The 288,358-nt window shown below is 37.1% G+C and overlaps 2 long non-coding RNA genes and 1 pseudogene across 3 annotated transcripts; 1 reads left to right on the top strand and 2 right to left on the bottom strand.

The window, feature by feature from the left end:
- Positions 1–89,024: 89,024 nt before the first annotated feature.
- Positions 89,025–117,863, top strand: LOC118147318 (uncharacterized). The gene is made up of 4 exons (XR_004733588.3): positions 89,025–89,117; positions 97,345–97,468; positions 112,350–112,488; positions 116,949–117,863. It is a non-coding gene; the product is annotated as an uncharacterized LOC118147318 (long non-coding RNA).
- LOC100415652 (enhancer of yellow 2 homolog (Drosophila) pseudogene) lies at positions 94,741–95,278 on the bottom strand (annotated as a pseudogene).
- A 20,905-nt stretch (positions 117,864–138,768) lies between the features above and the next one.
- LOC118147317 (uncharacterized) lies at positions 138,769–281,007 on the bottom strand. Of its 2 annotated transcripts, none has more exons than XR_004733586.3 (4): positions 280,866–281,007; positions 250,394–250,469; positions 150,194–150,398; positions 138,769–138,917 (listed from the first exon to the last, which is right to left on the bottom strand). It is a non-coding gene; the product is annotated as an uncharacterized LOC118147317 (long non-coding RNA). The 2 variants fall into 2 exon arrangements; XR_004733587.2 differs by lacking the exon at positions 138,769–138,917 and adding an exon at positions 149,756–149,868.
- Between the last annotated feature and the right edge of the window lie 7,351 nt (positions 281,008–288,358).

The raw sequence follows: 288,358 nt of genomic DNA, 5'->3' as shown, positions 1-288,358 counted from the left end.
GGGATTAGAATAAATATGTTTGGAGTCTTTTTTCAGCTGACTGCAAATGCTTATTAAACATTGGTACTGTGCAAGACAGATTATGATCTACTCCCTAATTGGAGCATAATCTTTTACAGGGGTTTGGAAAAAATAAGATTCACACCTACTTGAGAGTAACAAGGATTGCTAAAGAGAAGGAACTGTGAGCTGTGCTCTGAAAATAGGTATGGAATTAAAAGTAAAAATAGGGTGGAGAGACATTTCCAATGAGTGGAAGATTAGGACAGAAGTCCTAAAAAGGATAAATTTGACAGATTATAGTGTTGGATTAGAACCTTGAGTCATTTTATTTTATTTTTTATGTTTTTGAGACAAAGTCTTACTCCATCACCCAGGCTAAAGTGTAGTGGCACAATTTTGGCTCACTGCAACCTCCCCCTCCTGGGTTCAAGTGATTCTCCTGTCTCAGCTTCCCAAGTAGCTGGGATTACAGGTGTTCGCCACCATGCCTGGTTAATTTTTGTTATGTTTTGTAGAGACAGGGTTTCACCATATTGGCCAGGCTGGTCCCTAACTCCTGAACTCAGATGATCCAGTCACCTCGGCCTATGAAAGTGCTGTGATTATAGGCATGAGCCACCACACCTGGACAGAGCCTTGAGTTCTAAAAACAGATTCCTGGGTTTGATTCCTCACTTTGCCTTTTTCCAGCCGCATGTCTTTGTTTGATCTCTTTGTACTTCAAATATTTCATATTTGTAATGAAGATAATAGTATCCAACGCATAGATTTTTTTGTTACAATCTTTAAGGTACTTATAAAAGCATTCTCATATGGTAAAATATAAGTTGCTATTGTAATCCATACACAGCTAATGTTTTTTATTTTAATGTTTATTGAGTAATTGCCCCAATCCCCTTCAGAAGTAGGTAGAGGTACAAGCCTTCCATGAGGAAATGAGAGGAACTAAAGTTTCTCAAATGAATAATTCTCTTTATTAAGCACAGCCTAGTTTTCTAAAGCCCTAAGACAAATTGTAATGATGAGACTCCACTGTGATATTTTTACCTTACAACACCTTCAAGAAGGAATGGGTAGGTATTGCTATATTTTATCAATTCTGAGATGCACATTTTTTCACTGTTAGGTTGTGTCTTATAATTACTGTATATTGCAGCCTAATTGGGAGCAGTTTTTCTTTCTTAGTGGTACATTAGATAATGGAAAATTTTACAAGCCATGGCACCTTAGATTTGATGAAATATGTTTAGCCTCATGTAGATAGGGAGACTGAGATACTATGTGCTCTGTTTTGAAGATGAGTCAAAGGTCTAGGTTTAGGGATAACCTTGAAATTCTGACTCAGTCACAGATTTTCTTCTCCAAACTTAGCCTCTGTAGTAGTCTTTTTAGAAGTTCCTTCAGCTGGGAAGAGGTAGCATGACTCAGTGAAAAGAACATGTCTTTTAGCATCACACAGAACTGAGTTCATATCCAGACTCTGCCACCCGCATGACCCTAAGCAAGTTGCCTGTCTTCTCCAAGCTTCAGTTAGCCCATTTGTTAAAATATCTTGACAATATATTTCTCACAAAGTCGTAGTAAGAATTTCATCAGCTTCCTATCACAGATGCAGAGGGCTCACCAGGGTTATGTGTGCCACTCTTGGCCAAGGTATGCCACTCTGCAAGAGCCTTGACTCCTGAGAATCTGAAGGATCATATGTTCTGTATCATGTAGTTCATCCTGTATTTCTGAATAATTCTTGGGAGTAAACCCCACCTCACCCCTGGACATTCACATGAGACAGACCTGGAACAAGAAGTAAGTTCGTGTTCTGGTTGGCTCCTAAAATACAGAGATTATTTATAACCACAGCATGACATAGCTGTTTTCATTTTACATTGCTGCATAACAATTTACCACAAACATATTGGTTTAAAATAACATGCATTTATTATCTCACAGTTTCTGTTGGCCAGAAGTTTGGGTTAGGCATGAGAGGATTCTCAGCGTCAGCCCTCTCAGAGTTGAAATCAAGATTCAGCTCAAATGGCTCAAATGGCAGTTCTTATCTGGGAGAGTCTTCTTTCAAGATTACTGGATTTTAGGAAGATTCATTTCTTTGAGCTTGTAGTACTGGGATACCACTTTCTTTGCAGGCTTTTCTTAGCTCTTAGAGGCCATCTGGCTTTCTCTTTTTCCACATGGCTCTTTCCACCATCAAACCAACAGCTGCACACCAAGATTCTTTACATGTTTACAATCCCTGATTTCCTCTTCTGCAACCAGCCAGAGAAGAATTTCTGCATTTAAAGGCCACATGTGATCAGTTCAGAGCCTTACAGATAATCTCTGTGTCGCAATAGCATTTTGGTTTACAGAGTACCCAACACATAATAGGTGTTTAATAAATATTAATTTTCTTATCACCATAGTCTCTGATCAGACATTTATCCCTGTTATTTCAGGGTATATTTTCTTTTTAATTTTTTTCAACAAGGAAGTTGTATTAGTCCAGGTTCCTACTGCTGTAAAGAGCCACCTGAGACCAGGTAATTTATAAAGAAGAGAGGTTTAATTGACTGATAATTCCACATGGCTGGGGAGGCCTCAGAAAACTTACAATCATGGCAAAAGGTGAAGGGAAAGAAAGCATGTCTCACCATGGTGGAGTAAGGGAGGGAGGTAGCACTGCCACAAACTTTAAAACCATCAGATATTGTAAGAACTCACTCACTATCACAAGGACAGTATGGAGGAAACTACCCCTATCATCCCATTACCTCCCACCAGGGCCTTTCTTTAACACATGGGGATTACAATTTGACATGAGATTTGAGTCAGAACTCAGAGCCAAATCATATCATTCTGCTCTTGGCCTCTCCCAAATCTCATGTTCTTCTCACATTTCAAAACCAACCATGCCTTCCCAACAGCCCTCCAAACTCTTAACTAATTCCAACATTAACTTAAAAGTCCAAATCCAAAGTCTCATCTGAGATAAGATTAGTCCCTTCTGCCTATGAGCCTGTAAAATAATAATAATAATAAAAACAAGTTAGTTACCTCCAAGGTACAGGCATTGGGTAAATGCTTCCATTCCAAATGGGAGAAATTAGGGAAAACCAAGAGGCTACAGCCCTCATGAAAGTCTGAAACTTAGCAGGACAATAATTAAATCTCAAAGCTTCAAAATAATTTCCTTTGATTCCATGTCTCATATCTAGCACACACTGATGCAAGAAGTGGGCTCCCAAAGTCTTGAGTAACTCTATTCCTGTAGCTCTGCAGGGTACAGCCCTCTCAGCTGCTTTTACAGGCTGGCATTGAGTGCCTGTGACTTTTCCAGTAGTGTGGTATATGTTTTCAGAGGATATACATTTCTGGAGTCTGGAGGGTGGTGGCCCTTTTATCACAGCTCCACTGGACAGTGCCCCAGTGAGGACTCTGTGAGGGGTTCCATCCCTACATTTCCCCTCTGCATTGCCCTAGTAGAGTTTCTCCATAAGGGCTTCACCTCTGCAGCAGACTTCTGCCTGGATATCCAGGCATTTTCATTCATCCTCTGAAATCTAGGCATAAGCTCCCAAACTCTTGGCTTCTATGCACATACAGGCCCAACACCATGTGGAAGCTGCCAAGGCTTGGGGCTCCTCTTATGTAAATTTTTGCAGCTGGTACCTTGAATTTCTTCCTAGAAAATGGTGAGTTTTTCCTTTCTACCACATGGTCAGGCTGCAAATTTTCCAGACTTTTACTTGCTGCTTCCCTTTTAAACGTAAGTTCTAATTTCAGACCATCTTTTTGTGAAGGTATATGACTATATGCTGTTAGGAACAGCCAGGTAAACTCTTGAATGCTTTGCCACTTAGAAATTTCTTCTGCTAGATAACCTAAATCATCTCTCTTAAGTTCTAAGTTTCATACATCTCTAGGGCAGGGGCCCCCAGTCTCTTTGCTAAAGCCTAGTAAGAGAAACCCTTATTCTAGTTCCCAATAAGTTCCTCATCTCCATCTGGGACCACCTCAGTCTGGAATTCACCGTCGATATCACTGTCTGCATTTTGGTCAGAACCATTCAATAAGACTCTAGTAAGTTCCAAAGTTTTCCACATCTTCCTGTCTTCTTCTGAGCCCTCCAAATTTTTCCAACCTCTCCCCATTACCCAGTTTCCAAAGCTGCTTCCACATTTTCAGATATCTTTATAGAAGTGCCCCACTCTCCTGGTACCAGTTTTTTGTATTTGTTCATTTTCACACTGTTACAAAGAACCACCTGAGACTGGGTAATTTATAAAGAAAAGAGGTTTAATTGTCAGTTAAACAATTAAACAATTCCATATGGCTGTGATGCCTCAGGAAACTTAAAATTATGGCAGAAGGTGAGGAGTAATCAAGCATGTCTTACCATGTCAGAGCGGCAGTGGGGGGGAGAGAAAGAGAGAGAGAGAGAGAGAGGAAGAACTGCTGTACACTTTTAAACCATAAGATGTCATGAGAACTTACTCACTACCATGAGAACAAAATAGAGGAAACCACCCTCCTGATACAGTCACCTCCCACCAGACCCCTTCTTCAACATGTAAGGATTACAATTTAACATGAGATTTGGGTGGGGACACTGAGCCAAACCATATCAGAAGTGTTAAGAGTCTTAGGTTCTTTATCTCCTGCTTAGAGAAATAAAAGCTCTGTTATAAGTTTATTGAAAATCATGTCAAACCATATTCTATTATTTATATAAATATATAAATACCATAACGAAATATTGTGACTTGATGTGTGCATGTGCATGAGTGTGTGTATGTGTGTGCATGATTTTACATAAGTAACATCATACTAAATGTATGCCTTGCAATGTGATTTTTCACTGAAAAACAAACCTAGAAGTTACATATTAAAGTGTATGAAACACATCGTTGTCCGTAGTTGTTGCACCTCATTCTGTCAAAGTCTGTTTAGCAGTTTCCATTGTAGACACTTAGATTGATTCAAACCAGCTGTCACAAATATTTCCACAATGAACACCCATGATCTCTTTGAATACAAGTACAAAAGTTTCCTTTTTTATTTTGAGATGGAGTTTTGCTCTTACTGCCCAGGCTGGAGTGCAATGGCATGAAGTTGGTTCACTGCAACCTCCACTTCCTGCAGCAAGTGATTCTCCTGCCTCAGCCTCCTGAATAGCTGCAATTACAGGCATGCAGCACTATGCCCAGCTAATTTTGTAGTTTAGGTGAAGACGGGGTTTCTCCATGTTGGTCAGGCTGGTCTCGAACTCCTGACCTCAGGTGATCTGCCCACCTCAGCCTCCCAAAGTGCTGAGATTATAGGCATGAGCCACTGTGCCTGGCCCACAAAAGTTTCTTTAAGTTTGATGGTGAAAACTGGATTTCTTGGGCTATAGTATATGCATTTTTTAAACTGTGACCAAAGCTGAAAAACTGATTCCCTCCAAAGTTTTTATAACAATTTTAACTCCCTCTAGTATTAGGTTAGTGCAAAAGTAATTGCAGTTTTTGCCATTACTTTTGATGGCAGAAAACACAATTGCTTTTGCATCAACCTAATAATTGAGATGAATATCTGTTTCTAAATATGTATTAGTCAGGGTCCTCTAAAGGGACAGAAATATATGTATTTCTTTATATACATATATATACACACATACATATGTATATGTGTATATGAAGGGGAGTGTATTAGGAGAATTTACTCACGCAATCACAAGGTGAAGTCCCACAATAGGCTTTCTGCAAGCTGAAGAGCAAGGAAGTCAGTCTGAGTCCCAAAACCTCAAAAGTAGGGAAGCCAACAGTTCCACCTTCAGTCTGTGGCTGAAGGCATGAGAGTCCCTGGAAAATCACTTTTAAAGTCCAAGAGTCTAAAAGCTGAAGAACTTGGAGTCTGATGTTCAAGAGCAGCAAGCATCCAGCACGAGAAAAAGATGAAGCCTGGACGACTCACAAGTCTCTCTTTCCAACTTCTTATAACTGCTTTATTCTAGCTACTGGGAGCTGATTAGATGGTGCCCACCCAGATTAAGTGTAGTTCTGCCTCTCCCAGTCCAGAGATCAAATGTTCATCTCCTTTGGCAACACCCTCACAGACACATACACGACCAATACTTTGCATCCTTCAATCCAATCAAGTTGACACTCAATATTAACCATCAAAACATACCATTACCCACACTTGATATTGATCAAAGTTTCCAATTTGTTGAAATTTCATGTATGAATGGGATATTTTACCATGGGTTGAACATCATTAGTTGATATTGTTGGAGATTTTTTGTTTTTTGTGTTTTACATTTGGATTGCAAGGAACTTACAAGGTATTGAACTGTGTATTCTGTGCAGTGTATAGACTTTATCTTAAGTGTCTTTAACTCCTGCATACTTACCTCTTCACCCTTTTTTTGAAATCTAAGAAGGAGGCATTTCTCTTGATATTCTTTTTTATGTCCTTGGGGCTTATTTGAAGTTATCAGCATATTGGAAGATCTTAGATGGGAAAGAGTACAAAAGAGGGTAGTAGGAGAAAATAAATTAGAAATATTAATAATAAAACACACTTTACTGCCCCCTGCCTTAGATGAATCTGATATTATCAACTGTTAACTGTGTACATGTACATGTGCAAGTGATTTTGTAAAGAGTCTAAAATAGCTAACCCAGGGCAATAGGTTAAGACTGAAAGAGTGGGAAAGATAATCTTTTTAACACTCATTGAAGGCACCATTGGCTAGTCCAACACCAGCATATCTTTTGCTATCTCTGGTACTAAAACTCTTTTAGTAAGTATAGAATTAATGGGGAAAATATTGATTTTGGTTGTTAATTTGATTTCAAAAATTGGTTTCCTGCAATCTTCGTAGAGTAAGTGCAAGACATATCTGTTTATTCATTTATTCCTATTAAAATAGCAATTCTAGAAAATATTATCTGGTATTAATCTGGTGAATAGTGTTATAAATGCCAGAGTTTATGTTTATTATACTTATTAAACCAGTCCTGATATCTCATAAAAATAAAATAAATGGCAGGGTTAGAAATTTAATACTTTGTATAATTCTTCAAATCTTTAATATTCTGTTTATTAAGTTTTTATTGAAATACAATACGTAGAGGACAGAGTGAGTGAGCTGAGTTTCAGAGTTATACAACAGCTGAGCTCCAGCACTCCTAGGAGAAAAATTGTCATGCTTCTATTTCTTTATTAAAATCTCTCAGACTTCCAAAATTCTCCACATTTTTGGGAATTTGCATTTAAGAGGAGAAGCACTTTTTTTTTTTTTAAGAAAGTGTGCTCATTGAAGAAAAGACTTTCCACTCATCCAACTGCTGCCTTTACATAGGGACAAAAACAACCTTAATAGTGAGCAAAAGGAGCCAGGAAGGAAACCATGACAGAGGCTTAGAGAAGCACACAGGTAGAGAGAGCATCCTGGTTAATTTTGGGGAGAAAATAACACTAGGTTTTGGATCATCCTCCCTTCACCTAATAAGAGGGTTATGCATAGGACATACCTCTTTTTATACACCATTTGTAGGCACAAAATAGCTAAATTGAAATTAGGACTTGGAGGAGAACATTTGTGAAAGCCTAGCTTAATTTCAATAGATAATGCTGTGTTGGAACAAGGCCTGAACTTCTCAATTTTGCATGGTGCAATGGACAGAATATTTGTGTTTCCCTAAAATTCGTGTGTTGAAATTCTAACCCCCCAAAGTGATGGTGTTAGGAGGTGGTGCCATTGGGAGGTGATTAGGTCATGAGGGTGAAGCCCTCATAAATGGGATTAGTACCTTTATAAAGGAGACTCCAGAGAGCTCTCTTACCCTCTTTCTGCCATGTGAGGATACAATGAGATGACAGCAGTCTGAAACCTGGAAGAGAGCCCTCACCAGAGCCTGACCATGCTCACTCTCCGGTCTTGGACTTCCAGACTCCAGAACTGTGAGAAATACAATTTTATTGCCTATAAGCCATACAGTTCACAGTACTTTGTTATAACAGCCCAAAGTAACTAAGACATATGGGGTATAATGACAAAGCAGACCTGCTATTAAAATTTAGAAGTAATGTGCTCTGTCTAGCAATCAGACAGAGTCTTTGCAAAAAAGCAAAGACTTTTTTGAGTCTTTGTTTCTATTTTCACAACTGGACAGTGATGATGTCAATGATTTTTTAAATTTTCCTGGCATATTAGAGCAAAGAAACTAATTATGGTAAAGTGCTTGAAAGCTTCCAAAGTAGAGCAGGATATCGTTGTAGCAATACTAAAGTATTCCATGTGCACCTCAAATATAAATTGCTGCATTTCTTCTTTCTTTCTCTAATCTATGTGTTACCTGTAACCTAGACAGTAGATTAATGTGTAGAATATGCACAAAAGGTAGTTGCTTTTATAGGATGAATGGAAACATTATAGAAATACCCTCAGTGCCTAAGACTGGGAATAGGGATTAAAGAGTCTTTTCTGTAGATCTAATTGAAACCATAAGAAAAAAAATTAGACATCTTCTAAAAGAAAGAATATAGGACTGGAACAGTTTAAGGATGGGCCTAGAATCCATCAGCAGTTAGCAAAATTTTTTGTATTGAGGATCAGACAGTAAATATTTTAGGTTCTGTATGCCATATTGTCTCAGTAGGAAGTACACATATCTGCAGTTACAGCACAAAAACATTCATAGACAATACATAAATGAATGAGTGTCATTGTGTTCCAATAAAACTTTATTGGCAAAAACAGGTGGCGAGCAGATTTTAGCTACAGTCCTCCAGTAATCTATGTGATTGATATGTAGTAGAGACATAATAAAAGTTCATTGAATGATTAATAAGTTATTACTTTTTCTTGTTTACTCCTTCAGATTAAATTTTGTGTTCAGATCCTGTTTCAACACACTTTTGTGAGGTGCCCAAAACTTATCAGGCACTGGGCTATTTTATCTGACATTTTTTTAACTGATTTTTTTCTCACACTTGCTCTTCTTTAACTTACTTTTTATCTTTTGTTTTCTAGTTGCTTCTGTGTAGTTGTTTATTTTGACTGTCAAAATTTCTTCAGAAGAGCCTGAAAGTACAATAAGCATATGGGGGAAAATAAACAATCAGTGTTTTATATGAATATGCATTGTTGATATATTTATTTTACTGAAATTTGTCCTTTAAATGAGACATTGTTTTCTCTAATATGCATTCTATGTAATAGCAGTTTTGCAAAATGCTCCTTGAACAAAGATTCCTTGATCAAAAAACATTGGGAAACTATGTATTCTGTCCATCTGAGAGTCAATCACCAAAAACACTATGACATACAGTAAAAAATTTGTCTTAATCTGTTCAGGCTGCCATAACAAATACCATAGACTAGGTGGCTTAACAGAAATTTATTCTTCACAGTTCTGAAGGCTGGAAGTTCAAGATCAAGGTGCCAGCTGATTTAGTTCCTGGTGAGGATCTTCTTCTGGGTTTGCAGAGAGATGAATGCCTTCTCACTGTATCCTTACTTGACAAAGAAGAGAGAGCATACATTACTTGTATCTTTTCTTATGAGGGCACTAATCACATTAATGAGGAGTTAACCTTCACACCTAACTACCTCCCAAAGACCCCACCTTGAAATACTATGATACTGGGGATTAGGGCTTGAACATATGATTTTGGGATTAGGGGGCACAAACATTCACATTCAGTCCATAGCAGAATCAAAGAATTCTGATACATTTGCTTTGATCCTCTCTTGCAATGGCTCAAGTTCAAACAACAGCAAATAGCATTTGGTGCAGTATTTCAGCAGGTACACAGGCCTCTCTTCTCTCAGAGCCCAGCAGAATTGTGACAGAATTATGCTGGGGCAGGGGATAGCTGGTTAAACAGAGGGGCTGTATTCCTGTGAAGGGTTCTACAACTCTATTACTCTTTCTTTGTATGATGTAAGTATGAAAACAATCTTCAATGAAGAGAACTGAGCTCAGGAACCCAGCAGTTTGAGCTTGGACACTAACCGTTGCGTGAAATTGCTAGAAATATTAGTTGTCCAGCACTTGGAAACTTGGAGGAGCCCAGACCTCTGGGTATAGAGTCTCAGCACAGATCCTGCTGCTGAGAGCAGAGAGAGCTACTGTACCTATGGGGAGTTGTAGCCACCCCTGATGAGAGAGCTGGAGCCACTCTTCCTACTAGCTCACTTGGAGGTATCAAGGGAAGGAGTCCTATAAATGCAGAGTCTCCTAATTGTACTTGATCATGAAATTTACCCTTCTTCTTTTCTGTATGAATGCATGGGTATTGTTTTGTATCCCACCAATTAATAGCATGTAGAACCAATGTTTTGTGAGACATACTTTGACAATACTCTATTAAGGCTACTTTAGGAAGATGATTTTTTAAATGGCCACAAATATTCACAAATCCTGGTATCTATACCCTTTGCAATGCGACTTTGTGACTCCTCTCATGAAAAGGTGGAGTCTCCTTCCTCTACTCTTGATTTGGGATAAGGCTGTAATTGATTTCTGCTAATAGAATTAGACAAAGGTAATGGTGTGCCAGATCTGATGCTAAACATCAAGAGACCTCGAACCTTTTCTCTCACTTTCTTGGACCACTGTCATCACCATGTGAATAACAGCTAGCTGGCTGGATACTGAAATAATGACACAATCATTCAGGAATCCAACCATCAGACAATAGTGAGGCCATCTTAGACAAGCCATATCCTAGCTTACCCCTAAATACGTGAGAAATCCCAGCCATGACCAGCAAAGCTGATTACACAACCAATATCTGACAAGTGTAAGCCCAGTAGAGACCAGAACCACCTAGCTGACCTATAGACTTGTGAGCAATAATAAATATTACATTTTAAGCCACTGTGTTTAGGGTTCTGGTAGCTTTGGGCTATCAATATGCAGTAATAGCCACTGACACAGTTACTCATTGTTGGCCTTTTAATACTTTATTCCTTATCCATGAAATCAAGGCTAAGAAGTGACTTCATTGAAAGTTGAAATTGAATCATGCACATCGAAACGATAATCAATGAAGAGTGCCATACTAAGAAAACATGCCCAAGCAAAGGATTATTCTAGATGTATTATTTTGACTCGACACGGACAATATTGTATACTCATGTACAAATAATGTAAAATTAATGTGTAGGGAATCTCAAAGTGATACAGAAGAGGCATATATAGATTTATATGTATATTGTCTATTTGTTTCTCTCCCTTATAGCTTGCCCTACAACTGTCAACCCTACTAGGTATCAGGTAAAATATCCATTGAATCAGACACCATTTCTGGAGATGTCTTTCCATCCTGAGTTGCTTTCATAATCTATTTTTTGTTTGGAAATAACAATTAATAATATTGTGGAAAAATTGCTTTTTTGTTGTCAGGTTTGAAGCTTGGAAGAATCTTCTCAAACAACTAGGAAGATAGAAACAGTAAGATGATACAGACATTTCTACCCTCCTCCACTCCAAGTTTCTGTCCAGGGGAAATAAATTGAAGTACAGAGGCCTCTCTCCTCTCACAAAAGCATTCGTGGGTAAACAAAGCAGTGCCTTCTTCCCCATGTCCTGAGAAGCCATGAGTGTGACATGGGAAGAAAGGATCTATCTTTTAGGGCAACAAAGCAACTGCTTAGAGGTCCGTGGAAAGGAGGAGCTCGCTGGACCAGTGGAATTCCCATATCATACGCTTGAGACACTCAACCCATTGGCTGGGTTGCAGCCAGGTAATTGAATTTAAATTAATGATGTATATTTCTTTTAGTTTAAGTTATTAAATTGTACTTCCGTGTTTGATAGCCATTTGCTAATTCTTTAAAAAACATCGCATATATAATAATATGTTCGAATCCCCTGTAACATTTTTAAAAAAGCTAACAAGTTATATATGATTTACTTATGCTCAAGAAACCTTAGTATAATCAGAAGAGGTAATGAGTTATTGATATGAATTCTAATTCAGATATTATTTGTGAAGACAGTATCAGAAACAAAACGTTGGCTCCCTCATTTAAAATTCCTTCTTTCTCAAAATGGAGAGACTTTGACTCACTTTCCTTTTTAAGAAAGAAAAGTAAATAGAGGTAAAGAAATAGCTAATTTTTTCATGACTAATAATTCTGATTTTTCTTTACTTAATCAAACATAATGCGTTTTTTTCTCTTCCTCAGCTCCCTGTACCCTAAATAATAGAGGTACAAAATAATTTACTCACAGCCAACTAATTTGAAAAACTAAATATGTAATCTTTTCACAGCATAAATGACTTGATTCTTTGCACTTTGCTAATTTGGAAAAAATGCATAAGGGTGCGAAAAATTAATGAAGAGCACTTAAAGCAGATTATTTGAAAGTTTTCTTCATTATCTTTATCTGTAGTAAATTTATCACAAAACAAACATAGACAAGATGCTTAATTTTGGTTTGTATTACATATGGGTATACTCTTTTCTTATACAATCTATTATACTGTATATATCTCTGAGATAAGAAGACATGAATTCTAGCTCCATCTCCAGAACTTAGGAGCCAGGTAAGTCCAAGTTGGTTGATTAACACTTCTATATATGAGTTGACTCGTGTTAAATGGTTATACTAATATTATGTTTAACTACATAAAATTGTCCATATTAAACCACTTTTGAGCAACAAAAATGGCAATTTTATATGATTTAACCTAATACTGCTCTGTCTTAATACAGTTACTACATCAAGTAAAATAGTTTAAAACATTTTGGAATACTATAATATGTATATAAATGCAAGAGTTTTATTACCCTAATATATATGTATAAGGAAAATCATTTGATGCAACTGTAATAATGATTAATATAGATTGCCACAAATTCATTTGCCTGGGATGCAAAAATGATTGAGGGCACTAGATAGCATAAACCATTTTATGAATTCTCTTTTCTTCTCCAGTAAGATTCCAAAACTTTGGTCTTTCCATAATAAATTATGAGTTAGGGACTGAACAGCAAGAAAATGACTTCTTGTCTATATGCAAGCCTTTCTTTACCTACCAGGAAGATGTGTCAGTGAACTGGCATCTCTGTAGCCACCATCTGGGTTCAAAGCATCACAAATCTGGCCTAAATGTGTCTCTTTTTCAAAGACATTGAAATACTAAATTCTGGTTCAAATACAAGCTACCTTCTGTCTTCAGTTGCCTCTCGGGCTGGGCACAAATCCCTAGCTTCCTCTACTCTCTCCTTCCCTGTGTGTGCATCCTCCATCCCATGCCCTATCCCTGGCACCCCACAGCATGCTTTGATGAACCCAGTAATTTCTCTTTCTTGATAGTTTAGGTCTTCCAATCCCAGATCAGCCTCAGAAAGTTCTCGGAACTGAGCTCTGTAGAAGTGGCCAGCTGATCGCAGAGACAGATTTAGAAGAGGTGTCATGAAATGCGTTGATGGGCTCTGGTGGTCTCAGTAAAAGCAAACAACCATTGTTTTCTGCTATGATTGAATGTTTGCCTCCTCCAAAACTCATTCTGAAATTTAATTGCCATTGTAACAGTATTAGGAAGTGGGGCCTCTAAGAGATATTAGGCCATAAAGGCTCCACACTCTGAGTGGAACTGGGGCCATTACAAAAGGGCAAGTTCACTTCTCTCTCACCATCTCACCTTCTGCTATGAGATAATGCTGCAAAAAAGGCCCTTGTCAGTTGCAGGAGCCTGGATATAGGACTCATCAGCCTCTAGAACTGTGAACCAATGCATTTCTGTTTATTGTAAATTACTTAAGTCTGTGGCATTCTGTTATAGCAGCACAAAACAGACTAAGTAAGACATTTCCTTCCTCATGGCTTTGTAATTCACGATTGTGGTCTCTCACAGGGCCCAACTTATTTTCTCCCTTAAGATTTTGTAAACTATTGAGAATTCTTACAATTTTTTAAAAAAACTCACTGAAATAGGTAAAAGGCATGTGCCTATTGCAGAGATATTGCTCTTAGTATCATGGACCTTTGGGGTGTTTATAATCGGTCAACACAATCCTTCCTATTACTTTAGATTTGCATGTTTCTATTTGGGATCAACATATATAGGGTTTCTTTTTTTGATGCAATTTATTTATCAGATTTATATTCAAGTAATTACAACCATTACTCCAAAAATTCACTCTAATTTTTAAAATTTAAGTAAAAAGGTTTATGGTAATTGAAGAAATTCAAAGAGTGTTCTTAGACTGAAAAGTTCATTTCGAAGAGGATTGCCAAGAACTCTTTGAGAAGTTGTAGCATTGTTGGAAGATTTGCACTACTTCTCACACTGCCTGTTTTGAGGTAGCAGCTCTCAACAGGTGCAACAAAGACAGAGTTATATTTCAGAGTTGCACCTCACACTATACGATCATGTAATTGTAAGTAGTCTTAATCAGTTTGTTTTCCTGTGAACCTCAAATCAGTGCTTTTTAATGATCATGAGATTGACAACTGTTACTTCTGGTAGATTGAAATAAATAAACATAAACAAAGAGCAAAATAAACAATTCAAACATTTTTCTCCAATCTAGTTGCTCCCTAGTGGTATAAACAAAGCAGCTGGGCAAAAGTGGCTGGGTCTGCTGGGACGGAGCCTCCCACAGACTCATTTTATGTAACCATGGCATGGGTGGCCTTTTGCATTTTGCCAGCAAGAGAAGTCCTTATGTTGTAGTCTCACTGAAAGACAGAAGTGACACTGCACCGTAGGAGATATTTCCTGTTCAAACACGTTACACGAAGATTATTTAAAGGGTAATAGCCAGGTTATGTACCCCATAAAAGTACAAATGATTTACAAATATTTAACAAGGAAAAAACTAATTATGCTGCTCTTGTCACAGAGAGGCCAGCCTCAGAAATGGTATAATCAATATGGGAATGTTAGCTGTAATACAGTCTGTCAGCTTTTTAACCAACCAAATACATATATATATATATATATATATATATATATATATATATATATATATGTGTTGAGCCCCCTTCTCCGGCCCCCTGAATTTTATGTATCTGGTCACATGTACCTTGGCATATATAAAGTACTGGAATATTCAAAAGTTATTTTCAAACCCATTTGGGAAGGCCCATTTATCCTGAGTTTAAAAGAATTCTAAGAGAACTTCACAATGGGTCACTGTACTCAAAAATGTAACATTTTGTCCTTTGGGTCCTACTTAGTATTTCTTAGAACATTTCCCCTTTGGACCAAACTCACAGAAAAGTCTTTTATAATATGGGTGTCTTTTAAACAGTGCACAGTGTTTATATTTTGCATGGTTATTATCTATCTATATAAATGTAATGATATAGATGTGTTAATGGGTATCTCAGGGCCCGGGAAAATTGCCTAGTTGGGAAATATCACTCTGGAATTCTATACAAAAGTGGCTCTCAGCAGAGGGTAAGGAGATCACATAACAGTCATGAACACAGGTTGGGTGCAGATTCTATAATATAGTTTCCGGCTCTGATCACTTACTCATTATGATGTTGAATAAGACTAATGTGCTGCAAATACTTTGTCTGAGAAATCGAGAAAATAATGGCACTCACTTCATAAGGTTGTGGTTTAACTAATGTATAGAAAATGTTAAAGACCACCTATGGTACGTGGTAAATAATAAATATTAGCTGTTTGTATCAAACCAAAGCTTTATCCATTTGTAACCCATGTATTCCTAACCTTGTTAGCTTCTTAGTACAAAGTGGGTCATATTAATAGATTATATCGTTTACATTATTATTAGATATCTATAGTCACTAATTGGCCTACACTTCACTGGTGTTTGCCAGCATTGACATAAAACTTTGGGAACTGAGTACCTTGTAAGACCCACATATGTCCCTCTGTCCCCAGCCTTCACCAATATTACTGGCATTTCTGGGCTGTTTGACATGAGTTCATGGATCATCTCTTACTATTCATGTTGATGTTGGCTAAACTTAAAGCCCCTATGGAGATGATTTGCTGCTGTAGCTGCTACCAGAATTTATGAAAAAGCAGAGGCCAGTGACATGGGTCCTGCCTCTCTCTTGCTGCTTCCAAAGCTACCAGCCTGTCAGGAGTTCCCTACTGTCCTCAGCACTTGGAAGTCCCTAAAGTAAAAATGTCTCTCTCCTTCACCATTGCACATTTTATTACCAGGGCACTAAAACAGCTCTGTGGCAGCTCATTCACTTATGGTTCCTTATAAACAAAATGTTTAACCCCTGCCTACAGTCCCCTCTGCAAGGTTCAGGTATATGTCCATAGAGCAGAAATGGGACCAAAATTCAGTAAAGTCCCATGATTTCTTTTCAATTTCAGGCTTTCCTCTCAGGCATCTGTTAAAAGCAAGCAAACAAACAAACAACACACAGACATACACACATGTGCACACACACACCCAACTGAAAAACAAATAAACAAAACCAAGAAACAACAAAAGCAAAAGAGTCACTCTCTCAGCCAACATTTTTCAGTAATCATTTTCTTGAGACCCTGACCAACATACCGGTTCTTCACATGTGCCCAGGTACACTTAAACACCAGCTTAGGCTCCAAGGAGTCTCCCCTCTATGTGATGTAAATGGAATGGAATATTTCTATATTTCAACAGGATTTTTACCGCGTATGGCTTGGAGGAACATGATTTAAACCAGGGCAATTATCTGAACCCAGATAATACTGATGGCTATGACAGGGTTCCCCGTGCTACGTGTTCAGAGATGGAGATGCATTGTTGCTTCTGCACATGAAGTTCTCAGAGTTAGGCCATCTCTGATTTGTGGCTTTGTTTCAGTAGTTTGGGTTGGTTACCACACTTTACATTGTAGTAACTTTATTTTATTGCCACTGTCACAACAAAGCAAAGCAGCTATTATCTTATAACAAACTAAAGCTACATTTCTAAACCATTGCATCTAACTAAACTACAGTGCTGTAACACCTAATTTATAGTTTATTCCAATTGCATGGACATGAGGAGCACACAATAAAAGTAAAAAATATACACCAGATTCCATTGGCTGAGCTGGGCCAAAGGCTTTGAAGTTTGGGAGGATGGTTATAAAACAGCTGAGGTTCAGTGTTGCTCACAAGACTTCTATTTAGAGCTGGGGAGCTGAATACACATTAGGGCTGACTTAAAATTGTCCATGTGCTAGAATGACATCACACTCAGGTTCTCACATCTCTGTAGCCAAGCCAGAAGCCTGCTCCTCCAGGCTTGTGCACAGTTGCCTTTTTTAAGCTGCAGACACTGCTGTATGAGGGATTCCTGAAGGGCCCCGCAAGGTGAGAGAATCTTGAAGGTAATCCAATAGGCCAACCAGTTAAGGGTTTGGAGGAATGTAAGTACAAAGGCAGAAGTGTAAAGTAGGGTTTTTTTTTAAATGACTTTATAAAAGTATACTTGTTTGTTTCCATTGATATGTTGGCTCAGGTTAAAGTTAGGGATGAGCTATTCTAAAAATACATAAGCTATGAAGGCCTGATTCCCTTTTCTCTCTTACAGGTTCTTGCATAAAGTCACACAGGTTCAGATGACTTTACTACTCCTCTCTCATCCAAGACTAATTCTAGCTTCATGATTCAACCTCTTTCACATAACAATGTTTAAGATTATTACAAATAGCATTATAAATCACATGTGCTAGTCCCACCCCTCACCCTCCTACATCAACCCTACAGGATGGGCCCTTCCTCTGAGCTCCCACAAAGCTCAGTTACTACACAAACTGTGGCTCAGACACCAGCCACATAGTATCATCATATGGTGTGTATGCTTGTCACCTCCAAATCTCGTGTTGAAATGTCATGCCTAGCATTAGAGGTGGGGCCTGGAGGGAGGTTATTGGATCATGGGGCAGATCCCTCGGAATTGGTTTAGCTCCATCCTCTGGGTGATGAGTGAGTTCTTGTTCAGTCAGTTCACATGAGATCTGGTTGTTTAGAAGTGCGTGGCACCTCCTACCATCACTATGTTGGTCCAGCTCTGGTTATGTAACATGGTGCCTTCCCTTCACCTTCCACCATAATTGTAAGCTTCCTGAAGCCCACACCAGAAGCAGATGTTGACAACACACTTCCTGCAAAGCCAGGGGAACCATGAGGCAGTTAAACCTCTTTTCTGAATAAATTATGCACTCTCAGGTATTCCTTTATAGTAGCGAAAAAATGTCCTAACACAGATCACACTCAACAATCTAGGTAGAGAGGGATTTTGAGGATAAAATGATGGATCACCATATAGTGGCAAAGGAGTAGAAGTTTAGAGTGACTCCCAGGTTCTGATGGTCATTGGTCTTCATGGTGGTGCCATTCATTGAGACAAGCTGGGAGGGGTAGAGATTTGTGAGGTGTGAGAGTCAGTTGCCCCACTTTGTGTCTCCCTTGCACTGCTATGCATATTTTTCAGCCTAGCATGATGGCGTCCTCAGCTTAGTGCCCAGAAAACATTTGTTAATGACTGTAGGGGCAGTGCTCTCCTTTAAACCAGAGCAAGAAAAGGCCTCAGGTATGTTTTAGAAATCAGCCTCTACCCTCTGCCCTGCCTTTGCGGGGCTACAGGAGTGGGTTGAAGCAAATGCCCTCACTTCCAGACCACATTTCACGTACCCAGAACCCCCTTCCAAGGCCAACATAGATTGTTTCCCTTATCGCTGCTTGCTGTGGGCAGACTACACTGGTGGAAAGTGCACATCTAGACTTCAGGAGTGGTTAAGTTGCTTCAAAAGTAGCTGTTTGGGGGTAAGATGCGAAAAAGTTTGGATGTGCCGAGAGGACAGCCTTCATAATTCTGGTGTGGCATGCAGTCTGTATGGAAAGCAAGAGTCTTGTGTCATGAGACAATATTTTGGGATTGAAGACCAGCCTTCTCTGCATCTCCAAGGAACTGACATTACACACATGAAGGTAACAGAGAGGAATTCCAAGAATCCAAAAATTTTAATTTTGAGCCTAGATTTCCAGGTTATTAAAAATGAATCTTAACAAAAAAAGAGATAAAATATTTATTTAAAATATTTTGTTAGCTTGATATAATCTAAACATTTAAATTTATGCTCCATGTACTCATGGATCGAGGCCTATAAAAGAGACAGTTCTGAATGGGGTGTCTGAGAAGCACTGGGATTAGGGTGCCCTGAGCATACTTCCTAGGATGTGGCAGAGCCTCATGAGATTGGTGTGTCACTAAGTCAGACATGGAAAGAGAAAGGCAAACAATTCAGGAAGCAGGAAATGGTCAGAGGAAGTTGGACCGTGTGTTAGTCTGTTCTCTCGCTGCTAATAAAGACATACCCAATGTTGGATAATTTATAAAGAAAAGAGATTCCATTGACTCACAGTTTGACAATACTGGAAAGGACTCGCAATGAAGGAAGAAGGTGAAGGAGGAGCAAAGCCACATCATACAGGGGAACTCCCCTTTATAAAACCATCAGATCTCATGAGACTTATTCCCTATCATGAGAACAGCATGGGAAAAACCCACCCCATGATTTAATTACTTCTCCCAGGGTCCCTCCCACGACATGTGGGGACAATTACAATTGAAGGTGAGATTTGGGTGGGGACAGAGCCAAACCATATCAGACAGCTAAAGAGATTTGTTTCTTTCTCCTAAACTATGTTTATTTCTCAGTAACTCAGTACCAGTCTGCTATCTTCACACTTAGTCTAGTCTCTCTGATCATATAATGCTAATTTTTCTTAGTATTTGAAAGAATAACATTACAGTACAGTATTTGATTTTGTCTCTCTCCACCCTATCTCCTGGTGTTGTACTGAATTTGTGTTTTAAAACAACTGCAACACTCCTTTGCATTCTGCCCATCATTTTAAGGGTTAGACTATGTTTTCTTCAGTTTTTAGTAACATCTGTATTTCCCAAACACTAGTTATCATTTTCATTGTTTCTTATCCTCTCACCCTTTTTCCCCTACCACTCTTTTCTTTTACTTTCCTTCCTTCTCTCCTTTGTTCCTTCCTTCTTTTCTTTCTCTTTCTTTCTTTCTCTCTTTCTTTCTTTCTTTCTTTCTTTCTTTCTTTTTCTCTCTTCTTTCTTTCTTTCTTCTTTCTGTCTTTCTTTCATTTCTTTCTTCTCTTTCTCTTTTTCTTTTTTCAGGGTTTCACTCTGTCACACAGGTATGATCAGTGGTAGATCTCAGCTCACTGCAGATTCGGCCTCCCAGGCACAGGTGACCCTCCCTGGGACTCTCAAGTAGCTAGGACTACAGGTGGACACCACCATGCCTGAATTTTTTTTTTAAATTTTTTGTAGAGGCAGGGTTTCCTCAAGTTGCCCATGCTGGTCTTGAATTCTGACTGCAAGTGATCCACCAGCCGTGTACTCCCAAATTGCTGGGATTATAGGCATGAGACACCATGGCCAGCCCCCACCACACTTTTTTTATCTTCCTCACCTATTTCCTGGTTCATGTATGATGAAAAGCAGTGCATATAGCTATATCAGGCCCATTTGATTTCCTCAAAATTTACTGGACAAAAATACCTAAGCCAGAGTACAGAGAAGCAGCTCCAGACCTTACAGGGAGCTAGGGGGTGAGCTACATATAGGGGAGAGCACACATTCTATCATGACTTTGTTTAGGGGTAATAAGGTAAAATGTGGAGGCAAAGGAGGATGGTTTGTTAAGATGAGGATGAAGAAGACAATGTGAAAGTGATTGGAAAGAAAAGTTGGAAGAACCTTTGAAGGAAGGGCACATTCATGCCTTATGGCTGAGTTTCTGTGGAGTCACTGAATTACAGAATTACCTTTCTTGTACTACACATCTCTTTAGTTGCTAGAGGGGAATGAATGGCAATTGCAGGGAGAGCTTCACTGGTGCTTATTGAAAGGCATCTATCTGCTCACCTGGTACTTCTACAAGAATTAGAAGATCCTGCTCTCATGATGCTTATAGTGTTCCCAAGGAACTGACATTTACACACATGAAGGTAACATAAGCTGGAACTGTTTTCTCAGAACAGACATAGGGAAATAAAGAGTCTCTGTCTTTTGCACAGCCAGGCCAACACACATACATGTAAGAATAATTTTCACTCTGTCTGTGGTACACGAAACCACTTCTAACACTTGAGTTTCCCCATATTCTCTGCCTCCTCTGCCTGGGCACAGACCCTTGGCACACCCTGGAGCAGTATTTCTAGTTATTTCTGTGAAGTCCAAACCCTTTTCAGTTGGGCTATTTTTGGTGGTTGTACTTGTACAAAACAAGGGAGTAGCAACCCTTTTATTCTTTTTTCTCTATTTTATGTAAAGCATTCAGTCAGTACACTGCTTCTTGTCCTACTCACTCTGGAAGTACTGACTACTTTTAACTAGCCATGAACCACAGACCATATATGACCTTGGCATAATATGTATATATTATATATGTATATATAATATCTATATACATACTATATATATTTTCTTGAACTTCAGGAAGACAGCCAAAGGCTGTAGCAAAGTTAAGAACTCCCAAGTTAAGAGATCTTGCCAGGTCTATTTTCCTTCTCTTATGAAAAGTCATTTTTTTGATGGAACAAACAGGGCTATAAACACTACTCTGTAGTTGGATGGTATGACTGGTATGACTTAGCCTTCATATTGTAATGCACCATGATGCAATGTTTTGTCTTCTGAAAGCTGCATGCAATAGTAGGGAAAATGTAGACTTTCTGCAAAAGCGCAAGTTCAACACCAGTCCTACAGTTTTCAGCTGTATGACCTTGAATAAGTTTCTTAATTTCACTCATCTTTGGTTTTCTCATCTGTAAAGGGGGTTCATAGAAACACTTACATCCCCGGATTTTGAGACTTATATGAAATGATGGTTTAAGTAGGACTTGGCACATAGATACTCAGTGTTTATGAATTTTTTGTTCTTTCCCACCCTTACCATGAGGTCTTCCTGCATTCCTGAGAGGAAGTCAAATAGAGTGGTTGAGTGAACAGGTATTAGAGTTATGGTCTCTCGCTTCACTGCCCTGGGACCTGAATGAGTTTCTTAACCTATCTTTACAATTCAAATTAACAATTGAACTCATTTTATGGGGTTATAATATGAATGAAAAGAAATAATTATATGAAATATTAATCCTGAGCCTCTTCTAAATAATGTGTGGAAATACTGGTGTTTTTATCATACTGTGCCTTGGCCTCCTATGGCCTTCTCCAGCCCTATCCTAGCAGAGCACTGATGCATTCTATGGATAGGCTCCATTCTAACCAGTTCCTGAGCCAGTCTGGACCAAAGCATGCCACCAGCTAAGTGATCTGAAATTAGTCTGTAATAGAGGAAATATTTTTGCAGATATCCTCATGTATTTTAATTTCTACTTTAAAAATGTATTGCCCTTATAGCCTTTTTTCCCCCTCAGATTGTACCCTGTGGTATAGTTCCCCAAGGCAGGAAGTAGGGATTTCTTGACTTTTTTATCAAGATATGAGATTGAACCAGATTAAGAAGATTCTATCACAATAGTTTAAGCTAATGGAATTCAGACAGAAGCTGCGGTTAGGGAGCCAACACTTCTGCCTCTGGATAATGGTGGAAAGAGGAAAATTGAAATGTAGGGGGTGAGGGGAACGCGGGGAGAAAGCTATTAGATGTAAAGAGTCAAGATGGCTCTTCTTTGGACTGCAGTTTGGAGAAGGCAGATGTGCTAGAGTAGTATAGGGATTATTGTTAAGTAAAAGGAAATACTGCCCAGATTCCCAATTGGGACTATAGAATAGACCACCTATTGGCTTCTTTTCTCTTCCACCTACATCTTAACCCTAACTTACCAACCTTTATTGCAACCTTATGAAAGTAAATTTGGTTGCCCTGCATGATTAAGCAGAAAGAAGTCCTTCAATGCATCTTTCACAAATGGAAGTGAATGGTCATTACAAGGAAAGCTCCTTCAATGATGCTTATTGAAAGGCATCTATCTATTCCACTCACTCTTATATCCTGCATGTCATGGCAGAGACCCAAAAGTTTCCTTATCCTCTTTGGAAGGGATTTCAAAGGCAGTTGAGTTGAGGTCCAGTTGGATTGTGATAACACCACCTGTGCCAATAGACAGGTAACCTTCAGTAGAGCCTGGAGATGAGCCACCTATCTAGGGGGGTGGGAGGAGAGTAAGATTTAAGGTAAAGGTACGTTGCCAGGGGAAGCTATACAGTCCTGATAAAGCCAAGAGAGATGATGAGTTACACATGCAACAGACATCACCCACGCCAACCAAGAGAAAGAGGTATTTCTGCGTATCCTCACCTTCCATCCCTGTGTAATTTCTGTTTTTGGGAAAATCATATGACATGGATGACCTACATTCAGAGTGGGCTGGAGGCCTGCAGTTAAGATTGTAAATGTTTGCATAATGAAGATGGAATGGTACAGAGAATTAGCTCTGTCATTCAATTTATGATGGCCACAGCCACTCCACTCTTGGCTGGACTTTGGGAATTTGAGCTAGCTTCCTTTTTTTTTTTTTTTGAGACGGAGTTTTGCTCTTGTTACCCAGGCTGGAGTGTAATGGCGCGATCTCTGCTCACCACAACCTCCGCCTCCTGGGTTCAGGCAATTCTCCTGCCTCAGCCTCCTGAGTAGCTGGGATTACAGGCATGCAACACTATGCCAAGCTAATTTTTGTATTTTTAGTAGAGATGGGGTTTCACCATGTTGACCAGGATCTTTTGACCTCGTGATCCACTGGCCTCAGCCTCCCAAAGTGCTGGGATTACAGGCTTCAGCCACCACGCCTGGCCTGAACTAGCTTCCTATTGCATGCCAGTGGGAAGAGCTGGCCAAAGAGGGGAAGGACAATACAGTGACCAACCCCATAGTCTGGACTTGCACACAGCCAACAGCAAAGTAGGCCCTGGCAAATTGGTCAGGAGAATGAGCAGTTGAAGTAGCTTTATCTGATTTTAATAAATATGGGGATTTTATTTTCTCAGAGATAACATGGACAACAACAACAACAACACATACTGCAAATATCCCTCCTATACCAACTCATACCTTGTGGCTAAAGTTCAGCTTTGTGCTGAAATAGGCATTTTCAGTTTCTTTTTAGTTGTTATGTAAAAATAATTTTAAAAAGCATATTGCAAAATATTCAATAGACATAAACTTAAATTCTGGTTTTTTATACAGAAAATGTTCAAATTAATTATGTTAAAAAATGAAACTGACAAATGCACCATGATAAATAGGTATAAGGTATAAGGCCAAGGTATAAGGCTGGCAATCAAGTTACAGTGACAGATGCTAAAGGGTAAGGAGCTAGTGGCTATTAATAACAGGAAAAGATAAACTGAGGCACAGCACAGTTTATCTTACTGAGATGCAACCAAGAAAAAGAGAAAGAAAAGGTCATCTCAGCCTTTGGAAACTGGTGGGGTGAGGCAGAACTAGATAAAGGGTGGGACTGGGAGGTCATGGGTAGACCAATTTACAAAGCATGCTCCAAATCAGAAAGATTGTACCAATTAGCACTGCAGGCCACTCCTTGCAGACTTTCACACTGTACCTTGGTCCAGCTACTACAAAATAAACCATCACTATAATATGCAAAGTATGGAAGGCAACAAGCTCATGTTATTGGTATTATGACCTCATTAGAAGATTTTTTGCAAATTGGGAGGTATGTCCCAGGTTTGCCTCCAATTCCAAGAGCTACTTTTGGACATCATAGTTCTTGGAAGCTGAAATTCTGCAACAGAACAATATGTGGTTGTACAATTTACCTGGAGTAGCTAGTGCTGGCCATTTATTATTAATACAAATATCAGAGGAAAGGTGCTATAACATAAGATGCAATTTCAATGAAGTTGAAATGCTGTGTCACATTCAATCCATCTTATGAATGTGCAGAAAAAGGTAAACAAATTTTAGTATTTAAAATTTGATATTTGAAAAAGCACCAAATTATTAACAAGTCATGGTGTCCATTTGTCTCAGTCTAGCCCTGAATAGAGGCAACATTTGAGCTGGGTGTTAAACAATGGGCAGGATTTGGATGTACGAATAGTCAAGATGCCTGTAAGGCAAGAGAAGTATACTTTTGGCAGGGAGCTCTCTTCTCTATCTGGGCCTCCACTTTAACATTTAAATTTGGGTAGTTCACACAGCAGTATCTGTTGGGCTCATTTGCCAAACATAAAAGACCTAATTAATGTCCCTTCTTCTTTAGTATGCACCCCAAAAGATGTATGGCAGCTTAGCTTTCATGAAATCTCAGCCAGACTGTGGGGTAGCATGGTGTAGATAAAGTGTATGAGCTGTGGTGTTAGGTAGGCTTGGGCTTGAATTCTGGCTCCATCTTCTACTGACTGTGAACCTATTCTGACTTTATTTACCCTTACTAGAGAGGATTTAGTCTCTTCATTTTAAAATGGGAACAATATCAATTCCCATGTAGAGATCTTGTGTTATTTGAGATAACACATGTAAAGCATCTACCACCTGGGAATAACTCAATGAACAGAAGTTTCGATCATGACTTTTGCAGCTTTGTCTTTCCTGTTGCAAAACTGGCAAAGAAGCACCATGCCCTTCCTTCTGTTCCAACCAATCTGCATTGCCAGTGGTTTTGGGATACCAAGTCTACACCTGGCACATATTCAAATAAACACTTTCCTGCCATACCTTGGCATCATATGGTCTGATAATTTGCTGATCTCTTTGCCATAGAAGATTCATCCAAACCTGACAGGGGTTGGATTTCCATGACCCATGAGTCAATTGTCATGGTAAGTGACATGGTTTGGATATTTGTCCCCTCCAGATCTCATGTTGAAATGTGATCCCCAATGTTGAAGGTGGAGCCCAGTAGGAGGTGTCTGGGTCATAGGGGTGGATCACTTATGAATGGCTTGGTGCTCTCCCTGCCTTAATGAGGTCACAAGAGATTTGACTGTTAAATAGAGTTAGAGATCTTCCCTTCTCTCTCTTTCTCCCTCTATCACCATGTGATATGCTGACTTCCCCTTTGCCTTCTGCTCTGATTGAAAGCTTCCTGAGGCTTCACCAGAACCAGAGGCTGGTACTGTGCTTTTCATACTGCCTGCGAACATGAGCTGAAATAAACCTCTTTTCTCTATAAATTACCATGTCTCAGGTATTCCTTTACAGCAATACAAAATGGACTAAAACAGTAAGGAATCTACTTGCACAATATTTTATACCCTGCAGTGAACTATGGTGACTATGTATTTTGTCTGCCATCATAATTTTCCAACTCTCTTCTTTGTGTAAAGTCTCCTTCATTTAGCCATAGGATTGGCTGACCCAGTATGACCCAGACCTGGCCATTTACTCTATCACTTTGGCTACTGTGTTTTATCCAAGACAGAATCATATGACTAAAGCCAGCCTAGTTGATACACCGGGAGGAAAAAAAAGCTGTTGATTTCTCTAGAGTTATTAAGCTACTTCTGTTGAATCTGGTTCTACTAGGAGCTATTTTGTTACCATCTGAAGAGAATATTTCTTTAGTATTAAGAACTAACATTAATTGAATGCTGTGTGCAAGTACTGTCCTAAGAGTTTTTTTTTCGTATTTTCTCACCTAATCTTCACAATACCCTTATCTTGTGTATAATGTTGTAATTATTATTAGGGAGATGAGGAAATTCAGGCACAAAGAGGTAAGGTAACTTGCTCAACATTACATTGATAGAAAGCGATAGAATTTGAATTTATGCCATCTGTGTTATTATTTTCTAAGCCAGTGGTTCTCAACTGGGGGCAACTTTTCCCTGAGGGGACATACAGAAATCTATGGAGGCTCCTGTGTTTTTCAAAATTTGGGAGCAAGGTGCTACTGTTGTCTAGGAGATGGAGACCAGAGAAGATGCTAAACATCCTAAAATGCACAGGACCGATGCCCCACAACAAATAATTATCTAACCCCCTTTTCAATAGTACTGATTTGAGAAACCCACTTTAGGCTGTTCAAGTTTCCTAATGCTGACAAACCGAAATGAGAGAAGTGTGGAAGTCTGGACCGATGTTAGCACTGGTCCTTGAGCTCCCAATACTGTGTGCTGGCCTCAAAACATTCCCAACTACTTCAGCCAAAAACATTCCCAGCTACTTTATGGTTGCAAGCAGGATACTTTTGACCAATACATATACAAAGGTTGCAAGCAGAAGAATCTTGACTAATACATGTTCAAAGCCCATTTTCAGTCAACTCTAGTCACCACCACTGGAAAAGATGTGTATGATTTCTGTGTGTACTATCAACTGTCAACTTTAGACTGCAATGACTATAGCCACTGTTTTTTCTCTACCTATCATAATGCTTAATTAGCACTTTCAGGAAAAAGTGATGGTGATGAACTATAAGCCATCACACTCATCACACAGGTCAGTAAAATTCAGTGAGAGATAATTGCTCAAACATTTAGGCTTAGAGGCAAATGCATCCTCATCACATCTGCTCCAGGAGCCATTTTTATGTATGTTTTACTTTTCCTCTCTTTGCATCCACTTTGGAATTCTTTCTTGTTTTATGTAAATGCTAATAGACTGATATGTTCCAAGAACAAATAATAATTCTATGTGTCTGTCTGTCTGAAGATCAATGAACCACTTTCATTTTTAGTTACAATCAAATAACTACCAACACCTAGAAACAACTAGATAGCCGGAAAAAAAAAAAAAAGACAAAAAACCAGTCTGCATGTAACACCTAGAAAAGCTGCAAATTCAGGAAACATGGAATAGATCTGAAAAATACCTTAAAGTCTCTATTTCTCTATTCGTGTGTTTCACAGCAACTACCAATATATGGGGTGCTAATATTTATTTAAAAATACCATACTCATGACATTGTGCCATGTATTGGGGTATCACTAGCTTGTGGCAATGAGGTATATATTTTGACATTTAGTAATAATAAATTTTAGAGGCCAACTGCCCTCACCAGTTTTGCTTTTTTTTTTTTGGACATGGCTATTTTTGTAGGCCTGGGTCCTTCATATACCAATATCTCAAATTTGGAAATTTATCTTTAAATAGACCAAATCTCATGTAATTGATTGAATTACATTGACATTTTTAGGAGTCCTTAGTTGTTTTCTGTGGGATCTGTTGCTTTAAAACCTTTCAAATTATTCACTGAAGCTAACATTTGCTTAGATTCTTACTGTTAAGTTTTTTAATCTGATTAAAATAAATGAGATTTCAGGATCTCTGTTTCACAATGGAGATATTAAATAATTCTTAAATAGACTTCTTTAGGGGGTCACTGAGAAGATAAAAAGACAAAAATAGCTTTGCAGGGCCCCAATAAAACTACTATGGTTGCTATCAAGATATATTAGAATCAGAAAGTTCTCACAAATGTCAACCATTGAATTGGATTATACTTTCTAGGTGTTCTTCTATTTTCTCTCTCTGTTTTATTTATACTTCAATTACATGCCATCATTTTCCTCTGTTAAAACAACTATGCCAAACATACTGTCTCCCATCCTCCCTAAACTTTGTTAGCACAGATTATATAATTCACTGCCTTATCTGATTTCATGTGAATATCCTTTTACTCCAATTAGATAGCAATCTTGAGGGAATAGATTATAAAACACATTTCTCTTAAGTCTAGCAAAATGCTATCTAGGTGTCTAATAAATATCTGTTGAATAACTTGAAAGGCAGCATAGTAAAGTAGAAACAGCCTAGGAGCCATGTACACTGCAAAAGTTAAATGTCAGTCTCAGTTCCCACCATCTGTAATATGTCACCATTTTTTTCTGGCCATCACAGATTTATGGTGCTAGATGGATCCTTACCTCAAACAAACAACTGGTAAACTGGAAAAACTATACGAAATACTTGTTTTAATGTGTTGGACAATAGACAACACACAACTGAAATCCTTGACAAAAAGGAAGCAAGTGAGATAAGACCTGAATTCACTTGGCTTTCTGCCAGGAAGCATGTAATGGACCATGAGAAGGGGAGGAGAAATCAAAGAGAAGAATTGTATCATCAAGATGAGAAGACAGATTTTGGAATGTAGGAGGACGAGGTCGCTAGAACTTGTGATGCAGAGCACTGTGGAGTGGGGAGAAACACAGAGAAAGAGCTCTAGAAATCTATTAGGGTTCTTCATGAGTTTCAGATTGGATATTACAAAGGCGGAAGCTATAAAATGCTCAGCAAAGAAAACCACTGGCTTATGGCAAGCTGAGCAATCCCCAGAATCCACACAGGGTTGGAAGACATTCATGTTTGCACCAGCCAAACTGAAGGAAAAAACTTCAACATCACACACAAAAAAGTGATGTCACCATATACCTTAAATTCATAAATGCATATTAAGACATTATAAAAAAACATTAAGTCAATAAAGTTGACAACTGAGATGAAATAGATAAGTTGTTTGAAAGACAGAAATTACCAAAAACTGACACTAGAGTAAATAGAAAATATAAACAGCAATATATGTGTTTAAAAAGTTGAATTGGTAATTTAAAAAATTAGCTGGGCACGGTGGTGCGTGCCTGTAATCCCAGCTGCTCGGGAGGCTGAGGAAGGAGAATTGCCAGAACCCAGGAGGTGGAAATTGCGGTGAGCCGAGATCGCGCCATTGCACTCCAGCCTGGGTAACAAGAGCGAAACTCCGTCTCAAAAAAAAAAAAAAAAAAAAAAAAAAATGTTTCTAAAATAAAAATTCCAGGCCCAGATATCTTCACTGGTGAATTCTGTCAATCATTTAAGAAAGAAATCATAATACCAATTTTATACAAACCCGTGTGTGTGTATGTGCGTGGTAATCATAATAGTTGCAAAAAAATCACTAGCAAAATTCAACATCCACTCATGATACAGCCATCAGACTGGGACTAGAAGGGATTTCTTCAATCTGCTAAAGAGCATGTATCAGGAAATCTAAAGATAGCATTTTATTTATTGGTGAAAAAACTAGGTCCTTGAGATTGAGACTAAGCAAGAATTTCCTTTCTCATCAGATATATTCCACATTACATTAAGAGTCTTAATCAGTGCAAGACAAAACAATACACATGCACACACATATATACGCACACAGAAAGCACAAAAGACAAAATTTGAAAGGAAAAGGGAAAATTGTCTTTATTCATAGACTACTTGATTGTATACCTAGAAAATTTTAAGAGATTTACCAAAAAGCTACTTGAAGTGAATTTAACACAGTTTAGAATACAAAGTAATATACAAAAATTATTGTATTTCTATGTATAAGTGAAGTACAACTACAAAAACATAAAATAATTAAGGATAATTTTTATATATGTAAGATTTTATATTCTGAAAACTACAAAGCACTGCAGATATAAATGAAAGAAAACCTAAAGAAATTGAGAGAGATATATCATGTTCTTGCATCAAAACGGCCAATAGAAATTATATGTCAAATATCCCTTGAACTGACTTATAGATTTAACATAGTCATAATCAAATCACACCACCTTTCCTTTTGGTAGTAATTGATAACTTTTTAATAAAATGTATACAGTAATGCAAATGACACAGAGTAATCAAAGTGATTACAAACTAGAAGCATAATATTGCAGAATTTACTATCTTACTCAGGCTACCAAAACAAAATACCATGAACTGTGTGGCTTAAATAATAGAAATTTATTTCTCATAGTTCTTAAGGCTGGGAAGTACATGATCAAGTTGCCAGCTGATTTAGTTCCTCGGAAGGGCCCTCTTTCTGGCTTGTAGAGGGTTGCCTTTCCACTGGATCCTTACATGGAATCGGGGGAGAGAGACAGAGAGAGAGAGAGAGAGAGACAGAGAGAGAGACAGAGAAAGAGAGAGCAAGCTTTGTGGTGTCTCCTCTTATAAGGACAGTAATTCTAGTGGATCAGGGTCCTGCTCTTATGATCACTTAACCTTAATTACCTCCTTACTCCAAATATAGTCATATTGAGGGTTAGAGCTTCAACGTACACATTTTGGAAGGACACAGTTCAGTCCATAGCATTTATAGTATTTTATTTCACAACTTAATCCTTACTATAAAGTCATAGTAATTAAGGAAGTAGATACTGGCATAAAGATAGAAATGCAGATTAGACAAACGGAACAGTCTATAGATAAATCGCATGTTTGTGGTCAATTGATTTTTTTTACAAAGCTGCCAAATTAATTCAATGAGGAAGGATGATATTTTCAAAAAATTGTGCTGAAATAACTGGACATCCAAATGTGAAACTATATGAAGCATTAGCTTTGTTTTACACCATATACAAAATTTAATTCAAAATGGATTATAGTCCTCAACTTAAAGCTACAACTATCAAACTTCTAGAAAGAACCATAGGCTAACATCTTTATGATTTGGGTTAGGCAGTCTTCTTAGACAGAACACTCTTTTTCATAAAAAATACTACATTTTATGAAAATAAAAAATAACTTCTGCTCTTTGGAAGATCCCATTAAGAAAATGAAGTGGTAAATCACAAAGTGAGAGAAAATCTTTGCAAACTTTTTTTTTCTGAGATGAAGTCTCACTCTGTCGCATAGGCTAGATGGAGTGCAGTGACACAATCTCTGCTTTCTGCAACATCTGGCTCCTGATTTCAAGTGATTCTCCTGCCTCAGCCTCCCAAGTAGCTGGGATTACAAGCATGAGCCATCACACCTGGCAAATTTTTGTATGTTTAGTGTAGACAGGGTTTCACCATGTTGGCCAGGTTGGTCTCAAACTCCTGACCTCAGGTGCTCCACCCACCTCGGCCTCTCAAAGTGTTGGGATACAGGCATGAGCCACTGTGCCCAGCTCTTGCAAACATTTCTATTCAGAATATATAAAGAACTCTTAAAAATCAACTATAAGAAAACTATCTAATTAATTTTTTTAGACAATCAAAAACTTGCAAAAGACACAAGCAGAAACTTCATGAAAGAAGATATTTGAATGGCCAATAAATGCATGAAAAGATGCTCATCATAATCTTCATAATCATAATCATAAGAGAAATGCAATTAAAACCACAATGAGGCAACATTACATGTCCACTAGAAAAGCTAAAAATAAAATTTAAAAAACTGACAAGACCAAATGTTGTCAGCGATGTGGAGCAACTGGAATTCTTGAACATCTGATGGGAGTGTAAACTTTTATCGTCACTTTGAGAAACAGTTTGGCAGTTTCTTAGAAAGTGAAATATACATTTACCATATGACCCAGCAATTCCACACTTCAGTGTTTACCCAAGAGAAAATGTATCCACACGAGGATTTGTACATAAATGTTCATTGCAGCTTTATTCATCGCAGTTAAAAACTGGAACCAAACCAAATGTCAAAAAACTGGCGAGTGATAACCAAATTGTTGTAGATTCGTATGATGGAATACTACTTGGTAATAACAAAGAATGAGGCATGCAACCTGAACTATGCAGTAACATGAATGAATATCAGAAAACATTATGCTGAATAAAGTAATCTGACACCAAAGAGTACACACATTGTATGTTTCTTTTATAAGAAATTCTAGCGTAGACAAAACTAGCATATACTGTGAGAAAGCAAATCTGTGGTTGCCTAGGGCCAGGGTTGGGGGAAAATTGAAGACTAGCACAGTTGTTTTGGGAAATTTTGGGGAACTTAGAACTTTGATTATAGTTTTCGTCACATGGGTATGTACATTTATCAAATCCCATCAAACTATACATTTAAAATGGGTGTGTTATATTGTATGGAGTGGATCCTTTAATTAATATGATTCATCATATTTCTACCAATATGTAACTAAAAGAATATGGTAGAGGATTAAATAATAAAAGGTTTGTAGTTGCCAGCACTGTGCTTGGTAATTAGTCGGTTTCACAAAAGTTGGCTCTCTCTCTATTTCTTGGTCTTCCCTTGCAGCAAATTCCAAGCTTTCTACCCCCTCTGGCAAATATCAGTACATTTCCAATTTCTATATGTGTATAATAGTGATTGTTTCAGACTCAATGAACTTGAATTGTTGGGTATTCTTGGGTGACAATGTTTTTAGAGCTTTGGTACATTTAGGTAACCATTTGTAAGATAGTTTTATTTTATTTACATTCTTAGGAGAACTAATTAAAATAAGATTGGTGATACCAGTCAACTATGGCATCAGAGCTAACCAACTTGAAGATAAAGAATTGATAGGGGGTTGATGTGGGGGTAGTAGGCAGTGAAGACCACTGAATTGAGAAGTGATAAGATTACCTTTTGGGTTACATGGTAATTTAATTAGATTACTAGTCTATATCTAAATGTTTTATGATTCTGGACTTTGAAAAAAAATGGAGGAATTTTATGCTACTGGAAATATACATTTACATTTGAGTCCTCAGGGGAAAATCATATTTTATTCTCTTTACAGGCTGTTCATTTTGGTATTAAAAGTTTATTTATTCTATATATCAGGGAATATCTAATTTGCTGTTTTCTCTTCCTCATTATTTAAAAAACTTTATTACTGCTGATTCTTCTTTTTGAGTTCAAGGGATGAAAGAAATTCCCCCCCCCCTTAGCCATTAAAGGCAAAGGGGGAATATGCAGCCTCATATTAGACTGTTGTATAACATACTACACCCCTAAGACTAATCTCATCAACTGTACATTGTACCATCTTCTGCACCATCTCCCCTTCTGTTTCCTTGTCACTCAGTCATTTCTTAAGTTTCCCAGTTTCCTAAAATCAAATCCTTGGGGATAACTTTAAATGATCTCTTTCTTGCCAGGACTTTGCATGTCCTCTGCATGGCAGAAAACATACGAGGACATGCAGAGACCTGGCAGGAAAAGGAATCTGCATGTCCTGGCATAGAACATAGCATGTCTTTGCTTAATCCTTTGCGACTTTCTCATATCAGCCTATGAACTTCTATTTTCTTTTACATCACCCAAGTCTACCCCCATATTAATCTATTGTTGATCAACTGTATTTTCCATTCTGTAAACTTTTTACGTATATGTGAACATTGCTCACCAAATTTTAATGGTTTTCCATTACCCGATTAGGTTACATACCTTATTCTGACATCAAAACTCTCCACAGTCCCAACCTCTCTGCTTTCTTACTACTGCCTTTGCAAGCAACCTACCTCATTTTATTTTTGTTAACACTTCCTAGGTATACCACATAAAGTTCTGCCTCCTAATCCTTGCTCATGCAGTTCTCAGATCTCTATACTGTACTTAAGTAGGTTTTGTCCTTCTCTCAAAGTCCTGCTCAAACTCTGTCTTCTCAGTGAAGGCAAAATCTTAGATTTAAAATGCTGTTTCTCACTAACGATGTACTGACGTAAAAATATGCCTGGCTTTTGATCCTTGCATCCCTCCATTCTTTGCAGTCTGGGGCACTTGTGCCTTATTGTAGGTCAGTGTCCATGCTGTTGGTCTCACTTTGATCCTGTTTTTAAAATAAAGAAACTAAGTCCTTGCCTTGCAGAACATTCATTATGTGACTTAATCCCACTGATTCCCTAAGATCTTATAAGAGGAACAGTCCCACCCGCAACCATATTCTTCATGATGAGACTCCATTTCCAAGCGCTTGAGCATCCATGAAGCCAGTGACTTACCTTCCTCAGTCACCCTCTGATATGTGCACTTGTCCTAGTGTGGGCCCCATCTTTTAATGAGGTCTGACTTTTCCTGATCTGTCTAGACTTGCTGTTGATTAACCTTGGTTTGAAAACCCATGACACTGATGAAATTGCAAAGGCTACTTATCTTGCTAATTATTATTCTCACGCAAATTTCTTTTTTTCAATAATTGGTAATTTCCTTGAATTTGTGGACCACACTGAACAACTCTTCTACCACTGCTCCTAAACATTTTAGTAATAGAGGACACAAACTTAATAAGTGATTTGTTGTTTATTATGATAGCGGTAATTTTATTTGTCATAGCTATTGGCTTGGCACAAGTTGAGATTTTGGGTAATAGTGAGCAAAGATTACAATCACATAGCTATATCAACCTTTCCACCATGTAAAAGTGCATAAAGTCTGACTATAGATGTTTTCATAAGAACAGCAGTTGAAGCATTTATAATAAAGACTCATCAGCCAGGCATGGTGGCTCACACCTGTAATCCCAGCACTTTCGGAGGTCAAGGCATGTGTATCACCTGCGGTCAGGAGTTTGAGACCAGCCTGGACAGCATGGTGAAACCCTGTCTCTAACAAAAATGTAAAAATTTCTCAGCCAGAGAAAAAGGTCACAAAGAGAATCCTATCAGACTCACAGCAGATCTCTGTGAATGAATCAAACAGAGAATGAATCCAGGCTAGAAAATACTCTTCAGGATATTATCCAGGAAAATTTCCCCAACCTAGCAAGGCAGGTGAATATTCAATCCCAGGTAATACAGAGAACACCACAAAGATATTCCTCAAGAAGAGTAACCCCAAGGCACATAATCGTTAGATTCACCAGGGTTGAAACGAAGGAGAAAATACTAAGGGCAGCCAGAGAGAAAGGTCAGGTTACCCACAAAGGCAAGCCAATCAGACTTACAGAAGATCTCTCAGCAGAAACTCTACAAGCCAGAAGAGACTGGGGGCCAAGATTCAACATCCTTAAAGAAAAGAACTTTCAACCCAGAATTTCATATCCAGCCAAACTGAGCTTTTTTTTCTTTCTTTCTCTCTCTTTTTCTTCCTTTCTTTCTTTTTTCTCTTTCTTACAAAAAAAGAAAAAAAGAATCTGAAGCAGAGTTTAAAATAAAATAAAAATATAAAAATTAGCCAGGAGTGGTGGTGAATGCCTATAATCCCAGCTACTCAGGATGCTGAGGCAGGAGAATCCATTGAACCCAGGAGGCAGAGGCTGCAGTGAGCTGAGATCTTGCCACTTCACTCCAGGCTGGGTAACACAGCAAGACTCTTCTCAAAAAAAAAAAAAAAAAAAAAAAAAAACCACACACACACACAAATAAAAACACAACAAAACAAACAAAAAAACCCTCATCACTTTGATGTGCATGGACTTCAGTAACAGTAATGCCCATCAGTGATATATAACAAAAAAATACATATTTCATGATCATGAATGCTTTCAAGAAGATAAACATGAGTTATTAAATAATACCCACGTTTTTAATAATATAAGCTTGATTAACACTGGTGTCTTCTCAGTAATCTCTAAATGTTGCTAATTTCCGGTAGTCTCCCAAAATAAATGAAAGCTGCCACTTAAATATGTCTTTTCTAGTTACCAAATACAGGGATGGGTTTCTATTCTATTTTTCATTTTCTTTAGTGTATTGTTGAAAAGTGATATTCATACCCATTAGACAAATGTAGTTGGAATTGTTGCAGTTATATATAACACATCAACACCTGCTTGTTTCTTCTCATTAAAAATGTGATATGTACTGAGATCTGGTTGTGTTTGAAAGGGTGAAAATGCATATCAAAAGCAAATCAAAGATTTTGTAAAAGAGCAGTGGTGCAAATCTCTGAGAGTATCACTTCTTGAAGATGATGTATTGAAATCTGTCCTTTCTATGAATTTTTGTGTGCAGCCTCTTTAACTGGTGAAGGCTCCCTCTCCTAACCTGATGAGTTTGTAATAGATGTGTTGGGGAAAAAGGTATAGGGTTTTCATTTATGTGACCTTTCTAGTGGAAGGTGAATAATGAGAGTATTCAACAAACATCTTTTTGACTGCCACATCTTATTTTGTATCATCATAGGATTCACTTAAAGGAGACACAGGCTGTGCTGGCATCTCAAATTTGCAAAAGATCAATGTCTCCAAATACCCTAAACTTACCTGGGTTTTTCAGGATTATGCAGCTAGGATAAGTAAAACTGCTCCAGCAACATAAAATTGTTTTTATGATGACAAAAATTTCCACGGAGTTTATTTTATTTTAAGTAAATTGTAATTTACATATTTAAGTATATAAAATGATGTTATTATTTACATATATAAATATGTAAATATTTATGTGTGCATATCTATACACACACACATTGGAGTGGGGGGGGAGAGAGATAGAGAGAGAGAGAGAGAGAGAGAGAGAGAGAAATGATTACTGTAGTGAAACGAATAATTAATACCAGGCAGGGTTTTTTAATTGTTGGTTATCTCACTTGACAATGAGAAACAGATCAATGATCACTGGCATAGACCATTCACGGCATAATTTCATGTTTGATCAAACTATGCTTGATGAAATAAGAATGTTTTTAATTTTAATCAATGTGAAATACTTATATGTTGTTTTCTTCAACTATCCCTTTCCAAATGTGATGATGGAATTTATGATTTCATTATATTTAATAGTGTCCTTCAAAGGGGTTTTCATATGATTTAGCTACTTATCCTGTCTTACATTTCTCAATAATATAAACATTCTTTTAACTTAACTTATTTTCTCTTGTTGATTAGGTGCAGAAATACAGGCCAGCTAAAACTTTGGTTAAGAAACAAAAATATCTACCAAAGATATAGAAAGCAGTTTGCATTGGGAACAATTAGAGAGAATGTGCTAACCACTAACAAACAAATTGGTACCAGGGTGACTTTTCACAATAATGTTGGCTTCTTGCTCATGTTAGAGAGAAAAGAAGTCCTTCGTAGTCATTTAGGAACCAAATTCCCTCCACCTGGTGGTTCCACCACTCTCTAGGTTCTCAGAGACCACAGTGATTTCTCCAGTCACCCTGCACATCTAAAAGAGACAGGATAAGGATCACTTGGAGAGTTTTGATGCACCAAGACACTGGCCAGAAATCAATCTGTGATGACAGCCACAACTTTGCTGCAAGGGAGGCTAAGATATACAGTAACTGGCTGGGTGTGGTGGCTCATGCCTTTAATTCCAGCACTTTAGGAGGCCGAGGCAGGTGGATCACTTGAGGTCCTGAGTTTGAGGCCAGCCTGGCCAACATGGCAAAACCCTGTCTCTACTAAAAATACAAAAATTAGCCAGGTATGGTGACAAGTGCCTGTAGCCCCAGCTACTTTGGAGGCTGAGGCCAGAGAATCACTGGAACCCAGGAGACAGAGGCTGCAATGAGCAGAGATTGTGCCACTACACTCCAGCCTGGGCAACGAAGCAAGACTCTCTCTCAAAATATACATATATATATCATATATATATCATAAATGTGTATATATATCATATATGTCATATATATGTGTATATATCATATATATGTATATATATATAATATATATGATATACATATATATCATATATAATATATGTGTATATAAATATATATCATATATTTATATACACATATATATGATATATATACACATATATATCATATATATAAGACATATATATACATATAGTAACTGTGTGAACAGAAGAAAAGGGAAACCATTGGAGAGACAACTGTGCTGCATTAATTGACATGCCAATTTCAGAACTACAAAGCACAACAGATAATAATTTAAACCTATCACTGTAGCCTCTTATGAAAAACTGTGTAGGATGTTTATTTGTTAAAACATTTGTCTAGAGAGATACAGAGATTTTTCTTCTATAAAATTCTGGATGCTGTTAATGAAAGACTCACAAAGTACATGGGCATAACTTCTTTCTTGCTCTCCATTTCTTCTATTTCTTCTTTGATTGGCAATAATTGGCAATCATATTTGCTGAGTTCTTGAGCTCCTGGGATTAAGCCAATATTAGTCTTGAGTGTAATGATATCTATCCCTCAAGTCAAAATTTCCAGAGGGCCATCATATAATGAAAATATTTCCAAAATAGTCATCATGTTATGTTCATAGGAATAAGTAAGGCTGCACCAGAGGCTATAAAGCTGTAGGCAAAAAAATTGGGGTCATTCTCCTTTAAATAAAATGTGGCATATTTTCTACTAAAAATGAATTTTTTTGAAATAATAGGTAAGCTGTCCTTGTTATTCATAAACATCTTATTTATGCATCTTCACTGTTGTGATAAATTAGCTGGGTTTGTTTTATATTTCCCTACAGTTTACTTTAAATAATCCTTCACAGTCGTTCACCACAAGACCACATAAGGTTCTTTTTTTAATACCTAGAATGCTGAAATAGCATTTTGAGCACAGACTGTAATGCATAACAAGTGTAGTGTATTATTTCTTCTTGGGAATGCCATGCAAAAACTTGTTTCTCTCACATTGTCTGTTTTCAGTTTAATTCTTTAAAGCTGCTCTGTATTTTAAAAGGCGACATTCTTTGACCTTACAACTGCACACTGTCCCAACTTTCCTTTCCCCATACGCCCCGTATATAGTCCATATTCTGGCATAAGCACATCTTCAATTTCACTGACACAGAATTCTAGCCATTTAAATGAGATTGTTAACATAGAACACTACCCACCTTCTTTCCTGCTATAATCATTTCTTCAGTTCCTTCAGCAAGCCTACTGAGTCTCTCAAAAGGCATTCACTTATTATATCCACCCACCCTACCCAGTCCCTGAGTGATGAATTTCAGTGACAGAGTGTGGATTTCAAATTTAAAAAGCTGGAGGTTAATTTCCACCTGAAACATACCACCAACCACCCCAAACCCACCCATTTCACCACCACCATTGCTATTGCTACATATATGCCCAACTACAGACCAATATCACATATGATACACCTGCTAAAGGAAAAGTGTCTGGCTTCTTTGAATCTTGTTTTAGGCATGTCTTATGCTGTAGACCTGATTGATACTGAGAAGCATAAAAATATAAAAGTACTTATTTATCTTTTTAAATTATGTATTGTGAAACAAAGAGAATTTTATGAAATCATTCATTCAAAAGACTATGCTGAGTACCAACTCAGTGGAGGTGACAAGATAAGAATAGGACATAATTTCATAAAATTCACAGTCAAGTGGGAAGTGGCAGCCATATTACAACGATAAATGCCATGTGGTAAAGGCTATGAGAGCCGGTGTAAAACACTCAGGCAGGACACGATACTGTTTCACGTCTCCCTGATTGCCCCTGCTGTTCCCTCTGCCCTAAATGACATTCCACCTTACCTTTCTAAAGCACTACTCAAATCCAGTGTTACATCTTGTATTGGAATATCTTTATTCATGCTCCACCTTTGCAGAAAGAAGAACTTCCTCTTTTGTACAAACGCTCATCTTTATGTGTTCTACATGATCTATATTATTATGTTAAATTATAATCATTTGTTTATATATCTCCTTTGCTGTGTTAATCCTTGAGTCTAGGATCATTTCTGAGTCAATCTGATACTACTGGCGCCTTGCACAGTGCCTAGAAAATAGTACTTAAATATAGACTAGCATTTGCATACATTTTTATTCTTATATATTTACGTATCTTATATAATATATATCAAATTTGTATTTTATATATTAGCATTCAAATGTATATATGTATATTTATCCTGTACAACAAATTCTTTCAGGAAAAACCAGGGACTACTTATAGAAGAGAAGATCTTTGGGAAGGGAAGAGGGAGAAATACACTCCATGAATGAGAACAGTATATGTAGAGGAACAAAGAGATGGGAAATACAGAATTGGGCCAGAGTCAAGGCAAAGATTCATGGTTTTAGAGTTTCGGAAGCATATAGTAGATGATGGGAAGGAGGTGTGTGAGTTTAGAAAATGAGATTGTTGAGGAAGACTAGGTAAATAGTGAAGATCTTCATAAAACAACACCTAGAGAGAGAATAAATTTCTTTTCCCCCTTTTTTTTTTTGAGACAGTATTGCTCTGTCGCCAAGCTGGGAGTGTTGCCCAGCTATTTTTTTTTATTTTAGTAGAGATTGGTGTTCACAATGTTGGCCAGAATGGTCTTGATCTCCTGACCTCGTGATCCTCCCGCCTTGGTCTCCCAAAGTGCTGGGATTACAGCCATGAGCCACCACGCCCAGATGAGAGAATATATTTCTTAGCATTGGTTCCTAACCTTTTCTTTAAATAGACTATTTTTTTTTTTAAAGCAGCAGTTTTAGGTTCACATAAAAACTGAGCAGAAGGTACTGAGAGTTCCCATATATGTCTTGTCCACAGTTGCATAGCCTCCCCCAATATCAATAACCTCTGCTACAGTGGTATTTTGTTACAATTGATACGCCTATGGCAGCACATCATTAGTACTCAGAGTCCATAGCTTACATTAGGGTTCACTCTTGGTGGTGGTGTTAGAAAAACATGTGTCTATCATTATAGTATACAGAGTAGTGATGTAAGAATCTTTTGTGCTCTACCTATTCATCCCTGTCTCTGGCCTCTAACTTCTGCTATCCCTGGAAAATTACTGTCTCCATAAATTTCCCTTTTTCAGAATGCCAGATAGTTGGAGTTACACAGATCATAGGCTTTTTGGATTGGCTCTCATTTAGTAATACGTATTTAGGATTCCTTCATGTCATTTTGTGACTTGAGAGTCTGTTTCTTTTTAGTGCTAAAAAATATTTCGTTGTCTGGGTATACCACAGTTTATTCACCTATGGAAGGATGACTTCGTTGCTTCTAAGTTTTAGCAGTTAGTAATAAAGCTGTTATAAATGTCCATGTGCGGGTTTTCGTGTGGACATAAGTTTGCAATTCCTTTGGCTAAATATAAAGGAGTATGGAAACCAAATTGTCTTCCAAAGTGGCAGTACCATTTTACATTCCCACCAGCAGTGAAGAAGTGCTCCTGTTGTTCCACATCCTTACCAGTATTTGATGTTGGCAATGTTCTGAACTTTCACCATTGTAATAGGTATGTAGTAGTGTTTAAACTTTTTAGAAGTCTCAGAGCCCTTTGAAATCTGAAAACATCCATAGACCTTTCCACAGAAAATAAACACTCTGTTTTTTGTTTGTTTGAGATGGAGTTTTCTTGTATTGCCCAGGCTGGAGTGCAGTGGCGCAATCTCAGCTCACTGCAACCTCTGCCTCCCCGATTCAGGCTATTCTCCTGCCTCAGTCTCCTGACTAGGTGGGATTCCAGGTGTCCACTACCATGCCTGGCTAATTTTTTTGTATTTTTAGTAGAGACGGGGTTTCACCATGTTGGCCATGCTGGTCTCGAACTCCTAACCGCAGATGATCCACAGATCTCAGCCTCCCAAAGTGCTGGGATTACAGGCATGAGCCACCATGCCCGGCCAGGAAATGAACACTGTGTATGCATACTATTTTGTGCCTTTTGATGCCTTAGACTACCTAAAACTTTTCTAAGGATGCCAGAAAAAAAAGTTCTTGTTTGGCTTTTGCCCTATTAGTAACAGAGTCGTGAAAGCTTGTAATGCCACATTTGTTTCAGAATAAATCTAGTAAATGAATTTAAAGTTTAGTTAAAGTAGAAGAGATCAGAAATCAAGATGTAAGTTGAGTCACTCAATGAAATCATTTTATTCAAAAATTTTAGAGTCTTAATCATCTTTGGCTATAGCTATATTGCTGCATTATATTGTTATATTGCTAAGATTCTTGGTTTCTATTAGTCAGAGCTCCTTGACTCAGGTGCCATGCATCTTTTTTATGTATGTTTTTACAGTACTTGTGCTAAGTAGTCACCTTTTCGTAAACATTTGTTAAAGAGGTAAGTAAAGTACACCTAATCTAACAGAAAGGAGATAGATTACACATATGTAATATTTTTCCTAGATAAATTATTTTGCCATTTTATGGTCAATAGAATAAGGTAAAGATTTAATCTGTTGCATGAAATTATAAAAAACCTTACATGAGGTAAGCATGCTAACCTCTAGGACAGAGTCAATAAACAACATATACCATTACTCTCCATTTCCTCATCCATCACAAATGTAGTTAGTTGAGCACTATGGCAGCCAGCTTCCTTGTTGGTCCCCGTTATGTGATGGTAAATAATTTCTGAGACCAGGTTATAAAAGCTACATCCATCTATCTATCTATCTATCTATCTATCTATCTATCTATCTATCTATCTATTTTCTATCAATCATCTATCTATGCCTATGTCTACCCCTACATCTGTGTATTTGCTTTACAGATATCGTGCAAGCAACCTCATTAGATTCCTTACGCTAGAACACTCAGGTAGGCTGCTTCCAGATTCCTAACCTACAGAAACTATGAGATAAGTATTTGTTGCTTTAAACTGTGAAGCTTTGAGGTAATTTGTTATGCAACAATAGATAGTGAAGGCAACCACAATGTTCTTTGTTCTTTGCTTTGTGCTCTGAGGCAAACACAGAAGTTTTTTTCAACATTATGATCCAGGCAGCCACCTCCGATCCACTGATGTTGGCAGGAGATAAAATTCATTCGCTAGCCAATTTTGAACAGAAGTCCGAGGTTGCTTTCCCATGTTTTATACCATCACTTTCTAATAACTAAGTTGTCTTGCCACTGAGACTTTTTCCACTTATAACTTGCCAATCATAATGTTAGAAACCTAGAAATACAAAAGCCTAGCAGAAAGTGGCTGAAGAAGCCACACAACCTGGTTCACCAAGGTCTCAAATTGATAATGTCAAAGGAATCCTTGTAGTTCAGTCCATCACAATAGGAGACTGCAGAGAGGGGTGAAATGCAAATCTTATTGTGATGTCTTACGCATCCTTCTGGTGTCCTAGTTCTTCAGCTTTCAAAGAAATAGTTAATCCATAGAAACTGCCATCCAGAGTCAAATTCTAAAGCTCATCCAGTTCCACATTCTCCTTTCCATACCATGAATGAGCTGTGGGAACGTATGGCTGGGAATGAAAGCAGACTACGACACGATTCTCAGAAACTTAGGGTGTTTTCTGTTTAAGCCTCACTGCCATTCACATCCTGCTATGTAGCTATTTTTCATAGCTTTATGTAAACTTTTGGTGAGACCAGTTATTGCTTCTCTCTGCACTGTATCTTAAGATATTCTATAAGCTAAATAATTCTCCAAGGCAAGAACAGTTATACAGAGAGATTAAATAGAATTTCATTTTATGTGGGGGTTTCTGAATTTAGAAAGTATAAAATGTTCTTTTCTAAGATTTATGTCTTATTACAAGCATTTCTTTCATTAATGAGCTCTTTCTTTTAGATAACTTTAAAGCAAATTCACCGGTGGTCATGGGATTGAGGAAGGAATGCAAGATAAGTTTCTTATTATGATTTCTAAACTTCTGGAGAGTAAAGAAAACCAGTCTCCATGTATTACAGGAACAAGCAGAAAATTCACGAATTCAATTAAAAATAGTACAAAATTTATTATTTTGAGTTTATTTACTTAACCTTTGAATACCAACTTAACTTCTGCACAATATATACGTGGTTTTCTTTAACAAGTAGTCAGTGACTGTAGTTGATTGAAAGAAACAGTGGAGAAACAGGAAAAGTAGGTGAGGCATTTAGTAGATTTTCCTGTAAGAGAAGAAAGTAATAGAGAGGGGAAAGGAGAAAGGGAAATGGTGTTATTTTTGGTACACTGTGAGTGGCCCTGCATTACAGGACCTTATAGGGACCTCTGGTAAGACTCAGAAAAAAGACTGATATAGTTAGTAAAGAGAGAAATGATCTTTATTCATACAATTTAGGCTGAAATAGGTAGAAAGAGCCTTTAAATTATGAATTTTGCAGCAACAAAACTTACTAAGGCAGTTTCTTAAAGCCCCAGAGAAATTATTATGGTTTTCATCTTCAGGTCGACATTGGCTTTGAATAGCAGCCTTAGAGAGTTTGAAGTTTCTTCTCTGTACTCTCATTCCTCCCTCTAGCCATCCAGTGTTGGAAACCTTTTCATTTCAGAGACCAATTGAGTGTGTTTGCCAGAGAGAAACTTTTGCACTGGACTCACTTTTCCCTTTTCTGTCTGACGCAGAAAGTTGGAGTCAGACCTCTGGCCAATAGGAGGGCATTGACGAATCCCTACACAGCCTGGCACATAAAATATTTACGCTCAGAGAAAGCTACACTAAGTAGTCAGCAGAGTATTTTGTAGCATAGAAGCCAAACACCTCTATAAAAGAGTAGATCGTGTTCACAAAAGCGCCTGTCTATAGATTGAAATGTAAACTGCAATTTCCATAGTGGAGGCCTGCTTGACGTTCTTTTGAATGGTACATGGCAAAGACTTCTAAAATCAGAGTCCACTTGATTGAAGGAAGGGCAGGTTTTGTTTGTTATTTGTTTACTTACTTTTTTTGCTATTATCAAAGACATCAATTTCTGGATGGGAACAGTAGATTTCAAATAGTAGGTGAGAGTTCCCTTCCTTGGGAATAAAGCCATATACCCGCTGACCCACATGGTGGCCTTGGGTGGGAGTTTTGAGCCAAGCTTCTTGTTTTACCGCCTTGACATTATTTGGAATTGTGGAAAGAGAAGCCGAGCTTTGATGTTGGAGACACTCAAAGGAAAGCAAAGGACAAGGAGAAAAGCACAGTGAGTGTAGCACCACTGACCCTAGACAACGCTTGACTGGTCCTCTTGGCCCAGCTTCATATTCGTGGCCTCTCCATCAGTAGCAAGAGGGCAGGAAGGGCTTTCCTTTTAGTTGAAAGCAGAGGGTGAGCTGAACAGGCAGTTCAGAGGGTCATTAGAAAGCATCAAAGGAGGCAGCCTCATGATGGTAATAAGACGGCTGTGAGGAAATAAAGTGGGCATTGATCTGCACTATCGAGTGTGACATTTTAACCGAAGCTAAAAGCCAAGAGCAAATCTAGCCCTCTTATTCATCTGCCTGCCTGTTTTAGTAAATTGTCTTCCCCCTCCCCCAAAACCACTGGCCTCAGAGGTCACTTCATATTAGCTGGCTTGTTAATACTGAGGCAATCAATACTTAATCAACAAGTAATGGGATTTTGCAGTCATCCTGTATGATCTTTCAATAAAGCCCCGAATCTATCTCGGCCCATTCCAAGCCTGACGAAAGGTGTGCCGTTACAGCAGACCCTGGATTTGATGGTCTGATGCTCTTCAGCTGATCTGCATCTTATTAAGATACCAGGCAGCCACTGTCCTTCACCTCTTTGTTTCCTGATCCCCACAGAGCACAGCATGGTATAGAATCCAAACATCTAAGATTTTACACGCATCAGTAAGAAATTCAGATTTCTTTGCTACACAGGGTTCAGCCCTCATTGGTAGCATTGTACAATTAAAAAAAATTGATGAATAAAGGACTGAAGAAGGAGGAGATGCAGCAAGCTAGGAAATTTAAAAAGGGAAGATGGCTATTTTAATATGTGATATTAGGCCAGAGAGCTGAAATCCCCACATGTCCCAATTATTGAACACTGGGTTGCCCAAACTGTTTGTTAAATGGACTCAATGAATGATGAAGGGGGAGGGATGCAGAACTCAGCACTGGCTCTAAACATCTGGCTTCTGAGGTAGACCTCTCGGTACCGCTGTAGGGGGAGAAATTGGTTTTGTGACTCAGGACAAAATTTTCAGTATTCCTGTGGTACCTTGAATATGGGTGTTTTGTCCACCTGTACTATTGCAATAGCCTTTAGTAGATGTTGAAAGGGGTTCCACAGTAAGAGAGAGGAGCCTTTCCAGGGGAAGTCCTTGCTATCATCCTTATATGATCCCCCTAAGCAGGTTTTCTTTAGTGAATTAACCTTTTACCTTTGTCTGACTTTTCAGGCACCAAAAGTGGTGTCTGACTCAATGTTGAAAGTGATGACTATAACTAGAATGCTAATTTATTAATATAACGTTAAAGCAGATAACCTATCAGTTGCTTGGGCAGACCAAAGTCCCACCAGCACATCCTATCCCATCAGAAAAGAAGCTGCACTATTAGAATATTGACTGGCAATCACAGACCTTGATCAACGGGAATTAAAAGATAATATGAACATTTAATGGCAACAGGATCTAGCACTGTGATGCAGGCAACTCCACAAGAGGCTGTGCTTGCTCTTCTGCACTTACAATTACACCGTGTGTGTGAGCACCTACCCTGCCATACATGCATTATTTCATAGCAACCTAAACATGCAGATACTATCAGTATCTTCATTGTACCGAAGGATAGACTGACATTTAGGAAGTGGTTGAGTTGCTTGCCCAAGGTCATGTAGCTAACATTATAGATGAGCAGAGACCTGAATCCATACACACTGACCTCAGTGCTTTATTATAACCACTAAGCCATATTTTGGCTCTGCCATTTACTAGCTGTTTGACATTGAACATGGCCCTTAAAATCATTCAGCCTCAGTTCCCTAATCAATAGAGTGGGAATATTCATGCCTGTGATTGTCATTGACTTGAGGATTTAATGAGTTATGCAAGTTAGGGCCTTAGTATAGAATTTGGCTTATAGCGAAGACTCACTAAACATCAGTTACTATCATGGCGTCATTGTAGCGTCATTATATTCACATCAGCTTGCTGTGTTGTCTCTTCCCTTCCATTCTGATTGGATGAGATTTGGAAACATTTCCCTCGGGAACACTTCTTTGTTTAGGGTGAAGACTGATCTACTATTCCCCTAAATTGTTCAGCCTTCCTTTAGCTATGTTTGTAACCTGAGTCATGTAATAACACATTCTAGGAGTCATAGGAGCTATTCTATATCTCTTTTTTGTTAGTAGATACATAAGGAGATTTGTTATGGGAATTGGGCCACATAATTACGAATGCTGAGAAGTCCACAAAATGCCATTGGCAGGTGGGAGACCCAAGAAAGTTGGTGGTGTAATTCAGCCTGCATCTAAAGACCTGAGAACTGTGTCAGGGGTTGGGGGGCGGGTAACTGTTGGGAGACTCCCAAGTCCAAAGGCCTGAGAACCTGGAGTTATGATGTTTAAGGGTAGGAGAAGATGGACGCCACAGTTGCAGAAGAGAGAGAGAACAAATTTGCCCTTCCTTCATCCTTTGTTCACGTGTTGGAGGGATTGGATGATGCCCACTCATGTTGATGAGGATAAGCTTCTTTACTGAGTCTACTGATTCAAATGCTAATTTCTTCCCAAAGCACCCTTAGAGGCACATTCAGAAATAATGTTTACCAGCTCCTGGGTATCCCTTTGCCCACTCCAATTGACGTCACAAACAGCTTTTGGCTTTGTTGATTTTCCCTATTAATTTCCTCTCTTCAATTTCTGCTCGAATTTTCATTATTTATTTTATTCTGTGTGCTTTGGATTTCATTTGCTTAATTTGGATTTATGATTTTTAATTCCTGGTCTAATAATTCCAACACTCCTGCCATATTTCACTCTAGTTACAATGCTTGTTTGATCTTCTCAAACCGTTTGAACTGCCTTTTCGTATGCCTTGTAATTTTTTTGTGGAAAGGTGAATGTGACCTACTAGATAAGAGGAACTGCAGCAAATAGGCATCTAGTAATATAGTGGTAAGGTGCAGGGGAGGGGAAGTGTGCTTTATTTGGGTCTCAGCCTTTTGGTAAGCCTGTGCACCTGGACTGTGAACTGTACCAGTTCTTCATAGTGTTTTTCCAGGTTAGGTGGACAGGAGAACTAACAGGAGATTGATCTAGGAATTTCCCTTCTCCCAGGTCATTCAGGCTCTGATGGAAACCCCGGCACACTGGCTCTAGTAACATAGTTTCTCCTGAGAAGCCTTGTTTAGTACAGGATGCTCTGGAGTATTTCCCCTCCCTCTGCCAGAAACACTAGAAAATTTTTCTCAAATATTCACTGTGAGGACCTGGTAGAGCTCCGAGAATCAAACTCATAATAGTGTAGAGGCTACCCTATGACTGCAGTTTCTTGAGTTTTTTTTTAATATCTTTTTTTAAGTGACTTAAAAAAATTGTGTAAGAACACTTCAGATCTGCTATCTCCATAAATCTGTTACAGTAGGTAGCTAGCCAGGCATGAGTGGGGCAGGAGAGGGCTACCCCCACCCCACCAGGAATGTCAGGCAACCATCAGGAGATGGTCAGGTAGTTGTCACACTGCCTCTCTAAAATAATAGTTGATCACAGTCAGTGCAAGAGAACGGCAGTTTCCTGGAAGATAAAAACACCTATAACTGGTGATTGGCAGCTTCCCAATAAGATGTCAAGAGTTAGGCCAGTGAGTTTAAGCATGCGCATTAAGAGGCAAAATGGTAGAGTTTAACTGGTATGTGACCTTCCTGGGGCATTCAACCAGAAAAGGGAAGAATGCTTCAAGTGAGCATGTGCACAACTCCAGTGGTTGTGCATGTGGGCAGCCCACCCTAAGGGAAGAATCAAGGGAAATGGGAGGCAAGATGCTGGAAGTATGCTAGCATATAAAACCCAAAGTCAAAAGGTCAAACCCTGCACTTGTCCTCCAAGAGTGTCTGCTTGGCCCTCTTCCAAATGTACTTTACTTCCTCTTGTTCCTGCTCTAAACCTTTTAAAGAAACTTCCCTTCCTGCTCTAAAACTTGCCTGGGTCTCTTCTGCCTTATACCCATCAGTCGAATTCTTTCTTCTGAGGAGGCAAGAATTGAGGTTGCTGCAGACCCTACCGGATTTGCCACTGGTAACTCAGATAACCTCTGCTGCTGGTAACAAATTTTTAGGTGCATCATGTTTTATTTTTAACTCTAGCCACAATATTAAACTATAGATATCTAGAACCTACTCATCTTGCATAACTGAAACTTTATACCTGTTGAACAGCAACATTACTATTTCCTCTTCCTGGCCAATCCCTGGCAATCAATATTTTACTCTTTGTTTCTATGAGTTTGATCTTTTAGATAATTCACATAAGTAGAATCAGGCAGACTTTGTTGCCTTGGAGCTTTTAAACTCTCAGAGTTGTCTACCATGAGCCTCCAGTGATCTGTCCATTACTGTTCACGTTTTGCTGCCCTGGCGCTGTTCCCTGTGGTGCTTCTGCTTGAGAGTTTCTGCTCTGTTAAGTGATGATTCTCTGTCTCCATTTCAGGTTCTGCAAATTTTGGGGCAACACTTTTCCCTGGGACCTCAGTTCTCTGATGGACCTACAAGAGTTCATGATTTTTAAATGTGTTCAGCTTTTTAACTTGTTGTTAGGATGGATGGTAGCTTTTAAGGTCCTTACATGACAGACTGAAAGTCCAATAATAATCACTTTTAGGTGTATGGTTATACTGAGTATGAGCCTATCAACTGACTTGTTTATTTCCTTACTTTACAGATGAGGAAATTTTACTTGCACAAAGTCATACCTACATCAGAAGTAGAGTTCAAACTATAACCCAGATCTCCTGTATGTAGGGCAATGATTTTCTAGGCTAACTGGTCCTGGTAGCCTTGGAAGGAGAAATGTATATATTCATAATTTATCATTAAAGTTTGAGCATTGGTATTCCAAGTAGACTTCCCTCTGCACTGAACTGGAAATATAAAAAAAGTGAACACAGAGGAAGAAGTTGGACAACTCATGCTACCTGCAATAGTCACCTAATGAGATGAAAACATAATGTAAGACAAAAAAATTGATTTTACTTTTCATTTTTGCAAAGGCAAGAAGACAACTTGGAAAGTATTTCCCTTTCACTCATTTAGTTAACAAGCCTTTTATTTTCCTTGCATGCTTACTCTTTTTTTGTGTGCTCCCATACTCACAGAGCATCAGTACTGAAGAAAATTTGTCTTTATTTAGTGTTCCAAGTGCTCTAGCATGTACGTAGCCATTCAGATTGATGCAAGCAATTCCAGCAAACTTCAAGAAGTTAAATGTCAGGAAGTAGCTAAGGCATATGCCTACGTAGAAAGACTACTCAAAAGGGAGTCATGGCAATAAACTACATACCCTAGAGCTTAGCTCAGAGACCTACTGATTATTGAGGGCCGCTCTTTTTAGCACCAATATCAACAGCATTCTTTTTCTCGTCCACCTGATTCCCCAGCATTGTGCTGCCCCTTCTCACTCTCTGATTAGTCTCCAGCCTGCCTTTCCTCCAATTTGCCTTTTTCTAAACTGGCTCTTCTTTTAGACTCCGAGCTGCCTCTCACTTCTTGATGTTGACCTAAAAAAATTCAAATACTTGACACATGTGCTCCAAGGGGCTGATGATCTTAGAGTCATCTCTCTTCTGGAACTTCCCAATACTTTCGAGGCAGTGAAGCAGATGCCAGTGACTATTATGGTTCTCCCATTAAAAAATACGGCTTAGCTCCCCTTTTGCCTGGCAAAAAAAAAAAAAAAAATCCAGTTATCCAAGTAAATAATCCCCACCTCTTTCTTTCTCTGAGGAGAGCTCATGAATACTAACGAGTATGCTCATCCAGTCACCAATTTTGAAAGTTTACCGAAGAGAAATAGAGGAAAGTCCATAGATACATGGGTTTCAGGGAAATATATCTGAAAACCAACCTGTGAATACGTTTAGCTTGATGTTTTAGGACTCCAGTCTACAGGGCAGCACTAAACTTTCTGACTTTTCAACAACTTGCAAGAGAAATGGTTCTTCAGTTTTCCAGAACAGGATTCAAATGTCAAGGAAAATGCAAAGTACTTAAAGTGACTTTCAGGAAAGGAAACAGTATGTGCTGAATATTTTCCATTTCACCCCATCTCTCGCCCAGATTTACTCTCCACCCCTCTCTATCCTGCTCTGGGCAGAGAAAGCTGATTGATTGTTGACTACTTCAATGGAATCCTTCTCTCTCTGGCTGGTAGTTGGCTTGCTAGTGGGAGCATCTGCAGGAGAGCTGACCGCAAGTGGAGCAGGGTGGATGTTTTATTCCTCCAGCTCCCTCCCTGTCGGTCACATAGGGTTGACTGTGGTTTTCTACTGAAGACTACAGCTCCTGTTGGACAGCTCTCTCTCCAAGCTGTGACCAGACTCTCTGGGTTCGATAACCACCCTCTTTCTTTGCCCAGTCAGGCTTAAGAGTGGTAATAGCTCCCAACTATTGCTAGCCCCAAACTACCACACAAAGCCTCGAGTTTCCCACATTTCTGCCCTTTGAATTGCCCCTCATTTTATGCTTTTAAACATTCTCCTATTTAAGTGTGCTATCAATGACCCTAACTGATACCATGAATAATAACAAAACATTGAGGAAGAGAAAATGCCTAAAGACTCTTAGGATCTAAATAAAATTTAAATTTCAGTGGGCTTCTTGAAAGAAAGAAAATGTTATACTCTATTGTAGATTACCTTCTAATTTGACAGAACCCTCTGAAGTGAGCTATGAATTGAATATATGTTTATATTTTGGAAGGCGATGGTGGTAAACTTAGAAATTAGGATGAATATCACATGTGAAAATAAATGATGCTGTGAATGGCATACTTCTCTAGTGATTATGATAAAACCCCAACTCTTAATTTGGATAAATTGCTAACAACCCAACTTAGCGCACCCATTTGCGGTAATCATTATTTTGCTGACTTGGCTCTATGTCTGGCTTGCATTTCAATAGTGAATGCAAAGCCTATAAGCATTTAAGGACTTTCTCACTAAACATCTTCCTACTCATGGGGAGCCCACACCCAGAATCAGAATGTCCCTATGCCTGGGCTATATTTCTAGTAGAACATTAAGGACTTTTGAAGTATGCTTTAACTATTAAATGCTATCAGATATCTTTTGAATCAGTCACTGAAGCTGGTAATAAAATTAAAAAGCATTTATTTCCAAACAGAATCTATTAACCAACTGCCTATTGACACACTGAACCATTTTCAGAGAGAATCCATAACCGCAGCATAAACTCACTCCTTGCTTTGTCATGAGGTGCTTGAGGCCAGGATGAGAAAGGGTGTGTGCATCAAATGAGTCTAGTCCTACCACTACCTGAATGTCTTTCTGAGGATCGGCCAAATTAACAAGCTGAAATATTAGGATTTTTTTTTTTCCATTGGCTATTCTTGTGAGTTAGGAGATTCCTTCAGTCAATTTAGAAAAGGGCCTTGGTTTGGGAGTTCTATTTCTAGCTGTTACTAGCCAGCATGAGTGTTTTTAAACAAGTCACTTAATGTCTCTGAACTTTTGTTTTCTAATCTATAAAATGGAACAGGTGCTAGAGTTATCGTCTACACTGAAGTGGCCTGGCAAGTTCTCTCCAAATGTTTGTGGGCTCCATTTCTCCAAAGTAGTGTTATTCCAGTATCTCTTGAATGGTGTCTGGAGTTTATCACGGCATATTTGCATGTCTGGATGTCTCAAGGTATTTGGGAGAAAGAGCTATGTATTTTGAGCATAGACACACAGTGGTGCCCACCTCTGCTCTTCAGAAACCAAGCTCAACTGCTGGATTAATATCAGCCTGACCCTCCAAGACTGTCTATGTTTCAGGCCAACTTTGATTTCATTTTCAGCCAAGTTGTCTATTTTTTTGACATGATAGATTACAAAGCCAACATGAAGGAACTCTAAAATTGTTCTGGGCAGTGTTGTTTTAGCAGGGGCCTTGAACTTCAGTGGAAGAAGGCCAGTCATACATTCTGCATGTATTTCACTAAAGATGACAGTAGCTAATGCCTCTGAGCCTGCCTTCTGAAGACACCTTTAACTGTTAACAGCTTAGATGGAGGAAAGGGCAAGTTAAGGGAAATGAATATCTGGCAAATCCTCCAGTGTTATGACTGTGTCCAATATCAACCATGTGCTGATTAAATATTTCATGCTTTCCCCAATTGGGCAACCTAACCTCCAGCTGTTCTCTTCAGCAGAGATAAATTCACCTTTATGGCGTGATGCATTAACGTGGGATTAATAAACTTCTTGAAAAAATTGTTTTCAACTGCTTGTATAATCCACCTCATCCTTTTTCTCTCTGTACCTTCCTCTCCTGTCTCCCTTTCTCTCCCTTCTCTTCACCATCCTATTCTTAATTGGAGACATAGATTTTACCCATAAGTACTAGTCCGAAAACCTTTTATCCTTTTCCAGTCCCAGGAGGCACACTCCCTACAGGTTGAAGGTGGCTGCAAATTAGTTCCCTGACTATGAGACCTTCTAGCAGCAGACCATAAGCCTGGCCAGACAAAAGACACTGTATTACGTGTCTGCAATGTTGGTATTCTTTTCTTTCATAGAGTTCTTAGGAAATCTGTTGGGGTGAATAGACTTCATGGCTGCTGAATCTTTTTTGGTGGCTTGCTCCTTATTAAAATACACTCTTCTTAAACCTATTATAGTTTTATTTTCCTTAAACTTTAGGTTGTCTGGTACTTAATATTGCTACCACCTTCTTTTAGGCTAGTATTTACATAGCATATATTTCCCCCCCTTTAACTTTATACCATGGAATTGTTTAGGAGAGCTCTTTCAAGTAATATGTACCTTTACCTGTTCAATACAATCTGATAATCTCTGTATTTTTAAGTAAGAGTTTGTGTACTTGCTGTGCATTTGTGCTTAAATGCAATTTATTTATTGCATTTATTTTGCTCACTGATATATTTTCAATTATTCTTACCATTATATTTTGTGTTAGCTGTTTACTGTCCTTTTCTTTTTCTTGTTTACTTCTGATTGAAGAAATTCTTCATATTTATCTCCAGACATCACCATGTACTTTTCTCCTGTGATAATTTGATATCTGTGCATTGCATTTTAATCGATTTAATGACTGTCATTAATTTTGTGACCTACTTACATGACCATAATTTTTAAAAATATCTATAGTAACTCATTTTTTTCCATTTTTGTCCTAAGTACTAGAATAATTCTAGCACAATCTAGCTAGCCAGTACACATCTTACTCTTGTTGATTTTGTAGTCTAAGATCACAATTTTACTTATATTAACCTAAAAATGAGGATTTCAAAATCAGTTAATATAAAAAAATTATTTGATAAACTCTGAGCTTATCATGGTTTAGTTTTTCTCCTAAAATTTTATTATGGTTTTTAAATTATATATATATATATATATATATATATATATATATATTTTTTTTTTTTTTTCAGAAACATATGTTAGTCATTCTTTTAATAAAGGCCTATGTGGGAAAAAGCACTCTTAATCTTTGTATGGATAAAATTGTAATTACTTTGTCCCTAATTTTGATTGAAAGTATAACTAGGCATAAACTCTAGGGTTGAAAGTTAATTTATCTCAGTTCACTAAAGTTAAGAATCCACTATCTTCTGGTCTCTATTATTACTGATGGGACCTATTTAAAAAACAAACAACAACAATAAAAACTGTACTTCCCTCTGGGTAATATGTCTTATTTTTATGGGAGCATTTAAGATTTGTGAATTAATTTTTTTATTTACATTAAAAGATACAGGTTGAAGTGTGAGATTGTAGCTCCACGTTGAATGAATATGCTTTGCTAAAAAGATAAGGTGAGTACCCAATGTTTTAAAATGTTGTGTCAAAAATGAAGATGAACAAACTAAAAGAAAATAACTTAGTCTAATGACACAGAAAAATCTACTGTTACATATATTTTATTTTACTATGTGGTAACATCTTTCAAAATTAATAAGTAATAACTTACATTACATTTTTAACAGTTTTATAGGAGAAACACATAAGCTTTAGCTAGAAACAGTCACTGAAATATCAGGAAAATCATAAGCATTATCAAGTTTCATTGTCCTAATACTCTGTAAATTTCTTAAGGATACAAGAAAAGAATAATGTTATATCCATTTAATATTTTGAGAAAATGGGTGGGTAGAATAAGAGTAAATAATGAATGAGTGTATAAATAAATGAATGAGTAAACACAAACAAATGAATAAGTGGTCATATGAGCAAGAAAACAAGTCACTCTTGACCGTTCTCTTGCCCATCTCCTAAATTCAGTGATTGGAGGTAATGATTCTCCTAAGACCCACTAATGATTATCAGTTATGTCCCATGATAGTACCAAAGTATGAAGCCTCAGGATTTAGAACATCCTGTTGTATGAAGAGAAGCAGTATTGCCGCCTTTCATATTTTTTTATCAGGTCCTCAAAACTGAGTTTTCAAGAATGAGTTATTTTCTATTTTGTCTAGATAGGAGAGTGAGTCCTCTTGCACTTTTGTTTATACATTGACCAGAAATGTGCACATATGTGTGTGCACACGTAACATACGCATATCATCATATTATTCAGACTGACTCAACACTAATATTTCTGTATGGAGTTTAAGAATAACCAAGACACAGGGGACCTATTTTTTTTCTGGCAGTTGGGAATTGCTAAGAGGGTTAGTATTCCCGTGTTGGGGGCCAGCATGCAATGCTCTAAAGATGCAACATTAAATGACCTTAAAATCTTGCTTTGGTCTACCAGATCTATAGTAGAAGAGACACTGTTTCTTGTCCAGACGCTGTATGTCTATAATCAGCCATGCCATTTGTAACTAAGAAAACCAGGAAATAGATTATGGATAACGTTTGAGTTTCATCTCTAGTGCTGGAAGATAATTTAACGTTCACACTCAGTTGATGCTTGGTAGGTAAGGGCTAACACATATTTTGAAAATTATCAGTATTTAAAATGAAATAGTCAAATTTAATTTCAATCCATTAGAAATGTCTAATAAGTAGTTATAAGTCTTAGAAGAGTAAAGGACTCTCAGGAGAGGATCTCATTCAGCATCCCATATTCCAGCAGGTAAAATGTTATTCTTTATTTTTACTGTGATAACATTATGTTTCGGGCACTGTGCTAGCCTCTAGTAAATAAAATACAAATTCTATCTGTTAGTCACATTAGGATTAGCCTTTTAAAGATGACAAATCTCATATGCTTCATAAAATGTAAAAGGTGTAGTCCATAGACATAGGGCCAATAAGTGATGGCAAAATGGGTAGAACAGATGCTTCCTGCAGATAAATGGACTGAAGTCTGCATTACTCAAAGAAAATATGACATATATTGACTGACATTAGTATAAGAAGGTTTTTAAACTGAGTTCCCAGATATTAAAACAAAAGTAATCCAGGTGCCCATCTTCAGTATTATTCCTTTTAATAATAATAGTTGTTAATATTTACAATGTCCTCATTATGTCCCAAAGATGTTCTTACTTCTTTATATTTATTAAATAATTTATTTGTCATAGAAACCCACTGGAATGGGTTGTTAAACCCATCTTACAGAGGAAAAAACAAAATGGAAGTCACTAGTTTTATATGTAATTTGCCCCAAAGTAACAAAGTTTAAAATTCACTGAGGAGACTCTAATATCCTGGCTCTTGACCACTCTGTTATCCAGCCTCTCAAGAGAATGTTCATTTATGTTATATGGGCAATAAATTTTTTTTCAAATAATGAATGCATAATAAACCTATTTCTTTCTACATCCTATTCTTTAAAATTCTTTGAAAAATTTATGTTTTCAGCTATATTAATTAGAAGACCCTATTTCTTTTTTTATTATTATTATATTTTAGGTTCTGGTGTACATGTGCAGATCACACAGGATTGTTGCATAGGTACATACATTGCAATGTGGTTTGCTGCCTCCATCCCCCCATCACCTATATCTGGCATTTCTCCCCATGTTATCCCTCCCCAACCTCCCCACGCTCCCGCTGCCTTCCCCTGCATCCCCCAAGCAGACCCAGTGTATGATGCTTCCTTCCCTGTGTCCAGGTGTTCTCATTGTTCAACACCCACCTATGAGTAAGAACATGCAGTATTTGATTTTCTGTTCTTGTGTCATTTTGCTGAGAATGCTAGATTCCAGATTCATCCATGTCCCTACAAAGGACACAAACTCATCATTTTTTATGGCTGCATAGTATTCCATGATGTATATGTGCCACATTTTCCTTGTCCAGTCTACCATCAATGGGCATTTGGGTTGGTTCCAGGTCTTTACTATTGTAAACAGTGCTGCAATGAACATATGTGTGCATGTATCTTTATAACAGAATGATTTATAATCCTTTGGATATATACCTAGTAATGGGATTGCTGGGTCAAATGGAATTTCTATTTCTAGGTCCTTGAGGAAGTGCCACACTGTCTTCCACAATGGTTGAACTAATTTACACTCCCACCAACAGTGTAAAAGTGTTCCTATTTCTTCACATCCTCTCCAGCATCTGTTGTCTCCAGCTTCTTTAATGATCACCATTCTAACTGGTGTGAGGTAGTATCTCGATGTGGTTTTGATTTTCATTTCTCTAATAACCAGTGATGATGAGCATTTTTTCGTATGTTTGTTGGCCTTATATATGTGTCTTCTTTTGAAAAGTGTCTGTTCATATCCTTCACCCACTTTTGAATGGCTTTGTTTGTTTGTTTTCTTGTCAATCTGTTTTAGTTCTTTGTGGGTTCTGGATATCAACCCTTTGTCAGATGAGTAGATTGCAAAAATTCTTTTCCCATTCTATTGGTTGCTGGTTCACTCTAATGATTGTTTCTTTTGCTGTATAGAAGCTCTGGGATTTAATTAGGTCCCATTCTTCTATTTTGGCTTTTGTTGCCAATGCTTTTGGTGTTTTGGTCATGAAGTCCTTGCCTATGCCTATGTCCTGAATGGTTTTACCTAGGTTTTCTTCTAGGGTTTTTATGGTATTAGGTCTTATCTTTAAGTCTTATATCCATCTGGAGTTAATTTTAGTGTACGGTGTCAGGAAGGGGTCCAGTTTCTGCTTTCTGCACATAGCTAGCCAGTTTTCCCAACACTATTTATTAAACAGGGAACCCTTTCCCCATTGCTTGTTTTTGTCATGTTTGTAAAAGATCAGATGGTTGTAGATGTATGGCATTGCCTCTGAGGCCTCTGTTCTGTTTCATTGGTCTATATTTCTGTTTTGGTACCAGTACCATGATGTTTTAATTATTGTAGCCTTGTAGTATAGTTTGAAGTCAGGTAGCATGATGCCTCTGGCTTTGTTCTTTTTGCTTAGGATTGTCTTGGTTATGCAGGCTCCCTTTTGGTTCCATATGAAGTTTAAGGTGTATTTTTCCAATTCTGTGAGGAAGGTCATTGGTAGCTTGATGGGAATAGCATTGAATCTATGTATTACTTTGGGCAGTATGGCCATTTTCACAATATTGATTCTTTCTAACCATGAGGATGGAATATCTCTCCATCTGTTTGTGTTCTCTCTTATTTCCTTGAGCAGTGGTTTGTAGTTCTCCTTGAAGAGGTCCTTTGCATCCTTTGTTAGTTGTATTCCTAAGTATTTTATTCTCTTTGTAGCAATTGTGTATCAGAGTTTGTTAAGATTTGGCTCTCTCTTAGTCTATTATTGGTGCATAGGACTTCTTGTGATTTCTGCACGTTGATTTTGTATCCTGGGACTTTGCTGAAGTTGCTTATCAGTTTAAGGAGATTTTGGGCTGAGACGATAGGGTCTTCTAAATATACAATCATGTCATCTGTGAATAGAGACAATTTGACTTCCTCCTTTCCTAATTGAATACCTTCAGCTTTTTTTCTTGTCTAAGTGTTCTGACTAGAACTTCCAGTACTATATTGAATAGGAGTGGTCAGAGAGGGCATCATTGTCTAGTGCCAGATTTCAAAGGGAATGCTTCCAGTTTTTGCCTATTCAGTATGATATTGGCTGTGAGTTTGTCATGAATAGATTTTATTATTTTGAAATACATTCCTTCAATACCTAGTTTATTGAGAGTTTTTAGCATAAAGGGCTGTTGAATTGTGTCAAAATCTTCTCTGCATCTATTGAGATAATCATGTGTTTTTTGTCTTTGGTTCTGTTTAAATCAAATTAGAACTCGGGATTAAGAAACTAACTCAGAACCACCCAGCATCATGGAAACTGAACAACTGATTTCTGAATGTCTACTGGAAAAACAATAAAATGAAGACAGAAATAAACAAGACCCCATTTCTTAACTGTATCAAAATGTGATACTTGAAGACACTGAATTCGTTTCTTTTTGAAAATGAATACGTTTTTTACATTTAAATTTATCAGATAATACTTACATATTTAGTCGTTCACACATTTCTTGTCAAGGTTATAAATTTCCGAGTATGTTATGATAAGGGACCTCACAGGTTTAGAGCCTAGTCACTGGGAACCAATAAGTTTTGCTGCTTCATGATGCAACCTAGATCCTTGCGGATAGTTCCCCAACATTTTTTTTTTTTTGAGACGGGGTCTTGCTTTGTTGCCCAGGCTGGAGTGCAGTGGTGAGATCTCAGCTCACTGCAATCTCTGCTTCCCGGGTTCAAGTAATTCTCCTGCCTCAGCCTCTCTAGTAGCTGAGACCACAGGCTCATGCCACAATGCCTAGCTATTTTTTTTGTGTTTTTAGTCGACACGGGATTTTATCATGTTAACCAGGATGGTCTCTATTTCCTGACCTCATGATCTGCCCACCTTGGCCTCCCAAAGTGCTAGGATTACAGGCATGAGCCACCTCACCCGGACTCCAATTCTTAAAGTTAGATTATTAGGAGACTAAATGCATTTGAAAAACAAAGATGTGCTATTTGTTCTCCATCTTTTAACACCTGTATTTTAGTAGTTGTTTTCTTGTAAGTGCTCTATTTTTTTCTGGAAAAAAATCCAAATAATTTTCACTTTATTTTTCTGTGCTTTGGAATGGTCTCACCAAGAAATAGATGGGCTTTTTAGTCTATAGTAACATAAAATTATTTTAGTTGGGTAAATTTATTTTATTTTTATCTCCCATATTCATATCTCTTGTGAGCACCTGCTTACCCTCTGCAACTCCTGCAAAAACAAAAATGGAAGGAAGTAAAGAAGGAAGGAAAGAAAGAAAGGAGAGATAGAAAAAAGGAAGAAAGAAAAAAGAAAAGAAAAACTAAAGAAAAGAAAGGAAGAAAGGATGGATTGAAGAAAAGGAGGGAAGAGAGAGAGAAAGAAAAGAATAAAGGAAGGAAGGAAAGAAGAAAGAAAGGAGGAAGAAAGAAAAAAAGAAAGAAAGGAGAAAGGAAAGAAAGAAAGAGAGAGAGAGAGAGGGAGGGAGGGTGAGAGTGAGGAAGGAAGGAAGGAAAGAAAGAAAGAGAAACTAACCTAACATTTGGGCATATATGAGTATCATACTAAGTAGATTGTGCTTTTAGTCCTGGGAAATTAAAATTCATAATAATATATCATATCTATGGTTGTAGATTAAAAACAGAACCATATTGTCAACTTCTCAAATAAGAACATAGACTCTTTCAGAGTGGCAACAGAGTCCCATGTGTGTTTATGACCTATGTAATACAGTGCTCAATATGCTCAATACACAGTAGGTAATCAGCACTCTTTGGCTGATTTGTTTTATATATTACTATAAACTATATGTCATTTGTGTTTTTAGTCAAGACGGGATTTTATCATGTTAACCAGGATGGTCTCTATTTCCTGACCTCATGATCTGCCCACCTTGGCCTCCCAAAGTGCTAGGATTACAGGCATGAGCCACCTCACCCGGACTCCAATTCTTAAAGTTAGATTATTAGGAGACTAAATGCATTTGAAAAACAAAGATGTGCTAACATTTGTTCTTAGCCTATCCACATCATTTCAATGTTAGCAACACAGTCTTCAATCTCTGATTGTACTTAAGGCCGATCATCAGTAGAGAGGCTTTGGGCTCTGGAACTACGGTTATCAGCTAGTATATCCTATCTAAACAGTCAAACCTTTGTTGTAAAGGAAGAAACAGAATTTGCTAGGCTATACCACTGCAATATGCAAGACAAAACTTAAGATTTTTATTTTAAAAATTAGTTTTATATACCAAATTAAGGGAGCACATGCATTACAAAACAAGCCTTTTTGTCTCAACATGAAGTAGTCAGCAATAAATTTCTTTGGAAAACTAAGAATGAAACAGATGTAAGAGCATTCTGTAGAAGTCCAAACGTAGGGAAGGCCCTTGTGGCAGATACTGCTAGCTATGCTTCCCTTTTCCTTCAGTCAAAACTTTAGATTTGTTTCCATTTGTGGTATGGCTGAACAAGCTCCTACTGACTGACACTCTTGCTAATAACACTTATAAATTGTGGGGGAAAAATATACAGAGAGACAATGATTCAAAGATACTAGAGACTGAACAAAGCAGGCAGATTTGGGAGGGAACTGACATGATAAAAAAGAGAATGACTGATTGGTTTTTCCATTTGCTATGACTTTTACACTGAGGTCAAACCACAGTTGGCATTGAGAAAGACACTTCAAACTCATGGAAAATCTACAGGCTTTGTGACGTCAAGGACCAAGGGAAAGAGTTTGATGCAGATGCAACAACTGGAAAGTAGCACCTCATCACAGAAAAGAGAGAAACCAAAAAAAAAAAATTCTGTGCATACACTCTGCTTAAATCTCTGGCTTTACTCTGAACCATACAGATTAATTCCAGCTAAAAATAAAAACAGTGAACTGGGATTTGACCTGCAGCTCAAGAGAGAGAGTTTTAGTTTAGGTCTGACCAACTTAATTGCCTTCTGAAAAGAATATACGTATATTTGTTTATATATATGTGTGTGTGTGTGTATATATATATATATGTACATGTATACATTTATACCTGAAGAAATAGAATACAATATCTTCATAAAAAAATTAAAAAAATTTACAATGTGTAGAATACATTTTAGAATTACTTGACCTATAAACAACCAGGGAAATTTTACAAATTGTTTCTTCTTTCAAGAAGTTACTCATTCTTGAGAGAAAAGACACTCAATGGAAATGGTTCTTTGGTGGCTGGGATATCAGAATTGACAACTGTGAACACTGATGTAGAAGACAATAGGCTTGTAATTAATTAAGAAAAAAGGGTTGCTCAGCAGACATATAAAACTTACAAAAGTATCAAATGGAAATTCTAAAACTGAAGAAACTATAACATATAAAATTAAAATTTAATGGATGGGATTAACAGAAGAATGAAGACAATGGAGGACAGTTCGTGAGCTTGTACACAGATCAACAGAAGCTGAAGAATTAAGAGGAATAAAAGATTTAAAAACTAAGCATCGCCTCAGAGAAATGTAATGTAATAATAAAATGTCAAACATACAGGTTTTTGGAGTCCCAAGAAAGAAGAAATGGGCTAAGAAAACTGTATGAAAAAATAATGACTGCAAATTTTTGATGTTGGGCAGAAGACATAAATTTACAGAATCAAGAAGCTTAGAAAACCACGAGCAGGATAAGATATAAAGGAAAACATGGACAGGTGTATCACAGTCAGACTACTGAAAACCAAAGATAAAGAGGAGGCTATAGATTTTCTGCTGGCTGTATGATTGCCTGAAATCAAAATGAAATTTGCCAGTCTCTTTCACAACTACGTGGACCCACGTGACTAAATGTTGACAAATTGGGTGTAAGGAAAAGTGAGGTATACAATTCCCACAAAGTGCCTTTACAGAAAGATGTGCATCTTCCCCTTTTGGTCTTTGTACTGCCTGGAGAGCGATGTGGTGGCAAGTCATCTTCAACTGTGAGAAACAGTAACAACCTAGAGATAGCAAAGTAACCACTGAGAAGGAACCTGGGATTTCTAATGCACAGAGCACCATTCCTAGTTTGTTCTATGTTTGTTTGTTTCAGTTTATTCTATATTAGTTTGTCTGTGTTTGCTCTGTCTTAGTTTGTTCTATGATGTTCTAACAGAATGCCAGAGACTGAGTAATTTATAAGGAACAGAACAGTATTTTTCACAGTTCTGAGACTGTAAAGTTTAAAATTAAGGTGCCAGCCAGTTAGAGACCCATGTCTCTTCTTCCAAAATGGCCACTTGAATATGGCATCTTCTGAAGCGGAGGAACACTATGTTTTCATTTGGCAGAACAGCAAGCTGGCACCAGTTCCCTCCATCAAGCCCCTTTATGAGGGTAATTAAATCTATTCACCAGGGAAAAGCCCCCATGACCTAATAATCTCTTAAGTGTCCCATTTCCTAATACTATCATGTTGGCAACACCTAGATTTTGGAGGGCACAGAGTCAAATTATAGGAACCTCAGAGCAGCAATAGCACACCAGCCTAAGAATGGTGTATGCCGCAGAAATAAAATTCTCTCTTTTGTCTTAGAGGAAAAACAACAGTTTTATCTACTTCTTTTGGTGTTCTGATGATGAAACCAAACCTATATCTATATTAACACACATAAAAACATCTTCTATCAGATTCAGATCACACTAACATGGGGCAAAAGCAAAACATCAATATAAGCCAGAAGTCTGGCAAATAGATAAGTGGATTTTTAATTTTTTTTTACTTTGTTAAGATAAGAATTTATTAGTGGAATCAAAGTGCTGTTCTCTTTGGTATTTTTCTCAAGCTTAATGTAAGTAACTTTTTTTGTTGTTGTTAAACGGCTCAGAGGAGTTTTCAATCAATCAACTCCAAAAAACAAACAGGAAGAAAGCTAAGAAAGTTACACACATAATTGAAGGGCTTATTTATATTTTTCACATTTCTCCCATCTTGGTATTCATATAAATTAAAGCCAGTGCCCATTCACTGTGTCTCACCTGTTCTGATCTAACTTCTACCTAAGATCTTGGTTTGGCCTGAGGTTTTTCTGACCCATTATTATTTTTGATTAGACAAGCAAGGCTTTATTACATTGGCATATAGGAGACTTGGACTGTTTTTTCATTTGTGTTGGAACAGAACTTCAGTCCCACATAGGGGTATAGATGTTTTATACCTCTGTTTGTATGTTTGCCTGGACTGACCACATCTTCATAAGATTTTCAGCCTCTGCCATCAACTCTTTCTTGGTGAGATAGTTGCTCTTTAATGGTGTTAGCCTATGAAAAGGAGCAGGGGCCTCTTGCAAAAGTACTAACCCTATTGTTGGGTATAAAAAAGAGTATTTTTTTCTAAGCACCCGCAATATCAACAATGATCTCATACACACAAACACACACATACACACACACACACACACACACACAGTGATCTCATATAGACACACACACACACACATATGACAAAGGATTTAGGAAACTACTAATTTAAAGCAGGTCCCTAAGGTAAAACCCTTCATTAGGACACTTTAGGTGGCTGAAAATTGATAAACGTTTCCTGTTTTATAATTCTTATCAGTTCCCTTTTATTTATTTATTTATTTTTTTTGAGACGGAGTTTCGCTCTGTTACCCAGGCTGGAGTGCAATGGCGCGATCTCGGCTCACCGCAACCTCTGCCTCCTGGGTTCAGGCAATTCTCCTGCGTCAGCCTCCTGAGTAGCTGGGATTATAGGCATGCGCCACCGTGCCAGCTAATTTTTTGTATTAGAGACGGGGTTTCACCATGTTGACCAGGATGGTCTCGATCTCTTGACCTCGTGATCCACCCGCCCTGGCCTCCCAAAGTGCTGGGATTACAGGCGTGAACCACCGCACCCGGCCCAGTTCCCTTTTATTAAGGATGTCCAGCTAGCTCTCACATGGCTTTTTTGTCAACAACTTTTGGTGCTCGAAGGATCAATACTTTAGAGCTAAACATGAGGATAATTTTGTGTCAAGATGTTTCCACTGAGTGGTACTGCCCAACCAATGTCTCTTGTGAACATGTATGTGAGGAAGAAAGACTTTTCTCTGAGTGTGCTTAGCACTTCTTTCCAATTTAAATTAAAACTGCAAGCAGGCAAATGGCAGCTTCCCAGCTTCCTCTATTTCCCATAGCTGAATTAGGACCAATCAGGAAAAATTTGGTACCTGGCAGGTTGCAGCATCTTCTACTTCCCTGAATTCCCATGACTCAGCTTCTGTGGCCTCCTCAAGATCGGAGCTCTACTCAACCTGAAGAGCCATTACATCTGGTCAAATGCAATTTGCTTTGCAATCCATGCTAACGGTTCTACTCAACAGGTATCACTTTTAAAAGTATCACTTTTTATTGATTTGAAATTTAACATAATGAATCTGGGACCAAAAAGGTTTTTTTAAGTAAAAAATAAATATTGGGTCTCTGTTCCTAGTTTCTGGTACACAAATCCTAAAATTCTTGGACTCTCCTGAGGACTAAAATCATCTTTGAAGCTATCTTTTGTATCATGGGGGCAGGGGAGAACATTGAGGCTAGATATCTTCAGGATGGGGAACAGACTCCAAAAGGACAAGGCATAATTAGAGGGTTAGAACTTTAAGCCCCAATCCTTGACCTCTGGGAAGGAGAGAGGGACTGGCGATAGAGTTAATCATTCATGGCCAAGGATTTAATCAAGCACATCAACATAATAAAACCTCCATAAAACCCCTAAATAAAGGTCTTCAAAAGGGTTGATAAACACATCCAGGTTCTGGGAGGGTAGGTGTGCCTTGAGAAGGGTCAGAAGCTCCATGTCCCTCCCCCCATACCTTGCCCTATGCATCTCTTCCATTTGGTTGTTTCTGAGTTGCGTCCTTTATAATAAACAGGTAATAATGGGTAAAGTGCCTTCCTGAGTTCTGTGAGTTGTTCTAGAAAATTATCAAAACAAGGGGCTGGAGGGAGTAGAGAATCTCCAAATCTCTAGATAAGTCATGCAGAAGTGTGTGTTATTTGGTGACCTGATGCTTGAGACTGGTATCTGAAGTGAGGGTAGTCTTGTGGGACTAAGCCCTTAAAACTGTGGAGTCTCATACTCACTCCAGGTAGGTCATGTCAGAGTTGAGTTAAATTGTAGGACACTCCGTTGTTGGGGAAGCAGAGAACTGAAAAGTTAGTGTGGAAAAGACAACATGTATTTGATATGAGGAAGAAAAAAAACCCTCTCATTTGATGTCAGAAGTGCCATGGGTGAAAACAGCTCAAAAGAGTAGGTCTTCATCAAAAGATGGCTTTGTCTCATCAGATTTTTGTTTTGCAGTTAGGGGCTCCAGAACTTCCTTAGATCATCTCTTAGAAGCAGCTTGAGGGTGCCATGGTTAAATTCCACAGAGGCATGATCTTGGAAGTGAAACAGACCCCATTTTTTAGAGATAAATACTGATGATACTAAGCAGGAGTATTTGCAGAGGAGGCTGACACAATAAGCAGCCCATGTAGGGGGCACTCTGGTCGTTTTAAGAGTTGGATAGAAAATAATCTAGAGAATTTATCAGAAAGATTGATATCCTGAAATCTGGGATATAGACAGCAGGTTTGTATCAGGTAAGTGCTTCAGCAGTAAGAAGCAGGCCTTTGAATCACACAAAGCCTCAGTCTTGGAAGTGGGCAGAGGATGAGCTGTCAAGCCAGCGAGAACAAGGCCGAGGCCTACAGAGACCATGTACAAGGTGAGTTCCCAAGATTTATCTGTTACCAAAGAATCACCACAGTTGGGGTTCTCAGGTGACTGGCTTTTAGGAACATAATACCTAATTATCAGAACAAAGGAAGAGTCAGAATTAACACAAGAGAGGCTTGATGCTGAGTCCCAGAAGGTTAGACTAATGCTCCTTGACAGACTCTCCAACAGTCAGTGTTTGACCAAGAGTTTACCAGGACTCACCTTCAAGTTGAACCAAGTGTCCCACCTGTGAACAAGATATGATGGGTTGTTTTGACAATTATTTTGATCAGAAAGTTTCTAAGGACCATGATCATGTATGTAGAATATTTAGGAAGAGCAGATATGTATTTTCATTTCACTGAATTTGTGTGAAGTTTTCAACGACTTTGTCCTGGATATGTTTCTTCAATTACTTGTTGTCTTGATGGAAAGTAGTTAAATTTCTACTCTGTGCAGTGAAGTGTTCAAAGAACAGGAGAAGATGCAACTATATATGGTATTCTCCTTTAGTTAAAGATGTAAAATACATATGGAATAATGACGATTAACAACATACGGGAACTCAAAAGTAAGTTTCAAATAAGAAATACAGACTAATCCTGTTAGAATTCCAAAGAAGGCAGAACCCTGTTGAGCTTTGATGGGCATGGTCAGAGAAGGCCCAAGAAGTTAACCTGTGTCTTAAAGGAGCAGCAGGAGCTTAAATGTTAAAGAGGATCAGGGAACTTTTCGATTAAAGACAGAGGATAAAACTGTTATGGGTTGATTTTTCCCCCAACCTTGAATCCATATGTTGAAGTTCTAACCTCCAGTATTTCAGAATGTGATAATGTTTGAAAATAGGGTTATTACGCAAGTGATTAGTTCAGACAAAGTCATACTGTAGTGGACTGGGTTTCTAATTTGATGTGACTGATGTCCTTATTAAAGGAAGAAATTTGGACACAGACACACAGGAAGGAGGCCAGGTGAATATTGGAGTTATGCTGCCAAAAACCAAGGACCTTCCAGAAGCTAAGAGAGAAGTCAGGAACAGATTCTTGCCTAGCACTTTTAAAGGGAGTATGGCTTTACTGACACCTTGATCTTGAAGTTCTAGACTCCAGAACTATGAAACAATATAATTCTGTTGTTCAAGCCACTCACTTTGTGGTTCTTTATTTATGACAGCATAAAAACGCAAACACAATGACCGAAAACACAGTGGCAAGAATGTACAGGGCAGATCCTAGGGAATGCTAAATCAGTATACATCATCAATACATAACACTTTCTGAATGCCTATCATCAATTTCATGCACATTTTACAAATTTAATCCTTGTGATCATTCAATAAATTAAGCTCTGTTATTCCCATTTTGTGGATAAGAAATAGAGATGTAAATAAGTTAAGGAAATCTTTAATGGACATATAGCTAGGAAAGTGCAGAGAGGTTGGTAAGAGATACTGAAAGAGCTGAGGAGCTGATAGGACAGAGTGTTGGGCATCTTACAATCTCTGTCATTGATGCATTCCTCTGTGCCAAACACAAAATGACAGACTAGCAAAAATATACTGCTGAGAAACGTAGATCCACCGTGCTTTATTTCTGAAAGAGACCATCAGATTGGTCCTAGAATGCTCTTACTTAGCAAAGGGAAATTCATATCCAAAAATGATTTTAAAAATTTGTGCAAGGCCAAACAGCTAGTGTGGAGTTATCTCTAGGGACTAAGCCCTGTGGCTTTCAGCCCAGAACCTCTTCACTATATCACCTATGTGTGTAAATAACATTGACCAGGGAGGCATTTGGGTTTCATGCACCTGCTCCCTCCTTTCCTTTTAAAGGGAGATTAGCAGAACTCCCCCAACAGGCACCCACCCTAATCCAAGGAGGGGATTTCTGATCAGTGGTGTCTTGCCCTGGGTTTTGCACCCTCCCTGTGTTTGGACAAAAAGAAAAATGGTACCTCTCCTCTGAATTGACACATTGCTCTTTCACTAAGCATGCAAAGTGCTCCTGCTTGGGCTGCCTTGGTAAATATTTACCTTGAATTATCACAGGCTTGAAACATCAGCTGCCCAAAGAAGCCGAATGGTGACTTTGGACATTTGGAATCTGGAACCTGTGAGGAATAGAAATATAGCTTTGCATGCTGTCAGAGTCTCTGGTGTGCCAAGGGAAAATGTACTTTATACAGCCACAAGTCTGACCTCCAAGAGCCTTAAAAGGCCCCACATACTCAAAGGTGCATTACCAGGCCTTACACTAATTCATCACGATAGCTAAAGTGCTCTGTGTAAACCACAGGAGATCTGAATCCCCTGGGCATCCAGGAGTCAGCATTAAATGCTTCAAGTTTAGCATAGGGAGCTATAAGTGAATGTAGGGGGATGACTATTTGCATATTGTTTGCAATAAAGCTTAGAAATGGTTCCAGATGTCCCAGCTGAAACCTTTTTCCCCAAAGTTTGTCCAAGGTTGGGAATCAGCACAGGACGATCTAATAGGTTTTATCTAGCCTCTCTCCTCCTGCTCTGAATCAGAGCTTGCAGGTTGCAACAGGAATACTCAAGACAAATTTTTATTCTGAGCAGGCTGGACATGATTTATTAATTTGCTTCTGAAATAACAATTGCAGTTGGGAGGGATCAGTTGAAAGCCTTAATTACATTGGAAAATATGCTTCACTGTAGTCTGCCCTTATCCAGGGTACAGAACACATAATTATCATAATTTTCAAATTTTATTATTATTATTTGAAAAAATTTGATGGAGAGCAGACTCTGTCGACTTAGCTACTTCAAAGTAATGGCCGAGTCACATTTAAACCTTTGAATAGATGATTTCCCCAACTTGCTTGTTAAGCCCTCTTAAATGGGAAGACATCTATGGGTTGTTTCCAGTCTCAGATATGATTTGTCCAACTGAACTAGCTTCCCAGTTCCTTTTTCCTCCTTTGTGCCAGGAGGGAAATGCTCAGGTGTGCTGTTGCCAGAGTGATTAGGCTAGCTGGGAACTCTCCTTGGACAGGAGGTTGGAAAGCCTTTGGGATCATGCCCTCTCATCCTTGTTAAATGACTGTGAGTGTGTGTGAGTGTGTGTGTGTGTGTGTGAGCTTGCTGCATGCACACCTGCCTAGAGAGAAGTTGTTTTCATTTTTTAAAGTCCCAGAACATTTTTAAAGAGAAAGCAAAAACATTTCTGGAAATAACGTTGGTATCTGTGTAAACCAGCGAGGGTGCTGGCAGAAGTCTCATTTGTGGTTATTGGCTTTGTAATCAACTTTCCATGTCTTTAGAGAGCCCTCTGTCTCTGAGTTTCTAACTGTAAACCTGGGATGAGCAGATCTCTCCACTTCTTTGAGTGGCTACGATGTTTATCAGACTAATGAGTCTAGTTCTTGTGTCGGTGCTAAAGTAGTGAACTCCAGCACGTCCCTGACCCAGTTCTCACCTTACTTATGAGTTATCTACCTTCCATTTCCAAGCTTCCTCCTTCCAAGTTGCCATTGAGGCATTCAAAGTAATACAAAAGACTGGTTGGCCTGAATTTAGCTTGAAGTAAATCATCGTTCTGTAAATTCTCCTGTCCTGGAAAGGTACCTAATGGTTGTATGAATAGGAAGCAACCGAGTAGAAAGCACAGAGCATTCAAACCCGGAAACCTGGAATCTAGTCTTGCCTCAGTCACCTACCAGGGCCAAAACCTGGGAAAGGCTCCTTAAGTACTTGGGCTTCAGTTTCCTCACTGGTAAAGTTGGAGTCATAGTATCGGGTCCTCTTACAGAATTTCTCTAAGCATGCTATAATTGTGGGCATTATTTAAAATCGTTAGAATTGACCCAGAGCTTTGAACAAAGTAGGGACTAAGTATTTCTTGTAGCGAGTTTACCTCCCTACTTCCCATTTTATTATTAAAAAAATGTTTTTGCTATTCCCTGAAATGACACAATTACTGCCTATATCGGCCTGGGTTTCTTGTTGTTGTTGTGAAAAGAACTGCAAAAGCAAACATAACCACTGAAGACACCAATCTCTCTTAGAAGGGTAATATTTTATTCTCACCTACAGACATAAAGAAGACACGTTCAAATGAAGCCAATGACAACATTTCAGGGTCATTAGCATCCAAAGATGAAGGGGCTTTAGAGAAATTAATGTTCATATTTTTGTCTTCCAACTCCATTTTCAGAAAAAAAAAGCCAATGCTAAGAGATCGTTAGTTGCCTAAATCATTATGGTTTGTTACCAATTGGAGGAAGGTGTCTGACTTCCCACCTAGTCCTGTAATCTTTGTGCCCCCTTTACACTAATCATTTGGTAGGACTCTGCTGTGAATAACACACCTTAGAAATACTGCTCTTGTCTAAATGCATTTGTTATCTTACAGAGAAGAAGCCTCAGGGCCATATGGCCTCTGCTGAGTCTGAGGAGGCAGAGCAGGAGCCACTTTTTCTACAAGCTCCAAGCAACTTCCCCATGACCCACCATGGACAGCTGTTTCTCAAGAGGCAGCTGTGTCAAGACTCTCTTTCCATAGCTGCTTTATTTGGCACCAAGGCTCTCTTTGACAAATCACCCTCTGCCCCAATTTTCTTTAATGGAGATGACCAGAGGCAAAGCTACCATGTTCAGATTCTCCCCACCTCTTCATGCCCTCCTCCTTGGGAACATCCATTTCTCTCCACAGATAACAGCAACTATGGTGTGCTTAGTGGTTTTCCCAGCATCAAGAACACACTGCTTCCCTTTGGCTTCCTTCACCCAGTGGATGAGCCTATCTTCTGATTAGATTAAGAGAAAAATCAATTTCTTCTTTTTTTTTTGGTTGAGTTGTATGAGATCTGACAAGGAAGAATAAAGGACAAGAAAAGGAAGAAATGATGATGATAGCCTTGGCTGTTGCTGTTGTTCAGGAGTTGGAGTTTCTTCGGGTTTTCCTCAGCAAGAGTAAGTGCAACTTAATATAGGAGGAGACTGTGTTAAGACGGCTCATCGCTCCTTTTTACTCAGCGGTTTATAGATTCGGCTCTCTTGTACCAATGGAAAAATTGATTAAAGCCTTCCCTTGAGGACACATTACCTCCAGGCACTATTATTTCAGAAGTCAGAGCTTATTCACTTTGACAAACATCCTGAATACCTGAAAGGAAGAGGAATAAAAGGGCCGTGTTGCCCCAGGAATGGAAGGAGTAAAATGACATAGTATCCTAGATATGAACACACTATTGCTCACTATTGGCTTTGAAAATTAAAATGTGTTCCACCTGGTACCGATACTATTTGCCAGCACCAAGATAAGGAGGGAAATAACTGGCCACAGCTTTTGGTGTGGCCAAGAAGAAAGATGCAAATATTTTGTGTTTCAATTCTTCCCACAAGCACCTCTTCTCCTCTCTGTTTCCAGACTTCTCTAGAACAAAGGTCTTATGTTAAAACCTATCTAGGCGGTATCACTGGCAGTGACAACATACTGATTATCAAAAATATAAAAATTAGGAGTATTTGGAGATGGACCTCACTCTTTGGGGTGTCATGTGGAAAGAAAGCCCATATTTCTAGTGGAGAAACTTGTTCAACCTATGAGAACTAAAATCAGCCTGTGATTCTTCTCCCTGTCTGCTTGGTCTGCAGTCTTCTGTTTCCATCGTCTTCACCATTGTAGGACTGCCCTTGTTCCCCCACACATATTGCATTTTGTCCATTACATTTGTCTTACTGTGGATGTTTTGTTGAATTTGATTCTATATCAGTTGGAAATTGGGTGGACCAGAATAGTATATTTTCAGTACTGTCTTGAATTAATTCCATGGTCAGCATGGGGAATGGCAGCCTTGACCCCAAGAGGTATGGAGGAGGAAGTGGAAACTTAAGGAAGACGTTAGTGAGGCAGTCAGAAAGCATGCCAAGGTGATTTAATGAAGGGACAGAGTAAGCAGTGCCTCATGCTATGGCTTATGGGGCAATTGTGAGCAGGACACCTGTGCCTCTGTAGGGGCAGCAGAGAACAGTGAGGCTGACAAGATCACACTGCAGTGTTCTATCTCCAACAAACCCTGGGTGATCTGATGGACTCTCCAGGCAATATTAAAACCTGAGGAGGGAAGTGAAAAGAGAGGCTTTATGAAAGGAACTTCTGAACACTATCCAATTATTAGTATACTTTTTTATAATACCAACGGTTTCACATTTTATTGAGAGAGAGAGAGTTTTTCCCTAGCCCTCTTGGGAATGATTTTATTGAGAGCATCAGAACAAAGAAGATGGCTGCATCATTTCTATAGTGCCAGAGGTCAGAATCTTTGACTGGTTTGGTTTAATGTGCACATATAAAATTTCACTCAGTGCTTATTCATTGCCTTTTATTTAATATATAATCTACCTAGATCCACTTTTATTTCTTTACATTTACTGTTTGCCTGTATTAAGTTATTCTTTTGGTTGCTTTCATATGTATATATTAAATTATATATATTTATATATATATATATTTTCTCATCAAGACTCTCACATGAAGGGAACTCTTCGCTTTTGCTCTTTTTACAGAGTAATTACAGTAGTATAGATAGGAATGAGAAAGTATCCATAGGATAGCTCTTTATGTTTGATAGCCATTTAGTTTAGAATGCTGTTGTTTATTCACAGTAAATGTCTGTGCTTTTTCTTCCCTCTCTTTCCTTTCTCTGTGTTCCATACCCACCCTCATCCCATTAAATATTATTCTCACTCTATAGCCCCCCAGAGCACTTTAAAATATTATAGATATTTTGAGTTGAGTTATTTAAAATGCACAGAACCAAATGCAAGAACTATATTTGCAAGGAGAGCTTGCTGAGTCAGAAGAGTGTCCTCTTCTTTAGCCTCTAATCAATGGAGAAGAGCCCTGAGCAGAAAAATGGAGAACAATGAATGTTATCAGTTTTATTTGTGAAATCCCAAGGACTCCCAAAATATGAGTCTCCCTGATAAAGTTAGATTAGGAGATGACATTGAGATCTGGGTCAAAGTGGTTGCCTCCCATTGACAATAACTGACTCTTGGTGACAGACTGAACCATACAGGCTAGCAGTTTGTTGGGTATCATATGATAGGAACATCCAAAATAACACTGCCTAAACAAAATAGAAATTTATTTATCTTCCACATAAGAGAGGCCTGGAGGGAGGCAATCTAGGGTTGCTATTGTGACTCCATTAAGTCATCAAGGACTCAGGTTCCCTCTAGGAAATATGGGCTTTGCATTACATATGTTATGGGTCTTTACTTGTCATCTAATTAATTGTACTCCTTATGTCCGCTAAAGATACGTTTCAGAATTTCCGTGTGATACTCTCATGTCTCCTTGGCTAGATTGTTGTCACATGACTATCCTGAGCTGCAAAGGAACCTAGCAGTATTATCTCTTAGCTAGGTAATATTGGGCCCACTAAGCATCAGGATTCTTATTTCTAAAGAAGGGTACAAAAACACTGAGATGACCTTGCCATTTGTGAAAAACTTGACTGAAAGGATTATTTGTATAACCAAAGGTGAACCATGCCTCTTTCCTGCTGATTCCCCATTACTTATAATATAAAGAGCAGTCTTATAATCATGACATATAAGTAGAGTGACCATATAATTTATCATCTAAACTAGAATATCTTTGAAAATAAAAAGTAGGACTGTTGGTAATACACCATGACAACAGGAGTATACCAACTGTCTTAGGTAAACAGGGATATGTAAGCTAAGCCCTAATCACCTTTTAGACCTCATCACCCTCGACTTCTCCACTTGCACTTTATTTTCTATCTATAAAAATTTTGATTTTCCCCAAACATAGCCTGTTTCTCCACATGCCATGGAATTCCCATGTCAACCTTGTACCTAGAAAACCCTTATTTATTCTCTCCATCCCCACCCCAGCTTAGATATTTCCCTGCAAAGTCTTTCCAATCAAGTTCTCTCCATTCAAAAGAGAATGAATCACTTCCTTTTATATGCTGCTGTTCATTGAAAATTATTAATATTTGCTTAAATGTTTACCTCACATCAGGACAGAATAGGTTATGCTATGGCAAAAAACAAACTCATTCAATTTTTACTGTTGTTGCTCATGCTTCAAAACCAATTCCAATTGGCAAGGACGCTGGGTGCATTACAGTTTGTTGTAGGCTGATGGCAGCTACAGCATAGCAAATAATTGTATAGCAGAAACATAAGAAAATAAAATATGGGAATTCACACAATGGCTTTTAAACATTTCCATGTAGAAAAGACACACATCAGTTCTCCTTATACTTTACCGACCAAGGTAGGTCACATGGACACTTCTAACTTCAAAGCAGTCATGAAATATGATCTGACCATCTGCTTGGAAATGGAGAGAACAGAACTGACTTATTAGATCAGGAATTGACAAACAATTTCTGTAAAGGGACTGAGAGTAAATATTTTGTGCTTTATAGGCCATGAAATTTCTGTTGCAACTATTCAGTTCTGCCATTTCAGCATGGGAATTACTTTAGACAATACATAAATAAGCAAACATGGCTGTGTTCCAATAAAACTTTATTTACAAAAACAGGTGATGGATAGAATTTGGCCCAAGGGCAATAGTTTGCTCACCCCTGTACTCTGCTGAGAACTTCATTTCTACTACTTGACAAAGGTGTCTACAACATGCTGAGCACAGTGGCTTACAACTATAATCCCAGAACTTTGGGAGGCCAAGGTGGGCAGATTGTTTGTGCTCAGCAGTTCAAGATCAGCCTGGGAAACATGGAGAAATCCCATCTCTACAATAAAATACAAAAATTAGTGGGGCATAGTGGCTTGCAACTGTTGTGATGGCTACTTGGGAAGCTGAGTTGGGAGGCTGAGTCAGTAGGATGGCTTGAGCCTGGGAGGTGGAGGTTGCAGTGAGCTGCACTCCATCCTGGGTGACAGAGGGAGACCCTGCAGCAAAATAATACAATAATAAAATAAAATAAAAATAAAAAGGTGTCTACAATGTATTAGGTTCTTAAAAACATCTTATTGATTTGTCTGAAATGCTTAAATATGTCTGAAGCAAATGAAATGCTTCATTTTCCCATCTAGGAAACGAAGTAAATTTTATACTATTTTACCCATTGTCTTAGCCCATTCAGGCTGCTATAACAAATTGCAGTAGACCAGCTTATAAACAATTATTTATTTCCTATAATTCTGTAGGCTGAGAAGTACAGGATCAAGGTGCCAGCAGATGTGGTGTCTGGTGAAGGCTGGCTTCCTGGTTTTCAGAAGGCAATCTTCTCACAGTGTCCTTACATGGCAGAAGGAATGAGGAATCTCTCTGAAGTCTCTTTCATAAGGGCATTAATCCCACTTACACTATCTCCTTTCTTATGGTCTAATCACCTCCCAAAGGTTTCACATCTTGATAGCATCACATTGAGGATTCGGTTTCAACATATGGATTTTGAGAGAATACAAATATTCAGTCTATAGCACCCAATCCTATACAATTTGTATAGGGCAAAATAAAATAGGATGAGCTAGGAGAAGTTGATACTTGCATATAAGGTTTTGAGAGGTATAAAATCTGAAAGAGTCTGGCCCAGAGATAGGTGACTACCTGCAGCAAGATATGCACAGGAATTGAGCGAATTCAAAGTAAGTAGCCAAGCGTCTGTGTCCAAAGGACTAGTCAAACCAAAAATAATCAGGGTGGAGGTCAGGGGCAAATGAGCTCCAAAGAAAGTGATTGAGTTCAGCATCGTATTTCTCCACACAGGCCAATAAACCAACATTCTAGGCCTAGAAGATAAATTATCATTTATCAAGAATGAAAGTTGGCTGAGTTCTGCACTAGTATTTAATATCCTGCCAAGAACAAGCAGACAAGGGTTGGTGGGTAAGCATTAAGTGCCAGAGAGAGAGAGATGAGCATGAAAGACATACACACGTACACACACACACACACACACACACACGCAGAGAGAGAGAGAGAGAGTGCAGCTACTTGGGAAGTCCCTCAGAAGGTGGGAGTCGAAAGACAAGTTTTATCTTCCAGGAGATGTGCTACCAACATCTGAGGAACGGCCAATCATTATCAATAAAGCTAGATTCTTCCTTCTAAGCTGTCTTTTCACTCAGATATGCCCCATCTTTCCTCACAAGAGGCATCAGTGGTGTGGTTGCTGTCTTCTGAAGTACAGTCTAAGCAAATGGCAGTCTAGTGCTTCTTTGCACAGAGCTGGGGAGGCTATTGCCTCCAAGAGCATCCTCTTGTTTGACTAGAACCTGTGGGTATGTAAGTATACAGCCTGTTTAACTGCTAATGACCATAAAGGAGGACAGGGAGGCCTTTAGCAGGAAAACACTTTGCTAAGCAGAGCCATTATAATTAAAGCTCATTGAGGTGTGCATTACTCTCAGGGCAAGGCGACTAGTAATAACAATGGCAGTAACATACAGAACAGGCTATAATATGTGAGTTAGTGACCGCCACATGATTTTTAGTGGCTCCTCATCACACAATCCAAAAGGCTGCTCAGGGCCAAGTATAGAAAACATTTGGCCCAAGGGTTGTGGAAAATGTTCCAATGACGCATATGTTCTTCAGTAAACAGAGCAGCCACTGGTACCACAGGACAGCCAATGCCGAGGAGGAGAGGGCGAGAGGGGACTCTGCAAGAGGAAAGTACAGGGCTCAGCAGCAAGAGCTGAGAAAAAGGACGCGGGAAGCTTAAGACCTTGAAAGAAAGCAGCGCCGGGCTCTGCTCCAAGCCGGATTTATGAAAACATCGGACCAAAACAAGATAATGTGGCAGTGTCGTTTCACATAGGGGCCCTCGCTGTCGGGCACTATTATTCCAATTCTGACACTTGAATGAAATGTGGTATAATTGGGTTTCCGAGCCTCCGCTTCAGGCGACATCAATTGCCGTTTTTAAAAATGATGATGGCGTGAAAGGAGACTCCTTTTTCCCTTTAATGTTTTGAAGTTGCCACACTCTCTGTGCCACTTGTACGCTCCTTGGAAGGGCCATGGGACTCCTGGGAGGATCTAAAGTGCTGGTGGCTGAGCCCATGAAGAAATATGGCGGGTTGATGGCAGAGAAGCTAAATGTGGCAGAGGATGTGGGAGTAAAGTCGGCCCCATGACACACCTCTCTAGGTCTCTCTCTTTTCTTGCTGCCTTTCTTTCCCATCAAAGAGTGTTTTTTCCCCCCTCCTTGCATACAATGACTAGGATCTTTTCCAGCTGTTGCAAGTTTTTCTTTTGGACTTAACAATGTGACATCTATATTATTGAGTCAAAGAAAAAATATTGTCATGAAAGAAAGACATATTCCATGCAGAATGGCTAACTCCTCCCTTATTGTGTCACCCTGGATACATGTGTCCCTGTGTATGCTGTTTGCCTCAATGGTGTTTTCGAGTTTTGGATGCAAGGAGTGGAAGGAGAGAAGGATGGGGAATTTTAAAGCATCCTTATATTCTCTATATATATCTATAAAAATAGATTTCTTTCCATTTCAGGTTTTCCTTCTGCGTGTGTGTGTGTTTGTGTGTGAAAATTTTCTTTAAAGCAGAAAGAACCAATCTGATTTGTAGAATCTTCTCCAAGCAGTTGAAGAAGTTGGAAAAGTGAGGAGCAGCCTGATACTCAGAAGAGATTCCCTCTCTTCTAAAATACTTTCCTCCCCTACCAGTAAGCACTCCCTCCCCCTAATTTGTCTTAATAGAAGTAAATAAATACAATTTGCAATGCAATCTGGAGTCTCTGCTCTGAAAGTCCCTATGCCATCTGAAAACTGTCAAAGTTTAAAACAATGTTTTCCAAAAATAGGCCTTACATAATTCATGTTTCTTATACCAATTGAGAATTCAGTCTCCTCCTATACCACATGATGTCATCATGTGTAACCAAAACAAATATGAAGCTACTATGCTGTGACATTGTTTATAAAACTATAGTATTTATCTTCAAATACAGTCAAGAAGATAATAATATGGGGTCAGCACTGAATCCGAAAATATTAAATATTATTCTTCCCGACTCCACGTGTATCTTATATTAAACATGAGAAAAATTTAGTATGTTTCTACTGTGATCATTGTGGCTGGAAAGATGGTAGTTAAGTGGCCTCGGTTTTATTTCAATTAAAAGGCTGGTGGCTGGGTGCCATGGCTCACGCCTGTAATCCAAGCGCTTTGGAGCCAAGGCAGGAGGAACACCTGAGGTTGGGAGTTCAAGACCAGCCTGACCAACATGGTGAAACCCCTTCCTAAAAAAAAGTAAAGTTAAAAAAAAAAAATTAAAGGCTGGCTTGACCAATGTGGTGGTTTGAGGGAGCCAATTTTCTCTGCCTCACTTCTCATCTATAGGATGGGTTAATAAATTCTTTTCATATCTCATAGATGTCCTGAAGACAAATTCATAACAGAACTCATCATCATCATTTATTAGTCAGCATATAAATGTATACCAGCCACTTACTACAGGGCTACATACTTATCATCAGCCTGGACATTTCCTTTGTAAGAACTTCCTCATTCTAACTTTCCTGACAGCACATTCGATTGCCTTTGTTCTCTTAGCTATGAGAGGCAAGAACACCAGACTTTCCCCACCACACAGACCCCTTAGGGAATGGGGCACAGATATAGACTCTCTTCCACCTCTCTCTGGTTTGATAACAGTCTCGGATGCAGTAAATGTTGAGCTGAAGGTAGAACCAGACTGTGTCATTTCTGATGATGGGTTTCCCTCTTTATAACTGTGAGAGAAACAGACCCCAGGCTGTTCTGGGGACTGCTGTGAATTCCTTTAGCCTTTGGTGAGGCCAACCCGCAGAGCTGAAAGGGACTGTGAGAATGTTATTGCAACTTCTTAATTCAAAACATCACTGAAAAGAGACTTCCTGGGATGGGGCTGGAGGAAATGGGGCTGCTCAGCTGGGATGAATTACAGAGACTGTTGGGTTAGTTTTGCCCCCTAGTGGTTAGAGGCTTAGGGACCCCAGGAGCTAAATGGCTCCCAGCATTGAATAAAGGAAACAGCTGGGTGGAGCGGGGGTACCACATGGGGTAAACTGAGCCTTTAACTGAGGTGTGACCTCAGCTCTCAAGATCCCAATCCCCACACCTGCAAGTTGAAAATGATGGACTAGGTCGTGAAGAATTCAGTTCTTTCTGTCTTTACTGATAGGTGACTTTAGAAACATAACCTGTGATGCTGCAATTCCTTCACATATTTCCTGGGGCAACAGAGATAGAGTTTTAAGGTCATCAAAAACTCTAAACTGGTTGATCAAGGCGCCAGTAACCTCTAAGTGGGGACTAAGAGAGCTTACTCTTCAAGTGTCTTTGAGATAAAGACCGCCCAAGAGGATGAATCCATGGTGGCCTTTGGAACAAAAGTTTCTCTCCTTCAGGGATGCCCTTTGTGCCCTTCCCAAATTTCCTGAAAGTGAGCAAGGAGAAGAAACAGCACAGGTTACCACTTACACATACACTGCAAGACTGTCCTCCACGCAAGCCTTTGTGTCTCATATTTCAGTAACACAGAGATCATAAATTTTAAAAAATGTTTCATTCTATCCCAGAAAAGATCAAGACCACACTCAACTCCTACAACACCGGGGCAATAGGATCCTCCCCTTTAAAGTTATAGAGTGAGAAATAAAGCAGTTGTTTGAATTTCTGGGCATTGACTCTCTATTGCTTTGTGTAAGAATGAGACTTCGTCAAATGTGATGTTGCATGGCTTATTTGCCTCTCCTTTGTGAAATTTATTCACTGCATCTCAAAACATTGCATAATATGTGAGCATACCATTGCTTCTTTTCCTTTCTGCATCATCTTTTCAGATTTTCTGATGCATTCACCTATATTAGGCAGATTAAGTCTCCATACATCTGTAAAATTTAAAGGTTTTGACCAAATGGAGCTGCAGACAGGCATTTTTCTGGCTAGTGTTTCCTAACTCAGTGGCTTGTTACCATTTCTCCTTTCATTTTGGCCTAAAAAGAAATGGATGGCATCTTCCTTTCTGGGGCTGTGTCATGTTTCAATGTAGCTAAGGGTACCATTTCATCAAATCAATTAGGTTGAGAGGATGAAGTGAATTTGGGGTACATTATTTAAAGAAAGATTATAGTTAATTTTTCAGGGCAGCCAAGTGATCCTGGGTCACCTAAGATTGTTCAGACAAACAAACAAACAAACAAACAAATTCCAGGTAACTAGAAAAAAGAAAAAGGATGGCTCTGTTCAGTTAAAAATGGCAGAAAAAAGAAATCCATAAACTCCTTTACTCAAACCTGTTTTTGGCTAGAGTGAAAATGGAGACAATGAAATCATTTTCAGCCAATTATTAGTGCAATATATTTTTTTCCTTTCAAGAAAAGGAAACCAAAGAATGGTTGTGGCCTTTTGTTGTAGATAGCTTTTCAGAAGAGTGTAACATAAACAGATTATCTACAGTGTTTATTCAGTGTGAAAAAACAGTTCCAAGAGCCCCAGGTGCTTGCCAAGATCATAATTGTACCTTCTTAAATACTTTCATTACTTGGAAGTACAATAAGCGAAGCAGGGACACATGCTTTCCATTTTCTTGTCAACAAAACACCTCCAAGAAATTAAGCTCTATTTTCTCTAGAAAATTTCTCTAGAACTGTTCAGGGCATATGAAAAGGGAAGGGAGGTGGGGCTCTGGTTTAATTTCTTTATGACCTTGAAAAGAAGCATGTAACTCTTCCCCTCATCCCCACCCCCGAAAAAAGAGTGGCTCAAGTATGGGGTGCAGGGTGGCTGAAAACCAGAATATTAAATCCACGATGGTTCGTGTTTGGTTAAATGTGGATATATGATGATATAGAGTGTTAGGGAAACATGATTTCACACACAGATTCTTCTTTAGTGGGAGCTGAGTCACTCTGGGGTGGGAAGAAGCTGCAGGACAAAGCTCAGCTCATCCACGTGAACATTTACAGGGCCAAGTCTTCACAGTGGGATGAAAAATACTTGTTGATCCTTCCACATGAGCTGGCCTTTGCATGAGGGGGAGGGAGATAATCCATCTCTGCTTTTACATTTTACTAACTTTTGAGCCAATTGGTCATCCCAAACACAGGGTTTCAGGATGAAATGTCAAATTGGCATGTGTGCACAGGACCTCAGAGGAAGTTTCTTTCATGGGAAGAAAGGCCTTTATTTCTGGCTCTGCTCCTACTGTCATATCCATCTCTGTTCTTTCACTCATTGCCTTTTCTCTGAGCTTTTGTCCATCCTCCCTTCTAACCTGTCCTTTCTCTTTTCACCTTCAGTCACTGTGTTTTCACTAACTTTATCAGGTTTCAATCTCCTGAGGTATGTCACAGTTGCTCATATATATGCAAACATTTACTTGCCTGTAGCCTCTGCTACATTTCTCTAAACTTGATCACCTATGGAAGTGGGGAAAGTCCTCCTAGATCTGGAGAAGCCAGAGAAGATACAGAAATCAGAAAAGCTGCAAGTCAAGAATTCAACGATTTTTCTTCAATTTTCCTATGTGTCTTTTGCTTCCTTTTATCAGGTTTACCACCAAACCACTGCTTGGAGGGATACACTGGCAGAGAAAGAGAGAGAGACACATACACACACAGAGGGAAAGAGAGAGAGAGAGAGAGAGAGAGAATTGCAATATCTCTAATAAAACTAGTAAGCCAATTATAATCTTTCTGCACCTTAATTTTAGAAGAAATGTAAAGGAACGCAAAATTGCCACCATTAAACTCTTCTGCTAGACATTCCTGCATGCATTATTTCGGTTAATCTCTACATCTGCTCTTCTAGATAGATTTTTTGAAGGTCATTTCATGGGCAAGAAAACTGAGGCTTAAAGCGTTTAAAACATAAGTCTGTAAATTATGGCCCATAGACCAAATCTGATCCATTACTTGCTTTTGTTAAAAAAAAAAAAAAAAAAAAAAAAGTGGCGTTAGAACAGTAACTCCCATTGGTTTGTGTCCTCTGGCTGCTTTCATGCTACCACAGCAAGGTTGAGGAGTTACAACTCAACTGTATGACTCTTTATTTCCTACAAAGCCATATTGACTATCTAGCCTTTTACAGACAAGGCTTACCAATCTCTGGTTTAAATAGTATCTCTGTCTTTAGATACATGATAGAGATAGCGGCTGACCTTTAACTCAGATCCTTTTGGTTCCAGAGCCCACGGGACTTTGAGACAAGAAACGAGAAGCTAAGGTGATAGGGTTTTTCTTAAGTAATCACAATTTCAAATAACGATTTCATTTATAAAAAAAAAAAAACAAAAACAACTACACTGGAATGCCCCAGGTCGGCTTTAGAGTGAAGGCAATCTTTACAAATCGTACATCTGTCCTGGAACTCAGGAATGAGTTAGAAATGCTATATTATCTCCCCAATCTTGCAGACATCGTTAACCTTACTAAGGCAAGGAAGTGGGTCCCCATAGTGCTTTCCAACCCTCACGGTATACACAATTTACCCAAGGCTTCTGCTTGAAATGCAGATTTTAATGTGGTACTTCTGGGGTGGGGCTGAGAACTTGCATTCATAACAAATTCTCAGCTAATGCTTATTCTACTGAACCTTGGACCATGCCCTGAGTAGCAAGGTGCTAATATACATGCCAAAATTTGGAGCAAAAAGATGGCTGGATCAGACCTAAATTACTCAGAAAAATCAAATAACATCTACCTATTCCCATAATCACCAGGTTAGTAGTCATGAAAGACTCAGGTTAGGTTACACCACCGGTTCTCAAAGTATGGTGTTAGGTTAGAGCACTGTCAACAACTCTTGGGAACACCTACCAGTCCTGTCAGCTGATTCTGAGGCATGTGACAGTTTGAGAACCGCTGGTTTATGCTCTGAGTAATTAATCATGAAGCTTTTTTGTTTTTCTGTGAACATCCTAAAAGTCTATCTTTGTAATAGGTCTAGTCTCTGTTTATATAGTGTATACATCTTAATCTAGTAGAGAAGAGAGGAAAACAGTAGAATGAGGAGAAACACACCCTGACATTATTCTGGTTCTTTCTTTCCACTTCAGTGTGGTACAAAGCATTCAATTTATTTCCTATAGAATATTCACTGATGTTAAATTACACCAGAGTTGGAAAGTTCCTCATTTACCTACCAAACACTGCTATGTGTACCTGTCCCACATTTGTTAAGATGAAACATGGCTCTAATATATCCCATTGAAAAACCTGGGATGGTAAAGAAAGGTACATTTTGACTTTCGGAAGTTTTTGTTCAATGCTTTACTGCTCATTCTTCTTGTACCATCTTTTCTATGTAACAAATGTGCTGTTTATTAGAAATAACGCCTTCATTAAATTGGGAGAAAAATCTTGTTACATGAGTCAGATACCTTCATGTGCCACTTCAGATTATCTTAGTTTATTTGCAAAGGTTTTGTCCACACAAATACTACTTCATGGACAGTTCTGTGTGCATCTTCTTCCTTTTCCCCCACAGCTGTCTTTCTTGCTACTGGGGATGTGTGCCATGCTGCAGGACCACTGAGAGCTCATAAAAGAACAACCCCAAAATGTGGGGAAGCTAATGTCCCATGGAGTAAACCTTTGATCAATGGGAAGCTAAAGCCAGCAGATAGATGTCCCTGCTGCCTTTCACTAAGTATTGCGATACACAGCCTACCCTGCATCCTTTTAGAAAAACATCTACAATGCAGAGCAAACTGGCACCTTACCTTTGAGGCCCAGCAGGGCCACCTCAGTGATTCACTCTTTTTCCTTTCTCCCTCCCCTTTTACCTTACTCTGCTTACCTGGGTTTTCACTCTCTAATCAAATAGAAGCAAATATGCTATTGCTCCAGGCTCTGTTTTCTGTGAAAGCCAGGTTAAGGCATCATTTTACACCACCACAGAGGTCAGAAACTTCGTTTTTAGATTCATCTCAGTCTGTGGTCAGTAGAAGTTTTAGGTTATTGAGAACATTTGAAAGGTTGGGGAGGGCACTTGGGTGATGGTAACCAGATTACTTCGTGATGGATGCAATAGCTCCTTGGGGTAGTATAAGTCAAGGTGAAGTGCAGAAGTCCACACTACTTCCTGGGCTTGGGAAACATCTGTGAAGAATTGTTCAAGTCTCTGCCCAGAGTTAGTGCATCAGAACCTCCTGGGGGTGAATTATAAAACATTTGTTATATTTTAATTTTTCCAAACATGATTCTGATGGGCAGATAGGGTTGTCAACCTTTAAGAGGATAAAAATACACATTGGAGCAAACATGCGTTTTTTAAAATACTTGATTGAGGTATAAGCAACACAGAAAAACTTGTACATAGTTAATATATACAATTTGATAAGTTTGGAGGTGAGTATGCATCTGTGAAACCATCGCCACAATCTATGCCATAAACATATTTATCATCTCCAAAAGTTTCTTCCTATCCTTTTTATTATTATTAGTTGTGTGTGTGAGTGTGTGTGGATGTGATAAGAGCACTTAAAAAAAGATTTACCCTCTTAGCAAATTTTTAATTATATGGTACGATATTGCTCACTATAGGCACTATGCTGTATAGTAGATCTCTGGGACTTACTTATCTTGCATAGCTGAAACTTTGTACCCTTTGACTAATACCTGCCTCCCGCTACCACCTGACAGCCACCATTCTACTTTCTGCTTCTATGTGTTTGACTGTTTTAGATTCCTCAAATAAGCGGCATCACGTAGTATTTGTCATTCTGTGTCTGGCTTACTTCATGTCACTTAATGTCCTCCAAATTCATCATAGTGTCACAAATGGCAGGATTTTCTTCTCTTTTTAGGCTGAATGATATTCCATCGCATATATATACCACACTTTCTTTATCCATTTATCTATCAATAGATGTTTTGGCTGATTCCACGTCTTCACTATTGTGAATAATGCTGCAATGAACATGAGACTGCAGACATCGCTTCAATATATGGGTTTCATTTCCTCTGGGTAAACACTCAGAAGTGGGATTGCTGGATCATATGGTTGTTTGAGATATGTTTAACTTTTTGAGACATCTCCATGCCATTTTCCACACTGGCTGCCTCAATTTGCATTCTTACCAAAAATGCACAAGGATTCCCTGTTCTCTACATCCTCCCAAACTCTTGTTTTGTCTCGATAACTGTGGTTATGAATGCCTGTGTCTTTCACTGACTTGCCTCATGGCCTTGAGCAAGTTATTTACCTCTGTGAACATCAGCTTTCTCATCGTTAAATGGAAATGATGATAATACCTACCTTTAAAAGTTCTGATTAAGTTAGCTCATAAAGCACCTGGTATATAGTATATGCACAACAGCCATTGATTTCTTGGTCCCCTCCTGCTCTGTTCTTTTTGGTGTTATTAAAATGAACTCACATTGAGTCCCATTGAACATGTGTTATCATCTGAACCCCTGTTACAAATTCCTGGCTCCTCATCTTGTGTCCCTCCTCGTTCCATTGCACCTCACTGTTTAGAATTTCCATCCTCTGGTCGTGTCCAAATTATATTCCTTCTATGAGATCCTGTCCAAATTCTGCCCTACCCATAAGGCCTTTTGTTACCACTTAAGCTTGCTGTGTTCTCTCCACCTCTGAAATTTTAACAAAATTCTACTACTTGAAGGAAGGCACTGTGCCTCATATTCACTGGTGACCCTCAGAGTGGCCAGCATGGCACTTTCAGCTTTGTTTGCTAGTTTCAACTGGAGAGTCCATTCTCCTGTTTTGGAGAAAACTGAGTGAGTAAGAGACAATTGCTACCGTTAACATATTCCCAGGCACCAATCATGAATCAAGCCAAACTGCTTAACAATAGAAATGTGTCTGTTTCCCTGGTTTGGTTTAATGATTTTCCTGTAGATCCACATCTCTTTCTATCACAAAGAAATCACTTTATCCTGCTGGGTAATTAATACAAATGTACAGTTTGGCAAACATATTCCTTAGCCGCTTATTTTGCTGGTAAATTACAGGAAATCCTATACAGTACACCTGGGATACCAGCAGTTTGAAATTAGAATATAAAGAGTCTCCCAGTTCCTCCTAATTGGCCAGGATACTGGTCTGATTGTGAAAATCTTTCTAGTTAGACGTGTAATATACTGGGATGATAGCAAATTCATTTACTTCCCTTTAGCTTAAAATTAATAAGGATTTTAATTCTAAGCTTAAACAAATCCACCCTGTTTACAGCCCTCTGAGTTACTAGAAGGGCATGTGATATGGTGTTGGTTTCCATTGTGGATTCATTCAAAAAACATACACCACATACAAATTTGTAACCAAATCCTTAGAGTCTAAGATATATGGCCAGTAAAACTCCTTGGCCAAGCTTTAGTTCTGTGTGATGTCACATCCATATGAGCCCTTCGATAGCATTAAACTGGCCACAGCTGTTTCTGATTGAAGTGCTATAGGCCTTTTAAGTGCAGAGCTCACCTCTTCCCCTCCCCTTCCTGCCTTCTTCCTGAGTTGCTTTCTTTAACAAAAGGGCTTCTTGATGAACATGGTCAGTGAGCTCTGGCTGGTTATTGTCACAGCAAGCTTTTCATGATTTGGTTCAGCTTTGGAATGGTTTTGTACACACGCACACAAGTGAGTATATACGGGGTAGCATACACACGCACGCACATGCCAACAAACATATGCACACACAGAGACAGTCCAGAAAGGCTTTTCTTTTTGATAATTGATGTGTAAATCCTTCTTAGGCCCGTGTGCTGTCTGCACAGCAATTTCAAAGCAAATGCCTTGCCATCTTTGTTTCTGGAAATAATAGTCCAGTCCAGTTCAAGTAGCCGGTGGGAAATATCAGAGCTCATCTCTCCTTGGAAGAGGAGGAAGTAGTGTGAGGGTGAGTGGAGTAAACTTTGCTGAAAGTTATTTCACTTTTTTTGTTACTTAGAAGTCTCTAGTTCAACAGAGGTTCACAAACTACTTCTTAAAGGACCAGATGATAAATATTTCAGGCTTGTAGGCCAACTACTCAACTCTGCTGTGGTAGCATGGAAGCAGTCAAGGACAATTCATAAGTGTCCCTATCAAATTTTATTTACTAAAACAGGTGTCCGATGGGATTCTGCCTACTGCATAGTTTGCCAGCTCCTGTTCTAGTACAGTGTTACTCAGCGCACAGCAGCCCGGTGCCAGTTTGAAACTACTTAGAGCTGTCCCAAGAAATGGTAAGTTCAGAAGTTAAAAGTAAATTGATAGAAATTTATAGCAATGGCATTGCCACAACATTCAAGTGTATGAGCCATGCCTTTCTCCCCGTGAATAGGGAATAGAGCCGTTCAGATGTCAACCTTGGTAAAACTGCATTTGGGTCATGCTCAGTAAGACACATAGTGATTCAAAAACAGAAATGATAAATGGGTTGTTTACTACAGGCAGTTTGAGAGGCTACTGTAGCAGGCCTGTGAGTAAGAACGATCTCAGCTTTCCAATCCCAACATCTAGCATCCCTTGTGAAGAAAGGTTTTAGTTGGCAGTTTCTACTCTGCCTACTTGAAATCCTAAAACGAAGAATCTCCATTTGCCTTGTTCATACTTTAGAAATAAAGAGGAGCTAGCCCAGTAGCTAGAAGGAACTCCTGCTGTATCATGAAGAAAAATGGAATTTTTTTCTTTCTTGGTCTTGTGATGAAAATTATTGGTCAGAGCAGACCTGAAGGGAATGGGAAAGGAGGTGCAAATTGCAGAACCTTGTCAAAAAAGAAAAAAAGAAAGCATTACTTCTTGAGCCCAGACTGTTTTGTCTCTTTTCTAACTCTCTCTAACCTCTCTCCAGTCAAAGCACCCCACCAGCCAGACCTCTTTTATAAGGTGCTATTCATAAGGTCGGCCTCACAGTTTGTAAACACATAGAAACTTATCTGGTTGGAGGGTTGTAGTCTTCAAAACCCAGAGAAAACTCTGGAAACTTAAGGTTGTTAAATAAAGTACCAAATGCCAAATTTTGATGGGTTGGGAACATTTGAAGGTATTAGTGCCATTGGATTCCTATCTTTAAAAGCTATGATGTCACTGTAGGGGAATATGATGTCAGGCTGTAAAAAGATCAGAAAGCTTTTGAAAATTCTTAGGCTGTGTTGGGAAGTGTATATGCAACGCTGAACAGAAAACACAGTGTTCTTTTCCCGCTTGCCTCCACCTCCTTCATAAGTACTCTGCCAAAACACGAAGGTGAGGCAAACACCGCTGTTCCTTTTCTCTCCCTGGAATTGTTCTGGTAATAAAAGCTGGCTTTTATTACCGGAACTTGTTCATTCTTTGACAGAGTTGTAGTAAAACTTTTTAAGAAAAGTTTCTTGACCGAACTACTACATAAAATATTCAATGGTTGAACAAACTCTTCTAGAAATAGTGCTTACTTTCCATGAAGTAGGAAAGATATTTTCCTATGTTTTGGCTCCAAGCTCTTGGTAACAAGGAAATCATTTGTCAATTTTCATTTAAGAAGGCTCTGGAATTCTTGCCCTAGCTCTTGTTAAGAATATACTGGGGCGTCTCTCACTTCCTTTCTGTCTCCAAGGACTCAATCCTAATAATGATTTTTAAAAAATAATTCATACTGATATATTTTCAAGACAATAATCTCACATTTTGATGGTAAACTATTGGGCAAATCATCTGTCAGGAATAATTAAGGAGCTGGAGAGACTGATTTATGAGGAAAGATTAAAATAACTAAGTGTGCAGAGCTTGGCAAAGCAGAGATTGGGGGGGCATCTGATAGTCATCTACTAAAATCAGGAAGGGGTGGGAATGCAAGGAGAGGAGAGACTTATCTTACCTAGAAGCAGGCCTAACGAGGAGTAATGTGGAGAAATCAGGAGATGCGGATGTAAGATGGGTATCACACAAGTCATCCTGACATAGAGATCCATTAGAGGGTGGGCTCACCTCTCAAGAGAACTGGTATGACAATGCACACTACGGAGCAACCTGGACTACAGGAAACAATCAGATCCCACAGTGTCTGTGAGATGGGAGGCTTTCTTTTGTTCGGTCCTTTGTTCTAGTTTCCCAGGGTGGTTGTTCTGATGCTTCGAGTCATTGCAAAGCAATGTATAGCAACAGTAGCAAGAGTAAAAAGGAGAGACTGAGAGGTGGATGGGCTTGGGACCTGTATCTACTGATTCCTTCAGCTGTTTCTTCTAAGAAATTGTCACCTTTCCCAGTTTTAGTCTCAGTATCCCCAAATCTAGTAGGTATACAATGTGTTCTTTAAGTTAAAAAATAAAATAAAAAAGGTAAAAGTGGAGGAAGAAAATACCCATTTTTTCATACTGTTTTAAAAGTGAGAAAATACTTTAAACATTTTTGGAAAAAAGAAAAATAGTTGCCTGAAATTTTACAAAGATAAATAATGTTATCAAGTCAGTCTGCAAATCATTTTGCATTAAATAATTTTCCCTCCTCATACTGTTTTAGACTCCCTCAAGTTTGGGCTACCTATTCGCTCCTGCCATATTATGTGTTTGACTGCCACAAATATAAGCAGAGTGTGAAACTAAGGCCTATGTGATTGCTACCACTAGTGGTGGTTTTTAGCCACCGCTAAAAAGAGCTCTTGGTAAGTGGGGGAATTTTAGCAGACTCATTAGGAAAATCCTGGCCAGATTCTGTTGAAATTATTTTCATATTAGAGAGGTGAGACCACGAGGTCTTAGAATAACATTTCTTTGAATATTTACTATTTTACTTTTGTTCTCTGCCCCTTGAGTGTTACTAGAGAATTATAAAGGACAAATAAGGTTATGGAGGCATGAGATTAAAACAGGGAGAGAGTGAAGAATTAAAAAAAGAGAGCGAAGGAGGAGAAAAAGGAGCAGAGAAATAAAACTGATTTCAAGAGATTTACAATCTGGTTAATATTTTTATCCTCTGAAATCCCTAAATTTTATGTGTCTTTTTCCCAAGAAACATAGTATCAGCATAAGGCTAATATTAATTTGAATCTGTCTTAGCAGTGGATACAATATCCCAAAATTGTGATGCTACTTCAACAAGGTCAAGAAAGAGAAGGCCACATATCAATGTGACAAGTCACATTGAGAAATATAAGATAACATAGAGAAAAGATGATATCTGCTAGGAAAGAAATACATTTTCCAAAGTTTGGATTGTTCTTCATGCAAATATTATTACAAAGCCAAGAGAGTACAATATGAAGACAAATATTTGGCAGATTTTACATGATCTATATATAAAAACAACTACATACATTTTCTGATAAACTGATATTTTTAGTATTAATTCAAACCTCTGCTACTACAAATGAAACAGTCAGTTGTGTACCTGAAAATTATTATATGGATTTTAATTACCCAAATACTTAAATTTTTTTGTTGAAGTTTTAAACTCTCAGCAAAATTCTTGCTATAATGAATACATAACCTGTATGCCCTTTGTAAGAGTTTTCCATAAAATTGTGGAACTAATATCTAAATTAAAAATGTGTAGTTCCTTTACCAATTTTTTTCATGTAGGTGTAATATGTAATTAGTAAAGAGAAAATGCCCAGCTGCACTTTGCCTTTGCATATTAATGCTAATGGGAAGAGAAAAATGAACTGCTTCCCCTCCCCAACCTCTCCAAGGCCAACTGACTTTTGCTCATTTCCCTTCTACATGCATACACCTATGATGAAAGGAAACGAAGAAGATAGATTTGAATCTTGCTTCTGGTTTTCTGGATTTTCAGTTTTGTTTTTCTCTGCTGTTTGACACTTTTGTGGATGTTTTATGTGGTTGAGAATGTGTGTGTGTATGCATATGTGTGTGCGTGTGTGTGTGTGTAGTTTAATTATATGAAAATTATACTGGGGGTTCAGTAACCAGTGGCTTGAAAATTAACTGAATTATGAAAGCTGAAATGTTGCTCATAGCATCAGTTAATGACAAGGTCGCCGCCACTGTCATATTCAAAAGAAATGTCACACTTGAATGGGGCTGAGATGGCTGCATTGTCCCAGGGTCCCAGGTAGAGACAATGAAACAGGGCCTCCTTGGGTACTGTTTCATCCCATGTTTGAATCTAATGCATTCTTCTCTCAGCTCATTTTGGTTCTGCTGTGTTCCCATAACATATGGAGTCCCTGGGTATTCTGCTATAACATGGAAACTTTTGGGGCTGGGAATAACAGATCATGAATAGATTGGAAATTCTCTCTAAGTGCCCCCCTGGGTGGTCGATGTAAAGGCTCATTGTGTGTTGTTTCTGTCTTTTACAAAAATCAAATATGTCTAGAATTATTTGAGTCCAACAGGCTATATTAGGGATCTGAATTCCAGCATACCCCATACACTACCAGATAAATGATGACAGATGTATGCCCCTAGTATCTCCTCCTATCACCCCAGCTCTGGGCAACTGTAGTTAATTGAAAAAGAGGAAAGAGGAAATTGAGTTTGGGACAGAATCAGTTGGAGATGAAGGCAAAATCTAAATAGACTGTGATGTTTAGCCTGTCCCAGAGCAGTTGACGGAGTTGGTGCAAGTACTGCGTTGGGGCAGCTGTCAGGGCAATTAATTTGCAGAGCAGCAAGCCAGAGAACGAGCCGGACTGATGATGACTTGGAATCTGAAAGGAGGAGCAGCCCCCTAAAGATCAGAATGGGACTTCAGGAAAAGGAGAGGCAGCTGCCCCCCACCCCCAAATACAACCTCCTCTTCACTGGGTGGGAACATATTTAATCTGATATTGTGCATGCATTGTTTATTTTCTCTCTCTTTTGTTCTCAAGATGAGGGTTTCTTCAGAAGTAAGACTGGAATACATAAACCTGAATATCATTTTCTTCTTTCAATTTTTTCATTTCCCATTTGGAGCCCAAACTCAATGTGTCAGCTTAGCAGTCCCCACAAAGGAGAAATACGGCCGATGGCTATTGTTTCCTGTCACCATGTTAAGCCCTTTATTTATACTGCCTAGTTTAAGGTTCACAAAAGCCCAATGAGTTTAATAATGTCATCCCCATTTTTGAGATGAGAAAACCAGAAATTGGAAAAGAAAAGAACGCAGGTTGCCAAAGGCCATCTGTTGAGAAAGCAGCAAAACCCAGACACAAACCCAAGTGTGTCTGAACCCAAAGCCTGTGTACTGAACCCATTTGTGGTGAGCCTCTAACCCACGGTGGTGCACAGCTAGGGTAACCTTAATTCTTGCTTTTCCCAGGACAGTCCTCCTTTACACTTTGTCCCAATTTCCTGCCTGCTTGACATTTGCCCCAGACAAACGCTTCCTGGTTTGGATGATGTGGATGCTGTGCATATAAACAAGCTCACTGTGATATTGAGAGGGTTCACCTCAGTCTGGTTCCAGCATCAGGAACAGAACTGCAGCCCTGAACCCAGGTGCCCAGGGAAGTGACAGTGGCAGTGGGGAAGGTGAGATAATAGCTCCTGGCTGAGTGTTGAGTTCCCACAAGACAACAAAATGATATGCAGAATATATGGCACCCGTTCTCTTCTCCTTGGTGTCTATTAGCTCAACTTCTCCAGAAATCGGAGAAGGTAAGAGTGAGGAGAGGTGAGACAAGCAGGGATGAGAGCAGGGACTATTGGTTGAAAATTAATCAATAATTCTGTCTAATTAGCTGACTAGGCAATATGTTGCAATTTTCTCTGATTAGTCATGCTGAAACAATAACATACTGAAGAAGGACATTCCTTAGTGCTTGTAGTTTGCAGAGTGAGAGCAGTTCTGAGGAACATTTTTGCTACTCTTAACTTTGGTGGAAGAAATGTATAAACATCTGAAGAAGATCTGTCTTAAGGTTTCCACGTCAAAGAGTAAAAGCATGCCACATACTTGGGATGTACATATTGCTCAGGAAATTCACCTCTAGGGCAGAAAGCAAAAAGGAAACATGGTCTCATCAGAAATTCCATAGATCAGAGTCTGATGATTCAGACAAAGGTCATGGGTATCCTGTGGGGACAGAGGTGCACTGGGGGTCCCCTCCACTTACCAGCAAAGAGAAAAGAACTCGCATCTGACTCCTAAGTCTCACCCTAATATCTATACTGGCTGCTCTGGATCAGTACATCAGCAAGATCATGTACCTGGGTTTAGTACAGTTTTTGTTTGTTTTTATAGAAATAGTGGATGCTCTTTTCTGAATTGGGGCTGATGGGGGTGGCAGAGGTGGGAGCTACATTATGTCTTTGAACTGAATTCTATGATGAGATGGGCCAGTCACTCTTTCAGTGTTTGGAAGAGCTAAGATAGCTAACCTTCTTAAACACTTGCAAGATTATGCTCAGTTAGAGGTTTTACATGGGTTAATTGATTGAATGTCCTAACTCCACACTCAAAGAGGGAAGGACTCCTATCCTCTCTTTAAAGCAGAGAAAACTAAGATTCCAGATGGAACATCACCCCTAGAGTTACATCATTCTACAGCTCACAGATTTTGACCTCCCATGTGGGATAGGTCTGAACACAATGAGAAACAGTTTGAATTTTCTTAGACTCAGTTGGATAATTATTCTCTTCTTAAAAAATTTTAATTGTACTCAACATTTTGTTTCTGAATTTGCATCATGTCTGCATTTCTACTCATACATGTGTAAGTGAGAGACATTGTATTGACACTACAAAAAAGCGGAAATAATAAACTGATTATGTGCCAAGGATGCGGCAGAAACTACTTGTTACCTACCCAATACTCATTCTATTTTCCTTCCTTGGATCACCCATTTGATTAGGGGTGACCATGTACTCAGGTGAAATAAAATAACAAAAATACAAGTCTACGTTTCTCAGATAACTTGGCAATTATATACCATCATACAAAAAAGGATTTTATTTTGGGAAACTGTTTTCTAATTTATGGCAAGTTTTACTTTCAGAAATAAAACCACAGAACAACAAAATCTAATTCAATCCTAAAGGCTGGCATACTGAGCAAGGAATGTTCTTATTCTTTGTAGGAGCTCCTTCTTTACACTGTCAGGTACCAGGGCTCTGCCTTTTAGAGTGATTTCAGCCACCAAGTCATCAACAGTAACGTGTTCTAGTTCTTTTTCTTTAATTACCTCTTTACAGTGTGCCTTCAACTGATCCTTCCAGCCACATTCAATTAATTTAGCTCTCAGCAACTCTTTGAGACGTTCTCTTTCTCCAGTTTCTATCAACTTTTGGTTAATCGCTGCTCTCATCTGCGCATCTTTGTTCATCTTGCTAACCACCATCACCGCGGGCGAGGGCCGTCGTTCCCAGCCACGAAATGACCCTTGCGCTGACGACCGTTACCTACCACACTCCTCGGCTGCCCGGACTTAGACCCTCAGTAGCTCGGGCACCTAAGCACACAGAAAGCTAGAACACGCATTTCCGGGTCATGACCCGGAATTTGGTGACCACATGACCAAATTCTGACAGAGAATTATAAATAGATACCTTCAGATGGGTTTTAAGGAAAAGGGAGGCAAGCGCTGCAGAGACATATTCATTATGCATGTCTTTCTTCTTCCTGGTGGCTGGAATCATCCCAGCTAGCCGTCTCACAATTTAACATAAGGAAAAAGGTATAGGACTACAGAAACATAAAGCTTTGGGTCATTACATTAACCTTGGATATCTTCAACTTTCAGGTCTCTTATTATAAAAGAGAGGGTGTTGTTACGGTTAAGTAATTATTTAGCGAAAGACAATACCCCACATAGTAAGGCTATAGATGTGGCTATTATTTGTTTTACTAAATAATTGGGTTTATTTACCCAATACCTGTACCTCCAGTGTATCTATGAGGTAACTAACTTGCTTTTGATTTTACAGGCTCATAGGCAGAAGGGACTTACCTTGTCTCAGATGAGACTTTGGACTTAGACTTTTTAATTAATGCTGGGATGATTTAAGACTTTGGGGCTGGGCGCGGTGGCTCAAGCCTGTAATCCCAGCACTTGGGAGGCCGAGGCAGGTGGATCACGAGGTCGGGAGATCGAGACCATCCTCATCAACATGGTGAAACCCGCTCTCTACTAAAAATACAAAAAATTAGCTAGGCATGGTGGCACGTGCCTGTAATCCCAGCTACTCAGGAGGCTGAGGCAGGAGAACTGTCTGAACCCAGGAGACGGAGGTTGCGGTGAGCTGAGATCGCGCCATTGCACTCCAGCCTGGGTAACAAGAGTGAAACTCCGTCTCAAAAAAAAAAAAAAAAAAAAATACTTTGGGAGACTGTTGCGAGGTATGATTGTGTTTTGAAATTTGGGGACATAAGATTTGGGGGTGGGGGCAGGGGCAGAATGAGATGGTTAGGATCTGTAACCCCAGCCAAATCTCATCTTGAAATGTAGCTCCTATGATCCCCACATGTCATGGGAGGGCCCAGTGGGAGGTAATTGAATCATGAGGGTGGTTGCCTCCATGTTGTTTTCATGATAGTGAGTGAGTTCTCATGACAGCTGATGGTTTTATAAGGGGATTTGCCCACACCCACCATCGCTCTGCACTTCTCCTAGCTGCCGCCGTATGAAGAACATGTTTGCTTCCCTTTCTGCCATGATTGTAGGTTTCCTGAGGCCTGCCCAGTATGCTGAACTGTGAGCCAATTAAACTTCTTTCCTTAACAGATTAACCAATCGTGGGCAGTTCTTTATTAGCGGTATGAGAATGGACTAATACCATAAGCTGAACCTAATGCATAATTTAATATTACTGCTAAGTGTAGCTAAACAATTTTCTAACAATCTAATAAGTGTTCTGAGGGCAATAACAATGTGTTCTGTTAAAAGATAATTGGTGTTACATGGAAAGAGCATTCTATGGTCAAATAAGCTTAAAGTCCTGGAATACACACAAAAAAATTAGATTTCCCTGTTGCAGTATTTCTCGGAGTTTTTAGTAATTTAATGTACCTTAAGAACATCCAAGTAAGAGATTAAGTAAGCAGCATTTTCTGAATTTCTTAAGCCAAAGAACACTCTTTCTGCACTTTACAGAACTAACGTTCTATACAACATCCTTTTTGGAATACTAACTTGGATATTTTAAAAGATGATTCCCATTTCTAATGTATGTTATGAGTTTTTCCTAAGAATTCCTATACTTACAGAATTACTGAATACACTGTATTATTTCATTCCATCATTTTGTTCAAATTGCTCCCTTGGCTTGAGATTCAGATCTTTAAAATTAAAACATTAATTGAGTGCTGTCATTAAATGTGCCCAGCATTATAAGAATACATTTCTAAATTTTTCCTGTTAACTAATAAATAGGATATGCTAGGTCTTATGGTAAAAACAATAGACAATGATCCCCAAATCAACAGCATAACACAATAGATATTTACTTGCCTATTACAAACAGATAGTTCTGGGTGACTCTCTAAGACATCTGTTCTCTGTGTGATTACTCAGAGACACAGGTGACTTTGAACTCATGGCTCTCTCAACAGGAGGCTTTCTCCAAGTTTGCCATGTCAGGGAAAGAGACCTGTCTCAACCTGGAAGTGAAATGTGTCACTTCTCACAGTTCATTGACCACAACCAGTCATATGGCCTTGTCTCACCATAAGAGAGGTGAGTAGTTCGGAGACCCATGTGCTGGGACATTGGTGAGCCCACTAAAGTTCTATTATAAATTCTGTAATTTAGCTGGTATTTATATGTTTTATTTTATTGTAAGTGAGAAAACTGAAGTTTAAAAAAGTAAGGTAACTTTCCCAAGACTATACACCATAGTTCAGATTTTAATCTAGACCATCTGCCTCTTAGCATCACCTGACCTCATATTTACCAAGCCTGGATCCCTGTAAAATGCTCCTCTCTGGCTGGGCATGGTGGCTCATGCCTGTAGTCCAAGCACTTTGGAAGGCCAAGGTGGTTGAATTATGAGATCAGGAGATTAAGACCATCCTGGCCAACATGGTGAAACCCCGTCGCTACTAAAAACATATAAAAGTTAGCTGGGCATGGTGGCATACGCCTGTAGTCCCAGCTACTTGGGAGGCTGAGGCAGGAAAATTGCCTGAGCCAGGGAGCCAGAGGTTGTAGTGAGCCGAGATCATGCCACTGCAACTCCAGCATGATGACAGACAGAATGAGACTCTGTCTCAAAACAAAAAACAAAAAAGCTCCACTCTACTCATCCCCTACTTCTGTGAAGGGACTGTTCAGAAAAGAGTCAAAACATCTAAGAGAAGCAATAGTGTCTGCAATCCTCTCCCACCCCCACTTCTGTATGATGCCCCTTTACTTCTCACCAACACTTAATGCACATCGACCTTAATAAGAGAAGAAAAAACTGCCCTAAACCTTCACACCCGCCATGCAGAGACAAGTGACATTCTTCTACTGCTTTACGAATAGAGAGAAAACAATGGGCCCCTCTGTAGAGAGTTCTAAGTCTTTTATCTTCTACAGATTCAACCACAGTATTGATTCTTTATTGACCTAAACTGTCCTAAGCACGGCTGTGGTTTTTTTCTCATATACTGTATGGGAGAGTTAAGGCAGATACTACTTTAATATTGATTTTTGTGAAAAAGATGCAGGAAAGAGGGCAATTTGTGTCTGCAGTTGCTCTTCACTATAAAAGATACCATTGTTAGGAGCTTATAGCATTATATCAAGGGTCTTAATCTGTAGCAATCTTTTTTTACAACTTAGCAATAGGCTTGGGCAAATGTGTTATTGGTGTTAATGATATTTTGAAGTGAAGCAAATTTGTCAGCCTTTGTAAGTAAACTGTTCAACTTAACTATTTGAGGACTTGGCAGGTTGACTCTCTGAGTGTGAAGTCTTACCATTTATTTATTTATTTGAAAGTTCATGAAAGAATGTTTTGTTGTATAAACAGTGACGACAATGTAAAATGAATCTTTGAGAAATGGGAATGATTATATAGGACTGAAATAAGCCGGGCATCTTTCTAGGATAATATTTCTTCTTATTTTAAGAATCAAAGGGTTCTAGTTTCAAGAATGTTATTCTATAATTAAGGAGAGAGAGTGAAAGAAAAATCACTCAAGAACCAGGAATTTTATTTGTCAGAATAAATGACAGTTAAATTTGTGGGTGGGTTTTCATGTTCTTGAATGAATACCTATTTTTGGAAACAGGTTCTATTTGTGTAACGGAAAAGCTTCTGAAAAGGTTTCAATAAAGCTATAAGAAATGGCAGATTTTCTGAATCTGTCCAGCTTAATTTGTCTTATTTTTAGCAAGTGCACTCAAAATAGGCATTTACCACTCTAAGTTCAGAGAGTTTTTCAGCTATAATTGTGTGGTTTTATCAGAATTATTCATTTCTCTTTAGGTGGGAATGGCCAGCAAGTCAGTGAGAAGTATGAATTATGTATCTACTGCACACAGAGCGTTCTCTAGGTGATGGACATAGAGGGATAGAAGAAAATGATGATTTACAGTCGTGGTCCCAGAAAATAATGACCAGGGACTGGTAGGAGATGCCAGGGCACTCAGCTCTTTGGCAATACTTCTCTTATCTGTATAAGCTCAGGCAGGGCACTGTGGCTCAGACCTGTAATCTCAGCACTTTGGGAGGCCAAGGCGGGCAGATCACTAGGTCAGGAGTTTGAGATCAGCCTGGCCAACGTAGTAAAACCCCATCTCTACTAAAAATACAAAAAGTTAGCTGGGCATGGTGGTGGGTTCCTGTAATCCTAGCTACTAGGGAGGCTGAGGCAGGAGCTTGAAAGGCAGGGTTCTCCGTTGTCACAAATATCACATGCCAGTCCTTAAAGCTGAAAAGATCTAGTGCTTCTCAAGTTGCTAAGAACTGTTTATCCTGATAGAAAATTCTATTCACTGTCTGACAGTACTAAAAGATGACTTCCATTAGTGAACCCTGTATTACCAAGTTTTATCACTCTCTTTGGGTCCAATTCTTGCAGACAGATGCCACGATATATCAAATATTAGAATTATCACTTTCTTGTAACACCTGGTTTCTGCTTAAAACCCAAAGAAACTCCAAAATAACACCTTATCTTTAGATTATTAGTTAGTATTTTAAACATTTGCTTTTTATCTAGTGCTATTATTTTGAAATAGATAATGCTGGGCCCAGTGGGCTGCCTTGTGTATACTGTCTCAAAATATCATAGTACCTGGTACAGGTTATATAAGAAGGCTACAAAACTAATTATTTTAGAAGGGATAGAGGGCCTGGTGATTTGATGACACCTTTAATCATCTTTCTTTATTCTCTTTTAAATTTCCATATTGAGTTATTGGATAAAATTGGCAAATGTACACAAATATGCCCCATATTGATGAACTCTTTGACATGAGTAAACTATTCTTTAAGTATATAAATATATGGCATGGCAAACATGTACAAAGATGCACACATGTAGCCATGCTCACCTCTTCCCACACATTATGTTGCGAAAGCTGGGACAACCATGAAAGCAAATACAAGCTTACATGCCAGACCCCCAAAGAAACAGGCAAATACAGTAAAATAAAAGCTTTTTGTTACTTTCTGCCACCCACAATTCCCTTTTTGAATTTTTTGAATTGAAATTCATATTTGTAGGAGAACTCAGACTGTTAGCATAAGGAAACTGGAGACCAGAGCTTACGGTTTAAGAGGTGAGTAAGCTGGAAGCTTGAAGTAGCCAGTGGGAGCAATCTCCTATGTGGCTCGATGTGGCCTTGGAGGGTAGGTGAAGCATAGTGGAGGAAATAGGAATTTTTCATCTGCCTTATTCAAATGAAGCCTTTGTGTGATCTTGGGAACAAACTGCTTGCTTTCTTTCCAACAAATTTAGACAGCAGTAGAAATAACTGGAGGTTGAAATTGGTAGAGAGAAGTTGTCCTCAACAATAACAAAATGCATAAAATTTCAGCTCAGGGGTATGCAGACAAGCAATGCTCCTTTCAGCATCCACATTCCCCTGCTACATAGACTTGAACGGTACCCACTGGGGGCATAGGGTAAGGAATAAATGGTGATGCTGTCTTTTTGGACACATTATGAAAATCTTGGGAAGTATTATTTGTTGTCACAGTGATGGTGGCCAAGTGTTCTAGAAGATTTTGCACAATTAGGAAGTTTCACAGTTGAATTTCCTGAAACAACTTCAAGTAAGTAAAGCCAATGTTTAATTAACCCAGTCTGAAACAGAACTTCACTTAAGACTTATATATGTAGAATGATTTTAACATGCACTGACTTTTTTCCAGAATGTTACCATCATGTAAGTCAAAGGAAGAGCATACTTTGATTTTTTTTTAGAAATGATGCAGGTAATTGTTCACAATTTTAGAAAGTCACATCCCCGATCAGATTGTAGTATTAAATCTACCAATTAGCCCACTTGTATTACTGAGTCTGCATTTATAGCTATTGAACATACACAGTGATTCTACATAAGTTCAAACACCTAATTATTTTATTAAAACATAAAACCAAATATATGTTACAGAAAAACAGGCATCAGGTCTGATCTGGTTGAGAAATACTGATTGCAAAATAATAATAATAATAATCTGATTTATCCCTACCATATACTGTCTTAGTTTTAAATAGTCATCTTCAGGCATTTCATCACTCTCCAGTTTCTGGCTTGAACTTTTTTAAAAAAATTACTCATACACGATACTCAGGGTTGGAAACAAGGGTTGCGGAACCCTTCTCCTGGCCACAACCCTGGTTTCCAACAATTTTTGCCTATATTATATCCTATCCGAGCCACAGTACTCCAGTCTACTGTGGATAAATTCCTCTCCCAGATGAACTCAACTGTGGCACCAACCTTGGTTTGCCTCAGCCTTAGAACTGGAAGAAATTCTGTGGTCACACAATCCATTTGAAGACAGAAAAACTGATACCCAGAGAAGATTATTAACATGTCTAAATTTACATTGTTTTCATAGAGAACTTGAGACTTTCTCCAGAGATGAGGGAAATAAGATTGTGCCCTGATCATCGATTCTTCTAATTCTATATGTAATTATCAGAGCTATGTTAGACAAAGTTACCTTAAAGATACCTAATGGCTGCCAGCTTATATTATAAGACTGGACTGTGATATAATTGATATCTTCTTTGAAAATGCTAATGTGCTCAATTGGAAAGCTCACATAGGGAATATTGACAGTAGACTTCCAAGCTCTATCTAGTGTTGAGAAAATGGGAGCCATTAGACTTTCAACTTCAATGCTATAAACAGGACTATCTCTATTATGAAATAGATGCACACAAATCTAACTAAACCTGATGATATTAATTGCCGATTCACCCAACTAGCTTCCTTTGTTATGAGTCCATGTCCACCATGGTTACATTTTGTTCTCTAAGGAGGAAAAAGGATGGTTATGTGGATGAAATCTAAGTTGTGGCATCATTTCTATTGTCAATAAATCTGTTGGCAATCTTTAATTTAAAATGATTAAATAAATTTCTGATTATGACTTGGCTTTTTCAAGTAACTTGAAGTACAGATCACAAAGTGGAAATGAGCTGATCCTGCAGGCACAATTACTTTTTTTCCAAGCAACAAACATTTCCCTTTGCAATGGATGAATCAACATTCTGATTAATTTATATACCACTCTACAAGATAAACCCTTCTCTGGTGCTCACCAGTTTCTGATCCTGCAAGCCTGAGGAGTGCGGTATGAACAGAAATTTCCCACAAGACTGTAAACTCCACATAGGCAAGTATGCTTTTTCCATGGCTTTATTCCCAGTGCCTGAGAGTACATGTTATATTTTCTGAATGAATGCACGTTTCTCTGGAGGAGGCAAACTTCGAGATACTCTTCAGGGCTGTGCTCCATCTCCAACCGCATCACCACCACTGGCTTCAGTCACATCTGTTTTTCTGCTGTTGTTAGCACACCTGGGACTGGGTGTCCAGCCTTTGTATTCTGTCCTTTCATCAGACCATAGCACCAGCAGGAAAGAGAGTGAATGTACCCTGTAGACTTGCTCAGACTTGGAAATGACAAAGAAGGATGGAGAAATGAGAAGTTTCTGAGTGATTTGGTTTATGGCAGAACTGAAAAGTGGGAAGAATGGGAAATAAAGTTATAGGGAAACAAAAATGTTAAAGAGAGTTTTCTTATTTTTACTTCTTTTATTATTTTCCATGTGGTATTTGGCAAATAGAGATATAGATCATTTAGATTGAATCTTATGAAATTAAAATTCAGGAAGGATGATAGGTATATGAAAGCCTAAAAGGTATCAATTTGATTTGGTCATACAGTACCTCCAACAAAATGCTGAGGACCTTAAATAATGACTATGGTTTGAAGAGAGAACAAGAGGTGAGAGTACACAAACCATTTTTTCTAGATATATGAATCTGAAGAAAACGAGAGATGGTTGGCCAATCACAACAGCTTATGCCTAGATGCCCAGCATTTTGGGAAGTATTATTTGAGGCCATGAATTCAAGACCAGCCTGGGCAACATAGCCAGGCCTCGTCTCCACAAAAATATATTTTTTAAAGCAGCCAAGCATAGTGGCACATACATGTAGTCCTAGCTACTCAGGAGGCTGAGGTGGGAGGATGGCCTGAGCCCAGGAGTTCCAGGATGCAGTGAGCTACGATCACATCACTTACCGCTGCATGCGCTCCAGCCTGGGCAACAGAGCAAGACCAAGACTTAAAAAAAAAAAAAAAAAAAAAGAGAGAGAGAGAGAGAGAAAGAGACCACTCAAAGTCATAACTGTTTTTTGTTTATTTTTTTAAGTTAGGAGATACTTGAGCATGCTTTAGCCTCTAGTCTAGATGAAAAGCTATTAAAGAGTTTTATAGTAGAGAAGGAAGAATCTATGTGTCTTAGTCTAAATTAAATGATAGAGAAGAGCATCTAAAATATAGATTCTTCCCAAGGCAACTGAAAGATGATTCTCTCAAGAAAATTTCAACTTGTTATATACTAGAAATCTCACAAAAATTCTCTTCAAAGGGACATCATAACATAAAACAATCTTGCCAAGGAGCTTCATATGTAATGCTGAGACAGAGAGATGGAGAGAGTTCAATCTAAACTTACTTGTATTTCATAATTTCTTTCAAATATACAGCCTACTCCGTATTTGACCAAGTTCACAATATGTAGAGAAACAATGGGAGCAAACTAATCACTGCTGTTCTTACTTCTTGAGGGTCACTTTATTTGTAGAATCGTTTCATACCAATGTTATTCTCCTAACATGCAATGTTATGTTACTCACCTGCATTACACTTTGGTGTTTCTGTTTGCTGAAGCTGTAGTATGGTAAAAAGAATTCTTAGATTTGGTTGAAAAAAAGGAAGAGTGCCACCATGGATGAACCTTTACATGTAGAATGATCAGAGATACCAAATAAAATTCAAAGAAAACAGAAACAACACCCAGGTGAGACTCTCTGGCAATCCTTAACAATATGAGTACATAATTGCTTAAATTCTTTTTTTTTTTTTTTAAAAGTGACAGATTCTCAATAATTATGTGTTAGTGAAAGAAGGAAGGAAGACTTCAAACACATCCACTTAGTGTACATCTGCAATCTGAATATAAATATAAAAAGAGAGGGATAGAGATGTCAATCATCAGGTAGAAAGGCTCATATATTCACTCCAAACAGCTATTCTGTAAACAAGTTCTTGAACACAGGATCAAAAGACATTAGCAGGCCATTAGTTTGTGAAGATAGTCATGGAGATAGTCCTTATCCTCAGCATATGTGCCTTTAAATTAATAGAAATCTGCAGAAGAATTATTTTGGGAAATTGTATGTCTTAAATCTGTAATGATATAATTATTAGCACAAATACATGAACACTTCTGCTTACAAATATTTCATTCATCAAAAGAGATAAGTTTTAAAAGATTTGAATAAAAATAACTTACTCAAAACTGTAAATTCTGTTTAACTTTCCTTATTTATTTTTCATCACAAACATTAGTTTACATATAGATTAATGAAAGTGGATTAAATATAGAGGAATAAAAATTGCTCATAATCTCAGCATCCAAAGATACTATATTATACAGCAATTGGTATTCTGATTACCTCATGTCACATAACACCCTTCCTCTTATTCAAATTTTTTCAGAAACATATTTAACAGATACAAAAGAACCTGTTCCATATATTGGATGAATCACATCAGTTCACTACAAGATTTCTAGCAGTGACGTATTGAGCTGACGATAAAAAGCTTTACGGTACTTTAACTTACGTTATAAAATTCTTCTCAAAATACAGAGGAAAATTTACTCAGGTAAATAACACATGAAAAAGCCTGCTTAACCACATGCTCATCAGCATTACATTTTTTTCCTTTCTTTTTCTTTCTTCATTTTTTTTGTAAATTTAATAGAAACAGAAAAAACAAAACAGAACAAAAACAAAATAAAAGTCTGCCAACTTATTTAAATTTACCTTTCTTGTTTAATAGCCAGATAAAAATTTTTTCATGTTTGTTTCCAAATTTCCTCTTTGGGAATTGTTTCCAAATTTCCTCTTTGGGAATTGCCATCCCTTAAATGTTGTATTTGATGTGATGACTCAGTTTTCTTTCTATTTTGAATTGTCATATTTGTGGACTTTCTCCTCTTGTTTGTTGGTGACCTTTGACTTTGTTCATTTGACATGTAAAAGTTTTATATCTTTTTGTTTGCATAAATATTTATTTTAAGTTTTTAGAAGTCATGTCTATGTAGTTTCAAGTCCCTTTAAAAGTAAGAAAAAGGCATATTTATAGTCAAAACTTTGGATGCAATAATAATGCTGTGTCATAGAGCACAGTAGTGAATATCATGGGATTTGGATTAAAAACTAAGAAGTCTAGTTTAGTCTTTTATTAGTTTTTTGATATTGGCCATTGACATAATATACAATTTAAAAGACTGAGGATTTGGATGCTATATGCAGATTATTTGGCACAATGTGTAGCTAGTGATAGTAAGCATTCACTGATTAACCTAAATTAAAATTTTTTTTAGTATTTAATGAGCTTTTTCTTCTTACATGACTTAACTATGACCTTAGAAATGATGTCTCTCTATACAGTGATAAAAACAATTTGGGACTTTCTAAACAGATCTTTCATTCAATAGCAGATCGTTATTTCAAGTGGAGCAGGCAAATAAGCAAGACCAATATCTCTCAGTATCATTCCACTATCTTCTTGTGGAGATAAATAATGCAATTGGTGAAAAATAGAAAAAGTATATCAGTTTATAATGGTATTTTGTGTGTTAACTTCTTCTAGATATTATGCTTCCATATTGCTACCTCAGTTCAATCTAGTTGGGAATAGTAATGTAATAGCAGGAGTCATAATAATAATAATAATAGTTCATTGATTTCTGAATACTGTATCTGCCAGATGCTGTTTTAAATACTTTACCTGTATGATTTTGCCTGTAAGTTAGATAATTATGATCCTGTTATAACAAAGGAGAAAATGTAAATGAAAGGTTCACACAGTTAGTAAACTTTCTATACTAGTTTGCTAGAATACCATAACAAAGTATGACATGCCGGTGGCTCACGCCTGTAATTCCAGCACCTTGGGAGGCCGAGGCGGGTGGATCACGAGGTCAAGAGATCGAGACCATCCTGGTCAACATGGTGAAACCCCGTCTCTACTAAAAATACAAAAAACTAGCTGGGCATGGTGGCACGTGCCTGTAATCCCAGGTACTCAGGAGGCTGAGGCGGGAGAATTGCTTGAACCCAGGAGGCGGAGGTTGTGGTGTGCGGAGATCACGCCATTGCACTCCAGCCTGGGTAATAAGAGCGAAACTCCGTCTCGGAAAAAACAACAACAACAAAAGTATGACATGCTAGGTGGATAAAATAATAAAAATACGTTTTTTGTACAGTTCTAGAGGCTAGAAGTTCAGTATCAAGGTCTCAACAAAATTGGTTTTTTCCAAGGCCTCTCTCCTTGGCTTGTAGGTGGCTGTCTTCTCCCTGTGTCTTTATATGGTCTTCCTTTTGCACCCATCTGTGTCCAAATTTTCTCTTTAAATTATTTATTTATTGAGACATAGTCTAGCTCTGTTGCCCAGGCTGAAGTGCAATGGTGCAATCTTGGTTAACTTCAACCTCTGCCTCCTGGGTTCAAGCAATTATTCTGCCTTAGCCTCCCCAGTAGCTGGGATTACAGGTACATGCCACCACGCCTGGCTAATTTAGTAGAGATGGGGTTTCCCCATTTTGGCCAGGCTGAGTCTCAAATTCATGACCTCAGGTGATCCATCCACCTCAGCCTATCAAAGTGCTGGGATTACAGGAGTGAGCCACCACATCCGCCAAATTTTCTCTTTTTATAAAGACACCCATCATATTGAATTAGGTACACACTAATGACCTCATTTAAACTTAATTACCCTTTAAAACATTCTTTCTCCAAGTACAGTTCCATTCTGAGATCCTGGGGGCTAGGGGTTCAACATAAAAATTATTGGGAGACAGAACACAGTCCATAATCCTTCCAAGGTAGTCAATGTCATATTCACATGTCAAATAGGGGCACTGTGGCCCTAGGGCCACATCTTTTTCTTTTCTTTTAGTTTTGAATAAAATTCAGACCTACTGAAAAAGTTACAAATTTGTTAAAAGAATTCTCATATATTCTTCAGAAAGAGTCCCAACATTAACATTCCATCAGACTGGTTTTATCATTCTCTCTATATATAATACAGTGTATCAAAGTTAAAAAATTTTCATTAACACAGTATTATCTAATTCTCAGAATGTATCAATTATCCCACTGTTTTCCTTTATAAAGAAAGAAAACCAAAATTTTCTTATGATCCAAGATGCCACATTTCTTCAATCTCTTTCGATTTTAAACATACCTTCAGTCTTTTATAATTTTTTTAATAACTCTTAACAGTTTTGAAGAGTACATGACTAATATTTTCTAAAATGTTCCTTGATTTGAATTTGCTGATATTTCTCCATAATTAGATTCTGGTCATGCATTTTTGGCAAAAATTTTACAGTTGAGATGCTGTATTCTTCTCAGTACATCATATCAGCAGGCACATGATATTAATTTGCCCCCATACTGGTGATACTAATTTGACTACTTGTTAAGGTATTATCTGCCAGATTTCTTTACTATAAAATTACTATTTTCCTCCTATGCCTCTGTTTTGTTCCATTGGTCTATATCTCTGTTTTGGTACCAGTACCATGATGTTTTGATTACTGTAGCCTTGTAGTATAGTTTGAAATCTGGTAGTGTGATGCCCGCCACTGTGTTCTTTTTGCTTAGAATTGACTTGGCTATGCGGGCTCTCTTTTGGTTCCATATGAAGTTCATGGTGATTTTTTCCAGTTCTGTGAAGAAAGTCAATGGTAGCTTCATGGGGATAGCATTGAATCTGTAAATTACTTTGGGCAGTATAGCCATCTTCACGATATTAATTCTTCCTAACCATGAACATGGAATGTTTCTCCATCTGTTTGTGTCCTCTCTTATTTCGTTGAGCAGTGTTTTGTAGTTTTCCTTGAAGAGGTCCCTTATGTTCCTTGTGAGTTGTATTCCTAGGTATTTTATTCTTTTTGTAGCAATTGTGAATGGCAGTTCGTTCTTGATTTGGCTCTCTTTAAGTCTGTTATTGGTATAGAGGAATGCTTGTGATTTTTGCACATTGATTTTATATCCTGAGACTTTGCTGAAGTTGCTTATCAGTTTCAGGAGTTTTTGGGCTGAGGCGATGGGGTCTTCTAGGTATACTATCATGTCGTCTGCAAATAGAGACAATTTGGCTTCCACGTTTCCTATTTGAATACCCTTTATTTCTTTTTCTTGCCTGATTGCTCTGGCTAGAACGTCTAGTACTATATTGAATAGGAGTGGTGAAAGAGGGCATCCTTGTCTAGAGCCGGATTTCAAAGGGAATGCTTCCAGTTTTTGCCCATTCAGTATGATATTGGCTGTTGGTTTGTCATAAATAGCTTTTATTACTTTGAGATATGTTCTTTTGATACCGAGTTTATTGAGGGTTTTTAGCATAAAGGGCTGTTGAATTTTGTTGAATGCCTTCTCTGCATCAATTGAGATAATTATGTGGTTTTTGTTTTTGGTTCTGTTTATGTGGTGAATTATGTTTATAGACTTGTGTATGTTGAACTAGCCTTGCATCCCTGGGATGAATCCTACTTGTTCATGACGGATACGTTTTTTGATTTGCTGTTGCAATCGGCTTGCCAATATTTTATTGAAGATTTTTGCATCTATGTTCATCATGGATATTGGCCTGAAGTTTTCTTTTCTTGTTGAGTCTCTGCCGGGTTTTGGTATCAGAATGATGTTGGTCTCATAAAATGATTTGGGAAGGATTCCCTCTTTCTGGATTATTTGGAATAGTTTCAGAAGGAATGGTACCAGCTCCTCTTTGTGTGTTTGGTAGAATTCGGCTGTGAACCCATCTGGACCTGGGCTTTTTTTGTGTGGTAGGCTCTTAATTGCTGCCTCGACTTCAGACCCTGTTAGTGGTCTATTCATAGTTTCAGCTTCTTCCTGGTTTAGGCTTGGGAGGACACAGGAGTCCAGGAATTTATCCATTTCTTCCAGGTTTACTAGTTTATGTGCATAGAGTTGTTTTTGATATTCTCTGATGATGGTTTGAATTTCTGTGGAATCTGTGGTGATTTCCCCTTTATCATTTTTTATTGCATCTATTTGGTTGTTCTCTCTTTTCTTTTTTATCAATCTGGTTAGTGGTTTGTATATTTTGTTGATCTTTTCAGAAAGCCAGCTCTTGAATTTATTGATTTTTTGAAGGGTTTTTTGTGTCTCTATCTCCTTCAGTTCTGCTCTGATCTTAGTTATTTCTTGTCTTCTGCTAGGTTTAGAGTTTTTTTTATCTTGCTCCTCTAGCTCTTTCAATTTTGACGATAGGGTGTCAATTTTGGATCTCTCCATTCTCCTCATGTGGGCATTTATTGCTATATATTTTCCTCTGGAGACTGCTTTAAATGTGTTCCAGAGATTCTGGCATGTTGTGTCTTTGTTCTCATTGGTTTCGAAGAACTTCTTTATTTCTGTCTTTATTCTATTGTTTATCCAGTCAACATTCAAGAGCCAGTTGTTCAGTTTCCATGAAGCTGTGCGGTTCTGAGTTGGTTTCTGAATTCTGAGTTCTAACTTGATTGCACTATGGTCTGAGAGACTGTTCGTGATGATTTCAGTTGTTTTGCATTTGCTGAGGAGTGCTTTACTTCCAATTATGTGGTCAATTTTAGAGTAGGTGTGATGTGGTGCTGAGAAGAATGTATATTCTGTGGATTTGGGGGAAAGGATTCCCTGTTTAATAAATGGTCTTGAGAAAACTGGCTAGCCATGTGCAGAAAGCAGAAACTGGACCCCTTCCTGACACCTTACACTAAAATTAACTCCAGATGGATTAAAGACTTAAACATAAGACCTGGCACCATAAAAACCCTAGAAGAAAATCTAGGCAAAACCATCCAGAACATAGGAGTAGGCAAGGACTTCATGAATAAAACACCAAAAGCATTGGCAACAAAAGCCAAAATAGACAAATGGGACCTAATGAAACTCCACAGTTTCTGCACGGCAAAAGAAACAGTCACTAGAGTGAATTGGCAACCAACAGAATGGGAAAAAATTTTTGCAGTTTACCCATCTGACAAAGGGCTGATATCCAGAATTTACAAATAACTCGAACAGATTTACAGGAAAAAAACAAACAAGCCCATTCAAAAATGGGCAAAGGATATGAACAGACACTTTACAAAAGAAGACATATATAAGACCAACAATCATATGAAAAAATGCTCATCATCATTGGTCATTAGAGAGATGCAAATCAAAACCACATTGAGATACCATCTCACGCCAGTTAGAATGGCGATCATTAAAAAATCGGAGACAACAGATGCTGGAGAGAATGTGGAGAAAAAAGAACACTTTTACACTGTTGGTGGGAGTGTAAATTAGTTCAACCATTGTGGAAGACAGTGTGGTGATTCCTCAAGGCGTTAGAAATAGAAATTCCATTTGAGCCAGCAATCCCATTACTTGGTATATATCCAAAGGACTATAAATCGTTCTACTATAAGGATACATGCACACGAATGTTCATTGCAGCACTGTTTACAATAGCAAAGACCTGGAACCAACCCAAATGCCCATCGATGATAGACTGAACTGGGAAAATGTGGCACATATACACCATGGAATATTATGCAGCAATCAGAAATGATGAGTTTGTGTCGTTTGTAGGAACATGGATGAATCTGGAGAACATCATTCTCAGCAAACTGACACAAGAACAGAAAATGAAATACCATATATTCTCACTCATAGGAGGGTGATGAAAAATGAGAACACATGGACACAGGGAGGAGAGTACTAAACACTGTGGTCTATTGGGGGAAAAGGGGAGGGCCGGGGGTGGTGGGGAGCTGGGGAGGGATAGCCTGGGGAGAAATGCCAAATGTGGGTGAAGGGGAGAAAGGAAGCAAAACACACTGCCATGTGTGTACCTATGCAACTGTCTTGCACGTTCTGCACATGTACCCCAAAACCTAAAATGCAATAAAAAATTTAAGAAAAAAATAAATAAATAAATAAAATTACTATTTTCCATTTGTAATAGTACTTGATAAGTGTCTTGTGAAAGATATAGACAATATATGAGTCCTGTTTCTCATAATATTTTTACCTTCTAGTTTTGGTATCTATTGATGTTTCCTACCCAAAATAATTATTAAGATGAGTTTTAAAATTCTATCTTTTTTTTAATCTATGGACTGGAATTTTGCTGTCTGAAGGACATCCCCCACTGCCATTTATTTACATCAGCGTATATACATGGATTCTTATTTTAGTTTATGGGAAATAATCTGTTAATATCATATTTTGTTTTTTAAATTGTCTTGAATTTGGCCAATGAAGGCCACTTCAAGTTTCTTCTTATAGTTTTACATGTCCTATCATTACTTGAGAACTTTCTTAATTTTTGCACAAAAGATTTTCCAGAATCATTTTGTACTCTTCAGCTGTTAGCCCTGGAATGATAATTATCTCTCCCTTCAAGGACTCATAATTTCCGTTACTTATTTAAAGAAAGGTCTTTAAATAAGACAGGTGTGGGTGTGCTCACTGCTTCTGAGGTATAACTGATTCTAAGCCCTCTTATAAGAGAACTGGAAAATATGTTTGCATAAGCATATCTATACTGATTATCTCATCTATCTGTCTATCTATCTATCATCTATCTATCTATCTATCTATCTATCTATCTATCTATCTATATCATTTGTCTAAATTGATAAGCATTTAAACATGGTAATACCTGGATTTTAAGTTGTGAAGACGGTCCTCACTTTATAGTCCTGGTAAATCTATGCTTGAAATAATTTAATATCCTTTTGTTAAAATTGTTTAACTTTAATTTCCAAGGTTTTCAGTGTGTTTTTCTGACTTTTAATCCTGGAGGTTAACACCAGATGGTGACATCACAAATCTAAAATTACGAGTATAGAGAAGTAACATTTCAAAGGGACCACAGAGGAATTTTTTGGAAAACCTATAGACGGAATCATGGTCTTCTCAATCCTTTTTGATTTGCAATTATGTAAGTATCTAGGGAATATATATTACCACCATAATTATACCAAATCTGGTTGTAGAATTACTAATTCCTTGGAGGCATAGATGGCTGAGGGTCAAGTTCTGCCACAGAACTGGTCGCAATTCCATACTCAATAGAGCTCTATGCACTATATCAACGATTGGCAAATTGCAGCCACACACATTCATTAATGTATTGTCTATGGCTGTTTTTCTGCTACAACGGCAAAATTGAGTCATTGCTACAGACTGTAGGACTTGCAAAGTCTGGAATATTTACTGCCTGATCCCTTACAGAAAAAGTTTATCGACTCCTCTACTAGATATTCCGGAGCCCTAGCATTGAGAAGTTTCTTTTTGTCACAAATATGTACACATACACACACATGCACACCACTGCAAGAAAATGATATCAAAAGATACTTTACACATAGTGCTGGCTGAGGAAAAAATACTATCAATGGCTGGCTCCATAAAATATTGATGCAATTGAGTTGGCATGAAGGTCTCTTCTTAGATTTCAAAGTATGTTATAGCCAGACAGTTCATCAGCTTAGTCTGCCTATTCATTCTGTGTCGCATGCAACCTCTTTGGTAATTGAGCAAACAAAAGTGAGCCTCCAAATATGGAAGCCCATGTCAATTCTGTATGACTTATCAGTTTGGCTTTGCAGTGCTGTTAGAAGTTGAACTTTTGTATTTTTAAGAATATGTCTGCATTTCTCATTAATTATTTTGAGACCTAAAGAGGAAGGGAGACATTCTTTGGAAAGACTATGAACACAATACTAAGTTAAAAGCTGTGTGGAATGGTGTGATGTCTGCTGGTAGTGCCAAATTACTGCATGGTTGATCCACTTGCCAAAGTCAATATAACTGCAGAAGCAACTCAGTTCCCCTTTGTTCCACCCATAATCATATGTAGAGAGCTATGAATAACAGAAATATAATTTAATGATGGTTTCTTCTTATTTATATTGGTCATTCAAAGAAAAGAATCTTGACATTGACTTGATTTTTTTGATACCCCTTTTACTTTATGGTGAACTAAAATATTGAGGCTATGACTCCAAGCTTCCATGACTGCAATCTTTGCCCCAGGGCTCTCTGAACATTCTATGGGTGCTATGAAATAGTCTTTCTGGAGTCAAAATATTCTGTGTCAAAAATCTATCCTTCTTTGTTTTCTGATGACTCAGGTTGCTACTTACTTTGTGCACCTATTCAGACGTATTATGTTTTTATGTCCGTTTCCTTTACCTGCCATAAAGCACCATCACTGTGCTGCCTGCTAAGCTTTTTGTCTTAGGGGTGATGAGGAGGACACACACAAACACAGGCACCAAGGTTAACTCTTTGACTGCTTGAAAGCAACACTTCCTAGACCTGTCTGAGATTCACATTTAGAAAGTGACAATCTTAGTTTTACAAGACAAGACTTTTCAATCTCTCCTTGGGTCAGTTCCCACAATCCATGCGTTCCATGGGTGAAAACTTTGTTTCCTCATATTATACATTATTAATCTTAAAGGACTGCAGCTTATAAATAAGTAGAAGCAAACACCACAAGACTGTAAGAAAGTAAGAATGCTACTTCTTTATGTAATTGTAGCAACAGTCTTCCAAATATATTTAACATGCAGATATCTATTATTAGCTCTTTTATTAATCGTAGTGATATTGCAATTTTCTGTTTCATGCTTTATCCACAAGTCTTAATACAAAATACACATTATCCAAATCATCTGAATGTCTCTATCTGAAAGTCCATTAGTTCTGAGTGGCACTTGTCACTCATGGTCTTCCCAAATCTACTTAATGAACCTCATACCCTTGAGAATGTTCAAAGATGAAAGCTTTTAAAAATGTTATTTTATCCCAGAGTTTTTGCATCTTTGAAACACCGAATCTAATCTGTAACACTTGAGGCCAGATATTTTTTTGAATTAAGGATATTTTAGAATTTAGAAAGATGTATGCTGAATGTACTGTGTATATTAAATATTATAATAACCTTGGTGGGGCCTGGGGTAACTCCTGTAATCAAACAAAGCAGAATTTCTTTAGTGAATCATATAAATATTTCTAGCAGGATAAATAAATAGAAACTATAAATAACCTCATATCAATTATGAGAAGTTTATACCACTGATACCAAAGGATTTCAGGTCAGTTCAGGTTTTGCTGTCAAATACTTTTTGAAAACTTTAGATTTGGCCATTAAAAATAAGAAATTGTTGATCCATACCAGGGGTCAGCATGTTTTTTTTATAGAAAGTGCCAAATAATAACTAATTTAGGCTTTGCAGGTTACACTGTCTCTGTCCCAATATCAAATTCTACTGTTTGTCCCTTAGATAATATGTAAATGGGTGCGACTATGTTCCAATAAAACTTCATTTACAAAAACAGGCTGTGGGTTAGATTTTTCCTGTGGGCCAGATTTTGCCTGTAGGCCATACTTTGTCAAGCTCTGATCTGGATTATCTTTATTGTTTTAAATTATATACCTTGTGTATTACAGTGTCTAGTTTGTAACGATTTCTTTGAATTAACATTTTTAAGAATAGAAAGACTTCTTTCAAAAGAGGAAGAGATTTCTATAGCTTGTCATCTCTATCCTGCTACCTCTTGTTAATTTCACAATGAAAAAATGCATGGAAAATACTACATAGCTCTGTAATAGTACCTAGATCTGAGTGTGGTCTAGAATTTAATTTGTCATTGACTTTATTGTTAATATTATGTGAAGTTAACATTTAAAAACATGCAGTAGTTAGAAGCTAGTGGTTTCCACAATTGTGGCTTAGTGATCCTCAAGAAAAATAAAAGTTTTCAAGCTTGACTTTAACTTTCATTGTTCTCTGGCTACAAACACCAGATTGAGCATTTGTTCTCTTAGTATTCCGCTTGCTTTGTTATGTGTTTATTCAATTACAAATGCCAAGAGAAAGTATATGGTTGGACTAAAACAGATGGACAAAATGTAAACTGTAGGAGTTTGTGTTTTTGTCAACATAATATGGAGCAAGACTTTGCTGGGTCAAATTTGAAGGGCTCCTTTGAATAGGCTTGTTCTCTTGGTGGGTGCTATCTGAAACTTTTCATCAAAGTGAGATTAGAGAATAGAGCGGTATTCCCTATAGATGGTCACCCAGTGTGTAGTAGTCTGTTCTCACACTGCTATAAAAAATCCTTGAGACTGGGTAATTATAAAGGAAAGAGGTTTAATTAACTGACAGTTCTGCATGGCTGGGGAGGCCTCAGGAAACATAATCATGGCAGAAGGGGAAGCAGGCACATTTTACATGGTGGCAGGCAAGAGAAAGAAGTAGAAACTGCTACTTATAAAACCATTAGATCTCATGAGAACTCACTCATGATCACAAGAACAGCATGGTGGAAACCACCCACATGATCCAATCACCTCTTATTAGATTCCTCCCTTGACATGTGGGGATTACAATTTGAGATGAGATTTGGGTGGGGACACAAAGCCAAACCATATCACAGGGTATCAAGAAATTATGGGCTCTCAATAGCTGATGGATTGATTATTTGAATGAAATTCAGCTTAAAGGACAAAGTTATACCTTTAAGAAGTGGGAAAAAAATTCTCAACAAACTCTGAGCCATGAGAAGCAGATTCTTTAGTCCAGTGGTGTGAAGCAAATAATTGGGACTACCTTAAGGACATGATGATATTTTTGCCAATTATCTGCTAAGCTGACTGAGCAATGACCCACACTAAGCATGCTGCATATTGCACACTTAGCAACTGATTTAGGCATCTTTTCCTAGCTGTTGCATATGCTTTCTTAAGATGACTTGCTGCCTCCATGTGGGGAGCTGCATTCATGATTGGTCTTAATGAAAATCTGGACCAGATTTTATAATTTGAGGGACAATAATTTATCCTCATTGTAGTGATAATGTTTCAGAACTTGCTAAAATTTAAACAATTCTTAAGGGTATTTTGTTCATTAGCAGTCCCTTCTGCATCATGAAGATATTTCTTCTCATATGGCTTCCTACTTTGACTTTCATGTTAGAAAATTAGCTCCTTGAGAGCTGGAATAGGACTTTTGTATGTCTGTAATCTCAGCTTCTCTGCTGGTACCTGGCATGTGATAAACACTAGACTTTAGAATAAACAAATATGTGTTACTAACATGCAAACATATTGTAATGGCAATTGAAAGATAACCTAGATTAAGGCAATGGGAAATAATATTGGCACTTGTAATTGGAACAGTAATATGGAAACAGAGGACGGTTTGAAAGATAAATTCAATTCTGTTGCTTTAAGCAGATTTGACTTGAAAAACTGTAAAGGAAAGTATAACAAGAAAAAAATGATTATGGTAGTAATTTCTGCTTAATTTCTCCTAGATTTAACCTGGTTACTAACTGATTTGATTATATAGAGATACAAGAAACTTACATCATTGATTTCTCTTTAAGGACTTTTCACTTAGCAACTGAAAAAAGAAGAGTCACTTGAGCTTAACAATCACCTACTAAGGTAAAAAGAGAAGCTGGAGTTAGGAGGACCAAGCGCAAATAAAGAAGACAATGGGATGTTTCTAAATGATGCAATTACTGACTGAAACAATAGTCTATTAAGATTCTACAGGTATAGATTATACTATATTCTGTTTCCTCTTCTAATCTGAACAAGTCGGAGAGACAATCTCCTGCCTCTCTTCCATCCCATCTGGAAACAAGTCCCATGTAGCAAGCAGACAATGACATCTACCCAGCTGCCAGGACTGTGCAATGAATGAAGCAGCCCCTCAAAAAACTCTGAATGGATTGCCAATTTTTACTATGTTTAAGGCAAGCAGTAATTTCAGTTTTCAATTCCACTAAGTAATAATAGTTATTAATTAGTAAATTAGGCCACTGGGTTCTAGAGGTGAGCTAACAGAATGATTAAAAAAGGAGAGAGAAAAAATTCACAGATAATGCTCAGGTTTCATAGAAGCCTGCCACGATGGAGAGTTTATGTTTGTACATCTCTTCAGAATGGATTGCTGCACTTAAGAGAAACTTACGTTGCCTACAGTGCTGTCTGTTCAGTAATTGCAGCAAAGTGAGGTACTGCACCATACATTGTCATAAAGATGTCAAGAAATGAAGGGAGATGTTCGAGGGCTCAGCTTCTAATACTTATATTTTAAATCTGGGGGCATTAAATCCAGGAAGGAGAATTCCTGAGATTTCCCCCACACCACACCAACAAAAGGCTTAGACATTTCCTAAGTAAAGGCTTGACATCAACCCCAGGGAGGATTTCTGGACTCCAGGTAGGTCTAATTCATTTTGGAGGCTAATTTTTTGAGCTTTATATCTCAAACATGATAGCCTTCATGGAGGTTTGTGGACTGTGTTTAAAAGTACTCTCCATGGCTGTACCTGGATAATAACAAAATCCCTGAAATATCATTTAAAACTCCTTAAATACTTGAAATGCTAAAACCGAGGTTTATCTTGCAGAGCTCCAGAGGGACAAAAACGCAGGTAACGTATCTTATGGCTGTTGGAGTGAATTTCTGATACTAAAAGAAGTAGTCAAAAAGTGTGAAAATCAGTCCAACTCATTCTGAAGATACAAAACAGTAGCAATTTTCTGGAGTTAAATGTGATTTATAAAAATTATATGGAGGCAAACCAGATCTATGTGTGAATACAGACTAGTCCTATAATGGCAAAGTGAATTAAATCATTAAGATCGATCTCTGGCTACTCCTTTTAAGAAAAATAGCATATTCTTATTCTATTAAAATTAGCTATCTGCATGAATTTTGTTGATATAAAAAATTGATCTATTTTACTATGCTTTTATAGGAATCAGAAATTAGTATTTCTCAAGACTTTAAGACAAATTTCTCTATCCAATTGTTCTTTCTTTCTGAACACCCTCTCTCTGGGTTATCATTTGTGTTCCCTCAATAGAGATCAGTGGTTGAAGGTTTTTTTGTTCTTCCACCTGGATTGTTCTACTTTTCTTTCTGCTTTTAAAAAATCTTCTCTGAATATTTGCCTTTACAGTTTAAAAAATTACTAGAAGTAGCAGTTCTTTTTAGTCTTACAGAAATGATTAAGCATTTGGCTTCACTACTCACTAGCCGTTCTGACCTTGGGAAAATTGATCAACCTGTGAGTTTTTGTTTCCTCATCTGTAATAGGGGGAGATGTAATACTTACCTCACACAGTGGTTTTGAGTTTCTCTGATGCCCAAAAGACTTGTTCTTAGAGTAAAGAAAGGCAAAAAAAATCTGGAGCTGGTTAGTTGGCACATAGACAAAGCCTTTTTACTGGTATTAGTATTAAACTGGATCAGCTAAGATGTGATCTCTCTAGAGGTAGATTTAGAAGCTATGAATGTGGAGATTGAGTATTTAACTGTGACAGTTGGCACTTGGTAGGTATTTGAGATAGATTTGAGATAGATTAATTTCTTTTCCAGCTCCTTGACCCTATTCTCATCTCAGATGAATACACACAACACACACACACACACGCACACACACACCCCTGTGGTCTGTGGGTGTGGGTGGCTTCAGACCTCCTGTCTATGCTTACCTAACTCTAGTTTCTAAATAAAGTGTAAATTTCCATTTTATGCCATGTGGTCTCATTCTATTGCTTTCTTATTTTATGTTAAATCATTAGGAAATCTCATTTGCCATGAGAATAAATGTTAGGTTGCCCCTCTGGGTTTTGTTGTTTGGAGCCTTCATCTGATTTTGAATCTAATATATAAAGAATATAAGAATCAAACTGTGAATTTCCGTTGGTGGAAGACAAGATTAAACACCTACTAAGAAAGTTTTAAGATATACTGGAAAGGGGCAGGGCAGGGATTGGGAAAGGAAAGAGAATTGACAGTGTTAAGTGGAATCAAGATTTTTAAATAAGATTTGAAATAAGTTCATCAATGTTCATCATAAAAGGTCAATCTAATTTTGTTTTTGAATAACCAACTAACCAACCAACGAAACAAACAAACAAAAAAATAGCGACACCAAAATAACTGGTTAAGGAGATTATGAAACTAGGAGATCATGAATATTTGAACATCAATCCACTGCTCATCAATTGACAGGAAAAAACAAATGTCTCTGTTTTTAATCTAAGGATGTGACATGTAAATTCCTAAGGATTCACACAAGGCTATAAAGTTAAGCAAAGAAGGTGACTAGATTGGAAAAGCATTTGAAGGTTAAGACACTCTCTGGGAGTTTCTTGTTCAGTCATCACTATCACTGAACTTTTCTGCCTTTAAGGATTTGTAATATTTAAATTCAAATTATTCCATCTCTAAAGATACTCAGTGATGTTTTTTGACCACCAGCACAAGGCAGTTTTCTTTATCCCGTCCCCTCCTATTATCACCTATGACATAGCAGTGTGAACAGAGCACAGCCTGGAGTTTCATTCAAGGTCACCTCATGCCCACCATGGCAAGACATTTCGATAACTTGGAATTATTTTAACTAGATATGTTTGTAGCTGTCAGACTTCAATATACATGGTTCGTGGAGGCTCAATTTTTTTCTTTAGTAATAGCTCATTGAGCAAACACAGCACACCAGATTACACACCTACACACATACACACACACATGTGTATAAATGTATACATACATACATTTATATATATGTATCTACTTTCCAATAAACTCTTTGGTCCTGAATATCCAATAAAAAATGTTTCTATTATCTTTGCCTCTTTGCATTTCAAAAACTGTAAGAATTTTTGAGACTATTATTGGGGCTTATAGAACGTATCCTCTTGCTTAGATATGACTTTTAGAATTAACAGGTACATCATTTGTCCCAAGGGGAGTTTTCATGTTTCTGGACTATGAAAAAGACTCTGTCAAATCCAATGCAAAATATTGGGTGAAAATTGACAATCGCAGCCAAATCTCTGAAGGTGTGATCTACATTAGGTTATCTATAAAACATTCAAGAAGCCCTATAAGATGTATTCTTAAGGTTTCTTTATATCTCATGGTTTATATCAGTACTTGATTATATATCAATTAAGCTATTGCACCAAATAGAATATGTACACAACCCTAACAGACATCATGGGCAAAACAAAGATATTTTGAGGCATTTACCATGTAACTGAGAAAATAAGGTTTACATAGATGAAACAATTATAAAATTAGTCAGTGACTAATTGGTATTGAAAGGGATAAGTCAAAGTGGGATGTTAATAACAGGTAATAACTTCATGAAGGAGAAAGGATTTAAAGTAAAGGGCTTGTACTTAAATAGAGATAAAAAGGGATTTGGCTACATTTCAATGTGGGCAAATAGCAAGAGAAGTATAGAAATAGAAGTGGACAATGAAAGCCAGCTTAACTAAGTGAGAAGTGAGAGTCGGCAAGGAGTAGGGATAATTTGGATAGTTAAGAAGAAGCCAATTTCTGGAATATCTTGTAAGTCAGCTAATGAAATTTGAGACTCACACAATGAATAATAGGAAGTCTTTGCAATACATTTTTTCAGGAGTCATGTGGCATTATGTAAAAGTGCTATTTCTGCAGTATTGCTCTGACATCATATGCCAGTGTGTCAAGACTCTCATCTCTGGTTCTGGGCAAATTATATGGCAAGGTACAGAAAGAATGTAGAAAATGTTTATGGAGCCCTCACCATTCTTTGGAAAACATTGTGGAAAATTAGAATGGGAATGGGAATTGTACAAGAAATTAGGAAGTCAGAAAATGTTCTGGGAACCAAAAAATAGAAAATGGAAATTCTGGAAACTACATGGCAAAACTACATTCTTAGAATTAATTTCTAAATTCCCATGTTGTGAACAAAAAGAAAAATCAATAATCTATGAATATTGACATTTACACAGGTTCACTATAAACAAGTGATGACAGATGAGACATTTTCATTTTTGATAGCATTAGTGTCACAGGGTGAACCCCAAAATTGGGTTTCAGCCTTAGAAGCCATATGGGTTCTTGGCTTTGTGTGGAGGAATTCAAGAGCAAGTCTATAGATTGAAGTGAAAGCAAGTTTATTAAGAAAGTAAGCGAATAAAAGTGTAGCTACTCCACAGTTAAAGCAGCACCAAGGGCTGCCGGTTGGCTACTTTTATAGTAATATTTTGATCACTTGCTAAACAAGGGGTAGATTATTTATGAGTTTTCCTGGAAAGGGGCTGGCAATTCCCAGAACCGAGGTTTCCTATTTATGAGTTTTCCTGAAAAGGGGCTGGCAATTTCCAGAACTGAGGTTTCCTTTACCTTTCAGGCCATAGAGGCTGATGTCCAGATGTTGCCATGGCATTTGTAAACTGTCATGGCCATGGTGCTATGGTAATACCTTTTAGCATGCTGCTATTATAGTTAGCCTATAATGAGCAGTGAGGAAGACCAAAAACCACTTTCTTTGCCATCTTGATTTTGGCAGGCTTTGACCAGCTTCTTTACCGTGTCTTGTTTTATCAGCAAAGTCTTCGTGACCTGTACCTTGTAAAATCAATCCTGCCGACCTCCTATCTCATTACTATGCCACTAGGCCTTACACTGTTTTAGTTTTTTGTGATTGAAAAGGCTCTGATATATGGTAGGTGCTTAATAAACAAATGTTGCATTGCTGCTTAAATACATACATCAGATGGATAGATTTGTTTAAGTCTAGATTTGTCGACATTTCTACTAATATTCTGTGGGAGAAGACGAAGAAGTGTGTAGAAAATAATGCTATAGTTAGATAAACTCCTTCCTTGTTGATTAGCCATGATGTTTTTGTTAATAAGTTGATACCAGTTGGGATGGTCATCTTCAAAATCTTCAGTGCCAGGGAACAAACTGTGTTCTTGGTTCTATCTCCCAATATTTCTATTAAATCTTACTGTGTTGGTAAAAAATGGAATATGTATCACATTTCACCGGGTGACACCAACTTGTGAGGCGTGGCTATCCATTTGTTGACAGATTCGGGATGAAAAAAACATCTAAACAAGCTGAAGCAATGACTCCCCCCACACCACCACCAAATAGTTAAATACATAACCTGAAGTGAAAAGCATGATTGGGCTGTAAAAGCAAAGCAGGGAAGGAAAGCTTCAGTGTGGGCAAAAGAAATAGCTCAAAAAGTTACCTCCCAAGATAAGGACAAGCCTGGGACTCATATGAGGGCTCACACAGAAAGGAAGCTTTAGGGTAAGAGAGATGCCAATTAATTATGTAGCATCATCCTTCTTTTTGGAGATGGAGATGGAGAACACAAAATTGCTTCTATTAAATTGGCCATTGTGACTTGTTGCCATGAGGCCCATTTTACACCCTGTTCATTTCTTAAGTGGAGTTGTCCTCTGTTCAGAATTGATGACTATATAAATAATTGAAGCTCCCCCAATGTGAGGATTAAGAGAAGGAAGCTCCAACTGTGCTCCTTCCCAGTAGCTACGGGAAGGCATAAGTTAGAGGCATGAATTGATTGAATACAAATAAAAACCATTTGCATTGGCTCCAGCCACTCTTTTTCTATCCCTCTATAACCAAAGGTTGGTTCTAGGCTATCTTTTAGCAGGGGAATGTCTTCCCATGGTGGTCTAAGGAAATTTGTCTTTTCCTGGTGAACTAGTACTGGGTCATCCTCAATACTCACTTTCCTGACAGTCTATTGTCACACTACCAGATCGTTTATTCAAATATCCTTCATTCCCCTGTAGCAGCACTCCTTGTCATTTTGGATCTTTCTATAGAACGTACTCTCCTTCTGAGGCCCAAAGAAGTCCTGAGTTACCTAGCATTACGACCCATCTCATTCAGCCGTTTAAGAAACATCTCAGGACTGTACTCAGAAACTCACTGTGTTATACCAAGTCTAAGCATCTTCTCTCATTCTCTCAGGGTTTTATGGGTTAAATGGCTATCTAATTTTAAAAAGTTAATCAGTGAAATCCACTCTCCACACATATGCCCTTCTCCAGCCCTCTCTGCTTTAGAAGAACAATGATGCAGCTCATTGTGGTAGGACCCTTCTTTAACAAGCTGTGCTGTGGGGATGGGAAGCAAGAGGGGTGGCAATACCTAGAACAAATATGACACTTGGTGAGCTCTGAATACATATTTGTCCAATAAATGAATTATTATTCTTATGCTATTCAGCCCCTTCACCGTATGAACTGTGACTGATTTCATTACGAGTTTTCCTAACAATCACTCACTCACACCAAGATAAATCCTATTTTTTTTTTTAGAAAAACTTTTTCCTTAGAAAGTTATCGTAACTTTTATCTTGCCCATTGTAAAGCACTTGCCTAGACATAGTTTTTAAAAAAAATATTTGACTATTTTCTGGACCTAAATGGAATTTCCAGATCTATAACACATTCTAGAGAGACGGCCTTACCTCCTTACCCTGTTGGAAGGGGTGCTGAGGCTTCCAGTCCATCCCACCAGGCCAATAGTGATAGTCATTTATTATGCCCCACTCTGTGCCATTTATACACATTATTGATTTAATCATTTGAACAATCCTATTGGGTAGGATTGGCTAGCATCCTGATTTTAAAGGTAAGAAAGCAGGTTTCTAGATGCTGCATCTAAGTTCACAAAACTAGGTAAGCAACAGAGCAAGGGTTAGAAGCAAATGATCTGGCATTTAGATGTTCCCAAGAGAGCAGTGGATCTAAGCCAGGTGCCTGTATTCAATCCTGGCTCTGCCACTTACCATCTGTGAATTCTGTCAACACATGTAACTCCATTGCACCTCAATTTTACCGAGAGTAAAATGTACAGGGTAATATATTTATCAACAGGGTTGTTGTAGGATTAAGTTACTTGCTTCATGTAAAATACTTAGAATAGTGTTTGGAACATAGTACGCACTTAATATATATTGAATATTTTAATTCAAATTTCTGTAGAACTATCCCGCCAGATCTTGTAATTTAACACTTAATACTTTAGTAATTTTTTTTGTTTTATTCTCTGTGGTGTTACATCAGGAATTAAATGACTTCATGAAGGAATCCTTTAATAAACTGTAAACTCCTTAAGGGCAGGGTCTTACAAAAACTAGAGGATTACACAGTGAATGTTAGATATACAATTCATACTTCAAAATAGGGATGCAAAAACATAAATGATCTAATCCACTACACTTTCCAAACAAAGCCTTTCTTACAGTTGTGTAGAATTTTCTAGTTTACAAAGTGATTCCCAGATTTAAAAAAAAAATGCCTACATTAACTTTTGTAAAATGCATACCTTTATCCCCTTATAATACACATGAAATCTAACGCTAAGGCTGGTCAACAGATTAACAGAATTGGTGTTTGCTTTTCTTATATAACAAGGAATGCAGAGAAATGTGGTAGCCGGCATGATTTTCCTGGCTCAATGAGGTTAGGTCTCGCTCTGCTGTCATTTCCTTGATTTTTCTCTGAGAGTCACAATATAGTCACTTCACTTCTAGCCAGGATGTGGGCATTTAAGGCAGTGGGAAGGTGATAATTTCACATGAGCCTCCTTCTTCATTGTCGTTTTATATGAAGGAAGAAAACTTCTCCAGGGGCTTCCTAACTCCCCGGAAAAGTTTCTTCACGTGTTCTGGGCCAAAAGTAGATGATATCGTAGCCCCAGGTCTCAGGAGATCCTGGAGAGGGAAGATGCTTGGCTTTTTGAACTAAGAAAGTGGTAGCAAGAGAAAGGGCTACACATAGCTTTTGATAGTCTCTACGTAGTGCCTGCTAAGAATCAATGATTTTTAATGCTACTACTCCTATTACTTCTACTCCTACTTCTAATACTAGGAATCTTGCCTTAACAAATATAGTATGCTCATTTGCTATGCCTTCAGTTCATCCAGAAGTGAGAAATGACAAGACTTTTTCTAGCAGTGATGAACATAAGTTGGTATTTGAAGGTAAAAATAAGTGTCTTCAATCCCCCTGCTGCCCTTTAACAGAAGACATTGATGACTAGTGTCAGGGACCTTTAAGAATACTCTATTTCTAATTTGTATTCAGTCAGGAGACCAGAGCTGTGGCTTGTATGTTTATGAGCTACCAGTTATGTGATAATTGGAATTAGCCATGGTTTGACATATCAAGCTCAGATGTCACATGGAGGATTGCTAGAAGATTTGGTTGGGCTTAGATGGGGCTTGAGCAATGCCTAAAAAGGAGAAGGCTAGAACAAAACTTAAAACTAATTTGGGGCATTATCAGTCACAGATCTTTTACTCTGGTTTCCTGGGAAATTAGCAGAGCCTCTGAGGCCAATGTCCCCAAATACAAAAACACCTGTCCAATCCCAACCCCAGAGGCAGGGCCCTAAAAGTACTGAGGAGGGAAAGTAATTTAAATATTTCTGTTTCATAAATAAAACAAACTTATGTAGATGAATTGGGTGGAAATACACTGACATTTGGTCAAAGGATGGGCATCAGATTAACTTTTGTCTGATGCATCTGTCATTCCACCTCACAAACATTCTTGTTCTTCCCCATATTTCCAAGAAGATGATTATATAGACATGGTCAGTTTGGAGAGCAAAGAGAATCCAGGACATAAGAAAGTCTCTGAAGGCTGGGGAGGGGTGGGTGAGACAGGTCTGTACTAACTGGCTTGTGTCTAAGCTATCATGTATTGGCAGCAGAGGCCATTTTGAATCCAATATTCGACAAGAATCCTGCAGCCACTCTGCTATTTGTGCCCTAAGTCATCACTAGTTTTGGAAGCCAAGGTTGCATATTGGAATTGCACAGAAAAGGAGAACTTGTCTATTTATTGAATGTTTGGGAATGGGAACAAAGGGAGTGAACACGCAAAGGCTCTCTGCTGTTTGGAAAGTTGGAAGGACAAGAGTGGTATGTTGGCTTCAATTATGGTGCCAGTGGACCCAGCTAAACTAGACCTACTACACTTTGTCTTTAGTATACATATGAACATATTTGCAAATAGTTGACACTTGGAAAATGATATTTGACCAAGCACATTTTCCCTTAACATAAAACAAGAGTGACAGGGAAGGAAGAAAGAAAGGAACAAGGAAGGAAAGGCAGAGGGAGGGAGGAGCTTATTCAGGGCAAGGGGAAGGGAAATTTAATCTGATCCATCTGCTTTATTTATATGTAACTCATCAAAATGGGTTAGTGTTTGACTCTTTACTGTCTAAAATGTAGTGAGCATCCATAGACATCCTTTTCCCAGACAATAGGCCAGCTGTGACATGACAGTGTTTCAGGATATTGGTCCCAAAGCTAAGGCGTGCAAAATTTGGCTAAAGGCAAAACCTATTCTCCTTTGCTCATTATCAAACACTTAAACTGCATGCAGTTAGCCATTTAGCTGCCTTCTAATACCTTGCATTGCCATTTTATAAATGCTGCTGCTTTGCTGAAACACCTGCAGAGTTTCTTGGTTTATAAACACGATTTGATCACACACCAGGAGTAAGGTAGACTCATTTGCCTGCAGGCCAAACAGTTGAAGACTTACTGAGCTGGTGTCCGAGCCCTGGACTGCCCCTTTTCTTAGCATGGCAGTTCTGTCAGTGGGGTGCTTTCTTGCCCTTGGCTTTAGAAGGGGAAAACTAGCAGCTTGAAGCAAAAGGAAGTCTATCACACAGTTATGAAGTCAATTACAAATAGACTACTTACTAGCTTAACTAGTCTTTCTTTTTACCTCATTGGTGCTACTACCCCTTGGATATTCTTTTCCCTTGACAATGCTCATCCCACAACAATTTCACTCTAAGTCAAAGGTGGTTTAATTATTGTCACAGAGGCAAAGAGAAGAAAATGTTAAAAATAAACCTGGCATTTGTGCATGAAAATGACATAGCTTAGAGAATTGGTTGTCAAATTTTTTTGTCTCTGGACCCCTTTATACTCTTAAAAATAACTGAGGACCTCAAAGAGCATTTGCATTGTAATCTACACACAACAAAATAAAACAGAGAAATTTAGACACTAATTATTGGAAAACAATACCACAAAGTATATAAACTTCTTCTTGTGTTTCAAAAAAAAAAAAAAAAAAAAAAAGAGGAAGAAGAAGAAAGAAAGAGAGAAAGATATCTCCAAAGAAAATTAACTTTTGCATTTCAAACTAGTATGTTGGATTAAAAACAAGGTTTATAGCTAATAGAAACAAAGGTAAATTGTAAGAGCTTGATAGAAATAAGAAGAGAAAACTGAGTTAATCTCTAAAAACTCACATTTTTTTTTCTCCTAAAACTACTACCATAGAAAATTTTGGAGTATGTGAGCATACATTCCATTAGTCATCAGAATGATATCATCACTTCATGTAAAATTTCTGAGTAACATACACTTAGAAAGAGTGAAAAGGCAAAAGAAAAAAGTAAATGGAAAATTATAGTTTTACTGTAAAAACAATTTTAACTTTGTAGATCCTCTAAATAGGTCTTGATAATTTCCTAAATTGACCACATGTTGAGAATTGCTGGGCTAGAGAATCAATGAGCTGAGTTGAGTCTGAGATCCACTATTAACTAGCTGAGAGGCTTTGAACAAATTAATTGCTCCATTTCATCACCTGTAAAACCAGATAATAAATATCAGAATGTGAATGTTGAATTTGTTTTACTTTGTAAAACTAACTGCAATTGCTTCCTGCCCTGCACCCCTTCATTTGTTGCATTAAAATAATTGAGAAGTTTGGGAGGCGATGGCCACTTCTCCATGTCACCCAAATCACTTCAAAATGACTTTTGAGGACTAATTGGCACCACCCTCAAGTAAACATGGGCCAGTTTTCCTCCTGTTAATAATTGAGACTGTGGGACAAATTATTTTAAAAAGTTGAGAAAGAAAGGAGACAAAGAAGCAAAAGTTTTTGTCTGCAGGAATAAAGGTGACATAATGGTAACACATTGAGAAAGGAATAGTTGTAAAGTATCAGGGCTTCGAAAAGCAGTTAGGGACGCTGCTTTGTTTGTTCCAAGCAGTGGTATTTTTTATTGTTTGCAATTTACTTTAATATACATTAGCATATAGATCTAGAAATGAATAAGCATATATGTGTGCTGGAATATCTTATGTAAAAAAGAACGAAAGCATTCAAAGAATGAAGAAAATGTGTTAAAAGGACACAAGATCTAGTTTGAAGGGGACTTCCATGTGCCAACTACAGGATAATTTGAACATAAAAATAAATAGAGGCAGTGAGAGATTATAACTTATTGGATAAAGCAAGAATTCTTGAGTTCCCAGTGACATAGGTGTATAAAAAGGAAGAGAAAGCTCTCCCCTGTAGAAGAAAGCCAATTAAAAACTGTTGAAGAAACGATGAAATTAGAAATCACCATTTGTAAATGTTAATTTCCTGATTTTGATTATCTTACTGTGGTTATACAAAGTTATGTTTTTTGAAAATGTACTATTAAGTATTTTGGGGTGAGAATAGAGAATGAGAGAGGAAAGAAGAATAAATTTGGCTAAAAGGTATGGGTGTCCGGGGATTTTTTGCATTGTTCTTGAAACTTTTATGTAAGTCTTGATATTGTGTCACATAAAAAAAATCCTGAAAACATTAAATTAATTTTTTAAAAAAATACTTCATTATTAAGTAGATGATATATGGTGTGTATGAATTTGTCAATTTCACCTGATGCCCTAGGGACTCGTGGTTAACATCTAAATGCCAAAATCAGGTGCTGAGTTTACAATTGGAAGATTCAAATTAGAAACTCATATACAGAGATGACTGCATACCACTAATTAGTACAATAGATATTTAATATTAAAACATTTTAATCATAACTAATGTAGGTAGTGTTTAGGATGTGTAGATTAGCCAGAAATGCTCTATAGCAGGTTAACCCTATCATGAACAGGGTGTAATAATCTAGTCAGCCCTAAGTAACCCATTGTAACAGGACCTGGAACTGAGGATTCCAAACCACAGCCTCTGAATGACTCCAATTAGGAATCTAGTTGAATCCTGTCAATAGATAGGACATCTACATGTCTCATCTACATTTTCGACCCTTTGAGCAACAATTTAAAATATCCTATAAATCTTGAGCTTATAGCATACATTGAATTACTCTTCTTGTGCCTACTTACTGGGAAATACTTATTTGGTTGGCAGTCTACTTTTACTGTAATACATCATCTGTATCATATCACCTGGGAGGAAGGAGACTGTATTAGTTTGCTAGGCCTACCATGAAAAAATATCACAGATTTGGTGGCTTAAACAACAATATGTACTTTTTTTCTAGCATTTCTGGAGCTTTAAAGGTGTTCAAAATTAAGGTGTTGGTAGGTTTGGTTTCTTCTGAGGCCTTTCATTGGCTTGCAGATAGCCACTTTCTCTCTGTCTTTACATGGCCTTTCTATATTCATGAGTATCTTAGTGTCTCTTCCTCTTCTAACAAGAACATCAGTCAATTGGGAATAGGAACCTACCCTACAAAAACTCATTTTAACTTAATCACTCCTTCTAAGACATTATCTCCAAACATGGTTCCATCCTGAGGCACTGGGATTGGGACTTCAAAATATGATTTTGAGGGGACATAATCCATTTCCTAATAAAGACCTACAACCCACATTTTCCTTTAATTATTGTAAGCTCTATATATCCTCAGCCACGGTAGTGGTTACTGAAAACTTTCATAACAAATACTATCTTTATGGAATTTCTGTGATGATTAACATCCCTGCCACATAGCTGATGCATCATTAATACTACATAGATGCTGATACTATCTAGAAAGTCTATTTAACCCCCATTTTCAATGGCCAAAGCTCACCAAATCATCCTGTCATCTCTCTAAAGCTGAATTACTGTTTATAGCATTGATAGTAAAATTTAGTTTAACAATGGGTATAGTAAATACTAATGCCTACATTTGGAATAGTCAAAGGTTTTTCAATGTCAAGTTCTTAAGCTCTCAAAATAAGCATGTTTCCTATTTGTATTTAAAAATATGTAATTATTTCAAGAATGTTGAGTGTTCCAGAAAAAAGCAACAGGAAACTCTGAAGGCCAGATATTAAACACTTTTTAATTATGCTCAATAATTTTACTTTTGAGAAAAAAATTTAAAATAATACTTTTGCAATTTCCTTATGAATTGGAATCCAACTGCCATAATATTTGCTGATATATATATATATATATATCTGACATCCATATACAGACATATATTCATAAATTCTGATACAACATGTTCAATTGCTTATAAAACATACATTAAATATACAAGAGGTTCCTTTCCCAGCTCTCAAAAGGAGCAGGTAGATTCTTTAACCTAACATGTTCTATGTTCATGATAACTGTTCATTCTTGGTTGAGAAGACCATGGCTTCCAACTTTCAGTGACAGATGAGTTTAATCCCAGCTTCAAGATGCTGATAATTTTTTTTGTTGTTGTTTTATTTTGCTTTTGGAAAAAGTGACTAGTTAGATTTGGGCTGAGTTGTATGACCCTCCTCCTTGTCCCGACCCTTGGCTTTAGGGCTGTCTCGCCTCCCAGACCTGTCTTGCCTCCTAAGACATTTAGGCCTATGTTCCCTCCAAAACCTCATGATTGATGGTGCTGCTTTCTATCTGCGGGACCAGTCGAAGCCATATCTGTTCATCAGCAGAGCTGTCTTTAGTTCTCAGTTCTATGGCACAGTATCTACAAGCTTGGGATATTTAGGCATAGTCACTGAGGCCTGTGGTATACATGGAGATGAGCGTCCCAGATTATCCTCCAAGGAAGAACTTGCTGTCCAGCATTGAGGAGTGCAGTGAGCAGACTGCCTCCAGCTATGAGCACCTTCAGGTCCTGTTCTGGCAAGCCTACTTTGTTGGACATCCTGCATCTGTGGTGGCAGCTCACATCCAGCGAATGAGTGAGGCCATGGCATCAAAGCCAAGGTAGGTTGGTCTAGGACTCATGAAGCCTGTATGGCAGTTAGGCTTCTCTCTCTGTCCTTTCCTGTGTCTTCTCCCTTCTGTTCACAGGCATTTATTCCTGATAAAAACTTTGCAGCCAAACTTCAGTTAGGATCTGCCTCTGGAGAACCTGACCTTTGGTAGTCTCTCTTTCTATTTGATCTTTCATCTTACGTCTTTCTGTCCCACATTCCCTGGAGCAGTGGAGATGAGATGTCTGGTAATAGCCATCAAGTCAATATCTTAGAATTAATGTCATGGAATTTAAAAAATGTACAAAGATTTTCATATGTAACTTTTCTCTTCATATTTATTCCACCAACAAACAGCAGGGTGAGACACGCTTCCTATTAGGAGAAGGCTAGCACACAAGGGGAGCCACTGGCATCTGACTCAGGGTATCGAGGCCACTCGATAGATTCTGAGCGTAGAGATGCTAGAGGGTAGTATCTAAGCCAGAGCCCCTTCTGTTTCTGAACCATGATCAAGGAGGAACAGAATACTGAGAAGATTGCAAGGACAAATGGGAGGCAGGTTGAGGAAAATGTACAGACCTTTTTTTTCCCTCCACTTTCCTTGGAGGTAAGGAACAGTGAGATTTCAGCAACAAACATGTTTACGATGACAAAGTGGCCTCTGAATTAAAGTTCTGCTGCATTGATTTAAGGAAAAAAAAATATTGTCTTTCCATGAATATTCTCTCATAGGCTGGGCACTCACTGCCAGACACCTGTCTGTTTTTGAGGCATTATCACCATTCAATATTGCCACCCTTTAATCTCTACTCATTTGGGCTGAATATGTGTTTTAAGAGGCCAAGGACCATCTGACACATAGGATGAAGTGGGATGCCTTGTACATGAGGCTTAAATTCCTGTGAAGGAATGAATGGCTTTGCCCTTGATCTGTTCCAAACTATTTTTAATATTAATGTGCTATTAAAAAAGGCATCATCTGCCTCCAAAGTAGCTCAGTGGGGTGGCATAGAGCCTCTGGGCAGGCTATGAGGCCCAGAGTGAAGTAGTTGATTGCTATTTATCACACATTACTGCTGGCTCCGAAGGATCGAAACTTTAAACACAACTTGGTGAGGAAGAAACGTTTCCATCTATTCCCTGGTATTGAAACTCTAAGATTAGTATGACCTAAGCTACCTAATTCTTGGAAAGATGTCAATATAATACTTCTTTTTTAAGGTCAAAATTCTGTGTTTCTTTCATTAGCTCCATCACATGTGCTTCCAAGTTGAACACAGTTCTGTAGTGTCTTTTCAAATCAGCGTGACCATGTTTTGTGGCAGGCTCAAAATACTATTTTTGTTTCTAAAGAGGCAACATACTGAAAGACACATTTCCAGCCAAATTTACAGATTGCTTCTATCCCACCTTTCTTCCATACTGCTAAAAAATATAGGATTAGAGTAGAGCCAGACAGATGCTATAACTACTGTAGGCAAGAAATATAGATTCTAGGTAGGAAGCTACAGACACCGAGATAGAACCATGAAAATGTAACTTGAATGGTTGAGCTTTAACTCAGCAGAAATACTTGTTCTATTTAGTGTTTGTTATTCTCAAATGGTAAATCTTAGAGAAAACAGTGCTAGAAGAAGTGAAACCAGAGGTTTATTATGAAAATGAGCACAGAACTGAAGACGTGTTATGAGTCCCATATAATTGCCTGACGGGGGCATAGCTAATCCAGCACAGCATCGGGCTGAGGCTAGAAGCTGGATTCAGCACAATTTGATCTGTTTTCTTCCTTAGAATATTCTTGTAGTGTTTTGTTTGGGGTGCTTCCATATCACTCTAACATGAATAGTGCCCAGGAATTCTGTTGTTTTATTTAGAGTAGGAACTTTTCTGAGAGATTTAAAAAAAAAAAATCTGTTTAGTGATAGAGCATGGTTTTTTCCTCTGTGCTGTTAGACTAAAGTAAGTACACCTTTTCTCCAAAAAGTAGCAAAATAGCCCAGCCTACTTCAGAGTAGAATTGCTATGCATTCATTTATGCATTCATTCATTCATGGATAAAGCATTTATTGAGCTTATATCCCAGGGGCTGAGATTATAAAATGAGTAAACTGCAGTTGAATTCCTCAAGGTCCTCCATTGTCTTTGTAGAGTCAAAATTTCCAGTGGTTGGTTAATTCTCCAGTTATCTATCCTTCTGTGTCCATGACTTTTCCACGTGACTGTACAGTAGCTTGCCATTCAGAGCCCAGCTATGTGACTTGCATGGCCGATGGGATAACCACAAATATGGAGCAAACAGACGCTGGAGAAAGCTTGAATGATTGGATTTGCTCATTCTTGCCCTCCATCATCAGCAGGAGAACATGTCTGGGCCATTCTGCTGAAGGATGAGAGATGAGGAACTGAGCCATGCTGCCCCAGACATTTATGCTTATGTAGCTCCTAGATCAGTCAATAGCCAACCTTCCCCTAGACATGTGAGGAAATCCAGGTAAGATCAGCAGAACTACCCCGCTAATCTATAGATCTCTGCAAATCCATGAACAAATACAGTAAGATCAGCCATGCCCAGCCCAGGCCTTACAGATAATGAGCTAAAGTAACATCATTATATACCACCAGGGTCTGTGGTTGTTATGCACATTTAAGCAACTAGGGCTAATTAATGGATCGCTCCAAGGGCTCAGCTTAGGATTCTTCTTGCTGTAGAGGCCTCAGCTGACCTTCAGATGGGATTCTGAGTAGATCTAAAGCTCTTTACAAATCCTGATATTTTTGCCTTTGAAGCCATCCTGGATTTAAAAGCATCTGACTCACATGTGTTGCATATACCATATGCTGCCAAATACACTAAGGGTGTTTTCTCTGGCCAGTATGGTTGTCAGTGAGCACTGGCATCTCTTTGTTAGTGGATTTTCAAATAAGCCTTAGCATGCAGAACTCTCTTTCCTAACTACAGGCATTGGAGGCCTCCCCCGACCTGTCCACCTCTATCCAAGTCCGGCTCCCTGCTTCACGCAGCCCTTACCCAAGAGTTTTCTAGAGATCCCCCAGCATTCATGATGAACAGCAATCTTCTCAGGTTGTCTAGATGACTGAAAGAAAGTGGATTTGATTAGTTATGAGTCATTCTTGGTCAAATCACTTCACTTCTCAGAACTTCAGTTGTTTTACCTATAAAGAGGATGATAACGCTTAACTTGGAGGCGAGAAATAAAGAGATAAGTATATGGAGCATGTTCTGTAGTGCTTAGCACATAGTAAACATCCAAAAGATGATAGCCATGTTGGTTCTCTCCACTCTCTGCCTAATGTTTACCAATATTGGGCCACAGTGGGCTGGGAGAGGACCCTCGACAAACTATAAGGACCATGGAATTAAAATACATAGAAATGACCTCCTGGAAAACAGCGTAAGAGAAAAGAAAGCAAAATTCCCAACCCCAGAACCTGTCAAAAGACTTCATCATCATGCTAGAAAGAGGCTTCATTGTGTGCTAAAATGCTGCAAGAAGGGTGTTGGAGGCAGAAGACTTTCAGCATCTGTTCTTCAGAAAGTGGCTTACTTAAAAAAATAGATCTATATCTCTATGTATCTTGAAGCCATTAGACTACAGCTTTGGAGTCTCTCCTTCACCCCAGGCATATGTACTCAAGAATGTGGAAAAGGTTATGAGTATTTCAAAGGCATCTGTTTAAGAACTTACCAGGGGCGTGTAATCTGGGAAGGTGACTTGGTCAGGACTGAGGTCAAAATTATGATGTGCAGGTAGAGAAATTCCAGTAGGAACCCAAATCAGTTTTTGATCCTAACAGTTCTTTGGGATTTGTGGTGAAGGTTAACATTTGGCTAACAGTGCTGGGCCATAAAATTATATTTCAATATTATAAAAAGGACAATAGCACACAAATCTAAAACCCAAAGCTTGTAGGCACTTTGGAAACTGCTGTCTTATAATTTCTTACTGTTAAACAAAAATGAAATGAATGAGTTAATTTTGTTTTTGTTGTTAGTTTGATTGGTAGAGGGAATCAGTCAGTGCAAGTTATTCCAGAATTGGTTCATATTATTTACATGGAAATAGAAATGACCTGGACTCCTGGCACCTCTTAATCAAACTGTTTCTTATCAAACTGCATGAGGACAGTTACCTTAAGGAATGAAAATAGCCACCAAGACATGGCATAAAACATGAACACACAAGTTCATTTCTATAACAGTAATACATTCGGACACTGTATTATTACCTAGGGCAGCCTAACAAATTGCTATAAGCTGAGTAGTCGAAACAGAAATTTATTCTTTCACAGTCCTAGAGGCTAGAAGTCCAAAATCAAGGGGTCGGCAGGGCTGCATTCCCTCTAATGACTGCCTCTTCCTAGCGTCTGTGGTTGCTGGGAATCCTTGGCACTTCTTGTGTGATAGCTATGTCACTCGAATTTCTGCCTCCATCCCCAGATGACCCTCTTCTCTTGTGCGTGTCTCTGGTTCTGTCTGCCCTCTTCTCTTTTTATAAGGACACTAGCTCACATTAGATTTAGGGCCACCCTAATGCAGTATGACCTTATTTTAACAAATTACATCTATAAACCCCCTATTTCTAAGTAAGATAACATTCCAGGTTCCAGTGGACATGAATTTTTGGGGAACACCATTCAAACTAGTATAGACACCAAAATGGAGATAATGGACAACAGTCTTATCTTAAAAACAGCAAGGAAGTCAGCCAATATTTCTTAAGTATAGTTCATTATTTGTAGCATTATTTGTTATGTGGGAGAGCTGAGGGTGTCCTTGCTGGATATGAGACGCCTCTGGGTTTTCTGTTTGTTTGTTTTCTTTTTTTTCCTCTCTCTCAATGCCTCTCTCCCCGCCACTACCGTCTGTTTTATAAACTTATTGACATCATTCAACTTTTAAGTTGGTGGAAGAAAAACAAAAACATATACTTAGCAGAAGATATAAGCATTTTCTATTTATTATATCTCAAAATAATAGCCAAAGCAAAGTTTTAATGGAGAACACATGTAACAGATGCTTTTTTCATTTCTTCAATTCATCATATTGTGATATTTGTTTTATTACCAAGGAATGTGCCAGATGATGAAGAGACTAGAGAGAGAGAGAGGAAAAGACTGGGCTAAACAGAGTTAACTTAAGAGATGAAAATATTTTTAAAGCCATATCTGCACACATACTTTATGTGTTTATGTGAATATGTAATAGAAATTAATATATACCAAATATGTCTGCTTCCTTTCCATAGCTGGTATAGAAAGCAGGAGTTCTGAGTTTGGTTCTAAGCTCTACCACTGAATGTTAATAATTTGTCAACCTTTCTGTATCTGTAAAATGGAGATAATTATGCTTGTTCTATCTTTTAAATTCTTTGTGAAGATTAAATGTGATTGTGGAAATGAATTTGAATACTAAAGTTAAAAAAAAAATTCTCATGATTGCCATCATTACTGTTGGTTGCACTTGAATACTGAGGGGATATTCTTGTTAAAGTCTAGAATTTACTGTCTTGTCCAGTCATGTAACGAGAGTGGCCACCCTTTATTGAGCAACTTCCATAAAGAGCTGTGAGAGTCACTTTATAAAAACAATTCCTACTGCTCATAACGACTCTGTGAAGTAGACTTTATGGTCCCATTTAGGAGAGAAGTAATTGAAAAAAGGTCTAAGTGAGCTCTGCCTGGTCAGCTGAAGTTTTGGCTTCTTAGTGACACATTTGCACATGGCAAGACCAGGACTTTTGGCCAAAGTCAAGTTGGTTTTTTTTCTCTCCCATCCACCAAGATTCACCTGGGATTTCTTTACACACGCACACACACACACACTTTTCTGCATCTTTCTTCTCCCCCATACCAAAAATGTTGAGCAAATTAGACATTTGGTTTTTTAATAAATTAATCTCAACCATTATTAGAGGGCACTTGGTCATAATCAGAAAGAATTGTTTAAGAGAATTTTTCGGTTTTCATTTGGTTATTAGCAGGCTCTGAGTTTCTGTTGTTCAGTGAGGATGGAATCAAAATGATCCAAGAGTGTTGCACATGCAGTTTTGCAAGTCTAAGTACCACCGTTTCCCAGCTTAATCCTCAGCTTAGTGCTGGTGTTCAGTGATGGCAAAAGAGGTTTCCCACTTGCTTCTCTGTTCCAGTTTAGCTGAGACCCAGACCACTCAGGAAAACCTGGGGTCCTGACAATTTCATCTACCTCTCCTCTGTTGAGAGTGGAGTGTGTTCATCTTCCAGTTACAGATGGAATTTAGGAAGATAGCATTGATTTCTATGATTTCTAATTACTTTTTATTCTGTCATTTAACATTTTCTGTTTGATAATGCTTTGCAGTGTATCTAACTTAGTAGTTCAATTACAGAAATACTGAAGATGTCTACTCAACAATATGTTATTGATGGAAAATATGATTTAAAAAAATTTTTTAAACCACTGAACCAGAGCAGTAGAGGCATTTCGATCCAGCATTGGCTTGGATGGCTGTTTTTAGAATCCTTGGTATGACCTATTTTCTTTGTAAACTCTATGAGATAGTTCTGTGGGTAAAAAAAAGGCTAGAATGTCAATGACATTGCATTTTTTTTCCCTCCTGATCATGTAGCCAGTTTTGCCTATGAAAATGAGTCAATGTACTAAATACTCCATTGCCCCTTCTTCAAGGTTCACCCTGGTCATAACTGTGCAAGTGGGCTGTATCTAAATGATGGGAGGAACTGACAGCAATCAGAAAGCAGCTCAGCCTCAACTCTCCCTTCTCATACAGCAGCCAAAATTGCAGCACAGAATCACAGAAGCTCAGGGCAGATAATAACCAGATAATGCTGAAAATTTCACTTAAGCTATTAACTTTTATTAAATCTATGTAATATCTAATAATGATTGAGATGAATTTATTTAAACCAAATGACTAATGTTTAATGCTCAGTTTTCTAGTTAGTGACCATTGTGACTCCTCATGTGACCCTAAGTCACCTTGGATTCACCTTAATTTCCTAAACAGGCATGCATATTCTGTTCATTATGCACGAAGCTCTTTTTGCAATGGTGAGCATTGTCTCACCTCCTCTTGACTTTTGTTAATCTGACAGTCACATGGTCCTTTCTTGGGGAATATTGCAAAGCGTCTTCAATTCAATTGCATTTCTCTGGTCATGGGATTTTATGTAATTACAGAAGTTCTGTAGTTGATTTGAATGTTATATCCCTGTTGTGGAATTATGTTTGGACTTTATCCTGAAGGACAGGGAAGGGATTGTGTTTGTTTTGTTTGAACATTTCTTATCACAGAACTATGTTGGAGACAACCCCCAATGACACAAACATTCAAACACCACCTTCAGATGTAATATTGATTTATAAAACAACAGTGCACAGCTGCCAAGCTTCAGTCTTGAATACAGAGGGTCTTCAATTCCCAACAAATTACTGGCATTTCTACCAATTTACAAATTAGAGTTTCCTCAGAATATCTCACAGTTCTTAATATTCCAGTCACCTTCCTTTTCAGGCTTCTCTCTTGAAATCTGTGTGTGGGGAGGAGGGAGGAGGGAGAAAGTAGAGCATTTGTAAAATTGGAGTTAAAAAAATCTAGATCAACTTTTATCCTTAGGCAAATTATGCACAGAGTTAAATTAAACCACTATATGTACTTGTAGATTGAAGTATCAGAGGTGGAGGAGGGGTCAGAGACACTGAGATCAAAGTTTCTGTTCTTTGAACAAAATCCCTTTGAAAAGCCCCCCATGCCACCTACCCTGCTTGTTAATGTTTTGACTGGGAGTGTCTAGCCGTGTCATTGGCAGCAGAATATTTTTAGTACCATATTTTATTTTATTTTCTGTGTGCAGCTAGCTCTACTTAGCAAAGCACCAGATCCTTTGCCAGCTCTGTTCTATGTCTCTTAGGGGAATATTTTTGTTAATTGCAAATATTTGATTGACAAACATAGGATGCAATTAGTAGTCAGGCACAGTAGGAATGTGCAGTGAACTGGATCCCTGAACCAACAGATCTCAACTCTCTCAGCTTGATCTGAAATCGACTAGAGCATTTCAACCATATGTTTGCCTCAAACTTTCTCTTTCCTATGAATGTTGCTTATTTCCCCAAACTAGCTTCTTTTCACCTTGGCTCACAGAGGGAGCTAATTCCTCCATGATCAAGCCAAATGAAGAAAGAAAATTCTTCACAAGTTTCAGTCTGGTGGGGCTATTTGACCATGGCTGTAAAAATTAATGCAGACAAAATTACACATGCCAGTTGTTTCTCTCCAAAGCCCTGGGTGGAAAAAGAATCCAATCTCTTCTGAATTCAGGCATTTTCTTTTTCGTAGCTATTTAAAACAAACTGGCACCATCTGATTATCTTTATCAATTACATTTTGCTTCTTTATACATACAGCAAGGTGAGCTGTTTGTTCTGTCTTACCACAGTATGTGAAATAAATTTCTGTTTGCAAAATATACCAATTATTTTAAAGGTATTCTTTATGCCACAAATCGATGGGAGGTACTGAGATCTGATGCTATCATATATTCTGAACTTCCTTTTCCCTTGAGAGATTAATTAAAACTCACAAAATTTGAGGGGAAAAAGCAAACTTCAAAGCCTTAAGTACCAGCTTTAAAAAGTCTTTAAAAATGTATGTTGTTTTCCCACACATATGATGTAAAAAACAAAGTTGAAAGTAAAAAATAATGTAGTCAAATTGGGGTTGTGGCTCTAAAACACTAGTTCCCGATTTTTTTTAACTGATTGATGCAATTCACATGTTATTTTAGGGGGATGAGATATACAATATGAGGTGCTCTCTCTAAAGGATAAGCAGATAGTTATCAACATATTGTAGTGGTAAAGAGATAAGACATCTCTCAAAGCTGTAGGAGAGCATAGCGTATGCTTACGAACATTCTGCAAGTGCATGGCAAATGATGTGGGGCCTTCAACGAAGATGGGGAACCTGAAACCCAGGGAGATTTTAAATTAGTTCAAGGACACATTGGAAGTGCTTGGTGATATGGAAATATAGGGCAGGAATCCTGACATGCAGCCCATGAAACCAGAATGCTTGTCAAATCTGTCAATTATAATGTGCCACATTCCAAATAAAGCTTTAAAAACGAGTGTCGCAAGGCTGCAAGGCACTGCTGTGGTTCATCTTGACCATCCTCCTGCCTCTAGAAAAGCTGTGATTAATTTTTAAAACTAGCAGTCTGCTTCAAACATACAAATAAAAGGTGTGCTTCATGTCTGGAATTTAAATAAAACCATAGTGGAGCAAACTAGGGATTTGGAAAAATAAGAAAACAATCTCAGGTTCTCTTGTTTTTCTCTTTCTTTCTTTTTCCCTCTTGGAATGATGATCCTAAGCTCAGTGACCATGAAACTATTGGGATGAATCTGGTTTACTGCTTAGAACACTGACATAGCAGCTCCTTGATTTTTGCCATTCGTCAAGACATTGTCCAAACTGATCACATCAGCTAAGGTCCCCTAACTCACATAAGCTCACTATATGTCTGGATGTCACAGGTCCTTGGAAATAGACAAATTTAGAAATGGAAGGTATCAGGAAGGAAATCCACCTATTCAACAGATGAGACATCAGAGGCTTAGCAAGTGGTGACTGTTTTGAATAACTTGAAGTAATACCAAAGCCAGCTTCTGAATAGTTTAATGGTTTGAGCCCTGCAAGCCAGGAAGGGTGTGAGGTGCAGGGGAGAAATCAATGAGAAGAATAAATTGAAGCAGCTACCCAGATAGATTTGACTGATCTAGTGACAGCTTTCTGAGATGAACATTTTGTATGTGGGGAGGCAGGGCTAGTGAGGGGAGGACGGTGTATGTTTTTTAGACTAGAACAGGATAACACCATAGGTGATGAGCCCATAACCCCAAACTTTCTGATAGGAAATCAGATAATGCACTGGATACTGTGGTTGCATTTTTAGGGTATATATTTCCCTAAATGCTGCCTTCAGAGAAAACTAGTGGCCGTCAGGGAATCAGATCTCTTCTCAGAATTTTCTCATCTGTCTCAGTTTGCAGTTTGTTTGCTAATGCTGTGGCCTTTAAGTGAGCTTAAACTTAATATTATAAAGGCTGCTATATGGGGACTCTTGTCTTTTTTATTGCTCTTAGTAGGGACTCTGCCACTCTACCAGAGGCTGGCAAATGTACGTGTTCATCAGAAGTATCTTCAAAGCCTGTCAAAATGCAGTTTGCTGGCTCCACCCTCAGAGAATCCGATTTAGCAGATTTGAGGTAGGGCCCCAGAATCTGCATTTGTATAAAGGCTTACAGATGCTACTGATGATGCTGGTCCAAGGACCACACTTTGAGAAGCAATGCTCTTTACATAGAATCAATGTTAAGTGTATGCTATTGACTGAAAAATCCGTATGTTTACCTGTATAGAAACAGATAATAAAAGAGCTGGAGAATAAAATAACATTGGCATGTACCAGCTGCTCAATAAATATTTTTGGTTGATTGAGTTGAAGATTGATGTCACTCTCCATTTACTTATATTGCTCAAAACAAATTATGAAGTTGAGCAAATTCCAGAACTTTTTTCTCTTTTAGCCATAGACCAGTCTGGGTTCAAAACCCTTATCTAACGTTGTTAAACCTTAGTTTTCTCAGTTTTAAATTAAATGGGGATGTGGTGAGCAGTAAATAAAATAACTTTTGTTACAGTTCTTCTTAGCAGCAGGCCTGAGTGTAAACACACTTTATCTCATATAACTATTGGTGAAAACGAATTTGCCAACTCGGAGGGGCCCTTCTTCTCCTTGAAATGAATTGGGAGGCACTGTTTAAAATAAAAGGTGCATCTTAAATTAGGCCTCAGTATCCAATAATCTAAATGCAAAGAAATCTACAGGTAACCTGTTTGCTAATGTGACTCTGTGTGAAAAAGAGCATAGATATCCTCTGCAATAAAAAATATTTTTATGAGAACATTTGAAGCAATTAATATGTTTGTTTTAATTTATGGGGAATCACTAAATGGTTTAATGGGCTAGCACATCATGAATAAATAATGGGAAACCTTAAAAATCAGGACACTAAGTAGCCTCGATGTTCATCAGCTGTTTTGGAAGCATATACACCTGTGGCTCAGTATTCAAAAGTTAAGAATATTTTATGTACATTTGTTTTCTAACAAAAATATCTTTAAAAGAATTTTAAACACAAGTAAATAAAAAGCAATATGAAAAAAACATTTCAGAACAGATTTACATTTCTTGATATTCTTTAGGTCAAATACTTACACCTTGGGTTTTTTTAATATAAATAAAAAATGGATTCTGGCCCAGCACAGTGACTCATGCCTATAATCCCGGCACTTCAGGAGGCTGAGGTGGGCGGATCATGAAGTCAGAAGTTCAAGATCAGCCTGACCAATATGGTGAAACCCCATACATACTAAAAATACATTAAAAAAAAATAGCTGGCATGGTGGTGCCTGCCTGTAATTCCAGTTACTTAGGAGGCTGAGGCAGGAGAATCACTTGAATCTTGGAGGTGGAAGTTGTCGTGAGCCAAGACCATGTCACTGCCCTCCAGCCTGGGCAACAGAGTGAGACTCCGTCTCAAAAGAAAAAAGGATTTTTATTTTCCAGATGAGATTTATCATCACATGAAATTGGAAGTAGATGATTCAGTTCTGTATAACAAACATATTATTTACATATTTATTTCAATTTAACTTTAAGAAAACTGCAGAGTTCTTGCTATGTTCCTGGTGTTAAGTGCTTTATGAATATGAGCTCATTTAATCCTCATACCCCATGAGATGGTTATAATTGGTATAGCCTCTATTTAACAATTAAGAAAACTGAGGCACAGATGAATTAAGAAAATTGCCTATAGTCACATAGCCAGTAAATAGCATAGCAAAGATTTGAACCTGGGTGATCTGGGACTGAGTTCCTGCTCATCCTACGCTGCTGTACAGTGACCCACCAGGTCTATACTGGACTGGGCAATGTGATGCAAGGTATAAGTGGCACTACCTACATGTAATTTACAATCTCACTGCAATTACAAACACTACAGCACTCTTTATGTGCAAACTCAAGTGTTAAAGGGCAAGTGCCAGTATTTATGGTGTATAGAGAAAGGCCACAAACTAGAGAGCCCCAGATAAAATCTGGCTTGTGGATGTGTTTTGTTTGGCTCATATGACACTTCGAAATTTTTGAGATAATGGCTTAAAGTGAAAAATTATATAAACATTGCAGATTTTCAGTTATTAAAAAAAACACAAAACTTAAAGAAACATTCACTGTGCCCAAGTTTGGCATGAAACAAACAGATGGCACTAAATTCTCTCCTATTTGCTCTGGTCTCTGACATTGACACAATGTATAGATGTGCATTTTTATCAGATGCGTGCCATTCATTTACTTTACTTGCTGAGTCCCTGAGTTGACCCATATATATGTATCCTGAGAAAAGGGTGTTGGATGCCCTGGGGACAGCTATTTCTTGGAATACTTGTAGAAGTTCCAGGAAGCAAAGTTATTTGCACTAAACTTCAAAAGGAGAGGACAGGTGGTTGTAACAAGATTGCAGTGAGCCTTCTGATTCTTTCTGACACCCTAGAGTGTATCCATACAAAACAACTCTTCTAAATTCAGAGAAAATAATGAGTGGATGTTGCAGTGTTCTGACACTTTTTTTGTAGTGGCTACCATTTGACTAGTCAAAATATTTTTGCCTCATTGTTTATTCACTGTAGTAGTATTGTGAGTCTCAGTTCTCTGAATTAGAAAGAAAGCTCCTTCTAAGACATACACTACACAGAGACAGGGATCTGTTTGTCCTGATCAGTACTATACTTCTAGAACCTAGTGCTGTGTCTGGAATGTTGTAATGTTCAATAATGTTCTGGGAAAGAAGACACTAGGAAAGAAAGATAAAAGAAAGAAGAAAGGGGTAAGGGAAGAAGGAAACAAAGAAGGGAGGGAGGGAAGGAGGGAGAGAAAGAGGGAGAGAAGGAGGGAGGAAGAGAAGGAGGTAGGGAGAAAAGGAGGGAGGGAGGCAGGGAGGAAGGGAGGGAGAGAGGGAGGGAGGGAGGAAGGAAGGAAGGAGAGGGAGGGAGGGAGGGAAAGAAAGAGGAAGCGAGAACAAAACAAGGCATCTGATGGATCACTTCCTTGCGAGTTCTCTCCTTCACTAAGTATTAGTAAGGGCTATTGCCAATATATATCCAAGAATAGTACAAGAACTTAGCATAAATTGTAAGACTGTACAAGCTCTTTCTATGTTTGGTAAAGGTCAAATTTGTAACTTGTTTTAAGAATCAGGTAGAGCCATGATTTGTCAAAGTATATTCCCTAGATGGCCCACATTCGGAAGTCATGCTTGCTGTGAATGTAGACTTCCGTTCTCCCCCCACCCTCCACGATCTAATGCACACAGGAATTATATATTTAAGAATCAGGTAGAGCCATGATTTGTCCAAGTATATTCCCTAGATGGCCCACATTCAGAAGTCATGCTTGCTGTGAATGTAGACTTCTGTTCTCCCCCCACCCTCCACGATCTAATGGCACACAGGAATTATATATTTAAGAATCAGGTAGAGCCATGATTTGTCCAAGTATATTCCCTAGATGGCCCACATTCGGGAGTCATGCTTGCTGTGAATGTAGACTTCTGTTCTCCCCCCACCCTCCACGATCTAATGGCACACAGGAATTATATATTTATGCATGCCAGATAATTCTTTTGCACATTGAATTTTGTACACCAAATTTTGGTGGAACTACCCTTCAGTGGAGAAGAGGTCTTAGCAACCTGTAATTTGAGGCTCGAATCACAAAGTTCACACAATCCAATTAAATTCATTTGAGTTGAAAATTATACAGTTAGTTTTGAATAGATGCTAAATCAATCTGTCACTTCTTGATTAAGCTGAGTTTTTACCTGGTTGGTGGTAGCTTCGTTAATATAAGTTTATGTGCTGCCATGTATCTGCCAAAGTGTCACTAAAATTCTCTAGACACAGCATTTGGGAATTGGTCATTTTATTTATTCATTTGTTATTTTAACTAGGTTGATTTAATTATGAAGTATGCAAACTATAAAAGTAACAAAATTTTATTTTGTTTGGTTGATGCTATGATTTAAAAAAGTGAATTTAGGCTGGGCGTTATGGCTCACACCTGAAATCTCAGCACCTTAGGAGGCCGAGGGAAGGGTGAATCCCTTGAGCTCAGGAATTCGAGACCAGCCTTGCCAACATGGTAAAACTCCATCTCTACTAAAAATACAAAAATTAACGGGTCATAGTGGTGTGTGCCTGTAATCCCAGCTACTTGGGAGGCTGAGGAATGAGAATCGCTTGAACCTGGGAGGCAAAGGTTGTAGTAAGCCGAGATTGTGCTGCTGCACTGCAGCCTGGGTGACAGAATGAGACTCTGTCTCAAAAATAAATTAATATGAGATGAGAAAAAGGAATGAATTTAGACATCATTATGGACATGCTGTGTCCTGTTTGGCCACAGGCTCCATCACTTCCCATTATATTTCATCAGGTTTTATTACACACTGATGGTACTTGCTCAAGTATTTGCGTTTGTGCAACCTCAAAAACCAAAATAAAACACAACAAAATCATGAGCTGACAGTCTAGGACATATCTCTATTCTATATGGGATCCCAAATCCAGTAGTCCTTCACCGCCTCCACTACCACCACCCTAGCCCAAGCTATTATTATCGCTTGCCTAAAATAACATTATAATTTAATTATGGGTCTTTCTGTTTCTCTTGCTGTCATAGCTCTGTGTTCCCTACATAAAAGCCAGCTCAAACAGCTCATAACCCTCTCATAGCTTCCCATCTCATTGGAATAAAATCCAACATTTTTACCATAGGTTTCATGAATGCTGTTTACAAAATATTTATAGGTCTCTGCATAGTGGACACATGGTAGGATTGTGCTCCCTGCCCACACACACCTGTCTCTTCTCTCCTCCTCCACCATCATTGAATGTGGTTATATGACTAGATCTGTCCAGTGAGTTGTTTGTAAAAGTGCTATGTGTCCCTTCCATGTTGGAACATTAATTGCTGATATGAGATCTATCAGAGATGTCTTTCCCCCTGATAATATGTTTGGCAATGATTTTAACAGTGGTTTCTCTGTCCATCTGTCTCCTGGGATGAGGCTGACATAGTGCAGAGCCTCCAACCTAACTGTGGTAGGCATGATGTGAGCAAAAAACAAACCTCTCGTGTTTTTAGCCATGGAGACTTGGGGTTGTTTGTTACCACGGCATAATCGAACAAAAGCTGACTGCTACTCTGACATTTGTCTACAAGGCCTATGTGAGCTAACCTTCACCTCTCTCTCTGACTTCATTCCCATCCTCTTTATCCTCTCCCCTTTTGTTCGGCTCTATTTGCTTTCCTAGTGAATTCCAGCTTTCTGCCCAACTCAGGGCCTTTGCACTGTTTAAGATGCTTTATGAATGCATCTTTCCATGTTCCCTCACTTCATTCAGATCTTTGCTCAAAAGTCTCCTTCTTAGGGAGAGCATCCCTTACTACAGGTCTGAAATGGCACCCTTTATTATTGTATTCCTATCCTGTTTATTTTTCTCTATACCTGGGATAGTTTTTCTTTCTCATTTAACTTTTTGCTTCTAAAACTAAAATATAAACTTCCTGGGGGCAGGGACATTTTGTTCTCAGGTATTTTCCCAACAGCATGAGCAATGCTTGGAGTAGAGTAGATGATTAATAAATACTAATATTTGTTGAATGAATAAATTATACATTCTTATCATGCAACTATCAGTTTTCTTGTCTGAAAGTATGGCTTAACATGACGCCAAACCTACTCCACAATGTTATGTTATACTTTTAGACGCAAACAGCACAATGTATTTTATTTTCTCACCACAACGATAGGTTAATTCACTTAAGTGTTTGTCTAAGGTGTCAAGAGGAAGCATCTAACAGTCAATAATGCATTTGAGGCCAATGGGCTTGGCTTTTGGGTTCCTCAGGTAGTATACAGTCTCACACTTGTTTCTTGTGTTAAAATAATTCCAGGCGGAATTATGAGAGCCCGCATGCATTGAAAGGCCACACATGCAGTTGAAATCCTTTATTCTTCTCAAAAGTGAATCTGAGTATCATTTATCTTGAAGGCATTGGCAGAGTTTTGCTTTGTCATACAAATTTTATTGATTCTTTTCTAGAAGACTTGTTTGAAAATTAATATGGAATTTAAGCAGTGACCTCTTCAAGAAATAGTGAACACATAATTTTTTATGCTGAGCCTTCTGAATGTCTAGTAATGGGGTGTGAGTCATATTGAAATAGAAGCTTCAGTTTCTACCCCGAATTTTACACAATACAATTTTACTTATAAAAGACAGTATATCTCAGTAAACTCTAGAAATATAAATTTGTAATTTCCCCCTATTTAGAGTCAGCCATACAATACAATTACCATGAGAAGATTGCTTTAAACATGCAATTATAAACATGGCAAGATTCTATAAATTATCTGTAATTTATTTATATATCTGCTACAAGGGCTCATGTTTAACACAGCAGATATTTTTTATACTCCCTTTCCCTTCAGTTCTGTCATATCATTAGATAAATATACTTAATGATGGTTTATTATGGAAATAAAATCATCTAAACAGCATTGTATGGTCTACTGTATTAACAAAGAGTGATTTTAAAAGCCTATTAAAGTCCCTTCTTAGGCTCGTCCAAGTTAGCATACGTGAGGAATGATAACCTAGAAGAAAATTCCTATTTTGATTATTCAATCAAGTATATTCTCTTGTATTATTCAATCAAATCAGCACTTTTCTCTTTCTGCAACTCTATGTTTATAAGTCACAGGCAAATAAAACTGTAAGTCAAGAGAGTAATTTCTTCTTCATGATCTGTCTATAAAATTAAAAAGACCAGGTTTTGAGTCAACTTTTTCACCCACCAGAAACGCAGGAGAAAAGCATCTATCCCTTATAAAACACTACTGTACGTTCCAAGCATCAATTTGCTTTTTAAAAAGAAATGTTAAGTATTAGATATTTGTAGCTAAATTTTGCAAGTTCTGTACACAGTAGGAAAATTTGATGTGATATTATAGTCCAAGAGTTTTTTTAACCTTGCTGTTGATTTAACCTTGCTAACAATGAAATGCTTCCATTTTGATTCGTAAAATGGGATTCCCCTAGTAAGTGAGACACAGAGGGTGAGTCATGGCATTTTGGGATCACAGAAAGGTCTTACATAGCTAATCCCAATCCATGTGACAAAATTTACCCACTCTACTATGCTCTTCAAAGAAAAGAAACATTAAGCAAACTCTCCCCACTAACTCTCCCCAAAACTTGAGTTCTGGGGTCCTACCCTAATCATCTTTAGATCCTCAGCAACCAACTGTACCCTTCACCCGCTAACTATATGAGGTATTCTATATAGAATGATAACATAAGTAAGATAGCTCCAGAAAGGTGTTAAAACAAATGTGGAGAAGTACTCAAAACAATTCTACCAGGATCCAACACAATATGTATGTATCTACATGTACAAATACAAATGACCAGAGAAAAGTAAGGAACAGGCGATGTTGAAAATGCTTTATCTTTCTACATAAATAAAACTGATGCATGTATCATCCACAGAGTATTAGGCATCCGATAGTTGCAGCATCTGATCAGGTCCCTGTATTTTTCTGTTACTTTTCTCATAGTCTTTTTAAGGGCAACCTGGAGCAACAGTTTTCAGGAAAACCCCCTCCTCCTTTTTTATTTTTAATCTTTTTCTAAGGCAAATGCCGCACTACCTCCCCAGAAATAAAATTATACTAACAATTTCAACACCCTCAATATATGGAAAAGATAAAAGTAAAGGTGGAAGAGTCACTGTGCTGATTTCTTTTTACATACCACATATGGCAGCCATCATGGCAATGTTTAAGGCCATTCCAGAGAACTCGAGGGCTCCTAGTTAGTAAAGCAGTGACCCAGATCCATGGGAAATGGATATTTTTCAACTGCACCAGACAGATGCATATATATCGATGTTGCATTCACTAAATAAATATATAAAGATATAAATCGACTCTCTCTATATATACACACACACACAGATACATTCGCACACATATGTATATATATATATCTATATGATAGGGACCATAATTTGGTTCCATATTGTGATTGTGGAAAACAAGTGGTGATATATTTTTCCTCTATTGGACATATTTTCAGAATCATGCCTGGGGATTTATATGCATACCCTGTGCCATTTATAACAGTGCTACAAATAACGAGGATTATGCTCATTAGCAAACATTGCCACTTTTTTGAAGGGGATGCTAGGCAGACATGGCTGAAATGAAAGTCTTTTTTAGACAGAAGCGACAAACCTGGAAATAGGAATCTATATCTTGGTCCTGTGACTGTTTAGTGCCGTGTTTCATGAGCTAAAAAAGAGAGAGAGAGAGCACAAGGGAGAAAAATGGTGCTTTGTATAATATCTTACAAGCACCGCAAAGAAATCTGATGTTCCTCTTAAAAGGCACGGCTATGATTTTGCCATCTAGTTTCTCAAAAATATTCACTGGATCTAAAGAACTTCCATCTTGGAAGAGGGGAAAGGGGAACTTAACCAAACAGTTCTTTTGAAAAATCTTTTCTTTCTACTAGCAAGTTTGGACAAATAATTGACATGAAGGAAATATAGCTTTTTGTAAGAAATTAAAACTTCGTTATCAAGTTGCCCTTCAATTTTCCCAGTCCCTGTCTTACCCCATTTTCTCATCTGTGTAGCCTGTGTTGCGTTTGCAGTTGTTTTTCTTAAGGATAATTTTTGCTTCTAAGTACTGAGAAAAAATAATCAGGTGCTTGAGAAGTGGTGTCTCTGCTCATCTCCCCACACGTGACTGCTTTCTGTCTGGTGCTTTGTCATGGTGCCTCCAGAACAGACTTCCTCAGCTTCCTTTGTTATCCTCGCCTGATAAATAAACAGCACAAAATTACCGAACTTATTATGGTAATTGAGAGAAGGGAACGGAATGCTGAGCCTGCCCCGCTATCTGTTACGCTACCATTGCAAAAGTTGGGCGAACCTGTGCCAAACCTCAGCTGACAGTGTAACATCAGCCCCTCTCCTGTGCTCTCCCCTTTATTCCCGTAACCCCCCACCCTCCACCATGATTGCTTTCTGTCCATCTTGAGCTGGGTGTCAGTTCATTTAGATTTACATCAAGTAGTAAATTAAAATAATCACTCAGCAAACACTCTGAGCTCAGTTTTCCCTTTCAGTCAGGAGTTGTGCGAGCTGCTCGAAGCATTCAAGCAGAAAATATTGCTGTCTAGATATTTGTCCTCTGGGTGATAAAGGAGGCATTGTCTTGGGACCCACTCAGGCCTCGGAGCCGATCGTCGCTGTGCATCACAGCTGTGAAGTGCGCTTTGTTATGTGTCTGAGGATTCGGGTTCAGGACCTTGTTTTTCTTGAAATACCAGACTGATCAGAGCTGCATATGTTCGGGGGAAATCAGGGGTCGGTGGTTCTCTGTCCACATTTTTACTAGATTATTCTTGGACAGAACTCTGGGAAAATACCCGGCAGCATAAACCATCCCAAGAGTTTTGCTTTGCTTTAGTTCATTTTCTTTCTTTTTCTCTTTCTCGCATCTTTATTTTTTTCTCTTCAGAGTCTGCATTGTTACAGTCCTGGAAAATGCTGGAGTTTATCCGCATGAGTCAGAAACAAAGGCTTACGGCATTGCTGCTTCCTTTTGCTTTGAACCTGGTGCCATAATGTACCGAGTTATAAACCTGCTTCTTTGTGTTCTCATTACAGTACATCTATCTGCCCATTTAGAAATCAAAATGCAGAGTTCGGTCACCTGGGATGAAATATAGAGTGGGCTAAAGAGGCTTTTCACCATTTGCACATAATCAGTAGGATCTTGAAACAAAACAAGGAGTGGATAGGAGAAAACAAATTGGAAATTTTGCTCTGAGTGAGTTTTTTTTAAAACCATAATTATCACTTGTAAATCTTAAAGTCATCACATTTTTATTTCAGCTATTTTGTAGGTATGCTATTGCTAAGAGTGTGAAGGAGTGAAATATTTGTTACTCTAAGTAGTGACAGAAAACCATGAAATGATAAGGAGCGTGGTTGCAGGCATAGGAATGAAAATTGAAATTTTTAGTCCATTATCTGAATTTTTACAAATAGTTCTGCATGCTTGGCTTATTGACTACTCTTATCAATTTTTGGCTAGAAATTTGGCATCATGCTATATTTAAACCAAGCTATCTGTAGTGAATGTGCTATTTGATATATTCCTTATGTCTGTGTGCTGGCTAAATATACATTTTTCAATTATATAATTCTCCATTCCTACATAGAAAGAACATTACTATTATGAGCAAAAAAGAAATAAAGAAATGGGATGGACATGTATGTATTACAGGCACATATATATGGTCATGTGCATGATGTACTCATGAATGAATGATTTCACATTCTTGAATTAAATGAGTTCCCCTTTGGGGTGTTTTCATCATGACCCCACTGCAACCAGCTGCAAAGCTTACCCTTTCAACCACTGTATTTATAGAAACCAGAGGTGCCATTAAAACCAGCAATGCTAAGTCCTTAGATTATGCCAGTGAAAATAAACTGAGAGAATCATCGGAGTAAAGTCATAGATGATTCCAGTCATATACTGTGGTTTGTGATGTTTTATGTCTAAGTCCCAATTTAGTTCCTAAATATAGGTAAAAGGAACCAAACTAGAAAATTTTGTTCTGATTTGCTTGGGCTCCAGAGTCAGAACCTTATTTAATTCCCCTCTGTCACTGATAGCTGAGTAACCTTGAGTAAATTACCTCATCACTCTGGTACCTCAATTTTTCTGTCTGTGCATTGGAAATATTATTGATATGTACCTCATATATTTGTTAAAATTTCTCTTAATGAATAGTGCATATTAAATGCTTAGAATAATGTCTGGAACATAGATAATATTCAACAAATATTTTATTAGTGATAGTGATAATGATAATGATAATTTCTACAACAAGAATAAAGATAACACTTATCTAGGAAACACAACTAATGTGGAATAGATTTGTCCTATTTTTCCAAGGTTGATAAACACATCAATATTAGATTGACCTGGGGCCAGGTGCTGTAGCTCACTTCTGTAATCCCATTACTCTGGGAGACCAAGGTGGGTGGATCACCTGAGGTCAGGAGTTCGAGACCAGCCTGGCCAAAATGGTGAAACCCCTGTCTACTAAAAATACAAAAATTAGCCGGGTGTAGTGGTATGTGCCTGTAGTCCCAGCTTCTCAAGAGGTTGAGGCACAAGAATCACTTGAACCCAGGAGGGAGAGGTTGCAGTGAGCTGAGATCACACCACTGCACTCCAGCCTGGATGATAGAGCAAGACTCCATCTCAAAAAAAAAAAAAAATTGGTTGTCCTGAATAAGACTCACAGTTTAACCATTTACTAACCATGTGCATGGGCAAATTAATTTGTTTTCTATGTAATAGGATAATAACTGGTTACTGTGGTTGTTGTAAAGATGAAAATAGACTGTACACATCACTTGCTTAGGATAGTGTGTGGCCAGGAGGGCTGCTCCTAAGTTGTGCCATTCTCCAGGCAAAAACATAAAAATAAAAAAGGTCTTTTGAATAACCAATTTGATTTAAAATAATATTACAAACTTCAAGAGCCAGTTATTAGAAATTTAGAAAAAAGGGTAGAGAATATAATCTTACATATTTTTTCTTGTGCAATTAATGTGTGTGAAAGCTTTTCAGTGTCCAGGCACCATCTGTTCAGGTGCAAGAATCTTCTCTTTATATTTTTTCTTTTATTTTTTGATTTTCAGACTTACTGGGTCTGACTAAAATCACAACTCCCACCATCGAAAAAGCTAGCAGTGCTGACATTACTTACTATGCTATGACTCTTCAAAACTTGTATATATTGTTATAACATTGATCTTCTTGCTTCTGACCTTCCCTAGTACCATTTCATAAAAGTCTAGTTACAATAAGACTTCTGTCACTTCATCATCCATTGGGCTGTTCATAGATACTGGTTTCTGGTCTCTCAAAGGTTGTTTTTGTGCTTCATTGATGATGACCATGATTGTGAGTCTTACCCAGAGGATGCAGAAAATGTGAAGAATAACTTATTCCCTGATCACGTTAAGTTTACCATTTAGAATTCTATAGCATACAAATAGAAATAGTATATTTTCTAGCCATGCTTTCTCATGAACTAATTGGGCTATAATCATTGCATTCCTGTAATGTGATCTCTTTCAATGTTGTCAGCATCCCTGCCTTCCACTAGCTGCAAGGGTAGAAAAGGAGGAAGGCAATGAGTGAGAAAAATAGCCCTCTTTGTACAAAAAAGTCTGTTCTTTGACCAAAATGGCCTAAAGCTATCCAGAATTTCATGACATGACCACATCAATTGGAAGCAATCAAGGACATTAATGGGAAGGACCCCTTGTTATGTGGAGCAATGGTCTTGGAAGTCTCAGGGAAGATAGTCGCAGCCAATTTGTAGATTGTCTGAAATATGATACAGAGGCTGCGGAAGGAATAGGATGACTGCTCGGGATGCCAGCAATAATGGCCCCATGAGTAAGTGATGTCTGGGGTTACCTGCACCACCCTCAGGTGCTATAGCCTGAAGCCAACACTGTGATTTGTCAGAAAATGAGCAGATAAGCATGGACCACACATGGCTCAAGCTCAACGCTGGGGGAGGACTATAGGGTAGTCCAGAGTCCTAAACTCCTGGGTCTGATTTGAGAATCATACAAAATTAGCACATCAGCACTATTATAGCATGATACTCCTAAAGAAATACTGCACTGACTAGCAGGAAAAATACATTCACTTAAACAAATTTAGGAATACATAGACTTAAACAAATTTAAGGAAAATTTGATAAAGACAAATTTGAGACTTAAAAAATTTCGACAAATTGGAGTTTCTTGTAGGGTAGGTAAGGAAAGGGAAGGAAAGAAGAGGTAGATGAAGCACAGACAACAGCCTGAGCACAGCAGAGTGGAATGCAAATGGTCTAGTTTTTAAGGGAAATGTGGGGGCTGGTAGGGACACTGAAGTAGGTGCAGATAGAGATTAGAAGTGAAACTGGAAAGTTAGATGGAGGCCAGGTTTTGAAGAGCTTTGAGTACAAACTATATTCCTATATATTTAAGGGGCTTACATTGTGCCAGGCTCTGAGCCTTAGAGACATTATTCCAAGTTTTGGGGGGAGAAGAGTAAACTGTTGAAAGGTTTTCAAGCAACACAGTGATGTGTGTTTTTGAAAGATTCCACAGGTAGAATGTTAAGGGTTGGATAACAGTGGAAGAGATGAAAAAGGAGATTAAAGAGCTATAAAGTTAATTCTGGAGAGTGATGAAAAGAACCTCAATTAGGATAACAGATTGAGAATGAAGAAGAGGGAAGAATTCAAGATTCTTGTAAAGGTAGAGTCAGCAGAATTTGAAGACGAATTGAATGAGTGCTGGAGGAATAGACTGGTCACTTGATGTCACTATAACTATGATATCTGTTCATTAATTTAGTCATGAATTGTTAGATTAGTCAAGTTGGATTGTGATGGACTTTCAGAAGTGGGAATCATCCCATGTTAACTATGCAGACGGCTGGGCCTCTCTCTGAGTACACATGGGTTCCAGAGTCCAAGGATTTGTGCTTTTAACAGTCACTCCAACTAACACTTTTCATCAAGAGAGTTTGAGAAATCCTTCACAAAATAATGCATTTGGTTTTGGATGTGTTAAGATAATTTATATAGAGAGAAATTATACAAGAATGCAGATATAGGAGATTCTACTACATTCACAAAAGCATCAGAGGCAGAAGATGTTAAAAGGAGATTTGCTAAGCTACTCTACAGGGTAAAACAGACGGAAGAAGCTAAAACCATAAGGAACAAGCTCTCTGGACAGTGTCTCTGTCTGGAACTGAGAAATGGAGCTGGAAACTTCTGCCAATAGAAATGTCTCATTCGTTGACTGAAAGATTGACTCAGCCTCCCATCCAAATCCAGCTTCAGGCTTTAATATCAATTATGGTGATTGATATTGTAATGTTTTGTTTGACAATGGAGTGCCTACTATGAAGCACACACAGTGCCTGTCTGCTGCTCCACTGGAAATCCAGTAACAAAGAAGGGAAACGACCTTCTGACTGGAGAGTGGAGGTCTTAGAAGATGGTTTTATGCTTACTGCAATGCCCTTTGTCCTCATCAGAACTGTGAAGAAGGTGGAATTTGATTTGGTGCAGTCTTCAACAAGGATGCTTTGTGTTATCCATGCAATCCCCTACTATTCTGAACTACAACATACGCATGCTACAGCCCACAAGCCAGAACCCCAAATATCGGGTTGTTCCTGGTTTCAGCTCCTAAGATCTAGCTTTCTTTCTCTCAGAGTCTCATTCATCCTTTTCCCCCAAAAGCAAAGCAGTTTTTATCTGATTGCTTGATTTCTTTGAGAATTTTAGTGCATTTTCATGACTTAGTAGTTTATCTGACCCAGGTAACATGCACTTTAATAGGAAAGTTTTACAGAAACAGTGTCTTAACCAAAAGCATCACTTAATGATGAAATTTCAGGTAGAAACAGATGTTTGTTCAGATCGAGAGAGGCTAACTAACCAAGTTAAGTAAAGGATGAACAAGGTTTTAGGGAAGAGTTCTTTTTACAATTAAAGTTTTAAATTTTAATTATAAGCTCTAAATATCAATGCAGGCCATATCAACTTCTTCATTGGACTACTTAGGACATTTAAATGAGATAACATATATGAAGCCCCAGCTCTAAGACTTGGGATTCAATAAATAACAGTTTTTTTCCTTACAGCCTCGTCACCATATGAATGAATGTGGGTTGCCCTGTAATCTTTTGCTGCATGTTTCTTCTTTTATTCAGTTAAAAATTCTATTTTATTCTGAAGAGATATGGTTTAAAGACGGAACTAGTATTTATTAAGTGCCAAGCCATAGGGCTGGGATTATAAATATATTACCTCACTTAAATGCTGGCAAACAGTTCTGTAAGTAACTTATAAAAATACAGTAGAAACAGTTGCTACATGGTACAATTGGGGCGGGAATCCTGGAACAATCATCTTAGGGAACTGCCACGCTGTTCCTGTGAAAAGTAAGTAACTTGGTGATCATTAAAAACAATAAGACTAGTTTGACTTAATTTTTTTATATGTAGAGAATCTTTAAAAATGGAGGAATTCTGCATAGGTACTCTCCAGATTGGCACTCCAATTATGCCAAATGCTCCTAATAACTGTTACTCTCACTGAAATAAATATACTATGAATAAAATGCTCAAGTTTTAGAGTATGGATATTATGATATCACTGTGGTGTCTCAGATGTCTTTCCCTTCCTTCACGTTCTCTTGCTCAGGGGTATTCTGAACAGTAGAGGGTTGTCAAAGAACTGTGTGCTGGTGGAAAGAAGTTGACTACCATGCTTTCCTATTCAACCCCGACTCAAAGTGAATGCATATGCTGTGCATTGGAAATGCTGTCACCAGTATTCTGGCCGTTTGTAGGTATCAAATCACTAACCTTGCCAAAGAATAAGTTTGTGAACCTTCTTTTCAGAGGTTCTGTCTCTGATATTTCAGAACCATTCAATTATAATTCTGATGCTTTCTTTTATGTGGCAGTCATGGGTTGTCAGCAAGGATAGAATTAAGAGAGGCACGTGAAGTGTGTTACAGCGGCTCATGCCTAAGGATCTCTATTTCTTTTGTTCATGGTGACAAATGACAGCCTTAAAGATATTTGTCCCGATTCCTGACTGTCCCTATGCAGGTAAAAAACTTTCATTGAAGTCAAACAAGCTTCATTGAAGTTAATGGGAAGGAATGCCCTTGAAGGGAAGGGAGAACTAGGGTGATTAATTTTAATTAGCCAAATATAAACAAGCATGTGTCTACAAGTAGTGACAGGAAAGTGGATATCTGTGATTTTTAACTTAGCTTTGGGGAGCTTGGTATGGCTATTTTGTAGAGAATCAGATGAAACTATTTCAACTCAGAAATGTAAGAATGCCCATAAAAAATAAAATCCATTTTCCTTGGCTATATCTCTGAGATACACCTTCAATACATTAATTCAACAAAACTCCTAAAATATTACCACACATCAAATATGTTTCAGGCCTTGGAGAGAGAAAGATGACTACAGCTAGCACCCCATATGGGGCTCACTTTCAGGTCATGGAAACAGCTCAGTAAACAATTGTGCAAGAGGCTGAGGCAGGAGAATTGCCTGAACCCAGGAGGCGGAGGTTGCGCCGAGCCGAGATTGCGCCATTGCACTCCAGCCTGGGTAACAAGAGCGAAACTCCGTCTCAAAAAAAAAAAAAAAACAAAAAAAACAATTGTGGTACAAGTCACTCATTAGTGCCTCCAATATTTATTGATTGATTGATTCACTCATTCAAGAAATACTCAGCAAAGACTTTCTAAGCGTCTGTTCCTATAACAGAGCATGTACAAAGTACTACTAGAACCAAATAGGATAAAATTTTTGTTCTGTATGAAATGGTAAGTTATAATCATGGAAAGATTCTTAGAGAGAGAAAGCATGTGTCACTGAGCTTAGTTTCACTAGCATTTAGTTAGGCAAAGTGAAAAGGGAAATATATAAGGTTGTGGGAACTATATAAGAAAAGGTATTTATTAGGGAAATGAAAATCAAAACCAAATGCAATACCACCTTACTCCTGCAAGAATGCCCATAATAAAAAATTAAAAAAAAATAGATGTTGCATGGGTATGGTGAAAATGGAACACTTTACACCATTGGTGGGAATGTCAACTAGTATAACCACTATGCAAAACAGTATGGAGATTCCTTAAATAACTAAAAGTAAATCTACCATTTGATCCAGCAGTCCCACTACTAGTTATCTACCCAGAGGAAAAGAAGTCATTATATGAAAAAGATACTTGCACAGGCATGTTTATAGTAGCACAATTTGCAATTCCAAAAATATGGAACTAGCCCAAATGCCCATCAGTCAACAAGTGGATAAAGAAAATGTGGTGTATGCATACCATGGAATACTATTCAGCATAAAATGGAATGAAATCATGGTATTCACAGCAACCTGGATAGAATTGGAGATTATTATTCTAAATGAAGTAACTCAGGAATGGAAAACCAAATATCATATGTTCTCACTCATAAGTGGGACCTAAGCTATGAGGGTGCAAAGGAATAAGAATGATAGAATGGACTTTGGGACTTGGGGGAAAAGGTGTGAGGGATAAAAGACTGCACAGTGTACAGTGTCAGCACTGGGTACAGTGTACACTGCTCAGGTGATGGGTATGCTAAAATCTCAGAAATCACCACTAAAGAACTTATCCATGTAACGAAACAACACCTGCTCCCTAAAAACCTATTGAAATAAAAAACAAATTGCAAAAAAGAAAGGTGTGGAAGCATAGAAACTCATAGCATGTTCAGAAAATATTTGAAAATGCTATAGTGTAAGGCGCAAACTACAGCCCGCAAGCCATATCCAGACCACTATTTGTTTTTGTATAGTCCATGAACTAAGAATGATTTAAAATTTTAAATTGCTAGGGGAAAAAAATATAAAGAAGGCTATTTCACGGCATATAAAAATTACATGAAATTTATATTTCAGTTTCCATGAATAAAGTATTGTTGTCTATGGCTGCCTTTGTCCTACAAAGGCAGAGTTGGGTGGTAGCGACAGAGACTGTAAGGCCTCCATAGCCCAAAGTATTTATTATTTCCCCCTTAACAGAAAGTTTGCCAAACCTTACTCTAGTGTATGAGGTGCTGGTAGATTGAGACAAAAATTTTGAAGTATCTTAAATATTATTTCAGTGAATATGAACTTTATCTTGTGTGAATTGGTGAACACAATAGTTGAATGATTTATCGTTATGTCAAAAAAATAACATCTTGAACTTATCATTCATTTGATAAAATCCTTCATTCAAATGTAAGTGCCACGTGACCACTGAGCCATAGTGATGTTACTTAACAAATCTTTACAGTTCCTAAAGAGAACTGAAATGTAGTTCAGGTATGTCTCAAGGCTTATAGGTCAAAAGGAAAAAAATGAGTTTTAGGTTTAGAAAATCCCAAAGTGGTCATTTGGCACAGACAGTTTACTGAGGAGAAAAGTCTGACATGTACTTACTGTATGGCCCAGTAGCTAAAGACTGAAAAAAACTTTCATTTTATTTAAGCCATTGTTTCTGTTATTTTTGAACCAGAATGCTCCCTTTAAGGCCCAAAAAAATTTATAGGCCATTTTACAACAGTAACAGTTGTACACATGTAAGAAAATGTATAACGAAATCATGCATTTTAAATTAATTTTAATTTAAGACGCTTTTGTATACACAAAAATAGTAGTACAAATGTATGTAAACCTTATTCAATCTTTTGAATAATATTTGGTATATGCGGTTTTAGAAACTCCTTAAAAAACTAGGGGGAACCAAATGTCAATGTTAAAAAGGCTAGGAGTCAATTGATGTACAATGCAATAGAACTATTTTGACTGAACTTCTTAATTAATTAACTGATTTTCATTTCCTTGTGTGATTCCTTATAGCCTGCTCATATTTAAGCCAAAGAAAAACAAGTTTGTTATTATAAATATCATCAAAACCAAACAATTTGGTTAATCATATGCTAGGTAATTTCTGGACCTGATTGGATGATTCCTTCTACAATTAATTCCTTGAACAGCTAATTGATTTGTTGCCAGATGAACAGAGAAAGGTCATGCTAAAAATCCAGTCATATTGCATGCTCCATTTTGGGTTCTGGGGCCAATCTATTAACTTACCTTTTATCCAGATAAATTCTAAATTTGACTCAGAGGTAACTTACAGAAAAGGTCAGAAAATACTAATCTTTTGCATTGTAAACAACAACAACAGCAAAATGTAGGTAGCTCTCCCCTTTTTCAAAGTTTTGTTTTTATTATTTTATTTTTTAAATATTTAATGGCTTAAGAGATACATGAAAAGTAAAAGGAGAAACACCTTGGCAGTAAACTGATAAACTGATGATACCATCAGTGCTAATCATGCCACAGAAGCCTTCAGCTACAGGATTAAAGAGACACCACTGAAAATACATTACTCTCTGGCTTTCTCTTCAGAAAACTAGGCTGAATTCTGCTCAAAATTGCATTTGGTGACTCCTCTAACATTTTGACTGAGGGGTGATCTGCAGGTCAGCGTGGAGGTCAGGAGTAGGGCAATGTGATGAAACGTCCATTTCATTGTCAACCATGCATTTGAATGAAGTTCTTTTTTATAGGCAGAGTAAGAACTAAAGGCCAGTAGGGATAGCCTGGGTTGTCAATTACTGCGTGTTTTATGTCTTGAATCATTGGCCCTAGAACCTGAAGAACTCTTTCTGTCTGTTTGTTTGCTAAGAATTGACCCAAGATCCTTTCTCTAACCCCTGAATATGCAGTAAACTTCAAAGTGGACTATCTTTGTTATAATTATGATTACTACTCCCAATGTCATTCTGTTTACATATTGCTTTTAACATTTTTATTACCATCACCTCTAATCCACTTGACTTTTCACAATAGTCCTGTATTGGTATTTCCAGTTGACAGATTAAAAAACATACTTGGTTGTTTATTTTAAAAGACGAAGGCAGACATTTTCTCTGTTTCGGTATAGGACATTTCTGTGAGTTCATAAAAATTCAACTGTTGTTCTTAATTATATCTCCTCCTATTATACATCTTGTAGCCAAATGAAAGCACTGTACTTGGTCACATCATACCCCTACCTGATCACCAGACTTCTAGCTGAAAATTAGGTCAAAGATGGACTAATAATAGTTTGGTTGATAGGCAGTTTTGCCCAATAAATTAATATTGTTTATTAAAAAATGATGAATCCTAGAAGATAAAGGATAAGGAAACTGAATCAAACACATCAAATTAGAAATTCAACAAATATCCATTAGGAACCTTTTATAGACAAGGCATTATGCTAGACATTGAAAGATATATATTAAATAATATAGTGCATTCGTCTTCAAGATGTTTTACAAATCCATTGAAAGAAATGTATTAGTTTATTGAAGCTCATAGAGAACCTTGTCACTGAATCTTTTTTCTAATCCAAGCATTTTCAGGGGAAAAAACTTCAAAAAATTGCTACATTGAAAGATAAACAGATACTATATATAACAACTATAATTAATATGTTGTTATAATCTTCTCTAAATTAAGCTTTACTGAAAAGTTATGTACTTACAAAGGCCCCAAGACTTGATCGTAAAAGACTCATGAAGTCCCATAAAGAGTGCTAAAGATCATTTGAGTAAAACATTTAATTCAAGGCTACAGAGTGGAATAAGAACTAGTTTATCAATCAGAATACCTGGGTCTAGTCCTGACTTTGCATGAACTATTTTGATCTTTGAACTTGTTACTTAATAACATCTTTAAAACAGTGGTGGAGTTAGAGTAGAAGAACTAAGATTCTTTCACTTTAAAAACTCCATTACTTTAATGTTTTAAATTACAAACTAGTACATATTATAAGATCTGTGTAAATGCCAGTCTTACCAATGTTAAATAAAGTTCCCACTACTTGTTTTCCACAATAGGAGGCCAAAAATGTAATACAGAACTATGATTTGATTTTCCTAGACTGGCTGAGAGTTCCTCTCTACCCCGGTAATGAGTAGGAGTGACCAGCTTTCATTATTGCATAGACTGGAATAGATGATGCTAGAAATAGTGGAAACCACAGCAAAGTAGAAGAGGAGGGTAGAGAAGTGAAGCGGCTTACAGAAAAGTTTCGTTTTTCAGCATATAATAAGACAATTTCAGCCACTCTGCTGGGCCTTTTACATCAAATGTCTGAATCAGAGTAACAAATGCCTATGTACTAATGAAAAATTTCCCAAATAGAGAGGACCCATTACATTATTTCATTAAAATGAAAATAAAAAATAGCTATTTAAAAAATTAAGTCACTGTTTTAACAGATATTTACTAAAGAATCATGAAGTATTGCCTTGGCTTCTAAGAAGACTAACAGGGATTTTCAACTTCGCTAAGCTTAGCTCTTTGTTAAAGGCAAAGTCATAGTGAAATATCAGCAAGAACGCTAACCCTTGGAGTTCGAAGGGGTCTTTATCTCAATTGCTTTTAAATAGCATTAGGCGTGCCCAAGCGGAGGAACCGAGGTGAAGGATCTGTGTGGATTGACTGTCAGGCTGACTGATAATTCCTACTGAGATACACTTCAATGCCATCCCACAACAAGATGCTGGGATTGGATTTAGAGCCAATGTAAGCTCTAAATGGAGTTTTACTGTGAAACAAAACACCTGTCTTTCATCCCAAGCTAAATTGACAAGCAATAATTTAGTTGTCTAAACTGAGAGCTTTCAGGATTCCAAACTGCATAATGTCAAAAGACAATGTATAAAGTTGCACTTGGAAGTTCAAAGGTAGAACGCCATGTAGGCAAACATGTTAAATGACTGGCCTTTTCCTCTCTCTCTTAGTCCTTTCTTGTGTTCTCTCTCCCAGTTTCCTTTGCTACTATATTTTTGGGGGTGGGGGAGTGACTGGTGAGGAATGTGGGGAAAAGAGACTGTAACTAACTATAGAAATTGGCGAGTAGATGATAACAAGAGCATTTTCTCTCTTACTTTCCACAAGGTGAGCACTTCCTGTGTTCAACTGAATTAATCAGAGATCGCATCTACCAAAATAGAAATACATGAAAAGAAATAGAGAACACTTAAGCAAGATTACTAAATTCCTCCCTACATAAATGTAAAATAATATAGCCTGGATTTTTGTAGCACATTTTTCCATAGAAATTATTTTATTTCTTCTATTTTCCACTTCAGTTGTGCTTGCTAAAATCAGGGTACCTGACATCAAAGAGGCCAAATTTAGTTCCCTACACTTGACAACATTTCACATTTGTCCCTCAAGAATTTCCTTTTAAGATAAATAATAAAAACAACCATGGCCTTTGTTTCTCCAAACTAAAATCTCTCTCTCTCTCTCTCACACACACACACACACAGTATATTTCTTTTACTTTTTTTTCTTTTTTGGAGGTTCACAAGCTATCTCTTCTTCTGTCTTCTTTTCCAAAAGAAAAAAATGAGGGAAGCAGGGTCGATTAGCAAAATGAAACAGATGTTGATACAAAAGTAGTCAGCTAGTTCTGATTGGACTTTGCCAGCTGTCAATGAGCATTTCTGTGTTTTGTTAACGAAGTAGTATTCACTTTTTTGGACTGCCATTGGCTGACATGTTTAGTGTAATGAATGCTAAACTGAGCCTAGATCATTTTTAAAATCATAGCTTGGGGCTTAACAGCTCTTTAAATGAATTCTATAAACAAGATAGTTGTTAATTCTCAATCAATGTATCACTAATCATAAAATAGTATTAAAACAAGAGACTGTCTTTTAAAAACTCAATAAACCTTATTAGAGTTACCAAATTATCCATTCAGGAATTATTTTCTCATTCAGAGAATGTCAAGATTTGAACAGAAATATATTTGAAGATACGTATTTCTGTGGATTAGTAAAGGAGATGTGTGTGTGCGTGTGCAAATGTGTGTGCCTTCATAAATTAATATGACCTCAAGAAATGAGTAACTGACATACCCTTAAATCTGTAGTCATTAATAAAAACGTAAACTATATATCACGGTGAGTTCTATGTATCTTTAGTTTGCTGACACCCACTAGCAAGCATTTCATGAGAGGAACCTAAGTATGGCAAAAACTAGAAAAGTTTATGTAAGCTATTCTTTACAACAGCAACAAATTTCTCCCTTTTACCTTTGCACTATAACAATACAGGCTATATTATTTTGCATTTATATGCAGTGTTTTAAAATTCATCTACAATTCCATAGACAACACTTGGCGAGTAGTTAGCGATTCTAGCTCATCCCATCGCTTCTACTGTACTGCAGTTCTGCTTTCCTTTCTCATGGGATTCTAGAATAGAATCCCATATAGTACATGGTACTATATATAGCCTGGCATATAGTACATGGTAAATATTTGTTTCATAAATGAACAAATGCAGGTGGAATATGAAAAGAGATGTCAAGACAAATGACATTTATTAACTATCTTTTGTTCTCAATGTTAAGGTATGATTTGGACCTGTTATTTAACCCTAATATCAGCCTCATTAGGTAGGTAGTATTATTCCCAGGTGTAATATTTAATTTTAAAATTTAATAATATATAACCTTAGATTCAAACACACATTTAATATTATTCTAAAATGTAGTTTTTTACTTGAATTAATTTAACATAGTCGTAGATAGGAATGATATTTAATATTTTATGTATATAGTTTTAAAAGTCAAATGATGATCCAAAGCTTACAATGGTAGTTTTCTCTCACTTTCCCCCTCTTCCTTGCCCTCCGAGGCCAGTTTCTCCAGAGTGGTATTCTTCAGCTTTTTGTCTAGGGCTATTATGATGTCTAGGGCTATTATAATGCCTTACAAAGGAGTGACAAATTTAGCATATGTCTTCAGCAGAAAGGTAATACTGGAAGTGTGCTGAAGGCTAAATGAGATTTATCCCTAGCTAGATGAGGATAAAGAGGGACAATTGTAAGTCGAGAAGCAAGTACAGGGATTGAAAGTTTAGAAGTTTCTGGTATGTTTGTGTAGCTGAGAGTTTAAGATGCCTGGTTGGCTAGATCAAGGAACTGTTGCGTAAAGGAGTTAAAATGCTATGCTGAGAAATTTGTATTGTGTAATGTATGTAGATATCCAAGCAAAAGCTTAAGAAGACATCACAACCACATTTTAGAAAGATTTGGCAACATTGTGGAGAAGGGATTGGGAAGGAAAGGAATTGCAGTTAAACCTGCTAGTCGGGAGGCTATTGCAGTCACCCATGCAAGATGCATCCATGATCTGAATTGCAACTATTGTACTGACTGTGGTCACTGCTGAGGCCCTGGCAAACCGCTCAACTCTCACTCCTTCATCAGTAACTGAATTCCAATTGTGTTTCTGCGTCCATTTCTCAATGAGGCACCCACATTCTCATTTCAGGGATAAATCCAGATTAGTCCAAGGAAATTATAGAAAATCCACTGAATTTGTTAGTGATTGGCTGAGGGGTATGCATGTGATACAGTCTGATTAATGGGATGTGAGGGGAGCTTTGCTGGAAGCTTTTGAAAAATATTTCTTCATTTTATAAAGAGACATGGCCTAGACAGTTGCTCTTCTTCCAGTGGATATACTCATGCTCAGATGCAATATTTTAAACTATAGCAAAATATCTGACCATGCTGGAGAGCAGGAAGGAAGAACCTGGGCTTTTTATTACATCGTTTTATGGCTGACTTAATTCTTATTCTTTCCATAGCAAAAAATTTTCCTTTATCTAAACTAGTACACCACTTCTCCTCCTCCAAATAATTTCTTGCATTTAGGGAATATTGTTATGTGCCAAGCATCATGTATGACAACCCTATAAAGTTGATTTCGTGGTTATCAAGGGATAATAGTAGAGAAAGCCAGGGTGCAAGTTTGAAAAATGTATAAGAAGTAGCATCTGTAAGTTTAGAGACTTGATAAATTAGATAAAAGACAAGATACCAAAATAATTATACAGTTATTTGGTTTTTAATTGAGTGACATTGGTGAATGATGCTATGATTAGCTAAGCCTGCAAATAAGAGCAGAAGTTTTGGGTGACAAATTAGAAACACTATGTAGATGAGTTTAGGACTGGTTAAAAATGTCTGGAATATGTTCAATAGTTGGGAATGTAGGAACAGAATTTTTAATTACAGTTTCATTGTCATGTCTGTAGTGGGTACTTAGCAAATGCTTGTGCAATAAAATCAATTAATAAACAAACCATTTTTGAATATATATAGAAAGAAGCATCCTCTTTTCTCTACTTCCAACTGCCACCACCTCACTCAGATGAATATATAATCAAATGTTAATGGAATAAGAAGAGTGAGAATATAAAACATCACTGAAGCAGGCTTAATCTGATGCACATGTAGCTAATAAATAGCAACAATTAACTCTTATTTTCCAAAGACCCATTGGGTATATTTTTTACCCATATGAATTCATATGGGTAAAAATTCATATTGAAATATCAATTCAAAGTCAAACACAAATCATAAATATTTTTATCTCTTTACTGGTATTTTCAGTTAGCCAACTCACAATTAAATCATCCCACAAGATAGGTTTTCAAGTGCTTTGTGTATTTTCTTCCTGAAAGCATTAGCAGCGAGGGCCAACAGCCCCGTGACACTTTGGGGATGACAACTAAGGAACAACATGGTTCAGTGATTCATCTGTCACAATCCTTATGTTTTAGGTGCATGTGGCAGAGATGTAGGTGAGACAACTAAGAAATGTACTCCTGAACAATAAAGTATTTTCTTAAAGTGAGGTGACTTAACACAGTAAATGAGTTAAATTGAGGGGGAAAATAATTTCTTTTGGAAGTGAGACACTCAAGCCTCAAAGGTGGATACAAAGTGAGAATCAACTCCTGATAATCAATAATTCCAGTCAGCCAATGGCTTTGTCCATGGACTCATTTATTCTAATTGTTTGTTTATTTGTACACCTTTACTGATCATTTCCAATGTGCCAAGCACTCTGCCTATAGACAGGTTTGCTAAACTAAATGTTATTTGAAGATAGGAAATGTCTCCCAAATTCCCAAAGCATTGCAGAGGCTAAGCAGCTTTTTAGGGTAAAGTGAACTGTCCTAGACCTAGGGAAGAGTGAAATAGCGAAATCAAACATGGTCCATGGGATTCTTGTGTTGCAATCCACATGAAGTACATGTAAATGGTCCCTCAGTTGAATGACCAGGTGATTCTAATAGACTTGGTTCTCAAAAGTATTGACAGTTTATTCGGGTAATCAGTAAATAAATTATTATTGTTGTTTTTGTTGAGACAGAGCCTCACTCTACAACCCAGGCTGAAGTGTAATGGCACGATCTCAGCTCACTGCAACCTCTGCCTCCCAGGTTCAAGGAATTCTCCTGCCTCAGCCTCCCAAGTAGCTGGGACTACAGGCGTGTGCCACCAAACCTGGCTAATTTTTGTATTTTTGGTAGAGACAGGGTTTTACCATGTTGGCCAGGCTGGTCTTGAACTCCTGGCCTCCAGTGGTCCACCTGCCTTGGACTCTCAGAGTGCTGGGATTACAGGTGTGAGCCACTGAGCCCAGCCTCAGATAATCAATAAATAAATAACCCAACCACTGGTTTGACAGTTGTTATTCAATTAGTTGGTTTTAAAGATACTGAATACCTAATAATTCAGATTCAAATCCTGGCGTGACACTTTCCATCTTCATGTCTGTTGTTAAGCTTGCCATTATATTTAGGTACTTTATCTTCTTACCTTGAAAATGGTGATGAATATGACAACCACCTAGAGCGATACACGAATTACATAGAGAATGTGAAAGGCTAAGCATAGCATGGAGTACAAGGGCTCAGCTAAAGGTAGTGCGTGCAATTAGTTCTGTTTTGTCATAAGGTTGGTGCAGTCTACCTTAAACATTTATATATACAGTATTTGACCAAGGATGTCTGGCTACAGTCTACTTCTGTTTTTGTTTTTACCTTAGGATTCACAGGCAGTTAGATATTACCAGTGCTGTGGATTGTCACCATTGTTTTTCAGCAATTATTACTCTAAACAAGCAAGAACTCTGAAAAAAGACTGGAAATTATTGATTAGTAAAAATAAATCCTAGGTGATCAGTTCCATTTGGCGGGAACTTCATTTATTTTGTTTCACAGCCATAGACAAGATTATGAGTACAGTGTCTCAATCAGAAATATTTCAACTATGAAAAAAATGAATATAAAAATCTATAGCAGATTTAGATAGTCCAGAGTTCAACTATATTATTAATGACACATGCATTTTATTTTTCTGTGCTGTCATTTTCTTTCTATTGGCGTTGGGACTTGAGTCTGACGGTTGTTGCCTTATGATTATAAGGTGGCTGCTACAGCTCCAGGCTTTATTTCTGCTTTCCAGACAGAAGAATAACAATTCTTTTTAACATTGTGAAGTTTTATATTTTTGTCACAGGAGTATTATCCTTCTTGGCAGCCTTTCAATTAAATCTTGTAGGCCAAAAGTGGGTCAGTCAATATGACCATCATTACACTATGCAATTTCAATAATTAATTTAGATCAAGGGGATAGGTAATGGCCTATCCAGGGATTGTCACTTACAACTTGAACTGAAAGGGAAGAAAAGCAGCAAACAGCTATTGGGAATTGGGATAAGAACAGTCTTCCATACTCCATGCAGGTCTGTGGTTAAGCCTGCTATTATATTTAGTTATTTTACCTTCTCACCTTTAAAATGGTTATGAATATTTTGTTTGGAGGTGTTTGGAGTATGGAAGACTGTTCTTCTATAGTCCCAAGAAAAATTATGTTTGTTTTAAAATTAAGGACAATTGGGGAACTTACATGACAAATAGGATGACCTTGGACAAGTTATTGAGCCAGTTAGAGCATCAGTTTTCTCGTATCTAAAACAGGAAAAACAAAAGCAATCTGAGAGGTTTGAAAGCTCTGGGTCCATCTCGGCTGATGAATAGTTTCTCAATAAATGTTGGTTATCCACTGTGAAATGTTGATCAAGTTTATTTTGAAGTTCTAAAACGCAGTTTCTTCCTCAGTAACATGGGTTTGAGAACAGTGAGGCAATCTTGGAAAGCATTCAACACAGCTTCAAATAGTACAGCTCAATGATTGTTAATCATGATAATGGAAGATGATCAAGATAATGATCCTGATCTAGGCTGGTTAGTCTATTTTTGTGCTCTTTGAAAATCCAAAGAAAAAACTTGGCTGAAAATAGTTGCACAACTTTGAAGACCCACTCCAAGGAAGATTCCTTGAGGCCTTGAAGGATCCTTAGTCATTGAGAATTTTTTTGTTAAATTCAAAAGTAGCACTGAAGGTTGGTAGTTCTTAATTTTATTGGCTTCTATCAGCCAACACTTTAAAGGGATGAGTGAGAACTCTTTTAGTCTTTTTTGAAACTATTTATTTACGAATTTTGTAAAGAGACATGAAAAATATCTTTTTCTCCCCAGTGTCTTCCTACCACTCACCCTGACTATAGAGCTAACAAAATTCATTTATAGGAGCTCTAGTTCTTGGGAAACAAACTCCTTCAAATCCAATTTTTCTGTTATGATTTTAAGAATTTGTTTCAGTAGACCCAGCAGGACTGGCTTCTGCCTCAGGCTAGACCAGCCCACCCAGAATCGTCACAGGTTAAGCTCTGGACTGCAAACTTTGCTAACATGGAATTAAGGAGCAATGGATAAAATATTGTTCTCCTAAGTGATGCTCTGAGAGTTCCTCTTGTCTTATTTCTTGGGAGATTCTTGAACGTGTTTTGTTTCTTCTTCTTTCCCCTTGGTTTCCTCTCCCTCACATCCCAACAATTATACCACTTATAATATATTCCAGAAGAAAAGACCCCTTTCATTCATCATGGTGTCTTCATGGTGAGGAGCTCTTGAAGCCTGAGAGTTTGGTAGAGGATTTCTCTGAGTAAAATCTGAGAATCTGAAAGGATCCCTTAAACTCCAAGCTCAGCTGCCCAGGGCTTCTAAAATTGGAGGAAGAACCAGATGGAGTTGAAAAAGGAAAAATGTAGCGGAAAAAAAAAAAATTAAGGCACTTGCGCTTTCTAATGTCCTCAATCTGCTTCTTGTCTTGTGTCTCCTATTTTGCTTTCTTTAACATCTACCTTTCTCACCTCCCTCCAGGCCTGCAACTCAAATGGTTACTGTTTGTCAATTGTGTAGTAGTAGAAACTCAATCCCTATAGCACTGCTTCCTGGCTGCCTCCCCTTAGTTCAAGTATGGAGAGAACACTTGCAGCCTCCCCTACTTCCCATCATCCTGCTAGCCCCAGGGCCTCACCCTGATGGAAGGCAGTTTCCTACAAGTACAAGGTTATCCCCAGCCCACAGTATAGACCCTCAGCACCTCCCTCTGCCTGTACAACTGAGGTTGCCGGGCACCACATAAAAGGTTTATTATAATATGGCTCTTTCCTGCTTCTCTGGACTTTTATCCTGCTCTTTCCCCATCTTACTTCTATGTATAGCCAATCTCAACTTCTTGATACTATAGGACTTCCCCTGCCTGTTTGTTTGGTTGGAGTCCTGTGCTTTATTGGCCTCTTGGTTCCAGGGATCACCAATCCAATTTAATTTTGAAGTCAGTCTGAGCTCCTCTCTTTATCTAACAGCCTATAGCCAGTCCATCAGGAAATAACATGAGCTCTACCTTCATAATATGTTCAGAATATGAACTCTTCTCAGAACCAGAGCAATAGCCTTAAGGTGAGCTCCCCCTGTCCCACTCTCTCCCAAATAAAACCCACATCTGCTTGATCCTTTCCTGCATCTCTTACCACTCTTCTTTCCAAAGTCGTCTTCTCAGTGAGCCCAGCCTGACTATCTCATGCCCCATTCCCACATCCCTGATCCCCTTATCCTACTCTACATCCTTTTGTTTCCATAGCACTTGTCATCTTATAGCATCCTATATAGCATCCTGTATATGTTGTTTTTGCCTGTCTCCCCACCCCCACCTTAGAAGACTATTAACTTTTTGAGTTTGGGAATCTTTGTGTGGCTTGAATGAAGGATCGTGCAGGAAGTGATAGATTTTTTTCTTTAACACACATTTCTATGATGCTGATCATATACCAGGCACTATTCCCAAACACTTGCCAAACTTAACTTATTTAAACTTAATGTCAAACCCATAAGGAAAGTTATATTATTATCTCCAGGTCAGGATAACAAGGTGATATGGCCTGCCAGGACACATATCTGGCCAGGACCACAGCCAGGATGTAAACACAGGTAGTCTGCATCCTGAGTCCTTGCTCTTCACAATGGTGCTATTTGGCCACTCAGGGTACTATTCTGAGTAAATGAATGAATAGATGCTACTGTTTACTACCTTTTTCCTAATTAGGTAACATTAGCTTCTCTGCCTTGGTACTTACTATATTGTAGTATAATTCCCCTCTACCACTAGGCAGTGAGCCCCTTGAGAGTGAGGACTGAGTTCAGGAACTGGCCCCACAGAGGACAGCCATGAACGTTTGCTTTCCTAAGTGGAGCTGAAGGAAAAAGAGTCATGATTTTAGAAAATATAGAATGCAAAATGCCTCAAAAATTGAGATCAGCTATTTGGAAAAGCAGAATTTTGCTGTTGCTCAAGGACAGACATTTCCTTGCCTGTCTGACAGTTTTTTTTTTAGACAGATTGTATTATCCTAAACACAAGTTTGTTAAAACTCAAATAAACCTAAATAATGAGATTATCAATGATTAAAAAGACAGGCTGGGTGCAGTGGCTCACGTCTGTAACCCCAGCACTTTGTGAGACCAAGGTGGGTGGATCACTTGAGCTCAGGAGTTTGAGACTAGCCTGGCCAAAAATGGAGAAATCTCATCTCTATTAAAAATACAAACATTTTCTGGGCATGGTGACACGTGCCCGTAGTCCCAGCTACTCGGGAAGCTGAGGCAAGAGAATTGCTTGAACCCAGAAGGCTGAGGTTGCAGTGAGCCAAGATTGTACTACCTCACTCCAGCCTGGGGTGATATTCTATTTCAAAAAAAAAATATATTAAAAAGTCATAATAAAAAAAGAGTGCATTTCTCTAATAGTGCCCGTCTTCATTTTTTTTTAATTATTGTAAGTTAGTGACAAAAGTGACTGTTTGATATGAGGAAGTATAATCATGAGATGCACAATGTTCATTCACTTTTTCACATTCTCAGCCACCCAATAGGAGGCACTGTGCCGAGCTCTGCAAAAGGTACAGAGAGGGCTGCTGAACACTCTCTATGGAAGTGATGGCTCTCTACTTGGAAAGGTGAAAATAATAGTCATTAAAAGGGATAGAAGAAATCCAAGTAATTATATCAGCAATAACAATATTAGTGGTCACTCTACTAATAGCTAACACTTTAAAACTCTTTTGACTCATCAGGTATTGTGGTAAACTCTTTAGATTCACTTTCCATTTAATTTTTATATTGATCCAGTAAAATTCCTATTAATATCCCCATTTTATAGATGAAAAGACTTAGATTCTATAGGACTTAAGTAATATACCTAGTGACACAGTACCTGGGTTGGGAAATGACCCTAGATCTAATGGACATAAAAGTTTATGTTCTAAGATTAAATTTAATAATGGAAAACCCAGGATCTGGAAAAGGATGGATTGCTAGGTTATGCATTATATCTCAAACCTATGCAAAGAAAATAATTATCAAAGGAATTAATAGGAATAGGCTGAAACTGTTACAATTACTTATTTTTTTCATGATGATCATAATGTTGAAATAGTGAATCAGAAGGTTTTATATTCTTACCTATTTTTTAAAAAAGGTATTTGGAGTCTTAATTGGAGATTATTCTTGTGGATTCTTTTTTGTCCATTTTCCTCTAGCTTTCTTCTTTCTTTTCCTTTTGCTGTCTAATATTGATGCATTGTACTTCCATATCAGATCAAAAGCATATGGGATTTTGAACTTATTGACACTGTTCTGTTAAAAATTACATTTAGAAGCATGTTAAAAGGTCACCTCTCTGGTTACTTATTTCTTGACACTTTGCTAGCACGGACTGTAGCCTTGGTTCATTAGTCAAGGATATTAACAGCCAGGGTTCGGCTTTCTGAGGTCACGTGGTACAGTCTGGGCCCACACATATTTCTAAGGCTTGTTAGAGTCTTTATTCTTTAAGAATTTCCCATTAATCTCTGCCCAAGAAGTGCAATAATAGGTTAGTTAGTCATCAGATACAAATCAGAATCATTTCTACAAGTACCTTTAATAGCATTCATTAGTTCTGTGCTTATGTTTTAAGGGAAAAGAAGGTGGGGGGAGAAAAATGCCCCCTCTCCAATACAGAACCTTTTCCTTCTTTAAGAGCATCTCATTTTGGAATCATTGAAATTAAGACACAGAGAATGTGTCAAATCAAATGCAGAAGATGTGCTTTTCCTGTGGAAATGAGGGCTCCTACAATTCTGACTCCTTTTTTTCTTTTTTTTTCACATAGAGGCATCATCTTTGATCATTATCAGATTTTACAACTCATTGTTCCCTTCCAGTCCACAGGTGAGAGAATCATGTAAATGGTCAAACAAACACTTGGATTATAGAAGGCACTTGATGTTAATAATGGCGATAAAAAATGTTTACCTAACTTGGATAGATCTTGTGTATAGATAGGGGTGTGTGTGTGTGTGTGTGTGTGTGTGCACTCCCCACTCATGGGGAAAGGACATATCAGAAGATCGGGAAATGCATGATATAATTTTTGTATGCAATATTAGTCCATTTCTTGGCGGAGACCCAAATCTATTGTGGCGAGAAAGTAATAGATGAACTAACTAGGGACTCAGACTTACTGGCTAGTGTCCAAGAAACATTAAAAAATTGAGTACTGAACATAACAAGTAGGATGGTGCATGCAAATTTAGATGTCTTATTGAAAACAGCACATTTATTAATATATTAGACTTGGAGACGTGAGGGTATTTTAATACCTACTCAGAAATTACTCATGGGTCAGCTTCACAGAAATATCACTTGCATAAGTGTGAGTTTTACAGAAATGGTGCCAAGTATGAGTGATCATGGCTGGACTATTCTAAAGAAAACTGGAATGCCTGTAGTTAATGCTATTATATTTTAAATGTAAAACTTTTTAAGAATGCAGATCTCATGTTAACTGTTCTTATCACAATAAAATAAAACTTTTAAAGGAAAATGATTAATAGGTAAAATATGTTATTGTCATTGTCAAGTGTCATCTTTCTTCCTAATTCTTAAGAAACTACTTAACGTAACTTTGATGCCTTCTATGTGTCAGGCTCTCTTACAAGACAGTAGGAATATCCAGATAAAGTAAAAAGATTAAAAACGTTATTATACAGGAACTATATTTCTGTCAGATTTATTTAAGGTAGACTTTACAAACAGTAGCGTGTACCTTTTAAAAATGTACAGCTTGAGGAATTTTGACAATTGTATACAGACATATAACCATCATTTCAATCAATATACAAAATTTTTCCATCATCCCAGAAAGTTCCCTGCTGATTCTCTGTAGTCAATGCCTTCCTCAGACCCCCAGCCCCTGGCAACCAATGATCTGATGTTTGTCCCTGAAGTTTTGCCTTTTCCAAAATGACATATAAGTAAAATCATACAAAATATAACCTTTTGAATCTGTTTTCTTTCACTTAGCACAATGCTTTTGGATCCATCCTAGTTGTTTCATATATCAGTAATTCACACCTTTTTATCACTGAGTAGTATTTTATTTGTTTATACATCATCCAGTTGATGGACTTTTGAATTGTTTTCAATTTTGGTGCCTGTAGATAAAGCTGCTGCAAGTATTTTTTGGACATAATCTTGTCCATTATGTGGGCTTGTATTTTCAGTTGGCAAATATCTGGGAGTGAGATTTCCAGATAATATGGTAAGTATATGTTGAACTTCTATTTACAAGAAACTGCCAAAGTTTTTTAAATGATTCTACCATTTTGCTTTCTCACCACAATGAGTGAGATTCTTCCGCATCCTTGTTGACATCATCAGTTACTTTAATTTAAGCCATTCTAATCAATATGTAATGGTATCTCATCACAGTTTTTACTTGTATTTTGTTAATAACTAATAATGTTGAGTACCTTTGCATGTGCTTATTTGTCTACCAGGTATCTTATTTGGTAAAATGTGTGTTCTAATCTTTTGTCCATTTTTAAAAATTGAGTTTTCATCTCTCTTGTGAACTCTTTTGTGAATTTAAATATTGTTTTCTAATGTGCTAAATGGAGATAATGCCTATTTCACTGCTTTTTGTGTGAAAATAAAGGAAACATATGTACAGTTGACCTTGAACAACATGGATTTGAACTTTGGGGGTCCACTTATATGCAGATTTTCTTCCTTCCCTGCCACTCCTCCTTTTCCTCTTCCTCCTCAGCCTTCTTAATGTGAAAACAAGAAGAATGTAGAGCTGAATGAATAGCTGGAGGCCAGGCATGGTGGCTTACACCAGTAATACCAGCACTTTGGGAGGCTGAGGCAGGAAGATCATGAGGCCGGGAGTTCAGACCAGCCTGACAAACATGGTAAAATTCCGTCTCTACTAAAAATGCAAAAATTAGCTGGGCATGGTGGCACATGCCTGTAATCTCAGCTACTCAGGAGTCTAAAGCGGGAGAATCACGTGAACTTGGGAGGTGGAGGTTGCAGCAAACCATACCACTGCACTCCAGCCTGGGCAACAGAGCAAGACTCAGTCTCAAAAAAAAAAAAAAAGAATGAAGAACTTTATGGTTATCCACTTCCACTTAATGAGCAGTAAATATATTTTCTCTTATGATTTTCTTAATAATATTTTCTCTAGTTTACCTTATTGTAAGAGTGCAGTACATAATACATATAACATATAAAATATATGTTTGTTGATTGTAAGGCTTCAGGTCAATAGTAGGAAATTAGCAGTTAAGTTTTAAGGAAGTAAAAAATCGCATGTGGATTCTCAACTCTATGTGGAGCCAGTGCCTCAATTACCATGTTGTTCAAGGGTCAGCTGTATACAAAAATATGTATCATAGTGTCTAATTGTAGTTGTTACATAAATAACAATTACTCTACTTCTATTATTGTAAAATATAATTCCTTTCCAAGGTACATACCACCATCTAGTTAAAATCAATGTATTTTCCTTTCTTCCAGGTAATGTCCCATCTCAACCCATTCATCATCTTACCTTAATCTCAACTAACCTTTAATAAAGTACTAAATAATAACTAGGACATTGCATGGTAACAGATAATCCAACAATATTTGCAGAGTGATCTTCATTATTTTAAGACAGGAGTGTCATCTAAAATCTTGAGGAGTGGGGCTGTGTTGGTTGAATGACCATTTGGTGCAGTTGATTTGTAGTGAGATGACTTCAGCAGATGAATCTTTTTAAAATTTTTAAATAATTACACATATTCATAGGGTACATGTAATATTTTGGTACATGCATATAAAGTATAATGATCAAATCAAGGCATTTCATCACCTCAAACATTTATTATTTTTTTGTGTTGGGAACATTTCAAATCTTTTCTTCTGCTATTTTGAAATACTCAATAAGTTATTATTAACTGTAGGCACCCTACTGTTCTATCAACTATCAGAAGGTATTCTTTCTATTGGTCGTTAGGGCTTCCCTTTCTTTTCGTTGTTGTTAAACTGCTCTAGTTCCTTGGTGATTAGAGAATGCACATTAAAACAAATACTCCTTACCATTTTACAAGTTTTAGACACAACTTGAAATCTTATCACAAAGGGTTCTTGCCAATGTAAGAACGTGGAAATGTCTATGCCTTATTGATAGAGTTGTTAAATGGTTAAAAAAAAATTTGGAGAAAAATTTGGCAATGATGAAAAATGTTGAAGATGTCTATTTCCTACCACCCTATAATATCATTTCCAGATACATACCTTGGAGAAGTAGTCTCATACTGTAAAAAGACATGGCCAAGTGTGTTCCCTGAAGCATTATGGACACAAAAAAGAATTCACTTTTTTTTTTTTTTTTTTAAGACAGAGTTTCGCTCTTGTTACCCAGGCTGGAGTACAATGGCGCGATCTCGGCTCACTGCAACCTCCGCCTCCTGGGTTCAGGCAATTCTCCTGCCTCAGCCTCCTGAGTAGCTGGGATTACAGGCACGCGCCACCATGCCCAGCTAATTTTTTGTATCTTTAATAGAGACGGGGTTTCACCATGTTGACCAGGATGGTCTCGATATCTTGACCTCGTGATCCACCCGCCTCGGCCTCACTTATTTTTTTACTACTAACTAATATGTTGAAAAACAATTTCTACCTCTAATTAGACCTTTAGCCTTTCCTTTTTCTGGAAGTTACTTTCTCCAGAAAAATCTACTGTGCCCTGTTATGAACCGGCCGACTTATCTGTCATGTTTTGAGAGAATCAGAATCACCCAGGAAGGTTTCTACTACCTAAGAAAGTTCAGCATTGTGCACGAGAAAATGTTCACTCCACAGGCAAATTTGAAAAAGAGTCTGCAAGAAGTATTTAAGGAGCAAATTGGGAAATTTAGATAATTTCTTGCTGAAGTGCTTAATATCTGGTACTATGAGTACTTGAAATACCTTTGAAATGCCAGTTGGGAAAGGAAAGAATTGCATTTTCTAGAGTATGACCTTGAGGCACTAGGGCCCTCAAATAAAGAGTTTGCACCCTCTGGTTCCCTTTCAGAAAGAGAAATAATCGTACAGTAAACAGTAAGTTCATGCTAAGTGCTGATCAAAAAAGTGCATCAATACACCTTCAGAAGCATCTTCTGTATCTTCCACATTTCCACATGGAGTATTATATAAAAATTATTGGCATTTAGTAATTTAACAATAAACTTTAGGTCTTGAAAGCTCCTGAATGAGTTAAAATATTTGGTTTTGCCCAATGAGCTAATTGAGCAAAATTTTGAATAATGTAATTTGAAGTAATAAATACTGGATTTGGGGAGTCAACTCTATGTTACCAAGAAAATTTTATACATTTTATATAATTTTTAACACAACTTGAAAAATATAGATAATATGTATCTCTAGCAAGGTGGTCAAACCAATATACCCATACTTTGCTAGAACCAAAATGCACTGTGATATATTATTAAATATTATTGCCAAGAAGCAGAAAATATGCATGCTATTTTACCCAATAATTCTACTTGCATGACAGAAAAAGGAACCAGCTCTATTCCTTAAGATGTTTACTGTAATATTATATTACATAAAAATGTTATAAAGAATGTAATGCCACAATATGGTATTAATTAAATTATTGAGCACTTCTAATTACTTGAATATTATGCAGATCTTCAATATAATAAATTAAAACAATATGTTAACAAAAGTGAAGGACTTGATATATATATAAATGCTGTTCTGTACTATGATTAAAATTATACCAAATTTATGAATTCATGTGGACAGCAATTTGAGAAAAGATGGTAAATAGTGGTTCACTTTTTGGGGTGTTTTAGGACAACTGATAAAGTTATTTTTTATTTTTAGCATTTTATTACTTTCATTTCTCATGATATTTTAAAAGAAATAACTTCACATACAACACCTTATTCCTTGAGCTGATTTATATAGAGCTATGCCTCATCCCTACACACAATGGCCAACATTAATATGAGTTTTCTGCAGATATCTAGCACAAAATAAATCCATGCTCTTTGCTTAAATAAATCACATCATTTTTAATAGAAGAAATCTTTTTCTTCTTTTCTTTTGGGCTCCAGTATGTGGGATCACCTACATAAGATATATCTGCCCTAGTGTATTCCCTATGACTTTAGCCGAGCTATCCCTGAGTTTGTATAATCTGAATAACCTTAAAAACTAAATAAATAAAAATCTGAACAGGTGGACTTCTGAGCAGCAAGAGTTTTCTTAAGCTCTCGTGGCTCTAATTGTTACATGCAAATTGTTCAATAAGTAACGTTGGCCATAAAAAGAAAAGATATTAATTAAGAAGAGGATTTAGGCTGACTCAGTCTCATACATGAGACAAAAGGTTAAGTAAATGCCAAGGCCGCTGTGCCTCTTCAAACAATGAATATTAGTTTTAGAATCATTAATGTCTGCTTAGAAAACAGAGTCATATTGGAGAATTGTATGCCAAAATAACCAAGGCCAGAGCTGTTTCTTTTCAATCTGAATTGAAATAATTCTCTAACCAGTGGCTAAATGTATGCAGTTAAGAGTCTTAGGCAGGACAACAGGGACTGGCACTTTGAATATGTAGCCAAATTGAGATCATGTCTTTCTTTGAATGTAATAATATGCCCAGTTAATACATATGAGCAAAATCCGACCAACTTTGCTGAGGAAAAGCAGGGCTGACTGGTGCCGGTAAGCCATCGCAGTTTCTGACAGGACAGTGGAATCCCTGGGGTGGGCCAGTGTAGGACAGGAATGAAAATTCAGCCCAGACAGGTCTGCCCGCAGCCAGGCAGGGTTCCTCCAAGAGCAGAAAAAGTGTCTGCAAAGCAAGGTCTTTTGTAGACGCACTTCTGTTTCACTAGTTAGTTAAGCTTGTGGTGCTTTCTGTATTGATCTGGAAATTCTGCAAGCCAAACACTATTTTGCAGTGAATCTTTTCACTAGGGTTATTATTCAATCACTTTCCTACCATCTGGTCAGAGAGGAGCTCCTGTCAGGGAAGTGAGCAGGAAGGAGAGCTTTTGGTGCCACTTGCATTTTGGGAGTCGATCCAGCACAGTGGCTCATGCCTGTTTTCCCAGCACTTTGAGAGACCGAGGACGGAGGATCACTTGAGGTCAGGAGTTTGAGACAAGCCTGGCCAACATGGTGAAACCCTGTCTCTACTAAAAATACAAAAATTCACCGGGCATGATGACACAAACCTGTGGTCCCAGCTACTCGGGAGGCTGAAGCAGGAGAATGCTTAAACCCGGGAGGTAGAGGTTGCAATGAGCTAAGATCATGCCACTGTACTCCCACCTGGGCAACAGAGCCTCAAAAAAAAGTTTATAAACTACTTTATATTTCTTCTATTTCTATTGAATTTTCCAATTACCATGTGGGATTCTGACATCTCCATCAATCCAAAATAAGCCCTTTAACATTAATACTTTCCAAACATAGGCATAAAGTGTTTGTGTTTACAGATCTGGAGAGGTAAAGTATACATTCAAATTCTAAAATTTAGAGCGGTTGTTCTGGTGATAAATTATTTTATCATTATTGCTAATGTTAATTTGTATGGAAAATATATTTAATATGCAGTTTAAAAATTCCTGTCAAATCCCTGGTGTGTATAATGTCTATGGTATTAAAAATAATTGGGATTCAATAAATGCCTTTTGCCTCTGCTCGTATTTCTCTGAATGTCTACATATGAGTATTCATTTAAAAGATAATTCAATCCATTATATCTAACACATTCATTTTTATGATATTGACTTCAGGAATCAGATTTTTTTTAACTAAATATGAAAAATCTGACTTGTAATTCCAGCTTGAATACTTAGTGATTAACATGGATTCTGAGGTTTATATTTCTGAGTTTGGAGGATCCCTAAAATGAGGCAAGAAATACAGATGAAAAGTGAAATGAGAGGGGGTGAAGGAGGGCTGCTGGTTAGGCATCTGCTCCTTGGCTGCTGGATGGAGCAAGTTTAGTTAGTATTTCCACCAGGTCCTGCTCTTATTTCTCCACCTTGAAACTAGATGATCAACCTGCTTCCCTCATGGCACCTCTACTCCTTTTCTCACTTCTTGGAACTATTTTAAGAGGTTAAAGAAAATGTCTAAAGAAACAACCGACACTAAAAGAGCCAGCTGGTAGAGATAAAATCATTAAATGTGAGATGGCTTAAACATCTTCAAGGTGGGATACAACTTCAGAGCATTGTTAGTTTTTATTCTCTAAATCACTAATCATGAATTTGATAGACTATTTCTTTTTCTTATTATAAGGCTCTTACTGAATACTTAACTCAATGACCAAAATTTCAACTTCTATGTATGTATAAAATACACATGAGCACTATGTATATAATGCATATATACATGTGTATACTGTGTATATAAAACATGTATGTATTATGGATATATAATGCATATATACTTTAGATACATATGTTTATATTATAACTCATGCATATAAATACATATATGTGTGTGTGTGTGTATATATACACACACACATACATGAACACACACATATGGTTAGAGAGTGAAGTTCCATGTGTGTGGGTGTGTGTGTGTATACCTACCAGACAGTGTAGCACTAGAGACAAATTGATCCTCTGAAAACATTTCCTGAAGCAGCTGACGGTCCACAAAAACTAGCAGGTCATAGACAGCACAGTCCTATATTGAGTCCCTTTGTTAAAATCTTCTTGGTTGAACTTCAAAACCAATTGTTTCTATGCCAAGTTATCCTAACAAAGGCCAACAGTGAGGTAGGCATGGCCACATAGGTGGTGGGTTCTGGGAAGTTTGTATTTGACAGAAATTCCTGAACCCCTGATGTTACAGAGGCAGGTGGGTAAAAGGTGAAGTCTCATGTTGGTCTTCCTCTGTCCTAGAAGGGGTAAGAGTCTTTATGTGGACAGGGATAGATAAAAAGCAAGGTAATATATCAGGGATGGATGAAGGGTGCAGTACAGAATGGGAAAGAGTGAGTGAATTGCCCAGAGGAAAAGATAAAAATGAAGACAGTGTATGTATACAAAGTGAAATAAACAAGAGAAAGCACAGAGGGTGGCAGATGCAGAAGCAGAAACAAACAAAACTAGGAACCTCAATTAAGGAGACAAATGGGACAAAGTATAAAAATATAGATGGGTTGGAACAGAGCCAAAGTAAGATAATGTGAACTGGAGTGGGGAAGGGAAATAGAGAAAGTAGGGGAGTAACTGGCTTGAGGTAAAGATAAATACAAAGAAACTACATCAAGTGAGAAAGCAAGTAAAGGCAAAGGGAACACTTCGAGGGGACCACAGAGCCTGGTGGCACTGGAGAAGTCACCAAAAAGGGCAAAGACATTATGGGAGGAAAAAAAATTGAAGAAACTCTATTTTCAATACAAAGGCAAATTAAGTATATTAAAAGTCCCCTTTGCTAAAGAAGCACAGGGGCCTAGAATGGGATAGAGATGAGGGGGACAAAAGAGGGGCTGTCATGTATCCTTCCTTTTAGAAATAGTGAGGAACACCAGTACAGTACACAAGAATTGACAATTAAGAAAAGTACTAAATGTTTGTTAGGGACAGTCAGTGTTAGAGGAATTAAGAGGTAAGAGAAGATGATCTGATAAGTTATTGGTAAAATTTTGATTACAAAAGCCTTGAGCTTAATGGAGAAGCAACTTTTTGCAATAGTGGAGAGAGGAATGTTCTATACTTAGCTTCTCTAATCCTCCTGGTGGGTTTGATATTTGTAAAGGAAGTTTTGTACCCCAACTGCCATCACTGCTAATGCACCCAAATTCCTCTTCTCTAACCTGGTCCTGGCTTCAGGAGCTGCAACCCAACCTCCAAACGCATCCTTTCCTTTCATCCCTCTGTGTTTGGAGCAGTAATATATCCTCCTACTGCTGGTTTATCCTCCTTGCTGTATCCTAAACTTCTTCATAAATCATCTACTCATCCTCCCAGGCTTAAGTCAAACACCATCTCTTATTAAATAAAATTAATTAAAGTATTGCAGTTAAAGTTTCTGGGACATTGTCTAAACATAGAAGGCTGCAGCAAATAGGTGCTAGTCTCCAATTCTCTCAAAAATACAGATGATTGACCCACTCAGTTTTCATTCGATCTTTTTTCTAATTGAGGAGATCAGAAAACTAAATCTATTTTCTCAGTTTCCTTGCAGCTAGAGTTGAATGTGAATTAAATTTAGCCTAAATTTATACCTACATGACTTTGAAGGGTGGAATGAGGTGGAGGCTACCTCCTTGCCCCTTTGGCTGTTTCCACAGGGAGACAGCTCTGAAGAGATGAAGGTCTTCTATGGTGGAATTCCTTGTCAATTTTTCAGTTTCCTAAATGTGCTGACAGGCTCTGAGGGTGTTAATAGTGGAAGTACCAGCTCCTTAATTCCAGTCCCCTTTCCAGATCCACTGGCAGCCTTAGAAGGAGTATTTCCTTTGGTGGGTCCAAGTCATTCTAGGAGATATTCCAGACAGCTCGGCCTAGAACCTCAGCTCCCAATTCTTCCATCAGTTTTTAAGAACCCAGGTCCCTGTATTAGAGTTATTCCGCTTAAAATATTTTGAACATTTTCTGTGTACCCCTTGAAACCTGGCTAATACAAATTCTAATATAAAGAGCTATAGCAATTTTGAGACTTGTAAGGTAACAGTCATGTACTCTTATGTGCCGCAGTTAATTGCATATGGAGTACACATGCTTTCTTGGCCTTGTATGCTGTAGGTCCTCAGTATCCCAAAATATATAGCATAGAGTCAAATAGAATATCCAGAAAAGTGGATTAATCATGCATTTAGTTCTCATTATCCAGATATCAGGCAGCATAGGGAGTACCTTCACTGTTTATTTCTTGTTCTCCTGGACTGTTCTTCCTCTACTCCCAAACCAATAATTAGACAGGGAAAGTAAAACATTCTGACACATCATACCATTCCAAATTTGCTAATATGTTCCTTTTGAACATGCTTTAGTTGGGGGTGCGGTGGAGAGAAAGAGAGCCTTGGCTCAGTGTGCACTTATGGATTTCAAATATCTTTAAGATCCCTTCTCCAAAGACCACAACTACCTGAAAATGGGATTTCATATAAAAATTTGCTGGCAGAGAATCCTTACTGTTGATATGGAACAGGTACACAAGAATCACAACCCAAATTCCGAAAATAGTGCCAATAGAATGAAGCATTAAAATGATGCCAAAGAATATTATTGTTGGCTATTTCTGCATGTCTCATTGTAATTTCTATAATTAATATATTTATATTTGTAGTTACACATAAAGCAGAACTAAGAAGAGATCATGAGCTTGAGTTTTATAAATTGCTGCTTTCCACAGCCATGAGAATTCTGAGATGTTTTAAGTATTTTATGATGCAATTATTATCTTTTTCAGGCTCCAACTCACAAATATTGAATTTGGTTTCTTTACCCAATTTGTAAATTATCTTTGACCCATCTTCAAACAGAAAACAGCAAAATATGTGTTATGATTAATTTTCTTTCCAGCATGTTACACAATTTCTAGTTGATCCCAAGTACTTGCCTAAGAAATGCAAGAACAGAGTACTGAAAGTTGAGAAAGTTAAAACAATTAGTACATTAATTCATTGTTAAAGAGCAGTCTTAATCTAAAACAAAAGCAAGAAACAAGGTGGTATATAAAAATTCCGTAAGTGTCTTTCAAAATGAATGACCAAGAAATGTTTACGTGATCCACTTTTCTTCTTCCCACTCATTTCCACTCGAAAAAGTCCACATATCATCATATTCAACAAACATAAGCAGCCACTTGAAAATATATATTTGGGTTTTCCACAAATGCCCCAACGTCCCTGTCATGTAGATGCAAGTGTCAATAGAAGAAGATAGTTAATGCATTAAGTGCTTTGACATTCTGGGCATGTTGACTTAGCCTTTTGCTATGTCATTAGTACTTAACTTGCTACTCCTCTAGCTCAAGTCCGATTTCTTGGGCTTGGCCTTTATGATGGTGCTACTGAAATTCATCAGTGTTATATCCTCTCCCTTAACTGAGAAGCTACCATATTTGCAATTAAGAATCAAGGAAATATCAGGAGGAGTCAACCATTTTCAGTTGCCTCTTGCTTCTTTCACAGAGAAGCTGAGCTCATCAAAGAGAAGCCAGACTTTTTTTTAACCAAGGAGGTGCCCATCCCACAGACACGAGATACACATTTTACTTGTTAATTCATTCTTTCACTTTCTATGTGCTAAACAAGAGGATTATTTTGAAGAAGTCTAGTTTCAGACTTGGAAAGCCCATAGTCTCCTGGGGGAGACAGACACATCAATAAAACTTGCCCAACTCAGTGAAGCATCAACAGTGCCCTCTGGGAACACTGGGAAGGGGCAACCCAGAAAGGAGCCCTGAATACATTCTCAGTAAATATGCAAACTTCTCACTAAATGTGTTGTGGTGGCAGTGGAGGACAAGTTGATGTCATTACATTCCTTTTAGAGAGAGAGAAAAAAATTCTGAGATGCAGGAAAAAATGGAAGTAAACTTTTCCACAACCATCATACAGAGCTGAGATTAGAACCGCTTCTGATGGCACAGTGACTCAGCCCAGCAAAATAGATGTGCTGTTCCAGCATTGCTTGGCAAAAAGCCCTCCCTGCCATGGGTAGAAAAGATGCTACATTATGCTTCATATTCCAAATATGTTATACAATCCAGCTGGAATTCACTGAAGCTGTGTTTCTCACTTCATTCCAGACTCTTAAGGGACACCTGAAAGTAAATGGTGGGCAAAGTACCACCTATTTTTTTGTATCTTCTCCTTTACAAAGTCAGCTCTTCCTCCTGACATTCCTATTCATGCTAAAGTGGCTAATATTTCTCCGTTTTACAAGAACAAAGAATCAGAATCAACTGTGAGCCCTTTCTTTTTCCCTTTTACTCCTATTTAATCAGAACCTAAGGTTTACCCATTTTTCTGAGTATTACATGCCCATATATTCTGTTTTATTCCCTGTCCCTCTATTCATACCGTGACACCCTGACTCTTCCAGTGGTAGCCCACCTGCCTGTCCATCTCTAAGCTCTTTGGATTAACACCTCTGATCTGTCTTCCTGCATTTCTCCTGTGATCAATTTACCATGTAAATTTACCCAAGTCCCTGAACACTAGTCTCTCTTCTGCTTTAAAGAAAAAGAATCTTAGCTTGGTCCCCACCACCTTTCTAGACTCAGTTTCATAGGTCTCCTTCTCGCTCCCTAACTCAGTCAATCACTTCCTCACTGTTGCTCATATTCACCTGGCGTTCCCACATTTTCCTTTTTGCCTGGGTCATTGGAAGAATGAAATTCCCTGGATTGCACCTTTCTTTATATCTGCTGTTCTTAAAATCCCACCCTACGTCAAGGTTCTACTTCATCCTCTTGAAAACTTTCTTGATCATTCCAGATAATCACATTTTCTTTCTGCTCTGACCTCTCAGAGACCTCATAAGCCAAATCCCTACTTTAGCCCTCCCCATTAACAGAGCTGGTAAGGAAATACTGTATTTCCATGCCTGCACATCAAATGTTCTCAGATATTTATTGAAGGCCTAATATATGCCAGTCACTGTGAGAAATGCTTTATTTATATCATCTTAATAAAGTCTTCCAAATACCTCATGCATCAGTAGTCCTTTTTCAGGTGAGAAAACCAAGTTCCAAGAAAAGAAATCCCTGAAAGACCTAGATCCACACAGCAAGCAACAAGTCTAGAATGGAGCTTGTCTGTCAGATGGCAGGTTGATTAGATCTCTATTGATACTATTCTATAAACACCTTGATAATCAGGGCTATGCCTAGGACCTCTTTAGAAGCCACCAGTGTTAACATAATGCAAATGCTCAACAGATAAGCATCAATTAATAGCTTTTTTTCAGATGCTCTGCAACCTGTGTTTTAAAAGAATAATAATGGAGTATAAGCCAACTACAGGCTCGAAGTATCCAACTACATTTATATTCTGCAGAAGTCTAAATACAAGCCTATTCTCCTCCCTCAAGGGAACTACAAGAAAGCAGATTTGTTCATTACTGAGGAAGTAAGGATCTTAGAAATCACACCTGTCCGTGAGCAAAGAGGCCTCAATATGTCCTGGTAGCCCTTTTCTCTTCACCATTAGATTTGGGGTTAGGGTAATGGCACAAGTCACCCAGGGTATGTTTTGACAGAGAAGATGGTGACACCAAGACTGTGAATTTACATCACTTTGCTCTTTGGGATTTGGTCCTCCGCAGAAACCTTCCACCAGTTTGCACCAATACAATTAGGTACTCCCGACGGCCGTAGTGAGGAGTGGTGACCTGCTGTTTCACCACGGTGCCAGAGGGAAGAAGCGGCAAGTCCTGCTTGGGACAAGGTTCCTTTGGATATAGAAGTCTTCATCATAACCAGCTTAAAAAAAAAGGAGAGTCGAGCATCTGAGATGCCTCAAAACACTGAACAGAGTTGCTTCAAGTTCAAAAAGTTCATGTCTGCACAGCCAGTGATTAAGGAAATTTTTCATAAACCTCAGAGGTTCTGTGAAGATTCTGGCTTCTAAGAATGTCAGTCTCTGTGATGAAAGATAACTGAAGTCAGGTTAAAGAATAATGTTTGCATCTTAACTGTGTGGGTTCAAGAAGCTGTACCCCACTAGAGTTAGCTAATATTATGCAAGCTTTGAAAAGAGAGATGTTTTTGTGACTAGGATAACCTAGGGAGAATAAAAAGTCTGATTTGATGAAAAGCCTCTGGTAAAATTAGAACCTGTTTCTATGCTTATTCAAAGAAAATGGAAAGTAATGAAAATTAAAAGAGTGGCAAAGGAATCTTGCAAAAATCCTGACAAGATGGCAATCTAGAATTCAATAGAGTTGATTTTGTCTTTCTCTACGGTTTCATCAGATTTTTTCTCTTCCTCTCCATTTCTCTCTCTTTCTGTCTCTCCCAAATAGCAACACATGCCTTCTTTCTTAGCAAATTTATTATATTCATAAAAAACAATTTTAGAGAGTGCATGTAAGCTTTTAAAGAAGAGGCTTTTTCTTTAAACAATGGGCAAACTATGCACATCAGCAATATATCAACAAACATTTACCTGATACAAACTTAATTCAAGATGCAGTGCAAGGTTCTACAGAGCCAGAAAGTGGCTGATTTTAGGCAATTCTTCAATTTTAAAAATTTAGCCTGGAAAATGGCATTTTCCTGGGATATCATGATTTAAAAACTGTTTATTATATCAAGAACCAGGAACAGAACCTGGAATGGGGATTAGAGACACTGACATGTTTAACACAGTGGGCCAGGAAGGGGCTGAAGCCAGGACACAATTAAGATCAGAGTGTGTTACCCACAGAGGACATCCACACAGTTAAGATAAAAATCAGGAGACATGGAGTTAGCCAAGTTTAACCAGCATAACATTCTTTAATTGATCAAATCTAATAGGTGCCATACTCTCTGCTGCACAGGCTTCAGAGTGTGAATATAGGCCAGACCAGGTGGGCCAAGCCAGACCCTGAAGTCAAAGCTGCAGGTACAAGAATAAGAATCAGGAGAGCAAAGTGAGCTATAGAAGTCTAAATCCCAAGACCCTCAGAAAAACACCATTAGGTCACTGTTGAGCCAATCACAGTAAACAGCAGTCTGCTTATTTCCAAGGATTGATGATTAATGTTTTATCCTCGGGCAGGGTTGGAACAGCCCAGGGATTTAGTCTGATCCTGGAAGCCAGGGGTATCCTAGGTGCCTGAGGACCTTTCCTCTTGTTGCTTGATCTAGCACACAAGAAAGAAATCATGTCATGGAAAAGGTGTGGACTACTGAGACTTCTTCCCAGGGCTGATGTACGGAGTCATGATCATTAGAGACAGGAAGCATGTAGGACAGTGGCTCGTAAATACTGGGCTGAAATCTTTATCCTTCAATATCTCATTAGGCATCTTTGGGTAAACCACACAGCCCCTCTGAGCCTCAGCTTCTACATGTGTAATATGGGCATCATGATCCCCCAGAACTTGTCCTTGGTATGCCTGTCCTCACATCTGATTTCTGCCTGTTCTCTGCCTGTTCTACATTTCAGGGTGCTGACCCTACAAACAGCATTTCTCTGCTTTCTGGCCAATGAGAGGGACTGGGGGTGGGTGGTATGAAGGGTAAGAGCATGAGAGATTTCCCTCTCAGTCTCACGGCCTTGGATGGCATTTCCAGAAGTAACCATCTTTCCTCTGTGTTTCTCTATGGGCTTTAGAAATTCCACCTTCTTCCTTTTCCTGCCAATATGAGAGTGCCTCACCATTCCCAGTTTGGCTTCTCAGTCTTACATTGCCTGTATTAACCATTCACTGTCTTCAGTTCTCTGGATTACCAGTTCTCTGTATCCTACCTTCCCTGTTATAAATATTTAGAGGTTTCCTGCTTGGATCCTGACTAACGCACTTACCTCACAGTGTTGTTGTAAGGGATAGTGATAATTGCAGACATGGCGCATCTAATACAGTGCCTGGTGAATAATAATAAAGTGCTCATTCACTTGCCAAATGTGTATGGTTGTAGAAGGAAGGCCTGCTCTATGTGAGCCTTTCTGGTTCCCGTTCCAGGCTCTAGCTCTACTTTCTCTTCATTATGCCTATACTCTGCATGGCATTTTTTGGTAACAACACACACATGGCTTTGCATGTGAGATTAGATGATTAGATTTAAAACTTTTCAATTAATGTTTTATTCCACTTATGGCCATAAATGTACCAGAAATAGCAGGTTCTGATTAAAGCCTTGTTGCTGTAAGTCTGAATGTTGACATTTACTTCCCCGGCCCCTCTGAGGGTACTTTGTGAGAGTGCCCAGTTCCCCAGGTGGTCTGAGGCTGGGCACTCCCTCCTGAGCCCAGCCGATGCTTTCTCTCTTAGCTTGAGGGAACTGTACATGGGCCCGTGGCAGCTGTGACAGATCCTGGACAGCTATCACAGGCCAGGGTTTCTTGGCCATGGTGTTAAGTGTCTATGTGCTCACCTAGAGGAATAAGAGCAGTACAATGTCAATTGCTGCTTACAGGTGTCTTTTGTTCCTATAGGCTACCACGAAACCCTTTACCTAGATGTACAATTAGCATCTCTTTCCTGTGCAATTCATTATTAAAACTCAGGAGTGTGGAATAGGCCTCTCAACCACAATTTCACTTCAAGATCAACACTCTTTTCTTGAGAATGTGGATCGTGACTAGGGACATCCTCTGTATGTCTTTGGCATGATATTTAACCTCTTAGAGCCATAGTGTCCTTAGCTATAAAACCCAGCACAACATGACCTTCTTAATAAGACTTTTTTTTGAATCACAAGTATCAGCTGTTTAAAAATCAAGGGATCCATGAAGTAAACATGTCAACTCATCTGTGTGGGTCTAAAGAATCATAGACTGGTTAGATGCAGGAGGTTTAATCTCAAGACTGTAGGACAGACAGAATCACTTTGGTCTCCAGTGGTTCCTCGCATAACCTTTGTCCTGTTTCTTAGCTCAACTAGAAAACCCAAGATTTACACCATTTTATGTTCTGTGGTAGCTACACAATTAGAATAAAGTATGCCTGTGGTCCACAAGAAGGTTGTAGTTGAAGAACAGAATAGTTTCTCTTCCATTCTGCTTAGCTGTCATAAAGAGAGACTCATGCCTGGCAAAGTATGGCCAGTTTCTTATAAGATGAGGCCTAGAGATCACTGATAGCAACTATTTCTCATGCTGGAATGTTTTGAATAATGGAAGAAAATTTAAATTTACCAGTAAAACAAATCCCAAGCTAAATTGCGAGCCCCAGGCTATCTATTGTAAAAGCTCATTTCTTAGGGCTAAATTCTCTTGGGCTGGCTCACCAGAAGGGTCTCATCATAAAGTCAGGCATCTTTCCTTTTCCAGAAATTAACTCTTTTAACTTTTTCAATTTTTCCCTTTGTGTTTTTCTACGTAAAATCCTGATCTCCAAAGCTATGTTGATAAATTTTGTTTAAAAATGTCCCATTTTTGTTTCTTGAAAAATTAAGGTAAATAATTTATGAGCCCAGCATCTAGTGTTTCTTTCTACTGATTCTTTTCTACTCTAAATAGGAAGACAGGAAACACTTTAACCAAAGGTGATCCTCAGCCCATTGTCCATGCTGGTCTTCCTTTAAAAGAAGGGACTTCAAAATCATACTTAGTAGAAATAAATGGCAAACGGGCATGGTGTACAAACTACAGAGGCTTGATTGCTGGGTTATCTGATTTGGGAAACTCATGCCTACAATCAAAGAAATGTGGACCATTTATGGAGTCATTAGGATAGTTGAGCAGGGCAGGGGAAGGAACAAGAGTGGAGAGGGTGGTGAATGTATTTTTTCCTTTGCCTGGCTCCGTAGCATTTTCTTATCTGAAGATCTGGTGATGTAAACTTTCAATGTCTTTCCCTTCCTACCACACCACCTTTTCCCTTTTTCTTTTTGTCTTTTCCTTTTTCTTTCTTTGCAGGTAGCTTCTGTCTGTAACGTCAGCAATGATCACTGAGGTATTGTTGCTTAGGCAGTTTTGAAGAGTCAGAAGTGGGCTATAATTGAAGAGTTCATTACTAAGATCAGTTGGTTCCCTGATTACAGTGGCGAGGTGAAATATTTATCCTCCCCAAAAAGCTCCTGCACAACCATTCTCCAAGTCACCCACTCCTCACTCCTTTTTCATTCGAACCCGGATGAGCTTGTCAGCAAAATTAAAGGTATGTCATTCACATCGTGCCTGCATTGCAAAGGACTATAAACCTGCCAACCTCTTTGATGAAATAAAAGGGTTTTATTTATGATTCATGTAGGAATATGAGGTTATTTTTATTCCGTCAGTACACTAATAATCAGACGAGGGCTCGGGAAATGAGGAGCCCACTGACAGGGAAGGTTCTGATAAAGGGGAACCCTCTAGGGTGTTTGCCCCTCTTTGTAATATTCTTTCTAGTGTGAGGTTATGAGCGTGGCAGAGTGTGAGCCAGCTATAAGGCTTGGCTGCAGGAACAAAGACAGTTGCAATCCAGCAGGACTTGGGATGCCATCCGTTGAAGGGGAAATAAAAAAAGCAGTCCCTTCGACGAAAAAAAGTTTTTGCTCCGGCCTCAGGTTAGCAATTTGGAGCCTCCCAGTTTCCTGTGATGTCTCCAGTTCAAAAGACAGCCGATCCTCCAGTCCGCACTCCTACTGGGCATTCTAGCCTAAGTTAAAAAAATACTAATAATATGAAAAGATAAGCAAAAGAAAAAGAGAGAAAGAAAAGCCAATTGGCCAGGTTCCTTCCACAATCATTAACCATTTGTTCCCGCCACCCAACGTCCTTGGTTAAGGTGATCTGACTTAAAGGCAAACAAATGTGGCTGAGTATATTTCAAAGGACACCCTTGTCTTGTTATTTCAAATACTCCCGTAATTTGGGGCCCTTTTCATCTTTGTTCCTGCTCTAGGAAGTGCTTGAAAGTTACTTTAATTCAAGTTGGGGGTAAATTCTCATTCTTACTCATTACTCCCATTGAGATGACCTCAAGCAATTCTGAATAAAAAGTTATCACGGCATGAACTGGGCAGCATTAAGGCCTGTGATTTGTTCAACAGTGACATCTTGGCAGAGAAACACAAAGACATACAATCTACTGAGAATGAAGTGCAAGAAAGTTCACTGGAGGAAGGAAAATAATACTAATCCTTTATTCAATAAGCAGTAAGTTGAATACGGTGCTTTTTTTTTAAGGTTTGGTAAGTGAAAAGTAAATTTTAAAGGCAGTGTCAGTTCAGATGGGGCAGGAGTTGTTATCTGATGGGGTCCTGTCAAGAGATTTGTTTTTATCACAAAGTGTCAATGAATGTTATCTGTGTGTATTTATGTATATGCATCCATATGTCTGTCTAGAAAAGTCACACTGGCAGGAGGATTTCCCTGAAAATCAGGAGAACTGCCTAATTTTTCAGAATCAACGTTTCGCTATTTGCCTTCCTCATTCCATACAGAAGGGTGCTTTTATCAACGATGTTATTGCATCTTTGACTGAAACATGCATTAAATGACACCAGAACATTCTTGCAGAATGGCCTAATCCCTGGAAATGTTACCTCCAGAAGTGAAACCCCTGGCTTCTCTCCAGAGTAACCAAGGCTTGAACCATAGATCCTGTGAGAAAGCACACACAATGTTTCACCCCAGAATCTGTCTGCTTGGCCACTGAGTGGTTAAGTTTCACCTGTCACTCTGTACTGCCAGAACAAAGTCAGACAAAAAAAATGTCTTGCTTAGGAACTATCTGGTCGAAATAATTAGTACCTTTAGAAAGCCAAAAAGTAATCTCAAATAAAGTTTTCAATACATAATCTGATGAAGTAACGCCTCAGTTTCAGAGAAATGGCATGTTTGGAAGTGCCCTTTGCTGGAAGCCTGTAAACCTGCATTCTAGTCTGTATTCCACAGCTAAACTTTGATATGGCTTTAGCAAGTAGCCTTACATCTACATGCCTCTGTTTCATCATATCCAAAGCAAGACTCTCTCAGCCCCTTTCTCAACTGCTTGAGCAGCAAAGGATATATTGGGTGTGAATGTTTGGGAAGGAATAAACCTTCATCCAGAAAGTATTGTAAGTGGGAAATTCTAAATTTGGTGATGGGCTTTGTAGTAATGTATGCCAACCAGTATCTTAGAGCTGGGTTCTAGAGATGGTTTCTACTCTAAGACAGGATCTGTCATTTCTTTTGCCACTTGGTGGATGGAAAAATCTGGGGAATGATGGGCCTAGGGAGGCAGTTGTTGGGTTGTACTTGGCACCCACTTCAGACTTCCGTTAGATAAATCAAGGGCCCAGTGGTTACTCTCAGAACAAAGTGAGATAAATTCTGAACCCCTAAATATCTTAGAATGATCTAGTTCCTGGGATCCAGAGAGTCCAAGTTTTATTTTTTTATTAAAGAGCAAAAAAATGATGAGTCCTTTAGTTAGCAGTAGGAAATTGACCAAAAATATATGGAGAAACTATTTGAGAAATTATAGCATCTCTCTAGTCCCAAATCATAATCTTTAAAAGCAGCCTCTTTCACCATGACAAGGAAAACCCTGAGATATAAGGGAAGTGGCCTTATGCCTTTATTTCCCACAGCCACGAAGCTCACCTCCCATGCCTGCCCTACAGCCAGAAGGTAGAGCAGGTAACTACTCCATTGGCCCTAGATTTCATTCTCATGGAGCAGCGATTTCATTATACTCTCTTTATCAGCAGCGAGGTTTACAGCTGAAGCCATAAGAGAGATCTGTGTGAAACATGAGCCGGGAGAGAGGCACTGCGTCTCACCATTAATAAGCCCTCTTCTGGGATCCGGCATTAGTGAGATTCAGCGGATCATGGAGCACAGGGGTATCATTTTTACATGATTACTCTAAATTCTTAAACCAGAGGCTTAAGAGAGAGGCTTCTCACAAAGGCAGCCATGGGAATTGTTGACTGATTGGTACAACACTTGCAGTGGGTTAAACCACTTCAGGTAGCTCCACTTGTGGGGCTTACAATCAGGTATTTAGCAATCTGCTTTCCAAGGAAGGGGAGAGGGAGCCCAGGAAAGGGAGGGATGTCAGGAGATAACAGGTGAGGCTGACTCACTGCTAGCCATGGTGCACTCCTTGTTAGCAGTGTCTTCAGCCCCACTGTTACCTCCTTCCACCTCTGCTGGATCTGCCTGGCCTCTCACCAGTTTGGTAATTGGGATTATCTGCTTTTTGAACACTAATGCCATTACTTGTCTTTGAAAAGGACTGCACTGTGTCCCTGTAATCACAACCTCTCCCTTCTCTGCAGAAGTGGGAAGCCTGGTTGGAATGACTGGTTCAGACAACTGGAACCTGCCCTCTAAGCCCAAACATGCTTCCATTTTCTAAAATAACATTCATTTTCAGAAAAGAAAAAATACTGATGCTATTTCTTGTCTCCCTTTGATCCAAAATTCCAGCAACTCCCGTAGTCTCTGGAAGGCCTCCCCCGAAGGTAATGTGCCGAATTATGCCTGGGTCAAACTCCACTGGGTGTCTCTGTCCATGCATCAAGTAAAGTTTGATTTTACCAGCTCAGAACAGGATTACCCGCCTCCATTCAGAACAATTTAACACTCAAAGAAGTTTTCTAAGGAGAAATTTGACGCCACTTTCTGCTTTGCCTCTGAAGGTGGTAAAAACCCAGAAAACGGTCTCAGCACAACTTCAGTGTTTGAACTCTAAAGATGCATTCTTATCTGATTGTAGATAGAAACATTTTTTGAAGCCCACAACTTGCCCTTAATGATATTGGATTGTATAGTATTCTCTTATTGTTTCAGAGGTTAGCATCACCTCCTCACAATGAATGAGTGGCTATGCTCATTGAAGAGCAGGGGCTGTGCTTGTATGCTCCTCTTGAACAACCAAGGCTCCAAGCACAACCCTGGGCAGACTTCAGTACAAATTGGCTGACTTCAGTGGAAATGCAATTTGCATTTTTCAGGCTCCTCTTCCCGAAGCCCCTGGCACTTACTTGAAATGGTGTTCAAAGTGTTTAAATCTGTATGACATCTGGATATCTATATTGCTATAGACTGAATTGTGTCCCTCCAAAATTCATGGGTTGATGCTCTGACCCCCAATGTGACTGCATATGGAGATCGAGCCTTTAAAGAGGCAGTTAAGGTTACATGAGGTCATAGGGTAGGGCTCCAATCTCGAAGGACTGGTGTCCTTACAGGAAAAGGAAGAGACAGCAGATCTCTCTCTCTCTCTCTCTCTCTCTCTCTCTCTCTCTCTCTCTCTCCCTCTCTCTCTCTCTCTCCCTCTCTCTCTCTCTCTCTGAATACACATAGAAGAAAGGCCATTTGCAGGCCAAAGATTGAGGCCTCACCAAAAACCAACTCTGCTGGCACCTTGATCTTGGAACTCCAGACCACAGAACTGGGAGAAAGTAAGTTTCTGTTGTTTAAGCCAGCTAGTCTGTGGTATTTTGTTATACCAGCCAAAGTAGATGAATGCATACACCCCATTTTGCAAAAGATTGAGAGATGCAAGGTCATGGCAGAGCCAGGGTTAAAATACACATGCGTGCTCCCACGGCTGATGCTCCTTTCACTCCACCATGTTATAGTTGTGAGGTGCAGAAAACACTGGCAGAGAATGGAAGGGAAGTGGAGAATACAAATAAAATATTCATATTAAATCAAAGTGAGTTTCTTACATTATGTTTGCCTTTTACTTGTCAATTTATCTCAGATACAACAGTCTTTGGAAACCTACACATCTGTAGATAGTAAGAAGGAAAGGGAAGGGAAGGCTGATGGCTTCCTCGAGAAGTGATATATATTAGGAAGTCCCAAAGATCCACTACAAGAGGAAGTTTTCCATGGAGCTAGTATCAGGGAGCACCCTCCTAAAGAGATGTTTTGCTTCGTTTCATTTCTCCCAGACCATGCATATATATGTAACTGAGATAGCTGTTCAGAACTCTTCTCTCACAGAAAACGAAAGAAATGATAACCATTCAGACAACAGACTGACAGTATGAAAAACGAAGTTACAATTTCAGATGAATCTAAGATCTAAGTGTAAAAATAAACTGCAAAATACCAAAAGAAAATTTGAGTGAATATTTATATAATTTTGGAAGAGGAGAGGTCTTTTCACATATGACATTGAAGATGGAAATTCTAAAAGAACATATTGATTCGCTTTTGCCTTATAAAAGTCCATCACACTTGTACAACAAGGAAAGCACATGAGTTAAAATACTATTAACAATTATTTTAAATGTCTGGGAATATTTGCAAATATGTAGCCAATACAGTATTAATACATTTAATATATTTGCACAAATGCAATGAACAAAGAGTTAACATAAAATGTAGTCAACAAGCTGTTAAGTGTTAGCTTGAAGCTTCTATTTAGTAAGAAAAAGGCAAATGCTTCAAGAACATAGTGGACAAAGCACGTGAAAAAGCAGCTCATAATATAAGAATCTGAGGTGCAAACATACAATAAGAAATAGAAAAGATTCAGTCTCTCTATGAGTCCAACAACTGCACATTAAAACAATAAAAATTTTTCTATCAAAGCATATGGGAAGTTTTCTTTTTAATTATAATATCCAGATTGGCTAGAGGTGTTTCCTCATTTTTATAAAGTGCTGCTGAGAGAGTAAATCAGGAAACATTTCTTGGGGACATTTGGCAATTTATCAAAACCTTAAAATCTATTATCCTTTGACTTGACAATTCTGCTGCTAGGAATTTGTCCTTAGGAAATGACTGAACAAGTAGGCATATGTACAGAAATGCTCATCACGGGTTTGTTTACAATATAGAACTATTGGGAGAAGATCTAAATATTCAATGCTAGGGCACTGGCTGAATAACCATACATCTGTTTAGTGGAATAGCCATTAAAATGATGATGAAGATATTATGAAATTTCCAGTATATAAAGACATTTATGACTTATTAAGTGAACTAAACAACCTATAAAATGTAGGCAAATATACATACACTTTAAATTATGTGTGTGTATACATTTTTAAGAATACACTAAAAAATTTAACAATTTAACATGTTATTTTTCTGGTTGTGAGTTTGATTTAATTTTCATTTTTATCCATCTGTATTTTCTAATTTTCCAACAAGAATCTAATTTTCTTTCAAAGCAACAATAGTAAAAAGTGTGGGATAAACAGAAGATCTAATTGGAGAAACAATTTTGAGAAATGAAACCTTTCATTCTGCTGGCTTCTCTTGGTATTCCTTAACGTGTGGTCTGAGCATCATCTGTATCAAACCCATTCAGAGGCTTTCTTAGAAGTGCAGATTCCAGAGCTCAGATGTCAGGTATAAAATGGATCTCTGGGACAGGGCCCAGGAATCTACCAATTTAACAAGCCCAGCCCCAGTGCTTTCTGTGTATTGCAAGGGCTGAGTACTATTGGCTGTAGAAATTACCTGGATCCCTTACATCTCAGAGTTACTGTAAGATGGTCAGTCATACTGAGTGATAATTCTGTGCTAAGTAGTTCTAGTGGCTTTCTTACCAGTGCAGTGACTATTGGGTGTCCATTAAGGTGTTAAGGGATACAGCTCAAGGCATTTGTGATGCAAGGAGAAAAGCCACTTCAGTTTGCACTCTTTCCTTCCTCTCCCCAGAGCATCCACTTCTATGATTTGTGGGCCACAGAAATTATCCTGGTATCTAAGTCTCTTTGCATGTGAGTGCCCCAGGGCACTGTCAACGGACAACAAAGTAGACATTATTCTTAGGAAATTAGCTCCAAGAGTTGGAGACAAAGAGCCCACTCGGGAGCTTGCCAAGGAGGCAACTTTGGGGTAGAGTGAATACAGAGGTGTTTGAAAACCTAAGCTCTCACAAGGCTGAGGTTGGGTTGGAGTGGATTGAGGAAAAGAGAAAGAGTTCTTTTTTAAGTTAGCCAGTTTTCCAGGAGTGTGAGATGCCAAAACTAAGTTTTCCATAAGTTTCAGCACAAGTTCTGCATCTGTCAGCCCTCCAGACTCTGATGATAAAATGATACCCAAAGAGTGTGGTTGCTCCCAAATACCACAGTGAGTATGTCAGTCCCTGTCTGGCATTTGATTGCTTTCCTAAATTACCAGCAGGTGGTGCAAGAGTTTCCAAGTCAGTGAACTTCCCCTTCACATGGCTTCTGCTCTGGGAAGTCTGGCAGGAGCCCACCCCTCCTTCTTGAGTTCCTCTCATAATCCTTACATGGCTCCTCTGTGCTCGAATAATCACAAGGGAACGGGAAGCGTCTTTAAAACGCATTTTGTACCTTTTAAAATGTGTTAAATATAAATGTAGAATCAAAGAAACATGCATTAATTATAGAACTGTGTTAAGGAAAAGAAAAAAAAAAATCCCATTACTAGCAAACCCAGCAGAAACACAAGCCTTCCCCTGTTGGCAAAAGAGGAATGGGGAAAATTAGCAGAAACCTTTAGGATGTAATGGCCTTTGTCTCCTACTAAGAAGACTTTGAATATGGATTTGGGAAAAGGGGTTGTGGGTGGGGGGAAGGGATAAAGTTAGCTTAACATGAAAAATCGAAAGCAATGAGAGGATATAAAAATGGCCACATCCTGAATGGCATTGGTACTTCATTGGTTATAATAAGAAGTGAGGAAGAGTCTCTAATAGGGAATTCCCAGAACGTCGTTTTGGAATATTTCAGGCCAAGGAGGAGTGGGGAAAGTCTGTTTTAAGAAAACACCAGGCAGTCAGAAGGAAGTTCAGCAGGGTTTCCAGACCTAGCTAAGGAAGAACTGGAAACAAAGTGGACTAAGGCTTGAGTTTACTTGAAGTGGAATGGAAAACTGCATCTCTAGTTGAGAGTGAAACGCTGACATGGTCGCAAGCAGGGATGCTACGGGATTCTCGATTTCAGGCATCTATTACAAAGTGGTAGCAAACTTGGGACTGAGTATTCACACATCACTTGCAAGAATTCAGACATAGAGATAGATTGCATCATCAAGTAGACAGGATATTAATGCAGTTGTATTTGTATATCTCTGATTAAAGCTTGGAAATGATACTACAGTCTTGCACAAACTCCAAAGGAAAAGGAAGAAAAATGATTGGGTTCTACTCATGAGGCAGAATTTAGTCTGGGCTGAATGGATCTGCTTTTCTAAAGATCATCCCCTTTTCTAGGGAACTTTTTCACAGACCCTTTCCAGGCCTGCCTTACTGTCTCTAAAATTGCTAACTGCTCTAGAGAACCAAACTATAAAGACCATGACCAAGACGATATATTTGGTGACTTTGGGCAAGCTATTTAAACACTATGGGCCATTATGTTAAGGCCACAAATGTAGAGCCCCCAACTCACAGTGAAAAGTTTGATGTTACTCTGAAAACAATAATTAAAAGGTATATACTATATATAAATTTGGAGGGGAGGAAGGGAGGACATGAAATTCATTCTATAGCACTCAACTACATTCACTGAAATCATATTAGATACAAGAATATGTTCTAAAATGCAGCTGAAACATGGTTTGCTGCTTGAGATTAGGGCTTGTTAATGACAGTTCAGAATACACTGATTGTCACTAAAAGATGACTACGGGAGCATAATAAAGTAAAATGTGCTTGTGATAGGTAGGTGCAGATGACGTAATGACAGCTAATGAAACAGTATAATGCGTAATTGGAAAATGTGCTACCTTTGTTACTGTGAATTTTATTGCCATCCATAAGAAAGGGACCAAGAGTAGACATCAACAATTAGTCCCCAACATGTGTCAATTCCTGCATAAATATAGTGAGGGAGGTAGGAGACCAACAAAGAGTTGAGAAACATAGGCTAACACAAGTATTAGGCAAAAGCAGAGTAAAAGGCCACGTTCTCTACAAAATGACTCAATTGTCCTACGGCCTCCCTCCATTTTAGAGTGTCTCTTTAGCATCATCTGATTTTTTACCATTTTTCTTGGAGAAAGTGGTATTTCTCCTCCTCATAAGACTGAATATCAATAATATTTCTCTTCCATAACACACATCAGTATCTATCAAATTTTATTTTTTACTTATTTCATTTTCTGTCTCTTCCCACTCTAATGTGAACTATGAAAGGCAAAGATCTTTACCTTTTTTCTTTCCTGCTGCTGTGTCTCTAATGCTGAAAAGAATGAGGTTTGCATAGTAGGTGCTCAATAAATAATTTCACATCTTCCTGAACCTCTCAGGATTCTTAGGCCTCCCCTCTTCCTGGAGACAAGCCTAGACATTTGTATTATAAAAATAATAATTCTCCATTAAAGCTACTGTTGTAACCTCCTCTTCCTTTTTTGCCTGCCAGAAACCCCAAATAAGTCTGCTCTTGGCCAATATCCCCATCTTCACCACCTAAAGCTATGTTTTATCCATTGCCCTTCACTCAAAGAGTTTTTCAAATTTTATTTTCAAGTTCGAGAGGTCTTTTTATAAACAATACCCTAGCAACTTCTCTGCCACTCTCTTCCTCTTAAAGTTTTCTTTGTGTTTTGTCTTCTATGACACTGCATAGTCTTGTTTCTCTTCCTATTTCTTCAAAGGATCTATATCTGTCTCCATAAGATACTTATCGTTGTGTAACAAATTATAGAAAAATGTAACAGATTAAAGAAACAATGCTTATTATCTCATAGTGTCTACAGGTCAGCAATGAAGGCATGATTTTGCTGGTCCTCTGCTATATGATCTCTACACTCTACAAACAAACTCAAAATCAACACTCTACAAGACTTCAATCAAGATGCTAAAGGATACACAGTAACAGACAGGAAGAATAAGTTCTAGTGGGCTGGACACAGTGGCTTATGCCTATAATCCCAGCACTTTGGGAGGCGGAGTCAGGAGGATTATGTGAGGTCGGGAGTTCAAGACCAGCCTGACCAACATGGAGAAACCCCGTCTCTACTAAAAAATTAGCAGAGTGTGGTGGTACATGGGATGGTACATGCCTGTAACCCCAGCTACTCGGGAGACTGAGGCAGGAGAATGGCTTGAACCTGGGAGGCAGAGGTTGCGGTGAGCCAAGATTACAACAAGAACAAAACTCCATCTCAAACAAAGAAACGAAACAAAATGTTCTAATGTTCTGTCCTATATCAATGTAGGATGAGTATAGTCAACAATGTGAGTTTCAGATAACTAGAAGGTGTGTATTGGGTTGAGCACAGTGGCTCACACCTGTAATCCCAGCACTTTGGGAGGCTGAGACAGCAGACACTTGAAGTCAGGAGTTCAAGACCAGCCTGGTCAACATGGTGAAAACCTGTCTCTACTAAAAATACAAAAATTAGCTGTATGTGCTGGCACATGCCTGTAATCCCATCTCCTCAGAAGGATGAGGCAGGAGAAACACTTGAACCCAGGTGGAGAGGTTGCAGTAAGCCTAGATCGCGCCATTGCAATCCAGCCTCTGAGAGAGAGCAAGACTTTGTCTCAAAGAAAAAGAAAAAAGGAGGAGGATATTGAGGATATTGAAGTTTTCCAACACAAAAAAATGACAAATATTTGAGATGATAGATATGCTAATTACCCTGATCTAATTAGATCGTATAGATTATATGTCTAGAGACATCACTATGTATGCTATGAATATATACAATTATTATTTGTCAATTAAAATTTAAAAAAGAAATTAAGTCAAAGTTTTAAAAAGGATATTGGTCCAGGATCTGTGGCATTATCTGAAGGCTTAATTAAGGAAAGATCTGCTTGGCATGAACATGAACTGGTTTAATTTTTCCAAACACAACTCTGAAAGGTAGCAGGTATTTTCACAATACATCAATGCGATTCTAAATCTTGCTGGTTAATTTTACTTAACAAAATAGCCCAGTTCAGGCTGAAACAGTAGTTTCATTTTAGATTCAGGAATCTCTCCATCTCTACCATAAACCAAACTGTATGTGTTTAATGATGGTTTGTATCTGCATGTTTATTTGTATACATTTGTGGGGTGGGGATTGAGGGGTGAGTGGTGTTCTCTCTTTTATTGTCTTCCACACTTCATTATTCTAAGTTTTGTCCTCTTTTTTGTTGTGCACAATGAAGAGTTTTTTTTTAAATTTTTCACTTTTTTGTTTCCCATTTAAAGGGAAATGGCTAGCAGTTGATTGCTAACATAGAGGGCATACTGTTAATTCACTATAGCCCTGGTAGGATTTGTCGCTCACAATTATTTGTACTGTTTGATCAAGAGTGTGAGATACTAGGCTCCTCACTTTTTTCATCTCTAAATAATTCAAGAATAACAAGAAACAACCCTCTCAACATTGTTAAAGTGATGTGCCCAAATTCTCACAGTTAAGGTAATGGGGCAATTATCTAAGTGTATAGTACTATACTACTACTAAACAATCGGGTCAATATACTCTCCTATTTATGATATCCTGCACATCTGCATAACTGCATATCTTCTGATTATGGTGGTTCATTTTTAGATCTGCCACTAGAAATATTCTGATTTTTGTGACAGCTGTTATTCTCATTGAAAACTGATCATTCTGGTTTCTTCATGAGACTGTGAGCTTGGCTGATGCAACCCTATCCCTGAGAGATGGATTCATTCTTTCTGTGTTAATAATGTAAACATTTAAAGCTTATAAGTCTGAACAACAGATTCTGGAACTGTGGTGACCTTCCAAAGTCAGAAGCACATTGTGCCACTTCACAGTGGTACCACTTACAAAGCCAGCAAGCAAACAAACAAATCATCCAGAATCACCAATATCTCAAGCCTTCCACAATAAAGACCAATAATTGTGTAGGTTTGCCAAATTATGATAACAAGTGAAATGAAAATATCCTTTAATTGAAACAAAATGTATTTTACATAACATATATGAGCCTGAGAAGATCAGTCTACTTTAGGTTTTCTTTTTTTTTAAGTTCTTACCACTTAAAGGAACCCTTTAATAGAATGTTTTCTGTGATATAAATATTTTTATTAATTTATTTGTAGATTACTTTCAATTATCAATATCTACTTATAATAAAAAATACATTCATTCATCCTGCTAGGTGGCAGTCATCTCCAGTCTTTCATTTAAACAGTTATTAAATGTCAGCATACACAGACATCACGTTGGAGACAAACTTCTTGATACCTGTTATATACATGCTTTTAAGCAAATCATGTCACCCTCACCAAAAAACAAATTCTCAGACAGTCATTAACTATTTGATAAGTACCATATGTTATTGTAATTCATTAAAACAAAGTTCACACTTTAGATTCCGGCCAAAATAGAGTAATCCCACTATACCTATCAGTCCCACTGATTTCAACTAAAAACTGGACAATATTTAAAAGGCAACTATTGAGAACTCTGTAAAGTTAGCAATAGCAGATAAACTAGAGAGACAACCAAACCTGAATAATGACCATAATAGAGATAAACACTTTGACCTGAACATGAGGCAGTAAAACCTCTGAGAGAAAAACAGATCACTAATAGCTAGAGAATATTAAGAGAAATCTCAGAAAGGAGAAAGGTAGAGATGACCCTCACTTTATATATGAACTGACACCAGTCCTAGGCTCACTCCTAAGCTGTGTATGTGAGTAATAGACATTAATATGAAACAGCATAGTAAAGGCTTTGGGAACTGAACTGTAATATAAACCACCATCCAAGTCCCAGAATTACCTCTGAGAGATACATGGGCAAAACAGCCAAAGCAATATAATAAAGTGTTTGAAACCATAGCTGACATTGAAAATACCACTCAGAAAAAAAAAGAAAAAATTTTTTAGTCTCAACCTAACTGGGTTGATTGCTTGATAAGTTAAAAATTTGGCGTTCACAGAAAGTTTTAATGGCACCCAGAGTCTCACAAGAGAATATTTAAAATATCCAGGATACAACCCCAAATTATTAGGAAAACAAGTAACCAGAAAAAGATGACAAATTCTCAAAGGAAGGTAAATAGTAAGACTTAAAGGAAGAGAAACAGAAATATTCGCAAATATACTTCAAGATTTTAGCTCTCTTCTTTGAATTATCAACAAATAAATAGATAGAAGACCAGCATGGATATACAAGATCTGAACAACACTATCAAATAATTTGATGTAACTGACATTTATTGAATACTATGCCTAGCAACAGCTGAATACATATTCTTATTAAGTGCACATAAGCAGTCACTAGAGGACCTATGTCATGGCTCTTACAACAAACTATTAACATACTGAAAAAATAGAAATAATACAAAATATCTTATTTGATCATAGTGAAAATCAAAACTAAAAACATATTTGGAAAGTATCAAAATCTTTGCAAATCAAATAGCATACTTCTAAATAGACACAGATAAAGAATAAGTCAGAAGTAGACAGATAAAATATTTTGAACTGAATGGAATTGATGAGAATGAAGCTAAATTTGTGGAATGAAGCTAAAATAGCACCTAGAGGAAAATTTATAGCATTAAATGTTTACGTTAGAAATACAGAATGGTCTCAAGCCAAGAATCTAAGTCTGCAACTTAAGAATTTAGAAAAAGAGAAATTAAAGCACAAGACAAAGACAAGGAACAATAAAAATAACCAAAATTAATGAAAAAGAAAATAAAATAGAGAAAATAAATGAAACTAAAAGCTGATTCCTTGAAATAATCAATAGAATTCAAAAATATCTGGACAGACTGACCAAGAAAAAAGTGAGGATATAACAATTTTCAATATCAAGAATAAAAGAGAAATATCATCTCAGACCCTCAGATCATAAAATAGAAGGAAATTAGAAATAATAAGAAAATAATAAAAACATTTTTATGTCTATAAATTTGGCAACTTAAATGAAATGAACAAATTACTTAAAAAGACAGAAACTGCAAATTTTACTCAAGAAGAAATAGATAACTTGAATAGCTTTATTATTAAAGAACATTATTCATAATTTAAAACTTTGTAGCAAAAAGTCTAGGACCAAATTGCTTCACTGATGAAGTCTGCCAAATTTTTAAGGAATATATAAACTTTATACAATTTGTTTTTCAGAAAATAGAAAAGGAAATGTTTTCAACTCATTTTGTCATAAAAAAGCCAGATAAACATAATACAAGAAACAAGAAATTAAAAAACAATATCCCTCTTACACATGGACATACAAATATTAAACAAAATATTAGCCAAAAAATACAGCAGTACATGAAATAATATTAATATATCATGACTTAGTGGAGTCTATCACACTAATGTAAGACTTGTTCAACATTCAAAGGCTAATCAATATCATTTATCACAAGACAAAAATGATTATTAAAATAGATAAAGAAAAATCAGTTAACAAAATTTAGGATCCAATTTCCTCATAACAAATGATACTGGGCATTTTTATATGATTATTTGACATGTATATCTTCTTTGGTGATATATCTCTGCAGATATTTTGTCCATTTCATTGTTGGGGTTTTTTTTTTATTGTTAAGAATCTTTGTGTATTGTGGATAAAATAGCTTTATCAAACATGTGTTTTGAAAATATTTTCTCCCAGTTTGTGTCTTGTCTTTTTGTCCTCTTAACAATGTCATTTGCAGAGCAAAAAACTCAAAAGATATAATTTATCATTTGTTTTTCCTCTCATAGATTATGTTTTGGTGTTGTACCTAAAAGCTAATCACCAAACCTAAAGTCACATAGATTGCCTCCTATATTTCTTTCTAGAGATTTCATAGTATTATGTTTTATATTTATGTCTATGATTGATTTTGAGCTAATTTTTATGAAAAGTGTGCTGTGTCTAAATTTTGTTTTCTTTTGCATATGGGATCCAATTGTTCCACCAACATTTATTGAAAAGACTATCATCTCTTCATGGAATTTCCAGTTTTCCTTTATCAAAGATATTTGTATTGGTCTTTTTATGAACTCTCTATTCTGTTCCATTGATTTTTGCCTATTATTTTGCTAATCCCAGCCTGTCTTGATTACTGCAGTTTTTTTAGTAAATTTCAAGTTTGGTATTGTGACTCATTCAACTGTGTTCTCCTTCAGAATTATGTTGGCTACTTTGATATTTTACCTTTTCATAAAAATTTTAGAGTATATCTTCAAAACATCTTATTGAGATTTTCATTGGGATTATATTGACTCTACAGTAAGTTGGGAAATTGACTCTTAACAATATTAAGTATTCCAATCCATGAAGATGAATATTTCTCCATTTATTGAGAATTGTTTTGATTCTTTCTTTTGATTTTTAGCATTTTCTACATATACATTCTCTATATATTTTTAGTGTCTATACTAAGTTTTATTTTATTAAGTTCTGGGATACAAGTGCAGGACACACAGTTTTGTTACACAGGTAAACATGTGCCATGGTATTTTGCTGAGTATTTTTCATTTTATTATCCTTTGAAACCAATAGTACTTGACTTTTGTCTTTCTTCTTTCTAAAATAGGTGGCACATTTTCTACTTATGAAATAAGTAGAAATAATTTCTAATTATTTCTAATTATGAAAATAATTCTCTATTGTTCCTTCCTCTTGTGGATATTGCATAATAAATGAAGAAAGTACAAAACAAGCTTTGACAATCCTCTGTTTAGAAAAGTATCTTAATGACTCTAACACAAAACCTGGGAACAGGAACTTAGTGACTATAGAGGTCTTTGAAACTAGACAATTAATAAGGGCAGGTCTTTGAAAGTGGATCAGAGGAAAAAAAACATCCAAAGAGATCTTAGACACATATACACAATAGCAAAAGGGGTATAGCTATAATAACAAAAAGCACCTGAAGTTATTTAATGACCAGGAATACTTCCCATTTCAATATGTACAACCTTTTGCAATATGACATTGGCATGCCTCCCATTCAGAGGTAGAATTTATATTTCTACCCCTTTGAATCCATGTTGGTCTTATAACTTGCTTTGTCTAATAGAACATGGTAGAAATAACTTTGTGCAAGTTGTGGAGGCTTATCCTTAAAACACCATGCAGCTTCCATGTTTACTCAATTGGAGACCTGCCTTCATAACACCATAAAAGGAAACCAGCCTTGCCTAGCAGAGGTTAAAAGGACACATGAAGGAGAACAAGGTACCATAGAAAGTAGCACTAAGAGGTGAGTGAGGTCTTGGTAATTTCAGCCCAGCCAACTCTCCAGCTAAATGCATTCACATGAATGAATCCAGGCCAAACAAGAAAGGATGCCATGCAGCCAAACCACTGACTGTGAGAAGCAATAAATTGCTGTTATTTCAAGATACTACAGTTTGAGGTTATTTGTTATGCAGCAGAAGACAACTGATAGAGTAGCATAAAACAGAAATATTTATGTTTTGAGGTTCACCAAACAATGCAAGAGCCTACTTGTAAGCTCTGAAGCCCTGTTTCCTAAGGTCTGATGGCTTAGAAATTAAACGATAGAATAAAATTTAGATAATTGAATAAAAGAAAGGAAGGTATTCCAGAGATGTAGAACAGCATGAGTATAAGCAAGAGGCAGGACAAAAAAAAAAAAAAAAAAAAAGAATCCTTGTTTCATGCATTTTTTTCTTTTCAAAAGAAGTTGTTCTGTGTTCCTCTTTAAATCTTCCAAGATTTGCCTCTATTGGGATATATTTAATGTATATATCTAAAAAAATAGAATTAGATTGTAAGTTCTGAAGAAGCAGGGAAACAAAAAGACCAACACTCAGTGAGCATTCATCATGTACCAGGAACATGATATTGCCTAATCTCATTCAATCATCACAAAACATTCTTATGCTACAGGTATTTTCCCCCATTTTACAGAAGAGGCAACTAAAACTTAGGGAGAGTAAGTAATTTGCCCAAGTTCACTAAGCTAGTCAATGGTATTGCTTTGCTTCTTTCTCTTTCAAAATCCATACCATTTCCATAATCACCTACTACCTCCCAGACTCTATTTAGCTCACTATCAGCAATGCTTAGTTTATTTCCTCTCACAATGAAGCCACTCAAAATGTGCCTCTGAGAGAATTTAGAGGGGAACAAAAAAAAACTTACCTGAAATAAATTTCATTATCTGATAGAATTTATAGGGAGAAACTTACTTGAAATAAATTTCATTAATCTTAGACTGTAGTGACATTAACAGAGAGTTTCCTGTGCGGAGCTCACTTCCTTTATGTAACCACTAATTCATAACTCAATCATTCCCTGACCCATTTAGCAAATAGGTATTAAGCATCTCATAAGTACCAGCTTTTTAGGCACTAGGAACACAGTGGTGGGCAGGGGGACCCCATACACATTCACACTCAGAGTCTCCAACTTATGGATGGAGATTATTGGTCACTTTTTTGTCTTCCCTAAAGATATCCTGGGCAGTGATGTCAACCTTGACATCACCAAGCAAGTTGGCTTCTCACTCATTTGTTTCTATGTCTGCATGATCTTCTGACAAAACAATGGGGAGGGGGATAAATAATATACTCAACTCTCTTTGATCCTCACAAATGAATAATAATGATGAAGTGCCCTTACCAGAAGGAGGAATAGAATATACTAATGATTCCTTGTTTAAGAGTTACAATGCTTAGAACAACTATTTGCTCCTTGTAAGAAATTTACATGTTGTCTAGTTAGAATGGTTTAAAATGATATTAAAAAATTCATTATTCTGTAACACATACCAAAGACCCTGGAACTTAAACTTAACTGAAAACGCACATGTAAGTCAGACCACAGTCTCTTGAAGTTTCTATGGCAAGTTTGTCAAAGTTGGAGAGTGTCACTTACTCCCAGCTGTTTCTAAGGTTCACAACTTCCAACCACCCCCTCCCCCCGCAACGTTGTCTGAGATTCTTGGCTGAGAGAGCTGTTTGTTTCTTTATTTAGCAAAATCTAGCACAGCTCTGCTTAGCAGAGGGACAAACTGGAATTTGCAAATTTCTGCATTATCACCCAGGCAATTGCTAACTTGTCACAGGTGTACAGCACGAGAACAATGGTAAGAAGGCAGTCAGGGACTGCCATGGACCTGAATGCCGGGGGCTCTATCTGCAATGTCCCATGCACCTTACTGTATCTCATAGGGGATCCGCTTTTCGTGACCGGCAGAGGTGGGGGGTGCAGGTCCAACTTGCAGCTTACAAGACATTTTAAGTCAGCAATTATAAGCAGAGCTGTTAACAGAACGCTGCTTAATTATTATGTCATGTAGAAAAGAAAAGAATGGCAAGGGTAACTTGAAAAAATAAATGAAGAGCTGTGAGTTTTCCGAGGAGCACAGAATGAAACTGAGAGATTCTAGTTATTTTTAAAAGCTGCTGAGTTGGTCTCACTTCTTTGCTAAGTCTCTCAAGTATTTTTTTTTCCCCCTCAAAAGGCTTGAATAAATACCTGTCCTGCACTGAAGGGGAAATGCAGAGGCTCAGCTTACCTACAAGTGGACAGGTGGCAAAACAGGTAGGGGCATTTCTGTTTCAGGTCATCTTTTCATGGGACTAAATCGAATAATATCACCTCTCACGTTTTTTCCTTTTTTCCCCTCATTGATCAAACTGCTTCTGAGAAAAGTGATACTTTGCATATCTGGCTAAGTACTGTTAACAGCCTCTGCCTGCGGTTTGTTAAAATTAAAAAAAAAAAAAAAAAAAGTGTGATCTTGCCGGAGAAGTAATTTGCTTCTCTCCAACCAATGATGGCTTGTACTTTATGCAAATTGGTATCTAGGGACAACAAATCCCATTTAATACATATGCATAGTTCATAAAAAAAAACGACGTGAGAGAAAGAGGAAAAAAGATAAAGCAACGAGTCAGCAAAAGAACAGGTTCCGAGGAAATTTATTGTCCCAAATTGGACATTTGTAACAGATGATGTGAACAAGTGTTAACTTTGTTTTCAGCAGCTCTTCACGTACATTCACTAGACATCACACAGATTATGTTTTAAGGATCTGAACTGTAATAAAAAAAAGTGTCTATGGGCTTTAGAGTGTTGTGTTCCATATGGTTAGGGAAGTACGGAGTTATTGCGACAAGCATCTTGTGAAGCTCATTACGCGCGGTGGTGTTAGATGCGAATTGCTGCGCATAGCTATAGGGTACGTACATGACATCCCACAGTCAGCAGATAGCAACTGGAAATGAAAGATATGAAGGCACAGAGTACAGCTTCAGGGAACATGTTAGACAAAACATCTGCTGGTATCAGAACACTGCATTATCAGATCATTGTGGCCATGAATTTTTTATAGACACTTTTTTCCCCCAAACCGCAACTTTGAAAGTGACATTTTGTGCAAAAAGTTTTTGATTGAAGTGTGATGTCAGGAGGAAGTCCAGTGCTGTAAGTCATTGTATAGAAAGCCAACAGTGGCAGCCCAAGAAAACTCCTTTTTGCAAAGTGGGGCAACCTCGACTAGGAAAATTTATGCTGCAGTGCATGCACATGCGAAGGCAGAAGCAAGGAAGTTTTCTAAGCAAAATACTTGATGGAGATACTTTGGTCTTTCTATGCCACTCAATGTGTGGACAGGTTCATATTCTAGACATTCCCTTAACACATCCTTTCTTCATATGGACAAAGGGTTGGTCAGCAGCTCCCATTAAGCAAGGAGGCCATATTCCATCAACTCAACTCTGGTATCTGCTTGTTAATGGACGCATTTCTCTTGTGCCCCTTCTGCCTGAGAGTGGCTCTTGTAAGAGGTTCCTTCATTGCAGGAAACATGCATGGATGAAAAACTAGTTGAGTTCTGATTATCAGGAGTATACATTAGCAGCCTTGCAGTCCTTGAGAGAGGGTGACAGGAAGGCCTGAAAAGAGGGAAGCAGCGGGAAGATGGTTCTCACCTTAAGAAAAGCTAAAGATCCTGATATTTAGGACCCATTACAGGATGTCATATATTTCATGTTGGAAGATAATAAAGTGCTTCTAAAAGCATTATGACTTAGGCTATCGATAGCCACCTTTCTGTTAACGTGGTTCTGAGAAATGGAATGATTTCACTGATTCTGACCACCCAGGCCATGGGGTACAGGCATGAAATGTATTTATCTTAAAAGAGCTAATGGGAAAGAAGAGTAGAGGAAGAAGAGCTCAAAGACAAGTGGCAGGTCCTTGAAATGGATTCTGGAGAACTAGAGGAAGTGCTTTTCTCTACAATGCAACCAGTATTCAATTTAATGTCCTTTTCAATAAACCACTGGATTCTTCTTTGACCCATTAGAGAAGTGACACACTAGATGAGATCAGAGTGTGAGGCTCAGAAACTCTCAAGAGTCAGATATTTACTTACGGCAGCAGATATGCAGGAACATATAATAATTGGTAATAGTTCCAATATGAAATAATAGTACGATAATTGGCAATAGTTCCAGATATGAAAGAGAAGAGTAAAATGTACTCATGAATGAGTAAGCACCAACTACAGAGATGTATACGTCACAGCTCCAAGCTGTTCTCTCATTCTACACATTCCTTCCATTTTCTTTTTGTCTTATTTTCTTCTTTCTTACAATCTTTTAGCAAAAGCAAAGTGAGGAAGAGAGTTTCTTTTCATCTTTGATAATTCCTTTTTTCTTCTGCTTTATTAGAAGAGACAGGGGTACAGTGAAATGCCTTCTGGGAAAAGGATATATTTTCTATTATTCTCCCTGAAAGTTTTGATGAGCAATCAACTGTAGGCAGGAAGATGTGAAAGCTCATTTATTCAGTAAATATTTACTGAGCACCTACTACTGCAAGTGCCCCTTGTGCCAAGAACAACTACAAATTTTGATAACAGTATTTATTTATTTTTAATATTATTTTTGAGACAGGGTCTTGCTCTATTGCCCAGGCTGGAATGCAGTGGCACAAGCATGGCTCACTGCAGCCTTGACCTCCAGGCTCAAGTGATCATCTCACCTCAGTCTCCCGAAAAGCTGAGACCACAGGTGTTCACCACCATGCCCAGATACTTTTTAAAACTATTTGTAAAGATGAGGTCTCACTATCATCCCCAAGCTGGTCAGGAACTCCCATATTCAAGCAATCCTCCTGCCTCAGCCTCCCAGAGTGTTGGGATTATTGGCATGAGCCATTGAACCCAGTCTTATATTTGTTTTTGAAAAATATTATAAATAACAAATAAATAAATAATACTCAGAGGCAAACATGAAGTAAAAGGGGAAGAAGAGTTAGGTAACCTTGAACCTGGTTTTGTCTTGAGAACATTTGCTATTCCCAGTAATTTAGCTCTGTTTTTCTTGATCTATGAGGGTATGGAAAAGACTTTATCTAGGGATTATCCTAAGTGGGAAATATAGATGGAAATATCCCTCCATCTAATCCCTCCAAAGGCCACATGCTCAGTGTCATGTAAAACACAAGTAAGCACATCCCAGTCACCAACCCATAACACAATAAGACAAAGACTTCAGAAAACATATTTATCCTGTATAAAAGAAATATGTCTAATTAGTACTAAGAAGGTGAATAAGAGACAAATTATAAAAAATAAAGGTTATAAAAATGTAAAAGCATATTTGAGTAAGAAACGAAACAAAAGGAACATATAGAAATAACATGTAACTGAACGAATGGGTTTAACAGTTGAATACAAATAAAGACAGAAATTTTGTGAGCTGGAAGATATATCTGAAGAGAAGCAAAAAGTATTAAAAGTTAAATCATGATGGGGAAGAAAAAAGTTTTAATTTATGCCTAATTAAGTTTCACAAACAAGAGAGAAGGGGGCTGCAGTAGTATTTGGAAGCATACCAGTTTAGAATTTTCTAAAATTTATTATTTTTAATACCAATTCTCAGACTTATGAAGTTAAATGAATCCTAACCAGGAAAATAAACACCTAGAACACAAAACTGCAGACCATAAAAGACATAAATGTATTAAAGTACCAAAACAAAAATGAGAACTTTCAATGTTTGATGAACTGACAGCAAACTTCTCCACAGCAGCTACGAAAGCCACACACTGTGGTAACAACTTCAATGTGCTCAGAGAAAATAACTGTCAACTGAGATTGCATTTTATTCAAAGTGCTTTTCAAGAAAGTGGGTAAGATAATGATATTTGTTTATATAAAATTAATAGTTCACTATCAACAGATTTTCTTTGAATAAACTTTAAGAAATGGAATTCACAAGAAAATGAAAGTGATCTCAGATGTTAGCTATGAGTAACAGGAATATATTAGGAGAAAGAAAATGATAATATGTGGACACATTTAAATAAACTTTGATTGCATACAATTATAGTGGAATTCTTCATGAAGTCAAAAAACAAATAGAAAAAACTAATGAAGACACAAAAAAGGTAAAACAAGGGGGATGTTTTCATTAAGATAGTCTAGGCTGGGTATAGTTGCTCATACCTGAAATCCAAGCACTTTGGGAGCCCAAGGTGGGCTGATTGCTTGAGCCTAAGACTTCAAGATCAACCTGAGCAACATGACAAAACCTTGTCTCTACAAAAAAAATACAAAAACTTAGCCAGGTGTGGTGGCTTGTGCCTGTAGTCCCAGCTACCCAGGAGGCTGAAGTGGGAGGATCACCTTAATCTGGAAGGTCAAGGCTGCAGAAAGCTGAGATTTTGCCACTGCACTTTGGTCTGGGTGACAGAGCAAGACCCTGTCTCAAAAGAAGAAAATAGTCCACAATTTATGGAATGTTTAGGTTGAAGGGAAAGATAACAATTTAAAGTTGATAAATAATGTTTGCATGCTAAAATATTTAGGGGAACCATTAAGCTAATAAAAATAGGTCATAACATTTATTAATAAGCAGCTAGGGGGAAAATGGAAATAAAAATATGATGAAGCATTCCAAACAAAAGCTATAAGGGAAAAGGAATGTGAAACAAAATTTGGGGCAAGTAGAAGCAGAAATTAAAATGGAATATATACCTTCATATAAATTACAGTAAATGTAAATCATCTTTATGGTCTAGTTAAAAGGCCAAGATTGTCCAATTGAGAGCAACAGAGAGAGACAGGGAGAGAGAGAGAGTGAGAGACAGAGACAGAAGGAGAGGGAGAGAGAAGGAGGAAAAACAAGAAGAATAAGTAGGAGGGGAGGAGGCCTGAAGAAGAGCAGGAATATAAAAAGAAGAAGAAAAAATAGAGGAAAGGAAAGATAAAAAATGAGAATAGGAACAAAAAGAAAAAATGTAAAAGAGAAAAGATAAACCAGGAGTTTATTAATCAAAAGAAAGATGGTATATAAGGCAAAATAAATATTATTCTTATGAAAGATAAAGAGAGTTGCTACATAATGATAAAATGTTTAATTTTAAACTTGGATGAACCTGGTAATAGCTTAGAACATGTAAAGTCAAAATTGACTGAACAATGTAGGAGAACTAGACAAAGCCACTATCATAGCAGCATATTTTAAGGCCCCTCACACAGTTATTGATAGATCAAGAAAATAAAAACATTAAAATTTGAAGTTTTTAGGCAATATAAATAGTATGCATGATATAACAGGCATATATATGTATATATATATATATTTAACAATAATTAAAAAATTATTTCTGGTTTAAAAATGATCTGGTTCCCTCCAGGGCGAGCAATTGCACAAATGTCCACTGAGTCTGGTCCAGGGATCAAGGAAGGGAAGGTCTTAAAAGGGGGGTTGCTACCCCAGTCTCAGGACCCCAACTCTCCAACTCCCCAAGCCCATTGCATTTTAGAAAACACTCCTCATCCTCTTGGAATCTGTGGTTTAAAAAATGTCCATGCAGGGGAGGGGAGCCCCTTGAGGGAAGGAAGGTGGCCCCCTGGGGCCCTTTGGTGTAGGCACAGAGGCCATGGGGAGGGGAGGCGCCAAAGGCTCACACCGAAATCTCATAGGTACCAATAACTACATACTATTTTTAGATACTCATAAAACATTTACAAAAATTGACTAATTATAAAGCATGTATAAATGAATTTCAAACTTTTAGGTATTATACATTCTCTAACAAAAGTACAGTTAAGTCAGAAATAAATAATTTAAAATTTAAGTAGGAAACCTATGCAATTTGGAATTTAAAAACACACTTCTGAATATCTTATAAGTGAAAAAGCATTGCAGAAAACAGAAAATGTTTAGATTTTAATAGAAATAAAAATACCTCCTATCAAAAAACTATAGGATACAACTAAATTGTAGCTGTAGACATTTTATTAGAAGAGAATACATTTTAAATATTTCAATACAAAATTGATAAATGAGATGTATATATTAATTAGCATTTTAAGTTAATCCACATTGTATACACATATCTAAACATCACATTGTACCACAAAAATGTATGCAATTATAATTTGTCAATTAAGAATGTTATTAACAAAAAGAAGAGAATAAAGGCTAACAATTAATGAGTTAAATATCTGTAATGGTTAATATTAGGTGTCAACTTGATTGAATTGAAGGATGCCTAGATAACTGTTAAGCATTGTTTCTGGGTGTGTCTGTGAAAGGTTGCAGAAGAGACTAACATTTGAGTCAGTGGACTGGGAGAGGAAGACCCACCCTCAATGTGTGTGGGCACCATCCAATCGGCTGCCAGCTAGCTAGAACAAAGCAAGTGGAGAAGGTGGGATAAGCTGTCTTGCTGTGTCTTCTGGCTTTCATCTTTCTCCCATACTGGATGCTTCCTGTCCTTGGACATGAACCTCCAAGTTCTTTGGCCTTTGGACTCTTGTTTTTACACAAGTGGTTTTTACAGTGGTTTGCCTGGGGCTCTCAGTGCTTCAGCCATAGACTGAACATCTGCACTGTTGGCTTCCCTACTTTTGAGGCTTTTGGACTTGGACTTAACCACTACTGGTTTCCTACCTCCTCAGCTTGCAGTCAGCCTATTATGGGACTTCATCTTGTGATTGTGTGTATCAGTTGTTTTTAATGAACTCCCTTTCATGTATACATACATTCTATTAGTCCTGTCGCTCTGAAGAACCCTAATACAATACCCAAATAAGCAAATTAGAAAGAGAACACCACTCCCTAAATAAATGGTGAAGGACAAAAATAACAATAAAACAGTAGAGATTAAGAAACTATGTAACAAAAATATCCAATATAGCCATCGACAAAGATTGTTTTCTGAAAAGTAAAATGTGAAATTCCTGTAGCACAATTCATCAGAGATGAAAAATTAATTAAAAACATTAGAAGTAAATGATCCATAATTCTAGACATTAAATATAGTATGAGTAACTTTATGTCAGCATACTTAGAAACATAAAATGATCAACCTCAGAAGAAAAAAAAAGTACAACTTTCCTCTAAAGAAACTGAATTATCCTCCAAAGAAACTCCAAACCCAAGTTATGTTAAAATTATGTTCTATCAAACATGCAGGATATGAATAGTCTTAATCTCACACACAGTATCTCAAAGCATAAAGTAGGAGTAATATGTAACACAATTTGGTGGACTAGCAAATTCTTAACAACATAACCTGGCAAAGACAACATAAAAAAATCAGATTATATCTATAATTCACTCTTGAATAGAGGTGTAAAAATTCCAAACAAAACATAAAATAAAACTAGCATTGTGATGATTTTCAGATCTACTCACAAATATGCTTACACTGTCTTTTCCTGGGCAGGTAGTAGGATTTCACTTCCCTACATACTTATGGTTAGATTTTTTAATGCAGTGTTTTGGCCAATAAAATGTAAATAGAAGGGCTATGTGCCAATTCAAATCAGATGCTTCTAGAATGCAAGGACTTGTGTTACTTCTTTCTTTACAATACACTTCATCCCCTGCCACTTCCATATCCTCTCCAAATGGTGAAGGTGCCATCAGCCTGAGTTCCTGTTGAAGACTAGATAGAGCAGAGACTCAATCTGACCTACAACTGAAATTTAACATTATTGAGAAATAAACCTTTGTTATCATAAATTACAAAAACATAGAGGTTGTTTGTTATAGCATTATATCCCAAACCATTCTGCCTGGTGGAAGCATTGTATAAAAAAATGAATTTACTTTATGACTGAAAGAAATTTATCACAGAAACATAATTGATGCTTCACATTGGAAGATCAGCACATTAAGAGATTAAGAGGAAAAATACATAATCTTCTCAACAAATGAAGAGAAAAGTTGGATAAAAATAAAAATGTATTTATATAAAAGCTCTCACAAGACTACTGATAAAGACAACTTCCTTCATGAACAATGTACACCTTTAGAAAACGTGAAACCTACATTATACTTCATCGTAAATGTTGATAATATGCTCTTTAAGATCAATACAAATGGCAACCATGCTCTTCATGATCATTTCTAATTGGCATTGCATAGAAGACCTTAGAGCATTAAGGCAAGAAAAAAAAATGGAAAGTAGAAGGATTAGAAATAGAGATACGAAAGTGTATTTACTCACAAATAAAATTTATATAACTACTGTGGTAGAAAATCCAAAAGAATCAGTAAGTAAATTGTTAGAATTAATAAGATAGCCTAGGAAGACCTCTGACTATAAAATCAATTCGAAAACTATTTGGAAATCTCTTCAATAGGAAGGAATATGTCAAATGTGATTTTAAAGGAGATGCCATTTACAAAAACATCAAATATACCATATACATGGATAAATCAAACAAGGTTATGAAGAAAATTATAACATAATTGGAAAGAACCAAAGAGATAGCAGTTAGTGGAGAGACATGTCATACTCAAATATAAATATTTATGTTCAAATATTGGGGAAAAATAATCGCAAAGATTTAAATTGATTTATAAATTCAATGCAACTTATCTAAAATTTAACTCTATGTATGTGTCAATGAACAAGCTGGTTCCAAGGTAGGTTGGTGCAAAAGTAATTATGGTTTTTGCTATTACTTTCAATGGCGGAAACTGAATTACTTTTGTACCAACATTGTATATGGAGAGCAAAAAATCAAAAACAGCCAAGACATTGTCAGCTATCAGGAATCATCATAAAGCTGCCTACATGTATATGCCAATGTAATATGTGACTTATTTCCATTGCAGTTCAATGGGAAATAGTAGATTTTTAAATAAATGGTGCTGAACCAATTGTTTTTCTGCATTGTAAAGATATAATTTAGACCCAAACCTCACACCACACATAGCAAGATCTGTCTCTAGAAAAAAATAATAATTAAATTAAATTCAGTTGAATTTAAGACTAAAATTGGAAAGTTTATAAAACTTTTTAGGACAATATAAGAGGAAGCAAAGTCATTATCTCAGGGTGGAGAATAAAAACGTAGAAAGTGCAAACCATAATGAAAAAGCTTCATAAATTTAATTATACTGAATTAAGAATTTAGATTAATTATAAAGAAACCAAGGAGTAAAAGAAAAGCCTATAAAAGTGAAAGAAAAAATTATGACATATATAATTCAAAAATGATTATTATGTAGAATAGTAACTAGATTAGGAATTAGGCCCCTCCCTGGAATATTCCCTGCCCCACAGTGATTCCAATCAAGCATACACAAAACACTTCCTAAAGGGTAGGGGCTTATTTTGACATTTGGGGTTGGTATCTCTTGGTTTTGGTGGTTGATGCAGAAAAACTGGGTATTCATGGACAGAAACAGAATTCTTCCAATATCTTCTTTGGATCAGATAAGCAGAAATAGTGGGTCTATGTGAAGAATCATGCAGAGGAGTCAATTACACAAGAAGCAACAGGAATCTGGGTAGGGCAGCAAAGAGAGAGACAGCCTTTAGGATATGAAGATGAAAGCTGACTCTGGCCCATCCTCTTACACAGGCATCTCTTGCAAGATATGTGCATAGGTCACTAAAGGTCTCACATATGTCATTCAAGTTTATTCCTATGTATTATTCGTACCTGTTGTTACTGTAAATGGAAATTTCATGTTACATTTTTAATAGATTGTACTTTTTACATATGAAATATATACATTGCTTATTGTACCACTCTACTACTGAATTGCCTGTTTGGGGTATATTTTCACTTGATTCTTCGGGGTTTATTTAGATGTACAATCACGTTATTTGTAAATTGGAAAAGTTTACCTCCTTCTTTTTAATATTATCTAGTTAATTGGCTTTTTTATTGCTTTTTTTCAAGTTTGCAGTTAGTAATTGTGATAAAAATGAATGTTCTTTGCATTTTTTATATTTTAACAGAGACATCACTTACATTTGGGCAGGGATAAATAAGTTTTAATTATTTTAAAGTCACGTTAATAAATTTCTATTTTAGTAAATTTTTTCAAAAACATTAAATTTATCAAACATCCTTTGGAGTCAGTGAAAGCAATCATATGAGTTTTATTCTTATGTTTATTTATTTAAAAAAAATTAGACACAGGATGTCACTCTGCTGCCCAGGCTGGAGTGCAGTGTTGCAATCACATGTAATTGCAGTCTAGAACTCCTGGGATCCTGAGATCAAGGGATCCTTTTGCCTCAGCCTCCCAAGTAGCTAGGACCACCAGTATGTGCCACAACACCAGGCTAATTTCTTTTAATTTTTTTGTAGATACAGGGTCACAAGATGTGTCCTGGTCTTGAACTCCTGGCCTCAAGTGATCCTCCCGCCTTGGTCTATCAAAGTGCTGGGATTACAGGTGTGAACCGCTGCACTTGGTCTTTACATTTATTTACATAATAAATTATATAACTAGATTTTTTGGTATTAACTAACCTATTTTCCTGGCCACTTATTTATGAAGTACTATCTTTTAATATTATTCCAAAATCTGTAGGCTGATGTTTTATTTAGAATCCTTGCATTAATATTCATGAGGTTTTGGTCTGTAGTTTTCTTTCTTCATAAAATCATTTTTAGATTTGGTATTAATGTTACACTCAGTACATACAAATATATAAATAAAAAGAATGTCAACGCATTGGAATTTTCCACTCCTTGAAAGTTTCTTGCTAACATTTCTGGACCTAGTGCTTTATGGGATATGGAGCATGGACACATGTTGAACAGGAAAAAAGAGTTTTTATTTTATTTTATTTTTAAACAGCCTTGTTGAGATACAATGTACATACTATAAAGTTCATCCACTTAACATGTACCATTCAATGATTTTTAGTGCACTTGCAGAGTTACGTAACCATCACAATAATCTAATCATGGAATATTTTTAATGTGCCCTAAGGAAAACACAAACCAATTAGCAATCACTCCAACTCCCCCCCCAGTTCAAGATGACTACTAATCTCTTTTCTATCTCTATAGATTTTTCTATTGGGACATTTTTAATAAAAGGTTTTATGCAACACATGGTGTTTTGTGACTAGATTCTCTCATAGCATAGTGTTTTTTGTGGTTCATCCATTTTGTAGTATGTATCAGTACTTCATTTTTTATATTGCCAAATAATATCCACTGTATGGATAGAGCATGTTTTATTTATTCATTCATCAGTCGATCGGCATTTGGGTTGTTTCTATTTTTGGCTATCATGAACAATACTAATGTGAACATTTGTATACAAGTTTTTCTGTGACGAATGTTTTTATTTTTCTTGGTTATATTCCTAGGCAGGTGTAGAGAATTTGAAGGGCTTAGTGCAGGTTCAATATGAATTTTAGAAGTTGAGGTCTTTTGGGGAAAAAGTAAGAGATGATTGAAAAATATTTAATATCAAAAAATATTTTGAGGATACATAGAAAGATACCAAGCGGATTACCTGGATTATATAATAACTCTATATTTAACATTTTCAGCAACTCCAAAACTGTTCTCCAAAGTAGCTGCACTATCTTATATATTTTTTAGCAATGTATAGTTCCAATTTTCCACATCCTCACCCATACGTATTATCGCTTGTCAGTTTGACTGGAGGTTTTGATTGGTATCTTACGATTTTCCATCTACCTAGTGACTAATGGTATTAAGCATCATTTTATGTTTATTCACAGTTTGTGTATCATCTTTAAAAACATAGATGTAAATATTTTGCCTATTTTTAATTGGGCCACGTGTCTTTTTTAACAAATACTTTTAAAGTCAAGGGTACAAGTATAGGTTTGTTACATAGATAAACTTGTGTCATGGGGGTTTGTTGTACAGATTATTTAAGTCTAGTACTCATTAGTTATTTTTCCTGATCCTCTCCCTCCTCCCACTCTCCACCCTCCAAAAGGCCCTAGTGTGTGTTGTTCCTCTTTATGTGTCCATGTGTTCTCATCATTTAGCTCCCACTTATAAGTGAGAACATGTGGTATTTGTTAATTTGTAAGAGTATTTTATATTCTGGATACAAGTCCCTTATCAGACATATTATTTGCAAGTATTTTCTTGGTACATAAGTTATCTTTTTACTTTCTTATAAAGCTTTTTTAAATCAAAACATTTTTAATTTTGGCAAAGTTCTATTCGTCAATCCCTTTTATCACTTGTGTTTTTGGTTAGCGTAATTAAAAAGTGATTGCCAAGCCCAACACACAGAGATTTACTCTTATATTTTCTTCTGAGTTTTATAGCTTTAGCTTTTATATGTAGGTATGTGATCTACTTTGAGTCAATTTCTGTGTATGATGTGATGCAGGGGTCTAAATTCACCTTTTGCATGTGGATATTCATTTGTCTCAAATACAAATTTTTGTTAAATGTTGTTACTATTTAAACTATAAGAATACATTCAAAAATATTTGGATAAATGAGCAGGGAAGAGAACCACCCTATTCACAAAAAAATGTAGAGACTAAAATCCCTATTCTGTTGATATTTATAAGATAATAGATATAATATGGTAATCCAGAAGTAGATTTTATTTTATTTTTTCAAAATCCCAAAACTATCTATGAAAGGAAGGGTTATCTGGTAATATGATTTTTAAAAATTACTTACAATATGTCTGTACAATGAAATACTCTGTAGCTACTAAGAAAAATAGCTTGTTTCCACATGCATGAATATGGAAAGGTTCTAAAATACATTAGATAATAAAGTTAAGTTGTAGAAATGTCTTTATATCTTGTCAACATTTGTATGATATACATATATAAATATATATATAATATGAATGCAGGCAAATGTATAGAACATTTCTTGAAGACTATATCCAAAATGATACTCAAGAAATTGGCAAAATGTTTGCCCTAGATGAAAGAGTGGGTGGTTGGGTGGTCAAAAGAGAGATGGAAACTTACTGTTCACTCAATGCCATTTTCTACCTTGTAAGTTTTAAGCAATGCATATGTCTTACATATTTAAAATTTAATAAAGTTAATAAAATGGCTTATTAATTTTACTAAATTTTAGTAGAAAATGTCTTTCTCAAGTTGCCTGTAAGATATTAACTGTAGAACTCTAATATATTTCCTATTAAATAATATGACTATACAAATGATTCCACAGAAGTTACCAATCCAAATTCCTTGAACATTCTAACACTGCAGCCAGAACCCACTCAGTATGAAGCAACATTTAGAAATTACCCAGAAAGAGCATATTATATAGTATTCTTCTTAAAGAGAATGTGGCACATTAGCATACATTACATTTGCTTGTTCACAAATCTCAGAATGTTAAACCAAAAAACTCTCCTTGAATTTTGAGAAAGGTATAACAACATGATAGGAAATTTATGGAGGCCAAGGAGTCATAAATCACATTCTTTATCAGGAAGACATTAGATAAAGGTGTTGACTTCAGTGAAGGAGTGCTGTGGATGTTTGGGAGATCATTTTCTAACATTATTTTGAGGTTAATGTCAGAAAACAAATCATTCACTCACAAATATTATGCTTTTTACTCATCACTTTCCCTTTAAGACAATGGGTCAAATAGACTCACAGATCTGACTCTATGTGGCATCCTCTGATGTTCTCAAATCAGCTTAGAGATAGTGACTAAATAGTCCTTTAACCATGGCCATTTCTTATGATACCTCTGTTACCTGAATTTGGATTCTAAAAAGGAATCCGAATTTCTACGTGTTTATTACAGTGCTGTAGCTGCCTTGAGATTTAATCTGTCTGACTTACTGTACTTTGAGAACAGTTCTTTGCTAGTCTGCATTTTATTTTAAAGTTTACAAAAAATAAAGATTAAAATGTCAATGTAAATGAAGCATGATTTGCTGTAAAAGGCCAGTTGCGCGCCTGTTTCAGACATTCTTATATTTTGTTATCAATTTGTTCCAAAGTCCAAAACTGTTCATATATCACAGAAGATACTTAAACAAAAAACGGCTAACTTCTTTCATTTGAAACCCTGACCTCCTCAATGGCAGATTGTGGGAACATAGGCTTCTTAGTTTTAAAGATGCAAATAAATTTACAAATGAAGTTACCTGTTGGTAAGTTCCATAATGTGAACAAAGAGAGGGCCTCTGTAAATATTCACCCCACTGCCAGGCCTGTCCATCTAAAGGCTGTGATTGATGATGTCACCAGAACAAAGGAGAGCATTTAGTCTAATAAGCCAACTTGAAGAGACATTGAAAGGTTGGAATTATGTATGGCAGAAGACAACTATGCAAGCGACATGATTCTTTAATTAATAATGAGATCCATCACAGACTGAAGAGAAAGACTCACAGGATGGAAAGCATTGCAATTTACTCTGTGTGTGTCCATATGTGTCTACAGTGTATATGTTTTGGGATATAAATGATATAGGCAGTGTGGGTGCTGTGGCATCTGAATATATATGCTTGTTGTCTGAGATCATGACTCATTTTTACATCGGGTGGGTGAATGTCTAGAATGTACTAATTGTTTCTTAAGCGATAGAAGGCTTTGCCTGGTTCCTAAAGCCATATGTTTTTATCAGAAAAACAGTTGAATTTCATTGATGTCATGTATGTTCCCCTATTTTCAGAATACAAGTAGTTGCTGTATGCTGTCCCAATTTAATTTTTTTAAAGGTTGGATCAAACCGTGGAAGTACCCATACATCAATATCAATGTAAATGCATAAATAAAATGCCATTTAGTGCACTTTTAAATGTTTCCAGTGATATGGCTTGGCTGTGTCCCTACCCCAATCTCATCTTGAACTGTAGTTCCCCTAATCCCCATGTGTCCTGGGAGGAACCTAGTGGGAGGTAATTGAATCATAAGGGTGATTACTTCCAGGCTGTTCTTGTGAGAGTGAGTGAGTTCTCACAATGTCTGATGGTGTAAGTCAGTTAACCTTCCCTTCATAAGTTACCCAGTCTCAGGTATGTCGGGTATGTCCTTATGGTAGCGTGACAATGAAATACACCCTATCTCTGGATGAACACAGGCTTCTAACTAACTAATGATATTTGTTTTCAAATTTCAGATATTTTAGAACAACATTGGTTTTCAAACTGTGTTATATGGAATGCTAAGTATTCAATAGAGCTCACACCTTCTTCTTCTCCACCCTCTTAGAAATGACAAAGTGTGGGAAGGGAAACAATGAGACAGAACTCCAACACAAAGAGCTGCAATTTTATTTGGGGAAAAGGGGGATTTATTTTATGGTTTTGTGTAAACAAAGATTTCTATGGCTATAAATACTTTTAAAACCACCATTAAAAATGCATTTGAAAAAAAACTAAAGTTAGTTTCTTACTTCATATTATATATGAAAAAAATTCACATAAAACATAAAACTCATACTATAAAAGCACAAGAAAATATATTAGGAGAATTTTTAAAATAATTTTGAGTTATTAAAACAAAGCCTATACATACCCACCAACATGCATGCATGTGTGTATGCATGCACACAGGCACACAGACACACACACACACACACACACACACACACACACCTTGCCGGAATAGAAAAAACTTAAACTTCTGCATAGCACAAAACAATATTTAAAAGTAAAAGAGAAAGTTATAATAAAAATAGCATAGTGGGACAAAGGATTTGCAGCATTCATAACAGACAACAGATTACTATCCACAGTAAATACAGAACTCTTAAACATATATTCAGAAGCAAGTAACTAGATTTAAAACAATGGAGGATATTAACAAAAAATGTGTTAAAGAATATAGATGGTCACTACATATAAGATGCTAAATTCACCAGTAACCACGTAAAATATAAATTTTATAAAATGCATTGTTTTTAATACACTATTAGACTGGCAAAATATAAAAGTAAGCCTGCTAATGTCAAATGTTCATGAGACTGTAGAAAAACAAGCAATATTTAAGGTCTTTGTGGAGTTTTAACCTACTTTTTGGAGGAAAATATGGAAATATCCTTCAACTTTTGAAATGTGCAGGGATTTATTCAGCAATTCCATTTCTAGTATTTTCTTATGTTAAGTACATTTGAATTATTCTCTTCTAGCTATTTTGAAAGGTACAATAGAGTCATGTTAACTATAATCACCTTATTAATTCCCCTCCCTTGAATGTTGCACAGATTTAGTAACTTACTTTAACCAGGAAAATGTGATGGTAGTGATGCTAGGTGACTTTCAAGGCCATGTCTCAGAAAGGATAGCTTCTACCGGGCTCTTTATTTCTTGGAGAGCTCATGTTGGGGAAGCTAGCTGTCATATCATGAGGACATTCAAGCAGCCCATGTTGGAAAGAACTGAGGCTCTATGGAGTGGCCTATGCTAAGGAAAACTGAGGTCTCCCACTAACATCTTGCATCAAACTACCAACCATGTAGTGAGCCACCTTAGGTCCTCCAGCCCCAGTCCAGTCTTCAAATGACTCTAACACCTTGATTGCACCCTAATGAGAGATTCCAATCCTAAACTAGCCAGCTATGCTGCTTCAAGATTTCTGACCAGCAGGAACTATGAGCTAATGAAGATTTGTCATTATCCGAGGCCACTAACTTTTAACATAATTCGTTATGTGCAAAGTGTATAGTTGAATTAATTGTGGTTAATCCATTTCATGAAACATATGCAACTGTTAAATTAATACAGTAGCTCTATGTATTCTGAAATAAAAATGTCTTCAGGAAATATTAATAAATCATTCAAACAATATAAATTTCATCATATTAAGATACATTTGGATATAGTTTACATACACACCTACATACACATGTCTATAATTCCATATGTAAATGCTTTCAGAAACCTGTGGAATAGAGGACTGGACTATGAAAGATAGCAAGGAGAGTTCCACCTTATGTATTTCTGTGTATTTGAAATTTTTAAATTACAAAAATGTTTATGCATCCATATTTACTTTTATAATTGTATTTTTTAAAATTTAACTAATGAAAAATAAATGAAGTAGCACACTTTTCTTTGAAGGGTTTCATTGTTGGTATTAGTGAATTACCAGGTAGAAGACAAGAAAATGGGATGAGTTAAGATGCATAATTTACTTTAATAGCTTTGTGGCTGAGAGGAAGCAAGTAAAATGACTGTTATAGCTTTGATTCATGGCCAGGTTTTATGTCATTCTATGGCCACAGCCTACCTGTGTGTCAAATGGGACAGTGAGTGTGGAGAGGTAAGCTGGAGAGGGAATGAGGATGACTTAGTCTGAATACACCCATATCAGTGGACAAAGTCCAGAACCCACACCAGATGCCAGATGAATTGTAGGTCGATAGCGACATCTTCACGTACAAAGGACAGCACATTAAACAGGGGGATGAAATAGATATCTACCTGTGGGAGCTATTGATTGGATTTAATGCTAGGGCTTTTATCCCATTATGCTGCATGTAATATGCTGATTTTCAGAAAAAAATAATACATGGGCTGTCCCAAGAACTATAGGTCAAAAGGGAGTGGATAATAGAATTTGAATAAAAAGGAAAAATTGATTAGCTGATAGTGATTATTAGGCAAGATTATAGAAGGCAATATTACAGCTAGCAGATCATCACTAAATGATGCCCATTCCTTAATACAAAGCCTTCTGAATCAACCTGAAGTACAAACGACGAAGACTCAAGTGACCAAGGCAAATTCAATGAAAATTACAAATATCATTTGGCAAAACATGGCAAATAAAAGGATCCTTGAGAGTATTTATGTAAAATCTTATGTTTTTCTTTCAAAGATTTCTTGAGAGGAGTTCCAGAAAATATCTTTAATTCCAGTTTATAGAATTTTCTCATTTTAATGTTTGCATCTCTAGTGTAGGCATATTATAAATGGAATTAACTACATTATGAATGCTTTTAATCTGATTTGACTGGTGCCTAGGGCTGATGACTAGGAATCAGCATGTGTGTCATTAAAAGAAAAATAAAGTTATATAGAAGCTAAATTACGTGTCCAAATAAACACATTTATCTGTGTGCTTTATTTATTATCCCAAGTAGCCAAAGCACAGAGTCCTGACTACCTGTCTTCAAAAATAAAGTCTCTACGAAGCAGTTAGTCTGGCTACTGGAATCAAAAACTGTCACATGACAAAAGAACTGCCAAGATTAGTCCACTGTGTTATGATGTATTCCTTTGTTTATAACTGCTGGATCTTAGGCCTGGACCTAGACATTTGTGGGCCACTGCATGCATTTTTGTAAGACTATTTGTATTAAGGAAATAATTGACAGTGTTTTAGTCACTCAAATCAATTGCTGAGCAATCCATTGAGCTGCTGCACATTTGATCTGTGCTGGCTCTTCCAACAAGTGAAGTATCAGCATTTACTGGATACTAATAATTGAAACTCCTCTCCATGAGCCTATGATTTTGGACCTGGTGGAAGATAAGGACAGAAATGCTAGAGTATGTGGGGTGAGAATTTTGTATGAAATAAGTAAAAAGAAAGTGAGGCACTGTCCAAAATGTCAAAACTGATTCCTGAAATCCCAAGAGATTTTTTTTCTCAACTTGCATTTGATTATATTTACTTTGGAATATTTCCAAATTCTGTACTATTTCAAGCATAAATCGATGCATCCTGAATGCTGTCTCATCTTCCTATTGTCTACCAAATCTACTGCAAAGACCGATGACTTTGCCACCTGCAAAAAACCTGCCCTGACCACCTCTGGTTGAGGGGTTTTGGTTGACCTGTGATGACAATTCTTTTCTGAACAATTTAATGGGAAGCACCTCCCCTTTTTTTTAGCTATTGCTTCTGTTGTTATTTTGGATTATTATTTAAATTATGTGTGCTGTCATTTAACTTTGTACATTGTTTATAACTCAGGTACATAAAAAGCTTTCAGAATGCAAATGATTGTATTTTATCTTGTTTCCTTTTCTTTCTTTTGTTTTTCCCCCCTTTCTTACTCCTCCTCGCTCCCGGCAACCAAAACCTGTGCCTTCCAGGTCTATCATAGTGCCATACACTTAAGAGATTCTTATACACATTTGTTGTTTTGCAATTTGAAATTCATGATACATTCTGCCCTCAGAAATTTCAGATCTTAGTTGTGTCAGGACCACATGTACACCCCAAAAAATCTTTATTACCTTTTATAGAGACAAAGGAAAGGGAAATATATGTAAGAACAAGAATATTTTCACAGTACAATTTACTCTTCCCAATATCTGCACAATGAGGTGGGTATTATTGTCACTTTTACTTTACAGATAAGGAAACCAGACTGATAGATCTTAAGCAATTTGCCTAGCTGTGCTGATTTTAAGTGGCAGATCTGATTCAAACCCAGGTCAGTTGGATTCTAGCCTCTGGACCAGTTCAACAATAAACAACATTAAAGAAGCTGCACTAATATCCCTAAAAAGCAGGGTAACCAGTAAGGGAATGAGGAGTGAGGGAAGCATGTGGAAATCGGTCATGAATTGGGAGAGGCTTCCTGGGTGAGGGAACGTTGAAAGGAGCGAGAGACAGAGGGAATAGAGCTCTGAAAAATAGAGGATGAAATAAGTGGAGCAAGGTAATAAAGAAAAGAAAAAGCCTTTGCCATTACAGCTGTGGAAATATTTACAGTTGGTTTCCAATTTCCTCATATTTTCTATCTAGCCAAACAGCAATAAAGGTATGTGGAAAAAACATATATATTAAATTACTAGGTGTCAGATTTCTGATTTGATAACACTTGGTGTAAAAATAACAGTTATTATTACTCTTCATTTATCTAGCTTTGAGAGTGTACACAGCACAGTATAATAAGTAGAATTTATCAGAAGAGGGACAAGATCGGTGCCCTCAGGGCTTTTCCACTTGAGTAGAGGCTCAAGTGGAAACTGCGACACCCAAGAATCAGGGCACTGCCATCACAGAGATGTAGACTCTCCCACTCTCTCAGGCTGCAGCTGAAGATATGTGGTCTTACTGTGGGTGGCATTTTTCTTTTGTGGGAAGATATGGAAAGAGATTTTAATGTCTGTCTTCTAGACAGATGTTAATTGAAATCTTTTTCTAACATTATATGTCCCACATTACTACAGATGAAAAAAAAGAGATCCTTTTTTTTCTTTAAGAGCCTGCTTTGTGTCTTCTGAGCAGTGAGCAAGGTTCAGTCATGATCAAGTGAGACTGACTATCTGGGAGCAAGGGCAGATGGACAGCTGTCTTCCTCAGGGTGCCCAGGAGTACAAATTTAGGCTCATAACAATCAGTTTTCTAATTACAGAGCATACACCTATACTAGTAAATATGTACACAAAAATACCCTGCTTATGCGCGGTCACCCAGACATCCAGAAGATAAGAAATAGCAATTAAGCAAAACAAGGATAAGAACCTAGTTTCTTCACTCAAATTTGAGCACAGAGTCTCAATCTTATCTTGTTAACCTTTACTCTGGACACAAGTTTAATAAACGTGGTTTATAATTGTCTAGCTCACATTCAGTACTTTAGCAGCAGTATTTTAGCAGCAAATGAGAAGTACGGGGGAAGACACGGCCGAGAGCTGGACGACCAGGGAGGAGATGGAAATGCTGAAAACTTATAGCTAGAACTGGGGATGTGGGGAGGCCACAGCATAGAGCGGACAACTCTGTAACTTCAGTGGTTTCTGAGGGTGTCAGCACTTCTGCAAAAGGTTATAACTCAGAAATCAGTTTGCTTGTTACAGATGCTATATGTTACATGTTATCTGTCATAAAATAATTATATCTTAATTAAAAAAAGAACTGTATATACTGCAAAAAGAAATACAGAACCAACTATTCCATTTGAAAGAGAAAACTAAAATAATAGAAATATAAATGTGAGAATAGAGAAGTCATGGTGTAGAATAGAAGCAACAAGTAAAATTTGGATTTAAGTTTAAATAATTGCTATTAATTATGATGAAGATTTAAGGCAAATGTTATTAACGATTTCTTAAATTAGCTTGTAAATGCAAAATTCTAATGATCAATTAGCAGAAAATTCAGGTTATTCCAAAGACATTATGAAGTAAGAGATGTCAGAAACTAAAATCATATTCAAGTTTATTTAACACTGAATAAATATTTATTGAACCCCTTATTTTGTGTCAGAAGCTATACCAAGTGCAAGGATCTCAGTACAAAACAGTACAAACTTATAAGCCCAAGCGTGACATTCTACTTTTGAACTGGACAATAAACAAATAAACAAATATGTAACTGTATAATTTCTGTTTGTGATACATGCACTGAAGAATAAACCAGGGTAAGATTATCAAGAGACAGGCAAGTGGGGGGACTGCTACTATGTTAACTATGTTATTCTTAGAAATCCTCTCTTTGAAGGTCACATTTGGACAGAGCCTGTGTAAACAATATGACCATCCAGAGGAAGAGGATTCCAGGAAAAGTGCTAGCCGAGTGCAAAGGCCCTGGGCAGGGTTGAGTGCGATGTATTTCACCAGCAGTAAGAAGCAGAACGAGAGAGGAAGAGGAGGTAGCCGACTTTGACAGCACAGATGGTATTCCAGAGGAACAGGATCTACCATTGAATTAGGTGTGGGACATAAAGGAGAGCGGAATCAAGGAGAGATTTATGTATTCTCCCTACTCACCCTCCCCATCACCCTGACTCCAGATACTGGGTAAATAGTGAAACTAATTGCTGTACTGAAGAAAACTAGAAAAGAAGCATATACGTGATGAAGTTGAAGGGTTTGGTCTAGAGGGTGATTTCATGGGAGATCTGAAGATGGGTGCCCTGGATCCATCAGAGTATAGACGATACATAAAGCTGGCAGGCTGGATATGAGAGCTCAGGCAGAGGGCGTAGATGCAGAAGACAATAGGTCTAAAGACTGGCTGACAACTCACGCATTTAGAAATCATCAGAGAAGGAGTGTGCAAAGAAGGAAGAAGGTGCTCAAGGGTCCATGAAAAGATAGAGACTTAGTCCTAAAAGTGGAAAATGAAAGTATGTAAGAAAGGGTGAATTATCAGCTGAGGTATCACCTGAGAAGCTGAGGAAGTCTGATGTGCACTGAGAACCCAGAGCTTGTCAGATCCAGCAATCTAAGGCCATTGGTAACCTAGAGGTAGGGCCTGGGAGATGGATTTATAGCTTCGTACATAGTTTAAAAGCTTGAAAATGATAGAGGAATATGAGGGACTGTGTTAAGAAAAAATCCTGTCTTCCTCAGTCCACAAGGGGCATAATTTCAAAGGCAAGAAATTACCAGCAACATGCCTCCATCCACCTCCCCATCAGGAACCTAGAGTTATTTGACTTGCCCGCTCAGGCTAGGTAGAAATTCCAGGGGAGCTTCCTTTGTTCAGAAAGCCCCCCAAAAGCCTTGGAAGGAGGGGCTCTGTTGTGGGCCCAAGCAACCAATCCAGGATCACAGTCAAATATCAATCCTCCATAGGAAGTTCGAAAGAACTCCTCTCATTGGACAGGAACATGAATGGGAAGGGAATAATTTCAAGGTTAAAACCCCACTGACCCTCACCTGTGCAGATTTTCCTCTCTGAGATCCCCTCCCACAACAACGTGGGAGCTGTCTTTCCCTCTTTACCTGTGCGGATATCCCCTTCGGATTCCCCTCCCATGGCAGCGTGGGAGCTCTCTCTCTTTCTCACTCTCTCTCTCTTTAACAAATTGCTTTCTGCTAAACTCTTTGGGTCCGTATTTACTTGAACAGTAAGTGCCGCCAGGGCCCCTTCCCCATTCTTGGGGCAAAGAGAGGCCAAGAACCTCGTTCACATCAAATCAGGGAGGGAGCTGAGCCCTGTCCTGTCCCACGTCCCGGTTACAGAATGTTGTACGAAGTTTAAAGATAAGACAAACTACTAAAATAATAAATACACCTTAGAGGGATGACTTCTACCCCACCCTTCCCTGGTGACCCCTGCTCCTGATACAAGAATGTCACATTCTTGGATGTAATGGGGCACAGAATTTAGGGCAGAACTATCCCATTTTGTTACAGTGAGTCATAAACAAGAGCTAAAACTGTCCATAATTTAGAGGAAAACTAATTAAAACAAGTTAAAGAAATAGAGACATTAAGAACATGGCTGAGCATGGTGGCTCATGCCTGTAATCCCAGCACTTTGGGAGACAGAGGCTGGCAAATTACGAGGTCAGGAGTTCCAGACCAGCCAGGCCAATATGGTAAAACCCTGTCTTTACTAAAAATACAAAAATAAATAAATTAATTACTTAACTGGACATGGTGGCAGGCCCCTGTAATCCCAGCTACTCAGAAGGCTGAGGCAGAAGAATCCCTCGAACCCGGGAGGCGGAAGTGCAGTTAGTCAAGACTGGCCATTGCACTCCAGCCTGGGTAACAGAGTGAGACTCAGTTATTAAATTAAAAAGAACCAAATAACCTCATATTGGGGCTACTGAGTCAAATGCAAAGGCATAGCTGGGGGCTCTGAGGGAACCCTCAGTAGTCCAGCCATATCTTGCCTCAAAGAAAAGCAATTCTAATAAATAATGAATTTGATTTTGTTGTTTTTGATTCATGCATTTTACTTTTTTCTTCATCCAGTGAAATAAAATAACAGAGAAGCTGCACTGCCTGTTTGGAATTTTGTAGGAAAACAGAGGAAAGAGATGCGGGTGCTTGTGGGACAAGGAATGGTGTGGGGCAGCTCCTTTACAGGGAATGATATTTTCCCTGCAATTGTAAAAATTTGATATAATTGCTCATTGGGAGATAATCTAACCATCAGCACCACACTTTTTCTTCTTTAGAGCCACCTATGTCTTATTGTATGTGGTTGTGGCATTGATGTGTGATAACATTCCTTTTTCTTTTTTAAGTACACCATGAAGGAAAAAGAAAAAAAAAAAAAACAACAGAATTTCATTGTTATAGTGAGGCAGCCAAGATTTAAAGGTTGTGCTGGACTTACAATTGAAATGCAAATCACTCTTTGCAAACAGCCTCCTGCTGAGGCCCAAATTTTTACAGATCAGGTTCTGCTGTCCTGATGAGGAATCATTGAACAGCATTTCCCAGGATTCACAAATTAGTTGCCGTCTAAGGTATCATTTTCTACGTTATAATTGTAACTTACCAGAGGAAACTTTGTCACAAAAGACAGTACCCTGTGCTTCCATTATTTTTCCAGCTGCACCGCCACTAAGGATTCTTTCACACACAATAAAAATACACACATCACGACCTCCCTCTCTGAAATACACACTCCTTGAATATAAACATTTTGAGAATATTGGTGTGCTTTTCTTCCCCTTCTTTTTTAGATGTGCAGGTGGTAAAATACTGGCTGCCATGAACTGCAGACAATAAATAAAAATTACCAGCTTCTTATGGCTGCCTGATAGAAACATGCCAGCCTGGGAAATCCTGATTCTCCAGGCAGAATCATTCTCTGGGCAAGATGTCTGTCATTAATAAGGCCCATTTGCTGGTTGTGCAGATGTGATAAGTGGCCCCAGAAATAGGAGACCCTTAAAACCCTGAAATGTTACCTTTCATCTCCACATTAAAAAATGCTAATACTCTAAGAGGGGGCAGAATTACACACAGGACAGGGAAAACAAACAAACAAAAAAGGTTGAGAGTTTAAAAGCCAAAGGTGAGAGATGAAAATAATTTCAAAAAGTAAGCTGTATTGTGGGAGAATCAGTAGCTAGTACTCTTACACTTGGTCTTGTCATTGACCCTTGCTAGCTGAGTTATCTTGGCAAATCCCAGAAATGTCTGTGGACATCTCTGTCACATACAAATGTTCTGGATCAGAATCGCTCAAAGAGAGGTCTGAGCATCACCTGTTCCAGGAGTACACAGGGAATTTGTTCTGAAAAAAGTTCAAGGGATTCATCCCCAGAGATTCTGATTTATTATATCTGGGATAGTCTCCAGGAATTTTAAATTTTAACAAATTCCCCAGATGATTTTTAATAGATTTTATTTTTTTTTTTGAGCAGTTTTAGGTTCACAGCAAAACTTAACAGAAGGTGTAGAAATTTTCCATATACTCCCTGACCCTACGCATGCATAGCATCTGCTATTATCAACATTCCCCACCCCCAGAGTAATATATTTGTTCCAATTGATTAGCCTACATAAACACATTATTATCCCCCAAGTCCATAGTTTATATTATGGTTCACTCGTGACATTCTTCTTGCTATGGATTCAGACAAATTTATAATGATGTAATCCACATTGTAGAATCATACAGATACTAGTATACACTACTAGTATCATACAGAATAGTTTTGCTGTAAAACTATTAAGAATAAGAGAAGATGCTCCGTCTTTCTCTTATTCTCCCTCCCTCTCTCCTAGCTCCTGAAGATTACAGATATTTTTTCTATCTTCCATAATTTTGCCTTTTCAGAATGTCACATAGTTTGAATCATACAGTGTAGACTCTTCAATCTGGCTTCTTTCACTTGGTAGTATGCATTTAAGTTTCTTCTAAGCCTTTTCATGGTTTGAGAGCCCATTTATTTTTAGCCATGAATAATATTCCATTGTCTGGATGTACCACAGTTTATTTATCTAGCCACAGAAGATTTTAATGCACACCAAATTTGAGAAGAACTGCAGTAGATTAACTCTGAAATTCCTTCCAGTCTTCAAGTTGATAAATTCATAGGTTAGTCAAGCATACCCACCATGAAGACTGAACCTCTTAAACAGTGCAGCACATGTAAATGTTCATTTATTCTTACTATTACATGGATGCAAAATAAAGGGATTAATTCTATGAGTGAGGTCTAATGTCATACTTTGAATAATTCCATGCCCTTTCAGTCATTCATTTCTGTGAACAACTCCCTGGTATTTCACTTTTGTCTAAATTATCCCGTAATTTGTTCCAAGCCAAATTTTGAGATCAGGCTTGAGTTATAGTTGCAACAAGTGGACAGGAAGTGAAGGATATTCCACTTAGATGTAATGACAGGGGAAAGACATATAAGTAGGAAAGTGGGGTATGCTTGGTTAGTTTTGGTGGCTATTTTTATAATGCAACATATTTTTTTGGTGGTCCTATGTTCTCACAATGAGATTTAGAGACCAAAAACACAAACAAACAAAAGCCCAATTATTTTTGTCTCCTCTAAAGAAAAGAAGAAAGTAGCCTCTCTTTCAAAATGCTGTAAACCGTATGTACCTCTAAGACGTCTTTGTGTCTTGAATTGGAAGAAAAGAAGAAAATTCATAATCAAAAGAAAAAAGGCTATTTTGAAGAAAAATTTTAAGTTGCTACTGGATATACATTATTTAATTGCTTGCAAATGAACAACATTTGGCAGTTTGGATTATCTTGAGAATCTGGGTCTTTGCACATTTTTTAAAAATAAGGTTATCTGTTTTTCCTTTGCTAAAATTTATAGTTGCTCAGAGAGCAGTATGAGGAACTCTAGTCTTATGCAGAGCATTTCAAAGGGCTTGTTTTGTTTTCCTCAAGGAGACGGAGATACTTTTTTTTTTGTCAGAAAGCTTGAAGTCACCTTGTTTTCAGTCTCTTAAACAAGTGATAGTTTATCATGAAGAAAAATATATTCAGATACCATATGCAATATGAACACACTAGTTCCTACTATTAATTCATTATTCTTAGTCCATGCTGCATGCTTCATAGCCAATACAGTGAAATAAAAGAAATTTTATATATTTTAGTTCTGTCCCTCTACTGGCAGTGGGAGTAAATCCCAAAGTATTTCAGCAGGTGCTATTAATATGCAAATAACAGAGAATACACTATTTCTAATAGACCTCCCAACTGCATGGGAGGCTTCGCTGTTGGAGCAAATTAACTTTCTGTAATTTGCATGCTTTTCACAACCTCCTGGGATTATATTTTAGATCAGAGACAATAAAAGCATATGCAGTTAGCTTAAAATGTAACTAATTTTAGACTTTGAAACAATTTTAACCTAACTTCTTTGTGGTGTTAAACAGCTATTTGCAAAGAAACTTTTATAACAGTCTACAATTTTCATAGTGTTGATTTGCCATGAATGGCCCCATTTCTCTAGCATAAAAACAAATGTGGGAACAAATCAGGTGTATGGGTTTCCCGGTTGACTAAAAACACACAAGTGTGTGAACTAGAGGCCTGGAGGTATGGCTTGTTTGGGCAATTCCAAGGGACAGTATTAAATTAAGAGAGAATATGAAATAAGCACAAATTGAGTGATCAGCTGTAACAGTTTACAGCCAGAGGAACAAGCCATAATGACAAAGCCTATTTAGCTCACCCATGAGCTTCAAACTATCTATATGTCTAAATACATTAACTCATATCTTAATAAACTAGTAAGTATTAAATTAACTGATTACAGTGGTGCCAACTTTTATCTTAAAAATAATGTATTTTTGGAACTTTTAACCCATGTTTCAACACCCCTTCATGCTAAAAACTCTCAATAAACTAGGTATTGATGGAACATATCTCAAAATAATAAGCTCTTTATGACAAATACACAGCCAATATCATACTAAATGGGCAAGAACTGGAAGCATTTCCTTTGAAAACTGGCACAAGAAAAGGATGCCTTCTATCACCACTCCTATTCAACGTAGTATTACAAGTTCTGGCCAGGGCAATCAGGAAAGAGAAAGAAAAAAAGAATAAAGAGAGAAAGTCAAATTGTCTCTGCAGATGACATGATTGTGTATTTAGAAGACCCCGTTGTCCCAGCCCGAAATCTCCTTAAGCTGATAAGCAACATCAGCAAACTCTCAGGATACAAAATCAAAATGCAAAAATCACAGGCATTCGCATAAACCAATAATTTACAAATTGACAGACAGCCAAATCATTAGTGAACTGCCATTCACAATTGCTACGAAGAGAATAAGGTACCTAGGAATACAACTTACAAGGGATGTGAAGGACCTCTTCAAGGAGAACTACCAACCACTGCTCAAGGAAGTCAGAGAGGACACAAGCAAATGGAAAAACATTCTATGCTCATGAATAGGAATAATCAGTATCGTGAAAATGGCCATACTGCCCAAAGTAATTTATAGATAAAATGCTATCCTCATCAACCTACCATTGACTTTCTTCACAGATTTAGAAATACTAAATCTGATATGGAACCAAAAAAGAGCACATATAGCCAAGACAATCTCAAGAAAAAAGAACAAAGCTAGAGGCATCACACTACCTGACTTCAAACTATACTACAAGGCTACAGTAACCAAAACAACATGGTACTGGTACCAAAACAGATATATAGACCAATGGAACAGAACAGAGGTCTCAGAAATAATGCCACACATCTACAACCATCTGATCTTTGACAAACTTGACAAAAACAAGCAGTGGGGAAAAGATTCCCTATTTAATAAATGGTGTTGGGAAAACTGGCTAGCCATATGCAAAAAACAGAGACTGAACCCCTTCTTTATATCTTGTACAAAAATTAACCCAAGATGTATTAAAGACTTAAACATAAGACCTAAAACCACAAAAACCCTAGAATATAACCTTGGCAATCACATTCAGAACATAGGCATGGGCAAGGACTTCATGACTAAAACACCAAAAGCAATGACAGCAAAAGCCAAAATAGACAAATGGAATCTAATTAAACTAAAGACCTTCTGCACAGCAAAAGAAAGCATCATCAGTGTGAACAGGCAACCTACAGAATGGGAGAAAATTTTCGCACATATATCCATCTGACAAAGGGCTAATCTACAAAGAAATTAAGCAAATTTACAAGAAAAAAAACGACCCTATGCAAAGTCAAAACCACAATGAGATACCATCTCACATCAGTTAGAATGACAATCATTAAAAGGTCAGGAAACAACAGATGCTGGGGAGGATGTGGAGAAATAGGAACTTTTTACACCATTGGTGGGAGTGTAAATTAGTTCAACCCTTGTGAAAGACAGGGGATTCCTCAAGGATCTAGACAGTAATATAATTTCACCCAGCAATCCCATTACTGGGCACATACCTGAAGGATTATAAATCATTCTACTATAAAGACACATGCACACATATGTTTATTGTAGCACTGTTCACAATAGCAAAGACTTGGAACCAATCCAAATGCTCATCAATGATATTCCAGATAAAGAAAACATGGCACATATACACCACGGAATACTATGCTGCCATAAAAAAGGATGAGTTCATGTCCTTTGCAGGGGCATGGATGAAGCTGGAAACCATCAATCTCAGCGAACTAACACAGGAACAGCAAACCAAACACCTCATGTTCTCACTTATCAGGGGAGTTGAACAATGAGAACACATGGACACAGGGAGGAAAATATCATGCATCAGGGCCTGTTGGGGGCTGGGGGACTAGGAAAGGGATAGCATTAGAAGAAATACCTAATATGGATGACTGGTTGATGGATGCAGCAAACCACCATGGCATGTGTATACCTATGTATGTTCTGCACATGTATCCTAGAACTTAAAGGATGACAAAAAAAATTAGAAAAGTTTCTTGAAAAATATTCAGCCAGTTGGGGAACATCTAAAGTTATTGGGAATTTAGCATAATTTGTCAGAACCACATTTTTCCATTACTCTCATTAGTGAGAAGAAGAAAGTTGCCTCATCTAGTGCACATTTCATTGAGAAAAGAAGTTATTTTGATTTCTTCTTGAACTTGATAAGCTCATTTTTGGTAAATAAATGTATTTAGATGATTTTTTAGCTTTTTGCTGTCTTAAATCCACATATGAAAATTAAATTGAAGAAACAAAATAATCAGATGTTTAAAGCTTAAATGTTATGTTTGAGTATGTGATTTTGATGTGGAGCACAAATTATCTAATGACTATATTATTGTGCATTTCTTTTTATTTCTGTAGACACCACTATATAAGTTTAAAATATATGCATATGAGAATATGTCATAAATTGGGAATTACTTATGAAAATGTACTGTCAAAATATGTTCCTACCTATCAGTCCAGAAATGAGTAACTTATGACAGGTAAAATGACTTATGAAAAGAAGAAAAAGATAACTTTGCTATGAAGAAAGAATATAATGGTCATTCCAATATTTCTGGTTACATTGTGTACTAATTCAATTTAAGTTATTTCTATGCATTAATTTTGCAGAGATGTGTGAATCAACTTGCAATAAATACTTGTAGCACTGTTCACAATAGTGAATTCTGCATTCAACATACTCTGAATCTGCAAAGTAAAAAATAATTAAATATGACAAATTCAGCCAAATCTTTAATTCCAGTTATGTATATATATTCATAGTGAATATAATACTATTTTTATCTATGAATTAAAGCTTCAAATATGTTATTTTGTACTCAATAATTACATTTTGAGAAATTATTCTTCTATGTCAAATAGAGAATTCATGCATGGTATACACCAGTAGAGCAACGCGTTATTAAAAGAAGTTATTTGAAAAAACTGACACTGAGAATAATAGTTTTGCAATAAAACTAAAATCTTCTAATATCAAAAATTATAAGAAGCATAATCAAATATATATAATTTTACAACTATTATTTGTATAATTACTCCCAAATATGGCACAGGTTATGTTTGGTATCATGTATCTTCTTCAACTTCTGTCCCTCCAAATCAACCCTCTTAAAGCTCTGCCCCAGCCCATCTTGTTATCTTTTTTGCCTAATCTTCTTACCCAATGAATAGCTCTTGTTTTACCTTTCTGTTGATAATACAGCTCTTATGCTTTTGGTTTTCCTCTTAAGCTGAAGATTTGAATTCAGGTCGTGCATTAATGAAAGTCCAACTCAGATATGAACTCCACCAATGAAGTTTCAATAATACTGCTGACTCAAACCCTTCTCTCATTCTCCAAAGTCCCAGGAAGATTTTGGCTATGGGGGTTCTCAATTCATCCTATTCTTAACATATGTCACTTCCTCCATTTTTAAATTGTATTACAAATATCTTATTTCCTCTGACTAAACTGTGTGCATTCTGACAGCAAGGTGTGTTATCATGTACTAAGACCAATTCCTTAAATATAGCATGAACCCCAGAAATACTTGTTAAATAATATGTAAAATCCTTATCAATATCAATGTATCCTTTTACTTACTGTGTTAGATATGGGAAAGCTTTATGTTTTGTATCTCCCTCCTCCCTGCTTCTTTCCACAGGTATTTACTCTTCCCATGCAGAGTGATTAACTATGTAAGCGCAGAACACATTTTGAGACTCAACTGAGTTTGTACTGCTTATGTGACCTTAGGTACATCATTTACCTCTATTTGTGAAATATTAAAGGCTTAATCTATCAACCCCTCTGAGCTGCTGTGAGGATTATCTAATGCAATTTGCTTTGCACAAACATGTTCTGAAGAAAGGTTTATATAAACAGACACTGGCAGTTCTTGGTATTCCAGTCCGGGCCAGCAATGCCTAAAGTTGCTGAGGGGCCTGGCTGCAGCACTGGGACAACATCGGAATGTCCTCACTTTTAGTTACTTGGCTAGCACCTTCATGAAAAAAAGTCTTTATGGTCTCTGCTTTTCTCACAGAGTGATTGTTTGGACATGACCTCCTTACGAGCTGACTTCAAGTCAAGAAGAACTTTTTTTGGCAGCTGATGTGAAACATTCTGGTCAGACATGTTTGGGGCCTCAAGTCACAGACCTGTGTTTATTTTTATTGAAAAAGAGCAGAGCAGGGAGACTTGGCCCCATGGCCTTTAGTAGCACACAACAGCAGAGCTCCAAGTCCAATGATAGAAAGAAAAAATATTTCAAGTATTTTCACCAAAGAACACAAGATTATTAGTTTTTAATCTGAGCAAAAGATTGCTCTTCTAGGTACATTAAACAGATATAAGCCAATGAAGAGATTTCTTATTTGAAAACAGTAACATTTGTTACTCTGAAAAATATCTTAAACACATCTCAACTTAAATAGTTGGAGGAGTTTTGCCTTTTACTAGAAATAACTGACTCTGTCCCCAGACCCCTACCCATGCCCTACCCTTTACAAACACCAGAACTTCTCCTTTTTGATGATATTTTGAAAGATGATAGTGCTGAATATAGGTTTCTTTAGTGAATTTTGCATATTTTTCATGTATATTAATGGCCTATATTTGATACCTCTGATTAATACTGGAGATTCCTTTCTTTGTGACAAGAGATGAGTCCTCTTACACAGCCTTCCTCAGGCACCGTTTCAGGCACTGCTCATTTTTATTGTCAGGAAGAGACGGACCACAGTTTGCATATATTGACCACTTTCTGTGAGCTGGTCACTATGCCAGGAGCTTTACATCATCTCCTTTCATCTTCACAACTACCCTCAAAGGAGGATAACATGATACTGATTTTAAAGATGAGAAGATTGAGTCTCTAAAAGGCCTAGAGAAAACTGCAAAATAACAATGGAACCAACATTTATATTCAAGGCAGGCTGATTGTAGTTTTCACATTCTTTTCAGTACACAACAAAAATGAATAAACAAATTCCCAAAAATATAAGGGCACACACAAACACACATATGCATATACACACAAAACCTGTTGTTGAGGCTTCATAACACCTAAAATAATCTCATATTAGACAAAAACCAATTTGTCATTTCAGGGGTTAGCAGATGAACTAAGTACTACTGAAACAGAAGATGTGTCATATTATCACTGGTTGTTTTAGAATGTCACAGGCACAGATTCATATACAGAAATATTTCCATGGCTAACATATACACAGGAAGACTTGTGGAAAAACTCTTTCCCCCAGTCTGCTGATTTAATCTCATTCCTTCATATCTGCAGCTGGCCCTAATCCAGCAGACCATGGCACTAGAAGGACAGGTCAGCAGATATTCAATGGGCACAAGCGTTCAGGCTGAAAGATGTTGAGCAAGCATTTGGAATGGAGATTGGGTAAAAGGTAGTTACTATCTTCAAAGGAAGAAGACGAAGTCCAGGATTCTGGATTGAGAGTCTCAGTCCCATGCAGAACTAGCAGCTATCCTGACCAGGAGCTCAACCACTTGTGGACTGGAATAGGGAGCCTGATTATCCCTCACCACAGCAGAGATTGTTTGCATGGTCTGCAGCAAAGCTGAGCCTATAGATGATTAAACGCTCACAGCTTCAAAGATTAGAGGGCTAAAGAGGGCAGATATAATTCAAGGAACACCAGTCCTGCTCTTTCCTATCTGTGTTTTAGCCTTCTGGAGCACGATTACTCTTCAGCAGACCATGATGATACATGCTTGGGAAAAAATGAAACTAAACTAGTGTTTCAGGAATTCTTTCATAATGTAATCTGAACCAGTCCTTATTAATGAGCCCAAAGAATTTCCCATCCAACTGAAGTCCTGCAATTATTTAAATGTGTAAGTGAAGCCATTCTTTATACCTTCATTCACAGTCCATTTAAGTCAGAAACTGAGTTTACTTGGTTTACTAACTAGGCATTAGGCACAATTTGAGCAGCTTAAGAACTATTGACAATTGCAATGGTCCATAATAAATATATGAACAATGATATCTATATAGATTGTCCTTCATAGTTAAAAATGATGCCGCTGATTCAGTTACTAATCACATGCTTAACTGTAACTGCAGAGATAGAATTTTAGTGTATATAAGCATGAATATTTGCCATTTTTAGAGCATTTACATTATCTCATTTATTACTCAACGTTTACCATGAAGAAAACAAGATGCAGAGATACATACTTATAATTGTGGGTTATTTGAATTCAGATAATGTGAAATTATACAATCAGGAAGTAGGAGACCAAAGTGCTTTACATATAATGTATGTATGCATACTATAAATAAGCATGATTATTTCTTTCACAATCACTATCCAAAATTCTGTGTTAGCTATCATACTTGAGTATCAATCATTTATATGAAATACAACACCCATTTTAAGAATGGTTATTTTATGTCATTAAATCCATATCTAGTCGAATTATTCTTTTATCAATTCCTTCACTGAGTATTTAAGTTACTTATTTGAGGCATTTAGTTATTTGCAAATACAACAGAATTTTGCAGCAAAGGATATAAAAGTAACATTCTTCAAGAGTCTAATGTGATCAACATTTTTATTTTAAATTTAATCATATATTGAATTTTAAAATATACTATACAGTATATGCATATCAACAGAGTTTTCTTCATTTCACAATATATTAAAAGTAGGCATTTTAATTTAAGTATATTCTTAGAGGTTGAAAAATACTGGAAAACTTTAATAATATAATTTCATACCTTGATGTCTAGTATTCAAAGCCTTGTAGATTTTCACTGTTATAAAAGAGAGCTCATGAAAATTATTTGATTATTTCATTTTGGACAGAGAAGAAGAAAGGTTTTTATTGACTTCATTCCTTTCAAATCTCTTTGCCTTGGAAATATTTCTGAAAGAGTGCTCAGGGTAATTAATATGAGGGAAGAGTAGACTACAGCACAGCAGAACTGACTAGAAATTCCTAATGCAACCTCTCCCCAAATCCCAATAAAGAACCATAAAAGCCTAAAAAAGATAAAATGTCACAAAACTTTAATAACTGAAAGTGAAGCTATTGCCAAAAGTTGAGAGAATATTATATTACCTACAAAATCTATGTAGTTGTATGAAACAGCACAATTTTCCATTATGCATATGGTACTAAAACAAGGGTCTTTTAGGCGTGATAAAAAAGAGAGACATAATTTCTGCCTCTATCATTGCTTGTCTTGGAAGTAGAAATCCCTGCCCTGAGAAAGCTTTGCTCCTAGGTAGCTTATTTTGACAGAAATTACTGTTTCTAATTTTTCATCTTTTAATTTCCCCTACGATTCAGAAAGTAAATCTCCCAGAAAAAAAGAAAAAGGTAAGAAATAAAATGATGGAAATCCATTTTATCTTTGAGGTATAACCACAATAAATTTGACACTGTGGATGGGAGCAGTGACCGGAGGATGTTTGTTGGTAGGAAATACTGATAATTGCAGGTTATTTGTACTTAACTGGTTTCATGTCAGTGAATCATGCAATGAATGCTGGAGACAAACCTAACTCAATCCAGCAGAGACATGCTTAAAATCTGTTCTACGGGCAGAGATTGAGAATGGAATTTTAGGGATATTTAAATCTAAGTGGTACTTAAGAAAGTTGTAGGTATCAACAGTTAGAAAAATACTGAGTATGATTCTATCACTTCCAATTTCAGGACCCGCAGAAAATATTAGGATACTATTTAGTATTGAAACAATAGGCAAGAATATGTGATTTATGTCAATTAAGAGAACGGAGAGCCATATAAGAATCATACTGAGTTGTAAAGAAAGCAAAGAAAGGTAAAACATGAGATGAGTAACATAAGCAAAGATAATAGTAAATGAAAATTAACAGTCAAATTAAAATCTGGACGGTGGACATTAAAATGGAAAACTGTCTTACTAGGTAGAAAGCAAACTTTAAAAGTTTTTTTCAGAATAATAGGGAAATAAAAAATGTATGAGAGAAGTTGATGGAAAAAAAGATGACACAAACATGGAAACTAGTATTTTTGAGAGATAGAGAAAGAAAAAGACTAAGAAAAAATATATCAGAAGCAATAATCAAGACTTTTTTTTTTTTTAAAGAGAAAGAATGGTTTTTTAGACTGGAAGCCCTTCACACTTAGAAGCATTATTATAGCTGAAGTTTAAATTAGAGTTTAAAAACATCTCCAAACATCCAAGCTGAAAAAAATAGGTTACCTAGAGATAAACGAAATTAAGTCTTGCCTGAGACTTCTCCTTCACATTATTGAACAACATGAGACCCTGTACTTTAATAGTCTACAGCAATCTTCGGGGAAACATTTGTGATTAAAATTTGAATAACAATTCAAGTTCATATTAATATGTGAAAAATTCATTCTCAGATATTTGGGGAGGATAAATTTAGCATCCATTTTTTCTTCTTGGGAAAAAATTATTTAAAGACTTATTGGAGACCTATTTCAGGCAATTGAGTGATGAATCGAGATTACAAAGTCAAGAAAGAGAAATAGGATATTTGAGTTTTCTTAAATGTTATGATTCTGAACATTGAAATCAGTATTGTAATGTTTATGAGTCAAAAAGTAATTTATGCTACTATAACTAAATGCAAAATATAAGGCAGGAGTCAGAAACATTTTTGAAAGAAAACTATAATGCAAAATATGATCATTGGTATTAATCTATGTCTAAAATTATAAGCAACAAATTTTAAAAAGGAATTGATAGCAAATTTTTACTTATTTCCCCAACTAATTAGTAGAGCTTAAAACTACTGTTTTTGTCTTTAAAAATCATTTCTTAATTACTAAAAGACATTCCAATTTGGAAAATAAACATAGATATGTGTATAATTAAAGTAGTAGATTCCCCACATATACTCCCTGCTATGTAAATGATTTAACCACAAAAAAACTATTATATATATTTTATAATATATATACTATATAATCTCTCTATACATATATTATATATATTATTATACATAATATATAAGGGAAATATATAGAGAGAATGTGTATCTGCAAGAATATCTATATCTTTTGATATAGTACCTATATATTACATACAAAATGCATAATTATTGCTTTATAAATATTTTCTACAAAATCACAATATGTACACAATTTTGCAATTTGTTTTCTGCACTCAAAAAGCTATAATGGATATTCTTGTTCACTAGATATACCTAAGTTTAAGTATATATATATATATATATATATATATATATATACATAATTTATTTAACCATCTTTCTATAAGAAATTATAGATTGTCTCTAAATACATATTATTAAAATAATAATGCAGTATACACTCTTGAAAATACATCATTGCATAGCTGTAGCATTTTTGTAAGATATGCTTCTAGAAGCACAATATTTGTTTTAGTGAATATGTATGCTTTTCATTTCGAACAACAGCATTTGACCCTTTCTCAAGGAATTCAGCAGTTAACTTAAGCAAAAGCCTTAAGACTGGCTGTCAGAACAACAAGAGTATCCCCGCTGGTAATTTGCCTATGCTCCCTGAGCAAGGGACCCCTAAAGGCACAAGGCAGGCATCCAGATGCATCCTTCCCCATATGTATATCATGGCTTGGGAACTATTAACGAAATTTTCTAATTACCAGTCTTAGACAGTAAATATTTAGTTTATTTAAGAAGCCACTGCAATTGTTAGTAGTTATCACTTCAGATCCTTAGTTACAAATATCCACAAAATAGACCAGTAAGGACAACTACAATTTGGGGAAACATTTTTTAAAAATTATAAAACAAACAATAGAATTAAGAGTAATCAGGCTGACCCATGACAGAAAATATATCCTAAGGAAACAGATGTAATGTAGGGAATAAAATAATTAGTTAAATTTGTGTCCCTAGAAAGATTCAGTGATTCATTACAAACATGAAGCAAATGTATGCTGATATGAACCTCAAGAACACAAGAAAAACAAAATATAAAACAATACAATCATGAAACAAAATTAATAGGCATGCTAAAAAGATGAACTGATATTACTTAACTGATATTAATTAAAACTGAAATAAAAATGTAGATTCAGACTGCAAGGGATAATAACAGATATCAATCAATATAAGTTATAATTAACTCTAAATAATATTTAATGTCTGATATGATTTGACTCTGTGTCCCCACCCAAATCTCATCTCCAATTGTAATCCCCACATGTCAGGGAGGAACCTAATATAATCACAGGGGAGGTTTGCCTCATGCTGTTCTCATGATAGTGAGAGAGTTCTCACAAGAACTGATGGTTTTATAAGTGTTGGTTTCCCCTGCTCTTCTCCTACCACCTTATGAAGAAGGTGCCTGCTTTTCCTTCTGCCAAGATTGTAAGTTTCCTGAAGCCTCCCCAGCCATGCAGAACTGTGAGTGAATCAAACCTTTTTCCTTTGTAAATTACCCAGTCTCAAGTAAGTTATTTATAACAGTATTAAAATGGACTAATACAATGTCACAATTATTAATTGTCAGTTTTAAATAAAGATAGGCATAATATGAAATCAGTTTTACTATCTAGAAAAGGATTTCCAAATCATTTTCATAAAGCTGAACAAAGAAGAAAGTTTAAAAAAGCAGGAAGGGGAATGCAAATGGTACTGTCGTGATTGAGGAAGAAATTATAGATACTAATTAACTTCTTTTAGTCAATTTTTTGAGGTATAATTAACATACAATAAAGTGTTCCCTTTTAAGTGTATATATGTTTTTTTGAGAATTGATAAACACTTGTGTAACCACCACCACAATAAAGATGTAGAATATTTGTTTTGTCCCTTTTGAATCTCCACTCAAACATGTAACTTCAGCCAACCACTGACCTACTTTCTGTTGCTGAAGATTTGATACCTTTTCTACAGTTCCCCATAAATTGAATCACACAGTGTGTGTGCTCTTTCATATCTGGCTTTTTTTGACCAGCACATTTCTGAAATTCATCCATGTTGTTGTGTCTAACAGTAATGTGTTTATATTAATTTGTAAATAATATTCCATTGTATAGATATACCACAATCTGTTCATTCACCTCTTGATGGGCATTTGAGTTGATTCCTGTCTTAGGGCATTTAATAATATTCAAACCTTCTATGTAAAGGTGTGAAAATATGTGGTCATTTTCAGAAGAGAAGGATACAGTTTTACCAAAGGGTAAAAGTGGTGTATTATAGGCACCCTGTATATTTAACTGTTTTAGAACATGCCTCACTTTCTTCTAAAGTGGTTTCAACTTTTTTATTCTCAATCAGAAATATATGAGAGTCCTGGTTGCTCCACATGCTCACCAACACTTAGTATCATCAGTATTTTTAAATGTAGACATTCTGATAAGGATTTAGGATCTAAACATCTGTTATAGTATGGCCATAAACATCTGTTATAACATGGCTCATTGGCCATACATATATCATGTTATCTTTGTGAAGTGTTTAATCCAATCTTTTGCACAGTTTAATTGGGAAGAATGAAAGAGTTCTGTCTGGGTGCTGTGGCTCATGCCTGTAATCCCAGTAATTAGGGAGGCTGAGGAGGGTGGATCAGGGAGTCAGGAGTTTGAGGCCAGTCTGGCCAAAATGGTGAAACCCCAGCTCTACTAAAACAAAACAAAACAAAAAAATTAGCCAGGCATGGTTGTGTGTGCCTATAATCCCAGCTACTCGGAAGGCTGAGGCAGGTGAATTTCTTTGTCAAGTAAATGAATTATAAATATTTTCATTTTCTTAAGGGCTTCTTTTGTAAAGCAAAACTTTTTTAGTTTAGTGAGGTCTAAATTTTTTTAATGATTTATGATTTTTTCATTTTAAGAAATCTTTTTCTACTCTGACTTAAGTTTTATAACCTTCATCATTACATTTTATTTTAGATTACACTTTAAGTTTTGTAGCAGTATGAGGGAATAGTCAAAATTTATTTTTCTTCAATATAGGTATCCAATTTGTTGAAAAAAGAACTATGTATCCTATGGAATTGCTTGAGCAGATTTGTTGGTAATTGACCATATTTGTATGGGTTATAAACATATTGTCTTTCAATTTACAAATATGGTATATCTTTTCATTTTATTAAGTCTTTCTCGAGTTCTCTCTGCAGCATTTTGTAGTTTTCATTGAACAGAACTTATTTGAATTTATCTCTATGTATTGCAAGCCTTTGGACAGTACTTAAAATGATAATTTTATTTCAATTTCCAGTTGTTTGATGTGATTGTATAAAATAAAAATTGAGTTTTGCATATTGGTCTAATGTCCCTAGATCTTACTAAATTTACATATTGGTTCTAATAACAGATACTTTTAGCATTTCTTTAGGATTTTCTATGTATACCATTAAGTTATCTGTGAATAAAGACAGCAATACTTATTTTCCAATTTTATATTGTTTATTTTTTTACTTATCTTGTTGCACTAGCTAAGACCTCCAATGGAATGTTGAATACAAATGGTAAGAATGGACCTTCTTGGCTTGTTCCTAATCTTATGAAGAAAACATTTCATCTGTCCCTGTGAAGTATGATAGCATAGTTTTGTTTTGTTTTTCAACAGATACTCATTCAGGCTAAGGAAGTCACCTTCCATATCTAGTTTCTAAAAGGTCTTATAATAATGAGTGTTGAATTTTGTCCAATGCTATTTATGTATCTTTGAGATAATACTTTTTTGTCTGTTTTATTCTGTGAATATGATAAATTACATTCATTGATATTTGAATGATAATTCAAAATTGCATTTCTGGGTTAAAATTTAACGATTTGATTTGCTAATAATTTCTTAAAGATTTCTAGGTGTATGTTTATGAGAGATACTGATGTTTTTTATAATATATTTGTGACTTTAAAGTATAATGGTAACTGTGACCTCAAAAAATAAAGTTAGATATATTTATTCCTCCTAAATTATTTGAAAATATTTTTCTATATATATTTGAAAGATATCATCCAGGAATCAGATATCAGTTTTCCATAGAGTAAGTATTTCTGTCATCAGAGATTTTAAGCTTCAAAAGTGACATCCCTGAAGGTAGAGTTGCAAAAAGATGTGCAGTAGCATATACCATTATGTAGTATTTTCATCATATAGAGACAACTGCTATAAAGAATGTCAAGGGGATTGATAACAGAAAAAATATATTAAGGTAATTAAAAAATAACTCTTTTTGTATTTCATTCCATTGGCTTCAACACAGTCCATTTAAGTGTAGTTTATATAACTTAATTTTTAAAGATGGTTATATTTAAACATCAGCTAGCATCATTTTTGAAAATTTTCCATGATCTGTCGTGAGTTGCAATGTTGAATATAGAGTAACTGTATTACTTACCTCTTGCTGCTGTTAAATTACCAAAGTTTGGTGGCCTCGAAGACACAGTTCTTATTTTCTTCCAGAGGTCGAAACTCTGAAATGGGTTTTAATAGATTAAAATCAAAGTGTGAACATGCCTGTGTTCCTTTTGGAAACTCCAGGGGAAAACCTGTTCTCCTATCTTTTCTAAATTCTATAGGCCATCTTCTTTCTTAGTTTGTGGCCATTTTCAAAGACAGCAGCATTGTATCTTTCAATTTGTTTCTTTTTGTTTGTTTGCTTGTTTATTTGTGATCAAACCGTAATGCCTCCTTTTTCACTTAAAGAACGTTTGTGGGCTGGGCACGGTGGTTCGCACTTATAATTTCAGCACCTTGGGAGGTTAAGGTGGGCAGATCACCTGAGCTCAGTAGTTCAATACCAGCCTGGCCAAAATGCTGAAACCCCATCTCTCCTAAAAATACAAAAATTAGCTGGGTGTCGTGGTGGGTACCTGTAATCCCAACTACTCAGGAGGCTGAGGCAGGAAAATTGCTTGAACATGGAAGGCGGAGGTTGCAGTGAGCCATGATCATGCCATTGCACTCCAGTCTGGCGACAAGAGCAAAATTATTTTTTTTAAAGAAAAAGAAAGGAACCCTTGTGATTGTATTGAGCCTACATGTCTAATCCAAGATGATCTCCTCATCTCAGAATCCTTAACTTAATCACACCCACAAAGTTTCTGTTTGCCTTGTAAGGTAACATATTCACAGATTCCAGAAACCAAGACATGGGCATTTTAGAGGCCAATGTTCTACCTGCCACAGCAGCCTTTGCTATTAAAATATTTGATCCCCTGATATCTCCACTCTGGCAAATGAAAACTTGAATAATTCTCAGCCCTGTGTGAGTTTTAACAATATTTCTACTTATAGTTCTCTAGTAATATTCTTCTCCCACAAGCTAATTTTTGTCTGGCCTCATGGAGTTTTATGGCATTCATGTACAGATTATTATTCAGCAGAGGATTCAAAGGAATATCAAGCAGCTTTTGGAATTTCTTTCTTTTTATAGTCACTTTCTTTCTAATACTTCTCCTTTCAAATTTTAGCCACCTCCATATTCCTAAATACTAATCTGTCTCCTCAACTCAAGGAAACCTCTGGTTACTGTTTGAGATTCCCTTACTTGTGCACCATTTTGGAAACTGGCTTCAGACAGAAAGTTGAGGCAATGATAGAACTAACCTCATTTGTTTACCTTCTCTTTGAAATCACAGTCCAACTCTGCTTATAAACCAATGTCTAAAAACAGTTACTTCATATATTTTGCCTAGGTTTTTGTTTACTACAGGATATTAAGTTTGGATTATGTTACTCTCCTAAGAGAAGAAATGGAAGTTGATATAAATTTTTAGTTGAACTTTTAGTTCAAATTTTATTTATACATTTAGAGAAAACTATTAGAAAATAAATAAAAACTATTTTTTGCAAACACTGGAAGTACTGAAATAGAAAGAATAAAGAGAACATCTAAAATACAATATATTTAAGAAGTCAGAAATGCAAACAAAAATAAACAGACTATTGTAAGTAGCAGTTACAATAAATGTGGAGTGAACAGATTGAATTATCTGAGAAAAGTCAGTCATGCTTAGATTGGATTTACAAATAAAACCACATGTTCATTAAAAGATATAATGGATATAATCAAAATAGTAATCAAATGGTTTGAAAGTTAATGGTGAAATAATCTCATTTCTAATTTTGCTACATAGAAATATATATAGTCATGTTATTTAAAAGTTAACATTAAATTGAACAAAAGTCATGTTAAAACAGAAATAATATTATTGAATAAGATTTCATAATACAATGTACGAGACCCTTATCTCTAAAAATAAAGGAAACATTAATGAATATTAGGAATTATAAAAATATATACAATGTACCAATTATCACAATAAATGTAAATGGATAAAGTGTGAAACATCTGTGTTTGATGTTAATAGAAGGCCATGTATACGCTACCCACTCCTAAAACATGTCACAGTAACTAGAGGTGTATGAAAAGAATATTGGGTAAAAGTATACCAATCAAACAAAAACTTTTAAACAGCAATATTAATATCAATAAATAGATCTCTAGAAAAATTATGACAATAAATAAGTCAGAAAATTGCATGTAATTTCAAAAATAACAAAGATAGGGCTATTCCATTAAAAATATTAAAACTATGAAGTTTCAATGCTTTCTTTTTTAACATTTATTTTAGGTTCAGGGGTATATGTTTAGTTTATTATATAAGTAAACTCATGTCACAGGGCTTTGTTGTACAGATTAGTTCATTACCCAGGTACAAAGCCTAATACCCAATTGTTATTTTTTTTCCAATCCTCTAGCTTTTCCCACCCTTCACCTCAAATTATTCTCATCACTTATAAGTGAGAAAAATTCATGATACTTTCTAATTCAAAAATATAAACTTACTAAAAGCCAAGGAAAGGCAGAAATAATACATTGCAAAACTTAATAAATATCTAATTTCTATACTGTAAATTTCTAAGGTACTAACAAGATGAGGAAGTTACTGTTTTTGAAGATAGTAAGACATAGCAAATTATAACATATAAAATGAGTTCCAGTAATTATGAGGATTTTGAGAAATAGTTAATAATATCTAACATTTTTTGAGTACTTACCTAGTTTCATACAGTGTTCTAACCCTTTAAATGAATTTGAATTATACTACTTAATTCTCAGGTAAAACGATATTATAAGAAAGGAAGTTTTCACATAAGGTAACGGAGGCAGTGAGACATTAAGTAATTTGTTCAAGGTTAAACAGATGATAAGTGACAGAACTGCAATTAGAAGAAAAATCTGGCTCTAGAGTCTCTGTCCTAACCATCACACTGCACTACTTCTTGTTTAGAAGATTTTACGTGAAAGTAAAAGTCGGAAAAAAGCTGATTGCATAGAAAAATATGTGAAAACTTCATATACTAACTCCAAGAAAGATTTAAGATCAGACAAATCTTACAAATTATTGTTTTCCCAAACTTGTAAGGCACTACTATCATGTGATCAGGAATTAAACAAGCACCCAGAGAAAAATTACACTATATTGGAAGAAAGGAAGCAAGGAGGGAGGGAGGGGGAGAGAAGAAGGAAGAAGGGAGGAAAGAAGAAAGGAAGAAAAGAGAGAAGGAAGAGAGGAAGGAAAGGAGGGAGAGGAAAGAAAGAGAAGAAGAGGGAGGGAGGGGGAAGGAATAAATAGTTAAACAGGGAGAGGCAGAGAGGTAGGAAGATAGAAGTGTACCCACAATAGCTAAATTTTAGTGTCAACAGAGTTTGTTGAAACAGTGAGGAGGAAAAATAATACAGATGATGGAAATGTATAAGAAATACATTCATGAAGTGATAGGAAATTAAAGAGATTTTACTGGAACAAAAGCCAGATGTAAGTAAAATCAGGATTTTCTTTGTGATGCTCATGTATAATAAGTATGCATTTATATTTATGTAATTATTAGTAGTAATCCTTCAGGGTAGAAAACACTAATTTAAACCTGAAAAATGTTTACTAGTAACTACTGCTTTTTAATTAAAATAATTGTTTTAACAATGGAATCTACAAAATCATAAGATTTCTTAGGAAGGCAACTGTGGTATATGGCTGAACAGAATGTGTATGTATGTCTTTACCATAGGTAAGCATTTATATCTAAAATGAACAGAAAACTTAAAAATAAATAACAAATAAGATCATCAAAAAGTTTACTGGGAAAAAGAAAAACTTGACCACTACCATTATTATTTCTGAACACTTTCTGAATGAGCCATGCAAAAGTAATTAGAAACTATAATTAAAGGTGTAATCAATAATAGAGCACAATTGTGTTTATTATTCATAGCTGTAATCTTTACAACAGAACAATCAGGAGAAACAAATGAAAATTTATTATTAGATGAGAAAATGGCCAGATAAAAGATAAACGCACATAGAAATATTTACCTTCAAAATGCCAATCACCAATTGCAAAGCAAGATACAGTGTTTTCTCCACAAAAAATTGTGTTTGTTGTGTTGGCATATGTGTATGTGTATGGATAAATGTCTGTGTATGTGTTTATACATGCATGTGTATGGATCCAGACATAATACTTAAACAAAATCCCTTTCCCCACAATCACTTGTTGGCTACTTACCTTGTTTTTTCTTATAGCACCTATCATAAAAGTATTTAAAAATTATAATCTTTCTGCCCCAGAATAATGAAAGCCCCAGGAGACAATGATGTTTTTTCACTGCTGTACTTAGTGCACAGTCAATAAATAATTATGGTGCTGGTTATTATAGAAGGAAAAAAGAAAACCCTGCAGAATTGCTCATCACTATTAGTTGAATAATCTAAATATTGCTAAGATGCCAATCTAATATATTTAAAAATGGTTCTTTGGTGTCTCAATGAATACCTTCTTCTTCAAACTGATAAAAAAAAATTCAGTATTACAACTAGAAAAAGAAACAAACAGGAAGAAACCACTAATAGGCTGGAAAAGAAGAGAGTTGAGAATTTCTCCAGTAGATTTTAAGGTAATGTTTTCATTTGTGCCAAAATTAGCAGATCCATCAATGGTGTCTAATAGATAGCCCTAAAATTTATTATAATCAAAATAAGAATTTAGCTAATGAAAAAATAAAGATCACAGAATAATAAATGAAGAATTGCTTATTCAATACATGAAATCAAAAAAATTGAATTGAAGAAAAAATGTATATTAAAGTAAATCCTAAATATACTGAAAACTTAAACATAAAATGAATATCATATAACATAAGGAGAAAACACAGATGAATATTTAACTACTGTGGAATAGGAAAATGCTTTCTACAAATTCAAAAAGGCAGAAACTTTGTATCAAAAATACCCAAAATATTAAATATCAAAGAGGAAACTGAGAAAAATTTATTCTCATTAAATATTCAGGAAAGAGTTACTATTCTTAACATCAAATGACCTCTTACAAATTAATATAATATCACAAATTAACATAGTAAGCATTATAGTGAGTAGAAATGTGAAATGATAATAGAAGCAAATAATTTGTGCACATACAAAAAATTGAAATACCCAATAAATGCACTAAAAATTACTCAGTAATGGTATTTTACTCTTAATATGCCTAGGAGTAAATGATTTTTAGAATTATTTATATTCAGTAACGGTGAGTGTGTAAAATGTGGGAGATGGGCAATAGTGGGCTAATAAATTTTAACAACCAGCTGTCATTGACTGATATTTAAATTTAAAGTTAATGAGTAAGACAAGAGTAAAAAAAAGGATAAACTCAGAATGTCACTCAGTAAGAAAGAAACATTTTTACCTAGGATGATTGATTGCTTAAAAGTGGAGTAGAAGAATTATCTGACCAAAGTTTACTACTATTTATAACATAACCACTAAAGACATGACATATTTTAAAATGTAAACCTGCATTATTAATATTTTCTCCATTGCTTTATTAAGCCTTGACAATCAGCAAAACAGTAAGTCAGACCCTGGTTTGTAGTGTTTGTTGTATTGATGTAATGAAATGATCCCACCATAATTGATTTAAACTGTTAATATGTAGTTGCTAAAAGATATACCATACCACCTCATTATATAAGTATTTCCACCAAACAGACACCACAGATGTGAATATGAGAAAGTGATGGGTTTTATCATATTACGGGTGAAATTGTGTGTTTTACTTAAACTGGAAAGAAATTTTATGTTATTTGATCTTATATTTGTAAATTTTGTTGCATGTGTATGTGTGTATGCTTATTAATGTGTGTTTTGGGACATGTATGTTTATATTTGTTTACCTGGGTAGTACATTTATATATAATTTATATGTTCCTATTTCCATTTTCCTGTTATTTTCCAAAGTTTCTGCAATTAGCAAGTACTTTCCAATTACCAAACATTTACTATTTTGCAGCTCTTTCAATGTAAGCCAGAAAGAACTAATTCCTGTTAAAAAAAAATTCTGCTTTGTGTCTTCCAGGTTTTAAGAGGGAGAGAAAAAGGGAGGACACCCTCAAAATAGTATGTTGTCCAAAAGATCAAGTCCTGTGAAATGTGTACATTTAGCTTAATTTTGCATACTCTAAACAGATTATAAATTCAATTTAAATAGCCCAGTCCAGTCTCTCAATTCTTCCAAACCACATTTTTAGGTCCCTTACCAAATTAGAAGTGGTCTTGAATTGCCAAGTTGAGGTTGTTTTAATACATTAAACCAAATGCTGCCTAACAGTTGTCATCCCTGAGAGTGGTGTAGCATGTATTCTGAATCAGTATTTCCATATACATTTTCCACATACTGATCATAGAGAAGGCAGCAAGCTCCACTTTGATTCATTAGTTCAGTGAAAGAGGTGTTCAGAATTATTCAGAATAATTCACAGCACTTAAGAAAGCATATATTTTCATAATACTCTAAATCTATTGCTTTCAGTACTAACTCAAGCATATAATAACTGGTTTGCTGTAGCACTGTCATTTTTAAATTGTGGTGGTACTGTTTTCCCTCATTGTAACTGGTCAATATAAGAATTTATTTAGTATAATATTTTTATTAAGCACCTAATACAAAGTCTTGTGATTGTTTGTACTGCTGTCATAAAGGAGGTATCAGTACTTTTAAATCTGTTATAACCCAAACTGTTTTAAGCTGGAAACTGGTGAGCCAACACACACACACACATACACACACACACACACACACACACAGACACAATTTATATGTGTATATAGTTATCAAGTATGGAACTTTTGCCTAGTTAATTTTACCAAATGGCAGAATTTGGGATTTGTTTATTTTTTACAGTCAAAGAGATCAAATGTAAGTATTTTAATATTGCTAAGTATTCCACTTCTCTACATGCAGATGATTTTTCAAACCTATATATACCTCTATATTATTAAAATTACTGGAAACACATGATTTTCAATCTTTTATTACTAACAAGTTAGCTTTTCTGATGCCCAATAATAAAAAGGATGCTGTTAAATATATTACTGACGTAGTTGTTCCTGGTGGAAGTTTCATCGTAAACAGAACTATCCATTTCAGAATCACAAACCAATATCCACTACAGTAAAACAGAAAAAGCCTATTTTACCAGAGTTGCCCTCTGTTCCCAAAATTCACATCTAGTTGGCTGATGCTATCTTAGATAGCTACTAACTAACTAGAGTATTCTTGAACATTGTTTAAACCTGTTAGTTATCTCTGTTTAATCAATTTAAGTTTTATTTTCATGCTCTCTTCTACAGAGGTCACTGTATCCAAAAGTCTGGGATATAACCTACTCTCTACACAGCAGAGAATATGTATGTTGTATTTTACATCTAGACATTTCATGCTTTTCAAATTAACTCTGCAAAGAGCAAGTGATGAAGGAGATCCGACTTCTACAAAATGATAAATACTGGTGGAGTGTTGCAAGCAGATAAAATTAGGCAAAATCATTATGGTCACGACTTTCTTCATCAAGGCTTAGATATGCTTCTGATTTTGGACAAACGCTCAGTCTAACTAATAAAGTAAGGTAATTTAGTCAAAATTTAGTAGATTTTTGTAAAAAGTTGAGCTTGGTTATTTGGAACTAAATAAGTAAAATAGAATAAAATAAACAAACTCAACATGGTAGGCAGAACTAATGGTTTTCTTGAAAGTTTAACATTCCCAGTGAAAATTAAATGCACCTGGCAGTTCTATCATTTGAATTGTCCTTTTAATTCCATGGCAATTATTTATTTCATAGCATTTATAGTAGTGAAATAATGTACCAATCATTAAATGTACGACCAAAAGTTAATTAAATGTGTTTTCGAGTTAAGAGATGACACAAGAGCCAAAATAAACTGAATGGGCAAAAAGTTTAATTTCGTACTGGTCATTTAATTGAGTAGCGTCTATGAGTGAGAAATCTGTTTTTTATGGATATTCATTTTTAAACTCCTGGTAACAGAGAGACATCTAATTTACTAAATGTGAAGTCATCACATTTTAGCTCGTATTGCCTTTAAAGCATTAGCCTGCTTTATTCCATTACAGTCTTGCTCAGCCCCAAGAAAAAGAAAAAGATAGGATGTAAAAGTCTAGGAAATGACCTACCATGCAGATTTTATGCTGTATGAGAACAGAATGGAAACAAAATTTTTTAAAAAATTGAAGAGAAAATGAGTTTAACCAAACAAGCAAAGTTTGCACCTAAGGAAGAGGAATTAAAAGAAAATATTAAAAATGCATACACACATAACATCTATATAGTATATTAAAAAAAACAAAACAAAAAAACTCACACATACCCAGCAACAACAGAAGCAGCAAGTTTGATAATTAACAAAGAAAAGGATGAATTCAATTTGATCAGACAAATGTGAAATGCCAATGGAATGTTCAAGTAGCGATATCTAGAAAGTAGTTGGTATTTTGAGAGAGAAAATTGGGCACATTCTAGAGTACAAGATATATATAAGGGATACATTTTGAAAACAGAGATAAATTGCAGCCTGCAGTTTTATTAAGAGTGATAAATTAGGCTTATTGAAGAAGAAAAGCAAGCCATTGGCCCACTCTTTCATTGCACACTCCTACATGTTTGGAATAATATATGCTATCAATTACAGTGATATTTGTAAGAGCAATATATTGGAAACAAACCAAATGTTTATCAGTAGAGGAGTGGTCAGATAAACTAGGATAAAATAACAAAATGAATCATTATGCAGTTACTGAAAAGGTGTAGCAACATGTAACAACTACCAGAATATATCGTTAAGTAAAAGAAGGCATGGAACAGAATAGTACATAAAGTATATGACCATTTGTGTAAAAAAAGTTTGGGAAAGTAGAATATATATTTTATTTGCTGGCATCTGAAAAAAAAACACACAAGAAATATACAAAATTAATAAAGGTAGTCATGTATGATGGAAAGGAAAAATGGGAAAAATAAGGAACAGGTTGGAAGGGAATCTTGTCTGTATATACCTTGTGTTTTTGTTTGTTTGTTTGTGAACCGTGAAAACGAATTTATTATTAAAAAATAATAAATAAGACTTTAAAAAAATATTGAAGGTGAGAGACATGAAGACAACAAGAACAAATTCTCCAGGATGAAAATAAAGCATGAAGACAAGACAAAACCTCACAAAACTGAGAGGTAAGAAAAGAACCAAGAGAATGAAATGTGGCAGGGTAGGAGGAGAAGAAAATCATTCATATTTTCAAATGTTGCCAAAACAATGTGGATTATGAGACCTAAAGAGAACAAGGGAGAGTTCATCAATGACAAGCGTTTTCCTTCCTATAGCTAACACTGCGGGTGGCAGACTGCATCTGCATGTGTGTGTTGCCATTAGCATTTAAATGTTTGCCACATAGCAGCAACACTTTTTCAGAACTAGTCACTAGATCCTGGTCTTCCTCTCTTATTTTTGTTAAAAATGCCCCATTTTAAAGTTAAAAAAAAACAAAGAATAAACCTGACAGATTAGAAAATAATTCTTATAAATAATAAAATCTAACGTTCATTTCAGCCTTTTCTTAAAAATAAAAACTAAAAGCCTATTTGGTATAAAAAAAGTATTTTACGTGAATGTTTTCTATTGAAAGCCGCAGTTTTTTAGTAATAAAAATAATAAACATTTTGGTGGACTGTTGAGGTCAGAAAGTTGAAACTAACTTTAAGGTAGAATTACCCTTTGAAAAGTTAATTTTATCCAGGCATAGGGTTGATTAAAGTAAAATACAAGTATTGGAGAACTGATAAAGCTCTGGAATTTTAAAAGTGTAAACTAAAATAAGTGGACCACTGAATCCATTTTTTTTTTCTGAAAGTTTTTCTAAATGTATAAGCTAACAAAATTTTGTAGGATTTTATAAGCTATCAAAAAAGTCATTTTGATTCCTTATAGTTGAATGACTTATGACTTTTTTAATGCTATTATTGTTTTGTTGTTACTATTTTAAATTTTTAATCTTTAAAATTATTCAATTTTTCTATGGACAGAGAACATTTCCCTTTGAAACTGTAATCTTACTAAATATATGCCCTCTCTTCAGCATATTTTGTATGTAGTGAAGGCATTCACTAACTAGAAAAGGTGATATATAAAAGATTTCTTAATAAAGTTTCCTGGATAATTTTCCTTTTACATCAAAGTAAACTAAAGCTTTTCCAAACTCAGCCTCCAAAAGCAGGAAGTTATGAAGTCATGAAAATATTTGCATAATATTTAACATTTGTATTGTTAATTTTCTTTTGATTATATTTGTAATTTCAAGTTAACTTTGAAAACATTTTATTAAGCATAATAATTTTTTGCATTTTAAAAAATGCTTTGTTGTTAGGTCTGCTCCCCACTAAGATTCTCAAGTTCAAAGCTGTTTGGAGCAGTTTGAAATTAACTGATCTGATGAAATGATCAGTTCTCAGATGTGAGTAGATGTGAGTACCTCTGTGTGTGTGTGTGTGTGTGTGTATGAGTACCTCTTAATGATTGAACTACTAAGTTTTCTAGAGCAGCTGACATGGGGTTTGGCTGACAGAAAAAAACAAATGTTTGAAATGAATTTGGAAAGATTTGGATATCATATAAAACATGGGTGGTAGATACACTTTTATTTTTGGAAACAGATTTTAATTCAAAATAATGGGAAGCCATGCTCAAGTGCAGACTTTCGATGGGAATCAGGTGAGACGAATTCTGGGAAGTAGATACACTTTTCCCTATTCTTTCCTCTAAGTAAAACTAAAACCCCAGACAATATATATGAAGCAAAAGTAACTCCTCTCCAAGCATTATAGGTGGAGACCACGTGGCCTAGAACACCACACTCAACCAGAAGTGGGGAAATTTCTGACCATTCCTTCTTTCTCCACTGGGAAGGTTTTAAAGCAGGAATAGTGGAAAGTCATGACTTTCATCCAGGAGTAATGGGATTTCCCCACCCACTCTGTTTCAGTGGAAGCCATGTGGGAGGCAGTGAGGAGGCACTCCAACACCTCCCAGCCAGGAGGGTGTCAGTGGGGACATAGTGGAGTGCCAGAATGCCTACTCACACCCAGCAGTAATGGAGTATAAAGAAGAATACCGTCCACGTTGATTGTGAAAGCAAGGTGAGTGAAGAACTGGGTTTCTATCCCAACATGGCAGTAATAAGGTAGCACTCTCATTTTCCTGTTAGATCCCTGCCAGAGAAGTCAGTTAAAAGAAAAGGTTTAAATAAAATTCACTCATGATATAAAATCCAACATGTCAATGATTCCATTGAAAATTACTTGTTATACTAAGAACCCAGAAGATATCAAACAGACAGGAAAATGACAATGAATAGATGCCAACACAGAGATAAAAGAGATGTTAGAATTACTTGACCAAGATTTTAAAGCAATCATCAAAAAAGTGCTTCATTGAGCAATTACAAGCACACACGAAACAATAAAAAAAAGACACAGCAAAGAAACAAAGTCTTGGCAAATAAGTAGACAATATAAAGAAGAAGCAGATGGGAATTTTAGAACTGAAAAATATAATAAAATATCTAAACTGAAATTAAAAATTCAGTGAATGTACTCAATAACAGAATAAAAGGCAAAAGGAAAGAATTCCTAAACTTAATGATGGAACAATACGAATGACCTAAGTCATGAACAGAAGAGAGAAAATAGGCTGAAAAAGAAAAATAAACAGAGCCTCAGGGATCTGTAAGACTATTTAAAAAAATTTAATCCTTATGCCATTAGAGTTTCACAAGGAGAGGAGAAAGAGGGTGAGGTTAAAAACTTCTCAAAGAAATAGTGGCTAAAGATTTCTCAAATTTGACGAAAGGCATAAACCTGAAGATTAAAAAAAGACTAAGCAAACCCCACATAAAATAAACTCAAAGGAATTCACATCAAGACACACCATAATAAACTTCTGAAACTAAAGACAAAAAAAAATCTTGTTAATATTGGGAGAAATTACCCTTACCTACAGAGTGAAAAAAAATTTGGATGGCAAAATTTATCATCAAAAACCATTGAGGCCAGAAGAAAATTGCACAACGATAATAGCTAAAACAATTTTGAAAGAATACAGTGGAAGAAATCATTTTATTTGATTTCAAGATATTATATAGCTACAGTAATGAAGACACATGCAATTGGCAAAAAGATAGAGACACAGATCAATGGACTAAAATACAGAACTCAGAAAAAACCCACACAAAATGCTCAATTGATTTTAACAAAGGGGCAAAAGCTTTAAATGGAGTCAAAATAGACTTTTCAGCAAGTGATGCTGAGGAAATTGAACATACCTTGTTTAAAAAAAATAAATCTTTACCTAAGTCTCACTTCTATATAAATAAAAACTGAAATGGGTCACATAATTGAATATAAAATAATAAAATTTTAGAAAAAACAGAAGAAAATCTTTCTGATCTAAGTAGTGTTTTGACTTAACAGCAAAATCGCAATTAATGTAAGCAAATACTGATTAGACTTTATCAAAAATAAAGACCTTTTTTTCTGTGAAAGAGAAATTCTTTCTGTTTAAAGAATAAAAAGACAAGCTACAGAAAGCCACCTATCTGGTAAAGGATGATTATTTAGAATATTTAAAGAACTCTGAAACCTCAACATTTAAAAAAATGCCATTCAAAAATTGACAAAATAGAGAAAAGAGTATACAGATAAAAAATAAGCTCATGAAAAGATGGTCAACATCATTAGCCATTAGAGAAATGCGAATTAAACCACAATGAGATATTACTACACACCTATCAAAGTAGCTAAATAAAATAACTAATGACAACACTAAATGCTGAAGAGGATGTGGAAAACTAGGTCGCTCATTCATTGCTGGTGGAAATGCAAAGTGGTACAGGGACCATGAAAAATAATTCGGCAGTGTCTTAAAATACTCAACATGCAGCTACCACATGACTCAGCAATTACACTCTTGAACATGTATCCTAGAGAAATAAAAACATGCTTATCCAGAAATTTATACACAACAGTTTATAGTTTTCTTTTCAACAACCTGAAACTGGACACAATTTTAGTGTCCTTCATCAGTTGAACAGTTAAACAAACTTGGTATGTCGCTACTATGGAATACTAGTTAGCAATAAAAAGAAACAGATCATTGACTTATGTAAAAACTTGGATGAATCTCCAGAGAATTATGCTAACTGAAAAAAACCAATCCCAATATTTCACATATATAAATTATTGAAATGACAAAATTATAGAAATGGAATAAGATTAACTTTTTTAAGGGCTAAGAAGAGGTGGTGATGGAAGGTAAGTGAATGTGGCTATAAAAGGGAAAATATGAGGTGCCCTTGTATAGATGAAACATCTGTACCTTAACTAAATCAATTTCAAAAATACTGGCTGTTATATTTCCTACAGTTCAAGACGTTATGATTGTGGAACAACTAGGTAAAGGACACAGGAGTTCTTGCTGTATTATTTCTTACAACTGCATGTAAATCTATAATCATCTCAAAATAAAAAGTTTAATTAAAAAAAGAGAAAGCTCCTACCTGGCTGCCTTCAAACTGGGACATTAGCTTTTTCTAGTCTTTGTACTTGAGTTGAAACATCAGCTCATCCTGAGTCTTGAGCCTGCTGGCTGTCACACTGGAGCTACACCATAGGCTCTCCTGGGTTTTCAGCTGATCAACTCACGCTGGAGATCTTGGGAATTGTCAGCCTCCATAATTGGGAAAGTCTAACTGCAGCATTCTGGAGGTCAGCTTGTCTGCATGCAGACTATCCAGAAAGGAAACTTGTTTGTTGGCATGAGATTTTAAAAAGGAAACAATATTCCACTCAATACTTACCAAGAAAAGGAAAACATTTTTTTCAGAAGGTCCAAGGTATTGTGGGAACAGAGACCTAGACCCTCCATTGCACTGATAGGCTACAAGCTGACTGCCTAGAGGCACAAAACACTCACCTCCTCCACAAAGAACCAAAATAGTGAGTAGATAATCACACTTTGAATAGAGGACCCAAGAGAGAACATTGGAATTCAGCAGAGAAGTGATGAAAAACACATGAGTCAGGAAAGGAGAGGGAAGCAAGGCAGTAGCCTTGCTGGGATCAGCAGAGTGCCTGGAGAAGCTCCCCATTATGGGGAAAGGGTAAAATATATCCTCCCCAGAAGTCTACCTTTACACTATGGATTCCTGCAATCCTAACCATGGGAGGGCCTCTTGACCACTGAGGATGCTGAAACTAGTTTATGGAGTTGCCTGAAAAATGTTTAATGGCATTGCTTTATAGGATAAATTCATGCTGGGTCCCACACACTCCTCAAAACACTGCAGCTGCAGCATGGTTCCATTTTGAAAGCCAAACCCCACCTACCGTGTCCTGTCCTGGGACCCAACAACCCCTGAATCTCCACATCCTTGGAGCCTCACTGATATTCCCTCATGTCCACGCAGAGGGCTGCAGCAGTGCAATGCCAGTTGAACCCAAAAGTATGATAGGGACCCCAACACTCTAGCTTAAAGAGTATCCTACACTCTGGGTAACAGGTGATGACGTGCAGCAGGAAGACTGTCCCTGAGTAAAAGAGAACAAAAGTATATGCTCCCTGAGCCTGAGAATCACCTACCTGGGGCTGCTTCCACTGACAGCAACACTGCCCCCACCAGCAGCAGGGCCCTGCCCTCTTGCACATGTTCTAAGGACAGGCTCTCCTTGCCCACTGTGACCACTGCTACTGCCTTCTGAGCATACTGCATGGGAGCCTGAGGATAGCTCCACTGTACCCACCACAGCCTGTAACTGGTATGCACTGCCTGAGTGGGGTCCTGAGGACAGGTTTGCTGAGCCTGGCAATGTTCTTCACCCCTCAGTGCCCAAGCACACTATCTGGGGGCCTGGGTAATACCCTGCCCTACTGGTCACCTTGGGTGAACATGCATACTACCAGGGAGCCCAACAATAAGCACAGAACACCTGCTGTCAGCAGTGTCCACCACTGCTGGCGTCTGTATATTCCTCCTGGAAATCTAAGGATGGGCTCACCTAGCCTACCATCAATACCACTGCTGGCAGCTACCTGCATGTACCATCTAGGGATCTGAGAACTGACTCACCAGGTTGTAGCAGAAGCTGCTAAAACCAGCACATGCTGTTTGAGAATCCAAAGATTGTTCTATAACCACTGCCACTGTTGCCCATACCATGGATCCTTCCCAGGGACCTGAGGTCCTGTCCACCCAACCAGCTTACCACTGCCACTACCAGCACCTTGGCAAGCCTTCTGGAGGCCCAAGAATTTCTCTTGGCCCTCTAACATGAGTGATTCTGTATGCTGCAAGGGGCCAAGGACAGGCATGCTCAGCCCTCTGCTGCCATATGGCCCACTGGACATCCCTATCCCCAGCAAAGCTGCATCACAGCCTCCACCAACAATGGCAGCCTAAGCCACTGAGGAAATTGCAGACAACACGGATGCTGTTTACAGCTGAAGAAATTATAGAGAGCCTACATTACTGCAAGTACCCAGAAACAAAGTCAAAGTGATCTACCCAACCAATGCCATAGATACATCTATAGAAGAAAGTCTTTCCGTACTGAAGCCAATCCCCAAAACTAGAAGAAGCAACTATTACATCAAAAGTGCATATAAGGACACAAGAAACATGAAAAAGCAAGGAAATATGACATCTTCAAAGAAAAATAAGAATTCTCTAGCAATAGATTCCAATAAAAAAGTATGTAATACCTAAAATATATTCAAAATAATTATATCAAAGCAGTTTCGTGAAACACAAAAGAACACAGGTAAACCATAAAAAGAAATCAGAAAGAAACATGAATGAGACATTCATTTAAAAAAAACATGAATAAGACATTCACCAAAAAAGCAGATATTGTTTAAAAAATTAAAATGCTAGGATTTATTGAATGAATTTTTAAAAATACAACTCGGAACTTCAACAATAGTCTAGAGTAAGTGGAGGAAAGAAATTCACAACTTAAAAACAAGTCTTTTGAAGTAATCCAATAAGATTAAATAAATAAGAATAAACAAAGTCTATGTGACATATGGGACACTATAAAGCAACCAAATATTGAAATGTTGGATGTTTCCAATAGTAAAGAGAATAGTAAAGGCATAGAAAATTTAGTTAAAGAAATAATAACTGAAAACTTCCCACTTCTCACATCCAGATTAGACATCCAGGGTTGGCAATTCTCCTGCCTCAGCCTCCTGAGTAGCTGGGATTACAGGCACGCACCACCATGCCCAGCTAATTTTTTGTATTTTTAGTAGAGACAGGGTTTCACCATGTTGACCAGGATGGTCTCGATCTCTTGACCTCATGATTCACCCACCTCAGCCTCACAAAGTGCTGGGATTACAGGCGTGAGCCACCGCGCCCGGCCCTGAAAACCTTTCTTTTACGAACTGGAACAAGACAAGAATGCCCATTTTCACCACTCCTATTCAACATACTACTGGAAATCCTAGCTAGACCAATGAGGCAAGAGAGAGAAATAAAAGTCAACCAAATTGGAAAAGTAGAAGTTACATTGTCCATCTTTGCAGAAGACATAATTTTGTATAGAGTAAAAACTAAAAACTCCACCAAAACCCACTTAGATCTGATAAAAAAAAATTCAGTAAAGTTTCAGGATACAAAATCAACACACAAAATCAGTAACATTTCTACACACTAATATTGAGCTAGTTGAAAAAGAAATCAAGAAATCAATAATAGCTATAAAAAATATAATAAAATCCTTGGGAATAAATTTAACCAAGGCAGTAAAAACTTGGCTGGGCACAATTGCTCATGCCTATAGTCCCAGCCTTTAAAAGGCTGAGGGAAGAGGATCACTTGAGGCCAGGAGTTCAAGACCAGTCTGGGCAACATGGTGAGACTCCATTTCTTCAAAAAAGTTTTTAAAAAAATATTTACTAGGAAAACTATATAACATTGATGAAAAAGATTTGAAGAAGATACAAACAAATGAAAAGACATTCCATGCTCATGGATTAGAAGAATTAATAATGTTAAAATTAGAATACTACCTAAAGAAATCTACAGATTAAATATAATCCCTATAAAGATACCAATGATAATTTTCACAGAAATAGAAAAAACAGTCCTAAAATGTGCATGGGAGCAAAAAGAGCCCAAATAGACAAAGCAATCCTAAGCAAACAGAACAAAGCTGGAGGTATCACATTACCTGACTTCAAAATACATTACAAGACTATGGTAACCAAAACCGCATGGAACTGGAATGAAAGCAGATACACAGACCAATGAAACAGACTTGAGAACCCAGAAATAAATAAATCCATGTATTTACAGCCAAATGATTTTCAACAAAAGCACCAAGAACACACATGAGAGAAAGGACACTTTCTTCAATAAATGGTGCTGGAAAAGAATGGATCTCCATATGCAGAAGAATGAAGTTTCATTCCTTTATCTCAAAATATACAAAAATAAATTCAAAATGAATTAAAGATTTAAATGTGAAGCCTATAATTATAAATGTATTAGAAGAAAACATAAGGGGAACTCCTCAGGATATTTGTCTAGGCAAAGATTTTATGGCTAAGACTTAAAAAGAAGTCTTATAGCCAACAGAAACAAAAATAGACAAATGGGACTATATCGAACTGAACTTCTGGACAGCAAAGGAAAGAGTTAACAGAGTGAAGAGACACCCTGTTGAATGGGAGAAACTATTTGCAAACTATTCATCTGACAGGGGACTAACCGTGAGATATCATCCTACCCAGTTAAATGACTAATACTAGAAAGACAAAATATAATGGTTGCTGGAGATATGGCAGAAAGGGAACTCTTATGCATTGGTGAGAATGTAAGTTAGTACAATGATTATGGAATACAGTATGGTGATTTCTCAAGAAAACTAAAACCAGAACTATCATATGAACTAGCAATCCCACTACTGGGTATTTATCCAAAGGAAAGAAAATGTATCAATGGGATACCTTCCTGCCACCTACATGTTTATTGTAGAACTGTGCACAATAGCAAAGATATGGCATCAACCCAAGTATCCATCAATAAATGAATAAATAAAGAAAATATGATAGATATGCATAACAGAATACCATGAGGCCATTAAAAAATAAAATTCTATTTGTAGCAACATGGATTGAACTGCAGGTCATCATATTAAGTAAAATAAGCCAGGCCCAAAAAGACAATTATTGCAATGTTTTTACTCATATATGTGAGGTAAAAAAGTTGATCTCGCCAAAATAGAGAGGAGAAGGGTAGTTACCAGAGACTAGGAGGATGTGTATGTGAAGGAGGAAGGGGATGAAGAGAGGTTGTTTAACAGGTGCATTCAATTAGATAGAAAGAATAAGTTCTAATGTTTAATAGCAGAATGGTGTGACTATAGTTAACAATATATTGTATATTTCAAAATAGCTAGAAGAGAGGACTTAAAATATTCCCAACACATAGAAATCATAAATATTTGAGGCAATGGACATCCTAAATAAACTGATTTGACCTTTACATATTGTATGCATGTAACAAAATATCACGTGTACCCCATAAATGTTTGTACATATTATATATCTATAAAACTAAAAATAGAGATTTTAAAAAAAGAAGAAAGCATACTAAAACATAAGCAAAGAAAAACAAAACAGAATGAAAGGAGTTTTCTTAGAATCTTCCAGCTTGGAAAATAATAATATTTTTATCACTTGCCACCTGATTTCTCTATACAGATCATGGAGAATCTACAGATAGACTCTACAAGATGTAGCATCATCTTTCCTCCTAGGATTGTACTGTCTTGCCTCATGATGGGCTCATTGAATTCTGTTTCTGAACAGACCAACAATTTTTCTGGATTAAAATTGTGACATGTTCTTTTAGCACTGCAAACAAGCTACTTGGGCTTCCTAGTATTCCAGCATTTTGCTTGTAAAACAGCCAACAACATGGCCAAATCCATTAGAGCATGCCCTTGTCAACCTCCTGAGTTTATTGATATTTACATTTATGATACAGACAAGTTTTTTGAGAGCCTCTTTTTCTGCTGCCTGGTGTTTGCTTTCATAGAGAGAAGCCAGACAATTGGGAGGGAAAGAGGAAGCACTTGTGCTAGATTTATTGGCACAGCACACTGAAGAGCAAACACACCACCGAATAGAGGATATTGATAAGGAGACTAAATTCATTTGAAATCACTAAAACTCAGTTAGGGGCATATTGTATTAAGTGAAATGCCATTACTGAAGGGCCAAGGGAAAGACTGTATGCCAAGTCATGAGAGCTATTCAGCTCACTGGAAGGCAGCCATTGTACCCACGCACTACATTTGATGGTTTGAAAGAAGAGATAATTTCTGCATAGATCATAAAGGGACTTAAATCTCTCAGTCCCTAGGAGCACAGGCATGAGCTGAATTGTCCCCAAGTGAGGGTATACAAGAGATGATCCCTGTGTAGTAAAAGCATACACTAAGCGAGTATAAATTCCAATTTCCATAAAGGCATTCTTTCCCTGTGATTGTGGCACAATAGTGTATTAAAGTATTCTACACTAAGGAGCATTATTTGATTGTGTGTGTGTGTGTGTGTGTGTGTGTGTGTGTAAAACATCTTACTTTTTGTAGAGAGGATGAAAGAACTCTGTCTTACTTCATGTATTTTAAACATGTTTAATTGGAAAGTTCCTTCAACTAACCTAAGGCCGTAAGAGCAACTTGGTGTCTATTCTGGGTGCAGGAGAGAGGTTGCTACCTGCCACAAGTCAAAGAGTAGATTCAGAAATGCTGTTTTTTCCTAAGCACTCTCCTAGCACTTCCCTGAAGGTTGTTTGAGGTTTCTTCACTTGATGTCTCTCAGGCTGCCCTTGCACTGTTAATCCTAGTGAGCAAGGACAGGCGGTAAACAGGAGTCAATTTCAGTGATGTGTATAAATCTTCTTCAGGTTATTCAGACTAAGACAGCCCCTTATCTAACAAGCACCAGAGCAGACTTTGGAAAACACTTTTAACCTGTGACAATAGCGGTCCAGTTTTGTCCTCGCCAACAATGGAATAAACGTAATATCTCATGTCAGCCAACTCCATGTCTTATTTATGCCAAATTCTTCTGGGTTCAGCATTTTAAGACAGCCTTTGCATTAGGATTTTATTCTAGCAGACTCCTAGAATAGCATCTTCTGCAAAGAGAGAAGAGATCTTCTTTTAAGTAAAACTGTATAATGACCAGAATAAAAGTGAATTGTTCTCTTTGCTGTGCTATCTCACCTGACTCTATTAAGGAAGAAGAACGTTGGCAAATCAGGAGACATCATATTTTGAATCATTGAAAACTATCAGAGTTGTGCTGAAACACTATGAAACAATTCCAGCAGTCACAAACAGAACCATGGCTAGTCGGAGGAAGATTAAAGGTTATTTATTGCCCATTGAAGGCTTCTACCAAAAATGAAACTTTTGCAGGATATACATTTGAATGCAAGCTCCTAAAAGGAGTATGAACAAAATGGAAAATGCTCATATTTACAAGAAACACATATTCCATTCTCTGTGGTCAAAAATGCATATGGCAGGCCTTTTGGCAACATGATCATAGTTTTTCTTGATACAGTCAAAGCATGAAAATGAGCTTCATTCTACTGAACTAATCTGCATATTGCAAAATAATTTAAAATTGCAAATGTTTGTAAGATTATCAGACATGATTTGCAAGCATGTGTTTTAGTATATCAAACAGTATCAAATGAAGCAATTTTGAAACAACCAAATTCACATTCTTTACTTATGAAGCCTTAACTGAAGAAAAAAGCTAGAGGTCCTGAAAATAAATAATAAAAATAATTTAAAAAAAAACAAGAAAAGAGGTGTAGATCATCAGTATTTGTATTTATCTCTCTGATGTACACTCTATGTAAAATCTGAGTGGTCTTTCACCATTCCCATCTGATGATATCTTTCTCCTGGCAAAACGCTTCAATTATTGCTCAGTTTCTCCAGAATAAAGGCTATGCTACAGCGAATGGAGACACTGCATATCTACCAGTCTGGCCTTAGTCTAGCTCTGCCAGCTCATTTCTAGATTTTTCTCTATTACTTTTTATGGTCCAGCAACACTGAACTACTTATTCCCCAAACATGCCATGTCCTCTTGACATCTGTGTTTTTGCGTTTTTCTGTGTTTTGCGTTTTCGCATTACTCAAGTGGCAAACTTGTATTTATTATTTTAAAACTGAGCTTAAATGTAACTCCCTCTTGGAAGCCTTCCTTAATACCTGTAGCAGACAATTCTTCGACTGTGATGTGATCCCATCTTATATTGTGTGTTTATACATTATTGTCATTACAAATACTTGTCAATATATCTGGTTCTTAATGGCAGAAACCATGTAATTTCTTCCTTGTTTTTTCAGTCCATACTATAGTATTTGGGATATAGGCAGTCTTAAAGTATGAATAAATAAATGAACCAATCCATAAATGAATTAATGAATGAGAGTAGCTGTAGAGAATTCATTTATAGTTTTAAATACATTGCATATATTTAAAGAAAAGGTAAGTTCCCAATTTCTTTCATTTTGTGATTTGCAATATAATTTAGGGAGACCGAGAGCTGGACTTCCCAGAGCTGATAGTGTGATGGTCTTTCTTGCCATAGTGAATCACGCTGAAATGGTCTCAGAGGCACAATATTTCTCTCCCGCTCATCTTCTCCCTCCTCCTTCTCCTCCTCCTAATCATCAATATATACATAATCAAAATTATACTCTTGTTCAGAATCTGCTCATTCATTAAAATAAAATTAAAGAAACTCTTACACATAACCATTCATGGCTCAAAGAAAACCACTGTTATGTGCTGTTTTTAGCTTTTAAAATAAACAAGGTACTATTTTGACATGATGGCTTCATACTTGAGTCCTTCAAATCTTTTCCTGCAAAGAGTTCCATGTCTGGCCAAGGCAGTGTGCTCTATGACAAAATGACGAGAACACGCCAGTGTTTTCTAATGCCCTTTCCGCATTCTCATAAGCAGAGTATTCATGGTTCCCATTTAAAAATACTGTTTATTTAAATATTTCCTTAATGATGATACCCTCGAACACAGTATTCACACCTACCTCACAGTAGTATTGGTAGATACACTAGATACTATTGATAAAAGGTATACTTTCTTTCTTAGAAGGAATTGTATTAAAAATTTAAAATATTAAGCATGTAGTTGAGCATTACCATATTAATAACTGCAGTGCCCAGAGAATAAAGTGTGCTAGATACTTGAATTTTCTGGTTAATTAAGTGTTGTACTTTCTAAGAGAGCAGATTAGGACAGTAGACTTGAACTTAAACTACTTATGTTCAATACTGAGCTCTGCTACTTCCTAGCTGTGCAAGCTTAAACAACATTATTCACTTCTCTAGAACCTCAGAGTCGTCATTTTTTGAAAGAAGAATCATGATAATATCTATCTCCAGTGCTGTGCTAAGTCATATTCGAGCCTGAAGCAAAAAAGAAAATGGTGTGCTACTATACACACTATGAAATATCCTCTAATATTTTTAATCATGCAGAAAAAGAAAAAGTAAGTTCCATAATTAGAAAAGCATGTCAACATTTAAAGCTTTGCATTGTCCAATCTGTTCACAGCCATTGTCAACCCTTATAAATTTACCCGGCAGGGTATGCAATGATCCCCCAGGATCAGGACCTTTGGCTGGTTGAAAATTATTGTTTAATTGTACATCAATACAGGATCACAAGAGGCAATAACCTATCTTTATTTTAAACTCTGATATTTATTGTGAATTTTTGTATTTATTTTTATTTAAAAAATATTTCATTGAAATATGATTTATTTTGATTATTGAGTTTTTGGTATCCACTTTAATTTTATACACTAATCTCACCTGAGTCCTGACTGTGTCTAGCTCATGTGTTCTTCTGAGGATGAAATGAAATAATTATTTTAAAGACCTTAGCAGTAGGCCTGACACATACTTAGTGCTCAGTAGTATTGTTAATTAACATTATTCTTGAAAAGGTAATAGGCATAGGAAGCATAGGTTCTGACCCTTTTTGCCCTTTGTGGAATAATCTTCCCAATATGTCAGTATTATCCCTTAATTCTCTTGAGTTCCACTAACTTATCACCACCAAACTAACCATATTAATTCATTTTAGGACCCATTGTATTCCTTTAAACAGAGTAGTTACTGTACAAATACCATAATTTCTGCCTTTTGTCTTTCTGAACAAACTGGCCATTTGGATTGAGGAGGTTGGTTGATTCAGTTCAACACTGGAGTTTGTGCTTTCTTACTGAATTGGTCATTTGTATGGGTTGGTTGACTACCCAGTCATAACGCTTAAGCTAGGTATTTGAGCAGATTTAGTGCTAAAGCTAAGGCCTATGTTGTGAGACTAAGTAAAGGTGGGCTCCTAGAAAAATATAGCTAATTGAAGACTGATCTCTCCAATTACACTGCTCTTTGTGTCTTCACAAAGTAACATCTATGACAGTTCTGCCACGATCTGAATGTCTGTGACCCCTGTAAGCAATGCCTTCTGCTGCCTTCTGAAATCAATTCACCTGACCAGATTATGATGCTGATTGTGATGTGACACATGAGATATTTAAAAAGTGTTTCCAGTAGCAACCTTGTCAAAATACATTTGCCCTTTCATAAAAGGAATACAATGACTGCATGGCCGATTCCAACATACACAAAATGCATGATAGGTAACCAAAAAAATAAAAAATAAACAAATGCAAAAGGAAAGTTAGCTGATGTTATTTTAAGTGACTGATATTTTGGAAGGGGTTAGGCATTCCTACAACTAATATATGACTGAGAAGATTCAACCTTAGTAACTGCATGAGAATATTATAAACCAACCCCACATAATATTAAAATTAGTTAAAATATATGCAAAATTTATGAGAGAATGTCAGGTGTAATGTTTGATAAAGTAAGCTTAATGCTTAAGAAATTTATCTTCAGGCTGAAAAGCCAACTCTTGCAATTCTGAGTTCGAGTACAATTTTAGAAACTCTTTTCCGTAAAGTCATTCTTTTATTAATGAGATCAACTCTAGGTGAGCTGAAAGAGGTAACTTCCTAAAGCAGGAGAAACAAGACCCTCAAAAGCATTGGAACTTCAGTAATCCCTGTTAAAAAAAATAGTGGGGAAAATAATAAAAGAATATGTCCTCAAAATTTGTGTTTGTTCAGTCTTGTTTCTGTTGTTTGGGATCTTGCTGAAGCTTGTGAAAAGTTAAAGTTTGGGGGCTGACGGAGGTGCTGCATTACTTTAGACTTTTCTTCTTCACTGGGTGACACCTTTATCATCAGGCCAGACTTCAGTGTAAATATACCACCAGAAAGTCCAGAGAGCAGACTTGCATTGGCTAATAAGTCACATACTACAGCTTCTAGCTGAAATAATGCTGTGGATGAAATAAGAGAAAAATATGCATATTCCACAGTCCCTCTGCAGGATAACTCAATCTCTTCTTTGTAACCCAAATACTTTTATTCATAAAGCAGGCAAGTATACACTCAATTGGCCAGGGTAAATTATTGACAGCTGATATTGCTGAAGCATCCATCTTCAACAATGAACATCAGGCATGTTTAAGCTTGTGAAACCACATCAGTTTTAGGAACACTAGTAATTTTTAGATGACCTTAATCTCTAGGCTTTTGGCATGCTACCCAAGAGCTGGGATTTGGTGTGTATATCCTTCTCAAGGGCCTCACTGGGGAAAAAGTTTCTAGAAATTCAGTACTTTTCATGCACCATGAATTTGAAAACTGTCACTTTGCAAATATCTCAATTCCTGACTTTTGTCTCTGACGCACAAAGCATTTCTGAACAAGAATGGCATTCTACAAAGCTGGACTTAAAGAAACATCTAAGTGATTTATTTTATACCCACGACAACTCTTTTCAGTCACATCTTCAATTCTGCCACGCAATATCGAAACAATAATGAAAACAAAAGAAGAATGTAATGGTTTGGTTAACCTTTACTGTAACAGCTAAACTCTTCCTGGCATTATAGAGCAGTTGGATAAAGGATTACCACTATTGTAGAATGGTGTTCTCAGCAACACAGCATTAGAAGATACCTGGCTTGGTAATCCTGCCTAAAATATTCAAATAGGGCCAATTAACTTGTTCATAGCTACTTTACATCTCTTATTACCTCAAATAATTTTTTAAAAGCTTTTGTACCAAAGAATAGCATTAGTTTACTATTAACTTCCCTTGCTCTGAAGTCAACTGTTTTTCTTCTTTCATTGTGTCATGTTTCTGTCCTACTCCTCCCTTTACATTTTTCTTTTACTTTCAGCTTCTCTGAACATATTTTTAACTAGATTTTATTTTATACCAGTTTTATTTCTTGAAAGCTATTCTAAATCTTTCTTACAAAATGAGGATGATCAATAAATTTTCTGCTTGCCAATTCTTAAAAAAAGAGAGAGGTTTAAAAAGCGAAGAAAATTGCTGTGAAGGTGTGACTGTCAGATGCCAGAAGAGTTTAGATGAGTCAATGCAAATCTCTCTATATGTGAAGAAAGAAATCTGTAGATGGATTTCTATATTCAGTGGAATTAGGTGAAGCTCTTACATCAATATTAGGTATTGAATCTGACCTTTTTTGAGGAATAGTTTATGGAATGGATAGCCAATATTATTTAAGGTTGCATGAGTTACAAGGTAGTATACTTACCGTAAGCATTAAAGGCTTCTGGAGAAAGTAGCCTCAGAGGATAACGGCTCTCAATATTCATGGCCAGAGGCCAGAATGTCAGAAAGAAAGTGATCATCTGCTTTTTTAACAATGACTTCCCCTGGATGGGGAGTGGAAAGTCTCTTTGGTATTCACTATGCACTGGCAAGGAGTGTGGCTCCTTCTGGGTTTGTACAGGACCCAGCTCTATGTACACTCATTACAAGGTTATTACTATCATTATGGTGGACAATGCAATAATATTTTAAATGGGCCAAATTTGGCTCCTAGCTATTCATCTGCTGCTCTTGCAGGCCTTAGGGAGAATAGCTTATGAGTGCAAGAAAATCGAATCTGGCCCACATCCCATTGCTTCCTCTATGACAAATCGAAAAGAACCTCTGTGCAAAATATCCATGTTTCTGGTTTGCATGAGCTCTGATGATAAGAAGTAGACTTTGTGGATAACTCTTTGGGCCTAATAGAGGAACTTATTTGGGGCAAAAATATAAAACAAGTGAAGTTAGTTGCCCAAGCCCTCCATTCTCCTTTTCTGATGCATTTCCCTGAAAACTGTATGTCTTTCTCTGAACCTATTCTCATACTTCATTTGTCCTCTTGTGAAGAAGAAAAATTCAAAGAAAGTCAACATCTGCCAAAATATGTTTCATGGGATAGTGGTTCTCCATAGCAGCTTGCCATAAAAAATTCTGGAGTGAAATAGATTTTGGAGAAGTCTCTCTTGGAGAGTCATAGAGCAACATTAACATGCTAGAGATTTTGAGTGGCTCCAGAGGAAAAGGGCCTGTAGAACTATATGTAGGACCCCTCTTTGTGACATAAGCTCTAATATCTCTTAGAATTAGTATTTTTCTATAGAATTAAGTTTCAAATTTTACAGGTATCATGGAAATAATAATGTTTAATATTGAGGGTAGCATGTTAAAGTCAGCTGCACTTCAAATCTAAGTGCTACCAACTGAATATTTAAATGAGAATCTTTCAAAACCTCATCTCCAAAGCAGTTAATCTAGATGAGAACTTCAAAAAAAAATTATAAAGGCACTTATTTATTTGCAGACACAATTCTGTATGACAAAGTACCTGGTATGAGAAAATTCTTGACATTATCCAGTATAACTGATTCTTATCATAGTTTTAGCACCATGGGATATCTTCCCTGATTCAGGAGATAGCTTTGCCATCAGTTGAATGACTTCTGGGAGTCAAAGCTAAATTCTGAACCTTGTTTTGAATTTATTCCAAATGTGAAAAACTAAGCCAAGTAACTATTTAGAATATGGACACTTGCAATGTCAAAATGAACATTTCTTTTCAACCAGATTTCTGGTAATTTACGGTCTTGGCAAAGTGATTAGCTAACTGATTTTCAACTAATTTAGGAGTGGGATTCCAGCAAAACAGTTTGTACATACAACTACCTAGGCGAAGATGCCCCTGGTAATTGTTAGCTTGGTCTCCCTCTGCAGAATTCCTGGGGAAACATGGTCCAGATCAACTAACCATTTTCATTAATAAGTTCTTAGTGCTGTATAAAGAAACATAACAGGCTACTCCATCCACAGACTTTATGCATGCAGCTTGTAAGCAAGTGAAGCCTCCATGATGTTGTTCTACTTTCATTCCTCTGCAAAGTGGCATTACTAGGGAACATTTAAGGGGAGTGTGTGGGCAGAAAATGATGCCCAAACTTTTTCCTGTAGAAGTGATTCTTTACCTGGATTAAGAGCAGTACACAATTTTACAATAAACAGAGCTTTCTGTGATTGTTACATTGGGATACATGTAAGGAGACACATCACACTACACACATGTAACATGGCCCTTTTGCAGTATTGATGTTTCTTGTGATAAAAAGTAGACAAAATGAACAGATTTTCAGCTAAGCAAACAAGAAACCTGCACAGAAAAACAAATTTATCCAATTAAAAAAAAATCTTATGCATAAACTAAAGCCAAGAGCATTGTATTAATCCATTCTCACTCTGATATAAAGAACTGTGCAGGACTGGGTAATTTATAAAGAAAAAAATTTTAATTGACTCATTATGCATGGCTGGGGATGCCTCAGGAAACTTACAATCATGGTGGAAAGGGAAGAGGCATGTCTTACATGGTAGCAGGTGAGAGAGAGTGAGTGTGTGAAGAAGGAACTGTCAGACATTTATAAAATTATCAAATCTTGTGAGAACTCACTTACTATTGTGAGAATAGCAGAAGTGACACCACTCCCATGATCCAATCACCTCCTACCAGGTCTCTCCCTGAACATGTGGGGATTATGGGGTTTCCAATTCAAGATGAGATTTGGGTGGGGACATAAAACCTAACCATATCAAGCACTGTCTAAGATCAAAAATTTACTTTGAAAACATAAAGGATAGTTGTTCCCCTTTATTTTTGGTTGTTGGGTTGTTTACAAAGACAGGATCTAAGGTCTACAGGCAGAATTTTCCCTCTTTAAGATCTGCAAAAGAAAATTTTAGTGGATAGCAGGGCAAATAATTTAACTGAAAATAGGTTTTCAAAGTAAATTGGAACATTTTAAATTATCCCATACATTTAATAAATGTTTACTAATAATGTATTAAAATCAAGCACTGCTCTATGCTAGTTGAGGAAGTTCTTTAACAAGTTTGAAGTCACTACTACCTGTATACAGTGACTTAAACCTAGTCTTCAGCTCAGAATAAAATAAGTCCTGTGGAGTAGTCCTATCCATTTGCATGGTTGTGGAGATAGTAAAGTCAGAACAGGAAGTCTATGCAACATAAATAAATTTACACTCTGAATCAAGACTTATTGATTCAGTATTGATCCTGTATTGGTGTAGACTCAGTTCAAGTTAGATCAATCTCTGTATTAGGTAACAAATCACTTCTCCTGGTTTTCAGTCATCTTTTCCCAATTCTCACTTAAAATGCTCCTTTGTCTTGCCTCATTCAAGTCTACTATTCTGAAAGCTCTTTTTCTTCATGAAATCCACAGATTGGCTGCTTTTCTTAAACTATCACTTTCATCAGACTTTTCCTGTATTTGAAAACTTACAATTATTTCTGATTTCTTGTACTCAGGTCAGTGCTTAGCACAGATTTGAGGTGAGTTTAGTTAGTGTGGACCAATCTCAACCTGCTCATTTGCACCCTCTCTTCTTGATAGCAGCTGTCCCTTTCAGTGTACCTCTATGCTGCCTTCTGCTCCAATTTTAGTAATGAAGACTTCAAAGTGTCACTACCTTACCTAGTGGAATTTGCAAACCCCAAGAGGAGTCACTTTTAAACTAAAAAAATTGAGCTACAAATGGAAGGTTTTAATGTACTATTTATCAAACAAAAGAAAATTTGAAGACCATGTGCACCTTCTAGTTTGCAAGGTAGCATCATATGATGTATAAGGCTGATTCATTGATTTCTCTGTATTACAGTTTCTGAACTACTAAAATGAGAATTATGAAAGTTTTTTATATAGCTGTTATAAGCATAAATGACTTAGTAGTTGTTAAATGTTCAGGTCATAAATACTATGCAAGTGTTTAATCATTAGCTAAAAATTGGCATCCCAGATATGTTAAGATGTGAGAATAACACTTCATACTAAATTTGAACATGGAGTTCAAGGTCATCTATGATATGATTTCTATCCCTTCCTTCTGTATATAATTCCTACTTACTGCCCTGGGGAGAAATAACATCTTTCATTCCCACTTCTTTACATAGGAGAGACCTAGGCTAACAGACAACTCAACCTGCTTCTCTCTCTTTTATAATTGTGGATGAGCATGCTCAGACTGAAACGGCCCCTTGGTGTAGGTCTTTACCTTTGTGATGACCAGTCCTCTTCACCTACTATCTATTCTAAACTGCTGTTAATGCACTGCACATGCTTCCCTCTAGAAAATGAAATACAAAGACAAACAGGGAAATACAGAAGTGCACCCTTATTCGCTTTTGGTTGTGCTTTTAAAAAAATGTTTCACATGGTCTGTTGGTCTCTGGATCATTGCTGCATATTCAACAAATGCCTACTGAGCATCTACTGTGCAATGCCCTAAGCAATGAGAGGAGACAAAAAGAGGGGAGGATAAATAAGACAGTTCTTGCCTTCAAGGAGCTTTCTTTTAAAAGTCACTCTGTAATTGTTGCAGCTCATTAAAATAAAATAAAATATCCAAAAAGAGATGTTTGGAAAGCTGATGCATAGAAAATTAAGAAGAATTAAAACATGTTATGAATCTTAATAATTCACCCAGGAGGAAATTTTAAGAATGAAGAGAGAAATATTTACCATTTTGTTAAAACTGTTTGAATATGGCTTCCTTTTTTGACTTGGGCAAAGTTGAAGCATCAAACCTAAGTCAGCATTAATGCAGTTGAAAGAATATGAAGAATTAGGGACTTTTATATGACCTGGATTCATAATTAGAAGCAGTACATCCCCAAGATATGTGAGACAAGGCTCCCTGCCTTACCCTTCACTTTAGCGGGTCTTGGTCTAGCTCTCTCAGGTCATGTGTTCCCCTCAGAGGAAAGATTTGTGAAGCAATGGTAACAAGTTCTCTTTTTAAATGGCATGTCAGGTACCAGGATCCTGATTTTCCCAAAATGGTTCCAGTGAACCATCCTAACTGTTGTATGGCCAGAAGGCGCTGTTTGTGTGAGTATGAATGGGGCTTACCTGTGTGCACTGGCACATCCTCAAGGGTACACTGGGGCTCCTCACAGTGCAGGATAGAGTGGGGGAAAGATAAAAGAAGGGGTGAATCAGGACCATGAGCTGTGGGCTGGCCCTGTACACCATGACCTCATGTGGAACTCCTAGGAATCTAAGAATTCTAAATTCTGCCCTGGGCTTTTAGATCATTGTGAAGGTATATTTTTCAAGGTAGGGAAATAGAAAGTGTGTTATTCAACAGTTCGTTAGATTGAATATTAGACATATCATCTGTGGCTTTCCATATTCATTTTTCCCCTAGTCTCATAAATGTCAGAATATAAATACAAAATAGAGTTTGGCTCTACCTTTCTTCAGGAAATTCCTCTAGGTTCTTTCTTCCATGAAGCCTCTCCATGCTCTCCCTCATTTCCTGGATCGTTTCCAGCTACAGATCTGCCTCTCTGCCTGACTTTGTAAGGAGTAGACTAGTTTTTTGGATCATAGGTTTGATCTCTGCTCTTTTCTTCTCTCTTACTACCTTTATATTTTTGTATCCCTAATGTCCGAACCCAGGTTCACTTTACCTCCTTACTCAACAAAGTCAAGGTCAAATGAAATTTGTATGAGAGGTGGTTCAGGGGTTCATTCAGGGGCTGGGATTAGTCAGCTTCTCTATAGCTCAGTTATTCTCTGTCACAATGTGTAATAAGCCCTTTCCTTGATATAACAACAACAACAGAAGTCCTCAAAAACAAGTCCAAGAATTAGCACTGACAAAAGATGTTAATTAAAAAGATGTAAGAAGATATAACCAAAAACCTTTGAAGTCGTTAAAGCTTGGAATGATGATAGTGATAATGCTGAGGTCCATGGCATAGGCAATCTCCATATAATGTAACTATTATGAATAGCAGGGCCTACCATAAAGTCAATTCTGTTAGACTCTAGAAATGTAAATAGCTTAATAGATGCTAAAATCCATTAATTGGTTGAATCTTTATTTCATTCATACCACAAATACTCATCTTGCATCTGCCCAAGAGACCAACTGGTCTGTGCCCAAACAGGCCCACCATGGGTTGTGCCACTACATGTAGGCATTACACAGCTACTATGGAAAAAGGAACTCCTTTTCCCACTCTTCCAGCAACTAAAGCTCCCCCTCCAACATGAACACATCTCATTTCAACTATATTTAATATAAATATTTCTAAAATTTCCTAATTTCCTTAGTGTATACTAAATATTCTTTAATCACTCACAAAGTCAATCAATCACCACGTTTTAATCAATTCTGAGATGTACTAAGGAAATTTCAGTGTGTAAATGGCTGTGTGTTTGGTTTTGGTTTCTGTGTTTGTTCTTTATAATTTTTTCATGCACTCTCATTCTTTACTTCCATCAGTGTGACTTCCTAGTACCTCTATGCCCTTTAATGTGCCTCTCACCTTTGGACTGGAAAACCACATTTGGAAAAACATTTTCTAAAATAGCAGTGAGCATCTGACATATTGCCTATGAAAATAAATAACATAAAATTTAATACACCAATTTTAAGGCATCCTTTTTGACTATCTGAGAACAAATTTAATTATTTTCTGGTTTGCAGCTGCATTTAAAAGAGAACTTATATGGTGAATAGTTCGTAGGTAAATTAGGTATTATTGAAATATGCTATGAGACATGTCATAAGACAACTGACTAGGTCAGAAAATGTAATTTCTTAAAAAGAGGTAAATTCAATGAAACTAGTTTGATTTAATTGACTATCAATCAGATCAATTCACTCCACAGGCTATGTGTTTGCATTAGTGTTAAATATTTATTTGTTCTCTAAATGCTTGGCAACTCAAACTGGAAAATCTAGGAAAACTGTTAAAAATAATTAAAATAGGTTAAAAAATCAACTTCAGCATGACAGCATGAGGAACTATTCTAGTCTACTCCTCAGCAAAACTGGAGTGTGTGTGTGTGTGTGTGTGTGTGTGTGTATTTTTTTCTTCTGGAAACTGTCCCAATGATGAAAAGCAAATGAAGAAATGTCTATTCAATAATATTTATAAAAATTTGTTAAGAAAAGTGAGGATTTGTGGTATTTTAACCAAAACCACTTCCTCTTTCTCCTACTCTCAGCTTAGTGAGGTAGAGACTTTACTCCAGATCATTTTCATGAAAAACACAGGGCTCACTCTCCCCCAGTACCCGAATAGAGGGATTTGTTCTTATTAGGGCTACCATGTCATAGTATATACAACATCAGTATTTCTCATTCTGTCCCAAGTTTCCTGTTACTGAGGCTAAGTCCTGGGCAAGTTTGGTTGAGTGGTAGGAGTTCCCTTTTTGTACCAAGCTCTCACCTGTAAAATGAAGGCTCCCCATTGGGCAAGTGTGCCAAGAACCCTGAGCCCCTGATGACTCTTGCCTCAGCTTGTGAGGACATGGTTCCACACTAGGAGAGGCAAGCTGAGAGAACACAAGGTTTGTGCCACCTTCTCCATGAGGCTTTTAGCTCTTGTATTAGCCTGTTCTTGCAGTGCTATAAAGAAATACCTGAGACTGGGTAATTCATAAAGGAAAGAAGTTTAATTGGCTCACAGTACTGCAGGCTGTACAGGAAGCATGGTGCTGGCATATCCTCAGCTTCTGGGGAGGCCTCAGAAAACTTACAATCACGGTGGAAGGTGAAGGCGAGCATGTACTGCACTGGAGTACATGGCTGCAGTAGGTGCATAGCAAGAGCGGGGGGATGTGCTACACACTTTGAAGTAACCAGGTCTTGTAAGAACTCACTATCATGAGAATAGCACCAAGAGGATGGTGCTATACTGTTCATGGAGGATCCACTCCCATGATCCAGTCGTCTCCCACCAGGCCCCACCTCCAACATTGGGGATTACAACTGAACATAAGATTTGGATGGGAACACAGACCCAAACCATATCAAGCTCCATGTTGTCTCCATCCCCAGCTCCAGAGCCCTGGCTCTTAGATTTAGCCTGGAAAGAGAAACAGGCTGTAAAGCAGATAGGATAGCTTCCAAGAAGCAACCTCAGCAAGAAGGCAAAATAGGAAATCTCAGGCTCCACTCACAACTACAGAAAGTTCAACTATTAGGTTGATGCAAAAGCAATTGCAGTTTTTGCCACCGAAAGTAATGACAAAACTTGCACCAACCTAATAGCAACTAACTTCAAAACAGGACATCTTTTTGAAAACCTCAACACTCGGAAACAAGCTGGAGATATTGCATGTTCTGTAGAACTGAATGAAATATAAATTAGAAGGGTACGAAGAATGGTCTCACTCTGTCAACCCCTTCCCACCCCACCCCAAGTCTGTGGTACCAGATGAAGATTTCCCTGGGTCCACAGTTTCTACAGGGAGAAAAAGGAACTGAGAATCAAAGGGAGTCATCCAACTTCTCTAGAATTCTAAGACACTTCCCAGGAAGCCCACTCTTGTCTCATTCCATGGGGAATACATGAAAAAATGTCATGGCTAAAGGGCCTGGGGTCAGATAGAAACAAAGAAAGGAGACAGAGGTCATTACCTACCTGCAAAGATGATCTGATTGCCTTCAGAATTCTGGTGGGAAGAACAACTTAGTTTGAGTTTCTAGACTGGTGGTTTCCCAATCTAGCCTCAGAGTCCATCTCAATGACCAGACCCAAAAAGGGAGACATTGGTCTCTGCTCATTTTGAAATAGCAAAGTAGCTAGACCACATCATTCAGATAGAAGATTGATAAGGAAACATTAGGCTTGAACAACGCATTAGACCAAATGGAATGAGGAGACATACACAAAGCATTTCATCCAGCAGTGATAGAATACACTTTCTTTTCAAGTGCACATGAAACAGTCTTTCTGGATAGATCACATGTTAGGGCACTAAATACACATCAACAAATTTAAGAGGAATGAAATTATATCAAATATCTTTTCTGAATGCAATAATATGACATGAACTAGAAATCCATAACAGGAAGAATTATGGAAAATTCACAAATACATAGAAACTAAACAACATGCTTCTGAACAATTAATGAGTTAATGAAGAAGTTAAAAAAATAAAAAATATATATTCAGAAATATTAAAATGGAAACACAACATACCAAAACTTGTAGGATACAGCAAAGGCAGGTCTAAGAGGAACGTTTATAGCAATAAGCATATAAAAAAACAGAAACATCTCAAGAAAATGACCCAAAGTTACATAGCAAATAACTAAAAATTAAGAACAAACTAAGCCCAAAGTTAGCAGCAGGAAATAAAGATTAGAGCAGAAATATATAAAATAGAGACTAAGAAAAAAAACGCAAAAGATCAACACAACTAAGAGTTGATTCTTTGAAAAAATGGACAATTCTTCAGCTAGACTAAGAAAAAATGAGAAAAGACTCAAATAAAATTAGAAATGAAAGAGAAGACGTTACAATTGATACCACAGAAATAAAAAAAAAAACATAAGAAATTACTAAGAAAAATAAAATGCCAACAAATTTGATAACCTGGAAGAAATGAATAAATTTCAAGACACATACCAATACCATTCTCCAAATAAATTTCTAGATTATATATAATACTGCATAATTAAGAAATAGAAAATCTGAACAACCCAGTAATGAATACGGAGATTGAATCAATAGTAAAACATCTCCCCCTAAGAAAATCTCAGGACTTGATGGCATCATGACTAAATTCTACCAAACATTTAGAAAGGATATAATAGTAATTCTTCTTAAAAAAATCTATGAAGAAATAATTTCAAACTCTTTTTATAAGGTCAGAATTACCCTGATACCCAACACAAAGACAGAAGGAAGGAAGGAAGGAAGGAAGGAAGAAAGGAAGGAAGAAAAGGAAGGAAGGAAGAAAGGAAGGAAGGAAGGAAGGAAGGAAGGAGGGAAGGAGGGAAGGAGGGAAGGAGGGAAGGAAGGAAGGAGGGAGGGAGGGAGGGAACAAAGGGAGGGGGGAAGGAAGGAAGGAAGGAGGCAAGGAGGGGAAAGAAAAAGGGAGAGAAGAAAGACAAACAGAGACAGAAAGAAAGAAAGAAAAGGAAAGAAAGAAAGAAAGAAAGAAAAAGAAAATAAAAGAAAGAAAACTAGTAGCTAATATCCTTAATGAAGATAGAAAAATATTCAGCAAAATGTTAGAAAATCAAATTCTTCAACACATTCCCTCAAATGAGAATAATCTCTGGGGTGAAAGGATGATTCAACATACACAAATCAATACATCAGATATATCATAGTAACAAAATGAAGAACAAAGACCATTTCATCAGGTGCAGAAAAAGTAATTGACAGAATTAAACTTTTTTAATGATAAAAACTGTCACCAAATTAAGTACTGAAGAAATGTAGATATATACAATAAAGGCCATACTGCAAAGTTCACAGCTGATGATAAACAGTGAAAAGTCTTTCCTCAAAGATCTGGAACAAGAAAAGGATGCCCACCCCATCTACTTCTGTTCCACATAGTATTGGGAATCCTTTTCAGAGCAATTAGGCAAGATAATGAAACAAAAGTCATCCAAATAGGAAAGAAAAAAGCAAAATTATTTGCTTTCAGAAAACAATTATTCTTTCAGAAATTATTTGCTGATGATATGACATTATATAATAGACTAAAGACTCCAGCAAAAATATGTTAGAACTAATGAAAGAATAAAGTTGCAGGATACAAAAAAAACCCCACAAAGTCAGTAGTTTTTATACACTAATAACGAACTACCTGAAAAAGAAATTAAAAGAGCAATTCCATTTAAAACAGCTAAAAAAGCAATTACATACTTAGAAAAAATTTAACAAAGAAGGTGAAAAACCTGTACACTAAAAATTAAAAAAAGGCCAATGGAAGAAACTAAATACACAAATAAATGGAAAGATACCCTGTGTTCATGAATAAGAATAATTAATATTGTCAAAATACTCATACTGCTCAAAGTGATCTAGAGATTCGATGCAATCACTAGCAAAACTCCAATATCACTTTTTTATAGAAAGAGAAAAAAATCCTAAAATTTGTATGGAGGGACAAAAAATAACCCAAATAGCCAAGGCAGTCAGAAGCTAAGAACACAAAGCTGGAGGTATCACACTACCTGATTTAAAACTGTACTAAAAAGCTGCAGTAATTATTTTATTTATTTATCTTATTTTTATTTTTTATTTTATTTATATATTTATTTAATTTTGGAGAGGGAGTCTCACTCTGTTGCCCTGGCTGGAATGCAGTGGTGCGTTCTTGGCTCACTGCCACCACCACCTCCCAGGTTCAAGTGATTCTCCTACCTTAGCCTCACAAGTAGCTGGGATTACAGGCACCCCCCATCATTCCTGGCTATTTTTGTATTTTTAGTAGAGATGGGGTTTCACCATGTTGGGCAGGCTGGTCTCGAACTCCTGGCCTTCATTGATCTACCTGCGTTGGCTTCTCAGAGTCCTGGGATTACAAGTATGAGCCACCACACCTGGTCTTATTTTTATTTTTTTAAAACAATGCCTCACTCTGTTGCCCAAGCTGGAGTATACTGTCAGGAACATGGCTCACTGTGGCCTCAACTTCCTGGGTTCAAGTGACCCTCCCACCTCAGTCTCCTGAGTAGCTGAGACCACAGGCACACACCACTGTGCCCATCTGATTTGTGTGTGTGTGTGTGTGTGTGTGTGTGTGTGTGTGTGTGTGTAGATGAGGTTTTACCATGTTTCCCATGCTAATTTTGAACTCCTGGGCTCAAACAATCTTTGTGCCTCACCTTCCAAAAGTGCTGGGATTACAGACATGAGCCACTACACCCAGCCAAAGCTACAATAACTAAAACAGTATACTACTGGCAAAAAAACAGGAACATTGACCAGTGAAGCAGAATAGAGAGCCCAAGAATGAACCCATGCATGTATAGACAATTGATTTTCAATAAAGTTGCAAAGAACATGCAATGAAAAAAAAGACACTCTCTCCAATAAATGGAGTTGGGAAAACTGGACCTCTATATATAAAATAATAGAATTGAACCCCTATCTCACATTATATACAAAAACCTCAAAGACAAAGTCTTTGAACACATTTCAACAAAGTCAAAAAAGAATAAGAAAATGTGAACAAAGTCTTCAAAAGTCTGGGGTTATGTTCCATGACCAAACCTAAGAATAATTGGCATTCCTGTGGAAGCAGAAAAGTCTGAAAATTTGGAAAACATATTTGGCAGAATAATTGAGGAAAACTTCCCTGGCCTTGCTAGAAAACTAGACATTCAAATACAAGAAGCACAGAAAACACCTGGAAAATTCACCACAAAAAATCATTACCTAGGCACATTGTTATCAGGTTAACTAAAGTTAAGACAAATGAAAACATTTTAAGAGATGTGAGACAATAGTACCAGGTAACCTATTAAAAAACAAAAACAAAAAACCAACTGTCAGATAAACAGCAGATTTGTCAGCAGAAATCCTACATACTAGAAGGGTCTGGGGCCCTATCTTCAGCCTCCACAAACAAACAAT

This window comes from Callithrix jacchus, chromosome 14 (assembly GCF_049354715.1).
Source record: "Callithrix jacchus isolate 240 chromosome 14, calJac240_pri, whole genome shotgun sequence".
NCBI lineage: Eukaryota > Metazoa > Chordata > Mammalia > Primates > Cebidae > Callithrix > Callithrix jacchus.
Note: the sequence above shows the minus strand (reverse complement) of the source record. Positions and strands in the feature narration are given on the sequence as shown.